This window comes from Salvelinus alpinus, chromosome 30 (assembly GCF_045679555.1).
Source record: "Salvelinus alpinus chromosome 30, SLU_Salpinus.1, whole genome shotgun sequence".
NCBI classification, from domain to species: Eukaryota; Metazoa; Chordata; class Actinopteri; order Salmoniformes; family Salmonidae; genus Salvelinus; species Salvelinus alpinus.
The window spans coordinates 30,983,605-31,271,962 of record NC_092115.1 but is presented as its reverse complement, the minus strand read 5'-3'; the positions used below and the strand labels follow the sequence as shown (position 1 = coordinate 31,271,962).

The following is a 288,358-nucleotide window of genomic DNA, read 5'->3' as shown; positions in this document are numbered from 1 at the left end:
CATTAGTCATGTCAATATTACAAATATATATATTTATATGATTTGAATATGAATTGCAGTTCCACTATCGCACAGTGTTGGCAACAAATGCATTTGATCAATTTCCCAATAGCAAATTCTAGGAAAATGTGATTTAATGTTGAATATCACCTCTTAACTAACCTGAGATTGATTTAAAAAGAAACATTTGTGTAACGATCTGAGTGTCGGGAGGTGCGAAGTCAGACGCAGGAACAGCAGAGCTTCAATATGTTGAGTCTTTTAATACTCAACTTGCAAACACAATGTCCAACACGGACGTACTGGGTGTCACACACAACGGTCCAACGACACGATAAACAAACCCAGTCCACAATAATAACATCCACTCCCGAAATCCAAAAGCCACAATGAAACAATCCCGCACAAAGAAGCGTCCGGGCTGGCTGACTAATAAAGCCACACTAATTAACAATTAACTGAACACAGGTGATACAAATAAACACATAAGGAGGGGGAGGAAAAAGAGTCAGTGGCAGCTAGTAGGCCGGTGACGACGACCGCCGAGCGCCACCCGAACGGGAAGGAGAGCCTGCCTCGGTTGAAGTCGTGACAATTTGAAAGGGGAATGTAAAGATTATTGTTTCATGAGAACAATTTGTGGGGCATTTTAGTTCCTAGCTCATAGCTAGCTATGTGCCCGGGAAAGGGAGCCCTACAGAGTGGATGCATGTAATGTCACTTTACTAAAGCACATCATTGGCTAGTCTTTCAGCCACACATGTTGCTGACAGCTGTATAAAATCGACCACATAGCAATGCAATCTCCATAGATAAATATTCAATCGCCGAGAACTCGCACACAAGCCTAAGATCACCATGCACAATGTCAAGTGTCGGCTGGTGTGGTGTAAAGCTCGCGGCCATTGGACCCTGGAGCATAGGGAAACTCTGGAGTGATGAATCACGCTTCACGTTCTGGCAGTCCGACCGTCGAATCTGGGTTTGGCGGATGCCAGGAGAATGCTACCTGCCCGAATGCATAGTGCCAACTGTAAAGTTTGGTGGAAGATGAATAATGGTCTGGGCCTGTTTTTCATGGTTCGGGCTCCTTAGTTCCAGTGAAGGGAAATCTTAACACTACAGTGCACTACACTACAATGACATTCTAAAGGATTCTGTGATCCAACTTTGTGTCAACAGTTTGAAGAAGGCCCTTTCCTGTTTCAGCACGACAATGCCCCTGTGTACAAAGCGAGGTCCATACAAAAATGGTTTGTCGATCGGTGTGGAAGAACTTGACTGACCTGTAGAGATCCCTGACCTAAACCACATCGAACACCTTTGGGATGAATTGGAATGCCGACTGCGAGCCAAGCCTAATCACCCAACTTAATAGCCCATATTAATGCCCATGATTTTGGAATGAGATGTTCGACAAGCAGGTGTCAACATACTTTTGGTAGTGTATCAACTTGCATCATCTTGAATATTGTACCATCATCACCAGCGCTGTGTAAATCAAATCAATCACCATTTACACCTCTACCTGCCAACCTACTGCTGAATTGTTGTCCCTACGTTGTCCCTACGACTGCTAGAAGGACCCTATTTTACACCGTGATCAGGTGTGTATTCATTCCGCTGATTCTGTTGAAAAACGTTTCTTAAACGGAAGCAAACAGAACAAAACGGGGATAAACATAACTGTTGGACTAATGATTACACCACATATCAGCTAGATGTAGGCAAGAGCAGTATTTAATGTCACTGTCTGTCACCTTAAGTTTGTCTCTCGACGTGTGTGCACCTAGGTTTTAAATTTCATTCATAGGCTAGGTTGTAGCAACCTCATGATGGCTGTAGGGGACATTCAGTATCATGTAGTAGCCTAAACCTATCGCTGTTACGTTGAACTGGGTGAATGGAATATGATTGAGAGTCATCCAATATGCTGTAATAGAAATAAGGCTATGCTCATGAAAAAAAAAATCATCCTCCCTCATCTTAAAAATGGCACTGACCGCCACTATGATTTTTAGATGATTATTCATATGCCTGTGAAGTACATTTTAAGTGAAATGTTTCTTTTTTGAAAGATAGATCTTTTTTGAAAGATCTATCTGCGTAAACCCATTTGAACGTGGAGCTGTAAGGTTCTATCTGCAATCCAATCACAAGCCGGAACAAATAAAGTTAGACCAATCAGAACACGTCTTTGCCATTTCGATCTAAGTATGGTCTAGGCTACAATGGCATGCAAGCAAAAAACAATGTCAGAAATCTTAAGATAAATGATGCTATCACATCGTTGTTCAGTGATGACTATTTCGTCTGATGATCATAATACATTTCTTAATGTATTTGATGATGCGTTCTGACTATCTTGGTAAAATAGTGTTATTCTATCATGTATTTATTCAATTAGCTACAGTTTTCTTAAACTTGCCTCAGGATTTTTATACTCTGCACTTTAGGTACCTTTTAAGGTGAGAACAAAACAGTTCTGAGATCTGGGATGTGAAAACTTTGATGCTCAATATCTCAGAACTATGCTTTTTGCAGATAGAATATTTTAGTCACAATGTCAACATGACAACAAAAAGGCAGATTAGTGCTAGCCTAATCAAACACTAGTTGTTTCACACACAAACACAGTTGATTTATCTTGCCTTTTCCCAAGAGCAATAAGCTATGTGACCAGGACAAACAAATATGTCTTATTGTGCTGATCACGTGCCTAATCTTCTCAGATAAGCAGGCTAAGGACACCATATAAGCATCAATGGAAGCATAAAGTGAGATTTGCGATTAGGGCATGGTTTATCAATTCATTGTTATCAAGTCATTGCTTTACTTTTGTCAGATGTAATTGAAGGGCAAAGAGCAGCGATATGATTTGTAAGATTCCAGTCAGCATGCTGTATTCCACATGAAGTCCTAACCCTGCAGATCTGCCATTGGGGAGATTCCTTGTCTCCCTGGCCTTTTAGGGGATGAAGGTCAATTACATGTCAACTCTGTCCATTCAGGAGACAAATTGAAAATCCAAGGCTAGATTTGAAAATAATGGCTAAACTGGCCAAATTTAAATGAAATTGAACCCTCCAACCCGGCTGAACTCTCTCTCTCTCTCACTCCCCCCTCCCTGCTCTCTCTCGTCCCCCCTCTCGCTCCCTTTCGCCCCAGCTCTCTCTCACACCCCCTCTCTCTCCATCCCTCCATCCCCAGGCAGTGAACACAACTTCAACACTTACAACGACACCACATCGAGTTCTCTGGGCGTCCCCTACAACTACGGTTCCATGATGCACTACAGTAAGACAGCGTTACGGCACCGAGCCCAACATCATCACCAAGATCCCTGCCTTCGCCGATGTCGTCGGACAGTGCATGGAGTTCTGCGACAATGACCTCGACAAGGTCCGGAGCCTTGTACCATCTCCTGCCGTTGTGCCCTTGAGCAAGGCACTTAACCCCCACAGTTGCTCACCATCCAGAGGTGCTGCACTGTGGCTGACCCTGTGCCTCTCAACGTGTGTGTGTTTTTCTCTGGTTGTGTTGGAAAAGGCAGAAGACACATTTCCGTCATAAAGTATATATTCTATTCTACAACTGTCTGAGCAGACTGACTGATCTACCAAGTCAGTAGTAGACACAGTCACATTTGGTCTGCTGATCTACCGATATATTAATCAGTGGCTGTAGCTCAATCAAACCCACAGTGCAGGAGATCTCCTTTGCTGGAATTTCAAATTTTTGTTATAAAAAGCATATCTGAAGTACAGTGATTAGTTAGGTAATACGTACAAAGCAAAACTCCTGTTGATTTTGATGAAATTGTGTATTTTGGAAAAACGGGAACAGTAGGTGTATTTCTTAGTGTGTATTTGAGAACCCTAGTGGATAAATAAAACATGATTTGATTGTTACTTTATGAGAGAATAGATGTCTTCGCTGCCTGGGTACATGGTAAAACTAGATAAAAAGGCAAAACATTTGGCACATACTGTATAATTGATATGTGTGTCTGGATGGAGTCTACAGCAAGTCAAAGTTTTCCTGTGATTGCTGTTTCGCTGTTGGCAAGTCGATGTTCAGTATGTGTCCTTTTGATCCAGCACGCTCCACCACTTTCTTGGACACCTGTCTTAGAGAGGGAGAACATCTGTGGTATGATCCAAGGGCCGGAAGACCAGGCAGACTGGAGCACGGTGACCCAGGCCCCCAGCGGGCCCACCACGGAGTAATCCAACATGGGCAAATGCACCGGTGAGCACCCCCTCAGTACACAACAACCACAAAACAACACTATCAACCTCCATTCCTCAGTACCTGACAGGGCAGATCAGAATTATTCTTATCTTATAGTCCAAAGGATGATCAAAGGTCCTGCAGAGTTCATTTGTGTGTTATAAAAACTGCAGTTATAAATAGAGCCCAGAGTTTTCCCTGACCATGGTACCTGGTCAGGGAAACTCTGAGCCCTAGATATAGGATCAAGTTATCGCCGGCTCTACTTAACAATCCGAAGGAAAATTGATACTGGTGTCCATTGTCCACAGGCTTGGGCTACTTCATGCACTTGAGCACTGCCACAGGCAAACCAGCAGACACAGCCAGGCTGGACAGCAGACTAGTCTACCTTGAGAGGCTACCAGTGCCTGCAGTTCTTTCTCTAGAACAGTGGGATCGCCAACGATCAGCTGGTTCGAGAGTAGGATGAAGCCCACCCCAACCGGAACCAGCGAGTTATTTAGCTCATTAGTTGGTAACATCTCTAACATCAGTAGTTTAGACCCATCGTATTGGTTTTAATTCACCTGTTTAATGTGTATAATATAGAATCATTCGGGAGACTAGCCTAGCAGTAAGTGTTGGGCCCGTAACAAAGGTTGCTGGTTCGATTACCCAACCTGACAAGATGAATAATCTGTCGATGTACTCTTGAGCAAGGCACTTAACCCTAATTTGCTCCAGGGGGCGCCGTACCACTATGGCTGATCCTGTAAAACAACACATTTCACTGCACCTATTAGGTGTATGTAACAATATTTATATACAGTACCAGTCAAAAGTTTGGACACCTACTCATTCAAGGGTTTTTACGTTGTAGAATAATAGTGAAGACATTAAAACTATGAAATAACAATATGGAATCATGTAGTAAGATTCTTCAAAGTCTTGATGACAGCTTTGCACACACTTGACATTCTCTCAACCAGCTTCATGACATAGTCAGACCAGGGCCCGTATTCATTAAAAGCATAGTTCACCCAAATTACTAAATTACACATTCTCTTACCCTGTAAGCAGTCTATGGACAAGGTTTTACAGAAATCCATGCTTTGGTTTAGTTTCCCTAGCACAAGTTTCCAAAAGCTAACGTTTTAGCATTTGTAGCACAAATCCCATCCAAGTCCTGGTACCGATATTAGCATTTTGGGCTCATCATTTTCAAATTATCTATAAGTGACTTTGTTGAGCTTTACAGTCAGTTTTAGATACTTTAATTCTATCGGTCCATAGACTGCTTACAGGGAAGGAAACCAATGTGTAATTTGGGTGAACTGTCCCGAGTGGCACAGCGGTCTAAGGCACTGCATCTCAGTGCTAGAGGTGTCACTACAGATCCTGGTTCGATTCCAGGCTGTATCACAACTGGCTGTGATTGGGAGTCCCATAGGGCGGCGCACAATTGCCACAGCATCGTCCGGGTTAGAGTTTGGCTGGAGTTGGCCGTCATTGTAAATAAGAATTTGTTCTTAACTGTCTTGCCTAGATAAAATAAGCACCTCAGAGTGGGAGTACTGATCTATGATCAGGTTCCCCCTATCCATTAAATATTATTCATTATGATCCTAATGAGATGCTTAATTAATATGGACCAAGACAAGTGCAGAAAGATTTGAGACAAAGGGAATTCCTTTAAGACATGGAGTTACATTCCATTGACAGATGAGTGAAATTACCATTATTTTCTGAGATTTTCCACCTGGTTTTGCACTGACTTAAAGTAGCAGTCTTGTAACGTCATAGATGAAGTCATGTATACAGTTGATTGAGACTTCAGAGCTGTTCTTCTGGGAAGACCCTCGTAAGGTGGGCATTGAGGTGTCAGAGGCGGATGGGACCAAATATTTCCATGGGCCGGGTACCGGGACACCCGTGTACCAGGGCCAAGAGCAGGGATTTCATCAATGGGGGAGACACCATCTTCATGCTCACCATGGAGGGTAAGAAGCCCTGAAAAGTTCCGCTGGTCCCAGATCTGTTAAGTGCTTTCTCGCCAATTCCTATGGTCATTGCCACGTTTGACAAGATTGCACAAACAGATCTGGGACCAGGCTACCGTATTTAGCAGTTGATCAAAAACATGCTAAAACTATTCTCTACATTCTCTGAAAGTATGATAGATTCTATCTTTAGCATACCATGTTCCATACATACAGTATCCCATTAACGCTACCTTGTTGGTTATCATCACACTCATTGAAATACCATAGGTTGTGGTGGTCCCCCTATTTACCAATACATCCACCATCATATGAAGGTATGAAATTCACACCCACTCGCCATTTCTATAACAATCATGCTATCCAATCCTATCCGTGTCTGTACATTCATTTCTATGTTAATACTGTATGTGCTTGTTCTCATAACTTATATGCCCCCCCCCTTCCCCCCATCTCGTTACTCTCTTCAGATGTGTCCCATCTGACGGTGATCCAACCCGTCCCCTCCTCTACCGTGCCACCCGTCACCATGGTTACCACCGCCATGCCGCACTCTGACCCCTGCACTAACATCACATGTGGGAATGAGGGAGTCTGTGTATTGGATGCTGGAAATGCTGTTTGCGGGGCGTTTTACTGTCGGGGCTTGTAGCTTACACAGTACAATGGTCTGTACTGTATCTCTCTCTCTCTCGCTTCATTAATAACTACTGTGTGTTTCTCTTCTCATTGTATTATCTCGCTCCAGCGTCACAGAGCTACTGTAATTATTCCCTCCTTTTTCCCCAGAGGGTGTTCAGTCTTTCCCTTTACAAACACACAAACAGTCCAGCAGGCAAAACTGGTTAAGTGTTATAATGACGAGTTTGTGGTTATAACGATGTTATTTCAACTAGTTTTGCCTGTGTAGTGACTCCCTCTTTCTCTCTCCGCCCTCTATATAGGTGTGTCGTGTTAGATCTCTCTTTCGCTCTATGTGCAGTGGGTAGATTGTTGACTCTCTCTCACTCGTTCTCTTCCTCGCCCTATCCAGATGTGCAGTGGGTAGATTGTTGACTCTCTCTCTCTCACTCGTTCTCTTCCTCGCCCTATCCAGATGTGCAGTGGGTAGATTGTTGACTCTCTCTCTCTCACTCGTTCTCTTCCTCGCCCTATCCAGATGTGCAGTGGGTAGATTGTTGACTCTCTCTCTCTCACTCGTTCTCTTCCTCGCCCTATCCAGATGCGCAGTGGGTAGATTGTTGACTCTCTCTCACTCGTTCTCTTCCTCTCTCTGTCCAGGTGTGCAGTTGGTGATGACTGGTGGTACTATGGAGAGACTTGTCAGTATCCTGGCTTCACCCAGGACACGGTGACCACAGCGCTGATAGCCTCTTTCTCTGTGCTGGGTGGCATGTTGGTGGTGACCGTGGCCAGTGTGGTTGTGTGTGTGAGGAGGAATTACAAGAACCGTGGTGGTGGTGGTGGTGGTGGAGACTGGAGCATCACAATGTTCAATGTCAGCATTACAGGGATGTAGTGTGTTTTCTCCCTGCCAGCACCAAAACGACCCATGGCCAGCATTAAGTAGATGTAATGAAGATGGAGAAAGGGTTATAAATACATATTCTATGAAGTATGCCTACAGTATTGTTTACGGTAGATGCTGCATTACTGTTGCTGACATGTCATTTCCATCATACCAGGATCTTAACAGTTTTAAATGCAGATAATTCTTTTAAAAATATGCATAATACCATTTTTTTTCTATAGTTGCAGTCATAGAATGGATGGTTTTAGCGGCATATCATTACAGTGCTTCTATGGTTAGTTTAATATTTTCTGTAATGACCTTAGTGATCACTGTTTTACAGCCTGTGTTCGTATTGGCTGCTCAGTGAAACGACCTGTCCTGATTTGTCATAGACGCTTGCTAAAAAACTTTAATGAGCAAGCCTTCCTTCATATACTGGCCTTTGTAAAATGGTATAGAATCAGCTTGATCCTCTCTGTCAAAGATGCTTGGACTTTCTTTTGTGATATCTTCAGTGGTATTTTGTAACAAACACGCCTCCAAAGAAAATTAGAATTAAAAACAGGTTCAGCCCCTGGTTCGACCGTGATCTTGCAGAGTTACTCCACCTCAAGAATTGCATTTGTCAAAAGGCTCGGCACACACGTACTCAGGCTGACTGGCTCTCGTTCAGGCAAATGAGATATAAGTGCACTCAGGCTATCCGGAATGACAAAGTTAGTTACTTGAAGGAGCAGTTCCCTCTCTGTGGGTCTAACCCCAAGAAGTTCTGGAAAACGGTTAAAGACCTGGAGAATAAACCCTCCTCCTCACAGCTGCCCATGTCCCTTAATGTTGATGATGTTGTTACTGACAGGAAGCACATGGCTGAGCGCTTTAATCACCACTTCATTAAGTCAGGATTCCTATTTGACTCAGCCTTGCCCGTCCAACATTTCCTCATCTCCCACCCCTTCTAATGCGACTATCCCCGATGCTTCTCCCTCTTTTTCCCCCTGCCCCGAGACAAAGTTTCTCCCTGTAGGCAGTCACTGAGTCCAAGGTGCTAGAGGAGCTCCTGAAACTTGACCCCCAAAAAACATCTGGGTCAGATGGTTTAGACCCTTTCTTCTTTAAGGTTGCTTTCCCTATCATCGCCAAGCCTGTCTCCTTTCTTGGGAGGTTCCCATTGCTTGGAAGGCAGCCACAGTTTGTCCTTTATTTAAAGGGGGAGATCAAGCTGATCCTAACTGTTATAGGCCTATTTCTATTTGGCCCTGTTTATCAAAAGTGTTGGAAAAACGTATATAATCGACTGGCTCAATAATCGACTGGCTTTCTTGATGTCTATAGTATTCTCTGGTATGCAATCTGGTTTACGCTCAGGTTATGGATGTGTCACTGCAACCTTGAAGGTCCTCAATGATGTCACCATTGCCCTTGATTCTAAGCAATGTTGTGCTGCTATTTTTATTGACTTGGCCAAAGCTTTTGGTACGGTAGACCATTCCATTCTTGTGGGCCGGCTAAGGAGTATTGGTGTCTCTGAGGCGTCTTTGGCCTGGTTTGCTAACTACCTCTCTCAAAGATTGCAGTGTATAAAGTCAGAAAATCTGCTGTCTCAGCCATTGCCTGTCACCAAGGGAGTACCCCAAGGCTCGATCCTAGGCCCCATGCTCTTCTCAATTTACATCAACAACATAGCTCAGGCAGTAGGAAGCTATCTAATCCATTTATATGCAGATGATAGTCTTATACTCAGCTGGCCCCTCACCGGATTTTGTGTTAAATTCTCTACAACAAAGCTTTCTTAGTGTCCAACAAGCTTTCTCTACCCTTAACCTTGTTCTGGACACCTCCAAAACAAAGGTCATGTGGTTTGGTAAGAAGAATGCCTCTTTACCCACAGGTGTGATTACTACCTCTGAAGGTTTAGAGCTTGAGGTAGTCACCTCATACGAGTACTTGTATGAGTATGGCTAGACGGTGCACTGTCCTTCTATCAGCACATATCAAAGCTGCAGGCTAAAGTAAAATCTAGACTTGGTTTCCTCTATCGTAATCGCTCCTCTTTCACCCCAGCTGCCAAACTAACCCTGATTCAGATGACCATCCTACCCATGCTAGATTACAGAGACATGATTTATAGATCGGCAGGTAAGAGTGCTCTCGAGCGGCTAGATGTTCTTTACCATTCGGCCATCAGATTTGCCACCAATACTCCTTATAGGACACATCACTGCACTCTGTAAACTGGTCATCTCTGTATACCTGTCGCAAGACCCACTGGTTGATGCTTAATTATAAAATCCTCTTAGGCCTCATTCCCCCCCTATCTGAGATATCTACTGCAGCCTTCATCCTCCACATACAACACTCGTTCTGCCAGTCACATTCTGTTAAAGGTCCACAAAGCACACATCCCTGGGCCGCTCCTCTTTTCAGTTCGCTGCAGCTAGTGACTGGAACGAACTGCAACAAACACTCAATCTGGACAGTTTTATCTCAAAGACTCAATCATGAACACGCTTACTGACAGTTGTGGCTGCTTTGCGTGATGTATTGGTGTCTCTACCTTTTTGTGCTGTTGTCTGTGCCCAATAATATTTGTACCATGTTGTGTTGCTACCATGCTGTGTTGCTGTCTCTCGTCGTGATGTGTGTTTTGTCCTATATCTATATTGTATTTATTTTTAATCCCAGTCCCCGCAGGAGGCCTTTTGGTAGGCCGTCATTGTAAATAATAATTTGTTCTTAACTGACTTGCCTAGTTAAATAAGAGCTTCATTGAAGTAGTGCTAATAAAAATATTGGACAATATCGACCTCTTCTGGTCATAAGGTGCACATACACCTGTGATTTTAAACGTACTCAAACTGTTCGACAGCCACGCAACAATAAAGAGATTATTATCCTGCATTTCTTGATAATATGTCATGTGTTGTAAAATGTAAATACAAAAAAAGTGTATAGTAAAGTCTGAGTGCTACTAGCAGCATTTCTGTTTGTTTATATTAACTTAAAATTGTGTGGCCTTTGCAGTTACATTTGCATCTGAAAAATACAAAAGGGCTGTACATTGAAAATATTAGACACACACGTTTCAAATACACAAAGAGAGAATTTGAATTTTGACCCCAAAATATACAAATACCACCAGAACAACGAAGCTTATATTCACAAATGTAAGATTTATTATACCAAAGACAGGAACGTTTGTGGTTTACTTTCCATGTGTATATAGAATTTGTTTGCATTACTGAACTGGACACAATCATGCTGATGATAACAGTTAGGAGGGAGGTGGGACGGAATACTGTTTGTATGTATTCTACTGTGTGTGTGTTGTGAGCACACTGGCGGGACTGCTGACTTAACCAAGATAGAAGACAGAACTGAAAGAAAAGAACCACTGTGAATTGTATAATAGTGTGTGTGTGTGTGCATTGAGCATATCTCTGTATGTATGTCTAGGAGAGAAAGGAAGGTGAGCTCTCATTAATGGCTAAACCTGGTCTGACCCACACCCCCTCCACACAATTAAATCAATCCACAGACATGTGTACACAGTTCCTTTAAAAGCATCAGCATACATTTCTCTTATTTACAATCATTGGAGAAAAAAATCACAATTTCTCTCAGAGAAGATTAGTAAAAGTGACTAGGTCACCATAAAGAGTATGCAACTCCTAGGAGTTAGTCTTTCAAATTTCTATGCCTTTTTACAGGCCAAGAGCCAGGATTTACTGAAAAAATACAGTATCATTAAGTGCCCTATCTACAAAAGTTAAGCGTGTTAATATTGGTGTGTACCATTCAAATGTATTTCATTGATAATAAGATTGTGTCTCATTTTTAAAAAGTGACTTAATTTTCTTCACATTAAAAGATATGGTAAGTAAAAAATAAATGTAATCATATTATCCATTTTAACTGTGTGTTGTGGTAGGCTAACCCTATTGCAGAGAGACTAGTGTTGATTACATTGGTACTCAGAGGTTTGTTGTCTAATGTAAAAACAACATCCCGTACAGTCTGAGTAGTCATGGAACTACTTTGGACCATAAAAGGTGTGTCCATAAGTAGGATACCCTATAGGGTGCGGTTATCTTAAAAGTCTCATTTGCATGTCCTATCCTATAGGCCATTTTGGGGAAAGGGGTGGAGCAGGTTACAGTGCATGGTACTCCAGTGATGTGGTCTCAGGAACGGGTTGAGAGCTTGTAGTCTGTTGACTGCTCAACAAGGTGCTGTTTTTCAGACACAGGCTACTCAGCTAGTCTGCAGACTCTGTAGGGACTATCCACTGTATGGATTTATCAGGGGTGTGTCCTAGAAGTCTGCAGGAACATAGTGGAGGGTTGTAGTAGACTGCAGTAGGGGGTGTGTCTGCTCAGAGGGGTGTGTCGTAGTAGTCTGCAGGCTGGTCGGGGCTAGGTGCTTTCTGTTGTTTCTGCTGATGCTGCTTCATGATCTCCTTGACTTCCTCCTCCAGCTCTGGAGGGATGATGAACTGGTCATCCGGGTCGGGCTGGGCGGGGGCTGTGAAGTACCCTCCGCCCTTCTTAGAAGGGGCGTCTGCTGCCACCTCGATCAGGTTGTGGCTCTTCTCCTGAGGGGCCACAGAGCCATTCCCCCTCCTCTTGCCCAGGGTCTTCCCATCATCACCCTTTCTGCCAGACCCCACTGACCAGCCCTCCTCTCTCTGCTCCCTTGTCTCCGCCTCCCCCAAGGTCAGCTCCACCCCTTCCTCCAGTGGTTCCGGGGTGCAGGGTGGAGGAGGGGCCAGCAGGCGTTCCCATCCTGATGATGATGATGATGAAGAGGCCTCAGCCCTAAGGCAGTGGATGTCAGCCTCCACCTCCACTCTGCTCCCGTTGGAGAAGACCCCGGCGATGGGCTCCTCGTCCTCACTGTCCAGCCCGTTGTCAGACAGCGCGCTGGAGAAGGTGGCACTGGACAGCTGCCTCTGGAAGGAGCCGCTCAGACAGGCAGGGTGGAGTGCACAGCAGCCCCGGGCAGGGAGCTCTGAGCCTGGGTGAGGGTATGGGCAGGGTTGGGCGGCATGCTGGGCCTGGAGGGAGAGCTGGTTGGCCTGGTGGTGCAGGTGGAGCTGGTGGTGGTGGGGCTGTTCGTGCAGCAGCACCAGGGAGCTCTGGGGAGGTTCGTCAGAGGAGGCTGTGGATCCCACCTCGCTGCTCATCTCACTGGTACTGATCTCACTGCTTATCTCGCTACAAGACGACGGAGGGACCGGGAGGGAGCCATCCCCTGAGGGCCGCTCCTTTATTGAAGAACCCCCCGAGGAGGGGTAGCCGCCCAGGCCGGGGCTGGGGGGCGGCTGGGGTGCGTCGCTGCAGCAGCAGGAGCAGCAGTCCTCGCTCACAGAAAGCTGGACCACCACGGCACAGACACTGTCAGTGCAGCCATAGCCCTGGGCCAGCGTACACAGCTTCTTGGCTGCAGCCAGGCCATCTGGGACGTTACGAACAGCCTCCACCGCCTCCGACTGCGACAGAGAATCCCACAAGCCCCGGCTGCCCAGGATGAAGAACTCGTCCTGCGGGGTGAGGGTTACCTTGGAGACATAGGGCCGTGGGATCACCGCCGGGTACAGGAAGGAGTAGCCCATGATGCGGGTGGAGTCTGTCACTCCATTTACCTTGTTGTCCTAGAGGGGTAGAGGAAGAAGATGATTACTTTATTGTTCAATAGAAACTTGTCTTCTGCTTTATCCCAACCCCTCCGAGAAACATATACACATACAGTATGTTTACAGTGGGAGCAGTTAGTATTTGTAACACATACACTACCGTTCAAAAGTTAGGGGTCACTTAGAAATGTCCTTGTTTTTGAAAGAAAAGCACATTTTTTGTCCATTAAAATAATATCAAATTGATCAGAAATACAGTGTAGACATTGTTAATGTTGTAAATGACTATTGTAGCTGGAAACGGCTGATTTTTTATGGAATATCTACATAGGCGTACAGAGGCACATTATTTGGACTAAAAGAAATGTTCAAAGTTCTTCATGTGTTAAAGTAATGATGGACTGTCATTTGTCTTTGCTTATTTGAGATATTCTTGCCATAATAGGGACTTGGTATTTTACCAAATAGGGCTATCTTCTGTATACCACCCCTATCGTGTCACAACACAACTGATTGGTTCAAACACATTAAGAAGGAAAAGAATTCCACAAGTTAACTTCTAACAAGGCACACCTGTTAAATGAAATGCATTCCAGGTGACTACCTCATGAAGCTGGTTGAGAGAATGCCAAGAGTGTGCAAAGCTGTCATCAAGGCAAAGTGTGGCTATTTTGAAGAATCTCAAATATAAAATATATTTTGATTTGTTTAACAGTTTTTTGGTTACTACATGATTCCATGTGTGTTATTTCATAGTGTGATGTCTAATAATAGTGATGTATTCACTATTATTCTACAATGTAGAACTTAGTAGAAATAAAGAAAAACCCTGGAATGAGTAGGCGTGTCCAAACTTTTGACTGGTACTGTATACATGTTTTTTGTGGCCTGTTTTGCATGTGTCACATATCAGTTTGCAAACAATGTCAAATAAATAAATCATTGAGTTAATAAAGCTGCATACAAACATGGTCTTTTTTTTGCTTTCTTGAGTAAGGCCACTCCAAAACGCAGGTGTTTCAGCCTAGCTCAGTTCTTTCTGTGGTGGAGGGGTAGCCAGCAGAAAATACAGAGCGTAGGGGTTGGTAATGTTGTCTTGTTGTGCCGTGATTGGCTTAATGTTCTGTCACTCATGGGGACACAAAACTCTACTGGTAGAGCTTGAAAATTCATGTCCCTTGGGTGCTGCCATAGACTTACATTAGAAGTGCCCATCCAAGAAGGCTCAAGGTCATTGGCCACAGGTAAGATGATGTCAAATCACGTTATATCTACAGTTGCTTAGCTAGCAGTCATCATCATGAATCAAGTTGACAATCTACTGGCAAATCCTTTTCAATCCTTGAAAAATTATAGATAAAACGTATCAGTGCTCATTGGCCATTGGACATAAACATTACACAACAAGTTGGAAATCGCAAATTCAACAATGAGTGCTGAGGCACGACAGCAGCCTCGGGTTCAATCCCAGGCTGTGTCACAGCCCGCCGTGACTGGGAGACCCATTGGACGGCCGATGGCGCACAATTGGCCGAGTGTCGTCCGGGTTAGGGGAGGGTTTGGCCGGAAGGGATTTCCTTGTCTCATTGTACTCTAGCGACTCCTTGTGGGGAGCCGGGCGCCTGCAAGCTGACTTTGGTTGTCAGTTCGACGGTGTTTCCTCTGACACATTTGTGCTGCTGGCTTCCAGGTTAAGCGAGCAATGTGTCAAGAAGCAGTGCGGCTTGGCTCTCGACCTTCGCAGAGTCCGTAGTGGCGCTGCAGTGATGAGACAAGATCGTAACTTCTCGCCCATGGTGTTGAATGTAAATGTTTATACTTTTAAACTGTTTTACCTCTTTTTTCGCCACAATTTCGTGGTATCCAATTGTTAAAGTTTGAATACATTGGCCATGCTGTCAATCCAGCAGGACTTCTGCTGCTTTCAAAACAACTGGAAACTTGGAACTGGGAAATCTCAGAAAACACAGAAAACACTGAAAATCATTTTGAATGGTCATCCAACTCGGAATTCCAAGTCGGGAACTCTGACCTTTTTCCAGAGCGCAAAAGAAGGAACGCCGCGCCACCTTCCTGTTCCAAGTCAGCACAGCACAACAAGGTGAGTCCAAAAATGTCTTGTATGCTGCTGCGTAAAGTATGTAATATGCCAGGGAGATATGTATACTGTAGCCAAGAGAGTAATGTATATGTTGTGTAATAAGCTGTTAGCAGCCCATGTGCCTCACCCTAATAATTTGGTCACTTTCCACCCTCATAATTTAGCCTACTGTTCTGACTTGGTGGTGCACCTGTAGCCTATAGCCTGTTTTAGAGAAATGTAATCATTGAATATTGTAAGCGCTTTCATTGTCTGCTTGAGGCTGAATTAACTGTTTCGCTGGCAGACATGGCTCTGCTGATAGCCAGGTGTAGTGAGGGTAAGGATTCACTCCACGATGCTGAAAAGAAAGCTCTGCTGTTGGGACAGCTTTATGTAGGCCATAACAGTTTGTGGGCACCGTTTGTCACCGTTATAGTGCAATGAATGTATTGTTTAGTGTATTTTGTTGTGTAGTGGCTTTGCTGGCATGCATCAAAAATATATATTTTTAGTTTGCCATACCAAGATTTACATCACCACTGGGTAGGAAAGATGTTCCAAGTTATGATATCTAGCAGTAAAAGAATGGCTATACAAACCAGAAGTCTTGGTTCAATATTTGCGATGCGTAAATCAGTCATCATGCAATGGATGAAATCAGGCATTTGGTCCTTGAAAAGTCCTTGACGTTGTGGTAGGCGAGCCGATTTAGAGGTTCTACAGCTCCAACATAATTATTCTGTGATTTCATTTCTGATTCGTTTTTATGAACGCTTTTGTTTGTTTCCCGACATTTCAGTTAAAGAACCATGTGTGCTTATTATGGGCAACACAACATCTCAACTGGCTAGACTGACTAGCTACCACCTGGACAGACTTCACTAGCATGCACCGGGGACTAACGGTGCATGCAGTGTATTTAGTCAGGCAATGCCCACATTATTCTGAGATATTTTAGAATGTGAAAATAATATCAATGGCAATGCATAATGCCAATGGGAAAGCCTATTAAAGGGAAGGCCTATTAAAAATGTTTTATGGTAATGGTTTGTTTTTTCTATAGTCTATTACTACAATTAAATATACAATGCAGGTCCTTGAAAATTACAGTTAAGTGCTTGAAAAAATCATGTCTGTATGAACCATGTATAGTATAGGTTTCTTGCCCAGCTCAAATGAAATATAAAATCACTTGCTAATTGAAATTATGTACGCATCATTCACTTTACTGTTAGATCTTGACCCGGGCCAGTATTTCTTTCATTGGGGGCAAGTAGCTTTCTGTTGCTACGGGCCTAGTGTGACACTGGAAAATGTACCTGGATGTGGAGCCCTGCATAACCTTGGGGGTTATAGAATTTAAAGTGAAATGGAATTGATGTGCATCACAAGCTATAATATCAGTACTATTTCATTTAAATGAACAGCCTCTTACACACCCCCACACAACACGCATCATACACTCAACCTCTCCTCTCCCTCCACACCCCCCTCCCTGTGTACCTCAGTGATGATGGCGTTGTGTTGTCTGATGCGTCGGTACTCTTCCTCCAGGCCTACGTTGTGCAGCAGGGAGAGGGGCAGTGGTTTGCCGTCGCGACACAGGATGGCCTGGCACTTGCCTACGTTGGCAGCGGTGAGGGTGAAGCAGCCGCCTGGGTTGGTGGGGTCGTGTCTGATGTGGCACAGGGCTGCCGAGCCACCCAGCTTCTGCCCTGCCGTACCCAGTTTCCTGTGGCACAGACAGAGAGAAAGGGAGAAGGTTGACTATCTGATACTGTTTAAATGTGAAGGTGTCTGACTCTCTCTCTCTGTGTGTGTTCCATACATACCTCTGCATGACGAGGAAAGTGTTGGTCATATGTTCTTCTTCACTCTTGGTCTTGTGTAGCTCTTCGGCCAGCACGTCGTTCATGGTACACTGCAGCAGGTATGGCACTTCCACGTTCTTGTCTCCATCAAACACCCCATACAGGGCCTCACGACTCCCACAGAAACTGTTCACCGACAGGGCGGCCACACACAGCCTGGAAACACACACACACGCACAAAAACACAGACACGCAAAATGTTAATGATATGCCCTCGAGGATGTTAAGAGTTTAACACATACTGTAGCTCCACAGCACTGCATCTCTCTCTCACATGTGTCACACACCCACCCAGACCATCTCTACTGCCCACCCCCCATTGACCTCACTGACTGATGTATTCGTCTCAGTCACCATGGTAACTTTGCTAGTGTTTTGAAAGCTCTCCCATGGTGGTCCATTTGATTCACACATGATGTGGCTGTATCCTGTAGTGTAGTGTAGCGTAGTGCGTTACTCACTTGTTCTTGACGCCCGAGGCCTCTGTGTAACCATGACTCCACACAGCCGGCCCACCCGACGCCTCATTGGCTGAGAAGGTCGGGGGCGGGTCGATGCGGAAACAGCGGATGTTACTGCAACGAAGAGGAGAGAGGAAACTTATCAAAACGATCACAGTGCAGGAATACAGATACACAGACAAACGAATAAAGAATTCAATTTGATTCCATCTTTAAATCATCACAACTTGTCTACACTAATAGAAGACTTACTTGAGATGTTCCAGGGTGTTGTGGTCCAGGTTGAGGCGAGGGTTGCCGGTCAGGTCCAGCTCCTGGAGTTTAGGAGGCAGGTTCTCAGGCAGGCTGATCTCACTCAGCTCATTACAGCTCAGATCTACACACTGAGGAGAGACAGGAGAGGGTTAACACACACACACGCACACACACACACACACGCATCCACATACACACACGCATCCACACACGCACACAAATGCATATGCATGCGCGACACACTTACCTTCATCTCCATAAGCTGCATGACCTCGGGGAAGACCTCTATGGTGTTGGAGTGGGCGATGAGTGTGTGCATGCGTCTGAGGTTCATGATGGTGGTGGGCACCGTCTTCAGCCTGTTCCCACTCAGGTCCAGCTCCTCCAGCTCCTCCAGCTTGGCCATTTTACTACAGTGAAGGAAAAGGGAGAGTCAGTGAGTATGTATGTATAAGAGACAGTGAACTGTATTGTGAGGTAGACAAAGAAGCAGTTATTTGGTATGTGTGTGTGTGATGTAGCCTACATCCACTCACCTGGCAGGGAAGGTGTGCAGGTAGTTGTAGGCCATGTGTAGTACTCTGAGGTGTGTGTGTCCCGTCAGTAAGGGAACACACTTATCAGTCAGACGGTTGTTGGTGAGGTACAGTTCCTGTAGGACGCTGTTGCTCTCCTCTGATAGGCTGGAGGGAGGCAGGTGCTCCAGCTTATTGGCTGAGGCATTCAGGCACCGTAAACTGAAACAGGAAGTGAGCTCGAATGTCAGTCTTTCAACCATTAGACGTACTTTAGCAGGGATAGTAATAGTGTGTAATAACTTGTATTAACAGGTGTAATAACTTAGATTAACTAGTAAATAACTGGGGTAATAACTAAAGGACACCCCTTGTCATCATGCTGTTATATTGATACAAACAACACAGATTGTACTTTACCTCAACACTACAGGCATATCATTCATTTACTTTTATTCACACCGAGTTTCATTCACTACCATGTAATCATATTCATTGTATGTTTACCATCCTATATGTAATATATGTTCATAATGTTGTGTTACCTGTCAGATTTGAGGAAGAGGTTGCAGGGCAGCTCTGCCAGCTGGTTGTGTTGTACGTCCAACACCTCCAGTAATGGGCGCTCTACTCTCTCAGGCAGCTTCTGCAGGTGGTTGTGTCCTGCACTCAGCTTCCTCAGACTGCTGCTACACAGCAACCTGCCAGTAGGGGGGAGTGGAGAGACGTCAGTGTCAAACCAGTAACAACATCGCAGTCGCAATGGGTGGGACATGGGCTGCATCTCAATGGTCAGAGTAAGACAGGGAGAGAAACAGGGGCTGCATCTCAATTGTCTCAAGTGGCTTCCTCGCCTCTTCTCCTTCTCTCCAACTGTACTGACAAAGAAGTTAAGAGCGGGACAGGTGAAAGAAAATGCCTTCATATTACCTTCACTTAGTCTGTGTGTTCAGATCAGTAAAGACAAAGGCGTGGAGACAAGGAAAGTATGCTTGTAAAAGATGCACCGATAAATCTTCAGAAAGAAGACACATACGTTTAGGGAATTGGCGATAAACCGACTTGTGGCTTGTGCTTAACGCAGATAAAAGACCTTCTGTGCTTACAAAGACACACAGACACACTGTCACAGTGCAGCTGGTCTGCTGGGGTGGTGTGTGCATGCGTTTCCGTGCGCGTGATGTGCGTCTAAACTGGGTCGTAACAGAAGGCATGGGATGGGGGTGGGGAAGGGATGAAGACATGAAAACAGAACATATCGGCACCTCTAGTGGAGCCTGCAGCTAAGATTCGTCATTCTGACACTTCCTGAGTAAAATATAGATCTGCAGAGGGAGATAGGGGATAGAGCGAGAGAGAGAGGGAGAGGGAACGAGAGAGAGAGAGAAGGAGCGAGAGAGAGGGGGCGTGAGAAAGAGAAAGAAAGAGTGGGGCGAGAGCAAGAAAGAGAGAGAGAGAGAGAGAGAGAGAGAGGGAGCAAAAGAGAGAAAGGGAGAGAGAATAATACAGTGAGAAAGACAGAAGGAAGGAGCATCTGAAGTGAACTAGAGGGGGATATAAAAAGAGAAAGGATGGGATGGTGATTCATGATGATCTGGTTGATTCATGATGATCTGGTTGATTCATGATGATCTGGTTGATTCATGAGGATCTGGTTGATTCATGGCGCTTAGTTGGGGATAGAAGACTGTCCATGTGCAGGGCACACAGGCATAAGATGAAGTGTCCAGAGGGACTAAATGAGACTACTGGCTGCGTCTCAACAGTCCAAACTAGCTTCCTTTTTTCTATTCCTTGTGTCCTTCCCTCCATGATCACTGATCTGACAGGACATGAGAGCTGGAATACACATGGTAAAAACCCATCCAGTCTTCCGAATTATCAGTGGTTACGAAGGAAAGGAGACAACAACAGGCTATTTTAGAGTATTGAGAAAGAGCCATTTGGAGAATACAGAGAAGGATTGTACAGTATCCTGTTGGACATTCTTCTAACGAATACCCCTCGCAAACACACATGGACTGGGATATTCTGTGATGATGTCAGTGATCACTGTGCAGTTGCTTGTGTTAGAAATACAAACATGACCCAAGCCAAACACCGTTATATTTTTAAAAGATATTTTAGACAGTTTGATGAGAAGGTGCTCTTACATGATCTGTACCATAATATAGACAGAGTAAGTCTGTTTCCCCATGTTGACACTGCCTGGGACTAAGCAATGCCCTGTGAAGAAATTCAAAATCAGTGGAAGGGACAATTCCTGGTTTCCTGATAACTTTGCGGAATTCATATAACGATGTGGGCTGAGAGTCGGGGCAGCAAGTACAGGGAGTGAATATTTAATACATAAACAGAACATAACACAAAACAAGAAACACTAACAGCACACAGACATGAAACAGAAACAATACCACCTGGGGAAGGAACCAAAGGGAGTGACATAAACAGGGCAGGTAATCAAGGAGGCGATGGAGTCCAGGTGATTGTCATTAGGCGCTGACGCGCGTGAAGATGGGGTAAGGTGTACGCAATAATCAGCAGCCTGGTGACTAGAGGCCCGGAGAGGGAGCACACGTGACAATTAATTAGAAAGAGAAATGTCTCTTGGGATCAAGCTAGGCATACAAATGCTCCTGTTGACTGGGCCTGCTTCAGAGCGCTAAGAACCAAATGCACAGGATTGATCAGGAAGTCCAAATCAGATTACTATTTAAATGCAGTCGCAGAGAACATAAACAACTCTACCAAGTTCTGGACGCTGATCAAATCAGTGTCAGGTTCTAATGTCTCCTCTGGCCTTCCTAACCATTTAATGATGGATTCTAATGAAGTGAAGGATAAAGCAAATATTGTAGGAGTTTTTAACAAGCACTTCATATCTGCTGGTTCAGTTATTAATAATTGTGGGGTCCAGGCCTCTAATGTAAGCTCTATTACAGTCAACTATGATATAGGCCCCCATGTGAACCATTTTAACTTTGAGCCTGTTTCTTATACTGAGGTCTATAAAGCACCAAAGGCAATAGACACTAAAAAGTGTGCAGGTCCAGACAACCTGGACCCCCTACCTCTTAAAGATAGCAGCTGGTATTATTACTGAACCTGTGGCTCACATTTTCAACTTGAGTCTCTTGACCAATTCAATACCCAGCATTTGGAAATCAGCTTATGTCCTCCCACTGCTAAAGGGTGGAGATCCCTCAGATGCTAATAACTATTGTTCTATCTCCAAACTCCCTATCCTGGCCAAAGTCTATGAATCCCTAGTGAACTCCCTATCCTGGCCAAAGTCTATGAATCCCTAGTGAACTCAGTTAAATTTCTTAATTGAAAAGAACATACTGAGCAGGGTTCAGTCTGGCTTTAGATCGGGGCACAGCACCACAACTGCAGCCATGGCAGTGGCAAACAACATCATTAATGCACTTGATAAAAAGCCACATTGTGCTGCTCTGTTTGTTGATTCATCAAAGGAATTTGATTCAGTTGACCATGAATTGTTGCTAACTAGACTCAATAACATTGGTCTCAGTGAAGGGGAAGTAAATTGGTTTAGGAACTATCTTTCTGACAGAACACAATGTGTATATACTGACAATTACAAGTCTAGCTTTCTTGAGATTAATAGAGGTGTGCCCCAGGGTTCCATTGTAGCTCCTGTGTTGTTCTCAATTCTTTATTAATGATTTGGGAAATGGGATGCAATCAGCAAAGTTACATCTATATGCAGATGCTACAGTCATATATTCATGTGCTCCCTCTCTGGTTCAGGCTGTTGAAGAGCTCCAGACTGCTTTTCAGTCACAGCAGGCCTCCTTTTATGGTCTCAAACTGGTCTTGAATCTACAAAAAACGAAATGCATGACCTTTACCGGAGAAGGTTAGCGGTGTCACATCTGGTGGCTTATCCATTGAAAAAGTGTCATCCTACAAATACCTAGGTATATGGTTGGATGACAAGTTGTCCTTTAAAGTTCATGTGGACAATCTTGTGAGGAAGCTTAAATTGAAATTGGGTTTTCATTTTCGTATTAAGGCTTGCTTCCCGCTTATGGCTAGAAAGAAGCTTGTTCAGGCCACTTTTCTCTCTGTAATTGATTATGGTGACTTGTTGTATATGCATGCAACCTCCTCCGTCTTACAGAGACTGGACTCTGTTTATCATGCATCCTCCTCCGTCTTACAAAGACTGGACTCTGTTTATCATGCATCCTTGCACTTTATTACAAATGCCAAGTCACTCACCCTCCATTGCACCTTGTATCAAATGGTAGGTTGAACCTCACTTTATATGCACAGAAAGCTACATTTGTATGTGTTCATCTACAAAGCCCTTTTGGGTAAACTCCCTCTTTACCTCTGTAGTCTGGTCTCCTTCACCACCAGCAGTTACCATACCCAGTCTGCTAGGTGGTTGCTACTTAAAGTCCCCAGGACATTCACAGTATTAGGCAAGACTGCCTTCTCGTTTTTTGCACCAGAGGCATGGACTAGTCTACAACTCATGCTTCATCTAGATATGTTAGTGACACTGAATGAATTAACATTTTGATGGGAGACTCTGTTACAGAGGAGTGTAAATGCTTTTTTTAAAGTCTGGATCATGTTGTTGTATTCTACTGTATTGTTCTATGTTTTCATTCTGTAATGTATGTATGGTCGCTGCCTTCTTGGCCAGATCTCCTTTGAAAAAGAGACTCTGGGTCTCAATGGGCTTTTCCTGGTTGAAAAAGTATTGAGCCATTGGGAGTAGACTGATCGTAGCTAGAGATAGATAGACAGGGAGACCATAGATAAAGAGAGAGAGAGACCGTAGATAGAGACTGTAGATAAAGAGAGAGACCGTAGATAGAGAGAGAGAGACCGTAGATAGAGAGAGACCGTAGATAGAGACTGTAGATAGAGAGAGACTGTAGATAGAGAGAGAGAGAGAGAGAGAGAGAGAGACCATAGTTAGAGATGATAGAGAGAGAGACTGGCGTTAGATAGAGAGAGAGATTTACATTTGGCAATGCTTCCCATGCCAATAAAGCCTTTTGAATTGAATTGAGAGAGAGCAAGAGAGAGCGAGAGAGAGCGAGAGACCAAGAAAAACTGACCGTGCTGGGAGCTCAGTAACGAGGTTGTGGCTAATGTCCAGAACTTCTAGTTTCTTAATCTCACACAGCCACTCTGGGACGGCCTCCATACGATTCCTACAGAGAGAGAGAGAGGGAGAGGGAGAGAGGAGAGGCCAGGTTTGAAGAGGCTTTGTGAGTATGCTACGGTTTAGAGAGTGTCCGCACAGTATTTTCTGCAATGTTGAGTGATGAAGGGAAGTTGTTGGCCTCACCTGGAGATGTCCATGTAGGTGAGGGTGGAGGGCACTGGGCTGACCTCCAGCTCCCGTAGCTCTATAGAAGAGAACACATTAGAGAGCATTAAACCACCGACGGGGTGTGACGTGACGAATGGAAGCAGACGCTGTAGCTAGGTGGTGACAGAGACTGAGAATGACACTGGCAATAGAGGAGGAATTCCAGACGCAGTAGGCTCTCCCCACGTCCGTTTTGCGATATGAGAACAACAAAGACGTTACTTCTAACAGCGAATGCTGTTTTTTCTCCCTGCACGTGCAATAGAACAGCAGTTATATTTTTTTACAACGACGCTGGATGCTCATTTCCTCAAAACAAAAAGAATAACCAATTCACCTGGGGCGGCCAGTGGCATTTGTTTCACCTATCGCGGATCTCAGCCTTAACCGTTAGTGTGAAAAACGCAAAACTGACCCAAGATCAGCGACTAGGGGCAACGTCACCCTCCTACGTCCTTACAAGCACAGCAGGCACCGATGGACTCTAACTGGGGACGCAGACCCACCGTTGTTCTGTGCGTAGACGGCCTTGAGCATGGAGCCCTTGACCTTGAGGGTGGCGATGTGGTTCCTCTCACAGTGGAGGACCTCCAGGCGTGGGAACAGGGAGGCATCCAGCTCCTCCAGCCCGTTGTCACGCACATCCAGCTGGGTCACGTGTCTCAGCAGGTCTGGCTCGTCTGGAACCACCACCCGGATCTTATTCAGCCTGATGGCACAGAGGGCAAAGGTTAGAGGTCATGCATAATTGGACAGTTGGCAGTATGGGCCGTAGCCTAATTAACACTCATCAGATCAAGATCAATGTCTGTATGGATTGAATAATTTTTTGGGGGGGGGAGTTGTCAACTAAGGGGATTTTGAAATCAAATCTGATTTTACTTGAAGCGAACACATTGATTCAATATCTACAGTCCTTCCCGAGTGGCACGGTGGTCTAAGGCACTGTATCTCAGTGCAAGAGGCAACACTACAGTCCCTGGTTCGAATCCAGGCTGTATCACATTTGGCCGTGATTGGGAGTCCCATAGGGCGGCGCACAATTGGCCCAGCGACATCTGGGTTTGGCTAGTGCAGGCCGTCATTGTAAATAATAATTTGTTCTCAACTGACTTGCCTAGTTAAATAAAGGTTCAATAAATAACAAATAAGAGATGGTCTAATATCTCATATGTGTGGCCAAATAAATGTACTGAGGTCTCCTCTGCTATACTTGAAATCTGACCTCAACGGCCCTGTCTCTGGGTATGCACCATCGAGGTTACTCATTAACAGCTTTACGTGCCAAATGACCTGACACTCAACACATTTCTACATATTTCTGTAAAAGACTGGAAAAAGCCGCACCGACCGACAAATAGAACAGACCACTCCATATTAATCTCTAGCTACAATCACGTGTGATCTTTGGTCCTGGGCTTCACAACATGACACAGAGGCACTTCAGTGAATGTCCCATCGTCGTGACAGGAGTGATGTATTAACTAGACAAATAATGCTAAGTCACTCAAAGCCTGCTCTTTTCCAGGCAGGGAGAACATCGGTCTAGTAATGATTACGTGACTTTCCATGCTGATTCTGTTTAGCCCGGTTCTGTTCCATGCTGACTCTGTTTAGCCTGGTTCTGTTCCATGCTGACTCTGTTTAGCCTGGTTCTGTTCCATGCTGACTCTGTTTAGCCTGGTTCTGTTCCATGCTGACTCTGTTTAGCCTGGTTCTGTTCCATGCTGACTCTGTTTAGCCTGGTTCTGTTCAATGCTGATTCTCTGTTTAGCCTGGTTCTGTTCCATGCTGACTCTGTTTAGCCTGGTTCTGTTCAATGCTGATTCTCTGTTTAGCCTGGTTCTGTTCCATGCTGATAGTCTGTTTAGCCTGGTTCTGTTCCATGCTGACTCTGTTTAGCCTGGTTCTGTTCCATGCTGACTCTCTGTTTTGCCTGGTTCTGTTCCATGCTGACTCTCTGTTTAGCCTGGTTCTGTTCCATGCTGACTCTCTGTTTAGCCTGGTTCTGTTCCACTCTGATTCTCTGTTTAGCCTGGTTCTGTTCCATGCTGACTGTCTGTTTAGCCTGGTTCTGTTCCATGCTGATTCTCTGTTTAGCCTGGTTCTGTTCCATGCTGACTCTCTGTTTAGCCTGGTTCTGTTCCATGCTGACAGTCTGTTTAGCCTGGTTCTGTTCCATGCTGACTCTGTTTAGCCTGGTTCTGTTCCATGCTGACTCTGTTTAGCCTGGTTCTGTTCCATGCTGACTCTGTTTAGCCTGGTTCTGTTCCAGGCTGACTCTGTTTAGCCTGGTTCGGTTCCACTATTTTTCTCTGTTTAGCCTGGTTGTCTTCCTTGCCGACTTTCTGTTCAGCCTGGTTCTGTTCCCTGCCGACTTTCTGTTCAGCCTGGTTCTGTTCCATACAGTTTAGTGTAGTTTCCTCTCACTGTTTGAGTTTTGCAATCGAGAGATAAGTCCAGTCAAACGTGTCCAGCCGGCAACACCCATGTGTCTACACGCGCTGGATTATAAACATTCTGTGATTGGATTGTGACCAACATCAGTGAGATTGAATGTTTCCCGCCAGGTGTTTAGACATGATTACGGCTAGGTGTAGACTGTGTTCAGATCATAAGAATGGACAAAACACGCATGGCGTTCATTGGGTGAACGAGTTGCATGCATCTGCCATTACTGTACATGCAATGGGGAAAAAAATGGGACATCCAATGTTTTGGCCTGGGTGCAAAGCTTGACGTCTGCTTGTAATGAGGACACTCTGACTGGATTACAAAATGTTTCTTTATCACGAGCTGTAGATAGGATCTGAATCGAGCTTGTCTGCCCGTTTCTCTGTCTGTCCGTCCGTCTATCTATCTGTCTATCTATATCTGTCTCTCTGCGTACCGTAGGTCGACGTGTTTGACTCGGAGCAGTCTGAAGCTCTGCAGCACCAGTGTGTCCAGGCTGTTTCCAGCCATACACAGCCTCTCCATGGACACCAGACGCTCTAGCACCTGGGGCACGTGGGTAAACTGGTTGAAGGACAGGCCCAGGTAGCCCAGTCTCTGGAGTGAGCCCAGCTCACTGGGTAACTCACTCAGACAGTTACCGTCTAGGAGAAACGTCTGCAGGCTGAAGAGAGAGAGAGAGAGAGAGGGAAAGAAATAGAGGGAGAGAGAGGAGGGTGAGCATGATGTGAGAAGACAGCATCTTAACTTTGTGTGAAAAAACACGCTGACATTTCCCTGTTATCTTAAGAATCCCTGTCTAATGCGTGGTGATCAAGTACAATCAAAAGAGCTACATTACAAACAGCCGAGTCCCTTTTTCAACGTTGTCATTCTCCACTTTCTGATACTAAGGTCTTTCCCTCTACAACCAGGAGGTGGCAGTAGTAGCATTGATGCTCAGTGGGCATTACTGAGGAATTCACAGGCTGCATTCCAGATCCTTCCATTAGAGGAGAGGAGAGGTGCTCAGCTGCTGCGAGGAAGCAGACATCACCTCATCACAGCTTCTCTCTCCCGTCCTAAAGTATCACCCCACGTGAACTACTATCAGTTTCCCTATCAGCTCAGTCTGCATTCACTTCAGGTTACCATCAGATCGTCAGACGATCATCTGAAATGTTAAACATATTTAATATATCTATGATATTTCAGAATCTATCCAATGGTCTCCTGTGTCTGGAGAAGGTGGATAGAAACTAACACTAACCACTGATACTTCATGTTGAAGGTTAGGGTCGCGGGTGAGGTCATCTGATCCTAGAACTGTGATTAAGAACAACCTTCGACCTCTCTGTCCCTCTCTATATGCCCATTGACCCCTCGCATGCATCCCAAATAGCACCCTATTTGCTATGACGTGCACTACTTTTGACCAGAGCCTCTGGGGGGAAAAAGTAGTACACAATATAGGGAATAGAGCCCTACAGTGGTGATGTCATAATACCCATAAAACCTAGCGGTCATAGGGGATTTTAGAAACACTTAAAATAAGGGCTGTGTTTCGTGTAGGCTTACCCCTTATAGGAAAAATGAATGGTGGAAATACGATTGGAACCATTTCCCTGTTTTGACCGCTAGGATTTATGGGTATTATCACTCATACTGTGGTACTCTATAGGGTGCCATTGACCCCTAGACACTTTCTGGTTCTTACTTGGTCATGGATCCCACAGCTTGGCCCACGTTGGTCAGATAGTTACAGCTGAGGTTGACCTCGGTGAGGGTGGGGATGTCACAGATGACCACGGGGAACTGACCCAGCTGGTTGTTAGACAGGTTGAGGCTACGCAGACAAGAGAACCTGAGAGAGGGAGCCGAGGGAGGAGAGAGAGGGAGGTTGTGAGTAGTATATTTAAGCAATAAGGCCCGAGGAGATGTGGTATATGGCCAATATACCACGACTAAGGGCTGTTCTTAGGCATCATGCAATATACCCTTAGCCGCCGTGGTATATTGGTAATGCCCAGAGGAGCCTTATTGCTATTATAAACTGGTTACCAATGTAATTAGAGCAGCAAAAATAAATGTTTTGTCATACCCATGGTATACGGTCTGATATACCACGGCTTTCAGCCAATCATCATTCAGGGCTCGAACCAGCCAGGTTATAATATGTATTATGTAGTTTGTTGGTTCAAGAGTAGTGTGCTGCTGTGCCCATGTAACCACACTGTTATAAGAGTAAGTGCACTCTGTTAGAATGCTCCCAAAGTTTAAAACAAGCGTCAAAAGACTATGGGACTTTCTCTGACCTTTTCTGTTCCTCTGTCATAATGTGGTAAAATGTTAAATATCACACATCTGTGATATTGTGAAGTTAGCAAAGTCAGTGGTTTGACTCAACAGTCAAAATGAAAATACAAATACATTGTCATGTAGAGGAAACAGGCAGTGTGTGTTGTCAGTAGCAACACCAGAGGCTAGTGGCATTTGGCTTTGTGTCCTATGGTTCAGCAGTGACCTTCAGTCAAGTCACCCTTACAGGGGAAAGGGGACAGGAGAGAGGTGGATGGCACACGGCCCCACCACTCCTGGGCCGATTGCCATGTTAGCATCAAAGCTGATAACCTCACAAACAAGTCTGCTGGCTTTTAGTCTGGCAATGCTTTGAATCGATCACACGTACACACGCACACACACACACACACACACGCACGCACGCACGCACGCACACACACGCGCACGCACGCAGCCAGTTCAGCCAGCCTCTTCATCATGTGTTATTAGAAAAAGGGAAGCTAGATGACAGGGCTATTAATTTGCAAGGCCATTTAATTCCAGCTGAGGTAGGGAGGGAGGCGTCCTCCTGGAGGGGCTGAACGAGACAAGGAGGCCGGGACAACCCTGTGCTCCTGTAGATCACCAGCTCAAATCTGCTGACTAACACCACACATACCCCCCCTCTCTGCTCCCCTCTGTCTTTCTCTCCCGCTCTCCATCTCGCTGCATCTCTCTATCTGTCCCCCCCCCCCCCCCCAGATTAGCCAGATTAGCTCTAGAGAGTGATGTGCCAATCAAATATGGGTATTCAGGTGTGTAGGATACTAGCCCGTCCCCTAATCCCATAATGCAATGCTCTATTACAAAGGTCATCACACAGGGAGGGGCTGGATCTGGTTCCGTGCATCTGTTTAAACCTTTGACCCCGTCCGTGTATTATCATATTTATAATGCTGCCTAAAAGTTATGAAGGACGAGAGTGGGAGGTGTGAGAGAGCGAGAAAGAAAGAGGGAGGTAAGGAGGGGGAGAAAGAGAGGAGGAACACCACTTGGAAAAATACTAAATAGTCAGATGCCATGGTGTGACGGAAACCCAGTGTTTATAGGGAAACAAAAAGGGAGACAAACCAGGCTTCCAACCTTTTTATGCGAGTAAAGTAAATGTCGGATTCAAAAATGTCACAGCAGGCCTGATGGAAACAGAACGTTTGTCCGTAAACTTTCAAAATGTCGGCAAAACAAAATACGCTAGACAAGGTGGGATCTTTTTGTGTCGGTAAAATTAATTATGCGAGAAATGGTGGTGGAAACGCCTTTTTGGGTAAATATTGATATCATTGCAATCATATTGAAGTAAACTTAGTCACGCAATGATATGTTGTTTGGTCCTCCCACTACGACGCGGGAAAGCAATGCGGTTATTAGGCTACAGATTCTATAAATGATGATGAACTTCACAGGGTGGTGAAAGTACAGGGTGATGAGCTTGATGCCCCTTTCAATAAACATCAAGGGTCTTATTCTGGTGACATGCTGATTGATGCTTGGTTGACATTTGACAAATAAAACTAATCTTGCTATTTTGTCCATAATAATCTCATCAGGTAGGCTATACCCACACTGTACCTGCCAGCTGTTGGCTAGAGGTACGTGCCAAGACCAGAGTGGCACATTTTATTTATTTGATTTGATTTATTTCACCTTTATTTAACCAGGTAAGCTAGTTGAGAACAAGTTCTCATTTAAAGCTGCGACTTGGCCAAGATAAAGCAAAGCAGTGCGACACAGACAACAACACAGAGTTACACATGGAAAGTCTATATACAGTGTGTGCAAATGGCGTGAGGAGGTAAGCCAATAAATAGGCCATAGTAGCGAAGTAATTACAATTTAGCAAATTAACACTGAAGTGATAGATGAGCAGATGATGATGTGCAAGTAGAAATACTGGTGAGCAAAAATGCAGAAAAGTAAATAAAAACAATATGGGGATGAGGTAGGTAGATTGGGTGGGCTATTTACCAATGGGCTATGTACAGCTGCAGCGATCGGTTAGCTGCTCAGATAGCTGACATTGACTATATAACGCAACATTTTTCGTTACAATCTATCAATCAAATGTATTTTCAGCAGATGTTACAAAGTGCTTATACAGAAACCCAGCCTAAAACCCCAAACAGCAAGCGATGCAGATGTAGAAGCACGGGGGCTAGCAAAAACTCTCTAGAAAGGAAGGAACCTAGAGAGGAAGCAGGCTCTGAAGGGTGGCCAGTCCTCTTCTGGCTGGGCCGGGTGGAGATTATAAGAGTACATGGCCATTAAGGCCAGATCGTTCTTCAAGATGTTCAAACGTTCATAGATGACCAGCAGGGTCAAATAATAATCACAATGGTTGTAGAGGGTGCAACAGGTCAGCACCTCAGGAATAAATGTGTAGAGTTGAAAATGCGATGGAAACCCATTTAACTTGTAGTTTTTATTCAATACATGGGAATTTCACTGCAAAAGTTATTTTGATGTGCACTACGTCATCACGCACAGCCTTTAATCAACAACAAGTCACTTTGGTGGAAACATCTCTGGTGGGAAAATGCGCATATTGTTTTTATGCAGATTTTAGAATACTTGCATGAAAATCTGTCGCCAAGTGGATGGAAACCTAGCTCCTCACACACTCTCTCTCTCAGGAAAAATGTGTGTCTGAACACACACACAAACCTGAGCCAATACACATTGTGACATGCTCACAGACACGGTGAGAGCTGAGGAGTCTAGACTAGGCCATGTTGTTCTCTCTCGCTCTCTCTTTCCCTGTCTCTTTCCCCCTCTCTCTCGCTCTCTCTTCCCCCCCCCTCTCTCTCTCTCTCCCCCCCTCTCTCTCTTTCCCCCCCTCTCTCTCGCTCTCTTTCCCCCTCTCTCTCTCTCTCTCTTTCCCCCCTCTCTCTCGCTCTCTCTTTCCCTGTCTCTTTCCCCCTCTCTCTCTCTCCCCCCCCCTCTCTCACTCTCTCTTTCCCTGTCTCTTTCCCCCTCTCTCTCTCTCTCTTTCCCCCCCTCTCTCTCGCTCTCTCTTCCCCTCTCTCTTTCCCTGTCTCTATCCACCCCCTCTCTCTCTCTCTCTCGATCGCTCAGCCAATAACACTTTAAATACGAGTGACCCTACTAATGTAGTTAATACTCATTAGTACATTGTGTGAGTCTGATGCCCAGCAGGGATGCTCTGTAGCAATTAAACCCAAATACATAAACAACCTCCATATCACATCATATCCTTTTATCTCCAAACTAGCAGCTTTTCATCGGTCATGTCCGTCTTTTGAATTCAGATTATCCCCTGCATTAGCCAGGATATAGAATATGAAAAGGCCAAAGCCTCGTATAATGTTGACGGTCCTGGCACATGTTCAGACAGGATCAGACGAGCACATGCACACACTACTCTAATCTGCAGTGATCAAGATTCTGTATGCCCTAATTCTGCCTTCAACCAGCCTCTCTGTCTGTCTCAAACAGACAAACACACAACCCAATATTCTCTCTCACGCACACATACAATCCCCCACTCTAGTCCTCGCTCTCTCTCTATCATCGTAGACTACAAGGACACTAATATACATACACACTTGCACGTGCAGTTAAATGACAAATCATCTTCTGAATTTCTAAGACAGGCTGTGACAGGCGTGAGTGCACACACACACACACACACACACACACACACACACACACACACACACACACACACACACACACACACACACACACACACACACACACACACACACACACACACACACACACACACACACACACACACACACAGTGTATAGTACATCTTGGCTATGTGCTTTAATCTGGGGCCAGATGGTGCCCACTGAGCAGTACTGAGAGGGAGAGTGAGGGAGCCAGGCCATATTAAAAGCCTCCCTGCAGAGGCAGACAGGTCTGGGCTACCCTACTAGACTCCATCCACTCCGACTGTCCAGGTCAACTCAACTAGGCCCTGTCCTGGTCCTGCCCAACTCTGACCATCCCAGCTCAGGCCAGCCTTACCCTGCTCAGCTCTGCTAGACCTGGTCCTAAGCAGCTCAAGTCTGCCCAACCAAAGACCACTGACACTGCCTTGCCCACTAACTGACACTACCCCATTCATGCATCTTAAGCCCAGCACTATTCTGCCAAGTCCACTCCAATCTAGGCTAGTTCAGTCTAGTCTAGCCCAGTCCAGCCCTACCCTAATTGTGACCCTTTACTAAGCCAACCAAGCCAAACCATGCCATGCTCAGATCTGTCCAGGCAGAGCAACTTAACCAGGCCAAGCCCACCCCACCCTACCCCTTCTTGAGACCCAACCCATCCCATATCATTCCAGTCCTGAGTGTCCAATTCCCCTGGATGGTACCACCTACCTCTGTAGCTGGTACAGACGGTGGTCTGTGGGGAGGAAGTTGTGTTTGAGGTTGAGATGGGTGAGGTCCTGGCTGTAGAAGAGGTTGGGAGGCAGCTGCTCCAGACTGCAGCAGGACAAGTCCACAGAGTTGATCCTCTGGGACACCATCTGACCCACCGGGGGAGGGGAGAGAAAGGGGAAACCTGGTGTCAAACATAATTATCCCGACTCCGCTGGGATGTGTGTGTGACTGGGGGGGGATTGTGCATTTGTGGGAGGATTGTGTGTGTGTGTGGCCTAGGGCGGTTATTAACAGGTCATCGATAGGTCAGGCGTTTTAAGATTAGAAAGGCAGGAAGTCAACCATGAGTGAGACAGGGCAGGACATAACAGGCCACCTCATGTTATTTACTGTATATCTCCCGTATATCTACTGTATATTTACTGTTATCTGTCATAGCATGACTGAACACTTAGTCCAGTTCCACTGTACTCTCCATACCACTATACTCTCCTTACCACTATACTCTCCATACCACTATACTATCCGTACCACTATACTATCCGTACCACTATACTCTCCGTACCACTATACTCTCCGTACCACTATACTCTCCTTACCACTATACTCTCCATACCACTATACTATCCGTACCACTATACTCCCCTTACCACTATACTCTCCTTACCACTATACTCTCCTTGCCACTATACTCTCCTTACTACTATAATCTCCTTACTACTATACTCTCCTTGCTGCTATACTCCCCGTACCACCATACTATCCGTACTACTATACTCTCCTTACCACTATACTCTCCTTACCATCATACTCTCCTTACCATCATACTCTCCTTACCATCATACTCTCCTTACCACCATACTCTCCTTACTACTATACTCTCCGTACTGTACTCGCCACTGTACTATCCACTGTACTCTCCAGTTCACTATACTATCCTTACTATATTCTCCTTACTATACTCTCCAGTTACACTATTCTGTCCTTACTATACTCTCCTTACTATACTCTCCAGTTACACTATTCTGTCCTTACTATACTCTCCACTGTACTCTCCAGTTACACTATTCTGTCCTTACTATACTCTCCTTACTATACTCTCCAGTTACACTATACTGTCCTTACTATACTCTCCAGTTACACTATACTGTCCTTACTATACTCTCCTTACTACTATACTCTCTACTATACTCTCCAGTTACACTATTCTGTCCTTACTATACTCTCCAGTTACACTATACTGTCCTTACTATACTTTCCTTACTACTATACTCTCTGCTGTACTCTCCAGTTCCACTATACTCTCCTTATTATACCCTCTACTAAAGTGTTTCCCAACTCCAGTCCTCAAGTACCCCCAACAGCACACCGTGTAGCCCCGGACAAACAGACCTGATTCAACTCAATGAGGGCTTGAAGATTAGTCAACAAGTTGAATCAGGTGTGTTTGTCCAGGGTTTCTCAATAAAAATGTGTGGTGATGGGGTCAATTGAGCACTGGGGATGGGAAACACTGCTCTACTTTACTCTCCTTACTGCTATATTCTCCTTAATATACTCTCTACTATATGATCCAGTTCCACTATACTCTCCTTACTACTGTACTTTACAATACTTCCCTTACTGAACACGGTTAACTAGCTACTCTCCAGGCCTTGACTACTGCTCATGCCACTCCTCCTCCCAGTCCTACAGTGGGTTCTATTCTGAGTGTTCCCCTGGGCTTCCATGACACGCTCGTCCCTGATAATATTTATAAAATTGGTTTCCTGGCTTTGGCCTACTTCAGTAAGGATGAGAGAGAGGAGAGTGAGTGAGTGAGTGAGAGTTTGTGTGAGTGAGAGAGAGAGAGACAGAGAGACAGAGACAGAGAGAGCTACTGTTTCACCCCGAACTGTACTCCTCTGCACACACACACAAATACACACTGATGTACCTTGGCTGCGTGTCGGTGCCAGCGCAGGTGTTCTGTGAAGCTGTCAAAGCTGACGTAGTAGGTCTGGCTCTGGGGCCCTGCTGAGCTGAACGCCAGGCAGTGGCTATGCTTCTTCACCTCCTCCACCTGCACACACACACACACACACACACACACACACACACACACACACACACACACACACACACACACACACACACACACACACACACACACACACACACACACACACACACACACACACACACACCCCACGTTAGGCCATGAGACAGCATTAACAAACACACACCTTCAGTTCACACCTCCAGGGTAAGTCACACATTCAAGATAACCATTGTCGGAAAACAAATCGCCAGTTAGACACGACAACGACAACACACACGCCTTCAGGGTCAGACAAACAAGATAAACAAACCTGTAGGGCTATTGACTGAACAAATATTGATTGCGTACAGAAAACACACATACCTATAGGAAGAAAATAACACATACAGCATCCAGGGACTTTTTCAGTACACAACACAGTCCCTGTTTTTAAATGTTACAGGCCATGGTCAATTCAGTGACGTCATCAACACGGGCTGCAAGGTTCAGATGGTCATATTAAAAGGGCCTCAGGCTGCAATTTCCGGTCAAGCGTCAACTAAGACATACACGAACACGCACATACAGTTATGAACGCACGCTGCGGAGATGTATGGGAATCTAGAGATCTAGAGGTCGTGTCTTGACACGACATGATATTTGAGCTGCGGTTGCGGTGGGATGTGGGGAGTCACAGTCCTTTATATGCCTAGATATAGTATGTGGCAGGCTGATAGAAAGACCCTTTCAGGAGTGCCCTTAGGGCTTATTCAATGGGCCTATCTGTCCTTCCCTGCTGCAGATACACAGCCATAAAGCCATAAAGAGATAATAGTCATAAACCAAAGGCTCTCTCCCTAACTCCCTTTTTGGAATGTGAAATCCCAAGCCAGAAAATGTATTCGTGAGGATCCAGCCTGAACTAGGCAGGACCACGATAAGACTTTTAAATTGGAGGACAAAGTGAATAAAGGCCAACAGTCCATTTAGGGTATAGAATACTTGATGTGGAGAAAGCAGATATGGAATAAGGATGTTGGAAGATTAAACATGGATTTGCAACGATGACTTATTGGCCCTTCACCAGGACTCTGTCACAGAGTTGATTATTAAAGACTGTTGATTTGATTTTGACTGATGATTTAGCTCTGTGATTACACACTGATTAGACGGAGTCAAAAATGAAGACAAATGGAAATGGAAAGCTGGTGAGTAAAGTAAGTTTTGTGGATGCCACATTGGTGTCATAGAATTAGAATGAACTTTGCGATTTTTCTTTCTGGCGTGGGTACTCTCAATATGGCTGCCGGTTCAGCCGTCACAAAACATTGTCAGTAGTGTCAGTAACAGCAGTCTTGTCAGTAACAGCAGTCCTGTGTCTTACTGTACCTTTCCTCCGATGAGGGGCAGGATGTGCATCTTGCCCGTGTGGCTGTCTTTGACGGAGGAGACAATGAGGCAGGTGCCACAAAGGATCACCTGGCGTCTGGTCCAGCGGTTAACTGGCAGCTGGAGTTTCCCTTTGCGGACATTATACGTCCCCGACAGTTGCACGCGTTCCGAGCTCTCGATGTTGTGGGGCTTTCCTGGAACACACACAAGGAGAGGGAGAGAGAGTTAGCATAGTTAACATCCAGCTAATAACACAATGGGAGGGGGATACAGTTAACATCGTTAGAATCCAGCTAACTCAACACACAGAGGAGAGGGAGCGAGAGTTAGCATAGTTAGCATTCAGCTAACTCAACACACAGAGGAGAGGGAGCGAGAATTAGCATAGTTAGCATTCAGCTAACTCAACACAGGGCCAGTAGCACAGAGACCTGTATCCTGGCCCTGAATCTATTAACCCAAAGCTAATCAAGTGACATAGTAATTGTGTATTACTATAAAGCAGATAATAATGATAATTTTGTTTATTTGCATATTGTACATACAGTATATTGTCAACCCTGAGAGATATGAATAATTAAATAGCGTAGCAGCCTAGCGCCCAGTCAAATCAATGCTGTGTTAGCATAAGCGCTAAACAGTCACAGTCAGCACTGATGCCGCACTCTGTTAGCATACGGCGCTGAATAGCTTTTAGCATAGCATTAAACACAACACTGATAGTCAGATAATAGATTTGGATGATGCCAGGTGCTGTCCACTAATTCAACACTAATTTGTTATGGCATTCTTTGAGCTGTCTTTATTCCCTTATGAACCCATCGGTTCATCTCCTCTGTGACGTGTTCCCTCGATCTCTCCGTTACCCTGCCAAATGGCTTGTTTATCAAGTTGTTCTGTCAATCAGTCTACCCATCTGTCTTTTCTGTCTCTCCAAGACATCCACCTGCTCTCCATCTTGAAAACTGGCCTGCCAACTCTCTCGCTCTCTCACATTCTTCTCCACTTGCATGTGCCTCTCTGTTCTTCTCCTATCTATCTATCTATGAACAGAATCTCTGCCTACCTGTACACTTGTTTGTCTTTTATTATTCATGTGTCCACCATGTGTGCTAGGCCAAGACGCTACGCCAAAGCATCTGATGTAGAACAGATGTGGAATGGACACGACCCCGGGCCATAGAAAATGACTCACATATTACTGTAAACGACAGTAAATCACTCCTGCCCTCTACATCTCTCCCACCCACTCCACACTGGGTTTATGAGGGAGAAGGAGCTGCTGCCGGTAGTATAGAAGGGTAGGGTATGTACACATGCGGACAGGAAACAATCCCAGGTCAGAGAGATACAGGTAACTTCCAAAATAATGGAAACACTTGAGTAAATGAGGGATAAAAAAATTAAAATACTAAGTATATTGAAAGTAGGTGCTTCCACACAGTTGTGTGCAATTAACATCCCATCCTGCTTAGGGTCTTGTATAAAAATACTCAGTTAATACCTTGGCTAGAAGAGATCTCACCCACTGGGCACATACTTCTGATTAACATGGTTGAGTTGTTAACTAACCGTGAGTTAATTAAGCAATTAACATCCCATCATGCTTAGGGTCATGTATAAAAATGCTGGGGTAGGCCATTATTTTGGCTACCATGGCTATGCTCCCATAGGAGAGGGTACGAGTGGTCACTGAATGGTTTGATGAGCATGAAAAGCATGTAAACCATATGCCATTGCCGTCTCAGTCACCAGATCTCAACCCAATTGAACACTTATGGGAGATTCTGGAGTGGCGCCCGAGACAGCGTTTTCCACCACCATCAACAAAACCCCAAATTATGGAATTTCTTGCGGAAGAATGGTGTCCATCGCTGCTATAGTTTCAGACACTTGTAGAATCTGTGCCAAGGTGCACTGAAGCTGTTCTGGCGGCCCAACACTGCATTAAGAGACTTTATGTTGGCGTTTACTTTATTTCATCAGTTACGTAACCCACTGTAAACCACTCCTCCATCTCTCCCATCCACTCCAACCCAGACAGGGATAGAGAGAGAGCTGGTGGGGTAGTACTATGGGGTAAGTACTAAGTACCAGGACAAGCTCTTACAGCTTTGAATAATTCAACACAGGTCTCTTACATGCTGACTGTTAGACTAACACGAGAGAATGCTGTATGACACATGGCCCAGGGCTAACACTTTTAGCATCGCTTTAAAACTCCCCCAACTAGAGAACACTACACACAAGTTACCTACACTATTGTAGGGAGCTTACAACCTAGCGACCGCCTCAAGAGGTTTGGATCTCTAGGGTTGTAGGGTTGACAGTTGCAAAGTCCCAGGTTCAAGCCCCGGTCAGGACCAAGGTACACTCAAAAGATTATCGCCACTGAGAAAATTTCAGGTCTGCTGAGCGCAAAGTGTGGTGTTCAATGTAGGCCTACATTCCATGAGACTTATGGAAAAAAAACATGCATGGCTTGACATTAACCTGTTTAGCCACTTGTCCTTCAGATAAGGTGACTGAAAATGTTGTTGTGTTGTTTGACGCAAGAAACCACTTCCTATACCATTATTACAGAGAATCAGACAAATTATGCTACACTCTGACTATTGGCTACTTAGCTGATTCAAGCCTGTCTCAAAATACAACACTGCCCCTTTAAGACAAAATAAATCTCTTTACTTGACTCTCTTTTCAAAGATGTCTAGAAATGTACACGTTTTGTGCTCTTCTAGGAAGCAATCACTCCCCTATTGCTGACTACAAAGGATCTATAACTGGGCTAATAATTCACTAACTAGCAAAGGATATTAACAAAATGTTTACACGTGGCTACACGCAGCTCTCACTTTGATCTCAAAACAAGCGCATCTACTCACGACCGCTCATGCTGTACACACGGTCCAGTTCAAAGTAAATGGCACAGATCCATATACGCCAATGGTCTATTTGCATATAGGCCTACTGCAGCTCTGATTGGTTATGTCACACCGGTCTGTGTAAAGTACGGCTGAGTACTGTGTGTCAATGCACTTGGCAGCAGCTAATGGAGATCCATAATATATACAAATGCAATAGAATCCTACTCCGATGCGTTCTGCCTCCAACAAAATCTCTTGCATAGTTCGTTTTGTTTCGGTATGTTGCATTGAAAGTGGCTAATATTGCGTTGATTCGATCACAATTGCCACAGTAAAAGGAAATGTTGATAGTGTTATCAGAGAAAACTCTAGAACAGTGGTCACCAACCTTTTCTGAGTCAAGATCACTTTGTCAAAATGCAAGCCGAGATCTACCGCTCCGATTTTTTATTTTTTTTACACGACTTAAAAAAACATTAACCAATTAAAAACAGTACTGTAGCAATGAGGTTTGTGCAGTAAGCTATATCCCCAATACATTATCACAGCAAATTGGCTTTGCTTGAATTGCCCTGCCAATGAATGCATTGCTGTTTGGACCATTTAAAAAAAAAAATGAAGATATTTTTTAAAAATGAGGAAAGTTATATGATCACACCGGTAATGATTGATCATATATTTAAATAATGTGCTTTTTCTTTATTGTTTACTGATGGTGCCTGCGTCTGATGGTCAGTCTCAGCGGAGGGAGAGCGCAGCAGACTGAGGATCCACTGAACAAAAAGGGACACCGTCTTCCAGCTGATGGTGAAACTCGAGTCGCACTGCATTATTTCTGCCTCTTACACAAATTCATGTTGTTACTCCTCTGACCAGAGAAAGTGAAATATCCCTTGATATTAAAAAAGACCCAAGCCGCTAATACTAACAACGCAAGCCTGTAGATACACTTTCACTGCTTGTTGTAGCGCTGAGTGGAAATAGGAAGAACGCGCATTTTATGGCTTATAATGAATACAAAGTGTTGACAGTGCTGAGTGAGAACTTAAACATGAACTCATCTCTTTGCTGTATTCGTTGACAGTCTCTCTCTAGTCATGGTTTTTAAACGTTTAGAAATCTCACAGTATCAACTTTGCTGTAGCTTTCTTTAATGGCTGCTACGTTACTGCAGACACGGTCGTCTGAGCCATCCGATTGGCCAGCGGTAGACCTATGTTGCACTTGATTTGCTCTCTGAGTTTGTATCTTTAGACACATGCAATGGTTAAAAATGGCAACAATTTGCTACCTAGCGCGCAGGGCAGCTGAATCGGGTGCACCTACCGCCCGAGACCAACACAGGCTTTATCATATTTTTTTTTTTTTTTTTTTTTTACAGAAATGTTTACCGATAGAATAGGAATGCTTGGAGATCGACCAGCCGTTTGCGATCAACCGGTTGGTGACCACTGCTCAAGAAAGTTAAGTGAACTTCAATCTCCTGCTTTTCTCTGTGGGCTGATATTTCCTGCACGGCCGTCTTGGGCTACTGCTCGGCACAGCTTAGAGGGAACATTGTTCAGTACTACATGTACACCCTTCTTCCACACAATATGTACCTAGTGCTTTCAGTCTGGTCCTAAAGCAACTGGAACAGTGATTGTGCTCGTTTCTTTGTAGCTCAAGATACTGTGAAGTAGGCTTGATATTGTCAGAGACAAGGGTTGAAAAATAAATTCACTGAGGAAGTGCTCATGTTCTGAAAAGCAGACTCTGAGCCCAGGGCAAAGGGCTACATTTTAATATGAGCTACTGTGATCAGCACCTTTTCCCGCTGTATCATTACTATGCAGTGACCTTTGCGCCATGCTTGCTTTGGCCTCATTTTCACGCTGAAATCAAATCAATAACCTACTTTGCAAATGGACTGGTTAAATACTGAGCAGGTGCAATGCAGTACCTTAACACATGGTCAGAAGTGAGATGCTACGATAGAGCTCAGACCTCTACAGTACAACCCAGTTCATTTTCATAATTAAGTTTGCGAGTCGGATGAGAAATTGTTTGAACAGACAAATTATTCACCAGCTTTTAGCCTCAATAAGTCACAATGGCAATCTCACTATATCTAGGGCTTTGTTGGAACACTTTCTCTCCCACACACGCATATGCACACACACACACACACACACACACACACGCATATGCACACACACACACACACACACACACACACACACACACACACACACACACACACACACACACACACACACACACACTGCACACGCATGCACAGACGCACACACACAACCCCTGCCCTCACACACTCTGATTCAGTGACAGTGATAAACCTCCTCTATATGTGATTTGGGCTTTATTGTTCGCCTGGATGAGGATGGACCAAAGCAGGAACAAACGTTTTAAAAGGGGAACAATATGGAGTGGTGCAGTAGGAAGCCCTAATGATAACAGTGGGCCTAAAACAGCCTCTGTCTGCCCGGGTGTTGACTTGCCCTGGCGACTACAGTAACTCTCCCTCCCCAGCCCAGTCACATGGACACAGTGGATGTGCCTGTGTGTAGACCAGACCACTACACTGTCTAGGTTAGTTCAATTGAAGGAGAAGAGTGGGTGGCTGGGCCTCCCACATGAGTATGACTGTTTACATTGGATCTAGACAACCTCTTGACATCACAATGATAATATGGTTATGTAGTGGTCACTTTTAGTCTCATGCTGGAATCAAACCCACAACCCTGGTGGGGCAAGAACCAGGCTCCAGACAACCAACTGAGTCATCGGAACAAGGATGATTTGTTGTCCCAGGCCAGGAGTCTATTCAAGTTAAAGGTTGAGGATGGAAGCAATGCAGGGGATAGGGTTTGGGTCAAAAGGACACTATGGTCTTGGCTAGTTGTGTGTGTGTGTTTGGAGAATGAGGTGCTTTCTTTACCTTTTGAGTGCTATGGAGAAAGGGACCTTTTTTTGTAAATTTGATTGGTGGATTCAAATAAAGTACTCAAAATATATATGTGTGTGAGTAGGGAGTGGCGTATGTTTACTTTAGGGTGTTCACTACCTGTGGTTTATCAAGATGTCTTCCTTCCCCTTCCCCAAGATCAGGAAAGGCCACGGTTTCCCCTCTCCGTGCCAACACACACCCACGCACGCACACACCCACGCACGCAAAGAGGAACTGACTTCCAAACCCCACCAGCTCTGCTTGTTGACTAAAGAAAAACAACGGCGGTGGGGCGGACAGTGGTGCTGTTTCCCCTACTGTGGATTCCATCTTTAACAGAGTGTAAGGCCCTCCCCCATGTGATAACCAGACCACTTCCAGAACCACCTCTCCTCCTTGCTACACACGTGTAATCAGGCTGACCCCCCCTAATGAAACAAGACACTGCAACACACATACACTTCTACCACTGGGTCCGGGCACGCCGTACCTCAGGGCTCTGATCAACATGACACACTGGGTCTGGGCACACCGTACCTCAGGGCTCTGATCAACATGACACACTGGGTCTGGGCACGCCGTACCTCAGGGCTCTGATCAACATGACACACTGGGTCTGGGCACGCCGTACCTCAGGGCTCTGATCAACATGACACACTGGGTCTGGGCACGCCGTACCTCAGGGCTCTGATCAACATGACACACTGGGTCTGGGCACGCCGTACCTCAGGGCTCTGATCAACATGACACACTGGGTCTGGGCACGCCGTACCTCAGGGCTCTGATCAACATGACACACTGGGTCTGGGCACGCCGTACCTCAGGGCTCTGATCAACATGACACACTGGGTCTGGGCACGCCGTACCTCAGGGCTCTGATCAACATGACACACTGGGTCTGGGCACGCCGTACCTCAGGGCTCTGATCAATATTACACACTGGGTCTGGGCACACCGTACCTCAGGGCTCTGATCAACATGACACACTGGGTCTGGGCACGCCGTACCTCAGGGCTCTGATCAATATTACACACTGGGTCTGGGCACACCGTACCTCAGGGCTCTGATCAACATGACACACTGGGTCTGGGCACGCCGTACCTCAGGGCTCTGATCAACATGACACACTGGGTCTGGGCACGCCGTACCTCAGGGCTCTGATCAACATGACACACTGGGTCTGGGCACGCCGTACCTCAGGGCTCTGATCAACATGACACACTGGGTCTGGGCACGCCGTACCTCAGGGCTCTGATCAACATGACACACTGGGTCTGGGCACGCCGTACCTCAGGGCTCTGATCAACATGACACACTGGGTCTGGGCACGCCGTACCTCAGGGCTCTGATCAACATGACACACTGGGTCTGGGCACGCCGTACCTCAGGGCTCTGATCAATATTACACACTGGGTCTGGGCACACCGTACCTCAGGGCTCTGATCAACATGACACACTGGGTCTGGGCACGCCGTACCTCAGGGCTCTGATCAACATGACACACTGGGTCTGGGCACACCGTACCTCAGGGCTCTGATCAATATGACACACTGGGTCTGGGCACACCGTACCTCAGGGCTCTGATCAACATGACACACTGGGTCTGGGCACGCCGTACCTCAGGGCTCTGATCAATATTACACACTGGGTCTGGGCACGCCGTACCTCAGGGCTCTGATCAATATTACACACTGGGTCTGGGCACACCGTACCTCAGGGCTCTGATCAATATTACACACTGGGTCTGGGCACGCCGTACCTCAGGGCTCTGATCAATATTACACACTGGGTCTGGGCACACCGTACCTCAGGGCTCTGATCAATATTACACACTGGGTCTGGGCACACCGTACCTCAGGGCTCTGATCAATATTACACACTGGGTCTGGGCACACCGTACCTCAGGGCTTTGATCAACATGACACACTGGGTCTGGGCACGCCGTACCTCAGGGCTCTGATCAATATTACACACTGGGTCTGGGCACACCGTACCTCAGGGCTCTGATCAACATGACACACTGGGTCTGGGCACGCCGTACCTCAGGGCTCTGATCAACATTACACACTGGGTCTGGGCACACCGTACCTCAGGGCTCTGATCAATATTACACACTGGGTCTGGGCACACCGTACCTCAGGGCTCTGATCAATATTACACACTGGGTCTGGGCACGTCGTACCTCAGGGCTCTGATCAACATGACACACTGGGTCTGGGCACGCCGTACCTCAGGGCTCTGATCAACATGACACACTGGGTCTGGGCACACCGTACCTCAGGGCTCTGATCAACATGACACACTGGGTCTGGGCACACCGTACCTCAGGGCTCTGATCAACATTACACACTGGGTGGGAATGAGAACGAGCCCATTTACTTACAATGCAATACATGCTATGGTGCTGTGGACTGGCACAGATGAGACTAATGTATGGGTCGTAGTGTAGAGGAGGGTTTGTGTTCAGGCTATAACTGGCTCCTGCTGCCTGGCCTTGGCTGCCTCTCACATCTCTGCGTCCCAAATGGCACCCTCTTCCCTAGATAGTGCACTACTTTTGACCACGGCCCATAGGGCTCTGGTCAATGGTAGTGCACTATCTTGGGAATAGGGTGCCATTTGAGCTGCCAGCCTCTGTCTCGTCTCCTGTATGAGATTGTTACGATCTGAGGTGTTGTATCAAGGCCCTCCTTGCTACTGAGGAGCTGTAGAGACACATCACTGTCAAATAGTGCTAAAAATAACACATACTGTAACGTGTCCTTCAGAGGCTTGTTATTATTATCAAATGATGCTTGATGGCTGTTGTTTTCCGCCACTGACAGTGAAAAGGAGTAATGAGATACTGAAGAAAGAGGAAGTGAGTAAGCGCCAACACATATGGGGAAGAGAGAGAGAGGGGGGGAAGAGAGAGGGCGGGAAAGAAAGAGAGAAGGAACGACAAAGAAAGAAATCAAGCTGTTTCTGTGGCCTGTAAATTGCTGTCCTCCTATAGGGGCACGCACACCATGTGGCACCGAACCTGCCTGAGGGTGAGAGAGTGTGTGTGTGTGTGTGTGTGTGTGTGTGTGTGTGTGTGTGTGTGTGTGTGTGTGTGTGTGTGTGTGTGTGTGTGTGTGTTGCCTGTCATCTCTTGATCTGACCTTCTGTCTTTCTCCGTATAAACCCAAATCCTTGCTTTTCCCAGCTGGCAAAACTGGTTGCAATGACGTCTTTGCAGACAGATTTCAACAAATTGCAATAGTGTCATATTAAACAGATGTTGTAATAATGTCGTATCAAACCGCTTTACTACCTGGATTCACTCTCCCTCTCCCCCTCAATTCAATTCAACTCAATGGGCATCATCGGCATGGGAAACATACTGTACGTTTACATTGCCAAAGCAAATGAAATAGACAATAAACAAAAGGGAAGTAAACAATCAGAAATTAAGAGTAAAACGTTTTTTTAAAATATAGACATTTCAAATGTTATTATTGCCTATGTACAGTGTTGTAACAATGTGCAAATAGTTGAAGTAAATCTCTCTCTCGGAATAACCGTTTTTAGTGCTGCTAGGCCCAAGGCAACAGGAATAGGCTCATTTGGACATGCTCTAAGGTAGGTGACACACACAAACAGACATGGGCGTGTAATGGTAGTGACGGTGAGGACCAGACGAGGTGACAGCTGCTAGGGACAATTAGTGCGCGGGCCAAGGCAGTGCTATTATCCCCTCCTCCCATCTGCCAGCCTGGCGCAACATGTTTCAACCTTCCAACAATCACGGGACAACTGTCAGGGCTATCTACCATACCGCACTGTCTGCCTTCAGGGCTATCTATGGTATTGTGTGTGTGTTTTTTTTTAACTACATAGCTTTGTAAGTATGTAAGCAACAGGGTCGTAACTAGTTACCACAGCCACAAAGTCCGAAGGCCCGCTTACTCGGCCAATCAGACGAGGGAGTGTGTTGACACGTATGCCAGTTTACGGTATATTTCCAGTTCAAGTTTGAGGACCAATTTATTTTATGTACCGATCCATAAATTATTTGGTTATTTATTAGCTATAATAAAACCAACAGTTCAGAATGTAAATTGGTAATCAGATGTCTTATTCAAACTCAGCTGGGAAGCTTATCATGATATTTGCTCTAATTGTTTTTAAAATGGCAGGTAGACAAACAAATTGACATCTTGATTTTAGATTTATATTTTCAATATAAAACGTACAGTTTCAGGGAAATGAAACATTTTGAACTTGGCTGCTTTAAGATATAAACGTCAACCCTGTTTGCCACTTGGGCACTTATTATAGTATTTTTTTTACTTATTTAAAATCTTCCAATGATAAAACACGTTTTAATTGGAGTTGGGCTGCCTGAGTAAACGCAGCCTTAGACTTTGACCAACAGTAGGTTGATGATATACTTTAAAATATTTACCTTAAAACCAGAAAAGCAGATAGCGTGGGCCATTTTTATTATAGCCTTGCAGTCCACCTTTTTGGTATTTTGCACCAAATCAAATCAAATGTTATTTATCATGCGCCGAATACAACTGGTGTAGACTTTACAGTGAAATGCTTGCTTACGAACCTTTCCAAACGATGCAGAGTTTAAAAATAAAATACACAAGAATGGAGCTATATACAGGGACCAGTACCAGATCAATGTGGAGCTATATACAGGGACCAGTACCAGATCAATGTGGAGCTATATACAGGGACCAGTACCAGATCAATGTGGAGCTATATACAGGGACCAGTACCAGATCAATGTGGAGCTATATACAGGGACCAGTACCAGATCAATGTACATTTCGACCTCAAGTAACTTGTACCTCTGTACAAGTTACTTGGAGTCAATATGTACATGAATGCAGGGTAAAGTGACTAGGGTAAAGTGACTAGGGTAAAGTGACTAGGGTAAAGTGACTAGGGTAAAGTGACTAGGGTAAAGTGACTAGGGTAAAGTGACTAGGGTAAAGTGACTAATAATAAGTGTAAAATAAAGAACAGAGTAGCAGCAGCAAATGATGTGTAAAGCTGTGTGTGAACATCTTATTCTGAAATCATGGGCATTAATATTGAGTTGGTCCCCCCTTTGCTGCTTTAACAGCCTCCACTCTTCTGGGAAGGCTTTCCACTAGATGTTGGAACATTGCTATGGGGACTAGCTTCCATTCAGCCACAAGAGCTATAGTGAGGTTGGCCACTGATGTTGGGCGATTAGGCCTGGCTCGCAGCCAGCATTCCAATTCACCGCAAAGGTGTTCGATAGGGTTGAGGTCAAGGCTCTGTGCAGACCAGTCAAATTCTTGCACACCGATTTCAACAAACCATTTCTGTACGGACCTCACTTTGTGCACGGTTCATTGTCATGCTGAAACAGCAAAGGGCCTTCCCCAAACGGTTGCCACAAAGTTGGAAACACAGAATCATCTGGATTATTATTGTATGCTGTAGCGTTAAGATTTCCCTTTACTGTAAATAAGGGGCATAGTCCGAACCATGAAAAACAGCGGCCATTATTCCTCCTCCACCTAACTTTACATCTGGCATTCGGGCAGGTAGCGTTCTCCTGGCTTCCGCCAAACCCAGATTCGTCCGTCAGACAGCCAGATGGTGAAGCGTGATTCATCACTCCAGAGAATGCATTTCCACAGCTCCAGTCTAATGGTGGCGAGCTTTACACCATTACAGCCAACACTTGGCATTGTGCATGGTGATCTTAGGCTTGTGTGCGGATGCTCGGCCATGGAAACCCATTTCATGAAGCACCTGAAAAACAGTTATTGTGCTGACGTTGCTTCCAGAGGCAGTTTGAAACTCGGTAGTGAGTGTGGCAACTGAGGACAGACGATTTTTACGCACTATGCACTTCAGCACTCGGCGGTCCCGTTCTGTGATCTAGTGTGGCCTACCACTTCGCAGCTGAGCCGTTGTTGCTCCTAGACGTTTCCACTTCACAATAACAGCACTTACAGTTGACCGTGGCAGCTCTAGAAGGACAGAAATTTGACAAACTGACTTGTTGGGAAAATGGCATCCTATGATGGTGCCATGTTGAAAGTCACTGAGCTTTTCAGTAAGACCATTCTACGGCCAATGTTTGTCTATGGAGATTGCATGGCTGTGTGCTCGATTTGATACACCTGTCAGGAACGTGTGTGGCTGAAATAGCCAGGGACCAGCCCCTAGTGGCGCAGGAGACATGTTGGTAGAAGTGAGGTAGAACAGTTTTAAGTCTTCATGCGTTAAAGTATCCGCCCACCAGAAACGCTGCCTCTGGGTGAGCGGTTTCTTGTTTGTTTATGGCCCCATACATTTCGTTGAGTGCCAGAGTGGTGTTGGCCTGTGGAAGAATGCAGAAAGCCGTGATAATTACGGATAAGAACTCTCTTGGTAGATAAAAGGGTCTGCAGCTTACCATGAGTTATTTTGTGTAGACTTTATATACACATATTAATGAGGTATTCATTTTTACCAGTTTCCGTCTCTGTACAAAGACATGGTATTCAAGCTATAGAAGATGGCAAAACATTTAACCGTTTTATGTCAGAATGCATTCACTATGCAACAGGACAGCTAACCCGCGCTGCCTGCTAATTATCTAACCCGTGCTGCCTGCTAATTATCTAACCCGTGCTGCCTGCTAATTATCTAACCCGTGCTTCCTGCTAATTATCTAACCCGCGCTGCCTGCTAATTATCTAACCCGCGCTGTCTGCTAATTATCTAACCCGCGCTGCCTGCTAATTATCTAACCCGCGCTGTCTGCTAATTATCTAACTGCGCTGCCTGCTAATTATCTAACCCGCGCTGTCTGCTAATTATCTAACCCGCGCTGCCTGCTAATTATCTAACCCGCGCTGTCTGCTAATTATCTAACCCGCGCTGCCTGCTATGTTTCAATTTGTCTAACAAGTTTTATTTTCTAACAACAGTTTGAATTGAAGTGTGTTCTGCCTCCTCATTAATTCACATAGAAGTAGCCCATTTCTCTGTTGCAGACAATTTATGTTTGAGGCTTTACTGAGCCAGACAAACTTCTCTCTTTGAGTAGAGCCAAAGCACTTCCCCAGTGTTTCACGCAGATCAAGTATGCAGACATTTGCGCAGTCTTGCAAACTTTTCCCCCCTGGCACATTTTCTGGCTAGTGCGCGCATTGCCTTCATTGTTGTTTTCCTTACAAATAATAACTTTGGACATGTGTGTGTTCCTATCAAAGTAAAGGCCTTATTGTCTGTATATTGTGTTGTCATTTCTACTGTAGCATACGTGTGTATGGAGCATAATGTATTTACAGTTTTATTAAGTATTCAAGAACTGGTGACAAATAATCCATTCCGATTATTGCATAGATTGTAATGGACACCTATGTGTGTAAAATACTTTTTTGAAGGTTGTACTTATTATGATGAGCTAATGCTAAGCTATTTAAACAACTATGTGTGGCACCATGTTTGTTGACATTACACAATGCATTCTGGGTGTCACGTAAACGTCTGTCAGACCAAAGATGTATGGTACAGACCAATGGAATGGTACACTCATCTTTTGAGTAAACTTCCGGAGGTGAATGAAGGGAAGTGAATGATCGTAGACGACACACCTCCTCCAACATGCATTCTGCAAACAGACCAAACTCATCTTGTCTCCTCTTAATATCTTTGGTTGACGCAAAAGAAACACACAAAAAACATCGTGGCGCGCACAAACTACCCATTGTCGGATTACACCATCGATTTTTAGAAAGTGTTTTACTAAATTATTTCGATCAATGGTGAGCTCTCCCGTGATGTGATGAATTGTAAACAGCAATTGCTATTAGCTAATTCATATTGTGGTTTCTGTCTGCCGAGTTTTAGCTAAATATGACCGCTTGTGTTCCGTCAATCGTTCCTCAGTTAGCGTTACTTTTCTCCAATTACCGCCATTTAAAATCGAACTGTTTTAAAGTCACCATTGGCCTCATGGTGAAAATCTTTGATCGGTTTCCTTCCTCTCCGGCAAATGGACGCCAGCATCTTTGTAGTGACTGTATTGATACACCATCCAAAGTGTAATTAATAACTTCACCATGCTCAAATGGATCTTCAATGTCTGCTTTTAAAATGTTTTACCCATCTACCAATAGGTGTCCTTCTTTGCAAGGCATTGGAAAACCTCCCTGGTCTTTGTGGTTGAATCTGTGTATGAAATTCACTGCTCGACTGAGGGACCGTACAGATAATTGTATGTGTGTCGGGAACAGAGATGACGTAGTCATTCAAAAATCCTGTTAAACACTATTATTGCACACAGAGTGAGTCCATGCAACTTGCTAAGCACATTTTTACATGTGAACTTATTTAGGCTTGCCATAACAAAGGGGTTAAAAACTTGTCTTATTTTATTTTGAATTTATTGAAAATCATAATTCCAATTTGACATGGGGTATTGTGTGTAGGCCAGGGTGTAACACAACAAAATATGGAAAAAGTCAAGGGGTATGAAAACTTTCTGAAAACACTGTACAGTCGTGCCATGGGATCTTTAGTGACCACAGAGTTGGGACACCTGTTTAAAGTCCCATTTTCTTAAGTGTTATTGAGGAACATTGACGAACATAAAATTCAATTGTTGTATTAAAAGTGTATGGTATAAACAGTGATCTGTATTTGAACTTACTGCCTTCTTGTTCAATTCAGCAGCATATTTCTCTTTGGTTTTTATTTGTCTGTCTTTACCCTGGTGGCATTCATAAAGTGTTGGTCCCATGTTTCATGAGCTGAAATAAAATAACCCAGAAATGTTCCATACGCACAAAAAGCTTATTCCTCTAAATGTTGTGCACTAATTTGTTTATACCCCAGTTAGTGAGCATTTCTCCAGGTGTGGCTTATCAAGAAGCTGATAAGAAGCTGATAAAACAGCAATATCATTACCACAGGTGCACCTTGTGCTGTGGACAATAAAAGGCCACTAAAACTGTGAAGTTTTGTCAAACAACACAGATGTCTCAAGTTTTGAAGGGGCATGCCATTGGCATGCTGACTGCCGGAATGTCCACCAGAGCTATTGCCAGATAATTGAATGTTAATTTCTCTACCATAAGCCACGTCCAACATTGTTTTAGAGAATTGGCAGTATATCCAACGGGCCTCACAAAAGCAGACCACGTGTAACCACACCAGCTGAGGAACCTCAACATCCTGCTTCTTCTCCTGCGGGATTATCTGAGACCCCCACCAGGAAAGCTGATGAAACTGTGGGTTTGCACAACCGAAGAATCTCTGTAGAAGCTGTCAAAAAAACGTCTCAGGGAAGCTCATCTGCGTGCTCGTTATCCTCACTAGGGTCTTAACCTGACTTAGTTATTTGGTCCTCAAAATGTAACTTTAAATATTCGTCACACTCCCTCATCTGATTGGTCAAGTAGGCGGGCCTTCTGATTTTGTGGCTGTAGTAACTAGTGACGACCAAGCAACAGTTAGGGAGACACTGTTGCTTACTTAGAGAGTGAAACCTACAAATCCACACTTTCACAGTTTCTGAAAGGCCTAATCTGTAATTAGTAGATTCTTAATCCGCTAAACATCCTCTTTAAAAGTTCCCAGATGTTCTCACACTAAACGAGTCTGCACAGAAGATTTACTGGGGGTTGCTTCTAGTGCTAGCTTCTGGATGTGTGTGTGTGTGTGTGGTTTTTCTTGGGAAGAGTGTTGAGCGTGCTGACAACTGCCCAAGTCCCTCTAGGCTGGGCTGAGTGACATCTGGTTTAGTGCTCCGACTGCACTCGTCTCCTGTCACACAGATTGACAACAGGGTTACATTGAGGGAGCATCTCACAGTGAGTGAGTGAGTGTTACAGCGAGGGAGCATCTCTCAGTTAACTCAGCTCATAGCGCCTCTAGACATGTTCTAGGATGCTGTCCAACAGGCCTTGATCTCCTTCGTGTTTTCTCCTCCATTTCCTCTCCCCTCCCCTACTCTCTTCTCCCCTTCCCTACTCTCTTCTCCCCTTCTCTACTCTCTTCTCCCCTTCTCCACTCTCTTCTCCCCTTCTCTACTCTCTTCTCCCCTTGTGTTTTCTCCTCCATTTCCTTTCCCCGCTCCGCATTGTTAATTTACCACAGGAGCTGGGGTTAGGGACAAACTGTTTCCATGGAGCAGGTGACCATGAAACCTCCATGTCAAATTAGGGAGACTACGGGAGGGAAGAAGAGGACGATGAATGATTTGATGGATGTCACGGAGGAGTCCTGGTGACCTGACTCAGGTCCAGTGTTTGATGAGCAAGAGACAAATATAAATGAGCACACACTCATGACATGACACACACACACACAGCTGAAAAAAATAAATTTCCTCATTCAGTTGAAAGAAACGACAGATCAGCAATATACAGTAAGAAGTGAACGTTGATACTGTTCATAGGACACCACCCTGGTCAGCTAAACATTCCCAATCAAACCTTTGCTCTTAGAGGGTACAGAACTAAACAAAACAGAAGAGCCTACTGCTAATCCAGTGGAGGACTTTTCCAATAATTTCCATAAACGCTGCAAATGCTATATATTGGCAAATGAAAGGCTCTGAAGCCACCAGTCAGCCCTACTGGCACTCCCCAGAAGGGCCAGTCCTCCATAGGAAGGAATGGAATTTACAGTATTTCAATTAAATGTTTCAGGTACAAAATATTTGTTGTTGTGGGAACAGTAACATTACGCTAGCGCTAGTTAGCCAATACTAACTAGCGTTAGCGCCACGACTGAAAGTCTATGGGTATCTACGAGCATAATATCATTTAAAAGTATCCCTTTAATGTGTCTGTAAAATTGAATAAACGTGGCAAACACAAAATGTAGACATTAACAAATGCATTCCTATTGCTTCCAAAATATTTTATTATAATGGTGGGGGAGTTCCATGATGGAGGTGGGGTGTCTTCAACACAACACCCCCTACAAATCATCTAGTGTATATATAAATCATTGGTGCTTTCCCACCAGGTCAGTGCAGTAGCACCCAGTGCCACAATGGGCAGCGTGGGGGTGAGTTCCTCCTAGGGGGAACACCTGGAGCAAGAGCCAGCCAGAGTGTTGTGTAGTGCTTAATAATCTTTGCTAGACTCCAGTGAACTTCGCCCACTTTCACATTTACTGCTTCTTCTGTGGGTTTATATAACAGCAGTGGGCATTAAGCAGCTATCTACCACCACCACCACACACACCAATAGCCAGGACGCCCACACACAGGGCACGCATGGGGAAACACTGCCTCCCTGGCCGGGGATGTATCTATGATCATTTAGAAGGAGTAGGTAGAGAAAGGGATGTCATGCTACAGCCTTCCACATGAATCATGGCTGGCTAGTAGAACTGGAGACCACAAACATATGATTCCATTCTAGTTCTATTCTATTCCATCCAGAGATAGAGGGGAAAATATGAAATGCCAACAAAACCAATACAGTAGTAGTCCATCTATCGTGTTGTCAGGGAGGCACCTGCCTACCTTCCTACCATTTATTATCAATGGAAATACTTGTACAAACACTTCAGATCAACTCCAGATCTTTGATATGCCTAATGACCAAAGAAATGTGTCCTAGCCAAGGGTAGGCAATAGGTCTATTCTTAAGAGTAGCCCTGAAGATTAAGGGAACCTTTTAAGTGACCATAAATCTAGATCAAGTAAAGGTCGTCGATTGGGAGTGCATTCCCTGTACAGCGTTCCGAATCCCAATTGTGTGTGTGAGAGAGTGAGTGAGCGAGCGAGTGAGCGAGAAAGGATTTTCCCCAGTGATTCCCTCCTTCAATGAAAGGGTGGGAGGTTGACGTAGATGTGATGCTTGTGTGATGTGTGTGTGTACTCTCTCTCTCCTCTCCCGACTCCCGCTGTTATGCAAGTGTTACGAAACCTTACATTGGAAAACATGAGCCCTTTGATCAGCCAACACAGAGCCAGGGAGATCACAAGCGTGTGCGCACACACACACAGAACATTGTCTTTAGTGACAGAGGCCTGTGTGTTTGTTTTTGTGTGTGTGCGCATATGTATGTATGTATGTATGTATATGTATATATACAGTTGAAGTCGGAAGTTTACATACACTTAGGTTGGAGTCATTAAAACTCGTTTTTCAACCACTCCACAAATGTCTTGTTAACGAACTATAGTTTTGGCAAGTCGGTTAAGACATCTACTTCGTGCATGACACAAGTAATTTTTATAACAATTGCTAACAGACAGATTATTTCACTTATAATTCACTGTATCACAATTCCAGTGGGTCAGAAGTTTACATACACTAAGTTGACTGTGCCTTTAAACAGCTTGGAAAATTCCAGAAAATGATGTAATGGCTTTAGAAGCTTCTGATAGGCTAATTGACGTAATTTGAGTCAATTGGAGGTGTACCTGTGGATGTATTTCAAGGCCTACCTTCAAACTCAGTGAAAGAAATGAAGAGACCACTGCAAAATTATCAGTTTCTCTGGTTTTACTATTTATAGGTATGTGTTTGGGTAAAATTAAAGTTTTTGTTTTATTCTATAAACTACTGACAACATTTCTCCCAAATTCCAAGTAAAAATATTGTCATTTAGAGCATTTATTTTCAGAAAATGACAACTAGTCAAAATAACAAAAGAGATTGGGCTGGCCATGACAGGGTCTTGATCTGGTGGTCCTCCATCCACACCTTGATTGACCTGGCTGTGTGGCATGGAGCATTGTCCTGCTGGGAAAACCAATCCTCAGAGTTGGGGAACATAATGTTAAAACATTACTATTGTGTTGTTTAAAAATGAATATGAACTTATTTTCTTTGCATTATTCGAGGTCTGACAACACTGCTTTTTAAAATATTTTGACCAATAGCCATTTTCTGCAAATAAATGCTCTAAATGACAATATTTTTTATTTAGAAATAGGGAAAAATGTTGTCAGTAGTAAAATGTTCATTTTACCCAAACACATAACTATAAACAGTAAAACCAGACAATATGGAAGGCTGTGAAAAGTGTGCAGAGAACATCTAAATGATTGAGTGTGTTAGTTTGTTTGTGAGCATGTGTATAAGAATGTGAGAGTGAGAGGGACAGAAAGATAGGGGGAGGGGATAAGAGAGAGTGACAGAGAGCAGAGGGTAGAGAAAACAAGGACAACATAAGAGCGAGAGAGGAGAAATAGAGAGAGATATAGCAGTTAAAGGCACATCCTGTAGCCTAGGGGGGAGACTGAGACCCAGATGAAGGGAACTGTACAGTAACATTGTGTGTGAACATCAGTCATCTGCCAGCATGGCAAAGAGCAGAAAAATCAGTGTACCTAGCCCACATATATATACACACACACAGAGAGTAGCATGGATTTTTCTGCAATTGTAATCCTTGGGCAGGCAGCCTAAGTGTTTGTTCAGGCAACCTAAGTCCAAACAGTGTAATATATATATATACATATTTATACAGTTGAAGTCGGAAGTTTCCATACACCTTAGCCAAATACATTTAAACTCAGTTTTTCACAATTCCTGACATTTAATCCGACTAAAGATTCCCTGTTTTAGGTCAGTTAGGATCACCACTTTATTTTAAGAATGTGAAATGTCAGAATAATAGTAGAGATGATTTATTTCAGCTTTAATTTCTTTCATCACATTCCCAGTGGGTCAGAAGTTTACATACACTCAATAAGTATTTGGTAGCATCCATTGTTGGGTGAATTTTGGCCCATTCCTCCTGACAGAGATGGTGTAACTGAGTCAGGTTTGTAGGCCTCCTTGCTCGCACACGCCTTTTTCAGTTCTGTCCACACATTTTCTATGGGATTGAGGTCAGGGCTTTGTGATGGCCACTCCAATACCTTGACTTTGTTGTCCTTAAGCCATTTTGCCACAACTTCGGAAATATGCTTGGGGTCATTGTCCATTTGGAAGACCCATTTGCGACCAAGCTTCAACTTCCTGACTGATGTCTTGAGATGTTGCTTCAATATATCCACATCATTTTCCTGCCTCATGGTGCCATCTATTTTTTGAAGTGCACCAGTTTTCCTGCAGAAAAATGCCCCCACAACATGATGCTGCCACCCCCGTGCTTCACGTTTAGGATGGTTCTTCAGCTTGCAAGCCTCACCCTTTTTCCTCCAAACATAACAATGGTCATTATAGCCAAACAGTTCTATTTTTTCCCCATCAGACCAGAGGACATTTCTCCAAAAAGTACAATCTTTGTCCCCATGTGCAGTTACAAACTGTAGTCTGGCTTTTTTATGGCGGTTTTGGAGCAATGGCTTCTTCCTTACTGAGCGGCCTTTCAGGTTATGTCGATATAGGACTCGTTTTACTGTGGATATAGATATGTTTGTACCTGTTTCCTTCAGCATCTTCACAAGGTCCTTTGCTGTTGTTCTGGGATTGATTTGCACTTTTCGCACAAAAGTACTTTTCGCAGAACGCGTCTCCTTCCTGAGCGGTATGACGGCTGCGTGGTCCCATGGTGTTTATACTTGCATACTATTGTTTGTACAGTTGAACGTGGTACCTTCAGGCATTTGGAAAATGCTCCCAAGGATGAACCAGACTTGTGGAGATCTACAATTTTCTTTCTGAGGTCTTGGCTGATTTCTTTTGATTTTCCCATGATGTCAAGCAAAGAGGAACTGAGTTTGAAGATAGGCTAATTGACATCATTTGAGTCAACTGTGGATGTATTTCAAGGCCTATCAGAAGCTTCTACAGCCATGACATCTTTTTCTGGAATTTTCCAAGCTGTTTAAAGGCACAGTCAACTTAGTGTATGTAAACTTCTGACCCACTGGAATTGTGATACAGTGAAGAATAAGTGAAATAATCTGTCTAAACAACTGTTGGAAAAATGACGTGTGTCATGCACAAAGTAGATGTCCTAACCAACTTGCCAAAACTATAGTTTGTTAACAAGAAATTTGTGGAGTGGTTGAAAAACTAGTTTTAATGACTCCAATCTAAGTGTATGTAAACTTCCGACTTCAACTGTATATATAGCCTTATTCTACAATGTATGAAATAGTTTTTCCCCCCTCATCAATCTACACACTTTCGCACCAACAGAGCGCGAAAGCTCGGGAGAGAGGGGGGAGTGTGTACCTGTACCAGACAGGGGGAAACAGGCCAGGGCTAACGGTGAACAGATCACCAGTTGGAATCCAAGCAGCAGTGCAGCAGGCAACAGGCGTAGGTGTCAAACCCACTTGGGTGAATCTTTTATTTCTGGAGGCAGATTTCTTTTAGAAAATGCCAGTGGAAGTTCTCTGAACAGCGGGAGTGGGCTTCAAAGGCCTCTTGATTTGGGTGGGGTTGGCTGTGAGAGACTCCTGCCATTTGTTAGGCTGAAAGGCTTCGACACCTCTCACTTCACCCCTCAGTGCTAATTGAAGTTGTCTCAGAGCACCCTCTGGATAGCTTGGAAAAAGGAATCCTTAGTAGTAGTAATCCTTCCAGGTAATTTTGTCCAAAATTAGGGTGTAGGTTTGGAGTTTTGAATCTGGAGTGAAGGTTCTGCTGTGGAGGGTAGCATCCTGTATATGTTCCTGCCCAAAAATCCAAGTTGATCTAACTCCAAAAATATAGTTTTGTAAAAAACATATTGAAAAATGTGATAGCTCACATGCAGCTGTGTCTCTCTCTCTATAAAGAGCTATGCTTCACCTGACAAGTGAAGAATATCAAGAAGCTGATTAAACAGCATGATCATTACACAGGTGCACCTTGTGCAGAGGACAATAAAAGGCCACTAAAATGTGCAGTTTTGTCACACAACACAATGCCACAGATGCCTCAAGTTTTGAGGGAGCGTGCAATTGGCATGCTGACTGCAGGAATGTCCACCAGAGCTGTTTCCAGATAATGTCATGTTTAATTTCTCTACCATAAGCTGCCTCTCCAACGTCGTTTTTGAGAATTAGGCAGTACGTCCAACCCTTCCTCACAAACGTACCAGACGGGGGAAACAGGCCAGGGCTAACGGTGAACAGATCGCCAGGTGGCATCCAAGCAGTGCAGCAGGCAACAGGAGTAGGTGTCACGTGTAACCACGTCCACTCAGTTCCTCCACATCCGGCTTCTTAACCTATGGGATCGTCTGAGACCAGCCACCCGGACAGCAGATAAAACTTTTTGTTTTGTTTTTGCACACAAAGAATTTGTGCAAAAACTGTCAGAAACCGTCTCAGGGAAGCTAATCTGCGTGCTTGTCATCCTCACCAGAATCTTGACCTGACTGCAGTTTGGTATCGTAACTGACTTCAGTGGGCAAATACTCACCTTCGATTGTCACTGGCACGTTGGAAAAGTGCTCTTCACTTCAAGTGTGGGCGAGCGGTTTGCTGATGTCAACATTGTGAACAGAGTGCCCCATGGTGTCATTGGGGTTATGGTATTGGCAATTTGAATGCAAAGAGATACCATGACAAGATCGAGATCCTTGTCGTGCCATTCATCCGCTGCCATCACCTCATGTTTCAGCATGATAATACACGGCCCCATGCCGCAAGGATCTGGACACAATTCCTGGAAGCTGAAAATGTCCCAGTTCTTCAATGGCCTGCATTCTCACCAGACATGTCACCCATTGAGCATCTTTGGGATGTTCTCGATCGACTTGTATGACAGAGTGTTCCAGTTCCCACCAATATCCAGCAATATCCAGCATTCCACAGGCCACAATCAACAACTCTATGCGAAGGAGATGTGTCACGCTGCATGAGGCAAAGGGTGGTCACACCAGATACTGACTGGTTTTCCGATTCACACCTCTACCTTTTTTTTAAGGTATTGGTGACCAACAGATGCAAATCTGTATTCCCATTCATGTGAAATTCATAGATTAAGGACTAATTTATTTATTTAAATTGACTGATTTCCTTATAAACTAACACAGCAAAATCTTTGAAATGGTTGCATTTATATTTCTGTTCAGTGTGTGTGTATATATATATATATATATATATATATATATATAAATAAAATTGGGATGAAAAACACTTTCAGTGTAAACTTACATGACTAAAACCAGATAAAGTATGTAGAAAAGATAATAGACCTTTATATTTTGGGAATATAATCTTTGAGAACTAACCATAACCTAAATAAAAGCTCAACAGGGAGAATTGAAATTTCCAAAAACAATTCATTTTGCAGTATTGATTTTGTTATTATGTTTGAGCATAAGAACACAGCCATGGCAAAATGTGTAGAACTGCAGGAAATTAGCTTTAAAACTGTACAGTATTATCTCAGCTCCATGGAGGAAATTGCAGTAAATTGGCTTCAAAATGCCCCAAAAAGTCTACACCGCCAAGATGGAAGAAATTAAGCCACGCAGACGGGCCAAACGCACCCGTTGCCACGCCCCTTGCCACGCTCAACACATAAGCCAGAAATAGATTTGAAGCATCACAGTAACCACGTTTCCATCCACAGTTTTTATGAGTAAAGTCATATCGTGAATTTAAAAAAAGGAGCACATTTTCCCAGTCTAACTCCAATGCAATGACACTGTTCAGCTCATTGGGTTGTTTTGTAGCTTTGTTGCGAGACATTGCATCAGAAATAAGGTAGACGAGCCGTGTCTGAGCTAAAACAGCCCATAGAGCTCCTGTAGCTTGTGGGTCTTACCACCAATCCATCTTCTTAATGCCAAGCAGAGATGCATTGGGTGTTTTACAGTCTTTGGTAGGACTGAACCGGGGATCAAACCCCCAACCTTTCAACCTCAGGGCAGACACTCTAACCACAAGGCCACTGAGGTACTAGTTGGTCCACTGAGCAATGTTGAATTCTAGGTCAAATCTATAGCCTCAAACCTCCACAAGGCTCTCTTGTCTGACTCACTGTGAACACAGTTGTGTGTGTGTGTGTGTGTGTGAGAGAGTGTGTGAAAGTCATGACATGAATGATGTGTCAGGTCATTGGGATGAGCAACACCACGCCATGTTTGACGATAACATGCTAGCAGAGGGCAGGAGATTTCATTGAATGGTATACAGTATGGGAGGCTGTATACAGTATACAAACACAACCCACAAACATGTGTCACGTGTGAATTGAACAACACGCACAGGACAGCGCTCAGACATCATCCGGTTTCTGGTTCCAGGCTGTGACCCTCCCAGGTTTGAGTAACACCCCTGAGTGTGTCTCTGCTTATTTCAGATGTGTGTGTTTGGGAGGTGAGAACACTGAGGCACTGGACTCCCCCTCCCTCTCCCCCTCATTCCTTTCCTATTCTATTCTCTCCTGTCTTCCCTTCCTCCCTACCGCTCACCACCTCTCCATCTCACTTGCTCCATCCTCCTCTCATCATCTCTCTGTAGATAGAGTAGATGGTGGTCTGTGTTAGTGTGATAACAGATGAATCCCTTCTGCCTGCTAAACTTCAGCCCCAATCCCAGCCTCAGCCCGAGCCTCAACCCCAGTCCCAGCCTCAGCAGTGTGTCCTCGACACAGCCAGTGGCCATCAGGCTCAAGGATACACTGTTGACAGTCATGGGTCATTGCAGTCCAGGGAGAGGGTGACACACTCATGAATGATGCAGGACACCGACACACAAATACACTCACTGCTTAAGCCTTACAGGTCTGTCATGCACGCGCACACACACACATACACATAACAAAGCCCATAAACAAGACTCCACACATCTCAAAGGTCTCTGGAACGCTACACAGTGAACATAATATGGAGAGAAAATTGGGGGTAGAACATAATGTGCTGGCCAATTTCACACGTCACAGAGAACAAGGTACAGAGCCTTCGGAAAGTATTCACATCCCCTGACTTTTTCCACACTTTGTTAGGTTACAACCTTATTCTAAAATGTATTAAATCGTTTTTCCCCCCCTCAGCAACCTACACACACTACTCCATAATGACAAAGCAAAAACAGGTTTTTAGAACTTTTGCAAATTTATTAGAAATGTAAAAATGTAATATCACATGTACATAAGTATTCAGACCCTTTACTCAGTACTTTGCTGAAGCACCTTTGGCAGCGATTACAGCCTTGAGTCTTCTTGGGTATGATGCTACAAGCTTGGCACACCTGTATTTGGGGAGTTTCTCCCATTCTTCTCTGCAGATCCTCTCAAGCTCTGTCAGGTTGGATGGGGAGTGTTGCTACACAGCTATTTTCAGGTCTCCAGAGATGTTCGATCGAGTTCAAGTCCGGCCTCTAGCTGGGCCAGTCAAGGACATTCAGAGAATTGTCCCGAAGTCAGTCCTGCGTTGTCTTGGCTGTGTGCTTAGGGTCATTGTCCTGTTGGAAGGTGAACATTCACTCCTCTCTGAGGTCCTGAGCGCTCTGGAGCAGCTTTTCATCAAGGATCGCTCTGTACTTTGCTCTTTTCATCTTTGCCTCGATCCTGACTAGTCTCCCAGTCCCTGCTGCTGAAAAACATTCCCACAGCATGATGCTGCCACCACCATGCTTCAACGTAGGGATGGTGCCAGGTTTCCTCCAGACGTGACGCTTGCCATTCAGGTTTAAGAGTTTAATCTTGGTTTCATCAGACCAGAGAATCTTGTTTCTCATAGTCTGAGAGTCTTTAGGTGCCTTTTGGCAAATGCCAAGCGGGCAGTCATGTGCGTTTTACAGAGGAGTGGCTTCCGTCTGGCCACTCTACCATAAAGGCCTGATTGGTGGAGTGCTGCAGAGATGGTTGTCCTTCTGGAAGGTTCTCCCATCTTCACAGAGGAACTCTGGAGCTCTGTCAGAGTGACCATCGGGTTCTTAGTCACCTCCCTGACCAAGGCCCTTCTACCCCAATTGCTCAGTTTGGCCGGGCGGCCAGCTCTAGGAAGAGTCTTGGTGGTTCCAAACTTCTTCCATTTTAAGAATGATGGAGGCCTCTGTTCTTGGAGACCTTCAATGCTTTTTAGGGCGATATGGCCTAAAAAAATCATATCTTCATTTTTTCAAACTTATGGGGAATTCACAATAAATATAAAAGAAATAAATAATGTGGAAGCCTTCCGCAACCATAAGATCCACTAATAATTTAATTAATTCATCAAAATAGTTTAACCTTCTTTTTTTTGCAATAATCACTGATCTGGCTTTCAAGTCTGTTGCAAATTTTACTATAACCATTCATTACGCACATTCACTAATAATGTGAATGTGCATTATGCAGTTCAATTGGCTATAGAAAATGAACCCGTCTCATCAACAATCTCTCAAGCACACATGCTAGTGTTCAGCCAGCTAATCTTTATATTTCACAGTTAGCCAAATGTAATCCATTTGCTAGCTAACAAGGTTGAACAGTTGAATTGTTATGAACACACCCTTCAGTATGTCTCCAACTGTTTGAAAAGCATGTTAGCCTGTCCACTTGGTTCAGATCTGATCATCTATGTTGCAATCAAGTGGCCTACCTTATTTCTCAAAATGAGAAGTTGCCAATTCCTTCTATAATTGTGTTTTATGCTTATTGTACATTTGTAAAACACAGACTAGACAGCACAGGAGGTTGGTGGCACCTTAATTGGGGAGGATAGGCTTGTGGTTATGGCTGGAGTGGAATAAGTGGAATGGTGTCAAATACATCAAACACATGGTTTCTGTGTTTGATGCCATACCATTTACTCCGATCCAGCCGTTATTACGAGACGTCCTCCCCTCAGCAGCCTCCACTGGTAGACAGCTAGTACAACAGTCTCGGGGCCAAAATGCTGCTAGCGGTACGTGGTGCTCCAATGATGAGAGCGACAAACTGAGTATTCATTTTCCAGAATCAATGTTCATTGATACTCTTGTTTTTGTAGTGTCTGCTCAACGCACAATTTAAGTAGTTGAGACATAGGTCTATCGTTAGAAAAGTTTACTTCTCTATTACAATAAATAATGTGTTTTGGTGTCCATATGGCCGATTCTGTTGGAACAAACATGCAAATATCGAGATGAAACTACTTGGCATGAGGGGCTTGGTGTGTGTGTAGACCATAGAGGAAGAGGCAAAGTGAGAGGTTTAACTCTCGCCAAAATCTGTCCAAAATAAGGCCAATGCATTTTTCTATGGGCTTATGTTGGACCTGAGCTTGTCGCCTGCCTTCGGGACAACGACTCCCAATGTTAGGGCGGAGCCATGCATCTCGTCATTATATACAGATCTCTGGTGTAAAGGTGGTGCCCCCAGCACAGAGGAGCGAAGGAGACGAGACCAAAAATACAACATTAGAACAAGCCGACAAGCGCTCATAAAAAAATAAAAAATAAAACCTTGAATATCGCACAAAAACAATAATTCAAATGAATTCGATATATCGCCCAGCCCTAATATGGACCATTCAGCGTCACCATCTAGTTAGCATGTTACTATGTCAACATCCACATTCTGTCAATCAACACAGTTCACTAAGCAACCCACTCCCATATCACTCCATATGGTCTTTGCAGGTGGGTGTACTTTATTGTGAGGGAGGGAGAGAAAGAGGGAGAGCGGTAACAATATTGTTGTTGTCTTGAGGTAGGATACAATAGCCCCCTCACACAGTGTCATTTTGGTTTACCCCAGTAGCATCGGACCCCCAAGAGAGTACACCATGGGAGGGTGTAACGTGAGAGCAGAGGGGTGAGGACGGGTGATTGAGGGATGGACAGATTTCTCTCTCCAATCCCTATATAAAATGACCTCAGTCGGGTAGGTAGTCCTGAAACCTGCATACAAACACTGTAATGACATGTTTTAGTAATCACACATGGTATGTGTGTGTGCATGCTTGCGTATGTGTGTGCTTGTCTCTGTGTGTGCGATTACATCTGTGTGTTTGTGCGTGTGTCTGAGCACGTCCATGTGTGTGTGCGCGTCTCTCCGTCCTTGTGTGTATGTATTCAGTGATTAATTACCTTGCACTGGGTGACTCCTGCCTGTCTTTAATATGGTCCTGTGTTTCCTTGTTTATTTGCAGCACTGCATTATTAATGGCTGCTGGACGTTTCACCCTGGCCTGCTGCTGCTCCTGCTGCCAGGACACCTGTCTGTCTGCATCTCTCTCCATTTCTCCCTCTCAATACCTTTCACCCTCCCTCGCTCTCTCTCAATGGTCTTTTGTCTCTCTCCCTTTTCTCAGTGCCTGTCTTAATATCCTTCTCTTTCCCAGTCTCCCTCTCTATGTCATTATCTCTCCATCTTGTCTCTCCCTCTGTCACTAAAGCATTGCAGGGAAAGTCTGCCAAGTAGTCAGTGAGTCTCCACTCACTGCAGAGCTGTAGGTCCATGTACCTACTACTAGGGCTTGGCAATATATTGAATGAATGTATGTTTTTGCGCGATATTCCAAATGCCTGTACCGTAATAATCAATGTTTTGTTATTTTTTGTTTTTATGAGCGTGTAGGTCGGCTTGTTCTCATGTTGTATTTTTGGTCTCGTCTCCTTCGCTCCTCTGTGCACCTTTCCATTTACATCAGTGATCTATATATAATGACGAGACGCACGCCTCCGCCCTAACAATGGGAGTCCTTGTCCAAAAGGCGGGAAGGTAGGCGACAAGCTTAGGTCCAACATAAGCCATTAGAAACGCAATGGCCTTATTTTGGACAGATTTTATTTAGCAAGAGTGAAACCTCTTGCTTCACCTCTTCCTCTATGGTTTACTCACACACCAAGCCCCTCCCCCTGGCTCTAACACCAATAAAATTAGAGATCACATCTTCCTCTCTGACAAGCGGTGTCAACTCGATATTTGAGGTTTGATCCAACAGAAATGGTAATATGGACACCAAAACACATTGAGACATTATTTTACTGTAATAGAGAAGTAAACGTTTCTAATGATAGCCTTTCTATGTCTCAACTACTCAAAATGCACGCCGAGCAGACACTAAAACCAGAGTATCAACGGACAGTCAGTTTGTCGCGCTACCCTGCGTTAGGGTACCACGTACCATTAGCGGCATTTTAGCCAAAGACTATTATACTAGCTGTCTGGTCTGTTTAATAAATGTGCAATAAGCATGAAATACAATTATAGAAGGAATTGGCAATTCGTTCTGAGAAATAAGGTAGACAACTTGAGTTCAACATCTGAACAAAGTGGACAGGCTAACATGCTTTTCAAACAGTTGGAGACAGACAGAAGGGTGTGTTCATAACAATTCAACTGCTCAACCTTGTTATCTAGCAATACATCTAAGTTGGCTGAAATGTAAATATAAAAGATCAGCTGGCTATACACTAGCATGTGGGCTTGAGACGTGTTCATTTTCTATAGCCTAATGCCTGCTCCAAGAAGTTGGTCATTATTAGTGAATGTGCATTATGCTTTTAGTTCAATTTGTAACAAAAAAGGGTATTTTCATAGACCGACTTGAAAGCCAGATCAGTGATCATTGCAACAAAAAAAAGCAGGCTAAACTATTTTTGATAAAATAATTAAATTATTTTTTGATAAAATAATTAAGTCGCTCTGGATAAGAGCGTCTGCTAAATGACTTAAATGTAAATGTAAATGTAAATTATTAGTGGCTCTTATGGCTGTGGAAGGCTTATATTTAGCCAAGGTATAACTTCACAAGCCCTGAAATCATTTCATTTTTGCTGACTGTTTGAAATGCAGTGTATTTTACCTTTAATTGTACAACAATGCTTATTTAGAGAAAATATTTTTACAAATCTAGATACTGTACAGTATATATTGTGAATCGCCCATAAGTTTGAAAAAAAAAAATGATATTATTTTTAGGCTATATCGCCCAGCCCTACCTACTGGATGTAATGTGGTAACATTATGGGAACAAAGACCTGTCATCAGCAATAACCGAGAACAGGACAATATGACACACACACGACTGATGATAAGTGAGTTAGGTCACATATCCAAAGGTCAACGTTTAATAAAGGCATTGAAACAGTGTCTCAGTCTGTTTTTCTTAAGTTTCAGGATATACAGTAGAATACACTGCATAGCCTACACCTGTAGTACATACACTATAACCACAACACAGTCCATACTAGACTTCTGCTATTGTATTGGTGTGTAGTGTAATATATACAGTTGAAGTCGGAAGTTTACATACACTTAGGTTGAGTCATTAAAACTCGTTTTTCAACCACTCCACAAATTTCTTGTTAACAAACTATAGTTTTGGCAAGTCGGTTAGAACATCTACTTTGTGCATGACACAAGTCATTTTTCCAACAATTACTCACAGATTATTTAACTTATAATTCACTGTATCACAATCCCAGTGGGTCAGAAGTTTACATACACTAAGTTGACTGTGCCTTTAAACAGCTTGGAAAATTCCAGAAAATTATGTCATGGCTTTGGAAGCTTCTGATAGGCTAATTGACATAATTTGAGTCAATTGGAGGTGTACCTGTGGATGTATTTCAAGGCTTACCTTTAAAGTCAGTGCCTCTTTGCTTGATATCATTGCAAAATCAAAAGAAATCAGCCAAGACCTCAGAAAGAATTGTAGATCCACAAGTCTGGTTCATTCTTGGGAGCAATTTCAAAATGCCTGAAGGTACCACATTCATCTGTACAAACAATAGTACGCAAGTATAAACACCATGGGACCACGCAGCCATCGTACCGCTCAGGAAGGAGATGCCTTCTGTCTCCTAGAGATGAACGTACTTTGGAGCGGAAATTGCAAATCAATCCCAGAACAACAGCAAAGGACCTTTTTTTTATTTTATTTTTTTAAACTTTATTTAACTAGGCAAGTCAGTTAAGAACAAATTCAATGACGGCCTAGGAACAGTGGGTTAACTGCCTTGTTCAGGGGCAGAACGACAGATTCTTACCTTGTCAGCTCGGGGATTAGATCTTGCAACCTTTCGGTTACTAGTCCAACGCTCTAACCACTAGACTACCTGCCGCCCCCTTCGCATTGTGAAGATGCTGGAGAAAACAGGTACAAAAGTATCTATATCCACATTAAAACGAGTCCTATATCGACATCACCTAAACGGCCGCTCAGCAAGGAAGAAGCCACTGCTCCAAAACCGCCATAAAAAACCCAGACTACGGATTGCAACTGCACATGGGGACAAAGATCATACTTTTTGGAGAAATGTCCTCTGGTCTGATGGAACAAAAATAGAACCGTTTGGCCATAATGATCATCGTTATGTTTGGAGGACAAAGGGGGATGTTTGCAAGCCGAAGAACACCATCCCAACCGTGAAGCAAGGGGGTGGCAGCATCATGTTGAGGGGGTGCTTTGCTGCAGGAGAGACTGGTGCACTTCAAAAAATAGATGGCATCATGAGGCAGGAAAATTATGTGGATATATTGAAGCAACATCTCAAGACATCAGTCAGGAAGTTAAAGCTTGGTCGCAAATGGGTCTTCCAAATGGACAATGACCCCAAGCATACTTCCAAAGTTGTGGAAAATGGCTTAAGGACAACAAAGTCAAGGTATTGGAGTGGCCATCACAAAGCCCTGACCTCATTCTATAGAACATTTGTGGGCAGAACTGAAAAAGTGTGTGTGAGCAAGGAGGCCTACAAACCTGACTCGGTTACACCAGCTCTGTCAGAAGGAATGGGCTAAAATTCACCCAACTTATTGTGGAAGCTTGTGGAAGGCTACCCGAAACGTTTGACCCAAGTTAACCAATTTAAAAAGGCAATTCTACCAAATACTAATTGAGTGTATGTAAACTTCTGACCCACTGGGAATGTGATGAAAGTAATAAAAGCTTAAATAAATCCTTCTCTCTACTATTATTCTGACATTTCACATTCACAGTGGTGATCCTAACTGACCTAAGACAAGGAATTTTTACTAGGATTAAATGTCAGGAATTGTGAAAAACTGAGTTTAAATGTATTTGGCTAAGGTGTATGTAAACGTCCGACTTCAACTGTATATATTTTTTAATTACAGTGAGAGCGACACCTCTTCCAAACCACTATTCACTGATTCACCGTATCTCCGTGTGCCTCTCTGTGTGTCTCTCTGCCCCGACCTGTACTGTTTGCTCCATGCTAATGGCTTTCATTTGCAGCAGTCATGAAACATCAGGTTGCTTAATGAGACTGGAGGATGAGACCGGGACTGGGGAAGCTGGAGTCATCAGGCTCGCTTTCATTAGGCACCACACAGAAGAAAACATTTTCAGTTTTCTGTTGCAAAACCTTTTACAACACAGGTCTCTCACAGCCGTGTATCAGTATGACTTAGTCATGGGTTGGCAGTTAACATGTTAAATATTAGTTTGTATAGAAAGAAGTATTATGAGTTTAGAGGCTATGTAACAGGGAGTAGGTAGACTGACAGAATCAGATTCTTTTTTCACTCCCCTATTGGTTAAGGTTCAGATGGAGGCTACGGTAATCTGATTATAGATGAGTGGTTAAGAGCAACTCCTACCTCGAGCACAGAAACAAGAAGGCTTTCATACAAGAAGAGATAGAGCAAGGGAGAGAGAGAAGGAGAGGGAACGAGAGAGAGCACAAAGAAAGGGAGAGCAATGAGGGGAGTGCCAGACTTATTAAAGGGCTGTGCTCTAGACTTCGCAGTGAGATCGACCGAACCAAGCAAATGGAGGAGAAGAGAGAAGGAGAGAAAAGGAGGAGAAGAGTGAATGAATGAGATTGTGATTCTGTTGCACATTCCATGGGCCCAGTGTTTAACTATATTCAATAAGCAGCGGCGGGCTGCCACGGCTAAATCGTGGAACCACTCCCCCAAAATATATATTTAATTATTATTATTACATTTTGTGTATATATATATATATATATATATATACAGTGGGGAGAACAAGTATTTGATACACTGCCGATTTTGCAGGTTTTCCTACTTACAAAGCATGTAGAGGTCTGTAATTTTTATCATAGGTACACTTCAACTATGAGAGACGGAATCTAAAACAAAAATCCAGAAAATCACATTGTATGATTTTTAAGTAATTAATTTGCATTTTATTGCATGACATAAGTATTTGATACATCAGAAAAGCAGAACTTAATATTTGGTACAGAAACCTTTGTTTGCAATTACAGAGATCATACGTTTCCTGTAGTTCTTGACCAGGTTTGCACACACTGCAGCAGGGATTTTGGCCCACTCCTCCCTACAGATCTTCTCCAGATCCTTCAGGTTTCGGGGCTGTCGCTGGGCAATACGGACTTTCAGCTCCCTCCAAAGATTTTCTATTGGGTTCAGGTCTGGAGACTGGCTAGGCCACTCCAGGACCTTGAGATGCTTCTTACGGAGCCACTCCTTAGTTGCCATGGCTGTGTGCTTCGTGTCGTTGTCATGCTGGAAGACCCAGCCACGACCCATCTTCAATGCTCTTACTGAGGGAAGGAGGTTGTTGGCCAAGATCTCGCGATACATGGCCCCATCCATCCTCCCCTCAATACGGTGCAGTCGTCCTGTCCCCTTTGCAGAAAAGCATCCCCAAAGAATGATGTTTCCACCTCCATGCTTCATGGTTGGGATGGTGTTCTTGGGGTTGTACTCATACTTCTTCTTCCTCCAAACACGGCGAGTGGAGTTAGACCAAAAAGCTCTATTTTTGTCTCATCAGACCACATGACCTTCTCCCATTCCTCCTCTGGATCATCCAGATGGTCATTGGCAAACTTCAGACAGGCCTGGACATGCACTGGCTTAAGCAGGGGGACCTTGCGTGCGCTGCAGGATTTTAATCCATGACGGCGTAGTGTGTTACTAATGGTTTTCTTTGAGACTGTGGTCCCAGCTCTCTTCAGGTCATTGACCAGGTCCTGCCGTGTAGTTCTGGGCTGATCCCTCACCTTCCTCATGATCATTGATGCCCCACGAGGTGAAATCTTGCATGGAGCCCCAGACCGAGGGTGATTGACCGTCATCTTGAACTTCTTCCATTTTCTAATAATTGCGCCAACAGTTGTTTCCTTCTCACCAAGCTGCTTGCCTATTGTCCTGTAGCCCATCCCAGCCTTGTGCAGGTCTACAATTTTATCCCTGATGTCCTTACACAGCTCTCTGGTCTTGGCCATTGTGGAGAGGTTGGAATCTGTTTGATTGAGTGTGTGGACAGGTGTCTTTCATACAGGTAACGAGTTCAAACAGGTGCAGTTAATACAGGTAATGAGTGGAGAACAGGAGGGCTTCTTAAAGAAAAACTAACAGGTCTGTGAGAGCCGGAATTCTTACTGGTTGGTAGGTGATCAAATACTTATGTCATGCAATAAAATGCAAATTAATTATTTAAAAATCATACAATGTGATTTTCTGGATTTTTGTTTTAGATTCCGTCTCTCACAGTTGAAGTGTACCTATGATAAAAATTACAGACCTCTACATGCTTTGTAAGTAGGAAAACCTGCAAAATCGGCAGTGTATCAAATACTTGTTCTCCCCACTGTATATATAAAAACATTCACACTACCGTTCAAAAGTTTGGGGTCACTTAGACATTTCCTTGTTTTTGAAAGAAAAGCACATTTTTGTCCATTAAAATAACATTAAGTTGATCAGAAATACAGTGTAGACATTGTTAATGTTGTAAATGACTACTGCAGCTGGAAATGTCAGATTTTTTATGGAATATCTACATAGGTGTACAGAGGCCCATTATCAGCAACCATCACTCCTGTGTTCCAATGGCACGTTGTTACCTAATCCAGGTTTATCATTTTAAAAGGCTAATTGATCATTAGAAAATCCTTTTGAAATGATGTTAGCACAGCTGAAAACTGTCATTCTGATTAAAGAAGCAATAAAACTGGCCTTCTTGAGACTAGCTGAGTATCTGGAGCATCAGCATTTGTGTGTTCGATTACAGGCTCAAAATTGCCAGAAACAAAGAACTTTCTTCTGAAACCCGTCAGTCTATTCTTGTTCTGAGAAATGAAGGCTTTCCATGCGAGAAATTGCCAAGAAACTGAAGATCTCGTACAACGCTGTGTACTAATCCCTTCACAGAACAGCACAAACGGGCTCTAACCAGATTAGAAAGAGGAGTGGGAGGCCCCGGTGCACTACTGAGCAAGAGTACATTAGTGTCTAATTTGAGAAACAGACGCCTCAAGTTCTCAACTGGCAGCTTCATTAAATAGTACCCGCAAAACACCAGTCTCAACATTAACAGTGAAGAGGCGACTCCGGGATGCTTGCCTTCTAGGTAGAGTTGTAAAGAAAAAGTTATATCTCAGACTGGCCAATAAAAAGAAAAGATTAAGAAGGGTAAAATAACACAGACACTGGACAGAGGAAGATTGGAAAAAAGTGTTATGGATAGACTAATCTATGTTTGAGGGGTTTGGATCACAAAGAAGAACATTTGTGAGATGCAGAAAAAATGAAAAGATGCTGGAGGAGTGCTTGACGCCATCTGTCAAGCATGGTGGAGGCAATGTGATGGTCTGGGGGTGCTTGGGGGATGGTAAAGTGGGAGATCTGTACAGAATAAAAGGGATCTTGAAGAAGGGAGGCTATCACTCCATTTTGCAACGCCATGCCATACCCTCTGGACGGCGTTTAACTGGAGCCAATTTCCTCCTACAACAAGAGAATGATCCAAAGCACAGCTCCAAACTATGCAAGAACTATTTAGGGAAGAGCAGTCAGCTGGTATTCTGTCTGTGCTGGCCACTCCATTATAGTCACCAGATCTCAACCCTATTGAGCTGTTGTGGGAGCAGCTTGACCGTATGATACGTAAGAAGTGCCCATCAAGCCAATCCAACTTGTGGGAGGTGCTTCAGGAAGCATGGGGTGAAATCTCTTCAGATTACCTCAACAAATTGACAACTAGAATGCCAAAGGTCTGCAAGGCTGTAATTGCTGCAAATTGAGGATTCTTTGACGAAAGCAAAGTTTGAATGACACAATTATTATTTCAATTTAAAATCATTATTTATAACCTTGTCAACGTCTTGACTATATTTCCTATTCATTTTGCAACTAATTTCATGTATGTTTTCATGGAAAACAATGACATTTCTAAGTGACCCCAAAGTTTTGACGGTAGTGTGTGTATATATATATATTTTAAAATATATATATTTCTTTGTTTTGATTGTGGAAGATTTGGCAATTAAGACCATTTTCTACTTACCCAGAGTATTATGTTTCTGCATGCAGATTGAATGAAGCAAGTCGCTAATTACCATTAGCGCAATTGCTAACTAGCGTTATCGCAATGATTTGAAATCTATGGGAACAGTTAGCATAGACTAGCATAGCATCTACTGTTCCAATAGAGTACCAGTTAAGGTTGCAAAGGGTTGGAAACTTTCCGGTAAATTTCCAGAATTTTTCCAGGAAATTTTCTATGGTAGGTTAAGCCCGGGAATTTGGGGAATTTTGCTTAAATTCATCAAAAAAAGTTAGCTTATAACAGTGAACATTTGTTGTGGGATACACATAAGGCAATTCTAGGTCTTGTGGCATATTTTGGTTAAACTATCGCCAATTCAATAGAATTGCAACCCTCTGCATGCACAGTGCATTCTTCCATCACTAATGAGATGCTATTGAGCCCACACTACTACACTGTCTGAGCCAAGGACTACATGCTTTCTGGCAAGTTTTGATTACAATATTGGGTGGTAAGAATATATTTTATATTACATACATCATTTTTTGTTAACTAGTAAATATTAGCCTACAGCAAAGTGTGTTTAAATCATTTCTAACTTGTTAACAATTTCTGCTAGTTAGTTTTTGCTATCATGTGGGTTTTAGCTAGCTTGAGCCTGCTAACTGAGGAGGGTTAATTCACTTGTTTTCATACATGTTTCATTTTAAAAAATTTATCTTACAAAGGAGTTGTTTAATCTAACTGCTTAACTATTTATCTGTAAATGGAATTGTATTTGGGTTTTTTTTACTCATTTTTTCCCTAATCTTTGCAGAAAAATGCCACGGGCCATATCACACTGCAAGAGTATCCGGTATCCTGTGCATCTGAGGTGCTTTCCCCTGTTGCCTCCATCATCCTACAAATCCAACCAACATCAGCCGCCTCAGAGCGCAACCGGTCCTTGTTTGGGAACACACACACCAAAGCACGCAACAGGCTGACCAATACAAGGGTTGAAAAATTGGTGACCATCCAGGCAAATGAGGCTTTTTGAGCCTGACAACGAGCCATCCTCAACAAGGTTGGAAAGTGAGAGTGAAGATGAGGCCTCAGAGTCTGATGTTCAAGAGGTGGACATTGAGGAGGTCCAGGGAGAAGACATGGAAGCCTGAGAGGAAGACAACCAAAGCTTTAGTTTCATTTTACAGATGTATGTTGAAAACACTTTTGGGAGATGTGATCATTGGGGATCATTCAATATTCTCTTTCTTTTGTTGTTCAGTGAAATTGTATTAATTTCATTAAATTAAAGTTCAATTCATAACTAAATTGTTTTTTATTTCTATTGGAAGGATTTAATCATTTGCAATGATGTCTACTTATGATAAGGTAAAAGGTTTATGTTTCTGTCTCCATATGATATGGTCAATATATCCAATGCAAAAAAACATCTACATTTAAATGGTATGAATATTAATTTGCCTATATTTCCATTATTTCCTATGGAAAGTTTCCACCTCTGAATATTCCCCAAAATGTGCAACCCTACTACCAGTCATTGCGCTAAAGCTGAGAGGGACCTTTAACATCCTTAAAACTGCATGCAGACACATAAACATGGTATCCATGAGTTCATCTGACTCTGGGTAAGTAGAAAAAGGGCTTATTTGCAAAAATCTCGCACTATCCCTTTAAGAGGAACAGGTTACAACGTATATTTGTAGCAAACAGAGCGAGCAGTAAGGAGAATGAGAGCCACCAGCTTACAGCCACCGCTTGTTCCTCAGTATCTCCCTACAGTGCAGTGGCACCAATCAGTTATATTTCCGATGGTATCAACATAATTAAATGTTCATGCATTTTGGAGTAGAATCACAGAGTTTCTATACCCAGAGGCGCAACATCGCAAAACTTTGGGGAACGCTTGGCAAGCAAACCAGTCCAGGGTTTGAGAAGTAAACTACAGAAGTGAAAAATGATTCCTTTCTTGTTCATTTTCTCGAAATCTAAATGCACAACCTAGTTTGGAACCAATGTCTTAAGTAGTTGAACATGTTATTACTCCAACCTCGTGAAAGTGACAAACTGAGACGTTTTCAATTTCATCAAAAATGACTTTATATCGAAGGAGTGCCTTTGATTTGATGGCCTGCACATGCACAAGATGACCATTAGACCGATGATGTTTTCCTGAGCATAAGTTTAGCTAGCCAACGTCGCCATGACATCGCCTACAAGCGTGATTCTATTGGAGAAGCAGTTTCAGCATGCCCCCTGACCTCCCCCAGCAAAGACCAACCGTCCACAGCACCCCCCCGGCTGAAACAAATCCTAGGGGAAACACTGAGGCCGCTTGCTCTCTCTTTCTTCTCCCTCTCACTCTTACTTTCTTTTGTTTTGTTTAAAATTTAACGAGGCCTGGTTGGAATGGCAGACAGGCAGAGAGGAGGGAGGCTGAGGCTACAGTGGGCATGGCATCCGGGGTGTTTTGGCTTAGCTCCCTGTCACATGCTGGGGCCATGTGAACGCAGTGGCACTGACAGAGAGAGGGTGGGAGGGAGGGAGGAGGGGGAGAGACGGAGTGTGATGGGAAGAATATAACTAAAGAGGGGAAGTCTTTAACCAGAGGGGCACACAGGCAGAAAGAGAGTCAGAACAGAGAGAGAGAGAGAGAAATAGTGCAAAAGAGGGAGGAAGAGTGAGAAAAAGAGGGAGAGTGAGAAAAGAGATTGAGAGTGCCTTACTGCCTTCACAGAGAGAGCTACAGAGAGAGAGAACTATATGGAAGAGAGACAACAATAGAAAGAGGGTGAGAGAGAGAGATCTCCTCGGCCGGGCTGGCGCAGCAGGTGACATTTTCTCCTTTCCCATGGCCTGGGACATTATCAGAGGCCACAGCTGAGAACAATAGCCTGCAGCGCTGTAATGAATAAGGCTAGCTGCACACTGGGCCTGGCCTGCTCCTGCTCCTGTCCTTGGGCCCTTCACTGTGGAGAGGGGAGGCAGAGGGGCCACCAGGGAACCACTCACTGTCCCTTTAAATTGGCTCTTTAACTTTGTGCTGCTTCACCAGCACAACATAGTGCTGCCTTTTCTCAGTACAGAAGCACTGAGCAGAGCTACAACCTCTAACACTGTAGAACCATTGGTGCTGATACAAAACCACTGACAGGGCAGAGCTGAACTGGTATAGAACCACTAACAGTTTGTTCATTTTGTTTCACCTACAGAACAGGTTATCTGTTTGTACTCAATAAACACAAAGTTTTCTACAGTGCCTTGCGGGACAACACCACACATAGGGAAGTTATGTTAGTTAGCCTACTTCCTGGTAGTACCAGTGGTACAAAGTAGTTGGAGTTTTAAATGAAGTCAGATGGTATCAGTGACTGTGACCTTTAGTTTCCCACCAGAGAGAACGCCACCCAAACACAACTTATCTGTCTGGACAATGGTTTAATATTTTCCCGGTATTTTTCAAATGTTCCAGCACTTTTCTCCCAGGTAACCCAATATTTTCTGCCACAACCGGAAGTGTCTTTCAAAAGCATTATAAAGAACATAGTGTCTTCAGAAAGTAAGTATTCAGACCCCTTGACTTTTTTCACATTTTGTTGCAGCCTAATCCTAAAAAGGATTGAAAAAATGTATCCTCAGTAATCTACACAAAATAACCCCATAATGACAAAAATTAAACAGGTTTTAGAAATGTTTGCAAATGTATTACAAATAAAAAACAGAAATACCTTATTTACATACACTACCGTTCAAAAGTTTGGGGTCACTTAGAAATGTCCTTGTTTTTGAAAGAAAAGCATTTTTTTGTCCATTAAAATAACATCAAAATGATCAGAAATACAGTGTAGACATTGTTAATGTTGTAAATTACTATTGTAGCTGGAAACGGATGATTTTGAATGGAATATCTACATAAGCGTACAGAGGCTCATTACCAGCAACCATCACTCCTGTGTTCTGATGACACTTTGTGTTAGCTAATCCATGTTCATCATTTTAAAAGGCTAATTGCTCATTAGAGAACCCTTTTACAATTATGTTAGCACAGCTGAAAACGGTTGTTCTGATTAAAGAAGCAATAAAGATACCGCCATCGAGCGTAGGCTATAGCAAAAAAAGAGCTGGCGTCCCTCTTCGAATACTCTACTGGTATAAGAATGATTAAAAAAAAAAATTTAAAACAATGTCCAGCAAGGTATTCTAGTCTAGCTTTTCCTGCATGGGTCTCCAACAGCTAAGGAGCTTCTTTTTTTTTAAGGAGGCCAGCGGAGCACAGTTGCTTGCGTATTGCGCAAGAGACAAGAGGCCATAAATTAGAAGCTTCTTATGCATAACCCATCATTAATTAGCTAAATATAAGGCTAATACTGCAATTAATTCTATATATAGGGCTATACATCAATCTAAAATAGGATGATCTATTTTGGGGGCAATTTTAATGGAGTTGATGGAGGGAAAGACTGCGAGAGTGCACGCACTGATTTAAAGCAACGATATTCGAGTGACAGGTTGTTTTAAAACTCTGCAGATGCAATAAAAACAATTCTAATCTTTACAATTAAAAAACATGGTGACCCCCGAAAGCCAGATAGAGATGGGTAAATTAGACGCGTATTCGATCTTTATATTACTGTACCATAGACAATGCTGCAACAAATGTAGGCCTACCTGTCACAAGAAAATAAGTTACCATGATGAGGTGATAGGTCTACATGCATTGTGAACTGTGCTCCATACTGAGATGGGCTGTCTGTCGTCACCCCGAGTGTTGATTCATCATGCAGAGGTCGTAGAGAAGCCTGTTCATATAAATAATTTATTATAATTTACCGGTTTCTCGCAGTTATTTATACTGGGAAAATGGAGTAGATTTGGGTGATAAATCCTGGTGAATCTCGGTAACCAGGTTCCCGCCATTCAACCCTAGTCTGGACCACACAAACGTAGGTGTTGTAACCGTTTATGTTCTGACCACAGCCGTTGTATGTGATTGTCAAGCAACCACTTATCAGTCCAAAACCCATGGCAAACTGTCATAAAATAAAGTGTCTAGCCATAGAAAATGATAGCAGATTAGACCTAAATTCTGACAACATCCAATTGATCTCCATCTAATGCATCAGTTAGAAACGTGAAAGTCGTAATGATTTCCCTGGAGACTTGAGTGAGTTGAGGCAGAGCGAATTGGTTAAACAACATTTGAGATGGCATTTAAGGACCCAACTTAAAGCAGGCAGGCAGCAGTGTTTCCTAATCAGAGTGTTTTGGGTTTTGAGCTGCTTTTTTGCTATGCTTTAATGCCGAGGGTTGCACATGCAGGCTGGCATTAGGCTGGGCTGCTGTTGATCAAAGCTGGGTAGAGTGCGCCCTGCTGGCCTGGACCTAATCCCCCTTCATGGGCATGAGGAGCACAGGGGACTGGGAAGGAGGAGAGGGGAGGAGTGAGCAGGGGAAGAGGGGGCTGGGGAGGAGTGGAGAGGAAGAGGGGCTGGGGAGGAGTGGAGAGAAGAGGAGGAGGGGACTGGAAAGGAGGGGCCTGGGGGGTAGTGGAGTGGAGGAAGGGACTGGGGAGGAGCGGAGGGTAGGAGGGGCTGGGGAGGAGTGGAGAGGATGGGCTGTGGAGAGGGGGGGCTGGGGATGAGTGGAGGGGGCTGGGCAGGAGTGGAGAGGAGAGGAGGAGGGGACTGGAGAGGAGGGGCCTGGGGGGTAGTAGAGTGGAGGAAGGGACTGGGGAGGAGCGGAGGGTAGGAGGGGGCTGTGAAAAGGAGAGGAAAGTGGGGACTGTGGAGAAGAGTGACTTACTGGGGATTGGGGCTGACAAGAGGATGGGATTTGGGATTCTAGGGCTGTCCTGACTTTGGGGAGACCCCTTCCCTGCCATGTTAACCCCATGTGGGCTCACTCCCTCCTCTATATCCAAAGCTTCTCACAGAATAAAGCTTTTCCTTCAGGCCAGTTTGACAGACAGCTGAGAAGGCAGGCATTTCCCATAGGGTGTATAGGCTCCCGCCCCCTTCACGCCCCCCTCCACTCACTCCCTCCCTCCCTCCCTCCCTCAGCAGGCTAGACAGGAATGGCATAGCATGACATTCTTTAGCCCAGAGAGATTCAGCTGCTTACCACAAAGCAGTGTTCACTTCAAAAAGTGGTTATCGGTTCCTGCTCTACTTTACATTTGAAAACCACAAGCCTTTCTCAGAACCACCTCGGGCTAAACTCAATCACCATGGTCACCACGAATACTGTGCATTACTGTTCATCACAGTACATGAGGAAAGGAGAGGGAGGACAGGAGAGCCCTAGATGAGGGTGGCAGAGAAAAGGTAGCCTATGGACAGTCAGAGATGGAGGGAGAATCAAAAAAAAAGATGGTCTGGTGAGGGAGAGAAAGATATAGCGAGAGATGAATGGAATCTGTCAGATGGTCTGAGGGAGGAGATGTGAGAAATGATAGCGAGAGGAAAGATGAGGACAGATTGAGGGATAAATTGAGAGCAGGAGGGGTGGAGTGAGAGAGAGGGAGGGAGGGATGTCAGCCAAGAGGGGGGATCTATATTAGAATGAAAACAGACATGCTCCTCTGGCTCTGCAGGCTGACACCACTATCATAAAAGCATCTCGCTGCACGCATTCACACACACCACCAGCCAAAACCACCGTCCTCACATCCCGGAGCAGACCACCTCCCCCAACACACACATCCTCCCTACCCCCACACACACCTCTTATGTAACAGCGTGTTCCACCCGTGAGGAGACAACGCAACAGTGCCCTCTTGCCCCCCCCCCCCCCCCCCCCCCCCCCCCCTCCTTGGGTGTGCACACACAAAACACATTGGATTCGAGCCCTGGAACGTGTGAAATCTGATTAGACAATTACATTGACTCACCAATGGGCTGTTTAGGAACACACCATTAGCTTCCAGCCAGGAAAGGAGATGAGATGAGGGGAGACAACTACTGTTAGGGGACTCATTCTCACTATCGGTTGGCATTCATTTTGAAGCGATTTTCTCTCTACTACTAAACTACTAGTAAAACCTTGAGGACCTTGAATCTAATAACTTAAAACACATTGAAAAAATGAAGAGCTCCTAAATGTGTTGCCAAGACGACCAGTGACACATACATAAAGAAGGTGTCAGAAACCGTGTTCTTCTGCCATGATGTAAAAGATTTGGAGAAGACAGATTTGTGAATGTGGGACCAATCTGGGGTGTTGAGTGAGAGGAGAGCAGATCAGAGGAGCAGGGAGAGGAAGACTCCGAGTCAGCTGTGAGCTTAACGGCTGCCGAGGCTGCTTCAGAGAACTTCAAGCTTCATTAAGCCTTTAAACCCCTAGCTAGCTGCGGAGTTCTTAAAGTCACCATGTCACCACCAAATTCCTGCTCACTACTCAGCTATGTGACGGGGGAAAACAAGACGCGCAGTAATCTTTTGTTTTGTTTTATGTATTTAAATGTGTGGACTGTGGACAAACTAATCAAACAAACTAATGTAAGGTAAATGTTAATGGCATGAAATGGCCACATGTATGCAAATACTATCACCAAAATAATTTCCTCTTTATGTAGTGAAAACATCCTCTCTCTGGCCTCACTATGAGTGTGTGTACATGGAAATATGACCAGCCTGGATTAGGGCATTTTTAAGACAGCTGAGTCTGACTGATTAGCCTTTTTATTTGAAACTCGTATAATGGTCATGTGACATTTTCTGAGCGGGCATGTATTAGTCTGCTACGTGTTGTGTACAAAGGGGTCCTTCAGCTTGGGCACTGGCTGGCTGGCTGCGTTGGATATCTCCTTCGTCATCAGTTCCACATGAGGACGCATTCCCATGCTGCACCTGTCCGTCACGCCGACACACGCTGCCTCAAAGACGTGTGACACAGCAACATTGTAAAACATTACCCAACTCTTTACCCGAGTGAAGGAAAAAACATCACCTCTGCCCTGTCATCTGACGGTCTAGCTCACCCGTAGTATCCTACTATCTGAAGTGGAGACAGCAGTAGCCTAAAAGTACAATAGGCCAAGTAATATATTGTCTGAGTGACTTTTGAATAAATAGGCCAACCAATAACAGTATAATGGCAGTGAATCGCAGTTTAAAAGCAATGCACTGTCAACTAAGCGCAAAGTTTCACTCAACTGGAGCACTGCAGTTTGTGATACGTTTGATTGAGACTGGAAAATAAAATATATATTTTTTAAACAAGTCCGGGGCAGACAGTTATTAAAAGTAAAATCCTACATTTTCCTAAATGTGGGTTGTTTGCTAAGCTAAACTAAGGAGTAGCCTAATACAAGTAAATCTTTCAGGGCTGGTACAAAGCACTCTGGCACCTCAGCCTCTGGGGAAGCCCTGTGTGCTCCGATGCTGAGGTTTAAACCACTGCTTCTGTTCTCTCTCACACACTCTGAGTTTGTTAGTGGGGAAACAGTTACATCCTCTTGGCAAGGGAGAGCTTTGTTAGGTTATTCTCCTGGGAGGTCTCTGGGCTGATCCTAGTTAAGTGGAGTCACAGAGGGACACTAACCTAACGTAGAAATACGCCCGAGCGGAATCCCCACTTCTGTTTTTCAGGGGAAATGGAAGTTAGGTTGATAATACTGTTTCCTGAAAACCAGTACAATCCGCTTTCTGACAACACTGCTAAGGGTGGAGGAACACTGAAGTCCCTGAAATATGAGCTGATCCTAGTTCAGTGGGATTCTGGAAAAAGGTACCAGGTTTGGGAATCGCCGTTTCAACCACAGCTCCCCTGAGTCTTAAAAGCCCTCAACTCACATGGCACCGGTTGTCAACACAACATGTTTTCTCACAGCCTTGAACTGTGAGTTTTTACTTGGGTTAGGTCTATCTTTAGTTTATGTAATAAGTATTGTAATAAACAATATTTTGTCTGTGTAGGTCTCGGTCTTATTATCCTGCAATAAGTGTTAAGTCATTTAATTACCAACATACAGTAATGTACTGTACTACTGACCTGTCATAGTAATGGCCCTTGTGTGGGCAGAACTGGAGGTCTCACTCTGCAGACTGTCAAAGAGCACCGCCATGGCCCTTTGATCTGAGCCTGCTCTGTGTGTGTGTGTGTGTGTGTGTGTGTGTGTGTGTGTGTGTGTGTGTGTGTGTGTGTGTGTGTGTATCTCTCTCTGGCAGACCCTCTGCTCACCCAGGTAAGATACTGTATCTCATCTGGTCACCGAGGGAGGGAGGGCAAGGTCTGGTTGGATTCACAGGCTTTAGAGTAAAGGTTCTACAACTGAGCAATCTCACTGCATCTGCCCGCCATTCAGGCCTATATCTCCAACAGGCATATCTCACAGGTACCAAACAGGTGTTGTTGATTGGAAAGACATGACCGTCGCCGCTACACACCTAAAGACCTAATAATGCATGACTGTAGAGATTAGATAGAGTCTACTGGACTTCCTGTTACAGAGGCTTCACACACATCTAACACAGAAAGGCCTGCAGTGCCACAGTGGCCTACAGTAAAAGCAGCTGTGCCTGCAGCAAGTCAGCCAATCAGCCGAGGCAGCTCCCGTTTCCCCTCTCCTTATATTCACTATCTGAGAGGAACAGTCACTCAACGTCAGTCAGTCAACTGAAGACGTGGCAGTAGCACTACTAGCTTCCCTCCTCTGATCCTCGCCATCCTCCCACTTTATATTTCATTGAGAAGACGCTCTTATCCAAAGCCACTTACAGTTAGTGCATTCGTCTTTAAGATAGCCGGGTGAGACATCCACATATCACAGGCGTAGTAGTAAGTACACTATTCCTCAATAAAGAAGTTAGCTGCTAAGTCAGTGGAAGTAGGAAAAGACAAGAGCAAGCTGTGTTTTTTCTATGGGGGAGGGTCTTATTCTAAGATATTCTTTGAAGAGGTCGGGTTTCAGACATTTTCAGAAGATGGGAAGGGACTGGGCAGGGACACTTCCTCCCCAGCAGACGTGCCCGGCATTCTAGAAGAGCCAGCGTACATTCCTCCACCATTCGAGTGCCTCACACAAGGGCATATGGGCTGCTGCTTTGAACGACCTTGTATGCTGCTACTCCTGCTCCACTGGCCTTTAAGACCAGAGTCAGGCGGTTGGACTTTTGAACTGTAGAGAGACAGGGACCTGGGTATTGGGTAGTGGCCCAGGGGGGTGAGTAAAGAGTCAGACAGGGCCTGAGGAGGGCTCAGATGAGCAGAGTTAAGCTGACTTACGTGGGACAGGGAGGGAGGGAAGTGTTGGCTGGCTGGCTCCTGGAGGAAGAGCAGCATCAAAGCTACTGTACTGTAATGGCTGTCACAGCTGGATGGTTGGCTAGCTAGTTCGACTCAGCTGACTGCACATGTATGCCACACAGGGAGGCTGCAGGCCTAGTGTTAAGCATATTAACTAGTGCTGGGAGATATGGACAAAAATCCATATTGCAATAAATTGCCTGAATTGGTGCGATAAATAGAACAATACGTTTAATAACAATGTGCACCATTATTTTTATTATTATCCTTTAAAAACTACTACTACTAGTTTAATGGTTATGCCATCAATTCTCCCATTAACAATCACCCATATAGCAAACAAACTTCACTTCAAACTTCACATTTCTGTACTACAGGCTACTTCTGCACCTCTCTGATTCAGAGGGGTTGGGTTAAATGTGGAAGACACATTTCAGTTGAAGGCATTCAGTTGTACAAGTGACTAGGTATCCCCCTTACCCCTTCCCCTTCTCGTAATGAACGATATCAGCAAAATGGTCGGTGTCGATCATTTTTGGTTAATCGTCCAAGCTCTACTGTTCACCACCAATATCACACACACACACTTTCACACACCATCTACATGAACTGATTCTAGTATCCACTCAAGTCAGCAGCATACTACCCTGCATACCACTGCTGGCTTGCTTCTGAAGCTAAGCAGGGCTGGTCCTGGTCAGTCCCTGTATGGGAGACCAGATGCTGCTGGAAGTGGTGTTGGAGGGCCAGTAGGAGGCACTCTTTCCTCTGGTCTAAAAAATATCCCAATGTCCCAGGGCAGTGATTGGGGACACTACCCTGTGTAGGGTGCAGTCTTTCGGATGGGACGTTAAACGTGTGTCCTGACTCTCTGAGGTCATTAAAGATCCCATGGCACTTATCGTAAGAGTAGGGGTGTTAACCCCGGTGACCTGGCTAAATTCCCAATCTGGCCCTCAAACCATCACGGTCACCTAATAATCCCCAGTTTACAATTGACTCATTCATCCCTCTCCCCTGTAACTATTCCCCAGGTTGTTGCTGAGAATGTGTTCTCAGTCAACTTACCTGGTAAAATAACAGATAGATATATATATTTTTTTTAAGTCACTGTTGGCTTTTAAACAAAGACACAAAAGGACTATGGGCCTGGCACATTTGACAGTGAATGGGACAACAACATGTTAGCCATTTTCAGTTTCACATTGACAACGACCTCTGCAACAATAGCTAGCCTCTCTCAGTCCGGGCAGGACAGGACACACGTTTGGGGAGACAGAGAGTGTGTGTGTGTGTGTTTTGGCCTCTGTTCACGTGCAGTACCAGGCTCCTAAATTTAAAAAGCTCACCTTCACGTTTCTAAGACCTTCATGTCCCTGGTGAACGTTCTAGAAACAAAGACACAGTCAGACAGGCAAGCACAGTGTTTGTGCTAATCATCCCCTGCTTACCCAGAAGCCTTGGTTATATTACTGCCACTTCTCTGTCTCTCTGTTTCTCCCGCCAGCTGAAGCAGAGGTGGTGTATCAGTGGTGGGAGAGTGAATGAAAAGCGCTTCCTGCTCTCTGGTGGGGCTGGGACTGGGGCTAGTGCTGAGGATGGGACTGGGGCTAGTGCTGAGGATGAGACTGGGGCTAGTGCTGAGGATGAGACTGGGGCTAGTGCTGAGGATGGGACTGGGGCTAGTGCTGAGGATGGGACTGGGGCTAGTGCTGAGGATGGGACTGGGGCTAGTGCTGAGGATGGGACTGGGGCTAGTGCTGAGGATGGGACTGGGGCTAGTGCTGAGGATGGGACTGGGGCTAGTGCTGAGGATGGGACTGGGGCTAGTGCTGAGGATGGGACTGGGGCTGGGGCTGAGGATGGGACTGGGGCTGGGGCTGAGGATGGGACTGGGGCTAGTGCTGAGGATGGGACTGGGGCTGAGGATGGGACTGGGGCTGAGGATGGGACTGGGGCTGAGGATGGGGCTGGGGCTGAGGATGGGACTGGGGCTGAGGATGGGACTGGGGCTGAGGATGGGACTGGGGCTAGTGCTGAGGATGGGACTGGGGCTAGTGCTGAGGATGGGACTGGGGCTAGTGCTGAGGATGGGACTGGGGCTAGTGCTGAGGATGGGACTGGGGCTAGTGCTGAGGATGGGACTGGGGCTAGTGCTGAGGATGGGACTGGGGCTAGTGCTGAGGATGGGACTGGGGCTGGGGCTGAGGATGGGACTGGGGCTGGGGCTGAGGATGGGACTGGGGCTAGTGCTGAGGATGGGACTGGGGCTGAGGATGGGACTGGGGCTGAGGATGGGACTGGGGCTGAGGATGGGACTGGGGCTGAGGATGGGACTGGGGCTGAGGATGGGACTGGGGCTGAGGATGGGACTGGGGCTGAGGATGGGACTGGGGCTGAGGATGGGACTGGGGCTGAGGATGGGACTGGGGCTGAGGATGGGACTGGGGCTGAGGATGGGACTGGGGCTAGTGCTGAGGATGGGACTGGGGCTAGTGCTGAGGATGGGACTGGGGCTAGTGCTGAGGATGGGACTGGGGCTAGTGCTGAGGATGGGACTGGGGCTAGTGCTGAGGATGGGACTGGGGCTAGTGCTGAGGATGGGACTGGGGCTAGTGCTGAGGATGGGACTGGGGCTAGTGCTGAGGATGGGACTGGGGCTAGTGCTGAGGATGGGACTGGGGCTGGGGCTGAGGATGGGACTGGGGCTAGTGCTGAGGATGGGACTGGGGCTGAGGATGGGACTGGGGCTGAGGATGGGACTGGGGCTGAGGATGGGACTGGGGCTGAGGATGGGACTGGGGCTGAGGATGGGACTGGGGCTGAGGATGGGACTGGGGCTGAGGATGGGACTGGGGCTGAGGATGGGACTGGGGCTGAGGATGGGACTGGGGCTGAGGATGGGACTGGGGCTGAGGATGGGACTGGGGCTGAGGATGGGACTGGGGCTAGTGCTGAGGATGGGACTGGGGCTAGTGCTGAGGATGGGACTGGGGCTAGTGCTGAGGATGGGACTGGGGCTAGTGCTGAGGATGGGACTGGGGCTAGTGCTGAGGATGGGACTGGGGCTAGTGCTGAGGATGGGACTGGGGCTAGTGCTGAGGATGGGACTGGGGCTAGTGCTGAGGATGGGACTGGGGCTAGTGCTGAGGATGGGACTGGGACTGGGCTGTGGCTGAGGTTGGGACTGGGGCTAGTGCTGAGGATGGGACTGGGACTGGGCTGTGGCTGAGGTTGGGACTGGGGCTAGTGCTGAGGATGGGACTGGGCTGAGGCTGGGGCTGAGGTTGGGACTGGGGCTAGTGCTGAGGATGGGACTGGGCTGAGGTTGGGACTGGGGCTGAGGTTGGGACTGGGGCTGAGGTTGGGACTGGGGCTGAGGTTGGGACTGGGGCTGAGGTTGGGACTGGGGCTGAGGTTGGGACTGGGGCTGAGGTTGGGACTGGGGCTGAGGTTGGGACTGGGGCTGAGGTTGGGACTGGGGCTGAGACTGGGGCTGAGGCTGTGGCTAAGGTTGGGACTGGGGCTAGTGCTGAGGATGGGACTGGGGCTAAGTTTGGGACTGGGGCTAGTGCTGAGGATGGGACTGGGCTGAGGCTGTGGCTAGGGCTGGAACTTAGGCTAGGGCTGGTGCATGCAAACCCAGCTTGGCAGGCAGGCAGTTACTGTGACAGTCGAGGATGCAGGGTGCCTGGAGGACAGGGCCCGTGCAGCATTTAAATGACCACAATTTACTGAATACATTTAAGAGCTGGGGTTTTATGGTCCCCCAAGCCCCTTTACATCCCTCTCTCTCTACCCATCTACTCCTCTATCCCTCTCCCTCTCTCCATCCATCCATCCATCCATCCGCCCACACAGGCATTCATGCCTTTCATTGCAATGATAATGGGCCAAAGCTGTAACAGGGCCCATGTCTGAGGGCCATAAGTTGCAGCGCTGGCTTTGTGGCCATATCATGCGTGTCGATGGGACGGAGTGTGCTGCCACGGTTCAACAAAGACGGAGGGAGAGAAGGGACAAAACAACCACACAAGACTGTCCCTACTGCCTTCAGCAGGGCAACTTTGCCCAAAGCATAGCTTCCCTGTTATTCTTAAAACACCTCATGCCAGTATTTACACACAGTCAGGCCTGGTCGGCAAGCCTGAACACGATAGGTGACGGGTGTTCAAAATGTGTGTAAGCTATACACACACTATGGTGATACTGGATAGGCAGTTATTGTGTGGGGAGCTTCACTTCCTACTTACCTTGTCAATACTTGTTCCCAGAGCCTTATATCTGCCTATCATTACCATCCTGCATGGAATATGGACTGTTACGCTCACCTCGCCTGTCAAAGTTCACAGTTAATGACAACAGGGAAGAATGGGCACGTCCTATACCATCTGCAGGGCATTGTAACAGAGGACAATAGTCTTTCTACACTGGGGATAAGGAGAGGTGAGGTGCAGCAGGGTTGACTTTGAGCACCTGCAGGGTAGGCCGAAATCAAAGTTACAATGGTATAACATGGCATTCAGCTGCGCCATGTAGGCTAATGCCATTCTCTAATACAAATAGATATTGTAGGCTTTGGAAGGACATGCAGGGAGGTGTACACCAACGCACAAGTGTACATTAGGTGCAACAGTTCCTTCCTTGAATTCCATCACCAAAAATGGCACAAAATGCACAAGAAAGTGAATTGTGCACAATGATGAAGACAAGGTACATGGCTTTTTCGCTCTTGCCAACTTCAAGAGCCACCTATTAAATCAGGCCACTGATTATCTAACCATGTGTCAACGTAAGGCCCAGTGTAATAACATCCACACCTCTTTCACACCTCAACAGCGCCTCATAAACATCATTGAACAAGTGGCTTTTTACCTGCGTAAAACCGCAACAGAGAGCCAAGCTCGGTGTTCGTCCCTTCCTCCTGCACGCGCCACGGGTCCTTAAATCCCAGTTTAAAGAGAAAGTCATTCTGGATCTGGAGAGGCCTTTCGTCTTGCCCAAGCCTCCTGACCGCTTCACCGTGGAGCTGAACGTAAAGTGTGGGACTGGTGTCATCTGCTGCGTCTCTATCCTGATCAGTCGCCCCCGACCCTGTTTTCAAACCGCCTTGCCGATTGTCAGGTTTATGGATGTCGGGCCTATTAACTCTCAAACAGGCCCGGGGCAATGAGCTACTGCTACTGCTGGGTGGCAGGCTGCCCAGACTGAGAAGTTTGAGTCTGTCACCTGCCCCCATATCATTTGTCACGTCATTTAAATGCCCACCATTGCTAAACTTGTAGTTGGCAGAGACAGTGTTGCCATTGGGGAGAATGGGGTCAACCTTTGTGGTAGGACAGTCGAGCTCGAGTTCGTCTGAGGAGCTTCCATAGGTTTCGTGGCCCTCCATGGCTCTATCAAAAGTAGGGCTCAGGATGGATGCGTCTGTGCCCAGGATCATGTCGTCACTGAGGGAGTCCCGGTGCTCACTGAGCCGGACCCCGGAGCTGCTGAGGTCATCGAATGCACTGCTGCTCTCCACGTCTGAACCAGAATTGAGCCCGTAGCTGTCCAGTCCGTTCAGCCTCTGTTCTGAATCATAATCGTTAGGAGTATCCAGGTTAGAATTCAGATCCGACGAGTTAGTTATATTATCTTGCGACTCTGAGTCTGGAGTAAAAAGTTGTGCATCTAAATCCTGTTGCTTTTGCCTCTCATCGCCGTTCTCCATAAGCAGTAGCCTCAGCCGGTCACTTGGCTGGTCCGATAGGCCGCCACTGAGTTCTGGGGGTCCCGAATGGTTGCACTTGATACTTCCATCTTCATTTAGCTTAGACTGGGCGTCATTATATGTATACTTCACATTACAGTTTCCGTTTTGATCAGTCTTTAAGTTGTCTTTACAAAATATACGCAATACAGTGCTCGACTTACTGCAGAGTTTGCTCATACGGAGCGCCATCTCGCCGGCTGTGGTATCCATCGTGCACACAACCGGCCTAGGATATGAAGGCGACGTGAGTTTATCGTGGACATGTATGGATCCCCTGTGAAGATCCCCTCGCACCCACTCTCTATCTGAAGGCTGTAGTTGCATGTTTTGCCGATGCCTCAACAACGTCTTCCTATCCAGACTCCGAGTATGCAGAGACGCAGAGGAGATGGCCGAGTTCATCTTGGCGCCGAAGGCGGCAGTGACAGCTGAGGTGGCAGTGGTTGCAGAGAGGTTCCTCTTAAGCCTCCTCCGTCTCAACAGGAGCGAGTTGGAGTTACTGGATAAACTCCGACCATTCGTAGATGTGCTTCCATTACTTTTATTCGAAGCATTAGACCCCAACGCAGCCTGGGAATTTCTAATATCTAGACGAGAGGCTGCCAAATTTCCACCGCCATCATCCACTGGCGTCCCCTGGGCGACAGACAGTCCACTAGGCTTCTTAAACTTATTCGCACTTACATCTGCCGAGCCTTTATCAACAACAGTCCGCGCACTTTCCATTTTGGCAAATGAAAAGTACACTAAATCTCCGTGCGTACTTCGCTTAACATCAGCCTTCTACATTAAAAAAAACGCGTCAATATGAGCACAACACAGTAAATATCCGCCGGTTGGGCGGTGTACTTATCCCGCTCTTCATTCACTTATTTGCCTTCGTGCTCCAGTTGGAATCTCCCCTGCTGTACCCGTAAACATTTTTACCAAGGAAATCCGCAAAAAGAGTCTGGACTCGAAGTTTGAGATCGGTACAAGGGCGGAGACGTGACTGTGTGTCTCATTTACACTGAATACTATGGTAGAATATGAAATGAACGTCGGGAGACCGCTTACGCAAATACAGAACGATATATATTCATGATGTGACAAATGGGGCGCAACACCGTTTTGCCTTCTGGGAAATGTATTTTGATGTAAGGATTTCATGTTGAAATACCGAAGTGAAAACTACATTTCCCAAATGAAGTGAATACCCACAGCAGACAATGTTCAGAATGGTGTAAATAGATATGTAATACACAGAAATACAGCTTCTGTTTGGTAGAGAGCCTTATCATGTTTAAGCAAAGGGCAACATTTCTGCCGTGCCTTCAGAACATATTAATCATACCCCTCGACTTATTCCACATTTTGTGTTACAGACTGAATTAAAAAATTATAGATATATATATTTACCCATCTACACACAATAACCCATAAAGACAAATTGAAAACATGTTTTTAGAATGTTTGCAAATTTATTGATTAAGAAATACAGAAATCTAATTTACATAATTATTCACACCCCCGAGTCTCTAAGAGCTTTCCACACCTAGATTGAAAAGAATAATGGACAAATGTTGCACAAACTTCAGCACTGTCAAATTGGTTGTTGATCAATGCTAGACAACTATGTTCAGGTCTTGCTTGTCAAGTAGATTTAAGTTAAAACGGTCTCAGCCATTCAGGAACATTCACTGTCATCTTGGTAATCAACTCCAGTGTAGATTTGGCCTTGTGTTTTAGGTTATTGTCCTGCTGAAAGGTGAATTCCTCTCCCAGTGTCTAGTGGGAAGTGGACTGAACCAGGTTTTCCGCTAGGATTTTGACTGTGCTTAGCTCCATTCCATTTATTTTTCATCCTGAAAATCTCCCTAGTCCTTAACGATTACAAGCAGACCCATAACATGATATAGCCACCACTATGTTTGAAAATATGGAGAGTGGTACTCAGTAATGTTTTGTATTGGATTTGCCCCAAACATAACACTTTGTATTCAGGACAAAAAGTGAATTGCTTTGCCACATGTTTTGCAGTATTACTTTAGTGTCTTGTTGCAAACAGGAGGCATGTTTTGGAACATTTCTATTCTGTACAGACTACAATGTTATGTTGATCCATCCTCAGTTCTCCTATCATAGCCATTGAACTCTGTTTTAAATTCACCATTTGCCTCTGTGAAATCCCTGAGTGGTTTCCTTCCTCTCCGGCAACTGAGTTAGGAAGGACACCTGTATCTTTGTAGTGACTGGGTGTATTGATATACCATCCAAAGTGTAATTAATAACTTCACCATGCTCAAAGGGATATTCAATGTCTGCTTTTATATTTTATTTTGACCAATCTTCCAATAGTTGCCCTTCTTTGCGAGGCATTGGAAAACCTCCCGGTCTTTGTGGTTGAAACGGTAAACCTCCCGGTTTTTGTGGTTGAAACGGTTTCAAATGCACTGCTTGACTGAGGGACGTTACAGATAATTGTATGTGTGGGGTACAGAGGTGAGGTAGTCATTCAAAAATCATGTTAAACACTTTTTACTCCTAAGCTAATTTAGGCTTGCCTTAACAAAGGGATTGAATACTTATTGACTCAAGACCTATTGACAAATCAATAAAAAAATTAAGTTTAAACTATTCCACTTTGACATTATGGGGTATTATGTGTAGGCCAGTGATTTTTTTCTCTCTCAATTTAATCCATTTAAAATGCAGGCGTTATTAAACAACAAAATGTGGAAAAAGGCAAGGGTTGTGAATACCATCTGAAGACACTATATATGCAACAACCTTATGTACTGCCCATGTCCTTAGTGAATATCCCTCTTGTGGAGTTGTTTGATACCTCAGATTCAACCTTTGACTATGTAGGAAATGAAGTTACTGTACCTGGAAAATAAACTTGTCAAGTGCATCAAGCATAAAACCATTCTAAAGCCTATATCAAAATGTTACAATAGGAGACGGAACATGTATTTCCCAACACTAATACAAATATATTCCAAATCTAGCAGCAGTTTTATTAGGATTTGTGCTTGCATCAAATACCATGGGAAAATAACATTAGTCTTCTTGACCAGTGATGACCATCAACTTCAGTTGAGCACCATCTCACCAGGACGCCATTTCACAAGGCCACAACTACTGGCCGACTTGCTGTCCTCAAGGATATTCTATTGTCCTCTTCTGCCACCTAGTGAAGCTTCCTCTCAGTATATTGACAATAATCCTGGTCGCAATCATGATCTGGGGACACACTGGGTGTGCAGGCTTTTGCTGAAGCTCAGTACAAACACTCCTTATTCTAATGAAGTCATTCAATTAATCATTTAGTACACTTGACTGTACACTGTTCCGAATGTTACCCCAGACCCTTAAAGAGATTATTCGGTACATTTGTATACTTTTTTGCCAATAGTTCTAAAAGTAGCGCTCGCAAGCCAAAAGTAGCCCCCGTAATATTGCATATTACGTCACATATGTGCACCACGTCATCGCGCTCGCTCTCACTCTGCTGTGTGCGCATCTTGCTAGCCGTCACTCAAGAGCCAGGGGCTGAAGCTCACTGGCTAGAACTCGAATTGCTAGGGGGCTGGCCTACATTGTGGAAAATGTAGGGGAAAATGTAGGGAAAAATGGCACAGCACAGCTTCCAGAAAAACAGTTGCTTTCAAACTAGGGATCATGGCAAATTGAAGTAAAACAGTAATTCTGCTCACATGTTATGCATGTATGAACTACACTGACCCATCCAGCCCAAAATACTTATTTACTGAATTTTGAGCATTTTTTTTTTACCTATACCCACAGTGTTAGTAGGTTACAGTGTAACAACTAGACTGACTAATAAAACAGTTTGACTCACTTGATTTAAACCCGTGGCTCCTATAAGGTGCAGAGGCCATGGAATAACGTCTTCCATCACTCTGATCGGGTCATGTTTTTCCAGGTCACACCAGTGCTGCTCTCGGTGATCTATGCCTGAACGTCTCTCCAACGGTTTGACAAACGCTGAAATAATTGACACGAGTCAAAAAGGTGATTGCTGGAAAAATCCTTTTAATAAAGATTTATTGGACAGACACAAATCAGTCTACCTGTTACATGCATTGTCCACCTGTGCAAAGTAAAGCATGACAGAGGGTAGGCTATGGGAGACTCCTGTAGTTCTGTACATAGGATTTATTATACATTACTCTACTAGTGTAACAAAGGACCTTTAAGTATACTCAATACTTATTTCTGAGATGTTTAAACAAGTCATTGTGAACACTTGCATGTCATGGAAGTATTAAAAAGAGTTGTCAATGGGGTGGCCAGGGCCATTATAGCCAAGTGATTGTTATACCATGTCAAAATTGACTTTTTAGTTTGACGAAAATAGTTTGAATGGTTTGAAATTAGATATTCAAATCTAATATGAAACCCAAAAACAACAAGTGGCACATCCAGACTATTCGGGATCAGGAGCTTCACGAACTCATAAACCGAGAGGATAACCCATAGAATTACATAGTGATTTATACGATCTCTGTGGGATAACCTCTTCAATGAGAGACTGAAGAGGTTGTAATCAATGTAAAGATCCCAAAAGCATAAATGAGATAGACACAAAATATGCTTTGAGATTAAAGGGGATGGAATGAAAGCCAAAGTAGTAAGGCTACATAAGTATTATACTCAAATCACATTAGCTACAATTCCTGGGCAGCCATAGACCCAATAGCCTCTGATGGTAATATTGCCATGGTTTGAGAAAATATACGTCAAATAAATGATCGTACAAAGACTGCAACATACATCATGATGTTTAATAAAGACATGGTGGTCATTCACATGGCAAATGGAAAGGAATCTATATTTCCAAATTGGAGAAGGAAAAAAAAGCTCATTTTCAAATTACTTAATTCTCTCCACGTACATGTAACTGAAAACAGTTTATTGCGGAATTTATATTCCTCAATTCCAACATGACACCATCCTCCTGCTCTGAGGCGATTTGTCAATAGACAAATGGAGAAGGGCCTCCTCAAAGTATTGATCAAAAGCTTTAAGATTCTACAAAATGCCCAAAACGTGTTGGGGGAAAACATGTGGGTGGCATGATGCTGGAATCAAAAAGGTAGCTGGTTTGAGCAGAAAACATCACCTTATCATCTTCTGAAGGTTTTACTTCCTTAAGGTACCCCAATGAAAATTAGGATAAACACACAGGGACAATATTGTAAATGAGAATAACCGGTGTAATAAATTAAGCATTATGTGGAACATAAATGCGTCAAACTAATATAACATCGCTGATAACCAAATGTGCAATACCTTCTATGTTCCAGAATGTTTTTGCAAATTTCATTGGGGCATCTTCTCACAGAACTACAAAGATGTTCAAAATGACAGAGCATGTCTTTTTGTTCCTACATTTTCCTATGCAGGTACATGGCCAGTCTGGCCTTTCACCATAACTAATCTGTCTTATGACAAGCAAACGTTTTCATATAGCAATTTTAAGAGTAAAGAATATTGGGTACCATTTAAAAACAACTCAAACAGTGGCCAATGAAAATCCAATCCCGATATGCCCATTGGAGCCTTTCGTAAAATCATAACAAAAAAACAGAAAAGTAGAGGACCATTTTCAAGAAAAGTAAAAAAAGAATACTCTGGGATTTAAACATTCACAGTAAGAAAACGAGAACAAAAAAAAAAACAGGGTTTTCATACAGTTTGCCCAGAGGCAGAAAGAATATAGCTTGTTCTTAAATAGACACAGGAAGAAAAAAAGACAAATCCCCCCCAAAAACAGAACCAAGTAAGTGCAGGGCACTCACATCAGCAGAGTTCATTAAACATAAGAATGCAAAACATGAGAAAAGCTTGATTCTCACCAATAAATAATAAAAACCATAAAGTATTCCTGGATGGCAAACCAAGGGTCCCGTTCTAAATGGCACCCTATTCCCCATTTAGTGCACTACTTTTGACCAGGACCCATATGGCTCTGGCCAAAGGTAGTGCACATTATAGGAAATAGGGTGCCATTCGGGAAGCAGATTCTCTCTTCTCGGAGGAAGTCTATATTCAAACGTCAGAGGCCTGTGACATCCCCTAAAGCCATAACTCAGTTTAAAATCAAAGCACCACTTTTAAAAACAAAACTAAAATGATATAAAAAGCTGTTCAAACCTTATCATAAAAATACAGTTAGTGCATTATCTGCCAGCTGCATTTTTCATTGAATTTACCCTTTTACGATCCCAACAGGAAATGGACAATATTGAAGCGTGATTCTCTTGTTACTTTCATGTCTGTATAAACAAAGTATAATTGGAGAGTGTAAAACAAAAAAACAAAAATTGTCTGCACTCTCAAATTCACAGTTCGCAATAGACAACATTGTCAGTAACAGCGGGAACTGAACTGCCCATGTCGGGGAGAAGTAGAGGTGGGATTACATGATACTGACACAGGGTGAGCCCCAGAGGGCGCTATAACCCAAGAAGAGCAGAGGAAAAATATTGCACATAATTCTGGAGTGTCGTATGGATTCCCCCACTTCTTTTTCTCTTTCACCATTCAAACACTACAGGTGACTCTACAAACAACACCAGGTTAATCTTAGCCAAGCCAGGATAACATTCTCCAAGTGGTTGAAGTCCATCTCTCCAAAGGTCCATGGGTAGATGGGTTAAAACTGTCCTTTTTGATGAAGAGAGAGTGAGGACGTGGAGGCTCCTCTCACCAAGAGCAACAGATCAATCACAGCCAAGAATGACACCGTGAGGGTGTCATCACAGCCAGTCAATGATGTAGAGATGGCAGGTGTCCAATCCCAACCAGCCCATCCCACTACCATCAGCCCCAAAGCACGGAGGTGCCTTCCTGAGCGTTCAGCACTAGGGTGTGGGACCAGCTAGTCAGTTACACAGAAAGAAAAGATGTTAAGAAGATGGGTGGGAATTGGGGGGTTAGATTATGTGCTACTAAATCAGGTGTCCATCTACTGTTTGTCTCTGGAGGGGAAGCTACCGACCAACTCAGTTGCAGGGTATTGAAAGGCATTTCAGATCAGAAGACATGGCCTTATTGTAGAAATGGGCACCATTTACTGTCCAGCACTTATGGTTCTCAGTGGAAAACAGCCAGTCTGTCTAGCGTTCCAATCAGACAGTGATGGTCTATGGTCTGTGAAACCTGAGGGAGAAAGGAGCAGAAAATACTGCCATTTGTACAGATTCTAAAGGTCAAATATTGCAATTCCATTATTATAGATATGCTATAAACATATATCAAGTATTTACAGGTTTGTACAGCCATTGCTTTCCACCATGACATTCAGGGGTGTGTTGATGCTTACAAATGAATAGCATTAAAACATGCTAACGCAAATCTCTTTACCTGGTTAAATGGCGACTTGACTCATGCACTTCCATCTCGTTGCTCTTGAAATCGTTGAGTTCCTTCCGTATGGCTGCCTATAAGGGACAAACAGAGGGGGAAACAAAGGGTTAGTGCCAAGATGAAAAGAAAGTCACGCAGTCTTGCACCGTGTCCTTTTAGAGACACTTTATACATAATTTACTCGCTTCTTAAGGTCAAGAGTGAATAAACTAAATTCTCTCCACTAAACACTCTTCCCTCTCATTTCTCCACCCCTTCCCCTCCCACTGGTTTGAGAAAGGGAGCAACAGGAAAGTGCAAGCTAGGCATACTTTAGACGGTGAATCTTTACATTGTGGGAGAACTTGTTATGCAAATTGTCTGCATTATCTTGTCATCCTAAAGTCTGCGACCGGTGTGCTCACATCGTGACCCCTCTACACCCCTCCCCATCCTGCGATTTCCAGCTGTGTCGTGGCATCATTACCCCTCCTACTCTGTGGCTGGTTAGCTTAAGTTGCTGCATCAAGCTGATGAGATTTCAACATTTACAAGGGTGAATAATGACATCTTACAAAATAACTAAAATCATTCTCGTCATCTTCCCCTTCTTTTAATCTATTGAGATAAAGAAGGTGCCTCCAGTGTTACGTTTTGCATTGTGCAACCAGTACTTTGTCTCTGATTAGATGCTATAAATCCCTAAAATGATCTTGTCCCAAAAGATGACTCAATCTTCCAGGAACGACATAGGTGACTCAGTCGGGGCTTTTGGATAATCCCCCTGACATGTTCCGACACAGGCCGGTGATGTCACAGACAAGTCTAATTAACAGGATGACACAGGGGAACATCTCGTCATCTCATCCCCTGAGCAGTGTTGGATGCTACTGAACTGAAAACAGGAAGACATAAAAGCCCTGACCTCTGGTAACTTAAGACGCAAGGAACGTAATCTAATGTCAATGGAGCGTGTGCAGTTAAGGGCGAGGGGTCCTGCGGCACCGTCTGTCCTTCCCCTCGTTACCATCTTACGTAACGCCGGGGAACATTGTGTAACGGAAGGCAGAGTTAGTGAACTTCGTTTTTTTTGCTTTTTTTGCCCAAAATGGTCCTCAGGTGTTGACCCCGTATGCTCGGATCCCAGCACTGATGCTCACGTCACAGGGATAACTGAGGGAGAGAACGGCTCACTCTTCTCAGAACTACAAAGCTCATTAAAAGTCAGAACCATGTTCTGACAGCCGGCGTACAGCGGATTGCTCGGGGGTGTTGACTCTCGGAATGGTAAGGGGGGGGGGGGGGGGGGGACGGAAACGAAGACATCTGAACGAATAAACAACAGCACTGGAAGTGCTGTGAGGAGAGGAGCACACATCTCCTGGCATTGAACTTCTGCATTATGCTTTTCTTTGAGTTCTGAACTGAAGGACGGAGTGGGATTGATCCAGGGCAGTCTGCTGAGAGGGGCTATAACAGCAGAGGGAAAGTACAACAATACAGACCTACAGGCTTTGAACCTTTGTTTGGACCTAAATAATAGATATAGAGGAATAGATGGGAAGATCCACATTGTGAGGCTGAAAATGTTAATGTGCTCCCCAGGGCTGTGCATGTGTACAGCAGGCATACATGGTTTTCTCTGCAGCATCTACCGACTTTAAATAAGCTATATACACACACACACACAAACACCTCAATGGTACACAACCTCAAAGGCCATTTGATGCTAAATGACAATGCCTAACAAAGCGCTGAGTAAATATCTCTTAACCCACCCATCCATCCATCTCCACCACTACTTGCCTTGTCGGCTGCTGTGAGGCGTGTCCAGGGTTTGTCTGCCCGTCGGTCGTGTTCCGGGGCGTCAGACACCTCTACGTAGTCACTGAAGCGAATCAGGATCTTCGCCTGTCTCAGCTCCTCCACCGTGGGCCTCTGACTCAGCTGGAACAAGAGAGAGGAGCAGTAACTATCTGGGACTGTGTGCAACAGACATTTCAGAGTAGGAACCCTGATCTAGGATCAGGTACCACCTGTTCATATACTATATAAACTGACCCTAGATCAGGACTTTAAAAGCTACTAGGTTGAGTATCTTTCCAACTTCGATACGGCTTTGTTTCTGAAACAACCTAGTCATACTGTACTCCACATGATAGAGTAGTGCGTTGGGAGTATAGCCTGTACAGAGCAAAGACCACTACGTCAACCGTTGACCAGGAGGCGGCAAATCAGGCCTGAACGCTACTGAACTGAAGGTAACCTAAACATCAATAGAGCATGGTTTCTAAAACCACCAAGTTATACCGATTGATCAGACTAGTGAATTTGGCTTGACTAAATACAAGTCTCTGGGGCTACATTACTACATCTGGTAGTGATAAAGGGCTTCTTTTTTACAACGAGAATGAAAGACTAGTAGTTGTGTATGAGTTCCCGATCATTACGGTATGTTCACGAAACGGCAGCAAGTACTGAACTGTATAGCTGCTACAGCCAATCCCTGGGACGACAGCAAGGTGTTTGTAGAGACAGCAGGTGCAGGAGACAGTGCTGCTATGCAATTTAAGGTGATAGGAACATGCCCGACACCTCACTGTGGGGCAGAGAGAATCTGGCTTGGGTCACTGATAGGCCAAGGGCACTGAAGACACGATCGTCTCCTGGGGTGACCTTGGATATATAGTGCTGTGACACCTTTCTCTCCTCTCACCCTGAGTGAGTCATTTTTGTGCTTTTTGTTTTGCTGTGTGAATGTTGTCACATCCAACACCTTAGAGAACAACAGGGAGCATTGGCAGTTGGCACGCTGTTGCGCAATGGGGTTATGCAGCATTTTTCTAAAGCTATTTCGATTGAACTGCCAATTCTACCGTTTTTGGACACCCCTTTCTTTCCTTCTCCTGCCTTACCTTTCGCGTTAGTCGTCGTTTTATCTCCCTCTTCTCCTCCAACTCCTCCTGCTCGTTGCGCGCTGTGGGAAACACAAGGAAGCAGAGGTTAGTCCGTGTCTCAGGGCACAAATGGTGGTGAGTGGGCTGAGGTGCTTAGACAACATTTGAACACTACTGGAAGGAGAATAAACACCTCATTTACATAATGTAGCTGATTAAAAATGCAGCAGCAGCACAAACGCACTTCTTAATATTCAACGTCGCTGAATTTCTCAAAGCCTTAAATTGTTTATCGTTGCCTCTTTGTAATGTTGGACTATTTGCATGGCAGAAATGGAGGGAGGGAAACGCTGTCTCCCTATCCATCATTCCCACATGGCTAGTTCTTCCACGTTCATTAACATGGGGTTGGTTGGCTCGTTTAAAGTTACATTAAAATAACAAATCGCTTGCTTCTAGGGAACGTCGGGACTATTCAGACCAAAAGTCACATCCAGTTTTGCTCAGAAGAAAGAAATACTCCCATCTCACTAGAGATTCCCCTTCGCCTGTTCCATGGATGCTCTCCAAACTACCAGACAAGCACTCTCCAGCTTTAGAGGGAAGGAGTTAAAAGGAAAAGGAGGCAGAGGACCGAACACATACTAGACTAGCTCATCTAAAAACACACCACAGAGTTCCGTGTTAAATACGTAACGATGCCACTGTTCTCTTGGTTTGGAGTGCCAGTCCCAACAGAACGTTGAAAGACGTGCCCCATTTCTCTAACCTAGGCAGTGTTGTGGGGGAGACTTCCGTTCCTGGAGTCTTACAGTTGCACCCCGCGGTTTCCTCTTCTCTATGTTTTTCTTCTCCTTACACACATAGCCAATCACAGCGCAACCTCTGGGGGAACAAGGCACTGGTATTAAACAGGTCTCCATCGCCTGCGTCTCTGATATGGAGTGTGCGTTTGAGCTGAGAAACTAGCCTCTCTGGGCTAGAATCCGGAGGGAACCACACTGACTTGCCTTCCCGGAGGAGGCAGATGGAGGAGAGAGAGAAGGCAAGATGTATGCCACTGTCTCTGGGATAAGTAGGCCTCTGAAATAACCAGGGTAACTGTGGTTCGAGGTGGCTTGCGTAAAATACTTATTAAACGTGAAATAATATGGTACAAATCGGGTTAGTCAAGTAGTCACTGGGAATAGTAGTAAACGGGAGAACATTAGTGTGGTTTCATAAAGTGGTGATGATGATAAGCAAATGGCTGCTGTCCTGTTTATATATAATGATGGTATGTTATAATGATAAGGAGTAGAGGTACATACAGTACTCACGTTTCAGGATATTCCGCTGTTCCAGCTCCTCAGCACTGGGCCTCTGACTCAACCGCCTGCACAAAAACACAACCAAAACATACACCGTCAAATCAACCACACAGCAAACACGGTCCAAGGCAACCTCCAACTAACATGATAAACCCCTGAGCAACAAAAGCAAACTTTGGCAACTAGCCTAATCTCCACAGACAACTGTAAGAATCAAGTCAAATTACCATTCTAAAGAAACATATGCAAACATTAATAAATTCCCCCTCAATTTAGCAGCTCACTACTTCTGTGCGTGTCGTTTCAGGACAAGTCCTAAAATCACCAGGAAAATTGTCCGTTTCTCTTCCTACACGTCTAGCCAGTTAGTCACTCCCCTGCTGTCACTTCTCCTTTAACGGACTCCATCCTGCCAGTGTAATCTAAGTGACCGTTTGAGTGACAGCTTGAGTGCCAGGCAGCACCAGTGTCAACTATGGCCGAGTTGGCACGCCAGGACTGGTGGCATCTCAGGCAGTACAGAAATCTACACCCATTATCTGCCAGACATGAATAGAACCTGACTGAATTCAAGGCAGTGAGCAGGTCTCTTTCCTTCATCTTCGTATATTTGTTATAGACCAGCACCAGTATACTCAAGATCATGTGCATATAAGACTCCTTTGCTTCATTGAGATCCTAATGTACTTCCAGATGGATTACCCTCTTTACGACATCTGGTTCACACACACACACACGTCGACCATGACCTCTATTCTCCCTCCTAGTTACTTTATCTAGGGAAGTCACATTGAGGGGGAGTGAGCGAGAGCGGAGGAGAGAAGGGAAGAAGGATCTAGGCAGAAAGAAAAAAATAAGTAGGGAGAATGCAAGAGCTAAGAAAATAGTAAATTGAAAAGATGCCATTACTAGTTTGACTTTACCCTCGTCTTTTATTATGCCTGCACGGTCTACGGGAGAGATCTCTCGTATCACATCTCCAATCTTTACATCAAGTGCTTGACATGACTGGCTGAATACAGTATGACATTTTGTATTATTTCACCTTTATTTAAGCAGCTAGGCCAGTTGAGAACAAGTTCTCATTTACAACTGCGACCTGTCCAAGTCAAAGCAAAGCAGTGTGACAAAAACAACAGTTACACATGGGATTTTTTTTAAACGTAGTCAATAACAAGGTCGTTGAAAATGCTTTTAGATAGAGATCACGTGATTGGTCAATTGCACAAGGTCCAACCGAAATTTTATTTCAGCTTTTAACCCAACCCTTCCGAAAGACACGCATACAGGTTTTGGAGGTGCGAGGGGATGCCACACTGGGCACTAATGAGGGGTTAAGTGCCTTGCTCAAGAGCACAACGGTAAGCAATGGTATCTAGGATTTGATACCGGCGACCCTTTTAATTTGTTTTTTTTGGAATACAGTTTGAATAAGTTCTGAACACAGCAGAAGTAGCTATTCGGACTGAATCGATGATGGCTAGCTAGAGCTCCTTTTACCGCAGTGTTTCTTGGTAGTCTTAAATCTACTTTGAAACAAACGTATACACCTCACACATGGTTATGGGCTGTAAAAACAAAACACACCTGTACTATGTCAGATATAGAGTTGAAATGTATTCAATTTTGAGTTTGAATCCCAATATTACCTTTCACACACGAAATAACAAAACTGTTTGACATAGAAACACTGGATTTTTGGCATTTCTTTCTTTTTATAATAACAACATTCCACCCATAAGGCCATTAGGTAATTTGACTGCAGGAAATAGCTAAGAGGTTGACAGGCATCTGCTGCTACAATGTCGAGAACCCAGAGATACAGCGAGACGGATTGGTTTGTCTCGTCTCACTCGGCCGCACACATCCTGGAGAAACAAGACAGTGCCCGTGTCCAAAATCTGGCTTGCCTACTACTTACTGTGTACTAATCGTACTACATACTATTGTGAACGTACTGTTTAGTAAAAATGCAGTAAGCAACTACCAACACACTAGGTTCATCCACACTCAATGTGTATGAATGACTCAGAATGTGACGTGGCCATTCGTTTATTTTGGTACAATGCCTCAATTTATCTGATTATCAGCCATTGTCAAAAGCACTGAAAGGTCTGAAAAGACAATTCCATTCCTCTAGTGTGCAGAGAATTCTACCAGATCAAACGTCGCAATTACACTGAACAAAAAATAAAACGCAACATGCAACAAATTTCAAAGATTTGAATGAGTTACAGTTCATAAGGAAATCAGTTAATTAATTATCCCCTAATCTATGGACTTCACATGATAGAATACAGATGGGTATCTGTGACCAACAGATATCTGTGACCAACAGACCAAAGAATTTAAAAAAGGGTAGGGGCTTAGATCAGAAAACCAGCCAGTATGGTGTGACCACCATTTGCCTCATGCAGCGCAACATCTCCTTTGCATAGAGTTGATCAGGCTGTTGATTGTGGCCTGTGGAATGTTGTTTCACCTCTCTTCAATGGCTGGCCGAAGTTGCTGGACATTGGCGGGAACTGGAACACTGTCGTACACGTCGATCCACAGCATTCCAAACATGCTCAATGGGTGACATGTCTGGTGAGTATGCAGGCCATTAAAGAACTTGGACATGTTCATCTTCCAGGAATTGTGTAGAGAGTCTTCTGACATGGGGCCACGCATTATCATGTTAAAACATTAGGTGATGGCGGCAGATGAATGGCACGACAATGGCCCTCAGGATCTCGTCACGGTATCTCTGTGCATTCAAATTGTAAATCGATAAATTGCAATTGTGTTCGTAGCTTATGCCTACCCATACCATAACCCCACCATGAGCCACTGTTCACAGCAAAGTGCTCACCCACACAACGCCCTACACGCCGTCTGCCCGGTACAGTTGAAACCGGGTGTCATCCGTCAAGAACACACTTCTCCAGAGTGCCAGTGGCAATCGAAGGTGAGAATTTGCCCACTGAAGTTGGTTATGAAGCCAAATGGCTGAGGACAACGAGCGCACAGTTTGTGCAAACGCAGTTTCATAAGCTGTTCGAGTGGCTGATCTCAGAAGATCCCTTCGGTGAAGAAGCCAGACGTGGAGTTCCTGGGCTGGCGTGATTACACGTGGTCTGCGGTTGTGAAGCCGGATGGACGTACAGCCAAATTCTAAAATTACGTTGGAGGTGGCTTATGGTAGAGAAATTAACATTCAATTCTCTGGTGGACATTCCTACAATCAGCATGCCAATTGCACGTTCCCTCAAAACTTGAGACATCTGTAGCATTGTGTTGTGTGACAAACCTGCACATTTTAAAGTGGCCTTTTATTGTCCCCAGGACAAGGTGCACCTGTCTAATGGTCGAGCGGTTTAATCAGCTTCATGATATACCACACTTGTCAGGTGGATGGATTATCTTGGCAAAGGAGAATTGCTAACTAACATGGATGTAAACAAATTGGTGCACAATATTTGAGAGAAATATGCTTTTTGTGCATATGGAACATTTCTGGGATCTTTTATTTCAGCTCATGAAACCGACACTTTACATGTTGTGTTTATATTTCTGTTCAGTATAGCATAACATGCTGGCATTTTTTTTCTTCACATAAAACTGTATTTTCGCATACCCAAATTGCCTACAATTTCAGAACGTACGTACCGGTATTCGGACACGGCTAGCTAGTGACTGCCGGACGTCTCCGCTTCTTAGCATTCTGCTCCCAGCGTCAGCATTCTGCTGATCCACACACACACTGACCTCAACCCAACCTCAGACAGTCTGACCTCTGCGCTTGTCCCAAACCATCAATATTCATCTTCGTCATCATCCTCATTGTTATACAATGCAGTGCCCTGTGCATAGCCATAATCAATGATATTACATAAGGAATAACAATAGGCAGGCGAGTAAGTAACGAATTACAAATACAATAGTTAAGGTATTTGAGAAGGTATTCCGAGCACTTGTACCTTGAGTATTTTTTTTCAAAGTAAATTTTACTTAAACACACCCTTTTTCCACATTGTTACTTTACAGCCTTGTTCTAAAATTGCTTTTTTTTTATCCCCCTCAATCTACAAACAATACCCAATAATGCCAAAATAAAAAACAGAAATACCTTATTTAGATAAGAATTTAGAATTTAGATGTTTCTACAACTTAATTGAATTTACCACAGGTGGACTCCAATCGAATGGACATGATTTGGAAAGGCACACACCTGTCTACAAGGTCCCACAGTTGACAGTGCATGTCGGAGCAAAAACCAAGCCATGAGGTCAAAGAAATTGTCCAAAGAGCTCCGAGACAGGATTGTGTCAAGGCACAGATCTGGTGAAGGGTACCAAAAAATATATGCAGCATTGAAGGTCCCCAAGAACACAGTGAGCTCTGATTCTTAAAAACGGAAGAAGTTTGGAACCACCAAGACTCTTCCTAGAGCTGGCTGCCTGGCCAAACTGAGCAATTGGGGGAGAAGGGCCTTGGTAAGGGAGGTGACCAAGAACCTGATGGTCACTGACAGAGCTTCTGTCGAGATGGGAGAACCTTCAAGAAGGACAACCATCTCTGCAGCACTCCACCAATCAAGCCTTTATGGTAGAGTAGCCTGACAGAAGCCACTCCTCAGTAAAAAAAAGGCACATGACTGCCCGCTTGGAGTTCACCAAAAGGCACCTAAAGGACTGACCATAAGAAAACAGATTCTCTGGTCTGATGAAACCAAGATTCAACTCTTGGCCTGAATGCCAAGTGTCACGTCTGGAGGAAACCTGGCACCATCCCTACGGTGAAGCATGGCGGTGGCAGCATAATACTGTGGGGATGTTTTATAGCGGCAGGGACTTGGAGACTAGTCAGGATCGAGGGAAAGATGAACGGAGGAAAGTACAGCGATATCCTTGATGGAAACCTGCTCCAGAGCACTCAGGACCTCAGACTGGAGCGACGGTTCACCTTTCAACAGGACAAAGACCCTAAGCACACAGCAAAGACAACGCAGGAGTGGCTTCGGGACAAGTCTCTGAATGTCCTTGAGTGGCCCAGCCAGAGCCAGGAATCGAACATCTCTGGAGACCTGAAAAGAGCTGAGCAGCGATGCTCCCCATCCAACCTGACAGAGCTTGAGAGGATCTGCAGGGAGGAATAAGAGAAACTCCCCGAATACACTCCCCGAGATGTGCCAAGCTTCTAGCGTCATACCCAAGAAGACGAGGCTGTAATCGCTGCCAAAAGTGCTTCTACAAACTACTGAGTAAAGGGTTTGAATACTTATGTAAATGTGATATTTAAAAAATATATATATAAAAAATATATATAAAAAATGTGATTCTAAAAACCTGTTTTTGCTTTGTTATTCTGGGGTATTGTGTGTAGATGAGGGGGGAAACAATTTAATCTATTTTAGAATAAGGCTGTAACAAAATGTGGGAAAAGTCAAGGGGTCTGAATACTTTCCGAATGCACTGTATACAAAATAACTATATAGAAAAACAGGTCAAATGAAACTAAGTGCAGCTAATTTGCAGTCTTTCCAGCTTCAGTTTGAAGTGATTGTATTAGCTGTTGTTGGCTAGCTCCTCTGAACACCAGTGTTCTGACAAGAGACCATTTTCTATGCCAGTTGAAATCACACATCATTAGCTCATTGTTTTTTTAGATGTATCCAAATAAATTTCACTTGAACTGCTTAAACAAATGCAAATGCAGCTACTTTGTTGTTATTCTGGCTGCACTGTGTGATGCGAATAAGTTAGCCGTAGTTGGCTAGATAGCAAACAAGGGAAAGGAACATTTCTATTGCCATATTGGCTGGCACATTTTAGAACGAACGCGTCCATAGATGCAGAACAAAAAAGACGACTGGGTCGCGTCTCTGGCAACCAATAGAACGAACGACCAGCCGGCTTAGGTAGCATCCCTAGATTTGTCGGGACTATATCGTGTGGAAGGATGAAATAGTATGAATAAATTGATCAAAACAACGTTAATGAAAATATGTAAACCATTATTTAAATATGTTGGTAATGCCGGGGTTTGGAGGATATATTGGCACGGGTGTTAGGCCCAAGATTAAGTCGAGGGTCGGCAAACCGTGCTAATATCCTCCAAACCTCGGCTTCTCTGGCATCATCACTTAAGTGGAAACATCTAGGAGCAACAACGGCTCAGTCGCAAAGTGGTAGGCCACACAAGCTCACAGAACGGGACTGCCGAGTGCTGAAGCGCATAAAAATAGTCTGTCCTCGGTTGCAAAACTCACTACCGAGTTCCAAACTGCCTCTAGGATCAATGTCAGCACAAAAACTGTTTGTTGGGAGCTTCATGAAATGGGTTCCCCATGGCTGAGAAGCCGCACACAAGCCTAAGATCACCATGTGCAATGCCAAGCATCGGATGGAGTGGTGTAAACCTCACTGCCATTGGACTCTGAAGCAGTAGAAACAAGTTGTTATCTTCACCATCTGGCAGTCTGACGGACAAATCTGGGTTTGGCGGATGCCAGGAGAATGCTACTTACCCAAATGCATAGTGCCAATTGTAACGTTTGGTGCAGGACAAATAATGATCTGGGGCTGTTTATTCATAGTTCGGGCTAGGCCTCTTAGTTCCAGTGAAGGGAAATCTTAATGCTACAGCATGCAATGATATTCTAGATGATTCTGTGCTTCCACTTTGTGGCAACAATTTGGGGAAGGCCCTTTCCTGTTTCAGTATGACAATGCCCCCATGCACAAAGCAAGGTCCATACAGAAATATGTATCAAGATTGGTGTGGAAGAACTTGACTGGCTTGCACAGAACCGTGACCTCAACTTTATCGAACACCTTTTGGGATGAATTGGAACACCAACTGTGAGCCATGCCTAATCACCCAACATCAGTGCCCGACTTCACTAATGCTCTTGTGGCTGAATAGAAGCAAGTCCCCGCAGCAATGTTCCAACATTAGCGGAAAGCCTTCCCAGAAGAGTGGAGGCTTTTATAGCGGCAAAAGAGGGGGGGGGGGACCAGCTCCATATTAATGCCCATGATTTTGAAATGAGTTGTTAGACGAGCAGATGTCCACATAGTTTGTCATTTAATGTATATAGAATTTTGTAGGCCATCCATTATAGAGATCATGAGGGCATGGAAAGTTTGAGAGCCCCTCGGAGCCCCTTTTTTATCAAAGCGGTGCGTGTGAAAACAATGGAGCCTGACCAGTTCTCCTTCAAGCACAGGAGAGGTGATGCAATGCAACTCAGGATGGCGAAACGTGGCAGCTTCACAAAAAAACAACAACCGCTTCAAACCTGAGGAAACATTGTAGAGGTAAGATAGTGCCTTCAGAAAGTATTCATAACCTTTGACTTATTGCACATTTTGTTGTTGTTTTACAGCCTGAACTCAAAATGTGTTAAATTGAGCCAAACACTATCTCATAATGACAGTGAAAACATGTTTTTGCAAATGTACTCCATTTACATAATGCAAGTATTCACACCTGAGTCAATACTTTGTAGAAGCACATTTGGCAGCGATTACAGCTGTGAGTCTTTCTGGGTAAGTCTCTAAGCTCTTTCCACACCTGGATTGTGTAACATTTGCCCATTACTCTTTTCAAAATTCTTCAAGCTCTGTCTAATTGGTTGTTGATCATTGCTAGACAACCTTTTTCAGGTCTTGCAATAAGACTTAAGTAGATTTAAGTCTAAACTAACTCACCACTCAGGAACATTCACTGTCTTCTTGGTAAGAAACTTGTGTAGATTTGGCTTTTTATTTTAGGTTATTGTCCGGCTGAAAGGTGAATTCATCTGCCAGTCTGGTGGAAAGCAGACAACCACGTTTTCTTCTAGAATTTTGGCTGTGCTTACAGTAGCGCCATTCAGTTTCTTTTTTATCCTTAAAATCTCCCCAGTCCTTTACTGTCCTTTACAAGCACACCTATAACATGACGCAGCCACCACTATGCTTGAAAATATGGAGAGTGGTGCTCAGTAATGTAATGTATTTGCCTGAAACATAACACTTTGTATTCAGGACAAAACATTTTTTTTGCAGTATTACTTCAGTGTCTTGTTGCGAACAGGATGCATGTTATGGAACATTTTTTATTCGGTACAGGCTTCATTTTTTCACTCTGTCAATTATTTTAGCACAGCTGAAAACGGTTGTGCTGATTAAAGAAGCAATACAACTGGCCTTCTTTAGACTAGTTGAGTATCTGCGGCATCAGCATTTTTGGGTTCGATTACAGGCTCAAAATGTACAGAAATAAAGACCTTTCTTCTGAAACTCGTCAGGCTACTCTTGTTCTGAGAAATGAAGGCTATTCCATGCAAGAAATTGCCAAGGAACTGAATATCTCGTGGTCTACATGAAGCATAATCTTGACACAATAACAGTGGACGAAAGAGCAAAAGAGGCAGCATTCATCTGATGAAGAGGATTTCTTCTCATCACTGATGTCAAAAAGGTCACAAGGTACAGGGGAGCTGGATGGGTACCTTGCCTGTGTTTCAGACAGGATGGACTTGCTGCATTCCTTTCCATATAAAAAAAGAAGTTGTCCCTCAAACTGAGCACAGGTCTTCCTGCCTTTACCACCTGTGCGTGTCTTTTTAGCTGTGTTGGACTGGTCTTCACTGCAAAGCGAGCCAGGATAGACTCGATTCAGTTTGACAATCAGCTCCTGCTGAAACTGAACAGCAAGTTCAGAGAAAAGTGAAGGCGTTAGGACATACTGTAACGCCTTGTTTTTGCTCAAGGAACACTACATAACCTAATGTACTCTGTACTAGTGCTCTTCCCGTGTCGACCCGAACTCCCGAGACCCGACCAGGTTCAAAATAAAAATAACTTTTCCTTTGGTCCGAGTCTGGTCATATTTGATTGTCATCGGGTGTATGTAACTACAGCTGATAGAGTGGACCCAACCGGAGCTCTGCATAGTCTAGAGCATATTTATTGTAAGTTAAATGAAAGCCAACATATAAAGACCTGTTTGTTACTCAGAAGAGCTGATAATCAATTTCGGGTCTAGTCTAGACGGGGACTTTTTAGAATAGGGGTCAGGTCTGAGTGTCATCGGGTCCGGTAGAGTTCAGGTCTTATTGTTCTTGGGTCCGAGTCCCCCTCTCTAAATATGAAGTCGGGTCCGGGTCAAATTTTTCTGAGCCGAGAAGAACTCTTCTCTGTTACATGTAGCCTATATATAATTGATCAATCTAATGCAACATCTATAGCCCCTTCTGTATTTCAGAGAGGTTTGCTCACAAATGAGTATTTCCATGATGTTCCATTGTTGCATCCAGAGCTAATTTGACATCAAATTCTTTAGGTATGTCCAGTGTGCCCTGGCACTACCCCATTTAGACTGTTGTGAATTTGTTAAATTCATCAACACATTTTAATTGCTTTGCAATGTTGAATTTTTTTTCAATTATTAGTATGGACAAATCCTTCATTTTTTTATATACAGATGTGCCTTGCTGCAACTCAAACAATAAATGAACTTAATTCATACTGTACATTAATTTCTTCTTCCTTTTCAATTTATTGCATGGAAAAGATCATGTGTCGCCTTAGCGAAATTAGCTAAAGTACATTTATTCATTTTTTTTATTAACTAAATTACTTTAACTGACTAATTATTACTTGAATCATTTTACACACCAGTAGTTTTACTTACACTTCTATGAAATATCATTAAATTAGCAGTACATCTACTGAAGTAGGATATTTCAGTATTTTAAACCCCTGACAACAGGTTTTATGAAATAACAAATATTATGCCGTCTAACACATCTTAACCTCGTCTCCGTCAGAATAAGGAGAAGAAAATATGTGATGGTTAAGGTCCTAATGACCTCCTCCAGGATTAGAACCATCCATTTCTACTGGCCTGCCACAAAGAGACCTGCTACAGAGGAGCACAATGCATGTGGAAAATAGCATGAAATTGGGAGTAGATGCTGTGTGAGTCCCAAATGGCACCCTATTCCTTATATAGTGCACTACTTTTGACCAGAGCCATGATTAAGCATCAGCTGCCAGAGCAGCTGTACCTGTATGTACAGTACACAGCCAATCTGTAAATAGCACACCCGACTACCTCATCCCCATATTGTTATTTATCCTCTTGCTCTTCTGCACCCCAGTATCTCTACTTGCACATCCTCATCTGCACATCTATCACTCCAGTGTTAATGCTACATTTGTATTATTTTGCCTCTATGGCGTATTTATTGCCTTACCTCCCTACATTTGCACACACTGTACATAGATTTTTCTATTGTGTTATTGACTGTAGGTTTGTTTATGTGTAACTCTGTTGTTTTTGTCACACTGCTTTGCTTTATCTTGACCAGGTCGCAGTCGTAAATGAGAACTTGTTCTCAACTGTCCTACCTGGTTAAATAAAAGGTTGAAAAAAATAAAAGAAAAAATTAAGAAAAAGACCCCTGCTCAAAGGTAGCGCTAGGGCTGCACAATTCAATGGAATTCACGTCGTTATGTAATGACATGGGCAATATCCATATCGCAAGAGATCCACTCCACTCTCAGTGTAACGTTCATTTTTAGAGTTTACTCCGTTTTCCTTCTCCTCTTGCGGCTGCTTCCCACATAACAACAAGGCCTTCAGCAAACACCATACCGTGTGCCAATCACCACACCGTGTGCCAATCACAGCAGGGATTAGTAGCAGAGTACGGCCTCTTCTCTTTCACATCAAACCATAATGTTCCCTCTCTTCTCCTCACATTCCTCGCTCTTCTACTCCCCCCTTTCCATTCTGTCCAGCCTTTCATTCACTACCATCTCATTGTCTCCCCACTCGCAGGTTCTGTTCGGTCCAAACCGAACAGTTCGGTCCAGCATCCATTTCAGTGATGGTAGATTCATTGAAACCATAAATTCAAAACCATAAAATCATTAGGGAAGCACTAATGATAACAGTGTGCCTTAGACAGCCTCTGTCTGCCGGCACGGCCATGTTATTTTCTCCTTGGATTAAAAATAACCCATCTGTATTATTGCCATGTTCAAATTAAATATGAATCGAGTGTGTTACTGCTGCGGTTGCATGAGATCGGCTAGCGTGTGTGTAACCACCGTGTTCCGCCAGTACAGAGAGAGTGAGGAGGAGTGGGGTGGTAATGGCTTGACACATATCACAGTGGTGATTCAGTGCGCGAGGGAGGACGGCAGGCCGTGGGAAGAAAAGAGGGAGAGCGAACAGAGAGACCGAGATTATGCATTGCTGAAATGACATCAGCTCATTTCTCAGCGCCCCTCTAAATGAGATGGCGGGTTTTAGCTTTAAAAAAAAAAAAAAGACGGAAGGAGAATAAAAAATGTTTGAGATGAGTCATAGCAAGTTATGTTAGAAGGGATGTCAGACCATTTTCCCAGTGGGCCAAAGTGCCATATTTATTGTTTAACAGTTTCCTGACAGCTCTTATAGAGTAGAAATGGACACGCCTTTAAAAACACAGAGCTTCCAGTCTTCACTGCAGCAGACAAGAGGCATACTTAGTCTAGTGCTACATTAAGGATGATGAAGATATTTAACATATAAAGTGGGCATGGCTCTCTACTTACAGAAATACAATTGAGTCTGTTTTAGTCATTATCCGTCTGTGGCTGATAATTGCACTACTGAGAAGACTCTGGTCCACCTCGTTATGAGAGTTCTGCCTGGGCAGACTGTGTGCCCTCGCTCTCTCACCGTGTGAGCTTGGTGCCTATCTGCTGCCTGGACTCCAGCCTCTCCTCGTCAGTCTGCATTGGCAGGATGTTCTTCTCCTCCAGCTCACTCTTAGATGGACGATTACTCAGCTTGACGGCCAGAGAGTCCTTCCTCAACACCTTCAGAGCCAGGGTACCTACACACAGACAACAGGAGTTATACAAAGAAATGACCAGAGCAGGGTACCTATAGTGCAGAGACGCCACTAGTTTAAAAAAAAATACAAAACATCTGTGGCTTAGGGAACTACATTTTATCTGTGTGTGTGTGTGTGTGTATGAACCCCTTACTTGTAAAGAGCGAATCATCATCATCCTCGTCATCATATTCATCGTTATCATCCTCATCTTTGTACATGCTGGGTAGGTCTTCGTAGTCGGACTCGTTGGGCATGTTCTCCTTGTTGTTCTCATCGATGACCACAAAGGGCACCTGGCTTCTGTCCAGCAGACTACACTGACCAGAATGCATTGCATTGCTGCAGGGAGAAGAGAGTCATAATGATGGATATAATCTTCTTCAGAGTAATCTCACCCATCTACCACTTCCCCATGTTCCCGTTGGAATCTAATGGTTGCTATAGAAATGCAACGCGCTATCGAGTCATTATGACCATGACTACAAGTGGTTGACTCATTCCCATCTCCTGTGTAAGTCATCTGAGAAATGGAAGTCTGGCTGGAATTACCTTGACGCACCTCGGTGTGAGACGGAGGCTATGAGCTAGCCATTTCTGGATCATGGCCATTAGCACAAAATTGTCCATCTTGACTTGCAACCATTGAGCTAGTAAGACAGTCACACATTCCTGGTTATCTGAGCCATAGGTTCCTAGCTGGGAGTTCAGTCTGACAGCCACAGTCTACATACCATGAGATGATTTCCCATATCCTTCATGTCACAGACCATTCAGGTCAAATCAAACAAAGTGGTCAATTAACTGGGTCGGTGTGAGGGACTGGCTGCATACTGCAGAGTGGGGTTTTAAATCAACATATCATACGTCCCACACGGATATCACACAGACTACCCACAAGCCCCTGCTGTGAGCGCCCACTGAGGGCCGTTCAGCTCACCATGAGACACGCAAAGCAAGTAATCAGAGGACCAGGGAGGAAGGGTGTGTATGTTTTACTATCCTTGTAGGGACCAGAAGTCCTCACAAGGATAGTAAAACAAGGTAAATTAGGACAAGTGGGGACATTTTCCCCACAAGGAAAACAGCTATTTTAGGCTCAGATGTTAGGTTTACAATTAAGTTTAGGGAAAAAAAGGATTTTGAGTGGGAATCAATTATTTGGGATAGTAAAACAAACGTATGTGTGTGTAATATATATATACAGTGGGGAGAACAAGTATTTGATACACTGCCGATTTTGCAGGTTTTCCTACTTACAAAGCATGTAGAGGTCTGTAATTTTTATCATAGGTACACTTCAACTGTGAGAGACGGAATCTAAAACAAAAATCCAGAAAATCACATTGTATGATTTTTAAATAATTAATTTGCATTTTATTGCATGACATAAGTATTTGATCACCTACCAACCAGTAAGAATTCCGGCTCTCACAGACCTGTTAGTTTTTCTTTAAGAAGCCCTCCTGTTCTCCACTCATTACCTGTATTAACTGCACCTGTTTGAACTCGTTACCTGTATGAAAGACACCTGTCCACACACTCAATCAAACAGATTCCAACCTCTCCACAATGGCCAAGACCAGAGAGCTGTGTAAGGACATCAGGGATAAAATTGTAGACCTGCACAAGGCTGGGATGGGCTACAGGACAATAGGCAAGCAGCTTGGTGAGAAGGAAACAACTGTTGGCGCAATTATTAGAAAATGGAAGAAGTTCAAGATGACGGTCAATCACCCTCGGTCTGGGGCTCCATGCAAGATTTCACCTCGTGGGGCATCAATGATCATGAGGAAGGTGAGGGATCAGCCCAGAACTACACGGCAGGACCTGGTCAATGACCTGAAGAGAGCTGGGACCACAGTCTCAAAGAAAACCATTAGTAACACACTACGCCGTCATGGATTAAAATCCTGCAGCGCACGCAAGGTCCCCCTGCTTAAGCCAGTGCATGTCCAGGCCTGTCTGAAGTTTGCCAATGACCATCTGGATGATCCAGAGGAGGAATGGGAGAAGGTCATGTGGTCTGATGAGACAAAAATAGAGCTTTTTGGTCTAACTCCACTCGCCGTGTTTGGAGGAAGAAGAAGTATGAGTACAACCCCAAGAACACCATCCCAACCGTGAAGCATGGAGGTGGAAACATCATTCTTTGGGGATGCTTTTCTGCAAAGGGGACAGGACGACTGCACCGTATTGAGGGGAGGATGGATGGGGCCATGTATCGCGAGATCTTGGCCAACAACCTCCTTCCCTCAGTAAGAGCATTGAAGATGGGTCGTGGCTGGGTCTTCCAGCATGACAACGACACGAAGCACACAGCCATGGCAACTAAGGAGTGGCTCCGTAAGAAGCATCTCAAGGTCCTGGAGTGGCCTAGCCAGTCTCCAGACCTGAACCCAATAGAAAATCTTTGGAGGGAGCTGAAAGTCCGTATTGCCCAGCGACAGCCCCGAAACCTGAAGGATCTGGAGAAGATCTGTAGGGAGGAGTGGGCCAAAATCCCTGCTGCAGTGTGTGCAAACCTAGTCAAGAACTACAGGAAACGTATGATCTCTGTAATTGCAAACAAAGGTTTCTGTACCAAATATTAAGTACTGCTTTTCTGATGTATCAAATACTTATGTCATGCAATAAAATGCAAATTAATTACTTAAAAATCATACAATGTGATTTTCTGGATTTTTGTTTTAGATTCCGTCTCTCATAGTTGAAGTGTACCTATGATAAAAATTACAGACCTCTACATGCTTTGTAAGTAGGAAAACCTGCAAAATCGGCAGTGTATCAAATACTTGTTCTCCCCACTGTATATATTGTTTTCCTTGTGGGGATATATATATATATATATATATATATATATATATATATATATATATATATATAGGACCCCTGTTGTGAGGCTGTATTGTGCTCGTGCATACATAGTCTACCTGAATAATTAAAAGGTACCAAGCGCTTCTAATCTACCCCTCTACACATGCGATATGTTCCGTTTCAAGTCATCTCAATTGAAAGATGGGTGCGATGAAGAATGGCTGACAGATTGATTCTTGTCGAGTTTTTTTTATTTTTGTCCCATTTTTAGATTTCGGCAACCAAATGTTACATAAGCTATAGAGAAATGACATGTTCAATTTACCAATACATTTCTCTGTATTCCATTTTACAATGTCTGGTAGGGTAGAGAACAGGACATGCTGTGCCAGGTTTTCCTTTGGAAGAGATCCGGGTGCCATGGTGCACACACAGACTGCTGTCAAAGTGGGCCACGCTGTATCAGTAGGACAGGGCGAGCTGGGTCAGACATCTACAGCAGAGCCACATGGTGGCAGCCTGACCCCAATATCACAAGGCAGGGGTGACCTGAACTACAAACCAGCTGGACCTGCTACACTGAACATGCATTGAAAAAAAGTATCATATTTAATTTTGAAATAGAACTGATGTTTCACTCAACTCCCATTATAAAGTTGTGTCATCTCAAAACTATTCATTTCTACCTGCTATACAACCATAGAGATACATCAATTACAGTTTTATTTAATACGGTGTATACAACAACTCACTTCTCCAGCCTCTGCAGGTTGAAGGCCAGCGTCTTGTTGAGCTCCTCGATGATGCGGCTGGGGGTGTGGCCTTGCATGGATCCGTATTGCAGCTGGAGCGGGTGGCTGTGGCCATGGTTGTGGGTGTGCCCGTGGTTATGGTGGTTCCCACCTCCCAGGAGGCACTGGTGGAGGTTGGTCAGGGCTGTGAGCTGCGAGGGCAGCAGAGGTCCGTGGTGGGGGGGGTGGCCCTGGGGGTGACCCTGTGGAGGGGGACACTTCTGCTGGGAGAAAGTGCCGAGGGGGGAGGGAGAGGAGCTGTCCATTCCCCCTTGAGGCACACAGATCATAACCTTCTTGGGAGGTAGAGGAGGAGAGAGCTTCCCTCCCTGGCCTGGCATACAGGACAGCTTCATCTGCTGGCAAGAGTCTGGAAAGAGAGAGATGGGTGGAGAAAGAAAAGAGACGGAAACAGGTAAACGTCAAGGTCACTTTTTTCTGAATTAGTGCAGGGACTTTGACATGTTACTTTTTTAAAGCCGCTAATTGTTGAGTATAATTAGGGCCATGCATGAGTTTCCTGGACATGTGACCTGCTCTTGGCCATATTGTAAGACTCGGGCAGCAGTCCGATACAGTGGACAGACATGACCATGTACAGTAGAAGGCCCGGACTTGAGCAGGGAGAATTAGATTAGGCTATTGCCACTTCTAGCTGACTAACAGATTGTCTGTCAGGGCCTGAGTACAGCTGACCTGGCTACACTGGGACTTAATGACACTAATCTCTCCATCCGCATAGACACAGTGTGCGTGCATGTGCACGTGTCCACAGACAATATGTTTAGGATTATTCAACAAACGTTCAATGCGTCTCCATCTCAGAGCTCTGTACCGTAAACCCTTTGCCAGTTCAGTCAATCTTTAATCTTGGTAATCAATGTGCGGAGTGCCAAACATGATTATACTGTATATAAAACACTTGTCCCAATGTCCCCGTTGCTGACAGGTCTGAGCCTTAGATGAAGACATGTGGTCGTCCTTCAATACCCTCAGGGGAGAGACAATTACAAGAAGCGCTTGTGACTCTGTCCAGTCCACTTTCTCTTCTTGAAGAGGATAAGCAAATCTTTGCGGGGTTGTCTTTGTGGAGCTGAGATGAAAATTAAATCTACACTGACCACTTATCACAGGCATTTTGCTAATATCGTTCATTGCAATAAGTAGCCTGTACGACAGAAATGTGACGTTTGAAATGAAATACGTTTACTATATGGGGGATTGCTAATGGGAGAATTGATGGCGACAATAAATCAAACTAGTAGTAGTTTAAAGGGTAATAAAAAATGTAAAAAGAACTAGTGCACTTTCATAAAGGTATTGTTCTCGCATCAATTAATTTAATCGCAATATGGATTTTTTCATGTCGCCCAGCTCTCCGTTTTTGGCACATTAAGTGCGTTTGTATAAGTCTGATACAAGGGGCATCAGTGGCAGGGCCGCTGGTGTATGTACGCTTACCTGTGCTGTAGTTGGGAATCCTGTTGAAAGGTTTGGGGGGGAGCGCAGGGGGCTGTTTGTGGTACATGGGGGGCTTGGCGGCGTTGTCCTGAACGTTGCAGAGGAAACCAACAGATTTCTTTGAAGGAAGGACCATAGACGACTTCATACTAGAGGGCTCCTGAGTACAGACTCCACCCTCCATCGAGGATCGGAACTCCACGGTTGCTGGAGAGACAAACAAATCATGAACATAATGTACAGATGAAATGGAAATGAAGGTCTACAAAGGTGAAGAGAAATTAGGTGCTGCATCATTCATGAGAAGGATATGGTTGCGTGATACAAACACACACACAGTGCATTCAGAAAGTATTCAGACCTTGACTTTTTCCACATTTTGTAACGTTACAGCCTAAATATAAAATGGATTAAATATTTTTTCCCCTCAATCTACACATAATACCCCATAATGACCAAGCAAAAAACTTTGAAATGTTTGCAAATATTAACATTTTTAAAATAAACAGAAAAACATTATTTACATAAATATTCAGACCTTTTGCTATGAGACTCGAAATTGGGCTCAGGTGCATCCTGTTTCCATGAGCATCTTTGAGGTGTTTCTCCAACTTGGAGTCCACCTGTAGTAAATTCTATTGATTGGACATGATTTGGAAAGGCACACACCTGTCTATATAAGGTCCCACAGTTGGCAGTGCATGTCAGAGCAAAAACCAAGCCATGAGGTCGAAGGAATTGTCCATAGAGCCCCGAGACAGGATTGTGTCGAGGCACAGATCTGGGGAAAGGTACAAAAACATTTCTGCAGCATTGAAGGTCCCCAAGGACACGGTGATCTCAATCATTCTTAAATGGAAGAAGTTTGGAAACACCAAGACTCTTCCAATAGATGGCCACAGACAAGCAATCGGGGAATAATGGATTTGATCAGGGAGGTGACCAAGAACCCGATGGTAACTCTTACAGAGTTCCTCTGGAGATGGGAGAACCTTCCAGAAGGACAACCATCTCTGCAGCACTCCACCAAATCAGGCCTTTACGGTAGAATGGCCAGACGGAAGCCACTCCTCAGTAAAAGGTACAACAGCCCGCTTGGAGTTTGAACTCTTAGGTCTGAATGCCAAGTGTCACATCTGGAGGAAACCTGGCACCATCCCACGGTGAAGCATGGCAGCATCATGTTGTGGAGATGCTTTTCAGCGGCAGGGACTGGGAGACAAGTCAGGATCGAAGCAAAGATGAACGGAGCAAAGTACAGAGAGAACCTTGATGAAAACCTGCTCCAGAGCACTCAGGACCTCAGACAGGGGTGAAGGTTCACCTTCCAACAGGACAACGACCCTAAGCACACAGCCAAGCCAATGCAGAAGTGGCTTCGGGACAAGTATCTGAATGTCCGAGTGCCGAGGCAGAGCCCGGACCTGAACCCGATCAAACATCTCTGGAGAAACCTGAAAATAGCTGTGCAGCAACGCTCCCCATCCAACCTGATAGAGCTTGAGAGGATCTGCAGAGAAGGATGGGAGAAACTCCCCAAATACAGGTGTGCCAAGCTTGTAGCGTCATACCCATGAAGACAAGGCTGTAATCTCTGCCAAAGGTGTGTCATCAATGTACTGAGTAAAGGGTCTCAATCCTTATGTAATGTGATCTGTTTTTTTTCTAAATGTGCAAACATTTATAAAAACCTGTTTATTCCTTGTCATTATGGGATATTGTGTGTAGATTTAAAAAATAATGTAATCCATTTTAGAATAAGGCTGTAACATAACAAAATGTGGAAAAAGTTAAGGGGTCTGAATACTTTCCAAATGCACTGTGTATATACACACACACGCACAAATCAATCCTCCTATACAGGTGTGCTTTGCACCCATCAGATCCTGCTGTGAAACTCAAATGCACCACAGCTCCTTGTTCCTTTCGCATCAAGAGGTCCCCTCCCGCTAGCAACGACGGCGAGGAAAGAATGACTCATTCTTAAGTGAAGATACTCTAAGAGATGTTCAAACAGTGGAGTCTGACAGCTTCCCATGGACCAATTCCTCACCACGTCAAAAAAAAGTTATGAAACGGTTGCATAATGACGATTGTGGCAGGCTGGCTGCATGAGGTCCATGAACGTGTAGCTGGGAAATTCCGTAGAGAGAGACTGATGTCTAACACATGGGGCCTCATCTGGGCCCTCAGATGAGAAAATACCCCTTTGAAACCATAACTTGATAGCAGTAGTAAACTTTCTTTGGTTGACTGTTTCAAAATACGTTTCTTTATGCACATTGTCAGGTAAGAGAGTTGTTTCTAAAAGGACCACAAAAGCTTGAATGCAAATGAGTAATCCTACTACAGCACGTGAGCAAAATCAGACTTGAGGAACCATTGCTCCAATAAAAGGACAAGGTTTGAGAGGGATCAGACATTACATTTAAGTCATTTAGCAGACGCTCTTATCCAGAGCGACTTACAAATTGGAAAGTTCATACATATTCATCCTGGTCCCCCCGTGGGGAATGAACCCACAACCCTGGCGTTGCAAGCGCCATGCTCTACCAACTGAGCCACACGGGACCACAGACAATCCTGTTTCACTTATTCCAATTCCCAAATGCCATCAATACAAAGGAAGGGTGAGTATGAAAACAGGCTATACATTTTTTTTTATATCATTCATGTTTCCGATTATTTCGTGCCCAATAGAAATTGTAATTAATGTAGTGTCAAGTTTATTTTAAATGAGAATGCTTCTAAACCCTTCTACATGAATGTGGATTCTACCATGATTATGGACAGTCCTGAATGAATCGTGAATAATGATGAGTGAGAAAGTTAGATGCACAAATATCATACCCCCAAGACATGCTAACCCAGGGGTGGGCAACGCCAGTCCTCGAGGGCCTGATTGGTGTCAAACTTTTGCCCTAGCTAACACACCGGACTCCAATTATCAACTAAATCATGATCTTCAGTTTAGAATGTAATTCGTTTAAGCAGCTGTGTTTGCTAGGGATGGGGAAAAAGGTGTGCCATCACTCTGGCTCCCAAGGACTGAGTTGCCCATCCATACCGGTGCCAACCAAATTTAATTTTATCGTCTGTAGCGTCCGAATGGTTTAGACTACAAACTAATAATGACCACTCTATGGAAAGATGCTACCATGATTATGGATAGTCCTGAATGAATAATGGTGAGTGGGAAAGTTAGACGCACAAATAGGGCTGTGGTGGTAATGAAAATGTGTTAGTTATTGTCATGCAAAAGACTGGCAGTCTCATGGTAATTGACCTTTAACATAAACACCTTTAGGCTCTTCAGTCCTCCACACATACAAGGCACTGATGCACACCTTTGGAACATCTACATAAAAAATGTCTAATAAAATCTATTTAATATACACCATCACAATAAATCCATGAGTTATTTTAGGCAGGTCTAATGAAACATGATAGGAAGAATATGAGTTGGCCTACTGTATGCTATCTGGCTATGCACCATCCCATAGGCGTGTTAATTTTGCAGACAAAATATAAAAGTAAATGTGCCATTATTTTATAGCAAAAAAATTATAATTGAAATTAGCTGGAAAAATATATATTTTTTTTTCCCCATTCCAGAGCAAATGCAAAAGCATATGAAGTGGCTATGACCATGACCTAACAGGTCCTATACACTAGATTTATAGTTATGTGGCAACTTTAGTTATGAATGATGCAAACTTAGAATGTCTTAGAAATCAAAAACGTATAGCTTATGGCCTGCATGATGAGACTATAGGATTTGAGAAAGTCGCGAAAAATGCTTGCGCTCTGTTCCTTGCCTCAAGCTGCACACACTGTTCTCTCATAAAGTAATTGTATTTTCACCCATCAGACTATTCTCAATTTAATATTGTCTTTATTATGTCAAATTAGTTTTGATTTAGAATGGCCCATTATCAAATGGGCAGGAACAGGGGCAAAAATACATGTCAGCATATGCACTGGAATAGCTGATGCAGGCCACTTTCCCGCAGGTTATTTCTTTTCCCCTCACTCATGCTGGTAGGGTGACCACATTTAAAATAACCAAATACAGGACAAGAGGATGATTTTGCAGGACACCCTGGAATATGCATTTAGATCTTCTTGCAATTGAATAACTGTTTAGTGAGCAAATTGGAGCAGCTGTTGTTAAAACCTCTACGGGATTGTGTCCCTATACCGGGACGGTTGAGCTAACGTGCGTTAATGTGATTAGCAGCCATCTTTTCAGGACATAGACATGTCTTATATGGGCTGGTTTGATACATTCACCTCTGAAGGTAAATAATGTACTTACATTCAGTAATCTTGCTCCGATTTGTCATCCTGAGGGTCCCAGAGATAAAATGTAGCATAGTTGGTTTGATAAAACAATGTTTATATTCAAATGTAGGAATTGGGTTCTACAGTTTGAACCCCTGCTCTCTCTGGCTCCACACCCATCCCGCCATCTAGATGTGTGAAAGTTAGTGTATAAGCTAATGATCCATCGTGTATGACATTCCTGGGAGTGTGTAAACTTAAAAATGATATAGTAATACAAAATGTATGTTCTATAGTTATGTACCTGAAAATGTATCAATTGACCAATTCGGCATATTTTGACACACTTGATCCAACATATTGTCCAGTACTGCAACACTTCACTGGATCAATCTGAAACTTTGGACACACTGCAAAATCTAAATTGCGCCTAAACTGCAATATTACATTATGGCCTTTCTCTTGCATTTCAAAGATGGAACAAAAATAATATAGAAAACATGACTTTGTTTGTATCACCTTTAACCAGATCTAATGTGTGTTATATTCTCCTACATTAATTTCACATTTCCAAAAACTTCAAAAGTCTTTCCTTTCAAATGGTATCAAAAATATGCATATCCTTGCTTCAGGTCCTGAGCTACAGGCAGTTCAATTTGGCTATGTCATTTTAGGCATTATTTTTTTAAAGGGTATGATTTTTTAAGAGGTTATTAAGACACTATATAGCCTTCCTGTATTTTGTTTCAATCACACCACATTCAGCCTAGTAGCCGACATTCGCATGCTGTTGAGTTTTGGCCTCATGAGATTTTTGGGGGTTGGACTAGTCATCAAAATATCCTAAATATCATAAGAAATTAGGTGGTGTTTGTAACAGTACCATTATATAGAAAATGAATGAATCATTATGTGATCTTCCAAGACTGAGTCAGCTTTGACCTATCTTTCCTAAATGTGCACCACCGTGTGAGATGTGGCAGAGTGTCTCCGGTGCGCTCTGTCAGCACTGCACCCCTGCACTGAATGAGTTAATTGACGCGCACCAGCTGCACCTAGCCTATTCTTTTTCCGAGCACAACATTTGATGCAAAAAAGGAGACCACAATGAAAATCAGGGAATATGTGGCCAAGGACCTCCCGTTATTGTAATTCCTTTAAATTCACGCTGTAACAATAAAATGTGGAAAAAGTCAAGGGGTGTGAATTCTTTGAAGGCACTGTCTCGCTCTATTATGTTTGGGAGTACTTTGGAAAAGATTTCAAAAATGAACATCCTTGGAGCTGATTTGCTGGTGTTTTTAGTCTTATGTAAAACATAAACAACATTTTTTGCTCAGAACTTGGTGGGCCAAATAAAATAACCTGTGGGCCATTACAAAAACAAGCGAGGTTAGCAGGGTGGGGGGGGTGTATGATATTTATGCGTCTTTCTTACTCATCATTATTCATGATTCATTCAGGACTATCCGTAATCATGGTAGCATCTTTCCATAGAGTGGTCATATTAGTTTGTAGGCCAAATCATTCAGAAGCTACAGGTGTTTTTGAGAAGACCAATTTCTGGGACCATTTTTTTCAAATGTATTTTTATAATGTTACTTAGGTTGATGCACGGGTGGTCAATAGACCCTTAAGGATTCAAATGAATGGATCATGGATGAATGACTGAATTCTACATTTAATGCACTTTTCACAGCATTTGTCAATAAAATAAAATAAAAATACTCTGGACACATTTAGTAACAAGAATCATAAAAATGTTTGGGGGTAGGTGCAACATAAGAAAATAAAAAACAATTACAAAGCGTTTGAGTGAGAGGATTAACTGGTGTCTCCAAGCCACACACACAAATCACTAAATGATTTCAATGCACTTTTAGGAGTCAAGAAAAAAGCCTTAAACTAGAAAGTGGATGAATGACTTTCTGAAAGTAATGCAATTTGGCATTTAGCTGAGCAGAACATGCAATAAATAAAAAATAAAAAATTACTGTAGGATGACAAAACATTGATAAGCAAAACATTTTAGGGGCACAGGATTAAATTAATTTGATCCTTTTAATTTTTGATAAGGAGGAAAGCATCTCACCTTTCTCAAAGATCTCCTTCAGCACACCTCTCTTAATCAGCTCCTCTCTGCTTTGTCTTACCGACATCTTCCTCTCCAACGCTGAAGGAAAAACATGGGAGAAAACATGAGGATTGTTAAATCATGTAAACATGAAATCATATCAATGGTGCAGATGCAGTTGTGTGTGCAGGAGCATTCGTATATGGAAAAACATCTTCAATATCAAACCTACACGGTAATCCTTGATTAAGGTTGTTGTAGTGCGTGGTTCCCCAACTTTTTGGCCCCCCCATGTTGTGAGCAAAATATTTTTTTTACAAGTGTTTTATTTGTATTGTTTATAAAATGTATATATAAATAAAATGCAAATCAGCACCAAGTTCCAAAATATTCCCACGCATAGAGGTACAGTGCCTTCAGAAAGTAGTCACACCCCTTGACTTTTTACACAGTTTGTTGTGTTACAGCCTAAATGTAAAAATTGATTACATTTTTTTGTCACTGGCCTACACACAATACCCCATAATGTCAAAGTGGAATCATGTTTTTCAAAATGTTTGCGAAATTCATAAATGAAAAGCTGAAAATGTCTTGAGTCAATACGTACTCAACCCCTTTGTTATGGCAAGCCTAAATATGTTCAGGAGTAAAACATTTCTTAACAAGTCACATAAGTTGCATGGACTCACCGTGTGGAATATGACTACTTAATCTCTGTATCCCACACATAATTATCTGTAAGGTCCCTCAGTTGAGAAGTGAATTTCAAAACAGATTCAACCACAAAGACCAGCGAGGTTGTTGGTGGATGGGTAAAAATAAAAAAAGCAGACATTGAATATCCCTTTGAACATGATGTAGTTATTAATTACACTTTGGATGGTGTATCAATACACACAGTCACTACAAAGATACAGGCGTCCTTCCTAACTCAGTTGCTGGAGGGGAAGGAAACCGCTCAGGGATTTGGCCAATGGTGACTTTAAAAACAGTTAGTTTAATGGTGATGGCTCAACATTGTAGTTACTCCACATACTTGTACAGAATACAAATATTCCAAAACATGCATCCTGTTTGCAACAAGGCACTAAAGTAATACTGCAAAAAAATGAATACAAAGTGTTCTGTTTGGGGTAAATCACTCAATATTTACAAGCATAGTTGTGGCTGCATCATGTTATGAGTATGCTTGTAATCGTTAAGGCCTGGGGAGTTTTTTTTACGGAATGGAACTAAGCACAGGAAAAATCCTAGAGGAAAACCTGGTTCAGTATGCTTTCCACCAGACACTGGGAAATTAATTCACTTTTCAGCAGGACAATAACCTAAAACAAGGCCAAACCTAAATTGGAGTTGCTTACCAAGAAGACAATGAATGTTCCGGAGTTACAGTTTTGACTTAAATCTGCTTGAAAATCTATGCCAAGAAATGTAAATGGCTGTCTAGCAATGGTCAAAGACCTATGACAGAGCTTGAAGAATAATACAAAAATATATATAATTGTACAGCCCTGGTGTGCAAAGCACTTAGAAACTTACCAAGAAAGACAGCTGTAGTGGCTACCAAAGGTGATTTTACAAAGTATTGATTCAGGGGTGTGAATAATTATGTAAATTAGATCTCTGTATTTCATTTAATACATTTGCAAAAATGTCTAAAAACATGTTTTCACTGTCATTATGGGATAGTGTGTAGACGGGTGAGAAGAAAAAAAATCACTTGAATCCATTTTGAATCCAGGCTGTAACAAAATGTGGAGTAAGTCAAGTGGTATGACTACTTTCTGAAGACACTGTATATGATCATATACACATGTTAAGCAAGGTTTGAAATTATTTATGTTTTAGTCAAAAATATCTGTTTGGCCTTCTTGAGCTCAATTTGCAGTCTACAAAATTATTTGTAATTATGTTCCGGCCTCCTGACAATCCACTTTTAAAATGTATTTTAATTAAATAAAAATTCTCCTGTAGCTAAATCTAGTTGGTGATCCCTGTTGTAGAGTTAATCATAAGATTAGAAAAACAAGCATGAGGATTATGTTGGATCACCCACATCATCAATTAGTTAATATTGGCAATTTTCCCCTGGTAATTTCCATAATGTGTTCACTTAGCTCCCAACACTGATCTGCACACTTGGGACTGAACACACACGTCACTGGCACTGGTCATCATGGGTACAGTGCGTCACACTACGTTCCCAAGAGGTCATGCATTCACCATAGGGACACGGGTGACATAAGGGATGGGTGCAAAAATGTTAACACACTCAGTTTCACATAGCCTTCACGTAGTCTAAAATATTATGAATCGATGCCCAACTGCCCATCAAAATCAAGCAGAAGAATTTAGGGATTAGTCAAATGTGTAAAAATCAACTAAAAAAACAAACCAGTTAAGCCTGTTTAAATACTCATGTCTGTCTAACATAATTCAGTTGGAAAGTACTCAAGGTATTTCTTCAAAGGCATGAAGGAAGATCTTAACCTCATTTGTAATAATGAAAGAGAATAATATAAAAGCAATGCAACACCTCCCAAAGTAATGCATTATGTATGAGCATGTCAAGCAGGCATATCCCAAAGCTAACCCTTCTATATTTAGATCTCAGCAGTTGAGGGACATTATCTATCGCTGGGCTGAACCGAGGCAGTTCAGCATCACGTTAGTCATTTCAAAATCTACCCCTGCAAAGGAACCAATTAAGAATGTGAAATGAGGATCAGCAAGAACACTTGAGCAGCACACTGCGCAACATTCTCCCTGCAGACCACCAGCTCTTGTTCAAGTGAGATTACTGTGTGTGTGTGTACTCAAACGTATAGTATGTGTGCATGCAAATGTGGTGTGTGCACATGTGAGTGGACTAAGGAGCCGCCTGCAACTCTTTCGACAGTAGGGGCCAGGGCCAATGCTAATGGACGTTCACCAAAATTATTAGAACACAAAACAGCTTGGTCCCTCAATCCCCTCCACAGGGGGCCCCCCTCCAACCCCTCCGCGCAGTCAATACACTGTGTGGATTATAACTAATGGCTTAAACTCAAAAGGGAAGGCACACATGAGAATGATTTTAAAATGTCAGAAACTGTTGAGAGCCTCTAGTGCAGCCAGTCAGAGTGAACCCAGGTGTTCTAAAATGTCACGTTGAATAAAGTTATCGTAACCTTATGTTTCATTATGAGCTCCTCCAGGACATCCAGATATCTAATACACCATCCAAACTTCAAAGGCTACCCAGCGAAACTCGTTGGGCTGGAAGCCACGGGTTGGCTGCCGCAGAGATAGTTTGGCAAGTAGACCGGATCAAAACAGCCCTACACCGTCCAGAAAGAGTCACCTCTACTGGAGCCTCAGGAGAAATGGAATTTGGGTAGTGTGCAAAAATATGCCATTTTGCAGAAATGGACTGCTGTACAAAAATAAAATGCCATGAGAAGGATCTCCACCTACATAATAGTACAGCAGCCAGGCAGAGGAGTAGGAAAGCAATGTTATAAAAATAAAAATAAACTTCCTCCCACCCTATACTGTATATACCCAAGAGGAAGTCAGCCAGTTTCAATGATGGGAGTGTGTGGAGTAGATCAATTACCTCCCTCCACTCTCCTGGTGTGTGGAGGATATGGCTGAGGGAGGAGCAGGCCGTTTGGGTCCAAATGGCCTCATTTCAATAATGCACCAATCACGTCCCTCCGTCTAATTCACAACGTCGGTCACAAGCTGGCCAATCAAATGATAATGATTCTGTAATGGCAGCTGTGGCAAATCACGAGATCACATTTGTAACAGCCAAGAATGAAAATCACAGAGGTATTGCCGCACTGCTGTGAGGCTAGGAGTGTTACAACTGAGATTATTGATAGAGACTGGTGGTCACCATGACGCTTTCTTTTTAATTAAGCCTCAAACCTAAATATATATATATATATATATCTTAGTTTGTCAGAGAAGATTCACTTTAAGCCTTATCTAAATTCTATCAAACCGCTACATTTAACACAACAGATACATTGTTACTCTGATTAGCATGATTTGAGCTTATAAAATCAGAACAGACAAGGAGCAAACAGGCTTCACAAAATATTTCCCATGATTCCAAGCACCTGAATATTGAAGGTAAATCGGGTTGTGTGTGAGAATGTCAAAACGCATTCTGAGATTACATTTAAAATGTGATCAAAAGGAGGAGGGGGAGTAATTACCAAAAAGGTTTATGACATAACGGCTTGCGTAGCGATATGCGCAGTTATGCAATAATTCCACTGATTCGGACCAAACCTCGGCCAGCTACGTCTTCAGGTTTGTCACAAAACATTTGGTTCTAGAAAACGGGAACGGAAAGAATATTACTGTACACTTAGAAATAAACTATTCAGTGTTCACAGAAAACGTCAAACTACAAAATCACCACTTGTCACTCGGTTCCAGAAACTGTATTAAAAACTGATATTCAACAGTAATAGTGTGCGAGTTGGTTCAGACCCAGAGCTTGAAAAAGTGACAATGTGAAGTCAGAGTTATTCTTTCCACAGTCCGTTCACAGTAAACCTTGACGATCATGGCTAAACTAACTACCCCTGATCTGCACCGAGATGAGCAGATTATGAAGTCATTGGAAGGACTCGTCTCGGAGCATATTAAATTAAACTGGCATCGACTTGCAAATGCTACGCTTAGTTTTAGAGAGAAATCTATTCTGCTGTGAATTGACCCAGATAGAGGAGAGGCAGAACATTCTCTACAGTACCAAGCCCCAGGCATGGGATATGCAATGGGAGGCTTTTAGCGAGGCAATTCACTCACCAGTTAGCCTCACAAAACCACTGAAAAACTTCCATGCCGTGTCACAGAGATGTTGTGGTGCTCACATCTGGAGTCAAGCATCTGTTTAGGGAAAGCTAGAGAGGGTTTTTGTACACAAGTGACAAAGCAGTGTGTGGCTGTTATGGCATCTGGTGGCATTACCTTTCGTTAGCCTTTTCTTTTTTAGAACAGGCAGATATAAATTATTCTAATGATTTATTAAAATGCAGCTTGAGGACCGCTGCCCATCCGGAGCCTAAACCCAACAATTATCATGGTGCATACAGCATTTTTAAATAAGGTCTAGCTACATAACATGAAAAACAAAAGAAATCCAAAATAATCTGCATATTTGTACTGTATTTTCAATGGCATTTAAAATCAAAAGGAATCTTTAAAAAAAATATTTAAAAAATAGGCTACATTAAATACAAACCTAGGAGTGGTCAGATTAGTGCCCCGCCCCCAGGGAATGAAGCCTGATCCATGAACCTCTAGTTCCTATGGTGTTCTGTTCCATAAGATCACTAGACTACCTGACAGACAGGGAATAGGCAGGAGGCACAGCTGTCAGTTCTCTCAGTATTCAGAGTACTGTTGCTAGCTCACTCCTAGAGTTATGAGTAAAGCCCCCCTGCCTGACTAGAATACATAATCCTCTTGTGCACATTCACATTATCCAATTACCTGGCTGGAACATCTGCACGCCCAGCAGCTGGTCTGCTTCCTGCCTGCCGTCAGAGTCACAATGATAAACATCATGAAACAATCACCAGAAGAGAAAAAACAGCCAAGCCAAACAAGGAGTCATGTTCAGTAAGGATAACATTTGACCGGCCTTGACCAATGAGCAAACCTAAGCTTAGCGCAATATTTCAGTTTAACTACTGCACAATCAACGACCACATTTACATGCACATAGTATTCCAGATAAAATCGCTCACATCCCGGTTAAGGTCTAACTCAGGATCATCCATTTACATACACCTTTGATATCCTGCTCACGAGTATCCCTGTAACCATGAATAAACATACGTTTTTTTTAAACAAGGTGCAATTAAATAACAAAAACCATGCTTATAATTTCCGACATTTGGCAGGCTATTTGTTAGTCAACTTGTATATAAATTACTGTAGATACACGTGGCTTCTCTTTTTCATTCCTTATAGTTGCACTATGCAGTAATCGCGCTGCTATTTCCTGGTTGCTGAAAAACTTGAATAGTTTGCCTAATTTCAGTTTGTGAAAAAAATAAGCTAGTATAGTGTAGAGAATCATTGTACCATCTAAACCTCTGAAATATTTTCCATAAGCAAAAATATTGTTTCAACTGGTGTACAAAACCGAAATGATTTATTTTATTTTTTTTACTTAACAGGAAGCATAGAAATAGCATACATAGAACAGTTATACCACTTCTTAGACTTGCTTTCAAGTAGAATGATAGAGCTCAAACTCACATTTCCGTGTGAATTTGGTCAGGTCACAAAGTTACATATTGCCACTTTAATGCTCTAGAATACTCAAAGCCGTGCTCACCAGAATATCATAAATCAATAGAATGAAGGCATCATCAACAATCTAGTTGACATCAGTAAAGTCCTTTCATTTCTGCCAGAGTGAGGTGGTTTAAGGACCGGGGAGATTTACCACAAACTTTCCAAATGCAGTTTGTTGGCCAGTTTTAAGGAAATGTAAAAGCTGTGAAAATTATCCAACATGTTACTGAAAGTATTTCAGTTAGTCTTGATGCATATTTAATGTGGTTGAGAAGTGAAACGTCAGTTATGTAGCTAAAAAGATTTGCACGTTTAGGCTACACACCACGGTCCCTAAGCACAGTCACACTTTCAAGATGCACACCACTCCTGTTCCTGAGACAAAACTAACATTTGGTTTATAATTTTACTGCATGAAACACTTCATTCTGCAGGAGTTAATATTATAATAGGCTACAGTCAGTGTCCAGATTTCCATTACTATGTAAGTAGTTAAATAAAAGGTTAAATACAGTGGCAACAAAAAGTATGTGAACCCTTTGGAATTCCCTGGATTTCTGCATAAATTGGTCATAATATTTGAGCTTCGGGAATTCTGCATAAATTGGTCATAAAATTTGAGCTTCATCTAAGTCACAACAACAGACAAACAATCTGCTTAATCTAATAACAAATAATGATACATTTTCATGTCTTTATTGAACACACCATGTATGTTGGAGTATGTGAACCCTTGGATTTAATAACTGGTTGACCTTCCTTTGGCAGCAATAACCTCAACCAAACGTTTTCTGTAGCTGCGGATTAGACCTGCACAACGGTCAGGAGGAATTTTGAACTATTCCTCTGTACAAAACTGTTTCAGTTCAGCAATATTCTTGGGATGTCTGGTGTGAACTGCTCTCGAGGTCATGCCACAGCATCTCAATCAGGTTGAGGTCAGGACTCTGACAGGGCCACTCCAGAAGGCGTATTTTCTTCTGTTGAAGCCATTCTGTTCTTGATTTACTACTGTGTTTTGGGTCGTTGTCCTGTTGCGTCACCCAACTTCTGTTCAGCTTCAATTGGCGGACAGATAGCCTAACATTCTCCTGCAAAATGTCTTGATAAACTTGGGAATTCATTTTTCTGTCGATGATAGCAAGCTGTCCAGGCCCTGAGGCAGCAAAGCAGCCCCAAACCAAGATTCTCCCTCCACCATACTTTACAGTTGGCATGAGGTTTTGATGTTGGTGTGCTGTGCCTTTTTCTCTCCACACAGTGTTGTGTGTTCCTTCCAAACAACTTTAGTTTGTCCACAGAATATTTGCCAGTAGCACTGTGGAACATCCAGGTGCACTTTTGCAAACTTCAAACGTGCAGCAATGTTTTTTTGGACAGTGGCTTCTTCCGTGGTGTCCTCCCAAGAACAACATTCTTTTTTAGTGTTTTACATATCGTAGACTCAGAGATGTTAGCATGTTCCAGAGATTTCTGTTAGTCTTTAGCTGACACTCTAGGATTCTTCTTAACCTCATTGAGCATTCTGCGCTGTGCTCTGTGCAGTCATCTTTGCAGGACGGCCACTCCTAGGGAGAGTAGCAACAGTGCTGAACTTTCTCCATTTATAGAGAATTTGTCTTACTGTGGACTGATGAACATCAAAGCTTTTAGAGATAATTTTGTAACCCTTTCCAGCTTTATGCAAATCTTAGGTCTTCTGAGATCTTTTGTTCGAGGCATGGTTCACATCAGGCAATGCTTCATGTGAATAGCAAACTCAAATTTTGTGAGTGTTTTTTATATTGCTGGGCAGCTCTAACCAACATCTCCAATCTCATCGATCGGACTCCAGGTTAGTTGACTGACTTCAATTATCTTTTGGAGAAGTCATTAGCCTAGGGGTTCACATACTTTTCCCAACCTACACTGTGAATGTTTAAATTATGTATTCAATAGAGACAAGAAAAATACAATAGAGGTGACTACATTATACAGACTAAACAAAAATACACTACATAGAGAGAGAAGTCTTGTTCATTGGGCTTTATCGTTGATTTAACACGACAACAAATTGTGTTAAATTTTGCTGCTCCGTTTCACTCAGGAGAGAGGGGGAAAATAAAAAAATCTGGGCGTAAAAACATTCGGTCGACACCATGCATACAAAGCGGAAAGAGAGCGAGGAGTCGTAAAGTCAAGGTCTCAACTTTCACTCAGAGCCATTGGACTGTCGGAGTTCCCGAGGCTAGAGTAAAGTGTTGGGACAGCAATACGAACCAGACTCAAAGCTAAGAGCACTGGAGGGGAAGGCGACAGTCACAGTAGAGAAGCCCTCAACACCTTAAGTGAACAAAGAAAAAAAAAAAAAGTGCATATCGCATTATTGCCAATCTCAATAAAATCACTGACTGATGAATGATCAACTGCATGAATAGGAAATGTGAACACTAAAGAAAGCACCATTAAATCCAGTACTACCCAGCACAGCTTCAGGGAAGAAAACTCTTGGGAACAGAGAAGCGGGGTAACATCAAAATCTTCAGTAGCGCCTGGAGGAGCAAGAACCCAAATATAGAGAGGAGTTGAGCTCTCCACCTCACTGACCTAATGGAAAGTCTGAGTGAGGGAGCTTATTCAGAACACCAACACCAATTTCAATATTTTCATGTCCAGTGGATAGTCAGGCGAGGGCAGTAAATTGACAGGGGAAGAGGTCAGATTGACAGGGGAGTTCACACCAAGGCTAGCGGCAAACCAGGGCCGTGTGCAGAATATCTAAGAAGCGCTCACATCTTGGGCCCTTACCTGCAGAGGTCTGCTTGAACTTCTCACTCTTCTTCTTCCTCCACTTCCAGGGCTTGAGGAGACGGCCCAGAGTGGCAAACTTGCTGCGGCGGCGGATGGGCGGGGTGTGCGTGCCAGGGACCAGGGACTCAGAGCGCATTGCGGCCAGCCTCTCAACCTCCTCCGCTGTAGGGACACAGGAGAAAGGGGCTGATTAGGGTGTTTTCACATTATACTCCTCTTTAAAAGAACCGATCTCAGTGAACTCTGGGGTGAAGAAAAAAAGCTAAAGACCTTCGTTCTCTCTGGATTCACACTACCCTCGGCATTAAAATGAGGACTTGGCTCTCTTGCCAGTTCACTTCAAGATTCCTGTGGTCCGAGTCCTCTTTACAATCACTTGCTATGTTTAGAAAGGAACCAAGATCTTTTTTTAAACATTCACTCAATGCACTCTGGGTAAATCAACATTTTATTGGTCACATACACATATTTAGCAGATGTTATTGCGGGTGTAGCGAAATGCTTGTGTTCCTAGCTCCAACAGTGCAGTAGTATCTAACAATTCACAACAATACACACAACTAAAAGAATGGAATCAAGAAATATATAAATATTAGGACGGAAATTTCAGAATGGCATTGACTAAAATAGAGTTAAATACATTTGAGATGAGTAAAACAGTATGTAAACACTATAAAAGCGACTAGTTGCGGGTGCAGTGACTAGTGTTCCAATATTAAAGTGGCCAGTGATTCCATGTCTATGTACATAGGGCAGCAGCTTCTAAGGTGCAGGGTTAAATAACTGGGTGGTAGCCGGGTAGTGACAATGACTAAGGTTCAGGGCAGGGTACTGGGTGGAGGTTGGCTTGTGATGGCTATTTAACAGGGATGGCCTTGAGATAGAAGCTGTTTTTCAGTCTCTCGGTCCCAGCTTTGATGCACATGTACAGACCTCGCCTTCTGGATGATAGCGGGGTGAACAGGCAGTGGCTCGGGTAGTTTATCCTGTTATGTATATTTTATATATATTTTTTAGCTAAATGCAAAGTATTATCATTCAAACTGTATGTAGGTACATCCCTTTAGCTGATGTACGAAGGGCTATATAAAATAAACTTGATTTGATTTGATTTATGTCCTTGATGATCTTTTTGGCCTTCCTGTGACATCGGGTACTGTAGGTGTCCTGGAGGGCAGGCGGTGTGCACCACGCGATGTGTTGGGCAGACTGCACCACCCACTGGAGAGCCCTGTGGTTGCGAGTGGTGCATTTGCCGTACCAGGCGGTGACACAGCCCAATAGGATGCTCTCAAAAGCTGTTGCGCCTTCTTCACCACACTATCTGTGTGGGTGGACCATTTCAAATTGTCAGTGATGGGTACGCCGAGGAACTCGAAGCTTTCCACCTTCTCCACTGCGGTCCCGTTGATGTGGATAGGGTCGTGCTCCCTCTGCTGTTTCCTGAAGTCCACGATCAGCTCCTTCGTTTTGTTGACGTTGAGGGAGAAGTTATTTTCCTGGCATCACGCCGCTAGGTCCCTCACCTCCTCCCTGTAGGCCGTCTCGTCATTGTTGGTAATCAGGCCTAATACTGTGGTGTCGTCTGCAAACTTGATGATTGAATACAGAATGCAGGACAAGCCACACCACCAGGACAGGTTATCGGACAGCCAGGGATGTACCTACATACAGTTTGAATGATAATACTTTGCATTTAGCTAAAAAATATATATAAAATATACATAACAGGATAAATGAAAGTATAATAATTGCAGATTAAATAATGCTTTAAATGAATTGTGTACTCCAAATTGCACATTTGTTCATGGCAGTTTGTGGTACTAATGTGAGGGGCTATGGCAGAGGAAACGGTGTTGCAGTAGTCTACTGCTTGATATGGGAATAATAAGTGAGCCTGGCGAGGGTAAACAGACCTGTGTATTATCAGACAGCATAATGCAGGATATATTCAGAATCTGAACAGCAGGAAGCTGCATGCTGCGGATTAGTTCGCACTAGCTTGCCAAAAAACAGACCAGGGAGAAATAATCGTGTTTAGCCTACTAGCTCCTTATATTCACTAGAGCGTTTGTCCTCCTTTGATGTAGTTTTTGATATCATCAAGAGGAGTAATTGAAGAGAAATGTGCTCAAGCTAATAGCAACAGAATAAGTGATAACGCATCCATATTGAAACAACGACAGACTCACCCAGACTTGTCCTGATAAAATCAGTGTGTTGGCCTATGCTACGGTCGTAATCCACATACGCATCACATCTACACTGAACAGGATTAGTCTCTGGAGGTCTATACTTACAAAACTTGCGCTTTAAACCTTCTCAAAAATGCTATTTGTTAGCTTTTCTCATGAGATAACTTGTTACAGACCAAGTGTGCTATGTTAAGTGTAGCATTTATTTTAATATACTGTAAAACTATTTGGTGGAATGTGCTTTGTGTCTGTACGAACGGGCAAGTGAAATTGTCTTAAAGACAATGTTAAATTTGCTTTGACTCTAGTGTTCCATTTGTACATGTGTATTTGCAGGGCACAACCAAAAAGAAACAATAGTCTTCTACAAGCAAGCGCCCCTGCTGAGATTACTGTCTTCTTGATAACGTATTGGGGATATCGCTTACTGCACAAACCTCATTGCTACAGTTCTGTTTTTAATTGGCTAATGTTGCTTAGGCTTATGTTTTTTAAGTTGTGTAAAAAATGTATAATAATAATCTGAGCGTTAGTTCTCAGCTTGCATTTTCACTCCGTGGTCTTAAGCTTTCTGACCACTGGCCTAGGCTTACCAACTCTAAATGGCACTAGCAGTTCGCTAAGTAGCATAAGCAGAAAATCGATGGGACGTAATTATTACAAAACTGCAGCTCGTTGTTGGAACACACATTTTCCTACTTTAATCAACCAGTCGATTTTGAATTTGTGATAACTGTCATTTGGCAAGGAATGTAGCTTGTGTATCTCATCAGTTAGATACGTTTTTATAGGTATTTATTTTTTCAGGCCTAACTGGAGCGTGTTGGTGTCAGAAAGCAATTGAGTGAATGAGACTCAAAGGGGAAAGGGAATTTAGGGAGAAGAACTGTGTGATGCTTTTGCCCTATTGCCCTGCCAATCTTCTCCTCAGACCATGTAGGTATATGATCACACTGGTAATAGATAATTTGTTGCATTACTTGTGAGGCACAGCTGAGTGAACATAATTAGCTTCTTTTTTTTTACTGGACTGATGGCCTGCATCTGATGGTCAGTCTGAGGGAGGGAGAGCGCAGCGGTGAGGCTGCCCCTCACCCGACTCACTGTCCCTCATCCCTCCCTTTGCTGAGAAAAGGGAACAGTCTTCCAACTGATGGCGTAACTTAAGTGGGACTGCATTATTTCTGCCTCATGCACCAATTCATATTGTTACTCCTATGACCAAAAAAAGGGAAATATTCCTCAATAAAAAAAAAAAAAATGTTTTAAAAAAGACAAGCCGCAAATAAGAAAGTAAGCTTATTGAAACACTTTGCTATACTCATTCATTGCAGCTGCAGTGCCGGTTGTAGCGTGAGTGGAAGTAGGGAGAACGTGCATGCTGAATCAGAATTTAAACATGAACTCAATCATAAAAAATAAAAAATAAAATCAGCTCTTTGCTGTATCGTTGAGTCTATAGTCATGGTTTTAAAAGTTTGGAAATCTCACATGATCAACTTTGCTGTGCGTTCGAGGCTTCTTTTTACAGTCTATGGCGCGAGGAAACTGTGCCATGATATGAAACTGAGCCATATGATTGGCCAGCGGTAGGCCTATAGGTGCACTTGATTTGCTTTCTGGGCCTGCCGAGTTGGTCGGAGTTCTACCTTCAGACACATGAAATTATTAAAAACCTTCCCGGTGCTAGGGCTGCTAAATCAAGTGCACTACCAGCAACAGCGTGAAATAAAATTGGAACTCAAGGCTATATCGTTTTTTTTTTTTTTACTTACAAAATGTTTTCAAATCAAAATTGTATGTCACATGCACCGAATACAACAGGTACAGTGAAATGCTTACTTACAAGCCCTTAGCCAACAATGCAGTTAAGAAAAATAGATTTTTTTTTTTATAAAAGTGACAAATAATTAAAGAGCAGCAGTAAAATAACAATAGTGAGGCTATATACAGGGGGTACCGGTACAGAGTCAATGTGCAGGGGCACCGGTTAGTCGAGGAAATATGTACATGTAGTTAGAGTTATTAAAGTGACTACGCATGGATAATAAAACAGAGTAGCAGCAGCGTAAAAGAGGGGGGCAATGCAAATAGTCTGGGTAGCACTTTGATTAGCTGTTCAGGAGTCTTATGGCTTGGGGGTAGAAGCTGTTTAGAAGCCTCTTGGACCCAGATCTGGTGCTCCGGTACCGCTTGCCGTGCGATAGCAGAAAGAACAGTCTATGACTTGGGTGGCTGGAGTCTTTTATCATTTTTAGGGCCTTCCTCTGACACCGCCTGGTATAGGAGGTCCTGGATGGCAGAAAGCTTCGCCCCAGTGATGTACTGGGCCATACGCACTACCCTCTGTAGTGCCTTACGGTCAGAGGCCAAGCAGTCGCCATACCAGGCAGCGATGCAACCAGTTAGGATGCTCTCGATAGTGCAGCTGTAAAACCTTTTGAAGATCTGAGGACCCATGCCAAATCTTTTCAGTCTCCAAATTGAGCCCTGTTTCAAATTAAATATGAGAATAACCATTCCATGCACATCACTTCACACTGTCAACTTTTCCCATTTGGAAAAATATTATTTTTCATTTTATTCTGTTCTATTACATCATGTTTTTATTTGATATAAAATAGGTGTCTTAACTGTGATAAGGGCTCAGGAAAAAATTATTTACAAAACCTGGCTATGCCATTACACAGCCATAGGCTTCTACAAGCAAACGCCCCTGCTGAGGTAACTGTCTTTTTGAAGGCAGTGTTTCAAAATATATCCAGTTGATATTAAAGTTTCAATATACTAATCTTAAAAATGACACTTTCTTTTAATAATTGACTGAATATACTGTATATGGGCCAATTTAGCAATTAGGATTTGTTATCTGTAATGGTTATGATAAATTAGGCATTGTTGCCATATAGATAAATGCGCCAATTTTTTCCAGTGCGAGCATTGTGTTATAAAAATATGCTGTTTTCTTCATTGAAGTACTAAAAAAATTTAAATATATATTTTTAAACTTAAAAAAAAAAAAAAAAACAACTTGCGAGTACTAGAACAGCCAAAAATTGCCAAAGGCCCATCCCCAATACAGGATACAGCAGGAAGACACAGTTTAGATAGCGTTTACGCATTGGCAAGACATCTTTCAGATGTATTTAGATTCTACATCGTTCATGTCGGTCCGAGGTCTCGCCGACATCTTCCCAGTGTACCAACACTCTCCAAACCACATAATCCTCACGCAATTTAATACGTTGGCCAAACATGCGCTTTCTGGTTTTGGAATATCAAAAATCGCAAAACATATTGGCACCTAAGTTTTGTATTGTGAGGTCCTGGCAATTCCCAGGCCTAGTAAAAAAAAAACATCAGAATAAGTAGTCAGAATGTTGAATAAACTTAATTTAAACGTACTCTACCCATTCGCTGATTTCGTCCTTATGCCGTTGGGAATTTGACAATATCCACAGGAACGTATTATTAAACCGACTTCAAAACAAGGGTCTGTGTGGCTCTCAAGATTGGTTTGTTCATCAACTGAGGTATATGCACAAGACGTAAATACATGCATGTATACTATGTATACTAACCAAAGTCTTGGAAGTGTTCGAGCCGAGTTCCCCAACTGGACAAAATTGAGCCGTGGGGTTTTGCAAAGTCGATTTAATAATACTTTCCTGTGGATATTATTTGGACATTAGGACCAACTGCATAGACAACCTGTAGCGTAAGTTCAAATGTAATTCATTTAACATTCTGGCTTATACATCAAACTGTGAAAGAGGTTTTCTTACTAGGCACACACACGGCTACAGAAGCAGTAATGGCCACAGACCAACCTAGAAAGTATTCGTCATATAACAGTTCAATAGTGAGTTATATACTTGAGTAATAATATAGGAAAGGTCTGCCCTGATGACAGCCATGCAATCTGCCACCTCAGTTATCACTAGCTCAGGGACAGGGCGACAGTGTCAGTGTCACACCACCCCTGCCATGTGCAGACAGACACCGACCACAGCGTGCATAATTAAATTAAAATCGCCATCATGATGGTTGACAAGCGACAACATGAGTGTCACTTCACAGGTAGGCAGTCAGCCGCTCCACCGGGGGTATAGCATGATAAATCATGTGAAGCAAGGTGGACAAATGCAGTGAAACAGACTATTACCCAAACACAGTGCCTGATGCCTCTCACGGCCTCAGCCTCACAGACAACCATCTTAGGAATCCTGCCACATCTGTCTATAAATAGATTCAGACTCGATGCTAATTGAATCCAGTGGTGCTTCAAATGGAGTCCAAAAAGAAAAAGAAGAGATGGGGGGGGGGTTAGACCTGAGCTCAGAAATATTCATAGATAAAAACTATGCATTTGAGACAACAACAAAAGACAGCCAGCCAGCCACACACACTTCCTAGATTTGTTGACAGGGATGCAAATTGAAAGCGACATGGTTTATTTTCCCGGCTGCGTTTGGTGAAAAAAAAAAGACTCCCATAGTAGCCCATTAACACACCAAACACCCTCGAGACATCCACCATGTTATATGAGCAGCAGACAACAAATAAAAAGTACTTTGCAGTCAAAAGTTACAAACTTCTTCCAACACAACCAAAACTAAAGATAAAGCTACAAAGACTAATAAGAGGCTTTAGACTGTAGGCTACTACAGCCCTAGTGTTTCTTTACACGCATCTATTCTCTGATACACACATCTATACTCCTCTGGCCAGTTTCCCAGAACCAGATTATGCCTAGTCCAGGAACCAAAATGTATCTGGGTCCAAGACACTCATGAATTGTACATCCTCAATCATCTTGGCTGAGTGAGTGACATTCTCCTTCTTGTTTGGGTGGGGTGGAGTAGAATCACAGTAGGGGACTGAGAATGACCACTTCAGGTGCTAATCAGGAGGAGGGGGGGGGGGGTTGGGGTAGTGGAGTCTGGGATGGAGGGGGTCATCAAGAGAATTCTTCTGAGTATGAAGTCTACTAGTAGTAAACCACTATGCATATTGTGGAGCAGGCTCTTTGTGGTGTTAGAATAAGGCCAATTATACACCCACACCAGTAACTCCAACAAAAATACCAGTTCAAAACCTCATAATTTCTCCAAGTCTAAAATGGGTAACGCCATTTAGCTACACTGTAGCTGCTGTTACATACCACGCTTTCCCAGAAATAATACACTACAGCTGCCAATTTGTCTTGATACATGTGTGGCCCACTACGCATTGTGTCAAACTAAGTGATGATACATTGATCCCAGAATGCAACAGAATGGCAGTGTAAAGAATAGTATGACCATAAAGCAAGTACAGGATTACACATAGCAATGGAGTCAAGGCTCCGCTGGAAAAGTACATTGTGCCTGTGATTAAGGTTACCAGGATTACCAGAATTAAATACATCATGCAATTTTAAACTCATAACTCTAGGACATATATAATCGCGGAATGGGCAAACAAGAACTGCGCATGTTACCCCCCCTATTGAGTGTGTTCAATGAAACCACTCTGTGTTTGATGGCCAGCAGAGCTGAAGGGAGACTGTACAACAACGCATCCATATCCATATGCCGCTATAGACTAGGCTACTCACCGTCCTGGGTATCGTTCGCGCGGCTGCAGTTGCTGCAAATGTGCTTGATCTCTTTCCCGATGTGACAGTGGATCATGAAGGGCATATTGTTATTCTGGTGATGCTGATGGTTGGTTTGTTGCTCTTTCTTATTGTTGTTGAGAGACATCATTCTGACCAGGTAAAATGCCTTCTTCTTCGGTTTCTCCAGCGCCACAGGCGTATTGTTTTCCCTGAAGCCTGTGTTGTTGAACCAACTCCCATGCATGATGGTGGGCGCGGGATCCGCAGCCATCGGGTAGTTGGCCGTCTTGAACATAAAGACACGAAAATTGATTCGCGTCTAAATGCACGGCATACGGGGAGGGGTTTTTAAACAACCGGCGCCTCGACTCCTACCTGACCTCACCCCTTCAACCAATCACGAGGGTTTCGCTCCGCGCGTTTGCTGAACCCCTTTCTCTTCTATCAACGACGTCAGATAGAATATTGTAATTTCCACACCTGCACCTGAGGTTCCGATCTAGCGCACTCACATCCGCCTGCCTCCGCAATGCCAAGGGCAGAAGTCAAAACCACGGATGCTACTATACTATGATGATGGACCAGTGCCGCTAGAAGACATATCGAGTGTGTGAATTGCAGTGCCTCTGCCTCTCCCTCGGTCCCCATCCTCGTCTGCAAAAATAATCCGCTCACGGCAAGCATAATTGGCTACCCAGTGTTCACTCCTGCAGTTATATTAGCCTACAGACAGAAAGTAAAGGCTTAACATCAAATCCCAAGACTTGATAATGACAAGAATGATTATAGGCTCCAGCTACATGAACGAAAGTATGTGGACACCTGCTCATGGAACATCTCATTCCAAAATCATGGAAATTAATATGGAGTTGGTCCCCCTTTACTGATATAACAGCCTCCACTCTTCTAGGAAGGCTTTCCACTAGATGATAGAACATCTGCAGGGACTTGCTTCCATTCAGCCACAAGCGCATTAGTGAGATCGGGCACTAATGTTGGGCGATTAGACCTGGCTCACAGTCGGCGTTCCAATTCATCCCAAAAGTGTTCGATGGAGTTGAGATCAGGGCTCTGTGCAGGCCAGTCAAGTTCTTCCACACTGATCTCTACAAATCATTTCTGTATGGACCTCGCTTTGTGCATGTGGGCATTGTCATGATGAAACAGGAAAAGGCCTTCCCCAAACTGTTGCCACAAAGTTGGTTGCACAGAATCATCTAGAATGTCATTGTATGCTGTAGCGTTAAGATGTCCCTTCACTGGAACTAAGGGTCCTAGCCCGAACCATGAAAAACAGCCCCAGACCTTTATTCCTCCTCCACCAAACTTTACAGTTGGTACTATGCATTCGGGCAGGTAGTGTTATCCTAGCATCCGCTAAACCCAGATTCGTCCGTCGGACTGCCAGATGGTGAAGAGTGATTCATCACTCCAGAGAATGCATTTCCACTGCTCCAGAGTCTAATGGTGGCGAGCTTTACACCACTCCAGCCGACGCTTGGCATTGTGCATAGTGATCTTAGGCTTGTGTGCGGATGCTCAGCCATGGAAAACCATTTTCATGAAGCACCTGATGAACAGTTCTTGTGCTGAAGTTGTTTCTAGAGGCAGTTTGGAACTCGGTAGTGAGTGTTGCAACCGAGGACAGGCGATTTATATGCGCTACGCACTAAAGCACTCGGCTGTCCCATTCTGTGAACTTGTGTGGCCTACAGTGGTGTAAACTATTTAAGTAGAAATACTTTAGAGTACTTTTGGGGGGGTATCTGTACTTTACTATACATTTTTTGACAACTTTTACTTTACTACATTACTGTAGAAAATAATGTACTTTTTATTACATACATTTTCTGTGAACTTGTGTGCCCCATTTTAAAAACAAGAAAATGTTGACGTCTGCTTTGCTTAATATAAGGATACTTAAGTATATTTTAGCAATTACATTTTTATTTTTGATACTTAAGTATATTTAGAACCAAATACTTTTAGACTTTTACTCAATAAGTATTTCACTGGGTGACTTTAACTTTTACTTGAGCAACTTTCTATTAAGGTAACTATACTTTTGCTCAAGTATCACAATTGGATACTTTTTCCACCACTGGTGGCCTACCACTTCGCGGCTGAGCCCTTGTTGCTCCTAGACGTTTCTACGTCACAATAACAGCACTTACAGTTGACCGGGGCTGCACTAGCAGGGCAGAAATTTTACGAACTGACTTGTTGGATCCTATGATGGTGCCACGTTGAAAGTCACTGAACTCTTCAGTAAGGCCATTCTACTGCCAATGTTTGTCTATGGAGATTGCATGGCGGTGTGCCTGATTTTATACACCTGTCAGCTCTGAAAAAAATTGAAAAATTACACTTCGAATGCAATTCACTTCTGCTCTTGTTATGATAGTGTGAAATATTAATCCCAAGGGACGATAAAATTAAACTTGCCTTTATATCTAAACACACACACCATTTTTGTGCATGAAGCAAAATTCTCTTGTCATTTTAGAGGAAAATCAATCATTAGCCTGCTAACTTTAATTAATGTATCTACCTGCAATTGTACCAACTATCCTTCAAATGTGTATAAAGGGAGTCATTAACCTTACTGTGCCTAACAAGAATATGCAATAGGCCTATAGATCATCCTCTTTATCAATAAACTAGTCACTAGCTACTGCTTTTCCTGGGTTTTAGCTACATCACACATGTTATTGTACTTGTTCTTGTACTTTTCTAGTAAAGTACAGGATGCAATCATGAGGCTCCTGGCAAGAGGCAAAAGCCCTCCGAGGAAAGTGAGGTGGACAGTAATGGTGGACGCTCTATGCCCGCAATGGGGCCAAAAGGACCAAGTTAAATAAGTACACTTAGCTATGTATTTTTTTGGACAATGAAGCTACAACTTTTAATTTGGCTCTATATTCCAGCATTTTGGATTTGAGATCAAATATTTCATATGAGGTGACGGTACAGAATGTCATTTGAAGGTGTCATAAGTATTTGGCACAAATTCAGTAATATGTGTATTAGAGTACTAATAAGTTTAGTATTTGGTCTCATATTCCTAGCATACCATGACTACAAGTGACAAGCGACAACATGAGTGTCACTTCACAGGTAGGCAGTCAGCCGCTCCACCGGGGGTATAGCATGATAAATCATGTGAAGCAAGGTGGACAAATGCAGTGAAACAGACTATTACCCAAACGCAGTGCCTGATGCCTCTCACAGCCTCAGCATTTTCTTGTGACTCTACAAACGTGTTGGATGCTAGAAATATGAAACCAAATACTAAACTTTTGACTTCTTTATTATACTATAAGTGAATTTGGCCAAATACTGAAAACACCTTAAAATGTGGGGACTAGATACATAAAGTGCTTTCATTCCTAAACAGTAAAACAGATATGTATAAAAAATACCCTCAAATAAAAGGTGACATTCTGTACTGTCGCCTCATGAAACATTTGATCTCAAATCCAAAATGCTGGAGTATAGAGCCAAATTGAAAGTTTCAGCCTCGCTGTCCAAAGAAACATGTTGAGGATGGAAATCATGATGCATAGTCATGGTAGGGAAGGAAGGGAGAGGTCACGCAGTCATGTTAACAATCATATCATAACAACTGCTCTATATCAGTGCGTCATGCTGTTTTATGCTGGCGGCGGCCGTACCGTCTTTATCATTTGGACTTGGAGAATTGCATGTCCGGAGCCTGGCAGATTGAGTTACTGCCTCTTCAGCCCAACTACCGACCGGGGCTTCAAATCCTAATTGAAGGATAAGATTGATATATCAAAAGAGGAGATCTATTTAGACTGGCAACTGGTAGGTTGGATACAGCCTATTGTGCATAATGGCCAACCACTAACCCAGCCACGCCACCCCATAGCCATGCAGTCCCCTTGCACTCCGACTCTCGATCCTCACAAAGTTCAACTCCGGAAGTTAAATGAGGCAGTAATAGGGAAGAAATCTAAAAGGTCCCCATGGTATTTTCAATCATGTTTCAGACAGAATATATTTTTGGTGTGCGTGTGCGCGTGTGTGCGGTGCCTTTGATGTTCCTTTCAATGAGCTGTGGCTTATTCCAGTGACATCAAAGCCCCTATCCGAAATGAGGGACAGAGCGCCTGATTTTCCAAATGCCGCCACGGTGCGATGCGGTGGAGTAAGTGCCCTCGGCCATTTTTTTGATGACAGAATATGACCATGTGCTTTTCACACCAACTGCTGGGAAGATGGACATTAAGGTTCTCTACACTTCCACACTTGACCAGTAATAAATGAACTTAAACAATTCTTGTCGGGTCATATTGATGGAGTCTCAGGTGTGCGTGTGTAAGGATGAGGTATTGTCCATAAGACATCCATAAGCTGACAGGGCTAACTTAGCTCACAAGGGATCAATCTTAAGCCTCAGATTCACTACCTTCTACTGTATGTATTGTATGTAGGCCTATGTGTTTGCGTACTTCAGCTCTCTATGCGAAGGCTAGCGTTTCCTTTCGATGACTCCTCTAAGCAGCACATGTTTAAAGCTGCATGCCAGACCCTATCAGTGTGTGCAGCTCCAGTGTTAGCTGTTGGCTCACGTGATGTGTGCCAGCATTCTTATGTAACTACAGGCTGTGGATAGGGCCCAAGCACATTACTTGGGCTCATTCATGGGGAAACAAGCCAAGTATGTTTTATGTATTTTAGGCTCAGAGCAAGGTTGTTTGGTTTTAGCTACAGTAGCATTTCTTGAAGGGGGAAAAAATATATTTTAGGTAGAGATTTTTTAAGTGATTTTTTAAAGTGAGTTTGTACTTTAGATGTAAAGGGCTGTAGACACGGGCCATACCATTCTTTCACCAGAGTGGAAATGTATTTGGTCACTCATTCCCTCTACAGCAGGTAGTAGCCTCGGCTCCAGGCTTCGCTCACATTCAGCTAGCAGTAAGCCACAAGCATTTAAACCTATGTTCAAAAAGTACAGTATTCGTCATGTTTGTCTATGTTTGATTATTTATCTTGTTGGATAGATTTGAACATTTACAGCATGGTAGAGTATTACACCTATTGTTCCTGTTTCATACATGGCTCACATCATTTGTATTATTTTTTAAATGTAATGTCAATGCTTATTCACTCCCTGCAGTGTCTAGCCAGCCACCTTAGTTCCCCTAAACCGATTACTGTCGAACATTTTCTGTCAGCACGTTACCATCCCCCCAAAAACGGTATTAGAAAACCTACTGTTCTGTACAGTCAGTTTGTCCCAGTGGATTGGAAAGTCACTCATCCAGACAGAGAAGTACATGAACCGCTGAAGAGGAGGAGGTCCTCAACTTCTTACTGTTAGTGCCTAGGCTGAGATAGTCCACTGGGCGCGCTCTTTAGGGTCCTGCTGCTGTGTTGTGAGTTAGGGCATGAGTCTGGCACTGACACACACAACCACCCCGTTGAATATCTCTCTCTCTCTCAAAGGTCATGCACATCTCCTATATTCCCTCCCCATAAACTTGAAAGGGAATTAAATGTACATGATAAAAGCAGGGTTGCTTTTTTTGTCTCTCCTTTCAGTTTCCCAATGGCAGTGTTGAATCGTTATGCAATTCTAATCTGGGAGGAACCTAATCTTCCTCCATTTAGTTACACAGTTATTGGTTCCACCCTGAGACTAAACTCAATCTTCCACTTGACAAGACACAGAACGTAATGTAGTCGCTTATGTAAAGTCTGAAAAATATGAAAGAAAAGGTAACTGAGGCCACACACACACACACACACCATATTTTCAGGGACAGCAAAGTGTCTCAGAATAGACTTAATTATAGCTGTAGTACCTGCACAGTGTTATGGATTGGAATCAGGGAGTGAAGAGTAAGGAGCCAGCGTGAGGTGGTTATCAATTAGCACAGAGTCGGAGTACAGGGGATAACTGAAAGAGCATCACAACAGAGGTAACTTGCCACATTCCAGGAGAGAACTATTAGACTGTATCACTAGCTATGGAAACAAACTACCCATTTGACGCTGTAGGGGAGCACCTTGGCTACAAGGTTATAAATCCCATCCCAAGAGAGAAACATGAAATAATTGATAGCCAACGGAGACACAATTCCATATTCCAGGAGAGTACACTGCCCACATACAGTTAACTACTATGTCTGAAATACATTTTATAATTTAATCCATCTGGTGTAAACTTTCATTTAAATTATACAGTATGAACATTGAGACAGCAAAAACAGCACACTCCCATCCACATCAACAGGGAAGTGGAGAAGCTGAAAAGCTTAAAGTTCCTCGGCATACACATCACTGACAATCTGAAATGGTCCACATACACAGAGAGTGTGTTGAACAAGGCGCAACAGTAATTGGCCACTGTGACCCTCACAAACTTTTACAGATGCACCATTGAGAGCATCCTGTCGGGCTGTATCACCACCTGGTACAGCAACTGCACCGTCCGCAACCGCAGGGCTATCCAGAGGGTGGTGCGGTCTGCCCAATGCATCACCTGGGGCACACTGCCTGCCCTCTACAGAAAGGCCAAGAAGATCATCAAGGGCCTCAGCCACATGAGCCACGGTCTGTTCACCCCGCTATCATCCAGAAGGCGAGGTCAGTACAGGGTAGAGGTCGACCGGCATGGCCGATTAATTAGGGCCAATTTCAAGTTTTCATAACAAATCGGTAATCGCCGATTATGGCCGATTACATTGCAATCCACGAGGAGACTGTGTGGCAGGCTGACCACCTGTTACGCGAGTGCAGCATCAAAAGGACCTTATGGCTGCAAGGAGCCAAGTTAAGTTGCTAGCTTGCATTAAACTTATCTTATAAAAAAACAATCAATCTTCACAATCACAAGTTAACTACACATGGTTGATGATATTACTAGGTTAACTAGCTTGTCCTGCGTTGCATATAATCAATGTGGTGCCTGTTAATTTATCATCGAATCACAGCCTTCATTTAACAAAAAGCGCATTGCCAAAAAAAGCACAATCTTTGCAAAAATGTACCTAACCATAAACATCAATGCCTTTCTTAAAATCAATACACAGAAGTATATAATTTTAAACATGCCTATTCAGTTAAAATAAATTCATGTTAGCAGGCAATATTAAATAGGGAAATTGTGTCACTTCTCTTGCGTTCAGTGCAAGCAGAGTCAGGGTATATGCAACAGTTTGGGCCGCCTGGCTCGTTGCAAACTGTGAACTAATTTGCCAGAATTTTACATAATTATGACATAACATTGAAGGTTGAGCAATGTAACAGCAATATTTAGACTTATGGATGCCACCCGTTAGATAAAATATGTAACGGTTCCGTATTTCACTGAAAGAATAAACGTTTTGTTTTCGAAATGATAGTTTCCGTATTTGACCATATTAATGACCAAAGGCTCGTATTTCTGTGTTTATTATATTATAATTATGTCTACGATTTGATATTTGATAGAGCAATCTAATTGAGCGGTGGTGAGCGGTGGCTCGTAAGTATGCCAGCTGCTGTTAGCAATGCTTGAAGCACAGCGCTGTTTATGACTTCAAGCCTATCAACTCCCGAGATTAGGCTGGCAATACTAAAGTGCCTATAAGAACATCCAATAGTCAAAGGTATTTGAAATACAAATGGTATAGAGAGAAATAGTCGAAGCGTCATAATTCCTATAATAACTACAACCTAAAACTTCTTAACTGGGAATATTGATGAACTGGAAATATTGAGCAATAAACTTAAACGTTAGCTTTTTTACATGGCACATATTGCACTTTTACTTTCTTCTCCAACACTGTTTTTGTATTATTTAAACCAAATTGAATATGTTTCATTCTTTATTTGAGACTAAATATATTTTATTTATGTATTATATTAAGTTAAAATAAAAGTGCTCATTGTTCATTAAGTATTGCTGTAATTGTCATTATTACAAATATATATATAAAAATCTTCCGATTAATCGGTATCGACTTTTTTAGGTCCTCCAATAATCGGAATAGGTATCGGCGTTGAAAAATCATAACCGGTCGACCTCTAGTACAGGTGCATCAAAGCTGGGACCGAGAGACTGAAAAACAGCTTCTATCTCAAGGCCATCAGACTGTTAAATAGCCATTGCTAGCCGTCCTCCACCCAGTACCCTGCCCTGAACTTAGTCACTGTCGCTAGCCGGCTACCACTCTGTTACTCAACCCTGCACCCTAGAGGCTGCTGCCCTGTGTACATAGTCATGGAACACTGGTCACTTTAATACTCTTTTACCCATTTCATATGTATACTGTATTATAGTCAAGGCCATCCTATTCAACCCCTTTTCCTTCCCCTTTCTTTGGCGGCAGGTGGTCAGAGCGTTGGGCCAGTAACCGAAAGGTTGCTGGATCGAATCCCCGAGCTGACAAGGTAATAATGTGTCATTCTGCCCCTGAGCAAGGCAGTTAACCCACTATACCCCGGGCGCCAAAGACGTGGATGTCAATTAAAGCAGCCCCCCCGCACCTCTCTGATTCCGAGGGGTTGGGTTAAATGCGGAAAACACATTTCAGTTGAAGGCATTCAGTTGTACAACTGACTAGGTATCCCCCTTCCCTGCTTTCAACTATTGCTGTACATATACTATTATATATTCTACAGATACACTACATATTCTATCCACATACTGTCCATAATGTCTGTACATCCCATCCCATACACACACACACAAAGCTTTTCCTTCACTCTGCCGTCCGACTCAACCCAAACCAAAAGTTTGGACACACCTACTCATTCAAAGGTTTTTCTTTATTATTACTATTTTCTACATTGTTTAATAATAGTGAAGACATCAAAACTATGAAATAACACATATGGAATCATGTAGTATCCAAAAAAGTGTTAAACAAATCAAAATATATATTTTATATTGACGGTGACACCATCAGTGATTTATTTAGAATTCAAGGCACACTTAACCAACACGGCTACAACAGCATTCTGCAGCAATACGCCATCCCATCTGGTTTGCACTTAGTCCCACAATCATTTGTTTTTTTCAACAGGACAATGACCCAACACACCTTGAGGCTGTTTAAGGGCTATTTGACCAAAAAGGAGAGTGATGGAGTGCTGCATCAGATGACCTGGCCTCTACAATCACCTGATCTCAACCCAATTGAGATGGTTTGGGATGAGTTGGACCGCAGAGTGAAGGAAAAGCAGCCAACAAGTGCTCAGCTTATCTGGGAACTCCTTCAAGACTGTTGGAAAAGAATTCCAGGTGAAGCTGGTTGAGAGAATGACAACAGTGTGCAAAGCTGTCATCAATGCAAAGGGTGGCTTCTTTATATAAAATATATAATTTGGATTTGTTTAACACTTTTTTGGTTACTACACGATTCCATGTCTTATTTCATAGTTCTGATGTATTCACAATTATTATTCTACAATGTATAAATAGTCAAAATAAAGAAAAACACTGGAATGAGTAAGTTTGTCCAACCTCCTGTTGTATATACTGTACAGTGCGTTCGGAAAGAATTCAGACCCCTTGACTTTTTCCACATTTTGTTACGTTACAGCCTTATTCTAAAATGAATTAAATAACAAAAAATACTCAGCAATCTACACACAATACCCTAAAATGACAAAGCAAAAACAGGCTTTTAGAAATGTATGCAAAGGTATTGATATAAAACAGAAATACTTTATTTACGTAAGTATTCAGACTCTTTTGCTACGAGACAAGAAATTTAGCTCAGGTGCATCCTGTTTTCATTGATCATCCCTGAGATGTTTCCACAACTTGATTGGAGTCCACTTGTGGTAAATTCAATTGATTGGATATGATTTGGAAAGGCACACACCTGCGTATATAAGGTTCTACAGTTGACAGTGCATGTCAGAGCAAAAACCAAGCCATGAGGTCGAAGGCATTGTCTGCAGAGCTCTGAGACAGGGTTGAGTCGAGGCACAGATCTGGGGAAGGGTACCAAATCATGTCTGCAGCATTGAAGATCCCCAAGAACACAGTGGCCTCCATCATTCTTAAATGGAAGAAGTTTGGAGTCCTCAAAGACTCTTCCTGGAGCTGGCCACCCGGCCAAACTAAGAAATTGGGGAGAAGGGCCTTGGTCAGGTGACCAAGAACCCGATGGTCACTCTGACAGAGCTCTAGAGTTCTTCTGTGGAGATGGGAGAACCTTCCAGAAGGACAACCATCTCTGCAGCACTCCACCAATCAGGTCTTTATGTAGTGGCCAGACGGAAGCAACTTCAGTAAAACGCACGACAGCCCATTTGGAATTTGTCAAAAGCTACCTAAATAATCTCAGACCATGAGAAACAAGATTCTCTGGTCTGATGAAACCAAGATTGAACTCTTTGGCCTGAATGCCAAGCGTCACGTCTGGAGGAAACCTTGCACCGTCCTTACGGTGTAGCATGGTATATTTATACTCCGGTCTCTGACATTGCTCATTCTAACATTTCTATATATTTCTTAATTCCATTCTTTTATTTTTAGATTTCTGTGTAGTGTTAGAAATTACTGCACTGTTGAAGTTAGGAACACAAGCATTTCCCTACACCCGCAATAACATCTGCTAAATATGTGTATTAGACCAATAAAATGTGTTTTGGAAAGTGTTCCGCCTTGTGTCTATTATATGAAAGTGCTACAGTGGAAAGGTGGTAAAGATGACTTCCCATGTGTGGCTTCCTGCTACCATCTAGTGGTCAGCCAATTCACATAACTCATGTCACACACCTCATTCAGTTTAGGAGTGTCATAAAACTACAAAATGATATATCTCATACCTTTACATTGTGTCTAGTACACCATATATGCTGTCCCAGGGACACCATACCCATTTGTTGTCCCAGGACATCATACGTTTGTATTTTTCTTTCTTTTAAACAATACTCTGTACCAAAGAAGGCTGGTGAAGGGAGGACGGTTCATAAAAACTTCTGGAAGGGAATAACTGGAATGGTAATAAACACATGGTAACCATGTGTGTGCAATGGTGGAAAAAGTACCCAATTGTCATACTTGAGTAAAAGTAAAGATACCTTAATAGGAAACGACTCAAGGAAAAGTGAAAGTCACCCAGTAAAATACTACTTGAATAAAAGTCTAAAAGTATTTGGTTTTAAATATACATAAGTATCAAAAGTAAAAGACAAGTAAAAATAATTTCAAATTCATTATATTACATTATTTTGTATTTATGGGTAGCAGAGGGCACACTCCAACATAATTTACAAACGACACGTGTTTAGTGAGACCGCCAGATCAAAGGCAGTAGGAATGACCAGGGATGTTCTCTTGATAAGTGTGTGAATTTGACAATTTTTCAGTCTTGCTAACCAATAAAAATATAAGTACTTTTGGGTGTCAGGGAAAATGTATATTATTTTATTTAGGAATGTAGTGATGTAAAAGTAAATGTTGCCAAAAATACACAGCATATTTGGAAAGTATTCAGACCCTTTGACTTTTTCCATATTTTGTTACGTTACAGCCTTATTCTAAAGTATTTTTCCCCCTCGTCAATCTACCCACAATACCCCATAACGACAAAATTAAAACAGTTTTTTATAAAATTGTGCAAATTTATTAAAATTTAAAAACAGAAATACCTTATTTACATAAGTATTTAGACCCTTTGCTACGAGACTCGAAATTGAGCTCAGGTGCGTCCTGTTTCCATTGATCATCCTTGATATGTTTCTACACCTTGATTGGAGTCCACCTGTGGTAGATTCTATTGATTGGACATGATTTGGAAAGGCACACACCTGTCAATATAAGCTCCCACTGTAAACAGTGCATTTCAGAGAAAATGCCAAGCCATGAGGTCAACGGTATTGTCCGTAGAGCTATGAGACAGGATTGTGTCGAGGCACAGATTTGGGGAAGGGTACCAAAACATTCCGCAGCATTGAAGGTCCCCAAGAACACAGTGGCCTCCATAATTCCTACATGGAAGAAGTTTGGAACCACCAAGACTCTTCCTAGTGCTGGCCGCACGGCCAAACTGAGCAATCGGGGGAGAAGGGCCTTGGTCAGGGAGGTGACCAAGAACCTGATGGTCACTCTGACAGGGCTCCAGAGTTCCTCTGTGGAGATGGGAGAAACTTCCAGAAGGACAACCATCTCTGCAGCACTGCACCAATCAGGCCTTCATGGTAGAGTGGCCAGACGGAAGCCACTCCTCAGTAAAAGGCACATGACAGCCCGCTTGGAGCTTGCCAAAAAGGCACATAGACCATGAGAAACAAGATTCTCCGGTCTGATGAAACCAAGGTTGAACTCTTTGGCCTGAATGCTAAGCATCACATCTGGAGGAAACCAGGCACCGCTCATCACCTGGTCAATACCATTCCCTATAGTGAAGCACGGTGGTGGCAGCATCATGATGTGGGGATGTTTTTATGCGGCAGTGACTGGGAGACTAGTCAAGATCAAGGGAAAGATGAACAGAGCAAAGTACAGAGAGACCCTTGATGAAAACCTGCTTCAGAGCACTCAGGACCTCAGACTGGGGCGAAGGTTACCCTTCCAACAGGACAACAACCCTAAGCATCCAACCAAGACAACACAGGAGTGGCTTCAGGACAAGTCACCGAATGTCCTTGAGTGACCCAACCAGAGCCCAGACTTGAACCCGATGAAACATCTCTGGAGAGACCTGAAAATAGCTGTGCAGCGACGCTTCCCATAAAACATGACAGAGCTTGAGAGGATCTGCAGAGAAGAATGGAAGAATCCCCAAATACAGGTGTGCCAAGCTTGTAGTGTCATACCCAAGAAGACTCAAGGCTGTAATCACTGCCAAAGGTGCTTCATCAAAGTACTGAGTAAAGGGTCTGAATACTTATGTAAATGTTTCACTTCTGTTTTTTATTGTTAATACATTTTCAAAACAATCTAATAACCTGTTTTTGCATTGTCATCATGGTGTATTGTGTTTAGATTGACAATTTAATCCATTTTAGAATAAGGCTCTAACGTAACAACTGTGGAAAAAGTGAGGGGCCTGAATATTTTCCGAATGCACTGTATATAGTACAGATACCCCAAAAAACTACTTGAGGATTTTTTCACTTAAGTACTTTACATCACTGTGTGTGTGGTGTGTTTGATACCATTCCATTGACTCCGTTCCAGTCATTACTAAGAGCCCGTCCTCCCCAATTGAGGTGCCACCTGTGCTCTGTACCTTCAGTGTCAGAAATGGGTTGTGCTGAGTATTGACATACTGAACCCCTCGGTAGCAGCTATACACCATGCAGGTGTAATGGCCTACTGGAAATGAAAATAAATGCCTCGTTTGGGCAAAAGTTCGTCCTCCGTCCTCTCTCCTCCGTGACCCGGGAACCGATTAATGGTCGAGGAGTGTGTCCATTGGGCATTTGAGTGCTAAAACGGTAAGTAGCCGACTGTAGATTGCATGTCCGCATCTCTACAGCCTGCAGCGTATTTCTTTAATTCGCAACCTTTGTTGCTTTGTCAGTAAGCATGTAAAGAGCAGAACTTGATTCAATCACATTAAGAACAAAACACTCACTGTACATAAAAGGATTAGACTACATGTACACCAGTTCACATAACTTACTCAGTTAACAATATGCCAAGCAGTCAACGGAACTTGGTATTGACCCCAAGACTGGTGTCTGGGGTATTTGCTCATTTAGGGACAGTTTCCCGGACATAGATTAAGCCTTAACCCCAAACCTGACCCCTACTATAAACTGAAGTAGTAGCATGAGTAGTTGGTTTACTAAGCAGCATCTTAACTGTAACGTTAGATTTCCATCCAATATTCTCATTAACGTCTTTCCCATTGTTGCTGGAGTCATCGGATTCAAACTCGACATCTTCATTCATCGTCCTCAATCCTGGATAGACATAACCATGACCATCCACATCGCTTTCGCTATCGGACGCACTATTAGAGGCCATGCACCCTCCATTACTCTCAACCCTTTAACCTAACTCCTAACCTTACCCTTGTATAAAGTGAATGTCTAGATACCCATACAGTAGGCTGTGTGTTTGAATATCATCACGGACAACTTCAGAATTTTAGCTAATTAGCAACTGTTCAACTACTTCCTACTTTTTAGCTACTTTGCAGCTATTTAGCATATTACCTAACCCTTCCTCTAACCTTAAACCCTTTAACCTAACTCATATCATATCATATCATAACCATATCCTTAACCCTAACCTTGATCCCTAACCCCTAGCCTAGCTAACATTAGCCACCAAGCTCTGCTACCTAACCCGAGCCTGATGGGCCCCGACACTATACATCTGGTTAGGGCCAGGTAGGCCCTGTTTTTCATCAATTACTGGGGTAAGGGCAGGGCTGCAGTATCACAAAATTGATCACTAACATTATGAAGCTGAGCCATTTGCGCAGTAAGTACAGTTCTATCTGACTAAGATCATAACATGATGTCAGAAGTGCTTCAACCTCGTCAAATAAAAGACAGGAGAGATTATTTCACAGAAAATAATATGTTTAGCGTGACAAAAATGAGCTAACAGCTAACCGCTCTCTTAGGTCTCTTCATTGAGCAGCCGAAGCAGAGCCGTTGCTATGAATACTCAGACTCAGAGCGCCATGAACAGAGTGCATGCAGAGCGAGCTGCAAGCAGGGAGTGAGTGACAGCAGCTTACTACGATTTTGGCCAGGGCCTTAAATTTGGCAGAAGCAATTGGGCCTGGGTAGGGGAGGGCGTGAATGTCGTGGGCATGGTTAGGACTCGGACTTAACATTCATGCCTGTGCAGGGCTCTAGTTAGATATGTGGCTAGGTGGCTAATGCTAACATTAGACTCAACAAATTGGAATTGGTTAAATATCATACGCATTGCTAATTCGTAACATATTTTAATTGTAATTTGTAATATAATTATATTATATACATATTGCATATAAATAAAATATATTTTCTCATATAAAAAATAAAATATGTAAGAAAATCTTCCTCTCTGCAACATGCATTCTGATATGCTTTCTGGCCTTGCTAAACATGGTAACCATTTACTGTAGCTGTCAGAAAATAATTGAATATACCCATTAAAAACAGTCTATTATGACTTTTCCCCTTATTAGAATGCTCCATCAAATATTTCCTCCTCTGTGGACTTTAAATATTAATTGCCATTGTGACCCTTTTCCTGGGGTTTAGTCTCATAACGGTCCAGTAACTGCATGTATTAACCCAGAGGCATATGCATTTTCATCACTGCACTACTGTTGCAGTAGCCTTATGTTCTCCACGAGAGAGCAGCATTGTTACATTATGTGCTACAACAAGACCAGCCCCCTTTGATCAAATTAGCTAGAGAGTACTATTTCTTCTATGATGGGAGTGAACAGCTCCCAGGATCTCAGGATCTGCTGTGTGGCAGATAAGCAAAGCAGTTCAAACACCAGGCTTACTCCTATGGTTGTTGTGACCAAAGGAGTTGGCAAGAGAGCACAGACAGATCTGGGACCAGGCTAGGTGGCAGAGGCTGCAGGTGTGGTTCTTCTCCTCCCAGTTAGTGAAACCTCTTATAACCTGTTTCCGATGGTTTTTACAACAATCCAGCCTCTGGCATAAATCAGTGCACGTGACTCCTGTCTCTAAGACCTCTCAGGAGATGTGGAATGCAGAAAACATTAATATTTCATAAAGACAGGCACTCAAGCACTAAAAAGCTACACTGACATGGTGATACAGTACCTTCAGAAAGTATTCATACCCCTAGACTTATTCCACATTTTGTTGTGTTACAGCCTGAATTTAAAATGGATTGAATTTATATTTTTCTCTCACCCATCTACACACAATACCCCACATAAGTGAAAACATGTTTTTAGAAATTATTGCAAATGTATTGAACATTAAATACAAAAATATCTAATTTGTATAAGTATTCACGCCACTGAGTCAATACTTAGAAGAATCAATACTTAGAAGCATCTTTGGCAGCGATTACAGCTGAGTCTTTCTGGGTAAGTCTCTAAGAAATTTCCACACCTGGATTGTGTAACATTTGCCCATTTATTATTTAAAAAATTCTTCAAGCGCTGTCAAATTAGTTGTTGATCACCGCTAGACAACCATTTTAAGGTCGTTCCATAGATTTTCACTTAGAATTTTTTTTACCCATCTACCAATAGGTGCCCTTCTTTGTGAGGCATTGCAAAACCTCCCTGGTCTTTGTGGTTTAATCTGTGTTGGAAATTCACTGCTCGACTGAGGGACCTTACAGATAATGTGTAGGGTACAGAGATGAGGTAGTCATTCAAAAAAATCATGTTAAACACTATTATTGCACACAGAGTGAGTCCATGAAACTTATTAGGTGACCTGTTAAGAACATTTCTACTCCTGAACTTAATTAGGCTTGTCATAACCAAGGGGTTGAATATTTATTGAATACTCATTTTTTTAATTAATTTATTAAAAAAATGAAAAACAGAATTCCAATTTGACATGATGGGGTATTGTGTGTAGGCCAGTTACAAATAAATCTAAATTGGATCCATTTTAAATTCAAGCTGTACGACAACAAAATGTTTAAAAAGTCAAGGCGTGGTAATACTTTCTGAAGGCACTGTATTTCTAGCTAGAGCTACTGAAGGGGAAAATCAAACAGTATTAGTAGACAAAATTAATTACTCAATCTAAAATGCCATAGTCCAATGGTTTTTCTTAGTGGTGTTCACAACCCAAGGAAATTGACATTCAGAAATGCTCAAGTCAAAAGTTGTGACCATAATCATACATACATTTACCATATTGTTGAGATGACATTTTGCTTTTGGAAATGAACAGAGCTCATACTATTTTGGGCATCTTGGTCTGAGTGCAGTCTAACGGGGTTCCTTGGATAAAAAAAAAGACTATAATAAGCTCTTATCATACTGACCAGAGAAATCCCCCCCCCCCATCCCAACACCAAGGTCATTTGAAACACACTGATCTCTACTGAACACTTGGACAAGAGGGGAAAGTCTTCGGTATGACCAAGCGAAAGTGTTGAACACACTGATATGCAAATGAGAATGATGGTACAAAAAAGAGCCAAGACTCATGTCTTTAAAAACCAAAGCCTATCATTGAGAGCTACTCTAAACTGCTTGGAAATATAACACATTGCCCTCTCCTTTAAATATTTATTATCAAGCTGTTAAACCAACGCCCCTCAGTACTATGAGAAGACAGCACAGCATTTCCCAGTGGAGACATTAGTCAAAGTCAACTGCATGGTTTACACAGCCATTAACAATATAGTTCACATTGGTCTTTCATGTTGGAAAAAAGCCTATTGAAATGACTCAAGTCTCTGTAAATGCAATACTACCTTCCCAAAGCAAAGGCATTTAAGTATTTTGGTGTTACGGATAGCGTACTTGCCTTGGGGACCCGGGTTCAATCCCCACAGTGGATGTACCTACTTCCACCACTGGCTGCAGACATAGCCTCTATTTAACATTGTAGTACATAGCTCCCAATGCCAGGCTTCTAGTGACAGACTGGCTGGCTAGTGGAAGTGACTTCAATAAACACACAACAGGCACACCTGCCTGTACATCCTCCATCTATAGTGAAAATCACAAGGTGTTGACGACAGGTTTGATATTCTCTGATTAGTCAGGACTGCAAGCCAGGCTGAGTAGCAGGAGATGGTGTATTGCAGGGGTGTCCAACTCATTCCATGGTTTTAGTTTTTTCCTTTCAATTAAGACCTAGACAACCATGTGAGGGAGTTCCTTCCTAATCAGTGACTTTAATTCAATCAAGTACAAGGGAGAAGCGAAAACCCCGCAGACTCTCGGCCCTCCGTGCAATGACAGTTGCTCTCAGTACTGCAGACAGCTGAACAGCAGTAGACGTGCTCTTGATGCTCTGTGCAGCTAGCTAGGCTACATCTGTACATCTCCCAGAATATGGCTTTCTCTACCAAGTAAAGAGCACAGAAATCAGTCCACCTTATCTGCCTCAACTCCTGAACAGTGCCTGAGCCGCAGTCTGCTGATCTACCTGCTTCATCTACTGAACGGTGCATTGGGGATGGGTTGAGGTGCAGAGTGGGAAATGTGGTCCTACTCATTTTCTTTGGAGTAGTCTTGTAGTGTTTCTGTTCCTGCTGTAGTGTGTCATTGGCAGTCTAATACAGCATGTGCAGAGGTCCAAGGATGTGGACAGTATTGACATGGAAATTAATATTCACCCACTACTCCACCACCAGGGACACGAGACAGAGACAGAGACAGAGACAGAGAGAGAGAGAGAGAGAGAGAGAGAGAGAGAGAGAGAGAGAGAGAGAGAGAGAGAGAGAGAGAGAGCGGGAGGTGTGTGGGGGGAGACATGACAGATCCGTAGACGTGTCGATACAAGGGAAAATAATGAGGGACAGAGAAAGAGACATGAAGTGGTATAAGAGGAGGAACAAATCAAAATAAAATCTTGTTGGTCACATACACATATCTAGCAGATGTTATTGCGGATGTACCGAAATGCTTGTGTTCCTAGCTCCAACAGACCAGTAAAATCTGACAATACACAACAATTCACACAATCTAAAAGTAAAGAATGGAATAAAGAAATATTAGGCCAAGGAATGTCAGAGTCCGGAGATTATATATAATGTACAGTTGAAGTCGGAAATGTACATACACTTAGGTTGGAGTCATTAAAACTTGTTTTTCAACCACTCCACAAATTTCTTGTTAACAAACTAGAATTTTGGCAAGTTGGTTAGGAGATCAATTTTGTGCATGACACAAGTCATTTTTCCAACAATTGTTTACAGACAGATTATTTCACTTATAATTAACTGTATCACAATTCCAGTGGGTCAGAAGTTTACATACACTAAGTTGACTGTGCCTTTAAACAGCTTGGAAAATTCCAGAAAATGATGTCATGGCTTTAGAAGCTTCTGACAGGCTAACTGACATCATTTGAGTCAATTGGAGGTGTACCTGTGGATGGATTTCAAGGCCTACCTTCAAACTCAGTGCCTCTTTGCTTGACATCATGGAAAAATCTAAATAAATCAGCCAAGACCTCAGAAAAAAAATTGTAGACCTCCACAAGTCTGGTCCATCCTTGGGAGCAATTTCCAAACGCCTGAAGGTACCACGTTCATCTGTACAAACAATAGTAGGCAAGCATAAACACCATGTGACCACGCAGCCGTCATACCGCTCAGGAAGGAGACGCGTTCAGTCTCCTAGAGAAGAACGTACTTTGGTGCGAAAACTGCGAATCAATCCCAGAACAGCAAAGGACCTTGTGAAGATGCTGGAAGAAACAGGTACAAAAGTATCAATATCCACAGTAAAACGAGTCCTATATCAACATAACCTGAAAGGCCGCTCAGCAAGGAAGAATCCACTTCTCCAAAACCGCCATAAAAAAGCCAGACTATGGTTTGCAAATGCGCATGGGGACAAAGATCGTACTTTTTGGAGAAATGTCCTCTGGGCTGATGAAACAAAAATATAACTATTTGGCCATAATGTCCATCGTTATGTTTGAAGGAAAAAGGGGGAGGCTTGCAAGCCGAATAACACCATCCCAACCGTGAAGCACGGGGGTGGCAGCATCATGTTGTGGGGGTGCTTTGCTGCAGGAGGGACTGGTGCACTTCACAACATAGATGGCATCATGAGGATGGGAAATGATGTGGGTATATTGAAGAAACATCTCAAAACATCAGACAGGAAGGTAAAGCTTGGTCGCAAATGGGTCTTCCAAATGGACAATGACCCTAAGCATACTTCCAAAGTTGTGGCAAAATGGCTTAAGGACAACAAAGTCAAGGTATTGGAGTGGCCATCACAAAGCCCTGACGTCAATCCTATAGAAAATTTGTGGGCGGAACTGAAAAAGCGTGTGTGAGCAAGGAGGCCTACAAACCTGACTCAGTTACACCAGCTTTGTCAGGAGGAATGGGCCAGAATTCACCCAATTTATTGTGGGAAATTACCCAAAATGTTTGACCCAAGTTAAACAATTTAAAGGCAATGCTACCAAATACTAATTGAGTGTATGTAAACTTCTGACCCACTGGGAATGTGATGAAAGAAATAAAAGCTGAAATAAATCAAAATCTGACATTTCACATTCTTAAAATAAAGTGGTGATCCTAACTGACCTAAAACAGGGACTTTTTACTGGCATTAAATGTCAGGAATTGTGAAAAACTGAGTTTAAATGTATTTGGCTAAGGTGTATGTAAACTTCCGACTTCAACTGTATAATTATACACACACACTATATATAATAAAGTATGTGGACACCCCTTCAAATTAGTGGATTTGGCTATTTCAGCCACACCCGTTGTTGACAGGGGCATACAATCGAGCACACAGCCATGCAATCTCCATAGACAAACATGGCAATAGAATGGCCCGTACTGAAGAGCTCAGTGACTTTCAAAGTGGCACCATCATATGATGCCACCTTTCCAACAAGTCAGTTCGTAATTTCTGCCCTGCTAGAGCTGCCCCGGTCAACTGCAAGTGCTGTTATTGTGAAGTGGAAACGTCTAGCAACAACAACGGCTCAGCCGCGAAGTGGTAGAACCAAGCTCACAGAACGGCACCGCAGTGTGCTGAGGCGTGTAGCGAGTAAAAATCGTCTGTCCTCAGTTACAACACTCACTACCGAGTTCCAAACTGCCTCTGGAAGCAACGTCAGCACAAGAACTGTTCGTTAGGAGCTTCATGAAATGGGTATCCATGACCGAGCAGCTACACACAAGCCTAAGATCCCCATGCGCAATGCCAAGCATTGGCTTGAGTGCTGTAAAGCGTGCCGCCATTGGACTCTGAAGCAGTGGAAACGCGATCTCTGGAGTGATGAATCACACTCTACCTTCTGGCAATCTGCAGGAAGAATCTGGGTTTGGCAGATGCCAGGAGAACCGACCTGCCCCAATGCATAGTGCCAAATGTAAAAAGTTTGGTGGAGGAGGAATAATGGTCAGGGGCTGTTTTTCATGGTTCGGGCTAGGCCCCTTAGTTCCGCTGAAGGGAAATCTTAACGCTACAGCATAGAATTACATTCTAGACAATTCTGTGCTTCCAACTTTGTGGCAACAGTTTGGGGAAGGCCCTTTCCTATTTCAGCATGACAATGCCCCTGTGCACAAAGCGAGGTCTGGCCTGCACAGAGCCCTGACCTCAACCCCATCGAACACCTTTGGGATGAATTGTAACGCAGACTACGAGCCAGTCCTAATCACCCAACATCAGTGTCTGACCTCACTAATGCTCTTGTGGCTGAATGGAAGAAACTACCCACCGCAATGTTCCAGCATCTAGTGGAAAGCCTTCCCAGAAGACTGGAGGCTGTTATAGCAGCGAAGGGGGGGACCAACTCCATATTAATGCCCATGATTTTGGAATGAGATGTTTGAAGAGCAGGTGTATGTGTATCTGAATGGGTGTACAGTGCATTCGGAAAGTATTCAGACCCATTGTCTTTTTCAACATTTTGTTACGTTATAGCCTTATTCTAAAATTGATTATATAGTTTTCCTCGTCAATATGCACACAATACTCCATAATGAAAAAGCAAAAACAGATTTTTAGAATGTATAAAAAATTGAAAACTGAAATATCTGATTTACATAAGTATTCAGACCCTTTACTCAGTACTTTGTTGAAGCACCTTTGGCAGCGATTACAGCCTCAAGTCTTCTTTGTTATGATGCTACAAGCTTGGCACAACTGTATTTGGGGAGTTTCTCCCATTCTTCTCTGCAGATCCTCTCAAGCTCTGTCAGGTTGGATGGATAGCGACGCGGCACAGCTATTTTCAGGTCTCTCCAGAGATGTTCGATCGGGTTCAAGTTCTGGCTCTGGCTGGGCCACTCAAGGACATTCAGAGACTTGTCCCGAAGCCACTCCTACGTTGTCTTGGCTGTGTGCTTAGGGTCGTTGTCCTGTTGGAAGGTGAACCTTCACCACGGTCAGGTCCTGAGCGCTCCAGAGCAGCTTTTCATCAAGGATCTCTCTGTACTTTGCTCCATTCATTTTTTCCTTGATCCTGACTAGTATCCCAGTCCCTGCCCCGGAAAAACATCCCCACAGCATTGATGAGGGAAAAAAATGAGTTAGTCCATTTTAGAATAAGGCTGTAATGTAACAGAATGTGGAAAAAAGTCAAGGGGTCTGAATACTTTCCGAATGTATTTGATAGATTTATAGACAGTATGTGGATAGAATATATAGTATATCTGAAGAATACGTGGATAGAATAGTATGTACAGCAATAGTTGAATAGGATGACCTTGACTAGAATACAGTATATACACATATGAAATGGGTAAAACAGTATGTAAACATTATTTAACGGACCAGGGTTCCATTATTAAAGTGACCAACAGAGAGAGATAGAGATGTACTGGTCAATACTTCTCTATTACATAACAAAGTCAAACAACGACTAATAGCAAATACTATAACAGCAAACCACCTTATTAACTGTATTTATTAGATACCTGTAAAATAACAAAACTACACAACTGGAGATAATAGACATGAATACAGTGTAGTATATTCAGCGCATCCCCTAACTGTCCTTTTATGTGCCTGCTTATGGAGTAGGCTGTCGCTGCTCTAGATGTTTACATTAGTGTGCTAAAGATGAAACAGAGCTGCAAGCAGGGTGACCGAGGGTGACACACGGCAGCTTTTGGGGAAAACGAATATTGCTTTAATAACTGAGGAGGAAGGGGCGTGTGTGTGTGTGTGGGGGGGGGGGGGTCAGTCCCCACAATGTCAAATGCTATTTCTACAGGGGTTTATGGTTAAGGTTAGAATTAGTGTTAGGGTTAGAATTAGGTTTAGGGTTAGTTTTAGGTTTAGGAGCTAGGGTTAAGGTTAGGTTTGGAGGTTAAGGAAAATAGGATTTTGAATGGGACTGAATTGTGTGTCCCCACAAGGTTAGTGAGAGGAGTGTGTGTGTGTGTGAGTACATAGCTAGAGTAATGAAGCAAGGAATTGGAATGAGGTTCAGTTACAGTGAAGTATAAACCCTACAGTCAGCGCCTCCGTGAGGAATTGTAGGACATATGCAGCTCTTTGAAGTAACAAAGATGTCTTTTTTCCCTCATTCCAATACAAGCTTTGTTAGCGGATCATACAATATACTGCGATAGGTAGAATTCAAAACCTTCTCTCTGTGAGTTTGATATTCCTCCAGATGACTGTGCTTCCCTCCTGCATCTGTTCTCAGTGTACTGTTGCTATGTGGGCACTGAGACGAGAGAGAGCAAACACTCCACCACTGAGTTGAGCACAGCAACAACACTCACAGGTAGGCTGACGGCTTGGCAGCAGCTTGGCACATGGCGGCCCTCTGGGAGGTGCATAATAGGTAGCTAGGCCTCTCTCTCTCTCTCACACACACACACTTGCTCTGTGTATCTATACATCTGTAACTCTCTACTACTCCCTCTTCTCATATCTCCTTTCTATAGCTCTCCCTCCGGTGTATCTATACATCTCTAATTTGTAACTCTAGCTACCGCTGCGCTCCTTGTTGTCTACTCTCCATCTCCCTCTTTCCCCGCTCTCCCTCCTCTTTTGTGAATGGATTGCTGGCTCTCAGAGCTCAGTCGTTCCCGCTGGCCTGTGATGACTCAGTCGAAGTTCAAACGCTATACATGCAGCTCTGGATCTCATGGGTGGGTGGCATTGCTTTACGTAACTGCTTACACCCAGTAGTTTTCACTGGCGACACAGCACACCGCTAAGTCCCAACACAATTATGCTAATTGCACAGGACTCGTCCCCAAGAGTCCCAGGGGGAATAAGGCAGAGGGGATGGGGGATAGGGGGGGAGGTAGACAGCTGTAACCGCTCCCAGTTTAATGCTGACGCAGCTCTACAACACAATGTAAAGTATCGAGCAATTTCAATCTTGCATGGTGGAAGTGAAGTAGTAGTGTGTGTTGAATTCCAGATCAGTATACTGCCTCCCCTGATTCATGCATTGCTCCAGGTAAGAGCATCATATGCAAAAATGAATATAACATTAAGCACTTAATCCAACCTCTCTTGCCTTTTACTACACCTACTGTACCCATTTCCTCTTCATATAGCCTACTGGTCCGGCTTAATGTGGACTTACGTAACTATCGGAATGGTGGGTACATCATTTCCCGTAATGAGCTGTCTTAATGGGTGAGCCACAAGACCACAACGTCAAATATGGCCCATTCTCATTGGCTGCTCTAGTTCTGCACAATGAAAACACATCTGCCCACTGGGCACACCACGTAATTTCAAAGTGGATAATTGGGTAATATTTGGTACATTACATCCTATCTTCACCCACTCAAAAAGTTAGTTGAATTTCCGAGCAACCACCTAAAAGCACAACCAAATTCCAAATATCTATCATTGCGCATTCAACCATTTAAAAGCCGAGCAAAGTTCAAAAAGGAATACAATGTCAGATATTTTGTTTATTTATACAACAGATTGTCTTATCACTGTGCTTCATCTAATAGCAGAACCAAATGACCTGGATTGCAGTAGAGAATACATTAAAAGTACACAGTGCAAGTGATCAATTCTATTTGAGATACTGCACAGATTATTACAAAGTTACTGCAGTGTAACTTGGACTGAATGGACGCCAAGGTTACTGCTGTACAATACACTCAGAGAGAAAAAGGGTTCTTCGGCTGTCCCCTTAGGAGAACCGTTTTGGGTTCCAGGTATAACCCTTTTTGGTTACATGTAGAACCCTATGTGGAAAGGGTTCTACATGGAACCCAAAATAGTTCTATATGGAACCAAAGTGGTTCTACTTGGAACCAAAAAGGGTTCTGCAAAGGGTTCTCCTATGCGGACAGCCGAAGAACCCTTGTAGGAGAGAGTATCGCATTGTGAGAGTTCTTTCTGAGAGCTCTCCTCTGTCAGCAGAAATATCATAAAGAGCTGGTGGTGTGCAGTGGGAACTGTACTGCGATACTACCAACAAGCAGTTATGCCATTCCCTCCATATTGTTTCACAACAATGCTGACTGCCTGCACAAACTCCAACAGAGGTAAATTCACTGCGCTCCACCGGGTTTCCTGCAGATTGAATCAAATAAAACAGGCTGTGTAGAGAAAGAGACACTCCTCCACCTCCTCCAGGCAGCATATTGGCTTTTGGCAGTGGTGGAGCTGTCATTGGGATTCAGTGCCTCAACACCTCCTATCCCCCCCACCGTCCTTCCCCTACCCCCTTACCCAAAGTTCTTCCACGTTGACTATAAATATGATTAATAACCTCATTGTCACGCAGCGTTCCCCAGCTTGGAGAGCTTTTGCAGAACGCATTATTTCACATGGGGGATGGGAGGGCACGTGGAAAGCATATTACAGCTAGTCATTCCCACACTCCAGGAGAGAGATGGGGAGGGCGATAGAGGGACAGAGAGAAAGACAGAGAGAGAAAATAAATGCAATCTCTTCAGGCCTTTCATGGTTGACATCTGCCTGTCTCCTTCTTTCATCTGAAGTAGAGGATGATGGGAGATCTCCTAGTCAGGTGGTTGGTTCTGATGTTTGAAAGGATTCGTAGCACTATTAGTTGCCTCAGTGCAGCACAGCTATACAGCCATTTTTCAATATGATATGTTTTATTCAGAGATGATACAGTAGGGTACAACCTATGCTGATTCACATGGATGGCTATAAGAATACGTGTGTTGCATGACTGTAAAATGAGAGTGTGCTCGTGTGTGTGTGAAGGGTGTAACCTCTTGCCACTTTGTTGAACATGCTTAATAATAGTCCTGCGTATTGTTACCAAACAGCTAACATGCTGCAGGTTCAGCAGAGTCCATGCTGGCACCACCCCAAAGCAATCAATCTCAGATGCACTGCACCTTAACTGGAACAAGAATCGGCACGTTAAGACTGACGACTGACTGCAAATGTTGCCAGACAATCTTGACCTTGCAAACACCTCCAGAATATATGATTGAATTTGTATTGGGGCTGAAAAAGGAGGATAATCTAATCCGGTTGTGGTAGGAGTCGAAATTTAAAAAGAGTAATTAAACTCGTTAATCCTTAAACTGGTGGTAAACTCAAACTGTCATCTCTCTCAAAAGCCATAGTTACGTAGATGCCCATGTCCAGGACGCAATGACTACTGGGTCGTTCTTGAATTGAGGTGGCATTTGCATCCCTTGACTTTTCAACCTTGAAAAACACTCTAATATTACAAAAAGTTAAATATCATATGTTTGTTTATATTGAACTGTTTATCAATGATAAAACATAATGCAAGTCAATTATACTGCAACAATTTATATTTACGCATTGTTTAAAGTACTTAGTGTAAGCAATTTGATTTGTCCCAGTAGTGATGTGTAGAGTTGTAGCAACATGTTTTAGGGATTTAGAGATATATTATTATCTATTATTTTTAATACTAGAAGGTGAACAAAAGTATTGAATATATTGTATAGAGATCAATAAAAACAAATAAGGCTATTAAAATATATTTTTTGTTGCTAGTATAATGTCTGACCCTCAGTTTTAAGTCAGTGGTGTTACCGCCTTAAAAATCCCTCATTACAAAGATACAGTTGAAGTCGGAAGTTTACATACACATTTAAACTGTTTTTCACAATTCCTGACATTTAATGCCAGTAAAAAGTCCCTGTTTTAGGTCAGTTCGGAACACCACTTTATTTTAAGAACGTGAAATGTCAGAGTAATAGTAGAATGACTTATTTCAGCTTTTATTTCTTTCATCACATTCCCAGTGGGTCAGAAGTTTACATACACTCAATTTGTATTTGGTAGCATTGCCTTTAAATTGTTTCGGGTAGCGTTCCACAAGCTTTCCAAAATAAGGTGAATTTTGTCCCATTCCTCCTGACAGAGCTGGTGTAACTGAGTCAGGTTTGTAGGCCTCCTTGCTCGCACATGCTTTTTCAGTTCTGCCCACAAATGTTCTATTGGATGAGGTCAGGGCTTTGTGACGGCCACTCCAATACCTTGACTTTGTTGTCCTTAAGCCATTTTGACACAACTTTGGAAGTATGCTTGGGGTCATTGTCCATTTGGAAGACCCATTTGCGACCAAGCTTTAACTTCCTGACTGATGTCTTGAGATGTTGCTTCAATATAGCCACATCATTTTACTTCCTCATGATGCCATCTATTTTGTGAAGTGCACCAGTCCCTCCTGCAGCAAAGCACCCCCACAACATGATGCTGCCACCCCCGTGCTTCACGGTTGGAATGGTGTTCTTCGGCTTGCAAGCATCACCCTTTTCACTCCAAACACAACGATGGTCATTATGGCCAAACAGTTCTATTTTTGTGTCATCAGACCAGAGGACATTTCTCCAAAAAGTAAGATCTTAGTCCCCATGTGCAGTTGAAAACCGTAGTCTGGCTTTTTTTATGCCGGTTTTGGAGCAGTGGCTTCTTCCTTGCTGAGCGGCCTTTCAGGTTATGTCAATATAGGACTCATTTTACTGTGGATATAGATACCGTTGTACCCGTTTCCTCCAGCATCTTCACAACGTCCTTTGCTGTTGTTCTGGGATTGATTCGCATTTTTCGCACCAAAGTAAATTCATTCGTCTCCTTCCTGAGCGGTATGACGGCTGCGTGGTCACATGATTTTAATACTTGCGTACTATTGTTTGTACAGATGAACGTGGTACCTTCCAGCATTTGGAAAATGCTCCCAAGGATGAACTAGACTTGTGGAGGTCTACAATTTTTTTCTGAGGTGTTGGCTGATTTCTTTTGATTTTCCCATGATGTCAAGCAAAGAGGCACTTTGAAGGTTTGAAGGTAGGCCTTGAAATACATCCACAGGTACACCTCCAATTGACTCCAATTATGTCAATTAGCCTATCAGAATCTTCTATAGCCATGAGGTCATTTTCTGGAATGTTCCAAGCTGTTTAAAAGGCACAGTCAACTTAGTGCATGTAAACTTCTGACCCACTGGAATTGTGATACAGTGAATAATAAGTTAAATAATCTGTTTGTAAACAATTGTTGGAAAAATGACTTGTGTCATGCACAAAGTAGATGTCCTAACCGACTTGCCAAAACTATAGTTTGTTAACAAGAAATTTGTGGAGTGGTTGAAAAACGTGTTTTAATGACTCCAACCTAAGTGTATGCAAACTTCCGACTTCAACTTATATTTAAAGAAGTATTCAGACGCTTTGTTATGTGAATCAAAATATAGCTCAGGAGCATCCTGTTTCCATTGATCATCCTTGAGATGTTTCTACATCTTGGAGTCCACCTGTGGTACATTCAATTGATTGGACATGATTTGGAAAGGCACATATAGACAGGTCTAAGGTCCCACAGTTGACAGTGCATGTCCAAGCCATGAGGTCGAAGGAATTGCTCGTAGAGTTCCGAGACAGGATTGTGTCGAGGCACAGATCTGGGGAAGGGTACCAAAAACATCCTGCAGCATTCAAGGTCCAAGAACACAGTGGCCTCCAACATTCTTAAATGGAAGAAGTTTGGAACCACCAAGACTCTTCCTAGAGCTGGCCACCCGGCCAAACTGAGCAATCGGGGAAGAAGGGCCTTCCAACAGGATAACAACCCTAAGCACACAGCCAAGACAACACAGGAGTGGCTTCGGGACAAGTCTCTGAATGTCCTTGAGTGGCACAGCCAGAGCCCAGACTTGAACCCGATCTAACATCTCTGGAGAAACCTGAAAATAGCTGTGCAGCAACGCTCCCCAGCGTTGAGGATCTGCAGAGAAGAATGAGAGAAACTCCCCGAATACAGGTGTGCCAAGCTTGTAGCGTCATACCCAAGAAGACTCAAGTCTGTAATTGCTGCCAAAAGGTGCTTCAACAAAGTACTGAGTAAAGGGTCTGAATACTTATGTAAATGTCATATTTCAGTTAAATGTTTTATAAATTAGCATGTCTAAACTGTTTTTGGCTTTGTCATTATGGGGTATTGTGTGTAGATTAATGAGGGGGAAAAAAATATTTAATCCATTTTAGAATGAGGCCGTAACGTAACAAAATGTGGAATAAGTCAAAGGGTCGGAATACTTTTTCAAATGCATTGTATATGAAACCCTACCCTCCGCTCAGGGTAGATCAGAGACGGGCTCAAATAGATATCAAATACAGGCAGCCTTAAAATTGGGAGTGGATCTTGTCTGGCGGTGGTTATGTGATGTGCTTCCCTCTGACACACTATCGTTTCCCCCAGAAAGGCCCAGGTGAGACAGGAAGATAGAGGGTGGCGTTGGATGGGCTCTGTCCTGCCGCCCTCCACCATCCGTCTGGCCATATTGATTGTACTCTGGAACAGGAGTGATTAAAGAGACCAGGAGGAAAGGAAGGAGAGAGAAGCAGGGAGGGTGAGAACTCAACATTACTGTACCGCAATGGGCTGGTAATATCAGGAATCAAGGTAAGACCCAGACTGTCGAAGTAACAATGTTTATTGTGGCAACAGGGGCAGGCAAAGACAGGTCAAGGCAGACCGTGCCATTGATGACACGGGGGAAGGGATGAGCCTAGAAACAGAAGACAAGGGGCAGTCAGACATGGTTTTGACTCTAGACACAGAAAAGTTCCGAAAAATATGGAGGGTACAGGGCAAAAGAGGACGAACAGCAGAGGGGCTAATGATCTTGGAGGGGGGGGACAGGTCTCAGCTTCCGGGGGTGTGGCCGCAGCCCTATAGCAACATGCCAGTGCCTCAGACTTGACCTTCTTGGATACCGGTCAGTGCTGCAGAAGCGAAGTGGCCCGGGCCTTACTGAACCCCTCTCGGAGGTCTTGGTACTCTGCGGAGGGAACTCTCCGGGGGAATTTCCAAGCCCCCAGGAAGACGTCCCGGGGCAGGCAGAGCTGACTGCAGGCAATGAGTGTGGCAGGACAGGCTCCAGCCCACGATGGCACCATTAGCCCAGTCAATGGAGGGATTGTGTTGCTGGAGCCAATCCCAATACCATGGGAACCTGCGGGGACTCAACCAGAAGGAATAGGATAGCCTCGCTGTGGTTCCCCGACACTCATAGGCTGACAGGGGTGATCCGGCCTATAGAGCGCCCGTCCAGCGCTCTAACACCCATGGGAATGGAGAGCTGTTGAGTGGGGATGCCCAGCTCGGACGGTGGGGTAACGTCCATGAGACTCACATCGGCCCCCGAGTCGATGAGTACCTGGAGAGACTTGGACTGGTTGCCCCACAGCAGGGTGGCATAGAGAGGGGGGAGACTAAGGGGAGAAGAACAATTATCATTCAGACCCACCAGTGTACGCACTCCAACGAATGAGCTAGCTCTCTTGAAGGGACAAGACACAAAATGACCGTCAGTATCGCAATACAGACAACTCTGGGTCTCAAGTCTGCGTACGCATTCGGCTGGAGACAGTCTAGCCCTGCCGAGCTGCATCGGCTCGGGAAGAGGTGAATCGACGGTCTCCGGAGGCTCTTGGAGGGACACAGGTAAGCACGGATCCTTTCAGGGACATCCGGAGTTTATCAGCTCAAGGTGGGATCCCTGAGTGAGCGATCGGTACCGCAATCGAACCTCCTCCCTCCTACATTCCCGTAGCCGACTATCGATCCGGATGGTTAAAGCGATGAGTGAGTCGAGACCCGTTGGTAGTTCTCGGGCTGCCAGCTCATCCTTTACCTCCTCTGATAATCCATGCAGGAACGTGTCGAACCGCACTTCCGGGTTCCAGGTACCCTCCGCTGCTAGCGTGCGGAACTCCACCGCATAGTCTATCACACTGAGGGTGTGCTGCCGGAGCTGGAGTAACTTCCGGGCAGCCTCTCTCACGGACACCGGAGCCTCGAACACTTTTCTCACCTCCGCCACTAATATTTTTCTAACCTTCGCCACGAATACCTCTGAGGCAGACTGTTGCTCCCAAACCGCCGTGGCCCAGGCGAGTGCCCTCCCGGACATCAGTGTAATAATATACGCAATCGTTGAGCGGTCCGAGGGGAACCAAGAAGGCTGCAGCTCGAAAACAAGGGAGCACTGGGAGAGAAATGCCCGGCAGGTTCTGGAATCTCCATCATAGCACTCCGGGGGAGGTAAACGGGGTTCCCGGGAAACTGGGGTGATGGCACTGCTACCAGACGGGTTACAGAGGGGCTGGGAGGTTACCCTTCGTGGCTGGCTGCCTAGAAGGCAACCCACAGACTTGCTCCCGCAACATGTCCAATGCTTGGTCGTGACGTTCGGCCGTGGCCTGGAACCCCTCCATCATGCCGCGAAGCAACTCCTCATGCCTACCAATGGTGGCTCCCTAGGAGGAGATGGCATAGCGGAGCTGGTCCAAGTCTGCTGGGTCAGTCATGGCCAGTTCGTACTATCAGAAATCAAGGTAAGAACCAGATGCAGACTGTCGAAGTAACAATGTTGATTGTGGCAACAGGGGCAGACAAAGACAGTTCAAGGGAGGCAGGGATCGAAAATCCAGGGTAAGGCAAAGGTACAGGACGGCAGGCAGACAGGCAGAGTTCAATAATCCAGGGGTGGAGCAAAAGTACAGGACGGCAGGCAGGCTCAGGCAGAGAGGTCATGCGGGCGGGTACAGGGTCAGGACAGGCAAAGGTCAAAAACCAATAGGACGAGAAAAGAGAGGCTGGAAAACGATAGGCGCTGACAGGAACGAACAGACAAAACACAGGTATAAATACACAGGGGATAATAGGGAAGATGGGTGACAACTGAAGGGGTGTGGAGACAAGCACAAGGACAGGTGAAACAGATCAGGGCGTGACAGGTAATGCTTATACACTGATACAAGGCATCTGGAAATGGAAAATAATGTTCCCGTAACATTGTAAAGAGGTTGTCAGTATGTTTGGTGCTGAGGAAGGGAGTCATGTGTTAAATGGAGTGTGTGTGTGTGTGTGTGTGTGTGTGCGTGTGCGTGTGCGTGTGTGTGTGCGTGTGTGTGAGCGTGTACTGCATGTGCATGTGTGCATCCATGTGTAAGTGTATGAAAATAGCTTCAAATTCATGTCCCCTGCAATGCAGCTCAGTCCAGTCCAGGCTCCAGCCCATACAGGCTATTTACATTCAGCCCATGTGCTGCAATGGAGATCTAGCCATCAGTGTCCCCTGTCCCACACCTCAGTCTGCACACACAGTATTCAGCTGCCCAGGACATCTAACTACTGCACAGTAGCCCGCCCCTGTGAAATGCAGTGTATCACATCCATTACATTACAAGATAAACCAAATACTGTGTAAGACAGATCAACAATGAGTGTAGCAATCCTATATTGAGTGTACAAAAGATGTGATTAAACTAAACCAAAAACAGATCAAATTTAAAAATCACACAGATGAAAGGCTCCACTGTCTGATTGGATTTTTTTTCACAATACTTTAGCGAAGTGGTATTCAAAGTCGGGGGAACTGCAGTGGGGTCGCCAAAATGTACAGCCGGAATATGTTACTTTTTGGGAAACCTCACAAAAGTCACAGAAATGTGAGTCTAAAAGTCTAAGAAGCAGTAGATCTGTTCTATATGCACTAGTTCTATACTTCACTTTTTTTTTTCAAGTTTTGTTTTTGCGTCTTTTACTTTTGGTAAATACAGCTTCAAAATAGCTGAAAATACAATATTTGTTGTTATATTTCACAGCTGTTCAGATGGTACGATGATTTTCTACAATATACTTGCTTGTTTTGTCACAAACTGAAATTAGGTGAAATATTATACATTTTTGCAACCAGGAAATGGCACAGCAACTTCTGCATAGTGCATCTTTAAGAGTACAGATTATTGTATGGGACAATATACAAACGTTTTTAAGAAAGACAATTTGAAAGATACTATTTTATTGAGTAAATGTACTTATTGTTTTCTTTTCATTTTGAGAAGAAAGGAAAATGCAATGAATTTAAGGTTATTTGTTGATGGAAAAATCTAAATGTACAGATTTTAAAGTTGTTTCATTAGATTTGGGGTGGGGGTCGCAAGAAATTTGAGAAAAAAAAATTGGGGTCCCTGCTGAAAAAGTTTGAATACCACTGCTGTAGGGGTTTTGAGGAGTCAACAGTCACAGCTACAGTATAACACATCTTTCTGTACGTCTGTCACACAAATGCACGGGCACGCACACACAGAGAAAGTATATATCTCTTTCCATCTGACCGCATGTTAGAGAGCCAAAGAGCACCATTCACAAAGGTAAGGTTCATGCCTTCCACAAAACACTGTAACAGCTAACTGAAGGGAGCACTGACAACCAGTACATCTGAACTTAAAACACACTGTGTGACTGTGTGTGTGAGATAGAGGCAAAGGTGGGCTTCAGTAAGTGAAATTGTGTGAGACAAGATGACAGTATGCTAGAGTGTGACAGAGAATGAATGAGGAGAAATAAAGGGGAGTGTATAGGGAAGGGAGAAATGTATGTGTGTGTGAGAGTGTGTGTGTGTCCGTGTATCTGTGTGGGAGAGGGAGATAACAGATGTGACTGTTGTTAAGCTATGCCTAAGTGATGCGCAAACAAAACAGACTAATCTAATGAGAGCTGCTGGACTGACCGGCAGGCAAGCAACACACACAACACACACATCGTTGCAAGCACACGCATGCACCCACGCACACAAACATGCACGCAAACACGCACACACACAAATGCACACACACAGCTCCCACCCAAACATTCACTCCGCAGCCTGCCATTCTAATCCATCATTTGCCTGTACAGATGGGACTGGATTCTATTCATTCTGTGTTTGTGTGCACAGTGTGAAATGGAAGTGACAACCAGCTTCTCAGGTTAGCAATAATTTCCTGTTGGGATGATTGATTGGAATCCTGGCTTCACCTTGTTAAGTCATCTGACAGATGCATTTCCAATTACTCAAAGCAGAGCCATGTATAGCTTACAGATACATACAGTGAGGGAAAAAAGTATTTGATCCCCTGCTGATTTTGTACGTTTGCCCACTGACAAAGAAATGATCAGTCTATAATTTTAATGGTAGGTTTATTTGAACAGTGAGAGACAGAATAACAACAAAAATATCCAGAAAAACGCATGTCAAAAATTTTATAAATTGATTTGCATTTTAATGAGGGAAATAAGTATTTGACCCCCTCTCAATCAGAAAGATTTCTGGCTCCCAGGTGTCTTTCATACAGGTAACGAGCTGAGATTAGGAGCACACTCTTAAAGGGAGTGCTCCTAATCTCAGTTTCTTACCTGTATAAAAGACACCTGTCCACAGAAGCAATCAATCAATCAGATTCCAAACTCTCCACCATGGCCAAGACCAAAGAGCTCTCCAAGGATGTCAGGGACAAGATTGTAGATCTACACAAGGCTGGAATGGGCTACAAGACCATTGCCAAGCAGCTTGGTGAGAAGGTGACAACAGTTGGTGCGATTATTCGCAAATGGAAGAAACACAAAAGAACTGTCAATCTCCCTTGGCCTAGGGCTCCATGCAAGATCTCACCTCGTGGAGTTGCAATGATCATGAGAATGGTGAGGAATCAGCCCAGAACTACACAGGATGATCTTGTCAATGATATCAAGGCAGCTGGGACCATAGTCACCAAGAAAACAATTGGTAACACACTATGCCGTGAAGGACTGAAATCCTGCAGCGCCCGCAAGGTCCCCCTGCTCAAGAAAGCACATATACATGCCCGTCTGAAGTTTGCCAATGAACATCTGAATGATTCAGAGGACAACTGGGTGAACGTGTTGTGGTCAGACGAGACCAAAATGGAGTTCTTTGGCATCAACTCAACTTGTCGTGTTTGGAGGAGGAGGAATGCTGCCTATGACCCCAAGAAACCATCCCCACCGTCAAACAAGGAGATGGAAACATTATGCTTTGGGGGTGTTTTTCTGCTAAGGGGACAGGACAACTTCACCGCATCAAAGGGACGATGGACGGGGCCATGTACCGTCAAATCTTGGGTGAAAACCTCCTTCCCTCAGCCAGGGTATTGAAAATGGGTCGTGGATGGGTATTCCAGCATGACAATGACCCAAAACACACGGCCAAGGCAACAAAGGAGTGGCTCAAGAAAAAGCACATTAAGGTCCTGGAGTGGCCTAGCCAGTCTCCAGACCTTAATCCCATAGAAAATCTGTGGAGGGAGCTGAAGGTTCGAGTTGCCAAACGTCAGCCTCGAAACCTTAATGACTTGAAGAAGATCTGCAAAGAGGAGTGGGACAAAATCCCTCCTGAGATGTGTGCAAACCTGGTGGCCAACTACAAGAAACATCTGACCTCTGTGATTGCCAACAAGGGTTTTGCCACCAAGTACTAAGTCATGTTTTGCAGAGGGGTCAAATACTTATTTCCCTCATTAAAATGCAAATCAATGTATAACATTTTTGACATGCGTTATTCTGGATTTTTTTGTTGATATTCTGTCTCTCACTGTTCAAATAACCCTACCATTAAAATTACAGACTGATCATTTCAATGTCAGTGGGCAAATGAACAAAATCAGCAGGGGATCAAATACTTTTTTCCCTCACTGTACATGATAGAGGTCGACCGATTATGATTTTTCAACGCCGATACCGATTATTGGAGGACCAAAAAAAAATCGGCCGACTTTTTAAAATGTATTTGTAATAATGACAATTACAACAATACTGAATGAACACTTATTTTAACTTAATATAATACATCAATAAAATCAATTTAGCCTCAAATAAATAATGAAACATGTTCAATTTCGTTTACATAATGCAAAAACAAAGTGTTGGAGAAGAAATTAAAAGTACAATATGTGCCATGTAAGAAAGCTAACGTTTAAGTTCCTTGCTCAGAACATGAGAACATATGAAAGCTGGTGGTTCCTTTTAACATGAGTCTTCAATATTCCCTGGTAAGAAGTTTTAGGTTGTAGTTATTATAGGAATTATAGGACTATTTCTCTCTATACCATTTGTACTGTATTTCATATACCTTTGACTATTGGAAGTTCTTATAGGCACTTTAGTATTGCCAGTGTAACAGTATAGCTTCCGTCCCTCTCCTCGCTCCTACCTGGGCTCGAACCAGGAACACCGACAACAGCCACCCTCGAAGCAGCGTTACCCATTGCTCCACAAAAGCCGCGGCCCTTGCAGAGCAAGGGGAACAACTACTCCAAGTCTCAGAGCGAGTGACGTTTGAAACGCTATTAGCGCGCACCCCGCTAACTAGCTAGCCATTTCACATCGGTTACACCAGCCTAATCTCGGGATTTGATAGGCTTGAAGTCATAAACAGCGCAATGCTTGAAGCATTGCGAAGAGCTGCTGGCAAAACGCAGGAAAGTGCTGTTTGAATGAATGCTTACGAGCCAGCTGGTGCCTACCATCGCTCAGTCAGACTGCTCTATCAAATCATAGACTTAATTATAACATAATAACACACAGAAATACGAGCCTTTGGTCATTAATATGGTCGAATCCGGAAACTATCATCTCGAAAACAAAACGTTTATTCTTTCAGTGAAATACGGAACGGGTCCGTATTTTATCTAACGGGTGGCATCCATAAGTCTAAATATTCCTGTTACATTGCACAACCTTCAATGTTATGTCATAATTATGTAAAATTCTGGCAAATTAGTTCGCAACGAGCCAGGCGGCCCAAACTGTTGCATATACCCTGACTCTGCGTACAATGAACGCAAGAGAAGTGACACAATTTCACCTGGTTAATATTGCCTGCTAACCTGGATTTCTTTTAGCTAAATATGCAGGTTTAAAAATATATACTTCTGTGTATTGAATTTAAGAAAGGCATTGATGTTTATGGTTAGGTACACGTTGGAGCAACGACAGTCCTTTTTCGCGAATACGCACCGCATCGATTATATGCAATGCAGGACACGCTAGATAAACTAGTAATATCATCAACCATGTGTAGTTAACTAGTGATTATGATTGATTGATTGTTTTTTATAAGATACGTTTAATGCTACTAGCTAGCAACTTACCTTGGCTTCTTACTGCATTCGCGTAACAGGCAGGCTCCTCGTGGAGTGCAATGTAAAGCAGGTGGTTAGAGCGTTGGACTAGTTAACCGTAAGGTTGCAAGATTGAATCCCCGAGCTGACAAGGTAAAAATCTGTCGTTCTGCCCCTGAACAAGGCAGTTAACCCACCGTTCCTAGGCCGTCATTGAAAATAAGAATGTGTTCTTAACTGACTTGCCTAGTTAAATAAAGGTGTAAAAATACAAAAATAAAATGTTTAAAAAACTGCCAAATCGGTGTCCAAAAATTCCGATTTCCGATTGTTATGAAAACTTGAAATCGGCCCTAATTAATCGGTCGACCTCTAATACATGATACATACCCCTTTGGAATGGTCACCTGCTGCTCTGATTTTCGACTGCGTCCCATAGGGCTCTGGTCACATGTGGTGCACTATATAGGGAATAGGGTGCCATTTAGGACTCACCTGTACAGCATCACATCACTGGGTGCTTCATAACAGTGAGAGACAACAAGGCTTAGCCTAGCTGCTATTTCCAACAACAGAAACCTCCACTGTATTAAGGATAAACTCACATGGCAGCCAGCAGCATGACTCAGCTTCGGTTAATCTAATCAAAGAGACCAATCAAATTAGCCACACGATGCTAAACAGGCCAATTCAATATACCTATGTCGTCATACTCAGTCCTTACTGTACTCACCCCTGATTCAATTATGAGGTAATTCCTATCATAAAGTAATTGGATGCCATGGTGCTATAACATTGCAGGGCTGAGCTAGCCTCACAGCAGAGACTATATGAGCCTACTCTATGTGACCCTGGGGGGACAGGGAACCAAATGTTTCACTTCAGAATAGAACTGCATACTGATTTCTTCAAGCCATACATGAAAAATCTTTATTGTGTTGATCAACACGTTCATCGGCCAGTCAGACAATCGAGTGCCTTTGGAACTGTATCCTCAGACAATTGTACTGTTGTCCTCTCAGAATGTTGTGTCTGTTGGAGTTTGTGTGTGTCTATGAGTGAGTGGGATATCTGACACCATATTGTGATCTGTGGTGTCTGGCAAAGACAGATTTGTGGTCATATACAGTGGAATATACATTAGCAGCTTGCTTCAGGCCTATTCCAAGAATCCCGTAGGTGCTGGTAGGGTATAGTTCAGCTGTTAGTAGTGGTGGTCCCCATTCTCCTGCCCCCTCTCCACAGTGGCAAAAGGAAGACAGACATGCAAAGTCATAACCCTCCCAGCCTGCTCCCCTCCACCGGTTGACAGGCTCATTAGAACAGACAGTGTGAACCAGGTTCTGGTTACCTCAGGGCTCATCTGGGCCAAATGGCTTGGTGATTCTCTGTCTCTCTCTGCAGATTATAGTAAAACATGTTTTGGGGCAAATCAAAACACAAGAATGTAGACATTTCCAAAATACATCAATAGCCTGCAAAGTATTTCTTCCCAAAACTATGCAAAGGACTACCAGCTGGTGTGCAATATTGTGTGTTAATCTGATGCTGCAGTTTAGTCACAGCAGAATTCACAGTGTGGGTGTGACTGGAAAAACAACTGCAATTCGCCTGGATGGAGGAATGGAGGATGATGATCAAAACAGAAATGTAGCAATATGGTTTGGTTTAACAAAATATAGCAGATTAAGACAAAACAAGCCCAGAAAATAAAACATTCAAAGACTTTACCTTAAGTTATCTGAAGTCTTGCACGTACGCAACTGGCGGGCAAACTTGGCTAGCTAGCAGTTTCAGCACCACAGCCAGCCAGCTGTGTGACAGAAGCACTGCAAGACTATTGAACTGATGCATTGACTATTTGTCAACTAAATCCGTGCAAAAGGCTCAGAGACTATTTATTTATGAACATATTCATCATGGCGGCAGGTAACCTAGTGGTTAAAGTGTTGGGCCAGTAACCGAAAGGTTGCTAGATCAAAACCCAAACTGTCATTCAGCCCCTAAACAAAGCAGTTAACCCACTGTTCCTAGGCCTTCATTGTAAATAAGAATTTGTAAATAAGAACTGATTTGCCTAGTTAAATAAAGGTAAAAATATGTTTTTAAATGGCAATCACTCAGACCATATTTTGCATGATATCGAAATATGAATAACTACGATATTTTATTGAAAGGCTGCATTTGGTTCAGGCTGTATGCTATTACAATGCAAAACATATGAATACCTCATGGGCTAACAACTGACTCAGCCCGAAATATGCGAAGTCACCATGGTAACAAGGAATGCAATACACCTAGGTGCGCGAGGGGAGCAATTTGTGCACGTTTCCCACAAGCCATAACCAAAATCGAATCAACATCCAATACACTAATATATTCTTACACCGTATGTAATAACTTGGATGTATCTAACATACAGTGCATTCGGAAAGTATTCAGACCCCTTGACTTTTTCTACGTTTTGTTACTTTACAGCCTTATTCTAAAATGTATTTTTTTAAATTCTCTCATCAATCTACATACAATACCCCACAATGACAAAGTAATCAGACCCTTTACTCAATACTTTGTTGAAGCACCTTTGGCAGCGATTACAGCCTTGAGTTTTCTTGGGTATGACGCTACAGGCTTGGCACACCTGTATTTGGGGAGTTTCTCCCATTCTTCTCTGCAGATCCTCTCAAACTCTGTCAGGTTGGATGGGGAGCGTCACTGAACAAGGCCCTTCTCCCCCCATTGCTCAGTTTGGCCGGGTGGCCAGCTCTAGGAAGAATCTTGGTGGTTCCAAACTTCTTCCATTTAAGAATGATGGTGGCCAGTGTTCCTGGGGACATTCAATGCTGCAGAAATGTTTTTGGTACCTTTCCCCAGATCTGTGCCTCAACACAATCCTGTCTCAGCGCTCTACGAACAATTCCTTCAACCTCATGGCTTGGTTTTTGCTCTGACATTCACTGTCAACTGTGGGACCTTATATAGACAGGTGTTTGCCTTTCCAAATAATGTCCAATCAATTGAATTTACCACAGCTGGACTCCAATCAAGTTGTAGAAACATCTCAAGGATGCTCAACGGAAACAGGATGTACCTGAGCTCAATTTCGAGTCTCTTATCAAAAGGTCTGAATACTAATGTAAATAAGCTATTTCTGTTGATTTATTTGTAATAAATTAGAAAACATTTCTAAAAACCTGTGTTCGCTTTGTCATTATGGGGTATTGTTTGTAGATTGATGAGGGGAAAAAAACACATTTAATCCGTTTTAGAATAAGGCTGTAACGTAACAAAATGTGGAAAATGGGAAGGGGTCTGAATACATTCCGAATGCACTGTACACGGGAGCTTTAACAGTCAACACCAATCTGTTCTCTGTCAGGGATCTATCCGGTGTAGCCTAATCCTGGACACCTTGCTGGTGACTACGATCACGTTGGGGCTCAGATTGCCATTCGAATGCTTCTCTATTATGTAACTGAATTGAATTAATGCCTAATGCCGTTCTCTTACGAAATCAAATCGCACACGTTGAACAATGACCATTAGTCTTGTTCTTCTTCTTACAAAGCCTAATCGCAAATGATCAATTTACCAATCAGACAATTCGATTGATATGATAAACTTGTCCAAAATGCTACCAAAATTGCAAATTAGGCAAAACCAAACTTCCACATTATAGGCTACATACACTAGAGCCCACTGGCAATAGTGCAGATCAAGCACAGTCTCAGTAAAACAAATACTATAAAATAGAATTATGTGTTACAAAACCATTAGTTTACAATAGGCTAGTAAGGTTAGGTGCAGTGCATTATATGCTACAATGCATCGAACGCTCTGAAAATCACTGGCCAAACGTGAGAAGCAACCTACCTGTGCGCAGGTTGAAGGAAACTCTGGCTTCGGCGAGGTACGGGGTATCGCTCTTGGACCGGACTCTCCTGATCGGCCGTCGGTCTATATGTTCCTCTGGAGAAGCCGCCATCAATTTGACCAGCGTCCAGTGACGACTGGAGGGTTGGGACAGACACAGAGCCACCGCCGCTCACGAGGAGGTACTGATGGGGAGGGAAAAAACTGAACGGGTAGAGACCGGAGAGGGAGATGTGACTTTTGAAGCGAGGTGGAGCCGCCACTACAAAGCTCCTTAACCCAACAGCAGACAGAGGAGAATGAGAATGGAAAAAAGGGAAAAAATTATGAATAATCAAGTAAATGGCCTACATTTTCAAAATAGCCTATCCAATACGGATTTGTGGAGTTAAATTATAAATATAAGCTCCTGTATGGATGTATCAGCAAGTGGAAATCTTGTCTGAGGTCAGGGGAGATTTAAAAAAAAAAATGTACACCACCAGAGGGCACTATAAACTAAACTAGCCTACAACTTTCCCCTCAATAGTGGATTTTGGAGCGGAATCTTCAATGCTTTGCGACAGCAAGGGAGTCTTTACGGTTTTTCAAATTAATTACATTAAGAAAAGTAAATAAACTCTGCCTCGCCATCTGGTAACTCTGCTGGGTATGTATGGACGTGTTATGCATGAACTCGAGTTATTCTGAAAAAGGCAATTACATGTAATGATCGTTGTAGAACTTATTTGCCTGCATGTAACATTTTTACTTTTGGTGTTTAGCTACTTTTAGTATTCAAGATGGCTCTTCTTTATACCCCTGTTTTCAAAGTTTTAGAAATGTAGGCTATAGTATCGTTGAGGAAATTATATTTATTTCTTCAATATTCTGTTCATTTTTATAAAAAACGATTTGATTTACGAGCCGCAGCTGATTTGAGTTTGCTCACTGACAATCACAACTTTTAACACTTCTTGTGTAGACTGCTGGTCTGGACACGTTTTAGCCTAAATACCATTTAGAATGCGTAATCTTATGCCCACGCAAAACTTGTTCAAATTCAAGGCTGTCATACACAACGCGATGTAAAATGTAACAAGTAAATATGTATATCGCAGCCAGTTGACATTGATCAGGCGCTGGTGATAATTCTCAATCCCACATTCAAACAAGTAAATTACACGATGAGGATACGTGTATAAATGACCGTGGCCTTAAAAGTTGATCAATGCAAATGTGTAATGATATAGTTTGTCCATCTGTGTCACCTATATTTAACTAGGACAAACTATTCTAAGGCAGTCAGAAAATAATTATCCTAACATTCTGTCTTCTCTTAGAGCTGTAGTGACAATGATTCTTCGACATCTAGTTTCAATTGGACTTGGTCCTCGCGTGTCTTCTCCAGTGACACGTGGGCCTTTGGTAGAGCTGACCAGGTCTGCCAGTTCAGGTAAGGTCCTACCACATGCATGAGCTGAATTCATAAGTTCCTCTTTTCATCCAGGCATGTAGTGCTCTACATACATTGGCTTTACATTCTAGTGTACATTGTAGTAGGCCTAGGCTGCTGCTGAGTGAACAGTCTAATGCAGGGAAGGGCAACTCCTCAGATCAATCCCCCCCCAAATTAAAAAAGAAATAAACTAATTTGGTTGGGCATCAGCAGTTTTTCTATTGTTATGTCAGTCACTGACAGTCACTCAATTACCCCATGTCAGCTAAACATTTTTAGATTGCTAAGGTAGTCTAGCCAGCTATCTAAACTTGTAATCATGGTCGAATTACCGACCAGGCCCAATTGATTTTGTTAGTCACTCTCACTCAGCTATCATATTCAAAACTGCAAACTTTTCTCTCCGCCCCATGGGAAAATGAGTAGAATTGCATGAAATGAACTCTAAAACCCCCCAAAATGTCTCCCCGCTGTTAAGAGGGTGGCGGAGAAAATGTTTTGTTCGCAAGTTGGGCGGGCCTCCCAACAAAATTTTACTTGGGGCCCCCAAAAGGCTAGGGCTGGCTGGCTCTGACTGCATGTGTAGGTACGCAGACCCCCAAGCCACTGCGGCCCCTCATGATGAGTTCAGGTTTCTGTGGCCCCCCAATCAATGATTCCCATCCCTGCTCTTGTTAATGTATACATTTTTATCTTCTGTAGATATGTCTGAATTCCGAAAGGTCTTCTCTAAAGCCAGGCACATAGCCATCATTACTGGGGCGGGTGTGAGTGCAGAGAGTGGAGTGCCTACCTTTAGGGGTGCTGCGGGCTACTGGAGGAAATGGCAATCTCAGGTAATGTAAAACAGACATATGTAACAGTATAACTTTAGTACGTCCCCTCGCCCCGACACGGGCGCGAACCAGGGACCCTCTGCACACATCAACAACTGACAACCACGAAGCGTCGTTACCCATCGCTCCACAAAAGCCGCGGCCCTTGCAGAGCAAGGGGCAACACTACTAATAGGTTTCAGAGCAAGTGACGTAACTGATTGAAACGCTACTAGCGCGTACCCGCTAACTAGCTAGCCATTTCACATCCGTTACACATACACAGACCTACAGACATTCATTTCACAATCTTTTCATGCTCATGTACACGCAGACATTTACATAATGCTATAAACACTCCCCTCCGTATGTATTTGGACAGTGAAGCTAGAATTTTACATTTGGCTCTATACTCCAGCGTTTTGGATTTGAGATGTTTCATATGAGCCGTCAGTACAGAAGGGTATTTTCATACATATCAGTTTTACCCTTTAGAAATGAAAGCACTTTATATATCTAATCCCCCCCATTTGAAGAAGTCATACGTTTTTAGACAATTTCACTTATAGGGTATTAAAGTAGTCAAACATTTAGTGTTTGCGTGCTAGGAATATGGGACCAATGACTACATCAAGTTTGTTACTCTACAAATACATTGGATGCATTTGCAGTTTGTTTGGTTGTGTTTTGGATGATGTTTTGCCCAATAGGAACTGAATGGGGAATGATGACTAGAGTAATTCTTTCGAAGTGAGTAAATAAGATGTTTCTGAACAATTTAGAAAAATCATGAATTAATAGTGATGAGTGAGAAAGTTACAAAGGCTACAACAACACATGCTTACCTCTCACGATGACCAATAGTTCGCTTTTTTGGGGAGGTATGATCTTTGTCCGTCTCACTCATCATCATTCACAATTCATGATCGTGGCCGTGACCCCACTCTCCTAGAGTGTCTTGGTGAATTGGTATATGCAAAAAACACATTTCCAATTCATACATGCATTTAAAAATGTTACCATAACACATGGGCTCAAGAGTATTATTGTTTTTATGCAATGGGTTACCAGCATTAAAAAGCAAGATTATTTCCTGAACCATACATTTTTCAACAAAACGTGGTGCTACAATCACAAACACTGGTGGTCAATTGCAATTTTAGCCATACCCTGGTCATTAGTTCAATTCGTATTGACTGCCATGTAAAGTAAAACTACCCAAGTGCTGGTTGATAGTTCCAGAACTTTGTAGGTTGCTATGGCAAAAAAAAGCTGCATTTCATTTCATTTGACCTGTTTTCTATTGACATTTCTTTGTGTATATCCATAAAAATGATGCCAGCTGATTCATGATTTCGAGTGGCTGAGAAAAGCTCTGTCTGTCTCGTCCTGACTCCCGACACGTTCATTACTATGGGACAGCTGGAGATTTGTTTCAATATTGAAATTCAATGTCGCAAATGTCGAAGAGAAAGACCGCAAGGTTTATACAAATGTCCGCTGTTGAAAATCAAATGCTAGTCTAAAAGAAATGGGAGATAATGTCGATATGCTTTTTATAGTGGAGATCAATTTTATAATTGCCTGGCTGGGCTGATGAGACAGTGGATTGCGCAGTCAGATGGAACAGAGTAAATTGGCATTTCAACGTCATATCTTTAGCCGGTGGTAACATGAAGAAAAGACACCGTCTGGAATGTGGTTTTAACCAATCAGCATCCAGGGTTAGACCCACCCGTTGTATAATGTCCAGAATATCATGGGCAGGATAGACTCTACGGGAATTCCAAACTACCCGTTGTATAAACGCTTGTACATGTGTGAAATAGGATAAATATAAGCACCCACATAATAATAATAATTTATTATTATTATTACTTACAAATAGTGACTCAAATGACACAATACATTATTCACATTCACTTTCTATTGGGCAAAACATAATCCGAAACAGAACCAAAGCTGTAAATGCATCCAACAAGTTTGTAGTCACAAGCTTTATGTAGTCATTGTGACATTCTGTACTGTCGCCTTACATGAAACGTTTGATCTCAAATCCAAAATGCTGGAGTATTGAGACACATTTAAAGTGTTAGCTTCACTGTCCAAATACATACGGAGGGGAGTGTACTCCCGTGTCAATGGATTTGTCTTGACAACAACAATGAGGAGGGGGGAGGGTTTAGGCGTAACCACGGTTACTGTGTGCAGTTCCCAGGGAGAGCTGAGGAGCTGGAGCCAGTATCAGTTAATCTAAGTAGGACAGTCTCATCAGAGATTCACTTTGAGAGAGAGAATCAAAACAAACCTTCAACTTGTGTTTGTTCTATCCTATGCCCCCAAGTGTTTATTTATGGGAGCTTGTTCACACTCTTTTAAATATGTGAAAATGTCATGTTTATTTTGTTTTTTCCCTGAGATCTCTATATCTACAACTCAACGTGCCTTGCCGTTCTCTGCTCTAACTATGACCCAGTCGTCCCACCTGCTATTTACCTAGTCACTTACTCTCATCCAGTCTGCCCATAACAATGTAGACTTATCCCATCCATCTCCACCCTGACACCCTTAGACTCTACCTCATCCTGTGAACTCTGTTCCCTAACCCTCCCCACCCATGTCCCTGTCCATCTCTGTCCACAGGACATAGCCACCCCTGAGGCCTTCTTTCGGAACCCTTCCCTGGTGTGGGAGTTCTACCACTACCGACGAGAAGTGATGCTGAGTAAGTCGCCCAATAAGGCCCACCTGGCCATTGCAGAGTGTGAGGCCCGGTTGAGGAAGCAGGGCCGCTCTGTGGTAGTCATCACCCAGGTCATAGATGATCTGCACCGCCAGGCCGGATCCAGACATGTCCTCAAGATCCATGGTGAGAGGGCTAGGCTGGGACAGGGCTAAGCGGGTCTTTTAGATGGCTGGAATGGGCTGGGCAGCAGGGATTGGTTCAGACAAGGCAGGCAAATATGTTTTAGAAGGCACTGTTTCAAGAGAGGCTCCATTGTTAATAAGTAAGCTCACAAGATGTACTCAAATAATTAGCCCTCGCTCGAGTGGTGGCTTCCAAAGCTTGTTGTCAAACGTTGAACATAAGATAAGGATAAGATTGACTTTATTGTCCCTGAAGGTAAATTCTACTTGGACAAATGTTGTCATTATCCGCATGTTTTTGAGAGACTTCTCCAAAGTGTCTGGACGGTGCTCAGTTCTGTTTTTCTCCCTGGTGAATCATCAGGAAGTCTGTTTGAGACGCGCTGTGTGAGCTGTGGACATGTGGCTGTGAACCAAGGCAGCCCAATATGCGCTGCCCTAGAGGGGAAAGGGTAAGCAGCAGTACAGCGCCTCAGTACAATACAACCACCTGCTCAGGCGAATCTTCTACATTGGATGTGTAACTTGACTTTTAGAAAAATGGTTGTCTTCAATTGTTCCACAGTTCTCCTGACCCAGATACCAGTGACGCCAAGATTCCCCCAGAGGAGCTGCCACGGTAGGGGAGGATTAGTATGGTTCTGTCTATTTGTTGACAAGTCTACCACAGAAAATCCAAGCCACAGTGATAAAATCTTTTCCACATGGTGGCGGTAGTGTTATTTGCTTTTAACTTGACCTCTTCTCAATCCTAAGTAACCATACACCTGTTATGTGTGATGTTTGCCTGCGTCACACATAACGTGTGTGATGTCATCCCTTGGTGGTTTTATGTGCAGGTGTGAGAAGATTGACTGCCATGGTCTGCTCAGGCCCAATGTGACCTGGTTCGGGGAAACTCTGGACTCGCACGTCTTAACCAAGGTGGAGACGGTGCTGGACACCTGTGATCTGTGTCTGGTGGTGAGTTGGCCTCATAGTCGCTGGATAATCTTGTTGCTATATATCTCAATCTTTATATACACACTTTAGTATGTGGTAAGTTTTTGTCATACGCTGTAGAGACAGAGCCTGATGTAAAGCACCACACACCTGAAACGGATGTTCAGACCAATGTATAATATACATACATATCTCCTATATGGCTTTGCTGGTGCCTATGCCCTATATCTGCCCGCAGGTTGGCACCTCCTCCATAGTGTACCCGGCAGCCATGTTTGCCCCCCAGGTGGCGTCCAGGGGCGTGCCAGTAGCAGAGTTCAACATTGAGACCACCTCTGAGACCACACGCTTCACGTAAGCCACAGCACACCACTATCAGAAAATGATATGTTTTTGTCGTAGTACAAGTTTCTTTGGGGATTTTCAATTTATTTTCTTGATGTGCAAAATACAAATACATTTTGTGAAGTCAAATAGTTTTTTTTTTTTAAGTTAAACGGGATATATTTAATCAAATAGGGATTCTTCGTCAAAACGGAGCCTGATAAAGTGTGTTTTATTCATGATTCTACTGCATCGTACAGTTTGTCAGGTTTGAAATCAGTCAGCGTTATTAGCTCTTTGGTCTTAGATCTGATTGATCAGATGTGTGTCAGGGAAATTAAGAACCAAACACTTCCTTAGGGACACTGGTGAGCATTTCTCAGATTTCTCCTTTATCCTTGCTTTGTCGTGTGTGTGTGTGTGTGTGCACCGTACCGTGCTTCTGCTGTACAGGTACCATTTCCAGGGCCCGTGTGGGGCCACGCTACCCCTGGCGTTGGCGCGTCACGAGTCTGAAGTCGTCTGAGCGGTCAAGGGGTGGAGTCTGATGGTGTCCGAACCTCTGGGGCTCCTCCCATATCCACTCCACCGCCGTTTGATTCCATGGTGATTATTCCCTTATCCGAAAAACATGCCTTAAGACACTTTCAAACGCGCTCCTCTTGGTGGAGGGAGCGCTGCTATCTGCAGCAGAGGACTGAATAGTCTTCTGGATACTTATTCGGTTAACTAAACTGGAACTGAGATGTTATGTGTTATTGTCTCTTCTTGAAAGGCAGAAAAGAGTATTCAGCTGCAATAAGGAGAAGTATTTCTTGATATAGGATGGACAAATGTTTTCTTCTCCGGAGTTTTGAGCGTGTCATGTCTTTATACATCATAATATAATAGTACATGCCATTTAGCAGACGCTTTTATCCAAAGCGACTTACATTTACATTTTTACATTTAAGTCATTTAGCAGACGCTCTTATCCAGAGCGACTTACAAATTGGAAAGTTCATACATATTCATCCTGGTCCCCCCGTGGGGAATGAACCCACAACCCTGGCGTTGCAAGCGCCATGCTCTACCAACTGAGCCACACGGGACCAGTCATGTAAGCATACATTTCTCTCTCTCACTGCTAATTCAGTATATTTCAGATGTACAGGCTTTGCTGATTGCTCTGTTTTTGTGACATTAATGAGGCCAGTGCGCATGCTGTACATGACACACACACATTATATAACATGCTGATGTAGCTTGTGAGATCAGATGATATTATTCTTTGTAGCGTACAGTAATATAATCATATAGCTGAACCTTTTTCTCACTCTCTATGGAGGATATACTGTATTAACTCCCAACACAGTACAATACCTAATCCATGTGCCTGGCCAACTGTTTTCCACAACCTTGGCCAAATACACACAACCATGACCAAATACATGCTTTGAACCTCAAGTACATAGCAACGTCACAGAGAGAGAGTCAGTTCATTGAACTGGCTATTGCTTAACCTGGACTATTGTGTTCCCGTCCATGTACAGTATTTACCATATCAATATCTATCAATAGTTCTACTGTGGTTACATGGCATGAGAATGTGTTAAAGGGCTTCATCCTGAAATATCCCTTTATCTACTTCCCTAGTGTAAGATGAACTCGTGGATGAAAATATCATGTCTCTGCATACAGTTTGAAGGAAGTTACTAACTAGTGTTAGCGCAATTGCTACTAGCGTTAGCACCATGACTGGAAATCTATGGTAACTGCTAGCATGCTAGTAGATACCATAGACTTCCAATCATTGTGCTAGTTAGCATTGGCTCGCAAATTGCCTCTAACTTCCTTCATACTGCATGCAGAGACATACAAATGGTATCCATGAGTTCATCTGACTCCGGGGAAGTTGATCAAATCATTACCAAAATCCCAAAGTGTCCCTTTAAAAATATAATTTGTATTACTCATTGAATATATTGTTTTGCCTAATCACGCACAATAACTCTGTTGTTGGAAATGTTCTATACCGAACCAAGTGTATACTTCGATATCATGATTGTATTTGTACTTTTTTACAACTACTGCTAGCTGCTTTAGGTGTTTTTGCTTTTATGCAACGTAATGAGATCTCATGCAACGCTTCAAAATATAATACTGTCAACAACATTATGAATTCATTTGCATTACTTTTGTCCTTTTTTCCTCTCACACAATTGTATCATCACTGCAGTCTTCATAATAGGCTATATGTAATTGGGGGAGTTTGCATTCCCAAAGCTAACAGTAGATGCCAGTATGTAGACTGTAGATTCAATAAAACTCCTCTGAACAGACAGAGAAGCCAGGAGAGTCTGCAGTCAGTCAGGCTATCTCTCAATTAGAATGCATGGGTAAGAGGAAATATAGATTTGTATTCTTCTGGGACAATATTTTGCTCTGCTCAAGGTGAAGTGAACACTAGCATTATTTCCGTAGATAGCAAAACCAGAGAGCTCATTTGGACCATCATAATGTTGTACATTAGCTTTTTAATTTTACGTGTGAACTACTCGCCATTTTGACGGCATAATCCTGGTCCTTTGATGACCATCTTTAAGCTATTTTAGTTATTTATCTGGTCCTCTGTCTATTCTGAAATGAGTCTCCATTTGTATTGATCTATTGAGTGAGTGAGAAACCTAATGAAACCAGAGAGAGCATGAGGTGGAGGCATGGCTATGGGAGAGGATTTGCCTGCTAAGGTCCAAGCAGGACAGACCTCTCTTACAACGCACAAGGTCAAAGGTGAAAGGTCATACAGAGGGAAGGACCTCACTTAGAATGTCTTATTGAAAACATCCACAAAGATGTGGGGGAAAAAGAGACCACGGTAAACATCCCAAAACAATACAGGCAAGTTTACTCATCAGAGGTGGTTCTGCCTGACTCATTACTGTTGATTTGGTTGTTGATGGCTGAGGTTAGTGCATATTGTGTGAGAAAAGTTCCCATCCAGCTGAGTCACCATCTGTTTAAAGATCTGAATCTGTCCTTATAGGCCTGGTTGATGAGAAATCGAGGGGGAAGGAGAGACTGACAGGGAGGTTACCTGAGCACTGTGTGTGTGCATGGTTGCACCAGTGTGTTCCAGTTTGTGTGTCCCAGTGTTTGTCTATGTTCCCCAGTGTGAATGTCCAGACTTAATGGCATGAGTCTCATGTTCAGGGTCCTCCAGTGTTAGCGAGAGATAGCGAGAGGAGAGGTTATTATGAATCACTGTAAGAGCTGAAGTTCCACACTAATTATTCTAAAACACACAGTTATGATGGCAGAAACTGACATACGGGTGTCAGTGAGGATTGGGAGGTTATTACTGTGTCTGCGTATGTCATTTCTAGTTAATTTGTGAGATTTGGAAATGGCTAAATCTGTCAGATTTACAGAAATGTTGATTATTTAGCATTACCCCTGTGAAATAAACATAACCGATCATAATGCAGCTGTAGGCCTACTGGTCCGTGGTCCCTACATGTTAATCTGAACAGGCAGGCTGTAACCTCGAACAGACCTGTGTGTGTGCGTGCCTGTGTGCGAGTGAGCGAGGAGTCATGCAGGGCCAGCTCATATCATGCCCACCATGCACCCAGCGCTCTCATCAAATTAGTGTCTGGCACACACACACAGGCAACCGAGGGAACCAAACACACAATACACACATACATCAGAACCCTGTTTAGAATCATATGTTCCAAAAATATCCCATCCCATTTCCCATTCATTAAGGAATAATTCCCTCTTCTTCATTGCTTCTCTCTGCTTCATTTCTTTACCCACAATCCCCTACTGTAAATGTTCATTATCATTGATGATTATCATCATAACCTTTCTCCTACTCTTCTTACCTCTTTCCTTTGATTTTGTTTTTCTTATTCTCTACCTTCTACTAACAGTGTGTCTAATGTCAGGAGTGAGGTGAAATCTGTCTTTCACATCATAAAATTAACTAATGAAATAGACAAAGGGATAAGGTTCTTCTTGCATTGATAGGATGATATAGTTGTTTGACGCCTCAATTGAGCAGGCCTGCTGGAGTGTGAGTGGTGATATTGGCAGTGACTGGAGGTCATACAAGAATGCAGGAGAGAGGGATGAGATGGTAGATGTGTAAAGGTCCCTGTCTGACCCAGCAGCCTGCAGGTTAATAGAGCCATCATCATTGGTATCACTTCTGCAAATATCCCTGTGTCTCTTTGAATGATGAAGTAGATTGACTAGGAGACCGGCTGAAGTGTGTGTAAGAGAGAGAGTTAATAAAAGGGAGATAAACTGCGCATGTTGAATCTGGTGAAGGGACTTGATGACATCTATTTGGAGTGTTTGAGTTTTGAGATGGTTGAAGGTGGCATTTGGGGTCAGTTGTGTGTGTGGTGTGTGTGTGTGTACTTCAGAGTGTATGTCTTTGCCAGGGATTGGTAAGGAGGGGGGAACATTCATGTTTCTCTTTATGCAGACTGACAGGACTGTCAGAGCTATCCAGGTCAGCAAAAATATCCCATGATTATGACCCATTCAAAGAGCATAGTAGCTTAGTAAAAATAGATATGATTTGAATCACCTACAAGACAAGCTATGCCTTTTTCAATGTTACTGTGAAGAGAGAGATCTGGTGCATAAAGTGAGGTGTCTTGTCCCTGCCGGCCCAGATTATTTTCCCTGTATTGGGCTGATGCTAGGGGTTCTGGGTAGTGAGGCTGGGATGGAGTTGTTGTTAAGACTGAGAATAGGGTTCAGGTGCAGGCTAATCTCATCTAAAGCTAGGCTAATTAGGATCAAGGCAGGCGGCCACTGTCACCTGATTATTGATCATTGCCACAGGCCCTGGCCTGCCTCAGAGCACGGTCTGAACCCTCACAGAATAAGATCAGAGCACAGGATACACACATGAAAGGAACCAATGTATATTTTTTTATATAATAGATGGATTGTATAGGACTTGAACAGGCTCTATTCTATTCTGTACATTGGAATTATATTTGGGAATGTATTCAGTACTAGCATTTTAATTAGTTTATGTTTATAAATGTAACTTCTTATTTTCAACATAATCTGTGTTCTTGTTTTTGTTCTTCTGGACTTCCTATATGTATACCTAACTCTCTGACAGCTAGTCTTTATGAGTGTTGACCCACAACCACATGTTCATCTCATAACTTCCTGCACAATCTTCACTCGTCAAGGTCCTCAATATATCTATATGAATAAATCCTATCTGACTCATAGGTGTTACCTCTCTATTGCCATCAGATACCAATTTATAGTTGTTCCCTCCTCTCTTCATTTTGTCCTCTCCCTCTCTGTTTCTCTCGCTCTTCCTGTTTCTGTGTCTCTCTCCATGTGTGTGTCTGTTTGCTTGTGTGTGCATGGGTGTGTGGCCTCCCATGTTAAGGGTAAGCCACAGCCCTGCACTCTGTATTGTAGTTCAGCACAGGGCACGTGAGTCTCTGGAGAAAAACCCTGGAGGGAAGAGACAGGGCACATGGGCACACACACACGGTGGCTGGCCTCTCCCAGATTACTTGCCGTATCAGCAGAATTAAGAAGATTCCACAGTGGGAATAGGGCTCCTGGCTATTGATCTAACCTCAACTAGAGTACACACACCCACACACAGAAATGTGTGTCTTGGAGCCTTTTCAGTCTAATGGGTTTTGATCATTAGCACTTCATTGCGCTTGAAAAGTTAAAAAAAAAAAAATGTTGTCACTTGCGCCGAATACAAATGTTTTTAAATTATTATTTTTTTAAATGTAACCTTTATTTAACTGGGCAAGTCAGTTAAGAACAAATTCTTATTTACAATGACAGCCTACCAAAAGGCCTCCTGCGGGGCTGGGATTATAGATATAGGACAGAACACACATCACAACAAGAGAGACAACACAACACTACATAAAATGACACCTAAAACAACAACACAGCATGGTAGCAGCATAACAAAAACATGGTAGCAGCATAATACAAACATTATTGGGCACAGACAACAGCACAAAGGGCAAGAAGGTAGAGACAACAATACATCACGCAAAGCAGCCACAACTATCAGTACGAATGTCCATGATTGAGTCTTTGAATGAAGAGAACACGCTTTAAGAACACACCCTGGTATTCCATCTGGCCCAGCGGTCTTGCGAGTGTTAACCTGTTTAAAAGTTTTTTAAACAGGTAAAGTCCTTGTACCAGTCCTCACAGGTAAAGACGTTTATATGTTATCCTCTAGCGATAGGAGATGGTCTGCTGCTTTGGGGTCTGGAATGCACACACTGATGTAGAGAATAGGCCCAGTTTAATAACCCCAGTTTTCTGGTTGATACTCCAGATTGCGTTTTTGGACTGAAATCCTCAAGAAAATAACTAATCTGTGGTTTGTTAAGAGGAACAGAAATGACCGTGGAAAGAAAAACTGCTGCTATTTTTAGCCCATCTAGTAAATTCACTCTGGAGTGCCAGAGTGCGCTTTGGGCATTCGTAAATTCAGAGCCTTGTCAGATTGTCCTCAGAGCGTTGGCCAAGGAGTAGGGTTGATCTGAGCGTTCTGACCTCCAAAACAGCAGTCAAGCACCCAAGCTAACCGGTAAAGTTGGCTAGCTTGCTAGCTACTTCCAGACACATGAGTGAAAACCTCACTCTGATCATTTTACTTGCCCTTGCAGAGCTGGTTAGACTGTTGTCATGTTATCTAGTGAGCTGGTGACTGTAGCTGTGCTGCTGGCAACAATTGAAATACGTTTTTTTTCGACATTTACTGACATCGGTCATATTCAACGGGTGTTGCGGATGCTGAAATTATAATAGATAGTCAGAGTGAATGCACCCCTAAGCTCTTTAGTGACTCACTCACTGTTTACACACTGATTTCCTTCATGGTAACCTAAATAAATTAATAGGTCAAATAAATAAACAAGCTGGCACACTTACTAAAAACGTATGCACACCCTGTATTGTAAGTCGCTTTATGGATATTACAGCTGGCAGTGGGACTGCCACTCCTGGGCCAATATTCATAAAGCTTTTTAGTGTAGGCGTGCCTATTTGGACAGGGAAGAACTGATGCTAGATCAGCACTCCTACTCTGAGATGCTTTATGCATGATCTGATGGTCATCCAGAAGGAGGAGCTGTGTTATGTCGTATGCAGTAACTGAGTCTGTGTACAACCCAGGAGACAGATCAGTCAGACAACCAAGCAGTTAAATCAAGTCAGTTTATTGGTGCGTACACACATTTACAGGTGTTATTGCAGGCGCAGTGAAATGCTTAAGTTTCTAGCTCCAACAGCAATACAATAACAATACACATTAAAAAAAACATGAAATTAAGAAATATCAGAACAAGCAATATCAGAATGAGCCATGTCTGAGTCCGGAATATAAATAAATATACAGTGCCTTCAGAAAGTGACTGAGTGTATTGATACACCATCCAAAGTGTAATTAATAACTTCACCATGCTCTAAGGGATATTCAATGTCTGCTTTTTGTTGTTGTTGTTGCCCATCTACCAATTGGGAAAACCTCCCTGATCTTAATGGTTGAATCTGTGTTTGAAAATCACTGCTCAACTGAGGGACCTTACAGATAATTGCATGTGTGGGGTACACAGATGAGGTAGTCACTCAAAAATAATTATTAAAACTATTATTGCAAACTAAAGGTGTGATGGTCCACACTCAAGATGTCGCATAAAACGTACTTTATGTTTCATTATTTTGTAAATAATTATTTGTCATTACCAGCCTTATTCCCCTAATTTTGTTGAATAGGAAAGAAATCATATGATTTTTCATATTTTTATCATATTTGTACTGTGAACTTGAGTTTGTATCCTCAAAAGTATCTACACCTCAACAGTGCCTAACTATTTTTACCAGAAAGGTGAGATTTGTTTTATTTTGTGCAGTTCAAGCATTACTATGTATTGTTTATGGCCCTTTCATGATAATTAATTACTCTGGAGAGCCCATAACTGTAAGGCTCTCCAGAGGATAGTGAGGTCTGCACAACGCATCACCGGGGGCAAACTACCTGCCCTCCAGGACACCTACACCACCTGATGTCACAGGAAGGCCAAAAAGATCATCAAGGACAACAACCACCCGAGCCACTGCCTGTTCACCCCGCTATCATCCAGAAGGTGAGGTCAGTACAGGTGCATCAAAGCGGGGACCGAGAGACAAAAGCTGTTTTTCAGTCTCAAGACCATCAGCCTGTTAAACAGCCATCACTAACATTGAGTGGCTGCTGCCAACATACTGACTCAACTCTAGTCACTTTAATAATGGAAACATTTATTACATCAATGTATCACTAGCCACTTTAAACAATGCCACTTTATATAATGTTTACATACCCTACATTACTCATTTATTATCTATATACTGTACTCGATACCATCTACTGCATCTTGCCTTTGCCGTTCTGTACCATCACTCATTCATATATCTTTATGTACATATTCTTCATCCCTTTACACTTGTGTGTGTATAAGGTAGTTGTTGTGAAATTGTTAGGTTAGATTACTTGTTAGATATTACTGCATGGTCGGAACTAGAAGCACAAGCATTTCGCTACACTCGCATTAACATCTGCTAACCATGTGTATGTGACAAATAAAATTTGATTTGATTTGACAATTCCTGGAAGCTGAAAATGTCCCAGTTATTCCATGGTGTGCATACTCACCAGACATGTGTCTCACCCATTGAGCATGTTGCTCTTGATGGAGGTGTGCTTCCAAGTGGCGCAGCGGTCTAAGGTACTGCATCTCAGTGCTTGAGGCCTCACTACAGACCCCCTGGTTCGAATCCAGGCTGTGTCACAATTGGCCGTGATTGGGAGTCCCATAGGGCGGCGCACAATTGGCCCAGCGTCGTCCGGGTTTGGCCGGTGCAGGCTGTCATTGAAAATAAGAATTTGTTCTTAACTGACTTGCCTAGTTAAATGATAAAGAATAAATGTGTGGTGTTGTGTTCCATTCTCTATGCTGAGTTTGCTTACCAGTGATCTTCCTAAACTACTTCCAGAGATCAGGCAGAACACCATTGTTAGCAGCACAATACGAATATGGCATGATATATAAAAGTATACAGGGGAAAAGGAGACTCATACCAATAACATAAAACAAGGACTTTCCTCCAAGGTATTGAGAGTGGTATCTTTGACTCATGGCACACCAGATGGGTGAAGATAGGGAATGATCGATTCCAGGTTAAGGTGTTCATGTCTTTCCAACATATTCAAACTAAATATGGTATCCCTGGTAAGAACTTTGTGGGAATTTTGTTCAATGTTCTCCTTCGAAGAGGAATTTTGGAAATTGTATTGCCCCTTTAAAGTTCTCCTTCTCCAAATATTGACTTTGAGCTCAGTAGAGCACTGTCTCCTTATGTATAGAAATAAGACAAAGTTCCTCTTTTGTTTTTATGCAATTCTACACATGTTAAACCCAGACTGCATAGAAAAAACTAAAGAGCACTGGGAAAGATATCTGGGGACTGTACTAGAGGAAGAATGGACTAAAGCTACAGTATCAATTCCATAAATACTACTTGTCCTCCTGCAAAAGGCTCATATACAGCCAGTTTAAAATCTTACAGATGCACTGTTTAAACCCTCAGACTCTAAGCAAGTTTGGCCCACAGATATTCCCCCAAACAGGCATCGGGTCTTACTGTCACTGATTCTGGGCTTGCCCAAACATTGAGTTTTAATTGAAAACAATCTCAATTGAATTGAGCATTATGTTCAATTCAAGAATTTACAAAGATCCAGGATTGTTTTTACTCCGTGTACATCGCGACCTATCTCGGTTGGATATGATCGAACAACAACTTTTGGAACAGCTGCTTTTGTTGGCAGGGACATTTCGTTTTTGTTAATGGGTTGACAACACACCACCTACTGTAACAATGTGGTACAGGTAAATATTTAGGATTCTCCCTTTGGAGAGGCTGTGGAAGCCACTTATCGACCACGTTCCGGAAGAGCATGCCAATATCCTGTCCAGGGGTTTGAATGGCATGTAGGCCTTTTGCACCGGACCGATATCTCCCAGTCCTTGTCCCGGGGGCCCGGGGGTTACGTGTTTTTGTTTCTGCCTTAGCGCTGACACACTTTAGTGACACACTTTTATCCTAAAGTGGATTACATTTTTTCCATAATCAATCTACACACAATACCCCATAATGACAAAGCAAAAACAGTTTTTTTAGAAATGTTTCCAAATTTAGAAAAAATGAAAACTGAAATGTAACATTTGCATAAGTAATCAGACCCAGAGATTACAACCTCAAGACTTCTTGGATATGATGCTATAAGCTTGCCACACCTGTATTTGGGGAGTTTCTCACATTCTTCTCTGCAGATCCTCTCAAGTTCTGTCAAGTTCGATGGGGAGCGTTGCTGCACAGCTATTCAGGTCTCTCCAGAGATGTTCAATCAGGTTCAAGTCCAGGCTCTGGCTGGGCCACTCAAGGACATTCAGAGACTTGTCCCGAAGCCAATCTTGCGTTGTCTTGGCTGTGTGCCAAGGGTTGTTGTCCTGCTGGAAGGTGAACCTTTTCCCCCAGTCTGAGGTCCTGAGCGCTCTGGAGCAGGTTTTCATCAAGGATATCTCTGTACTTTGCTCCGTTCATATTTCCCTTGATCCTGACTAGTCTCCCAGTCCCTGCCGCTGAAAAACATCCCCATAGCATGATGCTGCCACCACCATGCTTCACCAGAGGGATGGTATTGGCCAGGTGATGAGTGGTGCCTGGTTTCCTCCAGATGTGATGCTTGGCATTCAGTCCAAAGAGTTCAATGTTGGTTTCATCAGACAACACAATCTTGGTTGTCATGGTCTAAGAGTCCTTTATGTGCCTTTTGGCAAACTCCAAGTGTGCTGTCATGTGCCTTTTACTGAGGATTGGCTTTTGTCTAGCCACTCTACCAGAAAGGCCTGATTGGTGGAGTGCTGCAGAGATGGTTGTCCTTCTGGGAGGTTCTCCCATCTACACAGAGGAACTCTGGAGCTCTGTCAGATTGACCAAAAACCTGTTTTCACTTTGTCGTTATGGGGTATTGTGTGTAGATTGATGAGGAAAATGTTTTTATATAATCCATTTTAGAATAATGCAAAATGTAACAAAATGTGGGAAAAGTGAAGGGGTCTGAATACTTTCTGAATGCACTGTATGTAGTTATAGAACTGTCATTCTCATTGACAGCAAGTCTAAGAAGCGCTTCTATGTTCTATGTGCCCTATTTCTATGTTTCCTGTTCTTAAGTTGTGTTTTTGTACACCAGCTTCAAACAGCTGAAAATACAATATTTTGCATTTTTTTCACAACGGTTTAGATAGTACAATGATTCTCTTCACAATGACTGCTTGTTTGGCCACATAAACTGGTATTAGGGTTAGGATATTTGGTTGCATTGTCAACCAAACACAATTCAACATTACTTGTGTAATACAGTACCATAGTATGAGTCATAACACCCATAAAACCTAGAGGTTAAACAGGGAAATGGTTCTGATCTTTTTACCACCATTCATTTTTACCCATAGGGGATTATGGAAACACTTAAAATAGGGGCTGTGTTTCATGTAGGCTTACCCTGGCGTTACATTTTGATAACTGTGTAAATCTCTCTAGGACAAGGTGACTTTTATCAATATATTCGCCTGTATTTACCCCCAAAAATGAAATGCTAATTAGCTGCTGATGTGGCTGTCATAAGAAACTACAATGCCATGATGATCTGGACAAGACTGCTGGATCGAGGCAACGGTAAGAATCTCTGGATTAACTATCTAATGTTAGCTAAATGTAGTAATGAATAAATAGGCTACATGATAATTATGTGAACTGTTTTGTGCAAGTTTTAAATTGACACAATACCTGTTAGCAAAGGTGTCAGCTAGAGATGACGTGCAGGAGCTTGCAGGGATTTGTAGTTTTGTATGATGTCTACTTTGATACTAATTATCATTTTTGAAATTATAAGAGTAAATAGAGCCAAATATATTGATAAGTCACCTTGTCCTAGAGAGATTTACATGGTTATCAAAACGTCATGCCAGGGTTAGCCTACACAAAACACAGGCCTTATTTGAAGTGTTTCTAAAATCCCCTATGGGAAAAATTAATGGTGGGAAAAACATTGGAACCATTTCCCTGTTTGACAGCTAGGTATTATGACACCTCCACTGTGGGGCTCTATGCAGTAAATAGCCTAAAGCCTATCTAACATTCAACCTTAAAATGAGTAACACATCCATGGCCACATTTTGAGTTTAGTCTAACTATAAATGTATTCTTATGTAATCATATAAAGCGTGCATGTTCAAGATAGTAGCTTGCATAGGTTGTCGCAGGTCTGTGGAGATCTTCACAATTGCTGTAATAATCTGTGCAGAATCTCAAATGGCAATCCAGGTCATTTGGCTCTGCTATTAGATGAGGCACAGTGATGACACATGAATCTGTTGAATAAATAAACAAAATACCTGACATTTTAAATTCCCATTTGAACTGTGTGTATTTTTTTTTTTAGGTTTGGGCTTTTAAATAGTTGATAGCGCAGTGTTAGACATTTGGGTGACAACTAAACCAAAAACCTGACTTTGTTTTTCCACTAGCATTTGGTTGTGATTTTAGATGGTTTAGACTGGAGCACAGTGAAAATACATTTGAAATTCAACTAACTTTTGTCTCTTTTTGAGTGGGTGAATATAGGTTGTGATCTCATTGATAAACATCTTTAACCAAATATTACCCAATTATCCACGTTGAAATGACTTGGTGTGCCCAGTGGGTAATGACAGTACTAAATTGGCACCATTTCATATAACTGATGACAGAGCATTTTCTGAATGCTGCACAGACACCGTTCAAGTGCCTGCTGACTCATTACAACTTAAGCTTTAAGTACAAGGTGATTTTGAGAAAGTGGTGTTCCAATTCTATGAAATCATTTTGTATTTTTTCATGTTAAGAACCCTCTAAATCCATCTGAGAACATCACAGTGAGATGAGACTGCATTAACTGCAACCGCTAGTCTCCCGTTACATGTGCCATATTGTAAACTGAACTGCAACGTTCACAGCCAGGGGAGTTCCATCATTTGGGTCGATAGGCCAGAAAATGTGACGTGTCACTCCCTATGCAAATGAAGTGTCAGATTTCACAGACTGCATCTCAGATTAGAGGGGAGAATGGCATGCAAAGTGGTACAACCAGAGCTGTCACGGACTGCACAGCAATTTATGTTGCGCCGCTCAACGAGTGCAATGTACACAAACAAATTGCTCGGAACCGGTCCAGAACCTCTTAAAATCCCCTAAATAGAGGACTTAAATGTTTAAGAATTGATAGTGGTTCTCATTCTGGCTCAATTAAGATAATGTTCTCTTCAGCTCAGGTATAGAGTGTATTGAAGCAACATTTGCCTTACTAAAAATAGCCTTTACTGTATTGTTTGTTAAATCGCAATTAAGTTATGTGAACTGTAACACTCTTCCAATGGTACTTGAAGTGTTTGTCACTGTTCCATGTTATCATAGATACTGTTTCACTGTTCAGCAGTCACTCACCGTTAGTTAATGACAGGATATACATTTCAGACAGATGTTTAGAGCATCTGAACTGTAAATTAACAAAGGTTTGGAGACACATTTTGACTGACATTTTCGTTTTGTGTTTACACCTTTACATTTCTTGGTTGTGTTATGGGTGAGGCTAATATTATGGAAATGTCATCTTCTATAATACAGTAGCCTAGGCTACTGGTTATTTTAATAATCTGTCTCTGATATGATGACAGTTCGGTTTTAATCTCTGAGTTTGGCTTTTAGAGCCCTTTGCCACGCATGGCTGAATCATGTTGCTTTTCCTTTGCCTTTGTGAAATATTGTGCTCGCTCTGTGTTCGTATTGGACATTCACGCACTAATATGACAGATAGAACCAAAACAAAAGTAGTTTTACTCACCACCTTCTAACAGCTGCCATCAGCTGATTTGCACTATGCTTCAGGCTCTCTCTCTCTCTCTCTCTCTCTCTCTCTCTCTCTCTCTCTCTCTCTCTCTCTCTCTCTCTGTCTCTCTGTCTCTCTTTCTCTCTTTCTCTCTCTCTATTTCTGTCTCTCTCTCTCTCTCTCTCTCTCTCTCTCTCTCTCTCTCTCTCTCTCTCTCTCTCTCTCTCTCTCTCTCTCTCTCTCTCTCTCTCAAGCATGGCTTTTCTGTTTCATTAGGATGATGTTGACACAAACTGTCTCAGATTATACCAGAGCTGTGTTCCAAATGGCATCCTATACCCTACAGTGCATTACTTTCAACCAGAGCCATTTGGGCCCTAGTCAAAGGTACTAGGTAAGGAATAGGTTGCTATTTTGGACATAACCCAGCTCTGCTTCTATCACGCCCGGACACCAATGGGACCTGCATGCACCTCTATAATCACTGATGATCACTTGATGACAGATAGTATAAACACAGATTTAGCCTAGGGTAAAATGTACATGTAACGTCCTGACCAGAGTTCTTATGTGTTGTGCTTGTTTTAGTGTTGGTCAGGACGTGAGCTGGGTGGGCATTCTATGTTGTGTGTCTAGTTTGTCTGTTTCTGTGTTCAGCCTAATATGGTTCTCAATCAGAGGCAGCTGTCAATCGTTGTCCCTGATTGAGAATCATATATAGGTGGCTTGTTTTGTGTTGGGATTTTGTGGGTGGTTGTCTCCTGTGTCAGTGTTTGTGCCACACGGGACTGTGACGGTTAGTACTTTTGTTGTTTTGTATTCTTGTCTAGTTTTCATGTCATTAAATTATGGAAACTTACCACGCTGCACATTGGTCCTCCGATCCTTCTCGCCTCTCCTCATCTGAGGAGGAGGACGACTTAGACTGCCGTTACAGAACCACCCACCTAACCCGGACCAAGCAGCGTGGAAACGGGCAGCAGCGACAGCAGCAGCGGTACAAGGAGGAATGGACATGGGAGGAAATCCTAGACGGTAAAGGACCCTGGGCAGAGCCAGAGGAGTGTCGCCGCCCCAAAGCGGAGCTGGAGGCAGCGAAAGCGGAGTGGCGGCATTATGAGGCGCTAGCAAGGCAGAGCGGCTGGAAGCCCGAGAGGCTCACCCAAAAATTTATTGGGGGGGGGGCTAAAGGGGAGTGTGGCGAAGTCAGGTAGGAGACCTGCGCCAACTTCCCGGGCTTACCGTGGAGTGAGAGGGCGTCGTACTGGTCAGACACCGTGTTATGCGGTGGAGCGCACGGTGTTCCCAGTACGCGTGCTTAGCCCAGTGCGGGCTATTCCACCTCGCCGCACTGGCCGGGCTAGAGTGGGCATCGAGCCAGGTGCCATGAAGCCGGCTCATCACATCTGGCCTCCAGTACGTCTCCTCGGGCCGGTGTACATGGCACCAGCCTTACGTAGGGTGTCCCCGGTTTGCCAGCATAGCCCAGTGCGGGCTATTCCATCCTCGCCGCACTGGCAGGGCTACGGGGAACACTCAACCTGGTAAGGTTGGGCAGGCTCGGTGTTCACGAGCTTGTGTACTCCTTCACGGTCCGGTATATCCGGCGCCACCTTCCCGCCCCAGCCCAGTACCATCAGTACCTACACCAGGCTTCCAGTGCGTCTCCAGAGCCCTGTTCCTCCTCCACGCACTCTCCCTGTGGTGCGTGTCTCCAGCCCAGTACCTCCAGTTCCGGCACCACGCACCAAGCCTCCTGTGCGTCTCCAGAGCCCTGTACGCACTGTTCCTTCTCCCCGCACACCCTCAGCCCGGTACCACCAGTGCCGGTACCACGCACCAGGCCTATAGTGCGCCTCGAGAGTCCAGTGTGCCCTGGTCCTGCTCCCCGCACTAGCCTTGAGGTGCGGGTCTCCAGTCCGGTACCACCAGTTCCGGCACCACGCACCAGGCCTACTGTGCGCCTCAGCAGGTCAGAGTCGGCCGTCTGCCCAACGCCGCCTGCACTGCTCGTCTGCTCAACGCCGCCTGCACTGCCTGCCTGCCCAGCGCTGTCTGAGCTGCCTGCCTGCCCAACGCCATCTGAGCCATCCGTCTGCCCAGCGCCATCTGAGCCATCCGTCTGCCCAGCGCCATCTGAGCCATCCGTCTGTCCCAGCGCCGTCAGAGCCGCCCGTCTGTCCCGAGCCGTCAGAGCCGCCCGTCTGTCCCGAGCCATTAGAGCCGTCCGTCAGTCAGGAGCCGTCAGTCAGTCAGGAGCTGCCAGAGCCGCCAGCCAGTCAGAAGCTGCCAGAGCCGCCAGCCAGTCAGGAGCTGCCAGAGCCGCCAGCCAGTCAGGAGCTGCCAGAGCCGCCAGCCAGTCAGGAGCTGCCAGAGCCGCCAGCCAGTCAGGAGCCGCCAGCCAGTCAGGAGCCGCCAGAGCCGCCAGCCAGTCAGGAGCTGCCAGAGCCGCCAGCCAGTCAGGAGCTGCCAGAGCCGCCAGCCAGTCAGGAGCTGCCAGAGCCGCCAGCCAGTCAGGAGCTGCCAGAGCCGCCAGCCAGTCAGGAGCCGCCAGCCAGTCAGGAGCTGCCAGAGCCGCCAGCCAGTCAGGAGCTGCCAGAGCCGCCAGCCAGTCAGGAGCTGCCAGAGCCGCCAGCCAGTCAGGAGCTGCCTTCCAGTCATGAGCTGCCCGCCAGTCATGAGCTGCCCGCCAGTCATGAGCTGCCCTCCAGTCATGAGCTGCCCTCCAGTCATGAGCTGCCCTCCAGTCATGAGCTGCCCTCCAGTCATGAGCTGCCTTCCAGTCATGAGCTGCCTTCCAGTCATGAGCTGCCCTCCAGTCATGAGCTGCCCTCCAGTCATGAGCTGCCCTCCAGTCATGAGCTGCCCTCCAGTCATGAGCTGCCCCTCAGTCCGGAGCTGCCCCTCAGTCCGGAGCTGCCCCTCAGTCCGGAGCTGCCCCTCTGTCCTGAGCTACCTCTCTGTCCTGAGCTACCTCTCTGTCCTGAGCTACCTCTCTGTCCTGAGATACCTCTCTGTCCTGAGATACCTCTCTGTCCTGAGCTGTCTCCTAAATCATGTGGGGGCCTTGGGGAGGATTCCTATGCCAAGGTCGGGGGCGAGGGTCGCCACTCAAAGGACGCTAAGGAGGGGGACAAAGACAATGGTGGAGTGGTGTCCTCGTCCTGCGCCGGAGCCGCCACCGCGGACAGATGCCCACCCAGACCCTCCTCTTGAGTTTTAGGGGTGCGTTCGGAGTCCGCACCTCAGGAGGGGGGTACTGTAACGTCCTGACCAGAGTTCTTATGTGTTGTGCTTGTTTTAGTGTTGGTCCGATCCTCCGATCCTTCTCGCCTCTCCTCGTCCGATGAGGAGGACGACTTAGACTGCCGTTACAGTACAGTGCATTCGGAAAGTATTCAGACCCGTTGACCTTTTCCACATTTTGTCACATTACATCCTTATTCTAAAATCGATTAAATCGTTTTTTCCCCCCTCATCAATCTACACACAATACGCCATAATGAAAAAGCTAATTTATAGAAAAAAATAACCCTGAAATATTACATTTACATAAGACCTTTTATTCAGTACTTTGTTGAAGCACCTTTGGCAGCGATTACATCCTCGAGTCTTCTCGGGGATGATGCTTCGCACTGTATTTGGGGGGTTTCGCACATTCTTCTCTGCAGATCCTCTCAAGCTCTGTCAGGTTGGATAGGGAGCATCGCTGCACAGATATTTTCAGGTCTCTCCAGAGATGTTCGATCAGGTTCAAGTCCGGGCTAGGTTTTGGCTAGGCCACTCAAAGACATTCAGAGTCTTGTCCAGAAGCCACTACTGCGTTCTCTTGGCTGTGTGCTTAGGGTCGTTGTCTTATTGGAAGGTGGACCTTCACCCCAGTATGTTTCTGAGCTCTCTGCAGACGGTTCTCCCATCTCCACAGAGAAACTCTGGAGCTTTTTCAGAGTGACTATCGGGCACTTGGTCACCTCCCCTGATTTATCAGTTTGGCTGGGCGGCCAGCTATAGGAAGAGTCTTGGTGGTCCCAAACTTCTTCCATTTAAGAATGATGGAGGCCACTGTGTTCTTAAGGACCTTCAATGCTGAAGAAATGTTTTGGTGCACTTCCCCAGATCTGTGCCTCGACACAATCCTGTCCCAGAGCTCTACGGACAATTCCTTTGACCTCATGGCTTGGTTTTTGCTCTGACATTCACTGGCAACTGTGGGACCTTATATAGACAGGTGTATGCCTTTCCAAATCATGTCCAACCAATTGAATTGACCACAGGTGGACTCCATCAAAGTTGTAAACACATCTCAAGGATCATCAGTGTAAACAGGACGCACTTGAGCTCAATTTCGAGTCTCATAGCAACAGGTCTGAATACTTATGTAAATAAGGTATTTCTGTTTTTTATTTGAGATACATTTGCAAACATTTTTTAAAACCTGTTTTTGCTTTGTTATTAGGGTGTATTGTGTGTACATTGATGAAGAAAAACAATTATTTCATCAATTTTAGAATAAGTAACGAATTAGGAAAAAGTCAAGGGGTCTGAATACTTTCCGAATGCAAGATTCTGACCATAGCTTTTTGCTTGGTTTTTTGTTGCCTTGTTTATTCCCACCTTTGTGTGCGTGCGTCCATGTGTGAGCCTACCCTAGTGCGGGGGATGTTTTTAGTGTCAGCTTGAGGGACTGTGACAGGCAGCTCAGACAACCAGTCTGTCAAAAAGGTTTTCTCAGAAGGAGTTTCTCATGTATGTCTCTATCCACTTGCCAATCTCAAATGCTAAACTGACACCAGAAGCAACCAGGTAAATCGTCTGGTAAACATATTTTATTTTTTCTGACATCTTTTTTTCCCAGATACTTCTCTCCTAGTCAGAAACCATTTTTACACCCATCTACGGAACACATGGGGATTGTAATACAGAGTCTTTTTTCGATGTTTATTTAGATTTGTAATCAGCAGCACACGATCCTGGAACCATAAAGGAATGTTATGCTTGTCCCTGATTTTGGACAGTTTTTTGTCTTAGTTTGTGACACATACTGTAAAGGAAACCTAAAGTATCAGATAGTGAACAAAGATCTGTATTATTGCATGAAACCCATTGAAAAGACAGGAAAGCCATTGATGCAATATTCATCAACTGTATACCAGAGACATCAACAGCAGATTCATCAGATACTGAGAGCTCAACTCTGTCTGTCTGTCTCTCTGTTTTTTTGCTAAACACTGAAGAGAGTGTTTGCCTGGGTGAAATAGTGTTCTGCTTCACGTAGGTGTGCCTATGGTAGAGGAGAGGAGAGAAAGACAGACATGAGTGGTAGGAGAGAAAGAAAGGAGAAGAGAGGAGTCGTCGGTTTGAGGGAGGATAATTGGAGAGAGCGCTGTGTTCTTGGCCCACTTCCCCGGTGGAGAGACAACAAGTCCAACAGTTGGACAGGTGGTGTGGGGATGGTGTGGGGACCGGCAGGACTGACGAGCTGAGACTCTGCCCGGTGGGCATGTGGCTTCGCCCGCTCCTCATCTGGGACAGGAAGAGACTGTGTGTGTGTGTGTGCCTCTGACAGATGACTAATCTTCTCTTGGTAATGACTGAGGAGGAGCTACCTTCTAAATGCCAAGCGGCTGAATAGGAAGAGGAGATGGAGAGAGAGAAGGAAAGAGGGCGGAGAGAGTGAGAGAGGAAGCGAGAGTGAGAGAGAGAGAGAGAGACAGGCAGGCAGGCAGGCAGGGTGGCTGCAACGCTACCAAGCATTGCAAAGATGAGACACGTGTTTCTGATTCCTCTAACTGTGTCTGATTCAGACTGATGTTATCTAGATCTCCTGTTTACAACATGCGCTTTCATGTTTAATTGCTTTTGACCATGTAATACAATACACACATACAAGGGTGCAATAGCAGAAGGGGCTGCTATAAGGAAATTATTATCTTCAATCAGCTAGCTTAGTGCAGTAACCGGATATGGTGTTTATATCATACTGTATCTACACACTCGCTTAGAGATACATAATATGTATGTTCACAACCATGTCCAATATGGGAGTTTTTCATGTGGATTCACATTCTACAGTATCTTATGGATTCTCTGTGTGTTCAATGTGTATGATCTAAAGATAACAAAACATTGTAGTGTACTAGAGAGGGAAGAGGGGGAACTGTGGGTTCAGTCTAAAGTGAGCTCTGCAATATTGAGGTTTTTTTTTGTTCAAGAGAGGAGAGAGACAGAGAGGGAGAATGACAAAGCGATATTTTGGATTCACCATCCTCTCATGCGTCGGAACGCTTGGCTTTTTGCTATTTGCTCCACTTGTGGTCTGGAAACAGGTCAGGGTGTTCAGTCTGCCTCTCCTCACATCACAACTTTACTTTAAACTTTAAAGATGACATAGCCTTGAAAGAAAATGCTCTCTCTCTCTCCCGCCCGCCCGCCCTCCCTCTTTCTTTCAAACAAACACACAGGCCTTCAGATACGCACACACACACACACAATAGTTCACACAATGATTCACACATCCAATATTATTCCTGGTATCTTCCAAACAACTCTCTTCACCTGGCAGAGGTGATATGACTGTCTATTTAAAAAGACACCGGTGGTCTCCTCCCTTGTGCATTGCTATTTTGTACAGCTGCTTACAGATGTGTGAACATGTCACTGTTCCTCTAATTGGGCAATGCACACAGTCTATAAATAGATATCATGTTATACTGCAATATAACCATTATACAGCATTTATTTTATTCATAGGCCTGTAGCTGATACATGTTATACACAGACTTTAATTGTGTTCTGTGCATGGGCCTCTAAGGGCCATACGTGTTGTAATTTGTATACATAAAACTCAGTAAGCTGCTTAAGTTTAAGCAAATTCAATTTTCTAAGATATATTCAAGATACCTATCTTTCTGACTGAAACCTACAGTAAATACAGTATAACCTAGAGAAAGATGTTTGCTGTGTGTGTGGACTGTAGTGCGACCTCTCTATAGAGGACCAAATCTGCCGTAATTAGAAATATATTAATAAATTAATAAATGCACACACAAATGGATAAACGCACACGTAAATAGCTAAATAAATTGATGGACGAATGTACATATAAAAAGATAAATCATTATTTAAATAATTAATCCCACTTGCTTTCTTTAATTTGATTAATTTATATTATTTCTTCATTTATTTATGTATTTCTTCCTCCAATATGATAATGAAGGGGTGTCAAGCAAACGTATGTGGGTGGTAAATCTAACACACCATTGGTTTATCAATGCCACGGCACATTGCTCAATTGCATTTGCCTGGGCTGCGTTCAGTATAGAACGGACAGAACGGTGTTCAACAAAGGCCATGTTTCACATTAGCACCCCCCAAACAATAATGTGTAGCGCATATAGCTACACTACATGACCAAAAGTATGTGGACACTTGCTTGTCGAACATCTCATTCCAAAATCATGGGCATTAATATGGAGTTTGTCAGTCTCCCCTTTGCTGCTATAAAAGCCTCCACTCTCCACTAGATCTTGGAACATTGCTGTGGTGACTTGCTTCCATTCAGCCACAAGAGCATTAGTGAGGTCGGACACTGATGTTGGGCGATTAGGCCTGGCTCGCAGTCGGCGTTCCAATTCATCCCAAAGGTATTCGATGAAGTTGAGGTCAGGGCTCTGTGCAGGCCAGTCAAGTTCTTCCACACCAATCTCGACAAACCATTTCTGTATAGACCTCACTTTGTGCACAGGGGCATTTTCATGCTGAAACAGGAAAAAGCTTTCCCCAAACTTTTGCCACAAAGTTGGAAGCACATAATCATCTAGAATGTAATTGTATGCTGTAGCGTTAAGATTTCCCTTCGCTGGAACTAAGGGGCCTAGCCCAAACCATAAAAACAGCCCCAGACCATTATTCCTCATCCACCAAACTTTACAGTTGGCACTGCATTCGTGCAAGTAGCGTTCTCCTGGCATCTGCCAAACCCAGATTTATCCATCGGACTGCCAGATGGTGAAGCGTGATTCATCAATCCAGAGAATGTGTTTGCACTGCTCCAGAGTCAATTGCGGCAAGCTTTACACCACTCCAGCCGACGCTTGGCATTGCGCATGGTGACACACAAGCCTTCTGTTTCCTGGTATTCTTCTAGGTTCAAAACCATTATAGGCAAGAAGGTCTTGACCGGAATTTGCCAGGAAATCATGGTAAACTAACGTTACTGAGTGGGTATCAAGCTAGCTAGCTTGGCTACAACTGATAAAGTCGAGTTGGCTAGCTAGCTGTGTTTTACAGCCAGACTCAGTTTTACACTTAGCTAGCTAGATAATAAACTAAACTGCAATGATCATAAACCATTATTAGATAGCTAGCTACGATAGAAAAATATCTGTCAGATGGAAAAGAAGCAGGACCATGGCATGTGTCAGAAGCAATGCATGTTGGCTAGCTCATGTTAGCTAAAGTAGATCACCTTTAAGCAAATAGTGGATACTTAATTAATAGGGTTGTCATTTAGCTAGCTTGTCTAATTCTCGACATCATTGATCTTTGAAGCAGTTTGTTTGCATAATTAGGTCTCAACAATCACATGCATCTAAGCTAATAGCTAGCTAACTACAGTCAAATAAGGAGGAGAATGATGTCATTATGTAATAAGTCACCTATGTGAAGCTAGTCACAATATGGATTAGCCATAATAGTGGAATTTGCTTTTCGCCTTAGCAATTGTTAGTGAGATGTGACGTGGTGCCATAATATAAATAATAGCTTAGCTAGCTATAAATTCACGTATGCCATGTAATTTGTCATAGTCCTTATCAATTTTAATCAGCTCTATGATTTTAATCAGCTCTATTATTGTCATTTGTGGACATGAGTGTGAAGTAGGCCAACTGATACATGAATGCTAAATACAGCAGTGGTGGTCGGTGCCATTTAAGATGAGGGAAGCCGAAAAGAAAATATGAGCATGGCCTTAGTTCTATTACAGCATATTGGATGACTGCCATTCATATTCCATTTACCCAGCTCAATGTAACATCAATAGGTTTAGGCTACTACATGAAACACATTTTCCCTATACCCATCATGAGGTTGCTTCAACCTAGCCTTTGAATGAAAGTTTACAATGTAGGCGAACAGGTCGGGAGAAATGACAGACATTGACACATTCAATACCGCCTTGCACACTCTTGCCTGCATCTAGCTGATCTATGGTGTAATCATTAGTCCAACAGTTGCAAACGAGAGTTTCTATTGGACAAATTCATTTATGTTTATCCCCATTTCGTTCTATTTGCTTCCATTTAAGAAACGTTTTTCAACCGAATCAGCAGAATCAGCGGAATTGCTTGTGGACTTTAGTGACAACACATCAGCTGTATGTGAACTAGCAAAAAAACTTTCCAAGCCAAACCTTTCTATCATAACCGCTAACCGCTACACACAGCCTACATCGTTGTCACCATATTAACGTCAACATTGCTAGTAGAACTAATGCGTTAGTAAACCCACTACAATCATGCAGTACAGTGTACAGTCAGCAGGAATTACACTGGTGGGCCAGGGTGGAAATAAATTAATAAAACCAAAAGCTTACCTTGACTTGGAAGAGTTTCAGTGTTGGATATCCATAGCCAGCTAGCTAACATAGCATCGCTCTCTGTTGAGCCGTGTGTTTCAATAGGCTAAACTAACTAGCTGCATTCACTAGCTAAGTGGGGAACAAATACAACAAAATATAGCTAGCTCTCTCTCTCCATTCCTTCTTCTTAATTTTTTAAGAAATGTATTTGTTCAACACTGTTAAGCTATTGCCTTTCTCTCTCTTTGAGTCAACTACTCACCAACTACTCTGATAGGTTGGAGGACGTCCTCCCGAAGTTGTCATAATTACTGTGTAAGTCTATGGAAGGGGGTGAGAACCATGAGCCTCCTAGGTTTTGTATTGAAATCAATGTACCCTGAGGAGGACTGAAACTAGCTGTCCTCCAGCTACACCCTGGTGCTACCCTACAGAGTGCCGTTGAGGCTACTGTAGACCTTCTTTGCGAAACAGTGTGTTTTAATCAATTATTTGGTGACGTTAATATATTTAGTATAGTTTTATCTAAAAAGGATCACTTTTAATTTTTCACTTTTAATTTTTATGAAATTCACTGAGGACGATGGACCTCCCCTTCCTCCTCTGAGGAGCCTCTACTGAAAAACATGTACCATTTTCTTTTGTTAATCTCTGCAAGTTTATCATCTGATCTCTTAGAGCCTGGTGGAGATAGATATGCAACCATACTACAAGTCAGGACATTTCTCTGCATCCAGGTTGAGGCTTGCTACCAGCAAGAACATGGACCACTCCATGTCAGTAAGTCATAAAATGTTTGTTTTCCTTTATATTGCATGATACTAGGCCCTGGGCCAGTAGGAGGTCAGGGCTCTCTTTCTAGCACACTCACTACCTCTCTCCGTCTCTCTCCAGGTGCTACAGAGACCAAATGGTATTCCAGAGCCATCTGACCGACTACCTGCGATCACTCCAGAGCACAGAGATGTAAGCTACACGCATAATAGTATACTTGATGGTCTATGTAAGCCTCCTTCTCTATGGCAGTCTGCCTGTGTGACAACATGGTATATTATCAAGGGTCACTGGTTGGATTGGATTTATTGTATTCGCTCCAAAACTCATGCGCTCTCCTCCCTGTAAAAGTCTCCCGGACTTTTAGCAAAACGAACATGTCCATCACTCTATCCCCAGGTGAGTCTGCTAGGCTACAGAACTTTAGAGCAGCCCATCAAACCTGCCACCCTGTTGTCAGCTATCTGCAGACAGTTCCCTGAAGAAGGATGCAACTATCAAGGCTTTCAAAGGCTACATTTTGGGAATTATCAAATGCAATAAAATGTTGTATAAACAACTTTTTTATTTTATTATTAGATTACAAAACAATAACTTTTTCATGGCATGTATGTCACATTGGTCTTCACACTAACTTTTACTAACTTCTGTGGTAACTTAAACACAAAGACATCCCTTAGAGCTCATTATTCATCAGGTCTAAAATATGTATTATGTCCAAGGTGAACACTTTTATATTCATGTAAACCAGATACATCACAGAGGTGTCAACTTAAACATATACAGGTGAAGTCGGAAGTTTACATACACTTAGGTTGGAGTCATTAAAACTCGTTTTTCAACCACTTCACAATTTCTTGTTAACAAACTATAGTATTGACAAGTCAGTTAGGACATCTAGTTTGTGCATGACACAAGTAATTTTTCCAACAATTGTTTACAGACAGATTATTTCACCTATAATTCACTCTATCACAATTCCAGTGGGTCAGAAGTTTACATACACTAAGTTGACTGTGCCTTTAAAAAGCTTGGAAAATTCCAGAAAATTATGTCTTGGCTTTAGAAGCTTCTGATAGGCTAATTGACATAATTGGAGTCAATTGGAGGTGTACCTGTGGATGTATTTCAAGGCCTACCTTCAAACTCAGTGCCTCTTTGCTTGAATCATGGGAAAATCAAAAGAAATCAGACAAGACCTTAGACAAAAAAATTGTAGACCTCCACAAGTCTGGTTCATCCTTGGGAGCAATTTCCAAACGCCTGAAGGTACCACGTTCATCTGTACAAACAATAGTACGCAAGTATAAACACCATGGGACCACGCAGCCGTCATATCACTCAGGAAGGAGACGTGTTCTGTCTCCTAGAGATGAACGTACTTTTGTGCAAAAGTGCAAATCAATCCCAGAACAACAGCAAAGGACCATGTGAAGATGCTGGAGGAAATGGGTACAAAACTATCTATATCCACAGTAAAACGAGTTCTATATCGACATAACCTGAAAGGCCGCTCAGCAAGGAAGAAGCCACTGCTCCAAAACCGCCATAAAAATGCCAGACTACGGTAAAATGATGTTGATATATTGAAGCAACATCTCAAGACATCAGTCAGGAAGTTAAAGCTTGGTCGCAAATGGGTCTTCCAAATGGACAATGACCCCAAGCATACTTCCAAAGTTGTGGCAAAGTGGCTTAAGGACAACAAAGTCAAGGTATTGGAGTGGCCATCACAAAGCCCTGACCTCAATCCTATAGAAAATTTGTGGGCAGAACTGAAAAAGCGTGTGCGAGCAAGGAGGCCTACAAACCTGACTCCGTTACACCAGCTCTGTCAGGAGGAATGGGCCAAAATTCACCCAACTTGTTGTGAGAAGCGTGTGGAAGGCTACCCGAAACGTTTGACCCAAGTTAAACAATTTAAAGGCAATGCTACCAACAACTAATTGAGTGTATGTAAACTTCTGATCCACTGCTAATGTGATGAAAGAAATAAATGCTGAAATAAATCATTCTCTCTACTATTATTCTAACTTTTCACATTCTCAAAATAAAGTGGAGATCCTAACTGACCTAAAACAGGGATTTTTTACTAGGATTACATGTCAGGAATTGTGAAAAACTGAGTTTAAATGTACAGTATTTGGCTAAGGTGTATGTAAACTTCCGACTTCAACTGTATATCCCAGATAAGATTGAAAGTAGACAAAATGAATATAAGTCGGTGATTGCATCCTAATCAGTTTGTATATGTTTGTGTGGTTACATACAATACATGTTGACAGAATGGCTGTGAGACAGAAAGTGTTCCTGTACCGTCAGGTAAGGCCCTTGCTTTTGGTACCTCTGAAGGCCACAGTATTCTATCAGGCAATTTTTTACCTTTATTTAACTAGTCAAGTCAGTTAAGAATAAATTCTTATTTACAATGAACAGTGGGTTAACTGCTTTGTTCAGGGGCAGAACGACAGCTTTTTACCTTGTCAGCTCTGGGATTAGATCTAGCAACCTTTTTGGTTACTGGCCCAATACTCTAACCACTAGGCTACCTGCCGCCCCTGAAGATGTGTCACCATCCAGGCCCATGTCACAGCATGCAGTGGCATGATACCAAATACATTATGTACCTTTCATCACCAAAGCCATGTTAACCTTTACTGCACATGTTGAACAATTCAACCCTTTTGTTAGTGTCATTGATGTTTGGAAATTAACATACAAACTCAGCAAAAAAAGAATTGTCCTCTCACTGTCAACTGTGTTTACTTTCAGCAAACTTAACGTGTAAATATTTGTATGAACATAACAAGACTCAACAACTGAGACATAAACTGAACAAGTTCCACAGACATGTGACTAACAAAAATTGAATAATGTGTCCCTGAACAAAGGGGGAGGGGCGGGGGTCAAAATCAAAAGTAACAGTCAGTATCTGGTGTGGCCACCAGCTGCATTAAGTACTGCAGTGCATCTCCTCCTCATGGACTGCACCAGATTTGCCTGTTCTTGCTGTGAGATGTTACCCCACTCTTCCACCAAGACACTGCAAGTTCCCGGACATTTCTGGGGGGAAATGGCCCTAGCCCTCACCCCTCACTCTCCGATGCAACAGGTCCCAGACGTGCTCAATGGGATTGAGATCCGGGCTCTTCGCTGGCAATGGCAGAACACTGACATTCCTGTCTTGCAGGAAATCATGCACAGAACGAGCAGTATGGCTGGTGGCATTGTCATGCTGGAGGGTCATGTCAGCATGAGCCTGCGGGAAGGATACCACATGAGGGAGGAGGATGTCTTCCCTGTAATGCACAGCATTGAGATTGCCTGCAATGACAACAAGCTCAGTCCAATGATGCTGTGACACCGCCCCAGACCACGACGGACCCTCCCCCTCCAAATCGATCCCGCTCCAGAGTACAGGCCTCGGTGTAACGCTCATTCCTTCGACGATAAACGTGAATCCGACCATCACCCCTGGTGCGACAAAACCGCGACTCGTCAGTGAAGAGCACTTTTTGCCATTACTGTCTGGTCCAGCGATGGTGGGTTTGTGCCCATAGGCGACGTTGTTGCCGGTGATGTCTGGTGAGGACCTGCCTTACAACAGGCCTACAAGCCCTCAGTCCAGCCTCTCTCAGCCTATTGCGGACAGTCTGAGCACTGATGGAGGGATTGTGCGTTCCTGGTGTTACTCGGGCAGTTGTTGTTGCCATCCTGTACCTGTCCCGCAGGTGTACTGTTCGGATGTACTGCTCCTGTGCAGGTGTTGTTACACGTGGTCTGCCACTACGAGGGCGATCAGCTGTCCATCTTGTCTCACTGTAGCACTGTCTTAGGTATCTCACAGTACGGACATTGCAATTTATTGCCCTGGCCACATTTGCAGTCCTCATGCCTCCTTTCAGCATGCCTAAGGCACGTTCACGCAGATGAGCAGGGACCCTGGGCATCTTTCTCTTGGTGTTTTTCAGAGTCAGTAGAAAGGCCTCCTTGATGTCCTAAGTTTTCATAACTGTGACCTTAATTGCCTACCGTCTGTAAGATGTTAGTGTCTTAACGACCGTTTCACAGGTGCATGTTCATTAATTGTTTATGGTTCATTGAACAAGCACGAAGATCTGTGAAGTTATTTAGATTTTTACGAATTATCTTTGAAAGACAGGGTCCTGAAAAAGGGACGTTTATTTTTTTGCTGAGTTTAGAATTGGCCCATGAATAAAATGCATCCTCCAATTGCAACGTCTTCCTACTGTATGCCCACACATATTGTCAGAAATTGTTTTTCTTTTTTTAATACTCTCAAACACGAAGTTAGGCATACCTTATTTCAAAATGGGCCATTATCACTGTCATTCGTGAGGGATAATTCTTGCCGTTTTACAGGTGAAATGTGCAAACTACTTGCAAATCATTTGATCTCAATCAGTTCCATGGGACTCTGCATTTTTTCGATCTTCTTGAATGACTGTTTCGTGAGCGAATTAGAGCAGATGGTGATAACAAACTATAAGTCTTTCTTGTAGGCCTATTTTGCTTCTATCAAAGCATATATCCTGCCTAGTTGCATGCACTGTTACATTTTGGCCGCATGAGAAAATAAATGGGACTATTGAGCTTCAAATAAGAAATAACTGAGGTGTTTTTGGTGTGACAATGTATTATAGGACTGCTATGCTATAGTAGCCTTTATACTATTATATTTAGTTATTTTATGTAAAATTCGAATGAATCATTATGTGATCTTGCAAGACATTGATTTAGCTTTGATCTAACTTTACTAAATGAGCACCATTGTGAGGAGTGATGCTCTTCTATTTGTATTAATAAGTGATGGGTACGACTATTAGACGTAGACAACAGAGGGGTCCTGTGGAGTTTTATGAACATCAAGGCAGAAACGCTGAGAATTTGGTTCCTAGATCTCGTTGATGTGATAAGGTTCATGAAGTGGATCGGTTTGTCTGCGTTTCTGTAACTAAGCAATCAGACACTAGGGCGAGTTCAAGTGTGATTTAGGCCTACATGAGCCCCAATTCCTTAACAAACTGTTATGAGGACAGCTGTTTTAGCAACCTCTGGTAGAGTTTTCTGTCTGTGAATGTTATGTCAGATTTGGCCAGCTCAAAGTGGTCAAGCCTCTGACAGACGGGCCTCAGCACACATGCCAATAGTTATTCATCATTCACGCCACCGCCAGAGAGAGAGGAAATGGAAGAAATCTCTATTTACCTACCTATAGGCAGCCATAGCCTACATATTTATTTAGTTTGTCAATCTATCATTTTCGTGGATTTTTTTTTTTTACAGAAATATTTTTACAGCTCCGTGTATTTTCAAATTTAAAAAAATAGTGAGGGAGCACTGCTCCACTGCGCTATTGCAGCGCATTTCATGGACCCAAGATCCATAGGCAGACTGTACAATGCAAACAAAGGGCTCCCGAGTGGTGCAGCGGTCTAAGGCACTGCGTCTCAGTACTAGAGGCGTCACTACAAACACCTTGGTTTGAATCCAGGCTATAGCACAACCGGCCGTGATTGGGAGTTCCATAGGGCGGCACACAATTGGCCCAGCGTCGTCCGGGTTTGGCCGGTGTAGGCCGTCATTGTAAATAACAATTTGTTCTTAATTAAATGACTTGCTTAGTTAAATAAAGGTAAAAGAAATATATGTATTATAAGAAATAAAAAATAAAAAATATATATATATACATATGCACAGTATGCCCCCAATTAAATTCTGAAGTCTAATAAAATGCAAATGAATTACTTAAAAATCATACAATGTGATTTTCTGGATTTTTGTTTTAGATTCCGTCTCTAACAGTTGAAGTGTACCTATGATAAAAAATTACAGACCTCTACATGCTTTGTAAGTAGGAAAACCTGCAAAATCGGCAGTGTATCAAATACTTGTTCTCCCCACTGTATATATATATATATATATATATAAATGAATTAAGGTTAGAATGTTTAGATAATACATAGATACATAATTAAATACATGTAGATATGTAGAGAAAATTAATACATTTCAGTCACTATTTTTCTGTTAACTTGCTCTATTTAATTATGTGTGGATTTATTTATTCATTTATTTATCCTTTTATATGTGCATTTATGTATTTCTAATTTTGGCAGGTTTGGTCCTCCATACCTCTCAAGTCGGTTTTGTCTTGTTGTCTGTTGAGTTACTGAGACGTGTCTTATCTCTACCTCATAATGCGCATGCGTGATCCAATCTGAGCCTTGCGAAAAGCTGTTCGATTCAGAACTCGACCGTCGTGTGCGGGACTCTGTTTCCATGATGTTGTCCTTGCCCAAGTGAAACGAAAAATACTTTTTGGAGTCTTGCTCTAGGGGAGAACATGCTTGCACGTTTCCTTGGTGACTGATCTCGACGAACAACGGATTTCAACCTGTGGATAGTGCATGTCGCGCGTCAGGAGATTACAGTGGGAGGCCAGTCCTCCAGCCTTAGTGATCCGGGACGCTCTCCTCTCTAGACTGCTGCGTGCTTGATTGTTTCCCGGCGTCGGTCTGTGGCGCGCTGTGTGGTCCAGTGTCTAGTTTATGAATGGCCCTGACATGGAGGAAATTCCGTTTCAGAAAGTCAAAACCCGGCGGAAGAAAAGCCATTGTCCACCAGGCGTCCCTCTGACTACCATCGCATGCGAGGATGAGTTCGACTGCAAGGAGCTGGAGTCTCTGTTCCAGAACTACAACCTAAAGCTGGAGCAGACGTCCACTCTCAAAGCCCTGGCAGTGCTCATCGTCATGGCATCGACGCTGGCGGTGGTGGAGTTGCTGTCCGGCCCCAATCTGACCATCTCCAAGGGGTCCCATCCGGTACACTGTATCGTCTTCGTGTCCCTCTTCATTGTCACCAATGTCAAGTACCTTCAGGTGACCCAGCTCCAGCAGATCGTCAACCTGACCTTGCTCTTCGGCTTCACCTTCTCGTTCCTCTGCTGTCCCTTCTCCCTCGGCGCGGTGGGGCTGGAGCCCCCGACCAACCCGGAGCAGGGCATGTGGCAGCTCATGCTGGTTACATTCGTTGCCTACTCGCTCCTGCCGGTGCGGACTCTGTTAGCAGTAATGTTTGGAATAATGATTGCCATCTCTCATATAATTGTGACAGCCACCTCCGTGACAGTTGAGACGCAGAAATTATGGAGAACGGTAAGTAGTGGGTGCATGTAGGCTATACATAGTTAACCACCAGGCTAGGCTATTCGAAGCATGGATAATGGGGCTTTAATCTAGACCAGATAAGGGAAAGGCGAGAGGAAGCTATGAGCCTGTCAATATGAAGTTCAGCACCATCAAGTGGACAGCGACCGGCGGGGGTCACCGACTGGCGCGCGATTCATACAATGTCTGAGCACTGCTTGTCCGTCTGCTTTGCTTTTGAAAGACATACAAAGAGAACATTCTAAAATGAAATATGTTTCGGTTTTATATCTGTAATGCCCTAGATTTATGTAGAATAGAAACCTCAGTGAAATCAAGGCATGCACTTTTTTTATAACGAGCGCGTGCTGGATGTATGATATAGTATAAAGTGCAACGCCGTGTGCGATAACGTGCGGCGAGGTGCTCAGTAGTTCAATCTAAACACGGACTTCAATGACGTGTGGCTGATTGTGATCACAACTACAGACAGGAGAGCAGGGCCTGGAATTTAGGTTTACGAGTGTTTTAACGATTCATCTTTCCTACAATGGCCGAACATGTAACATGCTTTTCCCAGACGCAGAGAGAATGGTCGCAAAGTGCGTTGTTGGAGCATGTGTCAATATCCTACTGATAAAATCAAAAGAAAGGGAGAGCTGCTCTCATATTAGCTTTCTCCAATCAAATCTTCCCTCATCATTAACATTATTTCACAATACCGACGACGGATCAGCTCATGTTACCATCTACGGCTGCAGATATTGAGGCGGCTTATTCCCACTCGGCACACAATGGTTGAATCAACGTTTCAATGAAATTACGTTGAACCGACGTCGAATTGACATCTGTGCCCAGCAATAAATCACCGATTTTAGGCTACACATCATATAATATATTGAGACTAATTACAGACAGTAACCTACAAGTATCAACATATAAGTTAATTGATTGAACTTGAAATGTATTTCATTATGATTGAAATAGACCTATAGCCTACTGTTTAGGGCCTTTAGGCTATGTTTTAATGCAGTCATCTCGGTTTTCATTTGAAGTGTATTTTTATACTTTGCTTGTTTGTATCAATTACAAAGACATTGGCAACTTTGTATTTGTAGTCAACTTTGTTCTGAAGTTATCGGCGGTCACAGAGAGACGGACGAACCATGTGATTCTATGTTTAGCAGCGACCTTTCTGTGTATAAAGTGACGCAGGAGGGCAAAAAACGACGCGAGTGGTCTGAGGCAGGCGTTAGATCACGAGTGTTTTCAAGAGCAACGTTAATAACGATGGCTTTGGGGAACTGCTCGGATATTTAACGATTCTCCTACGAAGGATGGTTCTATCGATGAACTTAGCCTTAAGATGCTTTTGGGAAACCGGGCCCATGTCTGGTCAGTCAAAGTATAAGCAGGATTTCCGTGTTGACATTGCTTCAGATCTAGGCTAATAGTATCATGTTACTGAGGTAGGGGGGGACATACAAATAGGCAATAGAGCTGTATCTGTCTCACACCATTGACTTCAAAATAGCCTACGTGACTGATTTGACTTGGGTCCGTGATGTGTGTGCCTAAATGATTGACACCCTTGATAAAGATGAGCAGTAATGACTGTAGGCCTATAAAATAAATAATTAAAATACTAAGCTACAGTATATTGTATGCAAAAAATTGAAAATTATATGATTTATAAATCTCTAAGGTATCTGTTTTTAATTTTTAATAAGTTTGCAAACATTTCTAAAAACCTTTTTTCGCTTTGTCATTATGGGGTATTGTGTGTAGATTGATGAGGGATAACAATTATTTCATCCATTTTAGAATAAGGCTGTAACGTAACAAAATGTGGGAAAAAGAAAAGGGTCTGAATACTTTCCGAATGCTCTGTATATCTAATAATATGACCCAACCTCATATCATCCTATACTGCCAACAGAGTGGAACAAAACAAACAGGACCACACAGAGAGACCAGAGAGACAGTACTCAGACAGGATACCATACAGTGTGCCTCTGTTTCATAGGGAATATCTGGTCCATTTAGGCTGAAAGTACTTGATGCAGAACCAAAGTAGGCCGTGGTTGATGACCCCAACCAGATACTAGACAACCAGACAGTTAATAAAAGGTCAAGCAAACCCAGAGAACTTAATACCAAAAATATCTTCACAGTCTCAACAAGTTCTCTCTCTCTCTTGGTCTTGCTCTCGCTCGCTCTCTCTCTCTGTCATGGAGAGGTTTAGCCCTCAATCATATCAGCTCTAGTTTGCTTTCTTCCTTTAGCAAGTGGCATATAATATCTTGCTCGTGTAGCCTATACGTGTGTCAGGAGGACGGTGTGTGAAGGACAGCGCTAGCAGTAGCAGAGTACAGCCTAGGGAGGGAAAGCTAATCCATTAAGCCTGGAGATTAGCTCAGTGGTATGACCGTAAGGGACCTGTGTTTCGACCAACCAAAAACCACCAAACAAGCCTATAGGCCCCCTTCCCTTCAGGGTCACAGTGAGGCTATGTGTGGTGTAAACAAACCAATAATAACCAAACCTCAGTCAGAGAGAGAAGGACATACAATTATTATTTTCCCTCTCCTCATTATCCACTACAGCATTGCTAAATTCTGTTATAAGAGTCCACCAATACACCAATCATGTTTGATCATGATATTTGAGTCTCGTCGTCTGCATTGCAGTCTCATGAGACAACTGATTTCTTGTGCCTTGGAGATCAGGTCAGATCCCAGTTTATGCCATTTGCTATTCATGTTGACAATATAAGCTTGTCCTCATCAAATACAATCACACACCCTACAGTACAGTACAGTATAACTAATTAACTTATTGGATGCTGTTGCCTGTATTGTGTTGTCTAAATGAGCTGCTTGTTCTTACTAGTCTATCATTGATCTATAGTGTATAAAATATAAACGCAACATGCAACAATTTCAAAGATTTTTCTGATTTACAGTTCATAGAAGGAAACAGTCAATTGAAAATTAATTCATTAGGCCCTAATCTATGTATTTCACATGACTGGGCAGGGGCACAGCCATGGGTAGGCCTGGGAGGGCATACACCCACCCACTTGGGAGCCAGGTCCACTCACTGGGGAGCCAGGCCCAGCCAATCAGAAATCATTTTCCCCCACAAAGGGGCATTATTACAGACAGCAATATTCCTTAGCACTCCGCTCCCCATCCTCAGATGATCCTGCAGGTAGAAGCCGGATGTGGAGGTATTGGGCTGGCATGGTTACACGTGATTTGCGGTTGTGAGTAGGGCTGTGGCGGTCACAAAATTTCTTCAGCTGGTGATTTTCAAGCAAATAACTGTCGGTCTCACGGTAATTGACCGTTAATTAAAATAAACACATTTAGCATCTCCTGGCTTCCACACAAAGCCTACACGCCACTGATACTGACCTTTGGAACATCTACATTTTAAGAAGTCTAATAAATCCATGTAGTATAGCCTACACCTTCACAATATATCCCTTATTCATGTTCGACAGGTCTAAAAAAGCATGATATGAAGAAAATGTAGTCTATTTCAGATGAACAGAATAGCATACTCTGACTTGTCCTGATCTGGCTATGCCATATGGCTGTGGGCTACACTAGTTCATTTAGCAGACAAGATTTGCTTAGAATTGCGTCGCATTATTTTAATGTATGAAGAAAACAATTGAACATAGCTGAATAAAATAGAAAGGATATTTTCTCCAAACGATTTGAGGGAGTGCGCACATGTGGCTATTCTGTGTTGAGCGGTTAACAAAGAAACAGGTACTCCTATATGCTTAATTTAGAGTTATTAATATAACTTTAGTTGTGATACAAACGTTGGGCTATAAGTTTTTATTTTTAAAACATTCTAAGGCTGCATGATGAGACTAATGATGATTTGAAAAAAGTAGCTTGAAAGGCACGAGCTCTGCTTTGTTTTTTGCGCAGGCAGTACCCACTACATCAGTTACTCATTCACAATTTGACAAGCACTTGATAATGCCTAGAATTTCACGGTGGCATCCCCTTTGTGTGGCCGTAATGCACCCTAGGCATAGTCAACGTAGTGTATATAAACCTCTGACCCACTGGAATTGTGATACAGTGAAATAATCTGCCTGTAAACAATTGTTGGAAAAATTACTTGTGTCATGTGTAACGGATGTGAAATGGCTAGCTAGTTAGCGGGTACGCGCTAGTGGCGTTTCAATCAGTTACGTCACTTGCTCTGAAACCTATTAGTAGTGTTGCCCCTTGCTCTGCAAGGGCCGTGGCCTTTGTGGAGCGATGGGTAACGACGCTGCGTGGGTGACTGTTGTTGATGTGTGCAGAGGGTCCCTGGTTCGCGCCCGGGTCGGGGCGAGGGGACGGTTTAAAGTTATACGATTACATTGATGCTGTTGACCCGGATCACTGGTTGCTGCGGAAAAGGAGGAGGTTGAAAGGGGGGGTGAGTGTAACGGATGTGAAATGGCTAGCTAGTTAGCGGGTACGCGCTAGTAGCGTTTCAATCAGTTACGTCACTTGCTCTGAAACCTATTAGTAGTGTTGCCCCTTGCTCTGCAAGGGCCGCGGCTTTTGTGGAGCGATGGGTAACGACGCTTCGTGGGTGACTGTTGTTGATGTGTGCAGAGGGTCCCTGGTTCGCGCCCGTGTCGGGGCGAGGGGACGGTCTAAAGTTATACTGTTACACATGCACAAAGTAGATGTCCTAACCGACTTGCCAAAACTATAGTTTGTTAACAAGAAATGTGTGGAGTGTTTGAAAAACAAGTTTTAATGACTCCAACCTAAGTGTATGTAAACTTCCAACTTCAACTGTATTACAGCAGACCTTATAAACACCAGCGGTGAATCACCAATCAGGGTCTATAGATCAAAATTACTCCTGGTGAGGAAGGCAGGCTGACATACACACATGTGTCTGTGTTCGGGTGTTAAAGGTCACATCTCCAGGCCCAGTCATGCTCAGCCACATGGAAAACACTCAGTTTACACATCAGGCTCTGTCTATCTGTTGTTCTCTCCTACCTGACCTACACTCAGCTGGAAGCATAGCCCCTCTGTGCTTTTTCTCAAACACACACACACACACACACACACACACACACACACACACACACACACACACACACACACACACACACACACACACACACACACACACACACACACACACACACAGATTGATTGCTTCCAAATGTGTATTGACAAGACAAAGCAAATACTTAATTTTTGGCTTCAAATGAATGGTTGTGAAAGTGCATCTCTTTTCTCTTCCTCTATCTATACTATGCATCAGTCCGTCAATGTGTAATGTGTTTAGGCCAGGTGGTTTCTGATCCCTCAGCTTCACTTGGCACTTTATGCATTAAAGGGGCAATCAGCAGTTCAAAGAATACCAAAGCGGAGCACCCGGCCACTGATTTTGTAAAGAGCTGAGGAATGGGACTGGAAAATGAAACCACTGTAAAATTCATAGACAGAGCTATGGATGCAAGGACTGACCATCCATGAGATACAATTATACTTTTAACCATGTTTTGAGGCTATACAGTGTTTGTTTTCAATTACGTTGTTTACCAACAAAGGGGAAAACAAGCTTATTAGAAAATGGCAGTAATTTGAAAACATATAGGTCCATTATCATTTATTTTATGTTTAACCTTTATTTAACTAGGCAAGTCAGTTAAGAAGAAATTCTTATTTACAATGACTGCCTACACCGGCCAAACCCTAACCAGAACCATGCTGGGCCAATTGTGCGCCGCCCTATGTGACTCCTGATCACAGCCGGTTGTGATACAGCCCGGGATCAAACCAGGGTCTGTAGTGCGATGCAGTGCGATGCAGTGCCTTAGACCACTGCGCCACTCGGGAGCCCATTTCTCCATACTTTCTATCTTGTCGTAGATGTTTAAGAGTGGCCTGGAGTGTTTTTTTAACCCAAAATAATAATTTCCTATTAACATTAAATTTTTTATTCAAACATCCCCTGGGCCAGATTGAATGGGTCCGGCCTGCCAGTCGTTCTGCTAACGGTAGTGAAACTACCTTCAACGTCCTTCAAACTTCACACAGAGACATAAATGGTACCCATGTGTTCATCTGACTCTGGGTAAGTAAAAAAAAGGGCTTGATTGCAAAAATGTTGCAATGTCCCATTGAGATCAGAGTGACAAGTTAGGCTACAACATATTGGTAGCAAACAGAGTGAGCAGTGGTGTGAATTAGAGGCACAAGCGCACAGCCGCTTCTTCCTTATCATCCAACCACAGCGCAGTGGCGCGCGTCAGTAAGTCTATATTTCAGAAGATGTCAACATAATGGCTTTTTAACACTCGGCGCGCTGGAATTCCATAACTACTAGAATGGCCATGACAGTCATTTTGACCGTTGATATTTCAATATTTCAATTTTGTAAATATTCCATAATAAATAGATAAACTAATTCATTTTTTTAAATGTTCAAATAGCTAACGGCCAACCCAGACCATACCTAAACTACAGTATTTTGAAACAAATTTCACACATATAATAATAGATGTGGTCCAAAGACAAGATTAAATAGATACTGGTCTGATGGGTGACAAAATGATTAATTGCCAAATTGAGACTGATGACCAGCGCAGCATACATTGACAGCATCCACTGACCAAAAAACACCTTTTCAAATCATCCTGCAGAGGTCCATGCAGGCAAGATGTTTTGATTGCTATACCCTATCGGAGAGAGCAGATTCTAAGCTTTCCAAATTCACCTAGTTTTGCCAAACAACTCTCAAAATGGCACAGAATATGGTATATATAACTTTTTCCTAGTATAACCACGGCTCCACTCTTCCTCTTGTGAGTACTGATGGCAAACAGCAATTAATTGTATTCTGTTATATTCCTTTATATTCTTACTGTAAAATACAGTATATGTGTTGACTGTGGTTGGGCAGGAAAATGAATACAAGCGTGTTATGTATGCAAAATTGACAAGTTGATTTCATTGGCATGGCGAAGCCATATAGCCTCGTCAAATACTGTAAGTACCTATACATAAAATTCAAAACATGCTATTCTGTTCTTTTGAAATAAATTGTCTTAGTATCATGTTTAATATGACCTTCCTAAACTAAATATGAATGATTTCTCTGTGATTGTGGATATTACATTGATTTATTTGGCTGCCGGCTATTCTACTGTTAAATATGCATACGGTCATTTTGACCGTCATGGTGCTTTGAGGTAGAAATGCCCCAAAAGTTTTTGTATTTTATGATATTTATCTCAAAGGACTGCTAGAGTGTTAAATACAAATCATTTGGTAAAGTTAGAGACAGGTCGGTTCAAGGTTTTTATTGAAAGGAAGTTATTAAAATTCAAAAAATTCAAAACAGTCAGATTGACATCTTGACAGTTGTGGTAATAAAAAATCACCAAAAGTGACCTTCTCGTTCTATAAAAGAAATGTGCCAGTGTTTCCCCTAGGATTTTGGAAAAAGCTGCATCATGTATTTGGTATCTAAGACAGTCTTAACTTGAGAGCGTAGTCCTGTGTAGCTCAGTTGGTGTGAGAGCATGGGACTAGCAATACTAAAGTCACACGTTCAATTTCTGCAGGGATCCTATGTCACTTTGGATAAAATATTATGAAGTGTATGCTAAGTGGCATTATGTTGTGTTTGTGCTTGCAGCTGGTGGCCAACACAGTGCTGTTTACCAGTGTCAACCTCTCTGGATTGTTTGTGCGCATCCTGACTGAGCGAGCACAGAGGAAGGCTTTCCTACAGGCACGCAACTGCATCGAGGAGAGGCTACGCATGGAGGATGAGAATGAGAAACAGGTATAAACACACACACACACAAATTCACACGGACACACAAGCATGCAGACACACAAACACACATTAACAGAAGGCATAAGGGTAAAATCAGGCTCCTATATTTCTCTCATATTATTTCTTTAAACACACTTGGTGACTCATTCACACTTTTTTTCAATTCAGTTTGTTCCACCACCTTTTATCTCTCACTTTTCTTATCTGCACCACCACCAACACTCTCTCCTCTCATATTCTCAAGTCTGATTGACTTTTAAGTATACCTCTCTGTCCTTCTCCTCGCGCTGTCCTTCTCTCTCTCTCTCTCTCTCTCTCACCCACCCACACAGGAGCGACTTCTGATGAGTTTGTTGCCCAGGAACGTGGCGATGGAGATGAAAGAAGACTTCCTGAAGCCTCCAGAAAGGATCTTCCACAAGATCTACATCCAACGCCACGACAACGTCAGGTAGGACGCCCATCCAAACTCCAAAACTCCCAACCCCAGCATCAGGGGTAGAAACTTGGCATTGGTTAGCTCCGATGATCATTTTAACGGAATGGCTGCGTTTTAGAATTCTCTGGAAGTCTCTTGCCGATAGCTTAAAATATGATGATTCTGCGCATGTGCAGGATTCTCTATTTTACATAACAGTGTCTGCTCTACTTGTTCGGCTGCCCAGATAACAAGTTACTTTGGCGAAGGGTGCTTGTTTAATTAGATCAAAGCTGAATGAATGTCTGCAAGATCACATTATGATAGTATTCTACATACAGTTGAAGTCGGAAGTTTACATACACTTAGGTTGGAGTCATTAAAACTAGTTTTTCAACCACTCCACAAATTTCTTGTTAACAAACTATAGTCGGTTAGAACATCTACTTTGTGCATGACACAAGTAATTTTTCCAGCAATTGTTTACAGACAGATTATGTCACTTATAATTCACTGTATCACAATTCCACTGGGTCAGAAGTTTACATACACTAAGTTGACTGTGCCTTTAAACAGCTTGGAAAATTCCAGAAAATGATGTCATGGCTTTAGAAGCTTCTGATAGGCTAATTGACAATTGGAGGTGTACCTGTGGATGTGTTTCAAGGCCTACCTTCAAACTCAGTGCCGCTTTGCTTGACATCATGAGAAAATCAAAAGAAATCAGCCAAGACCTCAGAAAAAAATTGTAGATCTCCACAAGTCTGGTTCATCCTTGGGAGCAATTTCCAAACGCCTGAAGGTACCAGGTTCATCTGTACAAACAATAGTATGCAAGTCTAAACACCATGGGACCACACAGCCGTCATATCGCTCAGGTAGAGACGCGTTCTGTCTCCTAGAGATTAACGTACTTTGGTGCGAAAAGTGCAAATCAATCCCAGAACAACAGCACAGGACCCTGTGAAGATGCTGGAGGAAACGGGTACAAAAGTTTCTATATCCACAGTAAAACGAGTCCTATATCGACATAACGTGAAAGGCCGCTCAGCAAGGAAGAAGCCACCGCTCCAAAACCGCCATAAAAAAGCAAGACTACGGTTTGCAACTGCACATGGGAACAAAGATCATACTTTTTGGAGAAATGTCCTCTGGTCTGATGAAACAAAAATAGAACTGTTTGGCTATAATGACCATCATTATGTTTGGAGGAAAAAAAGGTGATGCTTGCAAGCCGAAGAACACCATCCCAACCGTGAAGTACGGGGGTGGCAGCATCATGTTGTGGGGTGTTTTGCTGCTGGAGGGACTGGAAGGAAAATTATGTGGATATATTGAAGCAACATCTCAAGACATCAGTCAGGAAGTTAAAGCTTGGTCGCAAATGGTTCTTCCAAATGGACAATGACCCCAAGCATACTTCCAAAGTTGTGGAAAAATTGCTTAAGGACAACAAAGTCAAGGTATTGGAGTGGCCATCACAAAGCCCTGACCTCAATCCTATAGAAAATTTGTGGGTAGAGCTGAAAAGCGTGTGCAAGCAAGGAGGCCTACAAACCTGACTCAGTTACACCAGCTCTGTCAGGAGGAATGGGCCAAAATTCACCCAACTTATCGTGGGAAGCTTGTGGAAGGCTACCGGAAACATTTGACCCAAGTTAAACAATTTAAAGGCAATGCTACCAAATACTAATTGAGTGTGTGTAAACTTTTGACCCACTGTGAATGTGATGAAAGAAATAAAAGCTGAAATAAATCATTCTCTGCTATTATTCTGACATTTCACATTCTTAAAATAAAGTGGTGATCCTAATTGACCTAAGACAGGGAATTTTTACTAGGAATATATGTCAGAAATTGTGAAAAACTGAGTTTAAATGTTTTTGGCTAAGGTGTATGTAAACTTCCGACTTCAACTGTAACTAGCGTTTGGCATATTACTTGAAAATGTGATTACAGTGATTTAAGGTAACCAGTAACGTTATTTCAATTTACATAATATGTACATAAACTTTTCAATTTACATTAGCAACGGAATGTCATGTGCCGAGAGAGGGTTCGGGGTCTTGGCAAAGAATATTCTTGCTATGCAGCTGAAATGTACCATATACAGTGCATTCGGAAAGTTTTCAGACCCCTTGACTTTTTCCACATTTTGTTAAATTACATACTTATTCTAAATTTTAAATAAAAGATCTTCTCATCAATCTACAAAATGGTTTTTAGATTTGTTTGCAAGTGTGTGTGTGTGTGTGTGTATATATATACAGTATATATATATCATTGAAATATATAATTTACAGAAGTATTCAGACCCTTTACGCAGTACTTTGTTGATGCACCGTTGGAAGCGATTACAGCCTTGAGTCTTCTTGGGTATGACGCAACAAGCTTGGCACACTGGTATTTGTGGAGTTCTCCCATTCTTCTCTGCAGATCCTCTCAAGCTCCGTCAGATTGGATGGGGAGCGTCGCTGCACAGCTATTTTCAGGTCTCTCCAGAGATGTTTGATCAGGTTCAAGTCCGGGCTCTGGCTGGACCACTTAAAGACATTCACAGACTTGTCCCGAAGCCCCTCCTGCGTTGTCTTGGCTGTGTGGTTAAGGTCGTTGTCCAGTCTGAGGTTCTGAGTGCTCTGGCGCAGGTTTTCAGATCTCTCTGTACTTTGCTCCGTTCACTTTTCCCTCTATCCTGACTAGTCTCCCAGTGCCTGCTGCTGAAAAACATCCCCACAGCATGATGATGGCACCAACAAGCTTCACCGTTATGGAACACACCGTAGGGATGGTGCCAGGTTTCCTCCAGATTTGACGCTTGGGTTTGCTGTTGTAATAGTTAAATTGGCATTGAGCAAAGCTTCTTGTGAGCTGACAGAGGGGCATTGTGTCTCAGTCAGTGGTTGGTGTTAGTGTTTGCCAGATGGCATTAGCTTGCACAGAATGTTACCGACCAACACACTGGTTTCGCTGGAGGGGGACCAGCGATTTATTCAGTGGGTTGACTGAGTGCTTCTTCGTCAGTAACTCTTCCACTTCCAAAGAGCTTTTTTGGCTCCTTCCCTCACTCCTTTCCTCCCTCTCTCTCTCCACTTTCCTCTCTCCATGCCTCCTTCCCTCACTCCTTTCCTCCCTCTCTCTCTCCACTTTCCTCTCTCCATGCCTCCGTCCCTCCCTCCCTCTTTCTTTGCAATTGAATTCAAAAGGCTTTATTGGCATGGTAAACATATATTTACATTGCCAAAACAAGTGAAATAGATAATAAACTAAAGTGAAATACACAATCAAAAATGAACAGTAAACATTACATTCACGAAAGTTTCAAAGGAATAGAGACATTCAAATGTCATATTATGGCTATGTACAGTGTTACATCTCTCTCTCTCTCCCTCTCTCTCCCTCTCTCTCTCCCCCTCTCCCACCCTCCTGTTGCTACTCTTCACTTGATTATCAACCCCTCTTGTCTTCCTCTCCCCCACTCCATCCTCTCTATCTCTTTCTTCCTCTATCCTCCCTCTACTCTCCTCCTCTTCCTCATTTTCTTTATTTCGCCCTCTTTCACTTTGTGTATTTATTTCCTTCATGTTGTCAGAGGGGTGTTGACGCATGAGGTGGGAAGTTTGCTTAGCCTCGGGATTAAGCCTCTGCAGGAGATTAAATGCAATGGACACTAAACTGTTTAGCGTAAGGCTGTGTGTGTATGTTTGTTTCTGCATGTGTGCGTGTGTGTGTGTGTGTGTGTGTGTGTGTGTGTGTGTGTGTGTGTGTGTGTGTGTGTGTGTGTGTGTGTGTGTGTGTGTGTGTGTGTGTGTGTGTGTGGTTAAATATGGACACGTCTCAGTGGAGTGCTGCTGATTGCTCTGTGCCTCTCACTGCACCGAAGGGCTTTAGGCCTTGTTCACATGCAGTTAGTGCCCACTGACGATCTACTGAAAGAGATCCAAGCCTATTGCAAGGGGTGAATAATATGATTAGGTCGGCTATAATTGAAAAGGTAACAGTGGTACAGTAATTTAGTCAATACTTTGTTATTATGTTCCGCGACTGGATTTGAAATAAATGAAATGATTAAGGTAGCTTGGATTATTATGATACAGTGCTGGTGTGGGAAGTTACTAAACACTTAAATATTATGCCGTACTAATAAACGTCTCTAAATTTAAAAAAATGAAACATTGCCAAAGTTAAGCTAAGAAAAGCCATAATATGTTACAGAGCATTACCTCACATGAAATGCCAGCCATAGAGTATAATGCTCCATGATAAGGGAATCTTCTTTGCAAACTAGATAAGTTAATAGATGCTTTCGATTGTATTAATCTCTCAATTTACATCACATTAATCTGTGTCTGTTTGTGTTGCACTGAGAAGGAAAGAGGGAAAAGGAGGAAGGTAATATGCAATGGTGTGTGCAGAATTATACTGGGAAAAGAAAAGGGGGAAACATAGATGGGAAGAGAATTAGAAAAGCAATTCATCAGAGCCTTTTGCTCGTTTGTGTACTAACAATGCAGTAACAGTAAAAAAAAAACTGTGTATCTGATTCTGTCATGCCATACTATTCGCTAGACAGCATCAGATACATGGGCTACATATACAGGACATATCCTCTGCCTCCATGACGATGGCAGTATGATCAGCAGCACCTGTGTTTTTACTCCAGAAATGTGTTGTCTTTCTTTCTTTTTTCTTTTCCCTGCCCAGCTCTGAAAGTGCCATAGCAAAGAGGTTGAATACTTACTGACTCAAGACATTTCAGCTTTTCATTTTTCATTAATTAGTAAACATTTCTAAAAACATAATTCCACTTTAACAATATGGGGTATTGTGTGTAGGCCAGTGACCAAAAATATCACAATTTAATACATTTCAAATTCAGGTGGTAACACAACAAAATGTGGAAGAAGTCAAGGGGTGTGAATACTTTCTGAAGGCATTGTAAGACCTGAGGCAATTTTTGTAAATCTGCCACTTCCTGCAGCCTTCAAACCAACGGACAACACACACACACACACACACACACACACACACACACACACACACACACACACACACACACACACACACACACACACACACACACACACACACACACACACACACACACACACACACACACACACACACACACACACACACACACACACACACACACACACAGACAGACAGACTCCATTGTCCCACATTACTGGCAACATGCCCAATCCTACTGACAGTCTGCTATTGTTGCGTAACCCCAGACAGACAGGCAGGCAGGTTGCCTCACAGCCATCTCCTGAATCCCACCTGACACATTCTGGTCTGGCTTGACAGGTCTAGATCTCCTAGAGCACGGCCCTCTGGGGACTTTACACCTGTTGATGATGTGCTGTCTGTGTTTGTGTGTGTGTGTGTGTGTGTGTGTGTGTGTGTGTGTGTGTGTGTGTGTGTGTGTGTGTGTGTGTGTGTGTGTGTGTGTCACAACACCGCCTGCCTCCCTGTCCTCTCACACAGAGAATCAGCAGAATTATCCATCTAGGAAGTAATTGACCCTCTGCTCAGGGTGGCTTTTATCACTGCGACCCACACGCCATCTCATCAAGCAGGCTCTTTACCACCGCCACCAGTCTCTACAAGAGCCTTGATGTCAACAACTGCTCCTCACACACACACACACACACACACACACACACACACACACACACACACACACACACACACACACACACACACACACACACACACACACACACACACACACACACACACACACACACACACACACACACACACACACACACACACACACACACACAGACAGACAGACTCCATTGTCCCACATTACTGGCAACATGCCCAATCCTACTGACAGTCTGCTATTGTTGCGTAACCCCAGACAGACAGGCAGGCAGGTTGCCTCACAGCCATCTCCTGAATCCCACCTGACACATTCTGGTCTGGCTTGACAGGTCTAGATCTCCTAGAGCACGGCCCTCTGGGGACTTTACACCTGTTGATGATGTGCTGTCTGTGTTTGTGTGTGTGTGTGTGTGTGTGTGTGTGTGTGTCACAACACCGCCTGCCTCCCTGTCCTCTCACACAGAGAATCAGCAGAATTATCCATCCAGGAAGTAATTGACCCTCTGCTCAGGGTGGCTTTTATCACTGCGACCCACAAGCCATCTCATCAAGCAGACTCTTTACCACCGCCACCAGTCTCTACAAGAGCCTTGATGTCAACAACTGCTCCTCACACACACACACACACACACAGACACACACACACACACACACACACACACACACACACACACACACACACACACACACACACACACACACACACACACACACACACACACACACACACACACACACACACACACACACACACACACACACACACACAGACAGACAGACTCCATTGTCCCACATTACTGGCAACATGCCCAATCCTACTGACAGTCTGCTATTGTTGCGTAACCCCAGACAGACAGGCAGGCAGGTTGCCTCACAGCCATCTCCTGAATCCCACCTGACACATTCTGGTCTGGCTTGACAGGTCTAGATCTCCTAGAGCACGGCCCTCTGGGGACTTTACACCTGTTGATGATGTGCTGTCTGTGTTTGTGTGTGTGTGTGTGTGTGTGTGTGTGTGTGTGTGTCACAACACCGCCTGCCTCCCTGTCCTCTCACACAGAGAATCAGCAGAATTATCCATCCAGGAAGTAATTGACCCTCTGCTCAGGGTGGCTTTTATCACTGCGACCCACACGCCATCTCATCAAGCAGGCTCTTTACCACCGCCACCAGTCTCTACAAGAGCCTTGATGTCAACAACTGCTCCTCACACACACACACACACACACACACACACACACACACACACACACACACACACACACACACACACACACACACACACACACACACACACACACACACACACACACACACACACACACACACACACACACACACACACACACACACACACACACACACACACCTCTAGCCTTGACCCCCTCTAATTTGCTTTGCAAGCCTTTTCACACACAACATGATTACATTCCAATCACGAGCTAGGCTCGCCTGGCTGCTTCAGAAAGGCTACATTACGATACAATACAATGTTTATTGGTCCATTATACACTGATTACAACATAAATGTGTTTTGGCAGGTTTTTTTGGGCCATCACAGCAGTACTCTGCCCCACCACACATTAGTATAATAGGGAGATGGCAGAGATGTCCCCTGGAATGTGATGAGATCTGGCTGGGTGAGATGATGGAGGATTACATGGCGAGGTCAAATACAGTATATCTGCCTGGCCTGGTGATGCGGTCTTGCGGGTGCAACACAGACTGGGAGACAGCGCTGTCTGAGAGGCTCGGTCCAGGGCTTAAATGCCCCATGAGCCCTGGCGCTGGGGCGCTGGGGGAGGATATTACTCAACACTGGGCTAATAACATCTGCTCACAGTAATTGCTCTAATAGGATGATTTGTTTATTGGGGTCAGGGCTGGAGGGAATACGGCTGATCTGGGATATATTATTGGCACCCTTGATAAAGATGAGAAAAAAAGATGGTAGGCCTAAAAAATACATAATAAAATATACCGTAGTTTATTGTATAGCGGTTTATATGCACAGACCGGTTTGGGTTTTTACTTTACCTTCTATAATGGTATTTCAATGTTTGGTTTGTTAAATGTGATGCACCACTCCGTTTTTGTAGTTTACTCCGCTACTTGAGTCATCTCTCTCCCGCTGTCTGACTAAGCCCCGCCCCTTGTCACTCAAGGAGCGCAGTTGTTGTTGCTCGACCACTAGATCATATGCCGATTGCTCACTATCGTGAATCCCGAACCACCGCCTCGCCCCTACCAACTCGCTTAGAGGGTTCTCTGTTGTCATGTGTTGCTGACAAAACTCAGAGGGTGACTTCCAGAGAATGGCGAGGATCAAAAAACGTTGGGGCACTTGTGACTTCAATGATGCAATTCATGTTCCACTTTTAAATAATAAAATGAGCATGAAATTCAAATTAACACCCCCCCCCCCCCCTGTCGTTTTACAAAATATAATCCTAAACATTTCAACATTTAATTTGGGAGGTATTTCATATTTTACATGTGTCAAGTCTCGACATCAGACATACAGTAAACAAATGCACGTGTCATAATTAGGCACGCTTCTCCATTCTTTTGTGTGAAATTGCAAACTCAAAAATAATGTGGCATTTATGGCATAAATGATTCCACTTAGGTATGAAGCCGGCAGCGTTGCAGGCTCAGTTGAAGTGCCATTGCAATTGTAATATTTGGTCAAAAATAAGGCCTAGATCTTTTGCACACATTGTGCAGCCCTATGTAGCAGTGTGTAAATTGAAATCACTTATGTTGTGTTGCCACCCTAGGGTCATGCACAACTCGTAAAACAAATTTAGAATTTATTAAAAAACCTACAATACCGTCATTTCAAAAATGTTAAATATTTTGTGATACGATATTTTGGCCATATACTGTAGGTCAGCCCTATACTGAGATATATTGTATGCTAAAAAAAAGTTATAATTATATTATTTTATACTAATACAATTGCTCAGAGAAAGAGATTTTGTTTAATACAGGTTTTTTTTTAAAGAAAAAATATAATCCGAACATAATCCGAAACACAACCAAAACAAACTGCAAATGCATCCAACAATTTTGTAGCTTGATGTAGTCATTAGTGGAATATGGGACCAAATACTAAACTTTTGACTACATTTAATATACTATAGGTGAAGGACTTCTTCAAATGGGGGGGACTGGATACATAAAGTGCATTCATTTCTAAATGGTAAAACAGATACTAACTACTTAGGGAGGTGTCTGTCTAACTCCTAACAGGGCATGGCTCTGCTTTGATCCCTATGAGAATGATCTAGGGAAGAACAATCCATGTTGCTATTCTGAGTCCTGCTTGATTTCACTGCCTGTCAGGCAATGGAACAGAACATGGATCATCTCATTGGCTGTCACCGTTCAATCTCAATCTAAACACATTATCAAAAGAGACAATGCTCACGTCAACAATCTGACCTAGCACGCGATGCTCATCTCTATCCCTTGTTGGCACGATCTAACATCTCACGTCTGAGATACTGTTATATCAGGAAGCTGATGCTGTACCTGTCATCTTGGAATGTATTTTAGTATTTCTATGTCTCTCCTCACCCCCAACTCTCTCTTTCTCGCATTTTTCTAATCTCTCATCTCTTCTCACTCTCTTCCAGTATCCTGTTTGCTGACATTGTGGGGTTTACCAGCCTGGCGTCTCAGTGCACAGCCCAGGAGCTGGTCAAACTTCTCAATGAGCTCTTTGGGAAGTTTGATGAGCTGGCCACGGTAAGTCTATTATCTTTCCTGTTCTCACTTTAAGCTTCTACTTTTGACACTTACTGTAGGTCTACTTTTCCTCATGCTCACCCTATTCTAAAGGCTGGCTCCGAGACATGCTAGCATGGGCAATCGGTTGTTTAGTTGTTATACTGTAGCATAGTTTATCCTCATCTACATACTACCCTGGTGCTTGTTGTTGAAGTATGAATACCAAGTCATATACTTTGGTCATTTTTGCTTTGATACATTCATTTAAGTAATTGCTGGTGCATCATTGAGAAAAATGTTATCTGTTTATTTGTCACAGACAATTTTGATCCCCTTCTGACCTACAATTGCCCAATGTTGTCAGTTTGTCTTTGACTAGAGGACTGTCCTTTTGCTCCCTGGTCTGTATAGGCTTTGGGTCTGGTTTTGACCCGTAGCGATATGGATCGTGTGTATCTTCATTTAAGGATGTGAGATACGGTTGACTGGCTCTCACAGCTGTCATTCCAGCTTTCCAGAATGTCATCAGTGGCATCAGGGCCACATATGTTTAATATGATTACACATGCTCTCATCTGAGGAAGAGATGGCGGGACTCTTAATCCATTCCAGATGTCTCGTCTGTGATCGTTTTGAATGATCTGAATGGAGGGGTAAGCGGACTGGTACGAGTTGTATCCGTCCCAATGTTTCCATCCAGTGTCAATGGAAACAGATGTGCACGCTCCTTCTGTCAATATATAGTGTTTCATTCTTAGCAACTCTCTTGCTATGTTGGTGCCGCGAAAGTCCATGCAACTTTTGTCTTGCTTTGGGCAAAAACATTTACATTTTAGTACTTTAGTACTATTTTTGCCGGGTTTTGCTGTTGCAGTTATCGTTAATTAATATATTACAACATTATAGTGTATATTCACCTCTCAACAGGCATGATTGCTGTAGTAGCCTCACCCCACACCCCCCCTTCTACAGGGAATCCCAGATGTTGATATTAGGCTGAAACATATATGTGTTGTGTTGGAGTTAGAGGTGTCGGGTCCGTCACCCGTCACCCGTCACCCCTCACCCCTCACCCGTAGCTCTCCAACCCTAACCACACACACCCAGCAGATCATCCTCCCACCTCTCTTAACTACATGTAATCTGGCACCAATTATATACACTGTGCACATGTGCCTGTGCAATCCCTTAATCCACGGGATTACACCCAACCCTTTTCTGCTTTCATAGAACATTTTCTTGGCCATATCGGCCCGGCTATTTTCAGTCTTTGTTTACATGCAATTAAAAACAAAACCAGACAAGACGACTGCAGTTTGTCTAAAGGTGATGAAGGGCGGTCATGATGGTACAGTGTAATTTTCAGATGGAATTTCTAGAAACTGTGACATTGGTAATTTTGTGATTATTCCCAATTGTATATATTTCCATGCCTTCAATGCTCTTGGCCTACAGTATTCATATAAGAAGGTCATGGCCAGCCTGTCGGCACAGATACAGTCCTACAGCCTAATGCCTCACAAGTCAGAGTAACTGAGAGAGAGAAAGAGAGATTATATACAGTATATAGTAGACGCTGACATGCAAGAACCACATTTCACATCAAGCTTTAAGCTATCTCCCATAAGCTTGATGTGTATTGTGTCACAACTGTCACATTTTCACACTCCTATCTCCCCAGTGGCAGTGTCCCCACAGATCACAGTGACAACTGTCCCCAGACTTTAACTCCCTCACCAGAGGTTCCACCCTGTGTCCTGACCCATAGTCCCAGTCACTGTGATAAGTGGCACCGCAAGTGATTCATTCTGCCTGGCCACAACAGGCTGCACACACTCACACGCACAAGCACACACGCACAAGCACACAAGTTGAGACACACACACACACTGTCTCTCCCTGTCAAAGACGAGGAGCGGGCGAAGCCACATGTCCACCGGGCAGAGTCTCAGCTCGTCAGTCCTGCCGGTCGCCACACCATCCCCACACCACCTGTCCAACTGTTGAACTTGTTGTCTCTCCACCGGGGAAGTGGGCCAAGAACACAGCGCTCTCTCCAATTATCCTCCCTCAAACCGACTCCTCCTCTCTTTCTCTCCCACTCATATCTTTCTTTCTCTCCTCTACTCTCCTCTCACCCACTACTCATGCTTCTTTCTTTTCCACCACCCCCCATCTCTCTCTCTCTAAGACATGCACAATGCAAATGAGCAATGACTTGGTATCACATTTGACTTTAGGCATGTAAGAAACGAGTTTGATCCCACTTCCCTTTCAGTCTGTTTCTTTGTAAACTGTGCCGACTGTTTCACGCTGGCTTCTCTCACAGCCTCTCTATCACTCCCCTCCCTGCGCCTTAGGGTGTATTGATGTTGCTCTGTGTTTGTGTCAAAATTAAAAGGACAAAAAGAACATTACTGTTGATTTGGTTAAACCCTTCCATCTTAAACTATGGGTTATCCCTTTTATTTAAAGCTGAAATATGTAACTTTTTGGGACGACCCGACCAAATGTACATAGTAATGTGAGTTATAGATCTGTCTCTTGCTTTCTCATTGAAAGCAAGTCTAAGAAGTGGTAGATCTGTTCTATGTGCCCTATTTCTATGCTTCCCGTTCTTAAGTTTTGTTTTTGAGTCTTTTACGTTGGGTTTTGTTCACCAGCTTCAAACAGCTGAAAATACTATATATATTTTTAGATGGTACAATGATTCTCTAAACTATACTTGCTTGTTTTGTCACATAACCTGAAATTAGGCAAACTTGCAATTTTAGCAACCAGGAAATGGTGGAGCGTTTTCTGCATAGTGCACCTTTAAAGGGCATCTAACCTAAATGAGGACTTCATAACACATTCGTAACCCATAGGGCCTTTTGTTTTTCCTTAATCATGTGACCTGATCAGGAAAAACTCCAGGCCCTATCATAGCCCATAACTAGGGCCTTTTCCTAATCAGTCACGTGGTTACAGGAAAAATGTCTGGCCCTAAGACAATTAGTATGTGATGAAGAAACACATTCCACTGTTTAAACAATGTTTCTCTCGGTTTCTCTCTGTCTACCAAGCACCGGAATCAATAGTCTCTGTGCAGAGAGAGATACTCTGCTGATTTATACAGCATTATTATGCAATAACTTTTAATGACTCTGGCTCTGGGTGTGTGCATGTGCATGTGTGATTTTTCAGTTTCCATGGTAGAGTTTACACAGAGCTTTCTTATCCCCCTCTCTCTTCTTTCTCTCTTCCAATCTCCTCTCAACGCCACTTTGCATCTCAGCTCTTAGACCAGCTCCTTGTTTCTGGTCTGTTTAATTGACACACAGCAGCCTGCTTCCATGAACTGTATATTTCATGCCCCTGTTATATTTCATGTTCCTATCCCTCTGTTCCCTGTACTTATTTGTGGGCTTACATTTGTAATCGGACTCTTTGATATTTCTTCTTATGTCCTGTTTGATTATTTCAACAAGTCAGAGCTCCTTTTTGGCTCCCGCCCGCACGCACGCACGCACGCACGCACGCACGCACGCACGCACGCACGCACGCACACACACACACACACACACACACACACACACACACACACACACACACAGATCATCATCATTGTGTAAATGAGTGTCAGAGAAGCCAATGGACACAGCTGAGCACAGAAATCCCATGTCCCATAACGTCTTTTGGGAAGGGACTGACGTATGTTTTAGTTGATACCATAGTCCCTATGCCCAAGAATGCCAAGGCAACCTGTCTAAATGAATATCGCCACGTAGCACTCACATCTGTAGCCATGAAATGCTTTGAAAGACTGGTCATGGCTCACATCAACACCATCATCCCAGACACCCTGGACCCCACTCCTATTCGCATACCACCCCAACAGATCAACAGAGGACGCAAGCTCTATTGCTCTCCACACTGCCCTTTCCCACCTGGACAAAAGGAACACCTACATTAGAATGCTGTTTATTGATTACAGCTCAGCGTTCATCACCGTAGTGTCCTCAAAGCTCATCACTAAACTAAGGACCCTGGGATTAAACACCCCCCTCTGCAACTGGATCCTGCACTTCCTGATAGGCCACCCCATGTGGTGAGGGTCGGCAGCAACATATCCACCACGCTGGGCCCTCAGAGGTGCGTGCTTAGTCCCGTCTTGTAATCCCTGTTCTCCCAAGACTGCGTGGCCGCGCACAACTATTACAACTATCTACCTCAATTACCTCAAACCCCTGCACATCAACACAGTACTGGTACCCCGTGTATATAGCCACGTTATTGTTACTCATTGTGTATTTATTGCTTGTGTTACTATTTTTCAATTCTTCAATTATTTATCTTTTTTCCCCCTCTGAATTGCTGGAAAGGGCCTGTAACGAAACGTTTCACTTTTAGTCTATATCCATTGTTTACAAAGCATGTGACAAATACAATTTGTTTTGATTTGATACAATGACAGACCTTAACATAATAATATTGATGTGCTAGAGCCATGGTCAGGCCGTCTTGTCTGGATGACATTCTCTACTACACCCAGTCACCTTGACGACGGACGGAACACACAACGTTTAGGCAGTGGTGTAAAGTACTTAAGTAAAAATACTTTAAAGCACTACTTAAGTAGTTTTTTGGGGGTATTTGTACTTTACTTTACTATTTATATTTTTGACAACTTTTACTTTTACTTCACTACATTCCTAAACAAAATAATGTACTTTCCCTGACACCCAAAAGTACTAGTTACATTTTGAATGCTTAGCAGAACAGGAAAATGGTCCAATTCATGCACTTATCAAGAGAACATACCTCGTCATCCCTACTGCTTCTGTTCTGGCAGACTCACTAAACACACATGCATCATTTGTAAATGATGTCTGAGTGTTGAAGTGTGCCCCTGGCTATCCGTAAATTTAAAAAACAAGAAAATGGTGCTGTCTGTTTTGCTTAATATAATCTCTCTCTCTCTCTCTCTCTCTCTCTCTCTCTCTCTCTCTCTCTCTCTCTCTCTCTCTCTCTCTCTCTCTCTCTCTCTCTCTCTCTCTCTCTCATCATGGCCATACAGTTTGCGCATGGGTGGTATGGTAACGTGACAGGGCCAGAGTAATCCTGCATGGCTTGGGTCTGAATCAGCCTCCTAAGCCCTAGCTCACTGGGCAGATCAGATGAACTAACACAGGGACAGGAGAAGAGACGCAGCACAGCACAGAGAGAGGACTGAGAGGAGAGGAGGCTTTCTAAGCACCAGGGCTTTCCTCTCCCTCACGTATCCACAACTCCAGACTCTATCTACTTATTATAGCCTCACTATAGCCAGACTCTAGTGTACAACCCACCATCTGTTATAGCTTCACTCTCTTAACCCACACCATGGATGTTTCACCCTGGTTTCACCCTAGTTTCATCCCTGCTTGCTCACATTTGTTTATATTAAAAAGATAGAGTTTAGGTGTTTATATAGTGGAGTACGTTCATAAATACTCACTAGCAGGGAGCCTAGTTGCGCCTCTCCTTTTAACAGAGGGTGTTCATTTTGGAGCTATATGTGATCTCTGTCTTTCCAGTAGTTTGAACACTCAGGGATCATATTAATGGATTTGTCCTTGTAGGTGGCTTGGTCTAGTAGTACAGTACCTCTCCTGTTGTACAGGAAGACGATGTCTCCCCCCAGTTAAACCAGTGCTAGCAGACACAGTAGCACCTTGGAGTGTTACACTTAAAGAAAACTAATTATTTATTTTCTTTTTAAAGCTAAATCCCAAATGGCTGCCTATTCTCTATGTTATGCACTATGAAGGGAACGGGGTGCCATTTGGAACGTAGACAGAGGGTTACCTGTTAGTGAATAGCTGGCACGTAGCCTACGTTCCTCACGCAGGTGGCTTAACTCTGTGGCTTGCTCCTTTGGCACAGTGTAATTGCTTAAGCTGTCTATTTGAAATGGCTGTGTGAGTAGGAGCCCGAAGGAACAAAGGAAGTGAAGGGGAGTCTCCCAAGTCCTGATGAAAATGTATAACTTCTGTTATTTGTGCATTCACACAGCTATAAAGAGCTAGTGATATAGCTAGAGAACTCAAACAGAACCCAATACTCTAGCTCTCCTCTGAAGTTTCAGAACTTTCATTATGTGTTCCACTCTTTATTATTTGATTTACGGTGTTCATTCTACCTGACTGTGTCTGAGTAGTTAGCCGAGATTAGCTTTGGGCTTTGGAGGGTTGATGATGTAAGTTTGAGTGAGTTTTTATTTGTTCTATATGTGGTTCGATTGTTCAATCAACACTACTGTCTTATTAGAAATTAGGTGTCACCTATCTCATTGGCTTATGTTTACATAGCTAGGTCATAGATTTTCCTGGCATTGTATTTATTAATAAAAAAAATGTTACGGTGATCTCATCAAATTGTTAAGAAATAGAAATGGTTTATAGCCGAAATGATGGTGGATGATTAGGGCCTATGGAGAATATTTCTTCTGGAATTCCACCTTTTTTTTAATGTTTTTTTTTAGACAGATTAGAAACAGGAGGAGACAGAGAAAGAGTGAAAGTGGGACAGGTGGATGAGGGACTTTTTTGCTTACTACATGATTCCATATGTGTGATTTCATATAGTTGAAGTCGGAAGTTTACATACACCTTAGCCAAATACATTTAAACTCAGTTTTTCACAATTCCTGACATTTAAAATGTAAAATTCCCTGTATTAGGTAAGTTAGGATCACCACTTTATTTTAAGAATGTGAAATGTCAGAATAATAGTAGAGAGAATTATTTATTTCAGCTTTTATTTATTTCATCACATTCCCAGTGGGTCAGAAGTTTACATACACTCAATTAGTATTTGGTACCATTGCCTTTAAATTGTTTAACTTGGGTCAAACATTTTGGGTAGCCTTCCACAAGCTTCCCACAATAAGTTGGGTGAATTTTGGCCCATTCCTTCTGACAGAGCTGGTGTAACTGAGTCAGGTTTGTAGGCCTCCTTGCTCGCACATGCTTTTTCAGTTCTGCCCACACATTTTCTATAGGATTGAGGTCAGGGCTTTGTGATGGCCACTCCAATACCTTGACTTTGTTGTCCTTAAGCCATTTTGCCACAACTTTAGAAGTATGCTTGTCCATTTGGAAGACCCATTTGTGACCAAGCTTTAACTTCCTGACTGATGTCTTGAGATGTTGCTTCAATATATCCACATAATTTTCCATCCACATGATGCCATCTATTTTGTGAAGTGCACCAGTCCCTCCTGCAACAAAGCACCTCCACAACATGATGCTGCCACCCCTGTTCTTCACGGTTAGGATGGTGTTCTTCGGCTTGCAAGCCTCCCCCTTTTTCCTCTTAACATAATAATGGTCATTATGGCCAAACAGTTCTATTTTTGTTTCATCAGACCAGAGGACATTTCTCCAAAAAGTACGATCTTAGTCCCTATGTGCAGTTGCAATCCGTAGTCTGGCTTTTTTATAGTGGTTTTGGAGCAGTGGCTTCTTCCTTGCTGAGCGGCCTTTCAGGTTGTGTCGATATAGGACTTGTTTTACTGTGGATATAGATACTTTTGTACCTGTTTCCTCCAGCATCTTCACAAGGTCCTTTGCCATTGTTCTGGGATTGATTCACATTTTTTTGCACCAAAGTCCGTTCATCTCTAGGAGACAGAATGCGTCTCCTTCCTGAGCGCTATGACGGCTGCGTGGTCCCATGGTGTTTATACTTGCATACTATTGTTTGTACAGATGAACGTGGTACCTTCAGGCGTTTGGAAATTGCTCCCAAGGATGAGCCAGACTTGTGGAGGTCTAAATCATTTTTTCTGAGGTCTTGGCTGATTTCTTTTCCCCCATGATGTCAATCAGAGAGGCACTGAGTTTGAAGGTAGGCCTTGAAATACATCCACAGGTTCACCTCCAATTGACTCAAATTATGTCAATTAGCCTATCAGAAGCCTCTAAAGCCATGACATAATTTTCTGGAATTTTCAAGCTGTTTAAAGGCACAGTCAGCTTGGTGTATGTAAACTTCTGACCCACTGGAATTGTGATACAGTGAATTATAAGTGAAATAATCTGTCTGAAAACAATTGTTGGAAAAATTACTTGTATCATGCACAAAGTAGATGTCCTAACCGACTTGCCAAAGCTATAGTTTGTTGTGGAGAAGAAAGTTGTGGAGTGGTTGAAAAACAAGTATTAATGACTCCAACCTAAGTGTTTGTAAATTTCCGACTTCAACTGTAGGTTTGATGTCTTCACTATTATTTTACAATGTGGAAAATAGTAAAAATAAAGAAAAACCCTGGAATGAGTAGGTGTGTCCGAACTTTTGACTGGTACTGTATATTTACAAAAAATGAATGCAAGTCATTTCAATTATTTTTTAAACTTAAGTATCCTGCAGTGCTTGCTATACGGCCTCTAGTTACCGCTGGTAGATTGAGCACTGTGCTCAACAATGCCTGCCAAAAATGGGTTAACTGGAAAGTTATCATATACAGTGCATTCGGAAAGTATTCAGACGCCTTCACTTTCTCCACATTTTGTTACGTTACAGCCTTATTCTAAAATTGATTCAATTGTTTGTTTTTTCTCATCAATCTACACACAATACCACATAATGACAATGCAAAACAGGTTTTACGATTTTTTTGCAAATTTATAAAAATTAAAAAAACTTGTATTTCCATAAGTATTCAGACCCTTTCCTCAATACTTTGTTGAATCACCTTTGGCAACGATTACAGCCTTGCATCTTTTTGGGTATGACGCTACAAGCTTGGCACACCTGTATTTGGGAAGTTTCTCCCATTCTTCTCTGCAGATCCTCTCAAACTCTGTCAGGTTGGATGGGGAGCGTCACTGCACAGCTATTTTCAGGTCTCTCCAGAGATATTCTATCAGGTTCAAGTCCGGGCTTTGGCTGGGCCTCTCAAGGAAACTTGTCCCGAAGCCACTCCTGCGTTGTCTTGGCTGTGTGCTTAAGGTTGTTGTCCTGTTGGAAGGTGAAACTTCGCCCCAGTCTGAGGTCCTGAGCACTCTGGAGCAGGTTTTCATCAAGGATCTCTCTGTACTTTGCTCTGTTAATCTTTCCCTCGATCCTGACTAGTCTCCCAGTTCCAACTGCTGAAAAACATCCCCACAGCATGATGCTGCCACCACCATGCTTCACAGTAGGGATGGTGCCAGGTTTCCTCCAGACATGACGCTTCGCATTGAGGCCAAATAGTTCAATCTTGGTTTCATCAGACCTGAGAATCTTGTTTCTCATGGTCTGAGAGTTTTTAGGTGCTTTCAGGCAAACTCCAAGCGGGCTGTCATGTGCCTTTTACCGAGGAGTGGCTACCATAAAGGCCTGATTGGTGGAGTGCTGCAGAGTTGGTTGGCCTACTGGAAGGTTCTCCCATCTCCACAGAGGAACTCTGGAGCTTTTGCGGTGCTCCAAAAATATCTGTCCCCATCAACCTCATTAAATAGATGCTTTGTGAAAGACACATCAGGAAAAAAAGAGAAGTGAGAGAGTGTCCTCAATCAGGAGACCCAGTAAGGGGAGAGTGTGGGGAGCAGAGACCTGAGATAGACATACATCTCCCAGGGTTTCTCAAAGAGTTTCTCCCATCTCCACAGAGGAACTCTGGAGCTCTGCAATAGTGACCATCGGGTTCTTGGTCACCTCCCTGACCAAAGCCCTTCGCCCCCGATTGCTCAGTTTGGCTGGGCGGCCAGCTCTAGGAAGAGTCTTGGAGATTTCAAACTTTTTCCATTTAAGAATGATGGAGGCCACTGTGTTCTTGGGGCATTCAATGCTGCAGAAATGTTTTGGTGCCCTTCCCCAGATCTGTTCCTCGACACAATCCTGTCTCGGAACTCTACAGACAATTCCTTCGACCTCATGGCTTGGTTTTTGCTCTGACATGCACTGCCAACTGTGGGACCTTATATAGACAGATGTGTGCCTTTCCAAATCATATCCAATCAGTTGAATTTACCACAGGTGGACTCCAGTCACATTGTAGAAACATCTCAAGGATGATCAATGGAAACAGGATGCAACTGAGCTCAATTTCGAGTCTCATAGCAAAGGGCCTGAATACTTATGTAAATAAGGTATTTTTTTCCTTAAAACCATTTTTTTCTATGTCATTATGGGGTATAGTTTGTAGATAGATGAGGAAATGAAATAATTTAATCCATTTTAGAGTAAAGTTCTTTTTTTCAATTTTCACCTAAAATGACATATCCTTGCTACAGGCAGTTAGATTTGGGTATGTATATTGTTGATACCATTTGAAAGGAAACACTTTGACGTTTGTGGAAATGTTAAATAACACTACTTTGTATTTTTTTTGTACCATCATCTTTGAAATGCAAGAAAAATGCCATAATATATTATTCCAGCCCAGGCGCAATTTAGATTTTGGCCACTAGATGGCAGCAGTGTATGTGCAAAGTTTGAGACTGATCCAATGAACCATTGCATTTCTGTTCAAAATGTTGTGTCAAGACTGCCCAAATGTGCTTAATTGGTTTATTAATACATTTTCAAGTTCATAACTGTGCACTCTCCTCAAACAATAGCATAGTATTATTTCACTGTAATAGCTACTGTAAATTGGACAGTGCATTTAGATTAACAAGAATTTAAGCTTTCTGCCAATATCAGATATGTCTATGTCCTGGGAAATTTTGTTGTTACTTACAACCTCATGCTAATCACATTAGCCTACGTCCCGCGGGGGACCCACCGATCCTGTAGAGGTTTTAAGTGGTGTTACCACACACCATATAATGTTTCAAAACATCTCAGGATGATGTGTTTTAATACTCCAGAAAAGTTAAGGTTTCGACTCCTTCGCGTTGGTGGATGCTCAGTTGCCACTATTTTTGGTGTTACAAAGCAGTTCATTTTAACAGTGTAAGACGAATCAGAGTTGTCCCCTTATTATTGTTATCATTCACCATGGCATTTAAGCTCATATCAAAAGACATAATTTCCTTTAAAATTATTATAATATATATTTTTAATTTAAGACAATATCTTAATAAATATATATCTGACTTGAAAGAAATATGCCCTCAGTACTATTGAGCGAGTGTAGCCTGTATGTAAAATAATGTGAAGGAAACTGTATTTTATGATGCTAACAAGCTCTCTCTCAACACCAATGGACTTGCACGTTAAAATAGAGCATCTATTACGCACACCGCGAAGCTATGAGTCTTTCAGTTCACATGCTCTGCTCAGTCCACGATCACATCTCTTCCATGAAGTAACAATGGGAGCCGGGTGATGTTATCACCCCCTAGCAGCTCAGCCCACCAACCCATAGCTCACTGTGAACTCTGTGGCTCACAGATCCCTAACGATGGGTTACAATTCCACAGCTCCTTTCATCCCAGAGCAGAGCTTCACATCACGCCAGGCAGCGTTACTCACTTCATGGACGTTCACACTTATTTATTGTTGTGTTTTGTATGCTTATTTGATGGAGAGAGAGTGCTGAAAGAGCAGTGGGCTGGATTTGGACCTCGGCTGGCAGTGGTACACATGCTCCACAGGAAGCGGCTTAGATGGCTATACCACCCCGGGCCACACATCTACACACTTCTACAACACTGATCCGGTGATATGATGGAGTAGGGACCGTTATGCTTCTGCACTCAGACACATTTCCTTTTTTAAGTAGGATTTGTACTGTACAGTACATCTTGCAAAGTTCACATTAGTGTGTACAGCTGTAGCCTATAGTAGCCTACAGGATATGTGTAACTGGTGTGAAATGGCTAGCTAGTCAGCGGTGCGTGCTAGTAGCGGTTCAACCGGTGACGTCACTCGTTCTGGGAGCTTGAAGTAGTTGTGTTCCTTGCTTTGCAAGGGTTGTGACTTTAGTGGAGTGATAGGCAACGCTGCGTCGTGGGAGGCAGTTGCTGATGTGTTCAGAGGGTCCCTGGTTCAAGCCCGGGTTGGGGCAAGGAGAGGGATGGAAGGAAAACTGTTACATACTGTATGTTATAGAGAATTTGCACATTACTGCATGTATGAATGCACAAGACCTAATTCAGATGGGCGGAGTTTCTTGATGTTAAAATATGTGCCCTGAATGGATATTGGATAGAGAGGGTTTGAATATGAGGTAGAAAGCACAAGGCAATCTTGTCAGCAATCCCTCGCTGCAATCTAACATCGTAGGTCTGACATACTGCTCTGAATATTGGAAAGTGTATGTGATATTTATGTGTATATACACTCCCCTACATATTTATTTGGACAGTGAAGCTAAAGCTTTTTTATTTGGCTCTATACTTCAGCATTTGGGATTTGAGATTGAATGTTTTATACGAGGTCACAGTACAGAATGTCACCTTTTTATTTGAGGGTGTTTTCATACATATCTGTTTTACCATTTAGAAATTAAATGCACTTTATGTGTCTAGTTCCCCCACACTGTCTGTGTCAGTCTATCTGTCTCAATATTGCTCTGAATATCAGAAAGCTCTCTCTCCTCTCTCCCTTTCTCTCTCTCTCTCTCTCCTCTCTCTCCCTTTCTCTCTCTCTCTCTCCTCTCTCTCCCTTTCTCTCTCTCTCTCTCTCTCCCTTTCTCTCTCTCTCTCTCCTCTCTCTCCCTGTCTTTCACTCTCTCTCCCTCCCTCCCCCTCTCTCTCTCTCTCTCTCTCCCTCCCTGTCTTTCACTTTCTCTCCCTCCCTGTCTTTCACACTCTCTCTCTCTCTCTTTCTCTCTCTCTCTCTCTCCTTCCCCCCCCCCCCCCCCCCCCCCCTCTCTGATTGACAGGAGAACCATTGTAGGCGTATAAAGATCCTGGGAGACTGTTACTACTGTGTGTCAGGTCTGACCCAGCCCAAGACTGACCATGCCCACTGCTGTGTGGAGATGGGCCTGGACATGATTGACACCATCACGTGAGTCTATACGTTTATGGTGGACACTCACTCTCTCACTAATCTTTGCTAGCTCCTTGGACATTTGTCTCTCCACGCCGTCCTGTTCTGGGCCAGGTCCCGGACTGATGTGGTGTTATGTTCCAGTTTGTGTAGGTCACCCATGGTAAACATGTCACTTGTATATGGTACTGGTTGCCTGATAAACCACATGAATCATCGTGATGTTAGGGCCAGTGTTGGTGCCTGTTGATTTGTGATGGACACCATATCACATATCCTTTTATCTCTGTATCAAATCAAATTTGATTTGTCACATGCGCAGAATACAACAGGTGTAGTAGACCTTACCGTGAAATGCTTACTTACAAGCCCTTAACCAACAATACTGGTTTAAGAAAATAGAGTTCAGAAAATATTTACTAAATAAACTAAAGTAAAAAATCATTAAAAATAAATAAATAACACAATAAAAGAACAGCAATGAGGCTACAGTATATACAGGGGGTACCGAATCAATGTGCGGGGGTACAGGTTAGTCGAAGTCATTTTTACATGTAGGTAGGGGTAAAGTGACTATGCACAGATAATAAACAGTGAGTTTAGCTATGCAGCAGGAATGAGCCTGCTGCCTAGCTTTCAACCATTATGTTGAATAATTTGGTTTGACCAGGGATAAGAGTGAGACTGATGACTGGGGATATTGATATTCTCAATTCTTCTAAACCACTGTGGTACAAGTCCAGGCTGAAGGATTCTATGTATACATGACAACACCGCAGATAGATGGGGTTGAGAGGGGTGAAATGTCATTTGAGGGAGAGGGAGTGGAAATGCATTTGGATGCTTCCTCATGAAGCTTGAAAGTGTTTGACTCCTTTGCATGTCCTGCACAATTTGGAGAAAGGAGCTCAACACTTCAATGAGCCTTATCCCGTTCTGTGATAAATGCATGGCCGTTGCCTTGGTGTTATTTAGCTACATTTGCCATATAGGGGTTGTACATACAGGCACCCATATACGTAGGGTTTTAAGAATGACAGATATAGGGCTACAATGCACAATAAAAACACCTTCTTATGTTAGCGGTAGATTCATATTCATATTCATTCATATTCATATTGGTGACAAGTGTAGCATTTTGCCCTGTTTATTGAGTGTCTAGACTCTAGATAATGCTCTTAAACCTCACTTTTCTCTCTCGTTACGGGTTGAATTTTACTCTGTCTGTACTCTCACATTCTCTTTAACTTTACTTTCCTAACAGACAGGAGTAGAGAAAAAACTATTTAGAATCTGAAGTAGCTACCATTTTTTCATTCTGGCTTATCTCCCCAGAACAGGTGCACTTTTTCTTCCAGACAGAGAGGGAGAGGATGGGAGGCTGGGAGGGAGGTTAGAACTCAGTGCTGCCTGTCCTATCTGTATTATTACGTTTATCATGGCAGAATAAAATGTGTGGAGGCAAGAAATGATTTGTATACAGTAATGCTAGAGTGGACACACTAAGGTTGCAAATGGAGGGTATATTACTGGTAACTTTCAAAGTTTACCACTGAACTGCCAGAATTTTGGTAACTTTCAAGGATTTTATGGAATTTTATCACATGACATCTAGTGGCCTTTTCTGGGTACTTCAGATTATCACAGGTGCCTGTAATTATCTCTGGCCCTCTGTGTAGCCTTATCACATGTAACATATATAACATAATCAAATAAGATTATAAAAAAAATATATATATACAGTATATATAGAATGACAAATCTGTAAAGCATTATACTAAATATAAACCATCAATTTAGTAAATACCATTAGTGTTTAAAGGGACAATCTTCAGTTGCTACATACATTTCTGGACTTATAAATTAATGATATGTACCTATCGGTTCATGAAGAATATAATTTATAAATGCTTCAGAACCCAAAATGTAAGCTTTTTTACCTCAATGCTTGTGAACAAGGTAAATGTAAACAAACAATATATACAGTGCCTTCAGAAAGTATTCACACCCCTTGACTTTTTCCACATTTTGTTGTGTTACAGCCTGAATTTAGATTTTGTGTCACTGATTTACACACAATACCACATCATGTCAAAGAGGAATTCTGTTTGCAGAAAATATTGGAAAGATGAAATGTCTTGAATCAATAAGTATTCAACGCCTTTGTTATGGCAAGCCTAAATCAATTCAGGAGTACAAATGTGCTGAACAAATCCCATTATAAGTGCATGGACTCATTCCATGTTCAATAATAGTGGTTAATGACTACCCCATGGGTGTACCCCACACATACAATTATCTGTAAGGTCTCTCAATCGTGTAATGAATTTCAAGCACAGATTCAACCACAAAGACCAGGGAGTTTCTTCAATACCTTGCAAAGAAGGGCATCGATTGGTAGCTGTGTAAACTGAGCAGGAAACTGCTCAGGGATTTCACCATTAAGCCAATGGTGATTTTAAAATAGTTGTAGAGTTTAATGGCTGTGATAGGAGAAAACTGAAGATGGATCAACAACATTGTAGTTACTCCACAATACTAACCTAAATGACAGAGTGAAAAGAAGGAAGCCTGTACAGAATAAAAATATTCCAAAACATGCATCCTGTTTGCAAAAAGGCACTTAAGTAATACTGCAGGAAATGTGGCAAAGAAATAAACATTATGTCCTGATACAAAGAGGTATGTTTTGGGCAAATCTAACACAACACATCACTGAGTACCGCTCTTCATATTTTTAAGCATGGTGCTGGCTGCATCATGTTATGGTTATGCTTGTAAGTGGCAAGTACTAGGTAGTTTTTTTTAGGATAAAAAGAAACAGAATACAGTTATAAGCACATTCAAAATCCTAGAGGAAAACCTGCTTCAGTCTTCTTTCCACCAGACACTAGGAGACAAATTCACCTTTCAGCAGGACAATAACCTATAACACAAGGCCAAATCGACACCTGGAGTTGCTTACCAAGACGACATTGAATGTTCCTGAGTGGCCTAGTTACAGTTTTGACTTAAATCGGCTTGAAAATCTATGGCAAGATTTGAAAATGACTGTCTAGGAATGATCAATTTTAAAAAGATGAATAGGCAAATATTGTACAATCCAGATGTGCAAAGCTCTTAAAGACTTACCCAGAAAGACTCACAGCTGTAATCGGCGCCAAAGTTGCTTCTACAAAGTGTTGAATCAGGGGTGTCAATACTCATGTAAATGAGATATGTCTGTGGTTTTGCAACCCTAGTATGCACACACACATAAACACGTATACACACAGTCACACACACATGCATACTGGGACTTGGCACTGGGCACACACACACACACACACACACACACACACACACACACACACACACACACACACACACACACACACACACACACACACACACACACACACACACACACACACACACACACACACACACACACACACACACACACACACAGACACACACACACAAACAAACTCTGCCCCACAATCACACGCGTAGTGTCAATGATATAATATTGTAATTACCCTTCTCATGCTCCTGCAGATCAGTAGCGGAGGCCACGGAGGTGAATCTGAACATGCGTGTGGGTCTCCACACGGGCCGGGTGCTGTGTGGGGTCCTGGGACTGAGGAAGTGGCAGTATGACGTGTGGTCCAACGACGTCACACTGGCCAACGTGATGGAGGCAGGGGGACTGCCTGGGTTAGTACGAGTTATCGCCATGCCATGCCATTTGCTTTCACAGTACCCATCCTGACACACAACACAGCCTCTAGAGCAATTAGTGGTTAAGTACCTTGCTTGAAGGCACAACGGCGGTAGGCAGCACCACATGATGCTGACTCTGTGTTTCTCCTTCTCCACCAGGAAGGTCCACATCACCAAGGCGACCCTGGACTCCCTGAATGGAGACTATGAGGTAGAACCTGGCAACGGCCACGAGAGAAACGCCTTCCTCCTCAAACACCAGATCGAGACCTTCTTCATTGTACCATCTCACCGACGGAAGGTCAGGGCTGCGTGTTTGTGTATGTGTGTGCACTTGTGTGCAAGCATGTATGTTTGTGTGTGTGTGTGCCTGCATGTGTGTGTAAAATATGGGAAATCTTCTGCATTAGAGAGAATGATCAAAAGTTTTTGCATGTGTGTACAGTATATACAGTATGTGTATCCTGCTGAAAAAAAACAGCATAGACATGATGACCTTCGAGGTGTTTTTGCTGGTGACCAGCCTTCATTGTATTTTTGCTGGTAACCAGCCTTCATTGTTTTTGCTGGTGACCAGCCTTCATTGTATTTTTGGTGGTGACCAGCCTTCGTTGTGTTTTTGCTGGTGACCAGCCTTCGTTGTGTTTTTGCTGGTGACCAGCCTTCGTTGTGTTTTTGCTGGTGACCAGCCTTCGTTGTGTTTTGGCTGGTGACCAGCCTTCGTTGTGTTTTGGCTGGTGACCAGCCTTCGTTGTGTTTACAGTATGACCTTCGAGGTGTTTTTGCTATATACAGTATGTGTATCCTGCTGAAAAAAAACAGCATAGACATGATGACCTTCGAGGTGTTTTTGCTGGTGACCAGCCTTCATTGTATTTTTGCTGGTAACCAGCCTTCATTGTTTTTGCTGGTGACCAGCCTTCATTGTATTTTTGGTGGTGACCAGCCTTCGTTGTGTTTTTGCTGGTGACCAGCCTTCGTTGTGTTTTGGCTGGTGACCAGCCTTCGTTGTGTTTTGGCTGGTGACCAGCCTTCGTTGTGTTTTGGCTGGTGACCAGCCTTCGTTGTGTTTTTGCTGGTGACCAGCCTTCGTTGTGTTTTGGCTGGTGACCAGCCTTCGTTGTGTTTTTGCTGGTGACCAGCCTTCATTGTTTTTGCTGGTGACCAGCCTTCATTGTATTTTTGGTGGTGACCAGCCTTCGTTGTGTTTTTGCTGGTGACCAGCCTTCGTTGTGTTTTGGCTGGTGACCAGCCTTCGTTGTGTTTTGGCTGGTGACCAGCCTTCGTTGTGTTTTGGCTGGTGACCAGCCTTCGTTGTGTTTTGGCTGGTGACCAGCCTTCGTTGTGTTTTGGCTGGTGACCAGCCTTCGTTGTGTTTTTGCTGGTGACCAGCCTTCGTTGTGTTTTCGCTGGTGACCAGCATTCGTTTGGTTTTGAAAACTGCTGACCAATGATTTCTAATTCCTATTAGAATCCAGCCTGAGTGGGGATATCCAACAATTGGAAGTTATATTCACCGACAATTCAGAATGACTGCCAGGGTTTGAAAGATGAATGAATTATACTACTTAACTTCTCTGCGCTACGGAACCCTTTTACGGGATCATTTTCCTAAACAACCGCTGAATTGCAGGGCGCAAAATATTACTAAAAATATTTATAATCATGCAATCACAATTGAAATATATCAAAACACAGCTTAGCTTGTTGTTAATCCACCTATCGTGTCAGATTTTGTAAATATGCTTTACAGAGAAAGAATTCCAAGCTTTTGTGAGTGTATCAATCAATGCTAGAACAGCTAGCCCCAAATTAGCATGGTCACGAAAGTCAGAAAAGCAATAAAATTAATTGCTTACCTTTGATAATCTTCGGACGTTTGCACTCACGAGACTCCCAGTTACACAATAAATTTTATTTTTGTTCGATAAATATTACTTTTATAACAAAAAAATGCCATTTGGGTTGCGCGTTATGTTCAGAAAACTACAGCCTCGTTCCGGTGCTGAAAGGCAGAAGAAAATTCCCAAACATATCAGATTCATAAATATTACTAAAAATATTTATAATCATGCAATCACAAGTGAAATATACCAAAACACAGCTTAGCTTGTTGTTAATCCACCTATCGTGTCAGATTTTGAAAATATGCTTTGCAACAAAAGCAATCTAAGCTTTTGTGAGTGTATCAATCAATGCTAGAACAGTTAGCCTTATATTAGCTTGGTTAGCTTGGTCACGAAAGTCAGAAAAGCAATAAAATTAATCGCTTACCTTTGATAATCTTCGGATGTTTGCACTCACGAGACTCCCAGTTACACAACAAATGTTCTTTTTGTTCGATAAATATTCCTTTTATAACAAAAAAACGCCATTTGGGTTGCGCCTTATGTTCAGAAAACCAAAGCCTCGTTCCGTTCGACGAAAATTCCAAAAAGTATCCGTAATGGTCGTAGAAACATGTCAAATGTTTTTTATAATCAATCCTCAGGTTGTTTTTAACAAACATAATCGATAATATTTCAACCGGACCGTAACCTATTCAATAAGAGAGAAAAGGAAAATGGAGAGCTACCCCACTCGCGCGCAGGAACTATTCAGAGGACACCTGACTACTTTTGAAAAATCTCGCTCATTTTTCAAAATAAAAGCCTGAAACTATGTCTAAAGCCTGGTCACAGCCTGAGGAAGCCATTGGAAAAGGAATCTGGTTGATACCCCTTTAAATGGAAGAAAGACGGGCCAGGAAACACAGATTAAAAAAAATATTCACTTCCGGGTTAGATTTTCTCAGGTTTTCGCCTGCAGAATCAGTTTTGTTATACTCACAGACAATATTTTGACAGTTTTGGAAAGTTTGGAGTGTTTTCTATCCTAATCTGTAAATTATATGCATATTCTACGATCTGGACCTGAGAAATAGTCCGTTTACCTTGGGAACGTTATTTAAAAAAAATAACCCCTAGCGTCAAGAGGTAATTAAACCATCTAAACTGAAACAATGATTCCAGTAACGGGTGCAATAAGTCCAACTAACATATTGGATTAGTTTAAATGTGTTACTTTTTTGCAGACCTCAAGAATTGTCTTCTGATGTGATTTAAGCGTTGACATGCACTCAGATCATGCATTTTTGTTGTATGTCTATTAATAATTGTAATATTGATATTGAACAAAAAATCGTAAACCAAGAAAAATAAAACAGAGAGAACTAATTTTATGGGGCCCCTTTAGAGTTGCTTATTAACCATTATTTTATCAGTTATATTAACAGAAAACACATATCTTGTATACCGAGGATCTGGGGAAGAGTTGCAGGGTAGATGAGAGAGATGAATGTGCCTATATAAGTCAAACTAACTTGCAGATGATTGTTGACACATTAACCAGGATCAAGGAGCAGGGCAATTTGTGACTTGTTTTGGTAATCAGTGGTTGTTTTGGAGGGGGAGTGGTTTCTCCTCTCCTAGGCAATCAGCAATTAGTACAGGGAGGTGTGCTCTTCACCTCTGCTAGGCAACTAGCAATTAGTGTTAGTACTTCAGTCTCCCCTGTTTTCTCAAAGGCAGTTCAAAGCGGCGGTTGTGTCAGTAAGGCCGTCACCGAAACAAAGAAGTTTCTTAGAGGAAAGAAAGAGAGAAGGCTCCACACTGCTCTCTCACTTGAGTATCTTACCTAGTCATTTTTTCTGATGATCTCATTTTGCTCGTTTGTGTCTTTTGCAACTGTGTGTTTTTCTATACCTGTTCGCACCTCTCCCTGTAGGCTTTACAGATGCTCCCACCCCTTGGCTGCAACCCTTCTAATTTAGTGTACCCTGCGCGCACAACCCATGTGGAATTCTGGGTCTCTAGCAGCATTTGGAACTGCTGATCTGCGGTTAAGAACGCTGAGTTCATTTCAGCCTATATTGCCCTTCAGTCCCATGACTTTTTGGACCTGATGGAGACATGGCTCACCCCAGAGAACACTGCTACTCCAGCTGCTCTCTTCATCTGACTACGTTTTCTCTCATAGTCTGAGAGCATCTGGTCGTCGCGGTGGTGGCACAAGGCTACTCATTTGTCCTAACTGGAGATTCTCTTTTCTCCCTCTCACCTGTCCATCTGTTCATTTGAATTCCATGCTGTCACTTGTCCACTCAAGCGTAACATAGTTGTCATCTATCAGCCATCAGTTAGCCTTGGAGAGTTCCTCAATGAGCTTGACACCTTGATAAGCTAACTTCCTGATGATGGCTCACCACTCTTTGTACTTGGTGACTTCAACCTCCCTGCCTACTAATTTCACTGCAACCCCACCTCCAGGTCTCTGATCACTACTTTCTTTCCTTTTCTGTCTCCCTTTCCTCCAACCCTCCTCCAACCCTAGCCACTAAGCCCCTAAGATGGTCATATGCCATTGCAATCTTCACCCTCTCTCCCACTACTCTCCTCTTCTATCCTATCATCTCTCCCTTCTGATAAATACTTCTCCCTCCTGTCTTCTGATTCTGCCTCTTCGACCCTACTCTCCTCTCTTTCCGCATCATTTGACTCCTCACACTGTTCCCTTTCCTCCTGGCTGGCTTGGCCCTCCCCTCCTGCTCTGTGGCTGAGTGATTCAATAAAAGCTTACGGAACAGGGCTGCAAGCAGCTGAGTGAAAATGGAGGAAAACTAAACTTCTGGAGGACTTATCATCCTTTCACTCCCTCCTCTCTACCTTCTCTTCCTCAGTATCTGCTGCTAAAGCCACTTTATATCACTCAAAATTTCAATCTTCTGCCTCTAATCCTAGGAAATGCTTTTCTACCTTCTCCCTCCTACCTCTCTGCGGACTACTTTGTCAACCACTATGAAAAGAAGGTTGACGACATCCTCTACTCATTCACTCGGCCTATTGAGTCCACTGGTCCCACTCACACAGAACTACCCTACGCCTTGACCTCCCCCACCCCCCAGATGAAATCCTGCGACTAGTGAGGTCTGGCAGCCCGACAACCTGCCTGCTCGACCCCATACCCTTCTCCTTCATCCCTGACCACTGGCTGCGTCCCCTCTGACTTCAAAATGGCTCGAGATGGTCCTCTCCACTAGAAACCAAGACTCGACTCATCTGACGTCAAACTATAGACCTGTATCCCTTTATTTTCTTGAGTGTACTGACTCTCGTTATCTCTCTCAGAATGAACCAGTCAGGCTTCAAGACGGGTCACTCAACCTAGACTGCTTTTCTCTGTCACTGAGGCTCTCTGCACTGCCAAAGCTGACTCTCTCTCCTCTGTTCCCATCCTCCTAGATCTATCCGCTGCCTTCAACACCATGAGCTATCAGACCCTCCTCTGGGAGTCTCAGGCTCTGCACACTTTTGGATTGCATCGTACCTGGCAGGCCACTTCTAACAGATGACATGGAGAGGATCTGTGTCTGCACCACGAACTCTCACTACTGGTGTCCCCCAGGGCTCGGTTCTAGGCCACCTCCTCTCATCCCCTCTTCTGTCTATACACCAAGTCACTCGGCTCCGTCATCTCCTATCATTGCTATGCGGATGACACTCAACTACCCCCCCCCCACCCCCCCCTTCTGACACCCAGGTGGTGACACACATCCCTGCGTGCCTGGCAGATATCTCAGCTTGGATGTCGGCCCACTACCTCAAGCTCAACCTCGACAAGATTGAGCTGCTCTTCCTCCCAGGGTATGCCTGTTGGCTCAAAGACCTCTCCATCACGGTTGATAACTCCAGTATTCCCAGCCTATAGTGAAAATAACCTTGGCATGACAATGCAAACATCAAAGCAGTGACTCGCTCCTGCAGGTTCATGCTCTACAACATCTGAAAAGTACGACCCTACCTCACACAGGAAGCGGCACAGATCCTAATCCAGGCACTTTTCCCACTCAATATTTTGAATATAAGGTACAATCATCAATGCGCTTTGAAATATAGGTGGGGGCAATGTACCAGTGGGGTGGTCTAATTAGCATATTTGGTGGCATGATCCAAAAACGTGTATTTGTACCAACTGTCAGTGGAAGTTGTTGATGGCTATGTTGTCAAAGATTGAGCACCTCTTAACACTGTCAGTTCTGCAATCTTTGTAAGGGCATATGAGCTGCACTGTTAAGAGGTTACTGTGCATTTAGCAGTACCTTAATGGAAGTTAGTTGCTGTGAATTTTGCTTTACCTAATTGGCAACCAGCTGTAAAATTCAGTCATGTAAGAGCAAGCAACCGCAAGCAACTCACTGGCAGTAGCTCACTGTACCTTCACTGAACTTTTCTGATAGTGTAACGTCCTGACCAGAGTTCTTATGTGTTGTGCTTGTTTTAGTGTTGGTCAGGACGTGAGCTGGGTGGGCATTCTATGTTGTGTGTCTAGTTTGTCTGTTTCTGTGTTCTGCCTAATATGGTTCTCAATCAGAGGCAGCTGTCAATCGTTGTCCCTGATTGAGAATCATATATAGGTGGCTTGTTTTGTGTTGGGATTTTGTGGGTGGTTGTCTCTTGTGTCAGTGTTTGTGCCACACGGGACTGTGACGGTTAGTACTTTTGTTGTTTTGTATTCTTGTCTAGTTTTCATGTCATTAAATTATGGAAACTTACCACGCTGCACATTGGTCCTCCGATCCTTCTCGCCTCTCCTCGTCTGAGGAGGACGACGACTTAGACTGTCGTTACAGATAGCTTATAACAACTACTAAGCTTCCTTTGTGGTGAGCACACTTGGGCTCCAGCCTCACCTGGCCTCAACCTCTTGGTTGGCAACTAACTGATCTTTCTGTCAGGTCAGTGAGCGTGACAGACATCAGCCACAGTCAGTTATTGTGAATTTTACAAAAACTACTCGCAGCAAGCTGACAGTAAATGATTGAAAATTGAACATGAACTTCCCGATGACCAACTACCTTTAAAGTAACTGGAAAATCCACAGTAACATCTTAACAGTGCAGCTCTTGATTGTAGAATTTGGAGTTGAAAAATGAGATGCTAAACATAACAATGAAACCACTTAAACTAGTACAACACTTCCACTAATGGTTGGCACAAATACAACATATTTTAGACCATGCCCCCAAATATGCTAATGATCCCACGCCAGCACATTGCCCCCAATAGCCTTCACAGGAAAGCCAAAAAGAATATCACGGACATCAACCACCAGAGCCACGGCCTGTTCACCTCGCTGTCATTCAGAAGGCGAGGTCAGTATAGGTGCATCAAAGCAGGGACCGAGAGACGGAAAAACAGCTTCTATCAGACTGTTAAATAGCCATCACTAGTCGGCTACCACCCGGTTACTCAACCCTGCACCTTAGAGGCTGCTGCCTTTATATAAACTCAGCAAAAAAAGAAACATCCCTTTTTCAGGACCCTGTCTTTCAAAGATCATTCGTAAAAATCCTAATATCTTCACAGATCTTCATTGTAAAGGGTTTAAACACTGTTTTCCATGCTTGTTCAATGAAACATAAACAATTAATGAACATGCACCTGTGGAACGTTCGTGAAGACACTAACAGCTTACAGACGGTAGGCAATTAAGGTCACAGTTATGAAAACTTAGGACACCAAAGAGGCCTTTCTGCTGACTGAAAAGCACCAAAGAAAGATGCCCAGGGTCCCTGCTCATCTATGTGAACGTGCCTTAGGCATGCTGCAAGGAGGCATGAGGACTGCAGATGTAGCCAGGGAAAGAAATTGCAATGTCCGTACTGTGAGATGCCTAAGACAGCGCTGCAGGGAGACAGGACGGACAGCTGCTCGTCATCACAGTGGCAGACCACGTGTAACAACACCTGCACAGGATCGGTACATCCGAACATCACACCTACAGGATGGCAACATCATCTGCCCGGGTTACACCAGGAACGCACAATCCCTCCATCAGTGCTCAGACTGTCCGCAATAGGCTGAGAGAGGCTGGACTGAGGGCTTGTAGGCATGTTGTAAGGCAGGTCCTCACCAGACATCACCAGCAACAACATTGCCTATGGGCACAAACCCACTGTCACTGGACCAGACAGGACTGGCAAAAAGTGCTCTTCACTGACGAGTCGCAGTTTTGTCGCACCAGGGGTGATGGTCGGATTCGCGTTTATCGTCGAAGGAATGAGCATTACACCGAGGCCTGTACTCTGCAGCGGGATCGATTTGGAGGTGGAGGGTCCATCATGGTCTGGGGCGCTGTGTCACAGCATCATCGGACGGAGGTTGTTGTCATTGCAGGCAATCTCAATGCTGTGCGTTACAGTGAAGACATCCTCCTCCCTCATGTGGTACCCTTCCTGCAGGCTCATCCTGACATGACCCTCCAGCATGACAATGCCACCAGCCATACTGCTCGTTTTGTGCGTGATTACCTGCAAGACAGGAATGTCAGTGTTTTGCCATGGCCAGCGACGAGCCCGGATCTCAATCCCATTGAGGACGTCTGGGACCTGTTGGATCGGAGGGTGAGGGGTGAGGGCTAGGGCCATTTCCCCCCAGAAATGTCCGGGAACTTGCAGGTGTCTTGGTGGAAGAGTGGGGTAACATCTCACAGCAAGAACAGGCACATCTGGTGCAGTCCATGAGGAGGAGATGCACTGCAGTACTTAATGCAGCTGGTGGCCACACCAGATACTGACTGTTACTTTTGATTTTGACCCCCCCCCCCCCCTTTGTTCAAGGACAGATTATTCAATTTTTGTTAGTCACATGTCTGTGGAACTTGTTCAGTTTATGTCTCAGTTGTTGAATCTTGTTATGTTCATACAAATATTTACACATGTTAAGTTTGCTGAAGATATACGCAGTTGACAGTGAGAGGACGTTTCTTTTTTTTTGCTGAGTTTAAATAGACTTGGAATCACTGGCCACTTTAATAATGGAACACTAGTCACTACACCGGAAACTAGTTACTTTAATGTTTACATACTGCTTTACTCATCTTATATGTATGTTCTGTATTCTATTCTACTGTATTTCAGTCAAAGCCACTTCTGACATTGCTTGATCTAATATTTATATATTCCATTATTTTACTTTTAGATTTGTGTGTATTGCTGTGAATTGTTAGATACTCTTGCACTGTTGGAGCTAGGAACACAAGCATTTCGCTACACCTGCCATAGCATCTGCTAAATATGTTCATGTGACCAATAACTTGATTTGACCTACATTTCAAAGTTCAGTGAAAGTAAGATAAAAAAGTCATTTTTCAACAATGAGACCTTAATTTAACTGTAAAAATACTTTATTTGTACTGCAACTCATTAGCTAGTAACTTACTGTGAAATTACAGGTCATTTTTAACAGCGTGTGTAATAAGCACATCTGAAGTATCCTATAAGTTTAACTGTAGAACCTGTCATTGGTTCTTCCTGGAATTAGAGGGTTCTTCAAGAGATGGTTCTAAATGGGACTCAAAGGGTTCCTATACAGCAGGGTTCCCCAACTGGCGGTCCGGGAGCCGGATTTGGCCCGTGGGTGATTTTATTTGGACTGTCATGTTTTCTGAGCAAATTAGTTTTTTTAATTACATTTTTTGATGGTTGGACATAAGAGACACCAGCAAATCAGCTCCAACTGATTTACATTTTGGAACTCTGTTCCAAAGTATTCCCACGCATAATGGAGATATACAGTATGAGATCATATACAAATGTAAGCAAGGTTTGAAAAGATTGTTGTAGTCAAATATTATATCTGTTTCTTGCTGTCAATTTGCAGTCTACAAATCATTTGTAATGGACCACTGACCATCTGCTTAAAAAATAATCGTCCCAAGTCTGAATCTAGTTGATGATCTCTGGCCTACCAGGGACAAATTACAGAATGTCTATCGGTTCTAATCTTTTAACAATCTTTATGATACCCACAGAACCAGTGGCAGAGCAGAAAATTCAGGTTGTGGAAACCAAGAGGTTGTGAGTTCAAATCCCAAGCGAGGTTGACTCCCAAGTCATAAGATTTTGCTGGTCTCTCAAAGTACGCCCGTCATTATTGTAGTCGGACTTTACATACACTTAGATTGGAGTCATTAAAACTTGTTTTTCAACCACTCCACAAATTTCTTGTTAACAAACTATAGTTTTGGCAAGTCGGTTAGGACATCTACTTTGTGCATGACACAAGTAATTTTTCCAACAATTGTTTACAGACAGATTATTTCACTTATAATTCACCGTATCACAATTCCAGTGGGTCAGAAGTTTACATACACTAAGTTGACTGTGCCTTTAAACAGCTTGGAAAATTCCAGAAAATGATGTCATGGCTTTAGAAGCTTCTGATAGGCTAATTGACATCATTTGAGTCAATTGGAGGTGTACCTGTGGATGTATTTCAAGGCCTACCTTCAAACTCAGTGCCTCTTTGCTTGACATCATGGGAAAATCAAAAGAAATCAGCCAAGACCTCAGACAAAAAATTGTAGACCTCCACAAGTCTGGTTCATCCTTGGGAGCAATTTCCAAACGCCTGAAGGTACCACGTTCATCTGTACAAACAATAGTATGCAAATGTAAACACCATGGGACCAAGCAGCCATCATACCGCTCAGGTAGAGAAGCGTTCTGTCTCCTAGAGATGAACGTACTTTGGTGCGAAAAGTGCAAATCAATCCCAGAACAACGGCCAAGGACCTTGTGAAGATGCTGGAGGAAACAGGTATAAAAGTATCTATATCCACAGTAAAACGATTCCAATATCAACATAACCTGAAAGGCCGCTCAGCAAGGAAGAAGCCACTGTTTCAGTACCGCCATAAAAAAGACAGACTAGGGTTTGCAACTGCACATGGGGACTAACATCGTACTTCTTGGAGAAATGTCCTCTGGTCTGATGAAACAAAAATAGAACTGTTTGGCCATAATGACCATCGTTATGTTTGGAGGAAAAAGGGGGACGCTTGCAAGCCAAATAACACCATCCCAACAGTGAAGCATGGGGGTGACAGCATCATGTTGTGTGGGTGCTTTGCTGCAGGAGGGACTGGTGCACTTCACAAAATAATGTCAGCATGAGGCAGGAAAATTATGTGGATATATTGAAGCTTGTGGAAGGCTAACTGAAATGTTTGATCCAAGTTAAACAATTTAAAGGCAATGCTACCAAATACTAATTGAGTGTATGTAAACCTCTCACCCACTGGGAATGTGATGAAAGAAATAAAAGCTGAAATAAATCATTCTCTCCAATATTATTCTGACATTTCACATTCTTTTTTACAAGGATTAAATGTCAAGAATTGTTACAAGGATTAAATGTCAGTAATTGTGAAAAACTGAGTTTAAATGTATTTGGCTAAGGTGCATGTAAACTTCCGACTACAACTGCACATTGATTAATTAATCAATCAATCAATCTTATGCTACACAAAGATAAAAAAACATCATTTTTTCTAAACTAATCCAAACTGTTAGTTGGACTGTTTGGATTATGGCATATCTTTCAAATAGGCACATTCTTCTCTTTTCCTCTACCCTGCAACTCTTCCCCCAGGTCCGTGATGTGAAAGAGATGTGTTTTCTATTAATATGCCTGATAAAATAAAGGTTGATAAACAACTCTAAAGGGGCCCCATAAAATATCCTCCCTGGTTTCGGGTTTTTTATTCAATATTACATATATTAATAGACAAACAACGGAAATTGATCTTCTGAGTCCATGTCAATGCTTAAATCACATCAGAAGACAATTCTTGAGGTCTGGGGGAAAAAATGTTTTAGATGTTTGAGTGTAATTTCCCTTTAATTGTGCATCCAACAAGAGAGGATGTGAGGTTTCTGCTGGTAGGCCTACTGCTGCAGCGCTTCATGGCAGGGTTTGCTAAACAATCACCACTCAATTTATACAAATAAATAATCATGATGTGGTGTGGGTCAGGTAAGCCTACTTTGCCGAAGTCTTTAACTACCCAAAAGACGGTTAACATTAGCAACGCTAACTGGTTACATACAGAGTAGACAAACGCACACACCAACCAGTCAGAAGGGAAATATTGCTGGAATTGAATGGGTAGATATTATGGTACATTTGGCCATTTAAATAGAATAGCGGCTAGCCAGGGGTGGGATAATGTCAATGTGACTTTAATTGGATAGTAGCCGGAAGCTTTTCTGTTTATCACAGTTTGCGATGGAACACATGAAAACATTTATGTACACTGAACAAAAATGTAAACTCAACGTGTAAAATGTTGGTCTCATGTTTCATGAGCTGAAATCAAAGATCCCAGAAATGTTCCATACACACAAAAAGCGTATTTCTCTCATTTTGTGCACACATTTGTTCACATCCTTGTTAGTGAGCATTTCTCCTTTGCCAAGACCTTATGCCGGGGACAATAAAAGGCCACTCTAAAATGTGCAGTTTTGTCAAACAACAAAATGAGATGTCTCAAGTTTTGAAGGAGCGTGCAATTGGCATGCTGACTGCAGGAATGTCACCAGAACGTTTGCTGGAGCATTTAATGTTCATTTCTCTACCATAAGCCGCATCCAACGTCTTTATAGAGAATTTGGCATTATGTCCAACTGGCCTCACAACCGCAGACCACGTGTAACCACGCCAGCCCAGGACCTCCACATCTGGCTTCTTTACCTGCGGGATAGTCTTAGACCAGCCACCCGGACAGCTGATGAAACTGAGGAGAATTTCTATCTGTAATAAAGCCCTTTTGTGGTGAAAAACTCATTCTGATTGGCTGGGCCTGGCTCCCCAGTGGGTGGGCCTCCCCACCCATGGCTGTGCCCCTGACCAGTCATGTGAAATCTATAGATCAGGACCTAATTTATTTATTTCAATTGACTGATTTCCTTATATGAACTGTAACTCAGTAGAATCTTTGAAATTGTTGCATGCTGCGTTCATATTTTTGTCCTGTATACTTTGAAGGAAAAAGGAAACCGCACAATGCTCTTGATAGTATCACCGATATTTAATAAGCTTACGTATCGGCCTATGTATAAGCTTGACGAAGGCCGTGTGGCCGATACGTAAGCTTATTAAATATCGATGATACTATCAAGAGCAGTGTGCGGTTTCCTTTTTCCTTCATCTTGTTCAATTGTTGCCATGCACCTGCAAATAAGATTGCTCAGTGCCTTTTGAATTTTGTCCTGTATACTTTAAAAATCGATTGGTGTATTACTCATACAGTAGGCGAGCTACTCTACCTGTTGGAGACCCCTGAGTTAGACCATGCTGGTAAGACCAGCTAGACCATTCTGGTCAGGCCAGCTTGACTAGCGTCCGACCTGCACTGGCCAGCATAGACCAGCATGGACCAGCTTGAAATTTATGCTGGTCTATGCTGAAGTAACTTTGATATATAGTACTGGACATGAACTTGGTCATACTGTATGTGGACAGATATAGTTTGACTGCTAGAACGGACAGATAATACATTTTAAAGGAACTACCTGGTAAAATGTAGTCCAGATTTAAAAAAGACTTAACCTCTCATTAACTTTCGTTTTCAACATAAGGTGAAACCTAATCGATCTGAACAGTATTTTAGTCCTGTACTACTGTAGGCCTACATGTTCAATATGCTGTGTGTATTGTAGAAAGTGTTGGGTATGTATTTCATTGAGTTGTCACTCAGTCACGGTTGTTCAGATCCGATGGGTTCCCTTACAGTCTCCCTGATGTTTGGCCTCAGCTCTGACACTGTCTTGTCAACAGCCTGTGGCAGCAACACACACACACACACACACACACACACACACACACACACACACACACACACACACACACACACACACACACACACACACACACACACACACACACACACACACACACACACACACGACCCCCCGCCCCATCCCCTTCTAGTCTTCACATCTCCAACAGATGTGCCACTAGCAGCATTCTTACATCCGTGTCAGTTCATAATCATCTCTCCTCTCCTGCCAATACCCTTCTCATACCCTACCCTTGCCCTGCAGACTTTATTCGGTCTGGAGAGGGGGTCTAACTTCCTGATGCCTGTGTATTTATGCAGTGCTGCTTGGCTATTCATCTGGTACACTGTAAAGAAATGCACAATGCACACTCTGGTGAGATGCTGAAAAACGGAAGATAAACAACCAAGGCTCTGTAGCCGAGACGTTGGTTAATAAATCCACAAGCAAGGAGAGATGAGTGTATGATTTTTTTGTTGTTGCGTTGTTGTCCGTCAGGTTTCAGATTATGTAAGAGCTTTGTGTGAACCTTTCACAGTAGTGTCACTATTGTCTCAGGGGTCGTTCAGCCGCCCAGCCCTCTTCTACTCTCCTCCTCTGTGAGATGTGGGACACTTGACTAAGGTTACGTCCCAAATGGCTCTCTATTTAGAGAATTCCTTTTGAAGTAGTGCACTAAATAGGAAATAGGGTGCCATTTGAAACACATGCTCGGTTAATCCTCTTGATAGACGAGCCGACAGCTCTACTTCATCAAAGAGAAGAGACCGAGAGGAGGCGCCGTAGGGAGAGTTAGTGTTTGTGTGCATGTGTTTGTGTACTGTAATCTGAGATGAAAACGTAGTTATCCGTGAACGTATGAAGTGTATCTACAGTACATTTCCTGTAAGTATGTATCATAGTGTGTATCCTAATCCCTGCTCTCACTGCTTGTTTGTTGACAGATATTCCCAGGATTGATTCTATCGGATATAAAGCCTGCCAAAAAGATGAAGTTTAAGACGGTTTGCTACTTGCTTGTGCAGCTCATGCACTGTAGGAAGATGTTTAAGGCTGAGATCCCCTTCTCAAATGCCATGAACTGTGAGGACGGTGACAAGGTAAGATCTTTGAGTGTCTGTTTGTGTGTGTATGTTTGTGTGTGTTGTCTATGTGTGGGTGAGTTTGTGTTTGTGTGCATGCTTGTTTGTGTGTGTGTGTTGTGTAAGGGAATGTAGAGACAGAGAGAGAAGGTATGTGTGTGTATACATGTGAGTACATGTGTGTGTACATGTGTACGTCCATGTGTACGTGTGTGTGAGCATGCATGTGCGTGTACTTGTCTGCGTGCAATGTGTGCTTCCCAACCAACCAGACTTTGTTGACCTTCATCAGTTTACTTTCAATTCCTTTGGTAATATGGCTGATTGTCAGTGTGTTACCTTGACCTGCTGTCCCTGTAAAGATATCCTGAAGTCTGTCTTCAGTTCAACTCTGGCTCAGGATATTTAAATCCAGATACTCAGGTCTGTGTGGGTGTGTGTGGGAAAGGAGATGTAATGCAGCGCATAAGAGCCAAAAGAAATCTCGCCCTTTCAGATAAAAACATAAAACTTAGTACAATCATTCCGTAAAGGGCATAAGAATCTCTATGTGGTTACATTTATATAATATGTCATAGAGCTCTGATGCTTCGTGAGAACCCTGGATGAAAGCATGTAAACATAGCTTTCAAAAGAGAGGGGATTGGAGTGAAGTTAAAATATACTCGACACAGACTGAGATATTCAGATTCAGGCCACACACACACTCTCTCCAGGCTGTCGGAAATGACAAATTAACTCCGAGAGAGAGGGAGAGGGAGAGTGGGAGATGGGAGAGTGGGAGATGGGAGACGAGGAAGGAGTGAAAGGATGAGTGCGCTCGGAGCAGCCGTGGGTGTATGATGTGATGAGTGTCCAATGCTCCTCGGACCATCTCCAAACAATTGGGTCACATGCAGAGTGGGAGATGGAGAGACTAAAGAGAGAGACTAGAGGGAAAGTGAGAGGGCGACGGGAGAGAAAAGGGGTGAGAGACAGGCTTACAACACAGCCACAGAAACACTCATTAGCGTAATCAATGCACACACGCCACCAAAGCAACCAAGAGAAAGTGAGGGGTGATGAGGATGAAGTCAGTGGGGTGTGTGTTTGTTAACCTTCCTCAACCGTCCTCATTCGCTCTGTCGCCCCCCCCATCCCCCATCCCCATTATGAAGCCACTCTTTTCAGCCGCTCCTCGCTTACCCACTGTCTCTCACGCTGTGACACTGATGGGCATCAGTCTGTACAGCTCACTGGCTTTCTTCCTTCATCCAGGAAGACTCAATCAGGCTATATCCCAACTGGCACCCTGTGCCCTATATAGTACACTGCAAGTCAAAAGTAGAACACCACGAAGAGCACCATTTGGGACACGTCCTCATTCTCTCTGGTGTCAAATCACTGCTTTTGCTCTGCTGCTCCACATAGCCTACTGTACAATAATGACGCTTCCAAAGAACTATCAAGACAAGGGGGTTCAGTTGGGGTCAGAGAATCAATGTTAACTGTAGAGGAAATCATTTATGTTTTGTTTGTTTTGTGAAGATGAGCATTTAATATGTTGATGCCCCTTATCAATTCATATGAAGTCAACCACAAGGATTGACTTTGTTTGATTTCCCTTGCTCACATTTAAAGATTTGAGAACTGTTAGAACACACCTCTTCTTACTCCATGGTGAATTTTGGTGTTTGTAGTTAAGTATAAACTTTCTCTCACCCACAATGATACCCAACAGTGGACAGTAGAGGCCCAGCAATCTATTTCCTCCGTGACCCATTGTTTTGAACAGCTGGTATAAAACCCTCTGAACGTAGTTAAGTCAGGATTCCGTTTCCCACAATTCTGTGCCACAGCGGAGGGCCCTGCGGACGGCTCCAGAGAAGCTGCGGAACCGGACGTCGATGTCGGCTAACGTGACCCAGGCCAGCCCGGGAACGCGGGTCAACCGCTACATTGGTCGTCTAATCGAGGCGAGGCAGACAGAGTCAGACACAGCTGACCTCAACTTCCTCACACTCATGTATAAGTGCTCTGAGCGCGAGCAGAGGGTGAGTAACTATACTACACTTACAACATACATGCACAGACATACACACGCAAACATTGCAACGTAAGGAGTGACTTTTGAATCAGATGAGTGACTTTTGAATCAGACGTTTTGATAGACATAGCACTCAGAAGATGCTTTAATAATTATTTTATCTGAGACATCCCTCTCTCTGGTTGCTCTGCCAGTACCACCAGCTCCATGATGAGTACTTCACCAGCGCCGTGGTCCTCTCTCTAATTCTAGCTGCCTTGTTCGGCCTTGTCTACCTTCTCATCCTACCACAGTATGTACTAGATTATTATAGGATATCTGAGAGCAGCACATTCTGTACCTCTATCTCTTTCTCTGTGCCTCTCTCTTTATCTCTCTCTCTCTCTCTCTCTCTCTCTCTCTCTCTCTCTCTCTCTCTCTCTCTCTCTCTCTCTCTCATTTTAGTATATGATATCTGACAGCGACACACTGTCTTTCTAGCTCTCTCTCTCTCTCTCTCTCTCTCTCTCTCTCTCTCTGTCTCTCTCTGTCTCTCTCTCTCTCTCTCTCTCTCTCTCTCTCTCTGTCTCTCTCTCTCTCTCTCTCTCTCTCTCTCTCTCTCTCTCTCTCTCTCTCTCTCTCTCTCTGTCTCTCTCTGTCTCTCTCTCTCTCTCTGTCTCTGTCTCTCTCTCTCTCTCTCTCTCTCTCTCTCTCTCTCTCTCTCTCTCTCTCTCTCTCTCTCTCTCTCTCTCTCTCTCTCTCTCTCTCTCTCTCTCTCTCTCTCTCTCTCTCTCTCATTTTAGTATATGATATCTGACAGCGACACACTGTCTTTCTAGCTCTCTCTCTCTCTCTCTCTCTCTCTCTCTCTCTCTCTCTCTCTCTCTCTGTCTCTCTCTGTCTCTCTCTCTCTCTCTCTCTCTCTCTCTCTCTCTCTCTCTCTCTCTGTCTCTCTCTCTCTCTCTCTCTCTCTCTCTCTCTCTCTCTCTCTCTCTCTCTCTCTCTCTCTCTCTGTCTCTCTCTCTCTCTCTCTCTCTCTCTCTCTCTCTCTCTCTCTCTCTCTCTCCCTCTCTCTCTCTCTCTCTCTCTCTCATTTTAGTATATGATATCTGACAGCGACACACTGTCTTTCTAGCTCTGTCTCTTTCTCTCTTTCATTTCCCTGTATGATATCTAACAGCAATGTACACTCTCTCTCTCTCTTTTCTTTTGGTCTGCTGCCTCTTGAGTTGACTTCCACAGGCTCTGTCCACTAACTCACTACCTCTTCTTCTTCTCCTCCTCCTGTCTTTCCCCTATTCCTCCTCTCTCCTGCTGCTGTCACCAGGGGAACAGTGGTCCTGGTCCTACTGGTCTTCTGCATCTGTTTCCTAGTAGTTTGTATCATGTACCTGCATGTCACAAAATTACAGGTAAATGCCTGCTCGATGCCTTGGTCCAACTGATTTAACATGTCGTTCTTTTAGTTATTCACTCACTTTTTGTTATGAGAATTTTGTTATCAATGTTCATAAACTTCAAATAATCTACTCAGTCTGCTACCCAGAGTTTGTAAGATTCTGGTTTGAATGAAACAGACAGATTTCTCAGCTTACAATAGTCAAAATGTTTATTCACGAGGACGTCCTGAAGCCCATTATACAAAGACATCCATTTTATAGCTGCGCACATACTTCCATACAAACAGTAGGTATCCTACGCACATACATACACACAAACAGTAGGTGAGTTTTATCCTTCTCCAGAGTTCTCACCACTGTGTATCACTACCCAGCCAACAGTTCCGTTCCCCTGAGATTAGGGAAACCTTGAGAAGTACTCCCTATGCTATCATAAGTTCCTCAGAGGCCTAGCCAGGTCGGTCCAGACACAGTTGAACTGTTCTCGGTTTTTTTCTTCGGCACACACATACAAGTTCAAATCCTAAGCTACACCTTGCTCAGACAGTCTGTGTTTTTCCACTATACAGATACATTGTTTAACCTAATTCTGACTAAAACTACACACATCATCAGATTATAATTTTATGATTCTAATCAATTTCATACAGTTATAAGGTTTCAGAGTGGAATTATTTTATCATTATCTTTCAACATATACATTATTTTATCACTTTTCTGATGGGTTGATTAGCTGTAAGTGATTTTCCATGGGTAGGTCAAACTCTTGGCCCAAGCTATAAGTCACTTTTGATAATTTAGTTAATTTAGCAAATATTACGTTTTTCTGCATATCTGCAAATATGAAATAATATTTTAGTCGGTAGTTGAAAGTAATATTATGTATGAAATTGATGTCAATGGCCTTCAGAAAACTTTTCAAAGTTCACTCAGTTTGTCTTCAAACTCAATGCTAAGTCTATTAATTTCAGCTTTTGTTGAAGTTGACAGATTTAGTTTTTCCAACTTCCCCAACCCCCTCAGCTAATATTACATAAATTAAGTTATAATTCTTTTCAAATTCAAATTCTGTGTGGTAAGCTTTTTCTACTCTCCCTCCCTTTTCATCCTTAATCTGTTTCTCTTTGTGTCTATTCTCTCTCTCTCTCTCTCTCTCTCTCTCTCTCTCTCTCTCTCTCTCTCTCTCTCTCTCTCTCTCTCTCTCTCTCTCTCTCTCTCTCTCTCTCTCTCTCTCTCTCTCTCTCTCTCTCTCTCTCTCTCTCTCTCTCTCTCTCTCTCTCTCTCTCTCTCAGTGTTTTCCAGGCTGCCTCACCATTCAGATCCGTACCGTTCTGTGTGTTCTCATAGTGCTCTTAATCTATGCTGTAGCCCAGGCCTGTGTGGTAAGTAGGGTTAACAACAAGGCACTAAAACAACAATATTCATGACATTCATTGCAATACACTTGAAATCATAAATGTAAATGTCATGCAAATCAAATATGCAAAGAACCAACCTCTGAGTTACTGCTTGAGGGTTTTTGCCATTCTCTCCTCTGTTTCTCTGCCAGGTGGGCTGCATGCCATGGCTGTGGGGCAGTGCCCACCACTCTAACAGTTCCATTGTCATCATTGACACGAGCGACGGTGCCAACCGCACCATGATGGAGCTGCCGTGCGACGGCGTCCGCTACACCTTCCTGTCGTGCATTGTGGGCACGCTGACACTGGCGCTCTTCCTGCGTGTCTCCTGGATGCCAAAGATGGCCCTGTTGCTCCTGCTGGGGGTGCTGTATGTCACCGTGCTGGAGCTCAGCGGATTCAGACGCACCGCCGGGTAAGAGAGAGGACAGAACATACATATATATACACACACACAGGCACACATACACCGCCGGGTGAGGGAGAATACACACACACATTATGTATATAAACAAGCACACACACCAGTGGAGGCTGCTGAGGGGAGGACGGCTCTTAATAATGACTCTAATGGAATAAATGGAATGGTATCAAACACATGTTTGATACCTTAGCCATTCAATCCATTCCAGCCATACACTCAATTCCAGCCATTATTATGAGCCGTCATCCCCTCAGCTGCCTCCACTGACACAAACACAGGAGGGCGAGAGGGGAAAAAGCGAACGGACAAATACACCCACCATCCTCCCACTGTCAGTCCTGAAGCTATAGTCCTCAGATTTACTCTGCTCCCCCTGCCACTCACGTATCTAAAGCCATGATTGATTTTACATGACAGTAGTGTCAGCTACGGTTTCCTCTTGGTTTGATTTGGAGTGGGAACAAGCAAACAACAGTCACAGGGATATTTCCATTTTGTGGGGACGTGTGTAGGAGGAGAGGAGTCTTTGCTTGTCCCCGACCTGCGCACTCTCACATGGGAACTGTTTGAAGAGGAGACACACAGTACATGTTCATTAACTCTATACCAAAAGGTTGAGCTGACAATGTAGGCTTTTGCTTGATTCAGCCGTGCATGTTAGCTACTCCTACTCAGTACCCAGGACCTAGTGCAGCTCGGCGCACAGACCCATTGTATCGATACAAACAGATCACTTACTGCATGAATCATCAACTATATTCAGCCACGAGGCAATTTGTTTCTTGAGCAGATGGTCAAGGGGCTGGAACATAATTACAAATAATTTGTAGGCTGCAAATTGAGCGCAAGAAGCCCAAACAGATAATAATATTTGACTAAAACATAACAATTTCAAACCTTGCTTACATTTGTATACAATCACATTATTGTTGGACATGAAAGACTGTGAAAACACCAGCAAATCAGCTCCAAGGGATTTTAATTCAGGAAATCTGGTCAAAGTATTCCCATGCAGTATCTCTCTATTATGTGTGGCAATACTTTGGAAAGGATTTCCAACAATACAACTCTTGTTCAGAAAACCTGAACAAATAAAAACTTGGGGGCCGCCGGTTGGGGAACCCTGGCTTACTGTATAACACTGGAATACTCTGATATCATTGAGATGGAAAACTACTTGTTGTTCTCCAAAGGGGTCTTATTATCCGTAAATATTATATCTGTGCTGAGTGAATGGTGTTTACATCACTGCTGGTTTAAGTCACCCTGTCTGGGTTTTCCTGCGGTTGTGGCTTACATGGTACAGTTGATGATATCACTGTTGGTTCTCACTGGTGGTTTCATCCACAGGCCACCCCCTTAATTGTTTGTGTAGTGGTCCAGACCTAATGTATGTTGCTGACATCAATTTTGGTTCTCACAAAGTGGGGGGTCCCTGTCCCTCCACGTCTCCCCTGTGAAGTTGTAGTCCCCACTGTATTTATGTGGTCCCCCACTCCCCCTTTTATTAATGATGTGGTACAGTCCTACTGTATTATGTTGCTGACATCTATGTTAGTTTGTTCCCACAGTGGGGGGGCGCGTCGATCCACATCTCCCCACTTTCACTATTAATTAATGATGTGGTACAGTCCTACTGTGTATGACTTATATTGCTAACATTTCTGTTGGTGGGGTTCCATACAGTTACATGTACAGTGCATTCAGAAAGTATTCAGACACTGACTTTTTCCACATTTTGTTTTACATTACAGCCATATTCTAATATGGATTTAGAAAACAATCTCCACACAATACCCCATAATGACAAAGAGAAAACTGTTTTGTAGAAATGTTTGCAGAAATACCTTATTTACGTAAGTATTCAGACCCTTTTGCTATGAGACACAAAATTGAGCTCAAATGCATCCTGTTTCCATTGATCATCCTTGAGATGTTTCTACAACTTGGAGTCCACCTGTGGTAAATTCAATTGATTAGACATGATTTGGAAAGGTACACACCTGTCTATATAAGGTCCCACAGTTGACAGTGCATGTCAGAGCAAAAACCAAGCCATGAGGTCGAAGGAATTGTCCATAGAGCTCCAAGACAGGATTGTGTCGAGGCATAGGTCTCGGGAAGGGTATCAAAAACTGTCTGCAGCATTGAAGATCCCCCAAGAACAAAGTGGCCTCCATCATTCTTAAATAGAAGAAGTTTGGAACCACCAAGACTCTTCCTAGAGCTGGCAGCCCAGCCAAATTGAGTAATTGGGCGAGAAGGGCCTTGGTAATGGGGGGGGCCCAAGAAACCGATGATTACTCTGACAAAGCTTCAGAGTTCTTCTGTGGAGATGGGAGAACCTTCCAGAAGGACAACCATCTCCAACTCCACCAATCAGGCCTTTATGTTAGTGGCCAGAGGGAAGCCACTCCTCAGTAAAAGGCACCTAAAGGACTCTCAGACCATGAGAAACAATATTCTCTGGTCTGATGAAACCAAGATTGGATTTTTTGGACTCGTTTTTACTATGTCATTATTGGGTGTTGTGTCTAGATTGATGAGGGGGGGAAACGATTTAATCCATTTCAGAATAAGAAATGTAGAAAAGGTAGAGGTGTCTGAATACTTTCCGAATTCACTGTATGCACTGAACAGGTCTACAGAGGACGCCATCTCCACAGCTTTACACTCTGTCCTGACTCACCTGGGCAAAACCAACACCTATGTGAGAATGCTGTTCATAGACTTTAGCTCATTATTCAATACGGTCATTCCCTCTAGGCTGGTCACCAAACTCCATGACCTAGGGATCAGCCCCTCTCTCTGTAACTGGACTTTGGACTTCCTGACCAACAGACCCCAGTCTGTCAGGTTAGACAATTTCACCTCCTCAAACCTGAACCTGAACACTGGTGTGCCACAGGGCTGCGTGCTGAGCCCCCTCCTGTACTCCCTCTTCACCTACGACTGTGTTCCTGTACACGGTTCCAACACCATCATCAAGTTCGCAGATGACACCACGGTGGTAGGCCTGATCAGTGACAATGACGAGTCAGCCTACAGGGAGGAGGTCAAGCACCTGGCTGCATGGTGCTCTGACAACAACCTGGTCCTCAATGCAAAGAAAACCAAGGAGCTCATTGTGGATTACAGGAAGTCTTAAAGCTGCAGCCACACCACAGTTCTAATTGATGGCACTGAGGTGGAGCGTGTGCCCAGCTTCAAATTCCTGGGTGTCTACATCTCCGAGGAGCTTTCCTGGACCCTCAACTCCTCAACCCTGGTCAAAAAGGCGCAGCAGCGCCTGTACTGTTTGAGGAGGCTGAAGAAGGCCCACCTGTCTCCCAAGATCCTGGTGAACTTTTACCGCTGCACGGTCGAGAGCATTCTGACTAACTGCGCCACAGTGTGGTTTGGCGGATGCTCTGTGGCCGATCAGAAGGCCCTGCAACAGGTGGTGAAAACCGCCCAGCACATCACTGGTGCCCAGCTCCCTGCCATCGTAGACCTCCACCATAAGCGGTGTCTGCGTAGGGCGCGCAGCATCATCAGGGACCCTTCACATCCATACCACAAACTGTTTTCCCTCCTATCATCAGGCAGGCGGTACAGGTCTCTACGTTCCCGCACTAGCAGGCTCAAGAACAGTTTCTTTCCAGCTACTTTAACCCTGCTGAACTCTGTGACACGGCACTAGCCATATCCACCCGCCCACCGCTTAGTACTGCCTCTCAGGGACCTTGTTTTACTACTCTCCTTGCACTCTTTACTGGACTCTACTGCTTTGCAAAGTCTGATTAAGGACATTATTCAGTTGTACATGTACATGCCTACCTCGGTAACCTCATTGCTGCTAACCCTGCATTTCAGTTGCATGCCTCCTTGCACTTGCCATTTGCCTTCATTGCACATTTATACATCCTACTTAATTGTTTCACTTGTACATTTTTTGTACTCAGTTATTTGCACTTCTGGTCAGATGCTAACTGCATTTCGTTGTACTGTATTATTCAATGACAATAAAGTTGAATCTAATCTAATCTAAAAATATCTCTGTGGGGGGGGGCTCTTTCCATATACCTCAACTCTCCCTTTTAATGAATGATGAGGTACAGTCTTTTTGAAGATTGTTGCTGATGTCTCTGTTGGTTTGTCCCACAGCGGAGGGTCTAATCTCCAGATCCAGGGCTATGAGCCCATCCTGTCCCTGCTGCTGTTCACCAGTGCCCTGGCCCTCCACTCCAGACAGCTGGACCTCAAACTACGACTGGACTTCCTTTGGGCCACACAGGTGTGTGTGTGACTGTGTGTGTGTGTCTGGGTATCTGTGTGGGCTGTTGTCCTATGCATAGATCTAGCTAGCTGATGAACACCATGCTTTACTCATCATCCGACCTTCTGTTGTGACCATATCATGCCAAGTCATATTTTGAGGCTTTTGGCTGCCAAGTGCCAGGCTATTGGCTGTTAAAGCTGCTGGCAGATGCTAGCATGGTGATGGCTGATATTGGCATTGTTGGTTACGATAGGACAGTGCTGATATTGGCACGGTTGTTTACGATAGGACAAGGGGCTGATATTGGCATGGTTGTGTTGGGTTAGAGTTTGAAATACTTGCTATAGTAGAGGGTAATGGTTACATGCAGTCACTGATAAGGGTGGATAGCTGTGGATTTGTGAGGAATGTGGGCCCAGGTCAGGTCACATGAAGGGAGAAGGAACAGTTTTATTACACACATCACTTAACTTCCTGCCTAGCACGAAATATGTTTTCTCCATATTCCGGTTGGAGGAACAAGGAATCAACGGGGAATAAGCAGGAAATCAGGAATCTTCCATCCAGGATTTATGGAAAAACAGGGAATTTATTGAAAGTTCACAGAATTTTGTAACGCTAGATAGGACACAGGGTGATATTGGCATGGTTGATAAGGATAGGTCAGGACAAGTCACTGATGGTTTGGTACAATAGAGCCACTTGGCTGGTAGGACAGTTATAGTGTCTAGTAGGGTTTGGCTTTAGTTTTGGACCTTTAACTATTGATTCTACCAAATGCTCCTTGTCCACATTGTCAGGCTAACATGGTGCCTCAGTCCTGGTGTACATTTAGAGCTTATACTGACACCTTGTGGTATGAGCTTTGAACTGCAGGCTTGAGTTGTACTTTGGGGAGAATTATTTCATTCAAGTTGATGTGTGTGTGTTTTTGTGTGTTGTCAGGCAGAGGAGGAGCGGGACGGCATGGAGAAGGTCAAGCTGGACAACAGGAGGATTCTCTTCAACCTGCTTCCTGCTCATGTGGCTCAACACTTCCTCCTGTCCAACCCCAGAAACATGGTGTGTCCTACATAGACGGACAGATGGACAGACAGACAGACAGACAGACAGACAGACAGACAGACAGACAGACAGACAGACAGACAGACAGACAGACAGACAGACAGACAGACAGACAGACACAGGCAGGCAGGCAGGCAGGCAGTCAGACACAAACAGTGTTGTTTCATAAAGGATATTACCTTTCCTTCAAAGGATCAATAGTACCTTGCCATATACAGAGCCTTCGGAAAGTATTCAGATCCTTTGACTTTTTCCACATTTTGTTACGTTACAGCCTTATTCAAAAATGTATTAAATTGTTTTTTTCCCTCATCAATCTACACACAATACCTCATAATGACAAAGCACATTTTTTGGTGGGTAATGTTTTGTTTAAAAAAAAAAAAATGTAAACCTGGAAATATCAGTCTTTACACCCTTTACTCAGTACTTTGTTGAAGCACCTTTGGCAGTGATTACAGCCTCAAGTCTTCTTTGTTATGATGCTACAAGCTTGGCACACCTGTATATGAGGAGTTACTCCCATTCTTCTCTGCAGATCCTCTCAAGCTCTGTCAGGTTGGATAGGGAGCATCACTGCACAGCTATTTTCAGGTCTCTCCAGAGATGTTCAATCGGGTTCAAGTCCGGGCTCTGGCTGGGCCACTCAAGGACATTCAGAGACTTCCCCGAAGCCACTCCTGCGCTGTCTTGGTTGTGTGCTTAGGGTTGTTGTCCTGTGGAAGGTGAACCTTCGCCCCAGTCTGAGGTCCTGAGTGCTCTGGAGCAGGTTTTCATCAAGGATCTCTCTGTACTTTGCTCTGTTCATCTTTAACTCAATCCTAACTAGTCTCCCAGTCCCAGCTGCTGAAAAATGTCCCCACAGCATGATGCTGCCACCACCATGATTCACCGTAGGGATGGTGCCAGGTTTCCTCCAGACGTGACGCCAGAGGTGGAAAAAGTACACAATGGTCATACTTGAGTAAAAGTAAAGATAACTTAATAGAAATGACTCAAGTGAAAGTCACCCAGTAAAATATTCCTTGAGAAAAAGTCTAAAAGTATTTGGTTTTAAATATACTTAAGCATCAAAAGTGAATGTATAAATAATTTCAATGTGCTTATATTAAGCAAACCAGACAGCATTTACAGATAGCCATGTGCACTCTCCAACACTCAGACACTCAAATGAAGCATTTGTGTTTAATGAGTCTACCAGATCAGAGGCAGTAGGGATGCCCAGGGATATTTTCTTGATAAGTGTGTGAAATGGGCCATTTCCTGTCCTGCTAGCCATTAAAAATAATGAGTACTTTTGGGTGTCAGGAAAAATGAATGGAGTAAAAACTACATAATTTTCTTTTGGAAAGTAGTGAAGTGAAAGTAAATGTTGTAAAAAATATAAATAGTAATGTATTTTTACTTAAGTACTTTATACCACGCGTGAGGCTTGGCATTCAGGCCAATGAGTTCTTGGATTCATCAGACCAGAGAATCTTGTTTCTCGTGGTGTGAGAGTCCTTTAGTTGCCTTTTGGCAAATTCCAAGCGGGCTGTCATGTGCCTTTTACTGAGCAGTGGCTTCCATCTGGCCACTACCATAAAGGCCTGATTGGTAGAGTGCTGCTGAGATGGGTGTCCTTCTGGAGGGTTCTCCCATCTCCACAGAGGAACTCTGGAGCTCTGTCAGAGTGACCATCAGGTTCTTCGTTACCACCCTGACCAAGGCCCTTTTCCACCGATTGCTCAATTTGGCCAGGCGGCCAGCTCTAGGAAGAGTCTTGGTGGTTCCAAACTTCTTCCATTTAGGAATTATGGAGGCCATTGTGTTCTTGGGGACCTTAAATGCTGCAGACAGTTTTTGGTACCCTTCGCCAGATCTGTGCCTCAACACAATCCAATCTTGGATGTCTAGGGAAAATTCCTTCGACCTCATTGCTTGGTTTTTGCTCTGACATGCATTGTCAACTGTGGGACCTTATATTGACAGGTGTGTGCTTTTCCAAATCATGTCCAATCAATTGAATTTACCACAGGTGGACTCCAATCAAGTTGTAGAAACATCTCAAGGATGATCAATGGAAACAGGATGCACCTGAGTTCAATTTTGAGTCTCATAGCAAAAGGGTCTGAATACTTATGTAAATAAGCTCTTTCTGTTTTGTATAATTTTTTATTAGCAACATTTCTAAGAACCTGTTTTCTCTTTGTCATTATGGGGTATTGTGAGTAGATTGCTGAGGAAATATTTTTATTTAATCAAGTCTGTAACGTAACAAAATGTGGAAAAAGTCAAGGGGTCTGAATACTTTCCGAAAGCACTGTATACTGAACAAAATAAATACAACATGCAACAATTTCAACAATTTGACTGAGTTACAGTTCTTATATGGAAATCAGTCATTTGAAATACATTTCTTAGGCCCTAATGTATGGATTTCACATGACTGGTCAGGGGCGCAGCCCACTTGGGAGCCAGGCCCACCTACTGGGAAGCCAGGCCCAGCCAACCAGAAACAGTTTTTCCCCACCAAAGGGCTTGAATTATCTTGGCAAAGGAGAAATGCTCACTAACAGGGATGTAAACAAATTTGTGCCCAACGTTTTAGAGAAATAAGATTTCTGTGCGTATGGAAAGTTTCTGGGATATTTTATTTCAGCTCATGAACCATGGAACCAACACTTTACATGTTGCTTTTATATTTTTGTTCAATACACAATACATCTATTTGGCCTAGTGACTAAGGTTGGCTATGTGTTTTTCTATAGGATCTGTATTACCAGTCCTATGCCCAAGTCGGAGTGCTGTTTGCTTCCATCCCCAACTTCAATGACTTCTACATTGAGCTGGATGGGAACAACATGGGAGTGGAGTGTCTGAGACTACTCAATGAAATCATCGCTGATTTTGACGAGGTGAGGATGTTGGCTGCTACAGTTTACTGGGATATTAACATTATTTGTTGCCTTCTCCTGTGTGTAGGTGTAAATCTAATTTTTCCTCAGCTCATGGATAAAGAATGCTATAAGGACATAGAGAAGATCAAAACCATAGGCAGCACCTATATGGCTGCTGTGGGTCTAGTCCCCACCATCGGAACAAAGGCAAGTGTGTGTGTTTGTGGTGCGGTCTTGTGTGTGTTTGTTAAATAAATAAAAATATATATGAATATAACGAGGACAATGAATGAATGTGATAATTAAATGTAACCTTTGTTTACTTCCTTGCTCCCTTCTATAGGACAAAAAATCTGTCTATGATCACCTGAGCACAGTGGCAGACTATGCTATTGAGATGTTCGATGTACTGGATGAAATCAACTACCAGTCATACAACGACTTTGTCTTGAGAGTGGGTATCAACGTGGGTCCAGTGGTGGCAGGGGTGATCGGGGCCAGGAGGCCTCAGTATGATATCTGGGGGAACACAGTGAACGTGGCCAGCCGCATGGACAGCACCGGAGTACCTGGCAAGATACAGGTACTGTCAGGGCTGTGCACAAACATACCGACTGCCTTTGTAGGCAAAATGTCAACATTCATAGGCCTATATATTTCCTGCAACAACACACTCACTCATCACATATTGTAGGCAAGCTAGTGACAGTGACTCCTAGGCCAAGAGATGACATGAGATGATTCACATGGGGAGAAGAGTGGCTATCAGCTGACCAGAGAGAATGAGAATGGGGCAGCAGGTAGCCTAGTGGTTAGAGCGTTGGACTTGTAACCGAAAAGTTGCAAGATCGAATCCCCGACCAGACAAGGTAAAAATCTGTGGTTCTGCCCCTGAACAAGGCAGTTAACCCACTGTTCGTAGGCCGTCATTGACTTGCCTAGTTAAATAAAGGTAAAAAAAATGCTAGTGTAGGCTAAATATGCTAACTAATTAGATAGGCTGTTGGAACAAACTTGTTTTTACTTGATTTGAGTTTGTTATGCTGCTGACATCTGCCTCTTACTAACAAGCAGTCAGATTGCCCCATTCTTTGTCCATAACAGTGAGAGACACGAATGACAGATCCAACTCAAAAGTAGCCTCCTACCTACCAGTAGCCTCATACCTACCAGTAGCCTCCTACCAGTTGGCCTATTCATGTCTCCCCACCCAGTGCCCGCAGCCAGTGGCCACACATGCAAGTCAGAGGAGTGTGCTCTGGGAAGGCAGGGGAGAGGGTATTTTCTGAGATTTAAGAGCTTATAAAATCAGATAGTTTGATGTTTAATTTGTTACATTCAAAATTAAAACAAAAATTAAAAGACTACTTTTTTTAAAACCACAGAGCTGCTAGGGCACTTTATCAAAGGCGGGCAAGTGCTCAGGCACTGGTTGAGCCCTATCTGTGCATGTGCCTGTGTACTGGTTGAGCCCTATCTGTGCATGTGCCTGTGTACTGGTTGAGCCCTATCTGTGCATGTGCCATGTGTACTGTATTAAATAATGTGTTATGATTGAGGCCTGTTGATTGGCCTAGAGTAAATCTCATTGTATGACAGTGGTATAATCTCTCTCTCTCTCTCTACCTCTCTACCTCTCTACCTCTCTCTCTCTACCTCTCTACCTCTCTCTCTCTCTCTCTTTCTCTCACTCTCTCTCTACCTCTACCTCTCTCTCTCTCTACCTCTCTCTCTCTCTACCTCTCTCTCTCTCTCTCTCTCTCTCTCTCTCTCTCTCTCTCTCTCTCTCTCTCTCTCTCTCTCTCTCTCTCTCTCTCTCTCTCTCTCTCTCTACCTCTCTACCTCTCTCTCTCTCTCTCCCTGTCTCTCTCTCTCTACCTCTACCTCTCCCCCTCTCTACCTCCCTCCCTCCCCAAGGTAACAGAGGATGTGTACCGGATCCTGGGGGATAACTATGACCTGGTGTGCCGGGGCAAGGTCAGCGTGAAGGGTAAGGGTGAGATGCTCACATACTTCCTGGAGGGCAAGGTCCACAGCACTGGCTGTGCCCCCACGTCCTCCGTGGTGCGCTCTGCCAGCCTGAACCGCCGTGCACACTCCTGCGGAAAGGCCAGCGTTCCCACCAAACTGGGCAGCGTCAACTCTGTCGCCAGCTTCACCGTCCGGGCTAGCATGGTTAGCCTCGGTGGCATGGGTAACAGCAGCTCTAGCCCCAGTGTCAACGTCCACCCCACGCAATGCTTACCCTCGCACTGTGTGCCTACTCTGGGAGAGGAGGAGGAAGAAGAGGAGACAGAGGTAGATGTGGGAGGAGTGGCTGTGTAGGTAGGTGGAGAGAAGAAGCGCTGCACTATTGTAAACTTGAGCTCCAGGGTCCTGGGCTATAACATCCATCAGGACTAGATCCACTGAGGGTCCCACTACAGAATGAACCAAGGTCTCCTGTGGGTAACTGGTACACTGGGATACTGGGACAGTCCACTGCACAATGGATCAATGGAGGGATGCTCCTCCAGGAGCTACCTGGTTCTGAGGATGGTCAGATTGGATATCTGGACAATCACACCAAGTATAAAATCCCGATTGCAATCAACCTGCGGACTTGATTGGGTTTGTGTAAGTTTTTGTGACAGTTGTTGTGACTTGCCACCGTTTGGAACCACATACAATCAACTGAAGAATTCCAGCTTCCAGGATTGGAACACCATGCTCCTGATGACTTAAGGGTGGCAGCCAGGTGACAGTGTGTCGTCCCTCTGTGTGTGCACAGTCCCAAAAAGGGGTCATGCACACACAACCCAGTATTATCCACATATAAGAGGACTGATCATGTTATTAATACTTTTCTATGTCTTCTTCTGATTATGCCAAGGATACATTCCATCCTTCACAGTGTAAATACAATCTGTGTACTGTACGTATGGTATGCATGCAAGTGTGTATTTCTACACAAATATTTATATGTGTGTATGCATGTGGGTGTTCTTAAATCTTAAACGAATTAGCACAAATACGTTTTTATACATTCAAAGAGTTCTCAAAATCTCAAAAGGCTTTTGAAAGGTTTTCGGCAGTTCATTAACTGTTAGTGCTGCTCATATTGCTAGGATAGATTGACTGGTCTGGTTCCCCGTCGAGCGCAAACCAAAGCTATGAGCTCCTTTAAGATCCGGTGGTTTAGTTCATCGTCCTTCACAACAGGAGCACAAATGCCATCTAGGTCTCTGGATTTCTAGAGCAACGACGGAAAAAGTCATTCAGGCAAAACAAATCTGAAACACTCAATAGGCAGGATATATGGTTTACTGCATATGACATTTTTTACGTCTCATGGATCCAAACAAACATGTATCGGATGAGGGTAAGTAACATAGTATTATTTCTAATGTAGGCTGCCGGGAGAAATACACACCCTTTGTTTGCTTCTGTGACCTTGTTGAGCTCGTGTATTGATCAAGGCTTGTTATTCGTCCATTGCTCTGCTCTGATAAGGATTATGTGTGGGAGTGTGTGTCCTGTGTCGGCTACACATGCAGCAGGCTTTGAAAGTGAGGTCGGTACGAGAGGTATTGGGTAAGGTACATTGGCTTTGACCCACAGAGCGATAAGGATGCCCTTATCCCTGAGTCCGACTGACGTGCGCTGTAGAACTCTAGTGAATGCCAAACCTGGTGCGGCCGCGTTAGTGTGAACGGTAAGTTTACACACGTTCTGTATGTCTTACACACACACCTTCACACCTTCACACAACAAACCCACACACACACACAGACATGCACCCCTGCTCACATCACACACACACACACACACACACACACACACACACACACACACACACACACACACACACACACACACACACACACACACACACACACACACACACACACACACACACACACACACACACACACACACACACACACACACACAAAATCAGTATTCTGCAAATAAGTACAGACTTAGCAACCTACGTAGGAGCTGTAGAATCACAGTTTCCGGCTCCCATACCGTAGATTAAGCCTGGCCATTAGACAGATACAGTAGGTGACGAATTTCACTTGATCTGCAAAAATGTACATCCAGTTTCAAGTATTTTGCCTTACTTCTATGAAAGCTTACAGTGATTGAAACATGCCTTTTTAGCTGATCACTTTGATACACAGACAGTGGTACTTTTGTAAATAGATTACTACGGCTATAAACAACGTATCTTGTACAGTTATCTCAGATTTTGTAATAAACACATTATTGATGTACAAAATACATGATCTGAAGACTCCAATCTTAAGTTTCTTGATGTAATGTGTGTGTGTGTAGGAATGAAATGAGGAATTAGGTCAAGATTCTGGAATGCTGGCGCCCTGGGATGCCGAGTCATGTTCTTGATGAGGTTAGTCCTCGTTAAGTATGTTATTTTTCTCCCGGAAAAAGGAATCCTCAAATCACCTTACTAATATTGAGTTGCAACCCCCCCCCCCCCCCTTGCCTTCAGAACAGCCTCAATTCGTTGAGGCATGGACTCTACAAGGTGTCGAAAGCGCTCCACAGGGATGCTGGCCCCTGTTGAGTCCAATGCCTCCCACAGTTGTGTCAAGTTGGCTCGATGTCCTTTGGGTGGTTGACCATTCTTGATACACATGGGAAACTGTGTGTGAAAAACCCAGCAGTGTTGCAGTTCAGTGTGTTCATTCACAAACCTGTGCATCTAACATACCACCATACCCCGTTCAAAGGCACTTAAATCTTTTGTCTTGCCCATTCATCCACTGACACACTCCATGTCTCAATTGTCTGAAGGCTTAAAAATCCTTCTTTAACCTGTCTCCTCCCCTCCATCTACACTAATTCAAGTGGATTTAACAAGGGACATCAATAAGGGATCATAGCCTTCACCTGGATTCAACCTGTCAGTCTATGTCATGGAAATAGCAGATGTTTTTATGTTTTGTATACTCAGTGTTTGTGTTCAATGGGGTTTTCCAGCTCCATTTGTTAACCTTTGAACCAACATGGTTCTTACAATAACAACTTCCCTGCAAAGCTTCAGCTGCCCAAAGTCACTGACAATGGCAAATTTACTGAGTCTGTGTTACTTTCCACAGATAAACCTAGAAATATCCCAAATGTAGAGCGGCGGCCAATGCTTTCCAATGTTTTCCCAGTGTTTTGTGGTTTTCCAGGGGCTTAATCAGTATAACAGTTAAGTCAATACAGACCTGGCCTGGCCTGCTCAACAGTACTCCCTGGTTTACCCAGTCTGTTGTGGTGTTCTGTTATAACCTGTTATATTGGAGGATGACTAGCCTTTCGGGGGTTACTCTAACCGTAGTTGATAATACTATCGACCTCATTAGGTAATCCAGTTGTGTGTCAGTCACTCACAGCTCTGCTTATATGGATCTGTGCCTGTAGGATTCCCAAGGTAAAAACACTGGCTACATACTGTAAGTAACTGGGTAGCATTGACAGTGGATGTTGAATATTTGCGTCAGGTAGCCTAGCGGTTAGGAACATTGGGCCAGTAACCGAAAGCTTGTTGGTTCAAAACCCCAACCCGACTAGGAAATAAAATCTGTTTATGTGCCCTTGAGCAAGACATTTAACCGTAATTGCTCCTGTAAGTCGCTCTGGATAAGATCGTCTGCTAAATGACCAAACATTTTACATTTGAACCAAAATAGATTATTTTAGGTTCATTAAGATAATGAGATTCTAAAATTTGCTGGTCCTAAAGGCATTGATGCTATGGACTGGCCCGCCCGTTCCCCAGACTTGAATCCAATTGAGCACATCTGGGACATCATGTCTCGCTCCATCCACCAACGCCACGTTGCACCACAGACTGTCCAGGAGTTGGCGGATGCTTTAGTCCAGGTCTGGGAGGAGATCCCTCAGGAGACCATCCGCCACCTCATCAGGAGCATGCCCAGGCGTTGTAGGGAGGTCATACAGGCACGTGGAGGCCACACACACTACTGAGCCTCATTTTGACTTGTTTTAAGGACATTACATCAAAGTTGGATCAGCCTGTAGTGTGGTTTTCCACTTTAATTTTGAGTGTGACTCCAAATCCAGACCTCCATGGGTTGATAAATTTGATTTCCATTGATAATTTTTGTGTGCTTTTGTTGTCAGCACATTCAACTATGTAAAGAAAAAAGTATTTAATAAGAATATTTCATTCATTCAGATCTAGGATGTGTTATTTTAGTGTTCCCTTTATTTTTTTGAGCAGTGTATTATATATAGCCCTGTTCAGTTCATCAGGTTCACATGATCTATTTGCTAAAACTAATCAGCTCATGAAAAACGAATGATACAGCTGCTGGAACCTATCCAGGAAGAAGAGGAGGATGAAGAGGAAGAGTCTTCAGGTGCGGAGGCCTTGTCGGGACTCCAGTTCTCTGGATCAAAGTAGTGCTGCCCAGGTGGAGATCAACTATCTCTCTGTAGGCCTACCATATCCAACTCCTTCCCAGACAACAGGGGACGTCTGGGATGAGGAGACCCGACCAGGGTTCATCCTCCCTGGGAAACAGAGAGGCTAAAGGGGAAGAGGATGGAGCTCAGCTCGAAGTAGAGGAAAGTAGGCTGCTGTCCCCAGCCCTCTTCTCACTTTATATTTTTTGTCGACGTTCGGTGCAAGTATTTCAATTTATTCCAGTCTCAGCTACCCATCAACAGGAGAGGGAAACAAACACATTGCACAAGGAGGAGACTCCTGGTCATCGTCAGATCGTCAGATGAAGAGCAACCAACTACACCACAACGACCACAGAAGAGGAGAGGGAAGGACGAGCTACCACCACCACAGAAGAAAAGAGGGGCTAGAGGACGGAGAAAGGTGCCAACTGCACTAAGTACCAATAATAAGCCTGTAGTCATGATGGTCTGGACAAACAAAATATATCAAATGTACATTTCCCTCCAGACAGTAAATGTGTTTATAGAGATTGAATAATTTAATTACAGTGATCAAACACACATTTTGATAATCTGTCCATGATACTTTTTTCAATTTATCCTCCTAGGATGATCCTTTCCCACAACGTCTGGTGAATCTTATGCATTGAGGAGGCTACAACATATGAGCTGGTTGTTGAGTAGACTTGAAAAGGGCACATGCAACATTGCAAGACAAAAAAGTCTGTGTCACCAATTCACAAAAAATAATGTTGATTCATGACCATGAATTAGGACACTGAGAACAGGTGACACTCCTAACCAACCTATTGTGTTTGTCAACATCTACATA

General features: G+C 43.4%; 4 protein-coding genes and 1 pseudogene across 8 annotated transcripts; 3 read left to right on the top strand and 2 right to left on the bottom strand.

Annotated features, from left to right (window-relative positions):
* The window catches only part of LOC139560011 (meprin A subunit beta-like), a 14,217-nt pseudogene extending 6,483 nt beyond the window's left edge, over positions 1-7,734 (top strand).
* A 3,144-nt stretch (positions 7,735-10,878) lies between these two features.
* On the bottom strand, positions 10,879-89,309 carry LOC139559627 (PH domain leucine-rich repeat-containing protein phosphatase 1-like). The gene is made up of 17 exons (XM_071375777.1): positions 87,391-89,309; positions 36,439-36,635; positions 34,966-35,091; positions 33,027-33,175; positions 28,055-28,201; positions 26,795-27,022; positions 24,411-24,613; positions 23,881-23,941; positions 23,648-23,743; positions 19,091-19,246; positions 18,567-18,767; positions 18,278-18,440; positions 18,028-18,158; positions 17,776-17,889; positions 17,276-17,470; positions 16,947-17,175; positions 10,879-13,378 (listed from the first exon to the last, which is right to left on the bottom strand). The coding sequence occupies exons 1-17, from the start codon at positions 88,994-88,996 to the stop codon at positions 12,101-12,103; spliced, it is 5,280 nt and encodes a 1,759-aa protein (XP_071231878.1). The 5' UTR covers positions 88,997-89,309; the 3' UTR covers positions 10,879-12,100.
* A 2,979-nt stretch (positions 89,310-92,288) lies between these two features.
* Positions 92,289-181,205, bottom strand: LOC139560441 (phosphatase and actin regulator 1-like). Of its 4 annotated transcripts, none has more exons than XM_071377221.1 (12): positions 180,836-181,205; positions 132,220-132,384; positions 123,142-123,222; positions 116,766-116,972; positions 115,266-115,674; positions 111,851-112,038; positions 111,540-111,696; positions 99,834-99,898; positions 98,542-98,603; positions 97,429-97,573; positions 95,645-95,717; positions 92,289-95,440 (listed from the first exon to the last, which is right to left on the bottom strand). In XM_071377221.1, the coding sequence occupies exons 1-12, from the start codon at positions 180,945-180,947 to the stop codon at positions 95,425-95,427; spliced, it is 1,680 nt and encodes a 559-aa protein (XP_071233322.1). In that variant the 5' UTR covers positions 180,948-181,205; the 3' UTR covers positions 92,289-95,424. The 4 variants fall into 4 exon arrangements, with proteins under 4 accessions (XP_071233322.1, XP_071233323.1, XP_071233320.1 ...); XM_071377222.1 differs by having other exon boundaries at positions 99,843-99,898; positions 180,836-181,204; XM_071377219.1 differs by lacking the exon at positions 180,836-181,205 and adding an exon at positions 140,017-140,686.
* Positions 181,206-181,337: 132 nt separating this feature from the next.
* On the top strand, positions 181,338-189,376 carry LOC139560442 (NAD-dependent protein deacylase sirtuin-5, mitochondrial-like). Of its 2 annotated transcripts, none has more exons than XM_071377224.1 (9): positions 181,338-181,484; positions 182,158-182,270; positions 182,976-183,109; positions 185,732-185,957; positions 186,321-186,408; positions 186,522-186,575; positions 186,796-186,919; positions 187,137-187,252; positions 187,676-189,376. In XM_071377224.1, exons 2-9 carry the CDS (start codon positions 182,171-182,173, stop codon positions 187,746-187,748), a joined length of 915 nt encoding a protein of 304 aa, XP_071233325.1. In that variant the 5' UTR covers positions 181,338-181,484; positions 182,158-182,170; the 3' UTR covers positions 187,749-189,376. The 2 variants fall into 2 exon arrangements, with proteins under 2 accessions (XP_071233325.1, XP_071233324.1); XM_071377223.1 differs by lacking the exon at positions 181,338-181,484 and adding an exon at positions 181,496-181,540.
* A 28,404-nt stretch (positions 189,377-217,780) lies between these two features.
* Positions 217,781-285,371, top strand: LOC139559871 (adenylate cyclase type 1-like). Its single transcript, XM_071376297.1, has 19 exons — positions 217,781-218,738; positions 226,416-226,565; positions 226,892-227,010; positions 236,235-236,346; positions 249,110-249,237; positions 252,760-252,918; positions 253,084-253,225; positions 267,529-267,684; positions 269,505-269,699; positions 269,887-269,984; positions 270,999-271,083; positions 272,364-272,453; positions 272,621-272,886; positions 277,042-277,171; positions 278,102-278,218; positions 280,972-281,118; positions 281,209-281,307; positions 281,444-281,683; positions 283,018-285,371. The coding sequence occupies exons 1-19, from the start codon at positions 218,130-218,132 to the stop codon at positions 283,423-283,425; spliced, it is 3,450 nt and encodes a 1,149-aa protein (XP_071232398.1). The 5' UTR covers positions 217,781-218,129; the 3' UTR covers positions 283,426-285,371.
* The last annotated feature ends 2,987 nt before the right edge of the window (positions 285,372-288,358 follow it).

Coding starts and splice junctions, on each gene's coding strand:
- LOC139559627 (XM_071375777.1), bottom strand. CDS start 88,996: ATGGAAAGTGCGCGGACTGTTGTTGATAAAGGCTCGGCAGATGTAAGT. Junction 27,023..28,054: donor GCTGTGGGATCCATGACCAA/GTAAGAACCAGA, acceptor CTCTCTCTTCAG/CCTGCAGACGTTTCTCCTAG. Junction 17,471..17,775: donor GCCTCGGGCGTCAAGAACAA/GTGAGTAACGCA, acceptor GTGTGTTTCCAG/GCTGTGTGTGGCCGCCCTGT.
- LOC139560441 (XM_071377219.1), bottom strand. CDS start 140,314: ATGTTCAAGACGGCCAACTACCCGATGGCTGCGGATCCCGCGCCCACC. Junction 112,039..115,265: donor AACCTGCAGAGGCTGGAGAA/GTGAGTTGTTGT, acceptor TTCTCCCTGCAG/CAATGCAATGCATTCTGGTC. Junction 111,697..111,850: donor TGATGATTCGCTCTTTACAA/GTAAGGGGTTCA, acceptor GTCTGTGTGTAG/GTACCCTGGCTCTGAAGGTG.
- LOC139559871 (XM_071376297.1), top strand. CDS start 218,130: ATGAATGGCCCTGACATGGAGGAAATTCCGTTTCAGAAAGTCAAAACC. Junction 249,238..252,759: donor GACATGATTGACACCATCAC/GTGAGTCTATAC, acceptor ATGCTCCTGCAG/ATCAGTAGCGGAGGCCACGG. Junction 269,985..270,998: donor TACCTTCTCATCCTACCACA/GTATGTACTAGA, acceptor TGCTGTCACCAG/GGGAACAGTGGTCCTGGTCC.
- LOC139560442 (XM_071377223.1), top strand. CDS start 181,506: ATGAACTCGAGTTATTCTGAAAAAGGCAATTACAT. Junction 185,958..186,320: donor ACATGTCCTCAAGATCCATG/GTGAGAGGGCTA, acceptor GTGAATCATCAG/GAAGTCTGTTTGAGACGCGC. Junction 186,409..186,521: donor GCTGCCCTAGAGGGGAAAGG/GTAAGCAGCAGT, acceptor ATTGTTCCACAG/TTCTCCTGACCCAGATACCA.